The sequence below is a fragment of the Pseudorca crassidens genome, chromosome 7 (assembly GCF_039906515.1).
Source record: "Pseudorca crassidens isolate mPseCra1 chromosome 7, mPseCra1.hap1, whole genome shotgun sequence".
NCBI lineage: Eukaryota > Metazoa > Chordata > Mammalia > Artiodactyla > Delphinidae > Pseudorca > Pseudorca crassidens.
Genome location: NC_090302.1, coordinates 99,861,905 through 100,143,454, shown reverse-complemented (window position 1 = coordinate 100,143,454; position 281,550 = coordinate 99,861,905). Strand labels below are relative to the sequence as shown.

At 49.1% G+C, this 281,550-nt stretch overlaps 11 protein-coding genes, 3 long non-coding RNA genes and 1 pseudogene across 28 annotated transcripts in view; 8 read left to right on the top strand and 7 right to left on the bottom strand.

The window, feature by feature from the left end:
• Window positions 1-6,399, top strand: part of LGI3 (leucine rich repeat LGI family member 3) — an 8,970-nt gene extending 2,571 nt beyond the window's left edge. Inside the window, exons 4-8 of one of the 2 annotated variants that reach the window (XM_067745091.1) lie at window positions 228-299; window positions 400-471; window positions 1,127-1,296; window positions 1,450-1,614; window positions 3,688-6,399. In XM_067745091.1, the coding sequence (XP_067601192.1) occupies window positions 228-299; window positions 400-471; window positions 1,127-1,296; window positions 1,450-1,614; window positions 3,688-4,505 (1,297 nt within the window). In that variant the 3' untranslated portion in view covers window positions 4,506-6,399. The remainder of the gene's footprint in view (window positions 1-227; window positions 300-399; window positions 472-1,126; window positions 1,297-1,449; window positions 1,615-3,687) is intronic. The other variant, XM_067745092.1, reaches the window with a different exon arrangement.
• A 3,370-nt stretch (window positions 6,400-9,769) lies between these two features.
• On the top strand, window positions 9,770-13,568 carry REEP4 (receptor accessory protein 4). The gene is made up of 8 exons (XM_067745088.1): window positions 9,770-10,301; window positions 11,112-11,184; window positions 11,578-11,654; window positions 11,746-11,866; window positions 12,282-12,395; window positions 12,811-12,946; window positions 13,112-13,266; window positions 13,360-13,568. Exons 1-8 carry the CDS (start codon window positions 10,270-10,272, stop codon window positions 13,423-13,425), a joined length of 774 nt encoding a protein of 257 aa, XP_067601189.1. The 5' UTR covers window positions 9,770-10,269; the 3' UTR covers window positions 13,426-13,568.
• Window positions 13,569-15,647: 2,079 nt separating this feature from the next.
• Window positions 15,648-20,806, bottom strand: LOC137228114 (uncharacterized). The gene is made up of 3 exons (XR_010945152.1): window positions 19,287-20,806; window positions 18,805-18,944; window positions 15,648-15,907 (listed from the first exon to the last, which is right to left on the bottom strand). It is a non-coding gene; the product is annotated as an uncharacterized lncRNA (long non-coding RNA).
• Window positions 20,807-21,120: 314 nt separating this feature from the next.
• HRURF (HR upstream open reading frame) lies at window positions 21,121-21,257 on the top strand. The gene has a single exon (XM_067745090.1). It carries the CDS (start codon window positions 21,142-21,144, stop codon window positions 21,244-21,246), a length of 105 nt encoding a protein of 34 aa, XP_067601191.1. The 5' UTR covers window positions 21,121-21,141; the 3' UTR covers window positions 21,247-21,257.
• A 1,436-nt stretch (window positions 21,258-22,693) lies between these two features.
• On the top strand, window positions 22,694-35,932 carry HR (HR lysine demethylase and nuclear receptor corepressor). 2 transcript variants are annotated; one of them, XM_067745086.1, is made up of 18 exons: window positions 22,694-23,353; window positions 24,092-24,875; window positions 26,095-26,245; window positions 26,324-26,511; window positions 27,920-28,084; window positions 28,949-29,038; window positions 29,217-29,332; window positions 30,178-30,259; window positions 30,653-30,816; window positions 30,933-31,151; window positions 31,350-31,515; window positions 31,716-31,785; window positions 31,961-32,091; window positions 32,213-32,332; window positions 32,431-32,546; window positions 34,385-34,549; window positions 34,961-35,089; window positions 35,227-35,932. In XM_067745086.1, exons 1-18 carry the CDS (start codon window positions 22,694-22,696, stop codon window positions 35,287-35,289), a joined length of 3,579 nt encoding a protein of 1,192 aa, XP_067601187.1. In that variant the 3' UTR covers window positions 35,290-35,932. The 2 variants fall into 2 exon arrangements, with proteins under 2 accessions (XP_067601187.1, XP_067601188.1); XM_067745087.1 differs by having other exon boundaries at window positions 22,742-23,353; window positions 27,917-28,084.
• A 5,448-nt stretch (window positions 35,933-41,380) lies between these two features.
• Window positions 41,381-44,157, top strand: NUDT18 (nudix hydrolase 18). The gene is made up of 3 exons (XM_067745085.1): window positions 41,381-41,674; window positions 42,607-42,820; window positions 43,070-44,157. Exons 1-3 carry the CDS (start codon window positions 41,513-41,515, stop codon window positions 43,663-43,665), a joined length of 972 nt encoding a protein of 323 aa, XP_067601186.1. The 5' UTR covers window positions 41,381-41,512; the 3' UTR covers window positions 43,666-44,157.
• Window positions 44,158-47,031: 2,874 nt separating this feature from the next.
• FHIP2B (FHF complex subunit HOOK interacting protein 2B) lies at window positions 47,032-60,150 on the bottom strand. 4 transcript variants are annotated; one of them, XM_067745081.1, is made up of 17 exons: window positions 60,018-60,150; window positions 55,445-55,523; window positions 53,109-53,281; window positions 52,343-52,447; window positions 51,935-52,057; window positions 51,490-51,717; window positions 51,187-51,383; window positions 50,765-50,873; window positions 50,457-50,533; window positions 49,907-50,129; window positions 49,166-49,311; window positions 48,948-49,076; window positions 48,691-48,781; window positions 48,345-48,488; window positions 47,865-48,005; window positions 47,552-47,652; window positions 47,032-47,422 (listed from the first exon to the last, which is right to left on the bottom strand). In XM_067745081.1, the coding sequence occupies exons 1-17, from the start codon at window positions 60,060-60,062 to the stop codon at window positions 47,179-47,181; spliced, it is 2,355 nt and encodes a 784-aa protein (XP_067601182.1). In that variant the 5' UTR covers window positions 60,063-60,150; the 3' UTR covers window positions 47,032-47,178. The 4 variants fall into 4 exon arrangements, with proteins under 4 accessions (XP_067601182.1, XP_067601183.1, XP_067601184.1 ...); XM_067745082.1 differs by having other exon boundaries at window positions 47,032-47,317; XM_067745083.1 differs by having other exon boundaries at window positions 47,032-47,317; window positions 49,907-50,096.
• Window positions 60,151-62,860: 2,710 nt separating this feature from the next.
• Window positions 62,861-86,818, bottom strand: DMTN (dematin actin binding protein). 7 transcript variants are annotated; one of them, XM_067745075.1, is made up of 16 exons: window positions 86,644-86,794; window positions 76,002-76,207; window positions 75,690-75,764; window positions 75,142-75,297; window positions 74,170-74,214; window positions 73,731-73,830; window positions 73,290-73,346; window positions 72,883-73,035; window positions 72,297-72,421; window positions 71,570-71,675; window positions 66,639-66,703; window positions 66,418-66,466; window positions 66,235-66,242; window positions 65,988-66,053; window positions 65,624-65,704; window positions 62,861-65,489 (listed from the first exon to the last, which is right to left on the bottom strand). In XM_067745075.1, the coding sequence occupies exons 2-16, from the start codon at window positions 76,017-76,019 to the stop codon at window positions 65,376-65,378; spliced, it is 1,218 nt and encodes a 405-aa protein (XP_067601176.1). In that variant the 5' UTR covers window positions 76,020-76,207; window positions 86,644-86,794; the 3' UTR covers window positions 62,861-65,375. The 7 variants fall into 7 exon arrangements, 1 of the variants encoding a protein (XP_067601176.1); XR_010945147.1 differs by lacking the exon at window positions 62,861-65,489 and having other exon boundaries at window positions 65,988-66,242; window positions 76,002-76,057; window positions 86,644-86,818; XR_010945146.1 differs by lacking the exons at window positions 62,861-65,489; window positions 86,644-86,794 and adding an exon at window positions 84,489-84,791 and having other exon boundaries at window positions 65,988-66,242; window positions 76,002-76,057.
• Window positions 86,819-93,649: 6,831 nt separating this feature from the next.
• Window positions 93,650-104,413, bottom strand: FGF17 (fibroblast growth factor 17). Of its 3 annotated transcripts, none has more exons than XM_067745078.1 (5): window positions 99,131-104,413; window positions 98,923-98,959; window positions 95,809-95,986; window positions 95,462-95,568; window positions 93,650-94,463 (listed from the first exon to the last, which is right to left on the bottom strand). In XM_067745078.1, the coding sequence occupies exons 1-5, from the start codon at window positions 99,163-99,165 to the stop codon at window positions 94,170-94,172; spliced, it is 651 nt and encodes a 216-aa protein (XP_067601179.1). In that variant the 5' UTR covers window positions 99,166-104,413; the 3' UTR covers window positions 93,650-94,169. The 3 variants fall into 3 exon arrangements, with proteins under 3 accessions (XP_067601179.1, XP_067601180.1, XP_067601178.1); XM_067745079.1 differs by having other exon boundaries at window positions 95,809-95,953; XM_067745077.1 differs by lacking the exons at window positions 98,923-98,959; window positions 99,131-104,413 and having other exon boundaries at window positions 95,809-97,388.
• Window positions 103,326-108,272, top strand: LOC137228107 (uncharacterized). The gene is made up of 4 exons (XR_010945151.1): window positions 103,326-103,502; window positions 107,163-107,251; window positions 107,681-107,807; window positions 108,016-108,272. It is a non-coding gene; the product is annotated as an uncharacterized lncRNA (long non-coding RNA).
• On the bottom strand, window positions 104,978-125,429 carry NPM2 (nucleophosmin/nucleoplasmin 2). Its single transcript, XM_067745076.1, is given in 6 exon segments — window positions 104,978-106,456; window positions 106,458-106,653; window positions 107,441-107,534; window positions 124,587-124,712; window positions 124,879-124,964; window positions 125,121-125,429. Coding segments are annotated over 6 exon segments (744 nt in total). The 5' UTR covers window positions 125,179-125,429; the 3' UTR covers window positions 104,978-106,272.
• Window positions 125,430-130,281: 4,852 nt separating this feature from the next.
• Window positions 130,282-134,288, top strand: LOC137228106 (uncharacterized). Its single transcript, XR_010945150.1, has 2 exons — window positions 130,282-130,502; window positions 131,032-134,288. It is a non-coding gene; the product is annotated as an uncharacterized lncRNA (long non-coding RNA).
• Window positions 133,909-220,027, bottom strand: XPO7 (exportin 7). 2 transcript variants are annotated; one of them, XM_067745072.1, is made up of 28 exons: window positions 219,906-220,027; window positions 171,320-171,466; window positions 168,950-169,043; window positions 168,245-168,411; window positions 167,147-167,239; window positions 164,726-164,830; window positions 162,942-163,107; window positions 161,006-161,079; window positions 159,107-159,226; window positions 157,250-157,396; window positions 156,310-156,482; window positions 154,547-154,740; window positions 153,986-154,091; window positions 151,529-151,664; window positions 150,939-151,012; window positions 149,698-149,778; window positions 148,710-148,773; window positions 148,189-148,297; window positions 147,107-147,213; window positions 144,740-144,828; window positions 143,894-144,001; window positions 141,618-141,700; window positions 141,230-141,444; window positions 140,860-140,998; window positions 138,856-139,016; window positions 137,426-137,524; window positions 136,760-136,887; window positions 133,909-135,518 (listed from the first exon to the last, which is right to left on the bottom strand). In XM_067745072.1, the coding sequence occupies exons 1-28, from the start codon at window positions 219,921-219,923 to the stop codon at window positions 135,425-135,427; spliced, it is 3,291 nt and encodes a 1,096-aa protein (XP_067601173.1). In that variant the 5' UTR covers window positions 219,924-220,027; the 3' UTR covers window positions 133,909-135,424. The 2 variants fall into 2 exon arrangements, with proteins under 2 accessions (XP_067601173.1, XP_067601174.1); XM_067745073.1 differs by having other exon boundaries at window positions 167,174-167,239.
• LOC137228105 (mitochondrial transcription rescue factor 1 pseudogene) lies at window positions 161,182-162,289 on the bottom strand (annotated as a pseudogene).
• Window positions 220,028-220,297: 270 nt separating the features above from the next.
• On the top strand, window positions 220,298-229,336 carry DOK2 (docking protein 2). Its single transcript, XM_067745071.1, has 5 exons — window positions 220,298-225,420; window positions 226,429-226,710; window positions 226,943-227,021; window positions 227,915-228,099; window positions 228,609-229,336. The coding sequence occupies exons 1-5, from the start codon at window positions 225,358-225,360 to the stop codon at window positions 229,236-229,238; spliced, it is 1,239 nt and encodes a 412-aa protein (XP_067601172.1). The 5' UTR covers window positions 220,298-225,357; the 3' UTR covers window positions 229,239-229,336.
• Window positions 229,337-281,550: the final 52,214 nt, after the last annotated feature.

Genomic DNA, 281,550 nt, shown 5'->3' with positions numbered 1-281,550 from the left:
CCTTGAATCCTCTGACTGCAGGACCCAAGCAGAAGGTCATTTCATCCATCCCTCTGCCTAAACCATCCCGCCCGGATGCCCTGTCACCACAGACTTAATGTCGCCAGATTCAGAATGGAAGCCTGTCTTAGGGTCATGGGCTGGAATCTAGGTGGGGCATGGGAAGTAGCTGGTCGAGGGTCCGGGATTCCCAACTGGTGGCTGAGACAAGTGCTCTTTTTCTCCAGCTTCATTGAGAACAATGACATCTGGGCACTTTCCAAGTTTACCTTCAGAGGACTCAAGTCTTTGACACACCTGTGAGTACATCACACTCGTACACCAGACCAAAGCCCCCTGTCTCCTGTGGCCTTTGGCTTCCGTCACGATCTTCAGATGACCCAGGGGTCTCTCTTGCAGCTCACTGGCCAACAATAACCTGCAGACGCTGCCTAGAGACATCTTTCGGCCCCTGGACATCCTGAGTGACTTGTAAGGCCCGAGTCCTACTTCTTTTGACAATGGCACAGAGGGACACGTCCCTGGAGGGAGGGGTGTGGGAGCCAGAATTGGGAAGATCATAAGGTCTTGACAGGCTGGGAGGGTTTGGGTTTGGGGTGGGGAGAAGGCTAGGTTGAGTTATATATAGATTGGCAGCCTTTCAAGTTGGGGTTCTTCAAGGCATCTGTGGGCCCTCTTAAAATGCACACGAGACGTTATGTATATATGTTTTTTAAAACATGTGCTTTTAAAAGCTATGTTTGATTTAAATCTATGTTAAAGTCTGATAGCATAGCCACAGTCATTGATCAGTATTTCTACAAGAACACAAAAGCCCTGGATTATGGAAGGTTTGGAGGAATTGGGATGCAACAGATAGTCGTGCAGGTCATACACTGCAAAAGGCACCTGGCCAAGGAGGCAAGTAGGGGATGAAACTCAGCCTGCACTCTGCTGGCCAAGCACGTGTCCACGGGGCTGCACCCACGCCAAGGGGAACATTTTCCTAACTGGCGCAAAGATGCCACATGAGCAACCAACAGCAGCCTTGACAATATCTACTTCTGAAAACCTAGATGGCCTGGGTGGGCAGAGCAGCTGGGAGCCTGTCCCTCTCTGAGGCCCCTCCATTACCCTCATGATCCAGGGACCTGCGGGGCAACTCGCTCAACTGTGACTGCAAGGTGAAGTGGCTGGTGGAGTGGCTGGCACACACCAACACCACGGTGGCGCCCATCTACTGCGCCAGCCCGCCCCGCTTCCAAGAGCACAAGGTGCAGGATCTGCCGCTGCGGGAATTCGACTGCATCACCACAGGTAGGAAGAAGCTGCCCCACCTCGGGCATCAGGCTGGGCCTCCCCAGGGAAGCTCCCAGCACCCTGCCTTGCCAGTCGAGTAACCCTCACCACCCAGAAAGCTCTTACCCTCCTCCCTAACCACCACACCCCCCGCCCGACCCATCCCTGCAGATTTCGTGCTGTACCAGACCCTGTCCTTCCCAGCGGTGTCGGCCGAGCCCTTCCTTTACTCCAGTGACCTCTATTTGGCTTTGGCCCAGCCAGGAGCCAGCGCTTGCACCATCCTCAAGTGGGACTATGTTGAAAGGCAGCTTCGAGACTATGATAGAATCCCAGGTATCTGCGCCTGGCCTGGTTGCGGTGGTCCTTATGGTGGGGTGGGCACCATTGTTCCTGTTCATTGAGTTCCTATAGGTAGAAGGATAGATGAAACATGGTCTCTGCACATAAGAACTTTCTAGTCTTTGGGGGGAGGCTGACACATACACACATAACATCCAGATAATACGTAGGTGTTAGGAGGAAGACATGACCATAATGCTCTGGGAGCACAAAGGAGAGGCCTACCCTGGGCAATCAAGGAAGGCTTCCTGGTGGAGTAGATGCCTAAGCTGAATCTTGAAGGATGAGGGAGAGGGAGGAGTGATGTCCAGGATCCTGGCTTAAGTAACTGGACGGTGCCAGAGAACTAAGGGAGATATAGGAGTGGCCAGTGAGCTCAGTTTGGAATCCGCTGAGTTTAAGCCGAGTCTAGAAGGCTGAGGGAGACTGAGCTAGGAGAAAAAATGTGGGAAGGGTGTTCTGGCAGAGAGAACAGCATGAGCAAAGTCAAGAGGGTGTGCAACAGCTTAGCATGCGAGAGCATGCACGTGTAAATAGTTAGCAGCTCACCGGATGACAGCATAATGTTCCAGGTGGAGAGTGGCATACAAGACCCGAGAGAGATGAGGACCAGGCCATTGACAGGTTCTGAGCAGAGTGTATGAATCAATCCAATCTGTATTTTGGAAAATTCCCTCTGTGAGCAGTGTGGAGAGTGCTAGGCACGAAGCAAGACAGGTGGGCACACCAGAAGGGGTTCAGCTGGAGCCTGGACTGGGACAGCAGCAGTGTGGATGGAGAGGTAGAATAAGGGGGGATTGAACTGACACAAAAGGAAACAGAAAGTTTAAATTGCCCTGTATCTATGAAAGAACTTGAAGTCGTTACATAAAAAACCCTTCTCCCAAAGAAGACTCCAGGGCCAGATGGTGAATTCCATCAAACATTTAAGGAAGAAATAATACCAATCTTACACAAACTGTATGAGAAAGCAGAAGGGAGGGTTGACAGGACTTAGGGACCGGTCAGCGGTGGGTGAGGGAGAGGGCGGCAGTGTTGGGGATGGCTCCCAGGATTCAGGATGGGGTGACTGGGTGGAGCCGCAAATTGAAATCAAGAACGCAGGTTTGGGGGTAGATATGGAGCTCAGTCTCGGCAATGCCAGAGTTCGAGAGGCTTGTGGGTGTGGGGGGAAGGAGGGTCTAAGCTGCTGCTCAGGAGCTGGGGGAGTCATCAGCATCTGGGTGCACAGACCAAGGCTGTGGAAAGGACTCAGGGCGGTGACTTCCAGAGCCTGAGGCTCAGCACAGGCTTCCCTTGGGAGACAGGTGGGGTCACGAGGAGGAGGAGGGTGGTGAAGCAGCGCTGGCAAGCAGGAGAGGAGAGGTGATGACTGGGGACACCGAGAGAGGCGAGAGTGTGTCCACACACGACTCCGGTGCCTGAGAAGGGGTCCGGGCAATCTGGTTGTGGTGCAGATGTTCTTGTACATAAAAGCCCTTTCACAGGTGGGAGCTCTTGGGGGATTGTGTTTTCATACACAAGGCTCCAAGGCTCTGTTTACCTAGGCTTTGTCACCAGCTGTGGCTGTGTTCAAACTCTTTCTCCTTCACCTGCCTCGACATTCGCCAGTGGGGTAGCTTTGGGCAAGTCACTAAGACTCCGAGCCTCAGTTACTTTCTGTGTGAAATTACAAAATAATAGGGTGTATTTCAGCGTGATTCATTGAGGCAATGTGGTCACACTTAGCGCAGTGACTGTACACAATAAAAGTTCAATAATGGACATGACGGTTATACAGTCGGTCGATATCTAGCGGCACCTACTTTGTGCTCAGTGTCAGCTTATAGTTGAACCTTGGGGTCAAGAGCAAAGGGAGGGTGATGCTGAGGTTGATTATTAGCTGTGAGACAATTAGAAAGCATCGAGCACCCAGTGGATATTCAGCAGGGAGAGAATACTGTAGCAAAGAGACTTAGTCTTCGCCCACTGTTGGAAGGGACCAACCCACTTTTCTGAGGGTGTGGCGTGGGGCAGGGGCTTGCGGGCCCCCTGACGCTGCCTGACTCGCTTCCCTCTATCCTGCAGCCCCCTCTGCAGTGCACTGCAAGCCGATGGTGGTGGACAGCCAGTTGTATGTGGTGGTGGCCCAGTTGTTTGGTGGCTCTTACATTTACCACTGGGACCCCAACACCACGCGCTTCACCAAGCTGCAGGACATCGACCCTCAGCGCGTGCGCAAGCCCAATGACCTCGAGGCCTTCCGCATCGATGGCGACTGGTACTTTGCCGTGGCTGACAGCTCCAAGGCGGGGGCCACCAGCCTCTACCGCTGGCACCAGAACGGTTTCTACTCCCAGCAGGCCCTGCATGCCTGGCACCGTGACACTGACCTGGAATTTGTAGACGGCGAGGGCAAGCCACGCCTGATCGTGTCCAGCAGCTCCCAGGCCCCCATCATCTATCAGTGGAGTCGCACCCAGAAGCAGTTTGTGGCCCAGGGCGAGGTGACCCAGGTGCCTGATGCCCAGGCTGTGAAACACTTCCGCGCAGGTCGCGACAGCTACCTGTGTCTCAGCCGCTACATCGGCGACTCCAAGATCCTGCGCTGGGAGGGCGCCCGCTTCTCCGAGGTGCAGGCGCTGCCCTCCAGGGGCTCGCTGGCCCTGCAGCCCTTCCTGGTGGGTGGCCGCCGCTACCTGGCCCTGGGCAGCGACTTCTCCTTCACACAGATCTACCAGTGGGATGAGGGGCGGCAGAAGTTTGTGCGGTTCCAGGAGCTGGCGGTGCAGGCCCCTCGGGCCTTCTGCTACGTGCCTGCTGGGGACGCCCAGCTGCTCCTGGCCCCCAGCTTCAAGGGACAGACACTTGTGTACCGACACGTGGTGGTGGATCTCAGTGCCTAGAGGGGGTCCGAGGCCTCTGGGTTCCTCGGAGCACTGGAGGCTGGGTGGAGCCTCCGGGGGAGCAGCGTGTTTGCCTGTGTGAAGACACATGTAGCCAACCTGCATACATGCCCTCACGTACACATCCCCCCGGCCAGCATGGACCGTACTGTGGACTCTAGCCCAGGGATGCCACTTAATTTTCACTGTAATCAGCATGAAGTCTTGTATACGCACCAGACCACCCAGCCCCTGGTGCCCTCCCGTATGTGGACGCCGGTTCACCCCACACCACCTCCCTTGCTCTGCTGCCTTCCACATGCTCTGGCCCAGGGAGGGGTCCTGGGAGGGCTGGAGGCTGAACCGCTCCCTCCTGTTCTTCAGCTTATCCTTCTGACCCTCTGGTCTTTCCTGTTGGTGCTCCAGGTGTCTGTTTACCTGCTTATGCTCTGCATTGCAGCCCATGGCCACATCCTTCATACTGCCGGGTGCACTCACCCACGCTCCCCGCCTTCTGCACGCACACGTGGACACGGACAGACTCCCTCAGTTACACGCACACACACCTGTCTACACTCCCATCTCCATGGGCACACATGCAGATTCAGCGCTGGGTCCCCTCCATGACCTTGCCTCTCTTCCTGAAGGGGCACAGAGTACCTGTCCTCCTCTGCTCACCCCTGGTGTGGCCAGCCTGCAGCGGAAAACAATTGGAATGGTGGTGCCAACCTCTGGACACCAGCTTGACCTCCTGGGGGCAAAGCCCCTCTGCCCGAAGCAATAACAACCGCTCCAGCAGACCCTGCCTTCTTCCCAGCGCTGTCTCAGTGCTCACTGGAGTTTCCTTCTCTGACCCTGAATCCAGCTCACTGGTGAACAGGAGACCACCCAGATGAAAGCCTTTCTGCTTTTCTTTCCTGTAGCCGCCCCAGCCCCAGACCACACCGATGGGTTCAGCCCCACCATTGGGATATGGACCCTGCGCTGTGTTAGCTCCTTTGGGTGTGTCCAAGGGCTGGCCAAGCCGGGGTCGCTGCAAGCACTTGAGGCATCTGGGCAGGTGCCAGGAGTGGAGCTGGGCTGAAGAGCATCCTGGGGGCCCTGGTGCCCCTCCAAACCACAGAGGCACGCCCCAGGAGCACTGCCTTTCAGTGCAAGCTGACTGCCGCAGCGGGGAGGGAGGGAGGGTCCTGTGGGAGCGGCACCTGGCAGCCAAGCTTCTGCTGCCCTCTGCTGTACGCTGGGAACAGAGGGCTCTGAGATGTTAGGCTGGTCGGGAAGGCACAGGGCAGGGAGTCTCTTCCGTGTGCCCAGACTGTGTGGGGACCTCCAGGTAGGAGGATGCCCAGGGGCACTTGGGGACAATGCTCTGATTCACTTGCTTCAAATAAAAAGTTTCCACCCCATTGATGGCTCTCAGGTATCCAATGGTGATGGTGAGCGGCACCTGTTTCCTTAAGAACAGAGCTGTGTTGTCTGTCCCTGCTGCTTGCAGGGGGCCAGTGTCAGTTTCAGACCCCCTTCCTCCCTGCTCCCCTCCCTCTGAGGAGTGAGTAGGCACCCCAAAGTCAGCCGGTGCTGGGGTCAGAAGTTCATGGTGATGACGCTCAGGTGCTGGGTGAGTGTGACTCGTCTCCGTCACCTGGGGCTGACTCACGGCCAAGTGTTCCTTCTTGGAGATCACAGTCTTGGGGCCCGCTGAGACTGGAGGCTGTCCCTCGGTCAGGTCAAATCCAACCAACAGGGCCAAGGACAAGCTCAGCAGTCCGTCTCCTCTCCACCCCCCTCTGCTGGACAAATATGTGTCATCGCTGCCACCCTCGGCCCTAGGTGTGAGATTTCCAGGAAGTGGACTGATTTCTCCAAGCTGAGCTTCTCCTTCTGTAAAGTAAATAATAAAACCTACTTTGTCCGATCCTGATTCTGCCACTTACTAGCTTGGAGGTCTCAACCATATTCCTTCGCCTATTTGTATCTCAGTTTCCTCATCTGGAAAATGTGGATAATCGTGCTACCTATGTGAGAGGGTTAAAATGAGATTTGAATGCATTAGATTTATAATGTGTTAATATATGTAAGGCTTAGAATCATGTGTCTGGCACAGAACTAAGATTTTTTTTTTTTTTTGATCGTAGGACTCTAGGAGATACCCAGGTGGCTCAGAGAAGGCTGCTTTGTGGGCGAGGAGAAGGTTGATCTTTGGGGAGACCTTCTGTCTGTGGATTAGGGTTCCTGACCTATCTTCAGTCTCAGAGCCCCTGTACCCTACATCTTACCTTTAGCCTCAGATGCCCACGCCTCACAATAGGGAATCTCATAGGTGATGTGTTTGGGTTTCCACCTCCTAAAACCACAGTCACGTGCTCTTGACTTAGCAGGTATCTCTTGGGACCCCCCCAGCCACACTGTCCTGGGAATGCCTTCCTGCTTTCTCAAATGGGGAATGGGCCCTCACGCTGTGCCAGGGAGAGGTTGCCAGGGAAAGAGGGTTGAGTCTCCCAGACATGTTGGCACTCTGTTGCCCGGTAGAAAGATAAACATCACTGTGATTGTCACTTTCCCCAGGGCACCCGCCAGGGTTGGGAGACACTTCTCCCCCTGAATGCCCAGCTTTCTGCACGTGGGGAATGGAGCCCACCGTATGCCTGCCTGGTCACCTGCCAGAGGTGGGTCATCATATGTCCAGAGAGCTGCTTAGCAACTCAGTGTAACCGGGTGACTGTGTCAACAGCTCAGGACCAATGGGCGTGACAGGCAGAGTCCACTCACTGCCAAAGCCCAGGAGGGTGACCCCCTCAGCTGTCAGCCTCACGCCCCTCCGTGCTCTCAGTAGCAGACCTCTCACATCTTGTCCCTTAGATTTTTCCAAGCACAGTCATCAGGACCAAGAGTCTCCATGTGAGAGACATTCCCGGCTGGGTTGGCTTAGGGTGGGCACAGGGGAGCTCCTCTCCAGCGAATGGGGGTAAAGTGAGGCCTGTGATGCTGAGGTCAGGTGACTCTGGAAGGCAGCGAAGGTGGGGGAGGGGAGGCAGTTCTGCAGCAGGTACCAAGGGCCCGAGGCTCACATGCACACAGTCAGCCCAGGTACCCTAACTTCTGGAGGAATGGATGTCCATTCCCTTTTCTGTACCCCCTGCTCCTCCTGAGCTGTCCAGAGGGTCAGTCATATCCTTTTGCTCCAAGGAGACAAGGATACTTTTCACCTTCATTACAATGTCTGTGTCCAGAGATGGATGGTGACCGCGACCTTCCTGAGGGGATCCTAGCCCTGGGTGGTTCTTGTTCCTCCAAACTAGGGTGGGAGCGAGGGCCAATGTGAGGAGGTGATTAGGCGGGGGGAGGGAGGCATCAGGGCCTTGGGGGAGTTTCTCCTGTGGGCCAGGTTCACTGCAAGCTCTCCCACTCAGCAACACCAATAAAACTGATGATGATAATTATGACTATATAATCACTGAGTGTTTATTTATTCCCAAGAAGCCTCCTTTCCCTCCATCATTAGCTATTCCATCCTTTTGATAGATGGTGAGTGTTAACTGTAGCGCTAATAAAAAGTAATAACTGCACAAGTTTTCCACCCCCACGCTCTGGGCAGCTCTGCTGTCACCCTCACCTCAGCCCTACGAGGCAGAAGGGAAGCTGTGCGGGGTGCGGGGGGGATGATGCGCTCCCCATTTTCAGAGGGAGGAATGAGGCACCTAGCAGAAGAGGTACAAAGAATGCAGCCCCACGTGGAAAGTTGTAGAAGCAGCAACGTTTGCCTTCTCTTTTTTTTTTTTAATTACTTTTTATTGGAGTATAGCTGATTTACAATATTGTAAGCCTTTTCTTTTGAGCCTCTCACCTTCTTCCAGATACACACCTTCCTCCTAGAGGAGCTTTTCCATTCCCTGTCCCCTCCCAGGGCTGCCCTCAGAAGACTGATTAATCTAAGCATTTTTTTTTTTTTTTGGTGGTACACGGGCCTCTCACTGTTGTGGCCTCTCCCGCTGCGGAGCGTAGGCTCAGCGGCCATGGCTCACGGGCCCAGCCGCTCCGCGGCATGTGGGATCCTCCCGGACCGGGGCACGAACCCGCGTCCCCTGCACCGGCAGGCGGACTCTCAACCACTGAGCCACCAGGGAAGCCCTCTAAGCACTTATTTATCGTTCGCCATCAGGTGCCGTTGGGCAAGTTACTTTCCACCATTGAGCCTATTTCCTAAATGGTAAAAAAAAAAAAAAAAAAAAAGGATCTTTGTAAAGATCAAGTCTCTGCGCTCAAAAATGCACTACAAAATGGCAGTCGTTGATACTGTTAAGGTCTCAGGGATATCTGTGTTCTTGACTCTCGGAAATCGGTGGGATTTCAAACTTTTGGGGAAGAAGACATGGGGGGCTGGGGACTCCACCCAGAATCTTTCAAATCAGCCTGCCCAAGGATGTGGGCTCTGGAAAGGTATCCCAGAGAGAAGTCAACTCCTGAAGCCCACTCTTCAGCAGGGTGAGCGGGATGGGGGTGATGAGTCCCTCAGGTTCTCTCTCCTCCACGTCCTCCCCACTTTCCCTCTAGGTCACCTCAGCATCTGCGAGGCGCTTGAGGCGCTTACTGATCTCCCGACCTAGTGCTATAAGACCCGGATTTGCTGGTGCCCAGCCAAACCTTCTAGTTCTCACCTGAGCCTCTAACGGGGGACGTCGACCCATCTCATGCCCATTCCCATTTCACAGAAGGAGAAAACGAGGCAAAAGAGGGGAGCTAGTGAAGATCCGCGAAAACTCTGGACTCCAGATTTCCTTCATTTCTTTATTCCTCCGTCGCATTTTTTTTTAATTATTTATTTAATTAATTTATTTTTGGCTGCATTGGGTCTTCATTGCTGCGCGCGGGCTTTCTCCAGTTGTGGAGAGCGGCGGCTACTCCTCGTTGCGGTGCGCGGGTTTCTCATTGAGGTGGCTTCTCTTGTTACGGAGCACGGGCTCTAGGCACGCGGGCTTTAGTAGTTGTGGCTCGCGGGCCCTAGAGCGCAGGAGTTGTGGCGTACGGGCTTACTTGCTCCGCGGCATGTGGGATCTTCGCGGACCAGGGCTTGAACCCGTGTTCCCTGCACTGGCAGGCGGATTCTTAACCACTACCCCACTAGGGAAGTCCGCACCTTTTTGTTTCCGCTTCCTACCCCCAAATCTTTCCCATTCGGAGGGCTACTCAACCTACGGTCCCCATCCACCAGTCGGAGGCGCATCGCCACTTTAAGGGGCAGGCCTCTCACCTCCCTGACCTCGCCCCGCCCCCTCCGCGGCCGCACTGCGCCTGCGCCACGCGCCGGAGACCTGGGGTTGGGCAGGGCCCAGTTCCGTGCAACTTTCAAGTGAGTTGCAAACTCCGCCCCGAGGACGGTGCAGGTGTCCTGGCGCACTGGGGCCGTGGGTACCCGCAGGAACGCAGGCTGCGACCAGCCACCTCTGGCTCGGGACCCACAGCGCCCCCGGCAAGGGCCGAACGCCTGGTTCTCCGGGGCAGGAAGTGCGGATCGGAGCGTAACTGCCCGAGCGGCGGGGCGGAAGAGCGTGCCGGCCGGTACCGGCTCCCAACTCAGTTCCTGCCTGCCCCGGCCCGCTGGTGTCCCCATTCTTCAGGCTTCCAGCACTGAGGAGTCAGTGGGCGGTGGGCTCCGCCTCCACCAAGGGGCAGCCCGAGCGCCCCTGTAGTTTCCACACCTCCACTGTTGATCCCATCCCAGCGCAGGCGTGAGCGTCCCTCTGGGCGTCTTCCTGGAGGGATCTCCCTTCGCTCCCGAGACTGCAGGATGGTGTCCTGGATGATCTGTCGCCTGGTGGTGTGAGTATGGCCGCTCAAATACCCTCTCTATCCCTCGATGTCAGCCCGCCCCTGGGGTGGAAGCTGGGAATGTCTGGTGGAAAAGGGGGCTTTTCTGAGCTATGTCACACCTTTCCCCTCCCTCCAACATTCACCGCAAGGTTTAAGGGACCTGCGGGCCTGCACAAGGCATTGGGCACCGTGTGCTTGTCCCCTCGCACTCAAGCCTACTTGGCTGATGGCGACCCCCTGCAGTCACACACCTACTGCAGGCAGGTGAGTGGGACGGAGGACCACAGGCCGGCCAGCCACCCCTTGGCAAACACAGGATGTGGCACGTTGTGGGCAGAGAATCCAGGTGCCGGCTTCCCAGCTGAGCAGTCAGTCACGTGACTCACCACCCTGGCCCCAGCTTCCCCACTCCGTCCTACTCCTTACCTGGCTGGAATATCCTTGCCTGCAACCTGGCAGTGCCAGGTCTGGTGGCCCTGGGCCTGATTGCACGTCCAGGGGAGGGAACAGCCTGGTGCTCTCATGGCTCAGAAGCCTGCCTCCCACTCACCTTGTGGAGTGGCTGTCTGTGCTCTCGCGGCATCATGCACCCATGGGCCACTCGTGCAGGCCTGGGCAGGCTTGGGATGTTTGTAAACAGCAGGGTGGGGAGGCGGCCTCCAGGGCACTGACTCAGGTGCAGGTCGTGCAAGCCAAGCGGGAAGAACAGGGCAGGCACTGCCACCTGGAACGTGGGGTGCGGGGGAGGCCGCCACCTGGCAGGGGCGTGGGGAGTGGCGCCCCTCACACTCTCCCTCTGCTTTGGGGGCTGCTCTTCAGGCTGGTGTTTGGGATGCTGTACCCAACTTATGCTTCCTACAAGGCTGTGAAGACCAAGAACATTCGTGAATATGTGAGTGCGGGGGTGGGCAGGAGGGCTCAGCTCAGGTGGGGGGACCACAGCCTTGGGGGTGTGGTAGGATTTGGCGAGGTGGGCGAGTCTGAGCTGGCCTCCCTTTCCTCCAGGGGTACAATCTGGTGGCGTACCCTGGAGCAGAGTGGGTGTGGATGGAGGACGGGCTCTTGGGATTCTTTGCAGGATCTTGTGGGTGCAGCCTGTTGGGGTGGGTACAGGAATGAGTGGCGGCTTCTCAGAGGCAACTTTCTAAGGCCAGCCAGGTGCCAGGGGAATGCAGTGGGACGGGCTTTCTGGAATCTCGGGGCTGGGTCAGCCCGGGACAGGGGATTTGGCACTGCAGGCGCAGCTGCTGGCCTCTGACCTCTCTGCCCGCCCCTCCCGGTCCAGGTCCGGTGGATGATGTACTGGATCGTCTTTGCACTCTTCATGGCAGTGGAGACCTTCACAGACGTCTTTATTTCCTGGTATGGGCACTGGGGTTCTGTGGGCTGCGGGGAGGGGGTGGTCCTCCCTGGCCTGGCTCCCTGGCGGACCTTACCCGCTCTGCTCTGACAGGTTCCCTTTCTACTACGAGATCAAGATGGCCTTTGTGCTGTGGCTGCTTTCGCCCTATACCAAGGGGGCCAGCCTGCTTTACCGCAAGTTCGTCCACCCATCCTTGTCTCGCCATGAGAAGGTACCGCGGCGGGAGGCAGGGCGGGCAGTGTAGGAGTGGGTGTGAGGCGAAGAGCCCTGGACTTGCAGCTCGAGACACTGGGGACACCTAGGCTCTAATCCCAGTCCTACTGCTGTTTAGCCATGGGGCCTTGACAGAGCCTAGCCTTCCTCCTCTTCTGGGAAAATCAAATGGGGACACATGTGAATGACCTTTAGGGGGTGTGAAACACCGGCTGGAAGTTGGTTTGGGCATGGTGGGGGGAGGCTGGAGCACGGCCGATCATTGAGGTGTAGGATCCGGTGAGTGGATGGGGAGCCCTGTGCTCTGTGGGTGGGGTGGGCTGGGAGGCGTGGCTCCCAGTGATTTCTCTGGGCCACAGAGGAGTGACTAGGGCTGTGCGCCTGAGCTTCCCCCCCCCACACCGTGTCCGCAGGAGATCGACACCTACATCGTGCAGGCCAAGGAGCGCAGCTACGAGACGGTGCTCAGCTTTGGGAAGCGGGGCCTCAACATTGCCGCCTCGGCTGCTGTGCAGGCAGCCACCAAGGTGCCCTGGGCCCCAGCCCTCCCCCCCTCCCCACCCCCACCCCCAGGGCCTTTTGAGCGAGTCCAGCTGTCTGTCAGGGAGCCGAGAGATCGCAGCTGTCCAGGCCGGGGGAACAGGGGCGAGAGGTGGCAGGTGGGGCGTTGGCAGGAGCACAGAGCTGGAAGTTCAGACTTCCCTGGCTGACACTGACCGTGAGCGGCTGCTCTTGGGCCCTAGGCCCTACCTTCTTGCTGGCGCCACAGAGGCACAGGGCTAGGAGGTTGCCGTGTTTTTTTCGGTTCTGAGGCCTGTGCCCCAGGAATTGCTTGCAGGTCAGCCTTGATTTTCCTGGGCAGCTCCCCTGGTTGAGGCCCCTTCTTGCCAGGAGCCCTGCCCCCCTCCGTCAGGCGGTGCAGCTGATCCCACTCTCTTGCAGAGTCAGGGCGCACTGGCCGGAAGGCTGCGGAGCTTCTCCATGCAGGACCTGCGCACCATCTCCGATGCCCCCGCCCCCACCTACCAGGATCCCCTCTACCTGGAGGACCAGGTACCCCACCGCAGGCCACCCATCGGTGAGTGGACAGAGGAAGCCAGAGCTGTCCCGAGAGGGATGGCTTCCTCCAGGCCAGCTGTGGCTCCCCCCAGGGCCAGAGGAAAGCCTGGCTCAGCTGGCCCCAGGCCTTCAGACTGTGTCCGTGCCCAGCTTTGCCTCCCGGCCTCCCTCTCCTCCACAACAGGGTACCGGTCAGGGGGCCTGCAGGACAGTGACACCGAGGATGAGTGTTGGTCAGACACAGAAGTGGTCCCCCAGCCATCAGCGCGGCCCCGAGAGAAGCCTCTGGGCCGTACCCAGAGTCTGCGTGTGGTCAAGAGGAAGCCGCCGGTGCGGGAGGTCGGTGGTGAGGAAGGCACAAGGGGAGCGAGCTGCCCTGGTGGCCGCCTCAGCCCGGATCTCTCACGGGGTGCCTGCTCTCTCTCCCCACAGGGCACCACGCGCTCCCTGAAGGTTCGGACGAGGAAAAAGACCACGCCTTCAGACATGGACAGCTAGGGCCTACGGAGCCTGGCCCGGTCTTACCTCGTGCCCTGCAGGGCATTGGGACTGTTTGGAGGGGACCTCTGGCTGCACATCTGGCCTGCCTGCACCAGCTGCCCGGGTGCTGCCCTCCTGACTCTTGCTGTCGGTTACAGGCCATGTGTGGGGCTGCACCCACGATGCACCAAAGCAGGCCGGGCTCAGGGTTTTATTTATTGTCTTCCTCGCCGCTCTGCCTTCCCAGGTGTGGAACCAGAGCCCTCCCCAGCCCCCTGGAAAACGAAACCCAAAGCCCACCCAGCTGTGTTCGTTCCTTCCTGTCCTTCCGAGTACTTCACAGCCTTCTCCAAGGCCAAGTGTGTGTCCTGGTTGTTTGGTTTGTGTTGGTGAATGAGGCCAGGTTTGCGGAAGTTTTGATAAATAAATGCGTCAAAGTGCCCTGTCTCTTCTGGTTTGTAGCCCCGGTCCTCACAGCACGTGTTATTAAACAGCCTGCCCCAGGGCAGTCTGGGCCTGGTGCTAAAAGGCCAGACAGACTGCCAGAGGGGCCCAGTGTTCCGGGGCAGGTAGCCATCGACAGATTGTTGCGATGCGGCAAGTACTATTATGGGAAGCTCTTGGGGACCTCTGAGAACACGGATGGGAGAGTGGCGGGGAGGGGGGCGCGGGGGGGGCAGTCCAGAGTCTAAGAATGCAATCCGGAGGGGATGGGATCAGGCCTTGACGGGAAGTAGAAACCAGTGGGAGCGAAGGTGTGGAGGGACCTCAGGCAGCACGATAATCTCATGGGGATTAGCTAAAGCTGTGCGGAAGATGAGGGCTGGGGAGGCTGATTTCCTCCAAGGGCCTGCCAGGCCTCTAGGCAGCTCCCGGTGCATCGAGTTCGTAAACACTTAGGTTGACGGGAGCTTTGCACCTCTGCGGAGTGGCCGTGAGAGGGCAGCAGCTGCCAGGGTCTGGGCTGCCCCCAGCTTCCAGGTCAAGGAGGGCGGGGCTTGGAGGCTGGCCTGTCAGCTACCTGGCTGGAGGGATGATGCAGGACTCTGGCCCGGCCTCCAAAGGCCCTCCCTGCTGCTCGTGGTCATTGGTCATCAGCCAGTCCCATCCACGAATCTCCTCTGTTCTGAGACCCAGGCTGTTTGCTGGCTCCACTCCATCCCCTACTCTAATCCCTGGGGCAGCCAGTGCCCAGCCCTGCCCTCTCCTGCCCCTGGATGCTGGTCTTACTGTACTGTCCCCGGGCTGCTCCCCTCTCCCACCCACATGCCTCCTCTTCTTTCCCGCTTTCGATTAAGTCAAGAGATGGGTGAGAGTGTCGGGTAGGAAGAGGGGAAATGGGGTGGTCACCCGGAGTGACCTGAGGAGTGTGGATTAACTCTGGGTATGGGGATTATCCGAGTTTATTTGGGAGAAGTACTTAATCTGCTGGGTGGCTTAGCTCCTCACGGATTGGTGTTCAATGACTTCCTATCTTGGTGTTCCCTTGCATCATGGGGTTGATTTATCTCTTCATTTATTCATTCAAAAATCTTTATTGAGCATCTCCCAGGTACCAGGCATGTTTCAAGAAACTGGGGATGCAAAGTCAAGTGAGAGCTAGCACCTAGAATGTGGCTGCCCCAGCAGGGGCTACTCTGAGCCCCCGACATATATTAATTTAATACTCACAACAATCTCATGAGGTACATACTATGATTATAATCTCCATTTCACAAATGGGAAAACAGGCACCGAGAGGGCAAGTAATTTGCCCGAGGTCACACAGCTAGTAAGTGGCAGAGTTGGGCTTGGAAACCAGGCAGTCTGGCTCCAGAGTCAGTGTACTTAACCACTGTGCAGAACTAGAGTAAATGAGAAAGTTTCTTGCCTGGGAGGCAAGGAGAAGGAAACTAGCAGTTATCCAACATTGATTCTGGGGACTTCCCTGGTGGCGCAGTGGTTAAGAATCCGCCTGCCAATGTAGGGGACACAGGTTCGCGCCCTGGTCCAGCAAGATCCCACATGCTGTGGAGCAACTAAGCCTATGCGCCACAGCTACTGAACCTGCGCTCTAGAGCCCGTGAGCCACAACTACTGAGCCCATGTGCCACAACTACTGAAGCCCGTGCACCTAGAGACCGTGCTCTGCAACAAGAGAAGCCACTGCAATGAGAAGCTTGCACACCGCAGTGAAGAGTAACCCCTGCTCGTCTCAACTAGAGAAAGCCCGTGTGCAGCAACAAAGACCCAACGCAGGCAAAAATAAATAAATTTATAAAGAAACATTGATTGTTTGTCTGACCTCGTGTTGGGCATTTTAAATAGATGATTTCCTTAAATCCTCCTGTCAAGCCTGTCAGGTCGGGGTTATAGCCATTTTACAGATGGAAGAACTGAGACTTGGAGAGGTGAAGCAACTTGTCCATGATTGTGCTGTCTGTGGGTCAGGGCCCCATCTCCTGATGCAAGTCTGTCCAGAAGTCGCCTTGGTGGGGGTGGAATGGCAGAATCCACACCCCTGAACCGAGAGAGAAAAACAGAGGAGTGTGTGATAAATGGACAAAATGAGATAAAAACTGAAAGCGGGGAGCAGCTGAGGGAGGCCTGAAGGTGCCGGTTGGTGAGGGAGTTTTCCTGGGAGCTGGGCTTCACCAGCCCTCATTCCTTGGATGGGGCCTTACAGTGACAGGCAGGGTCACTTGGGCCCCGGGGCTGAATCAGAGATGGTCCCTGATGGCTGTCTTAGCCCCAGCCTCCTGGCTAGCCTGGCTGCCCCGCTGCTCCTATTTCTATCTGCAGAACGCGCAGAACGCATCACTTTCATTCCAACATTGGCCTCCAGGCCTTTGCTGCACTGTGTGCATCCCCTGTGCTCCCAAGAGTCTTCCATCCAGGCCGACGCGGCCTTCCTTCATGATCTGCTTTCTCCAAGAATCCTCCCCTGACTCCAACCCCTCCTGAGGATCCTGAGGCTCCTGACCTCTGGCCCACTCACCCTGTCCTGGGGGCACGATGCCGTGGGCTGTGCTCATGTGCCCATCGCCCCCTCCGCTCCCTGACCAACCAGACTCCCCTAGGCCCCAATTGCTACTTGCTCCCCACCTCATCAGTCTGGACTCTCTCATGTCTCCATGCTCTTCTCCTGTCCCTGCAACACTCTGTCCTATTCCTATTTGCCCTCTGAACCCCACTCAGACATCACCTCCTCCAGGAAGCCCTCTGTAACCTTCCCTTTGCCCTTGGGGTTGATTGCTCACCTAGACCACGCTGTCTCTGTGCTTGCATGGACTTCTATTTTTGCCTTGAGCACATCGTATTTCCCTCCCCACTACATTGTGACTTCATAATGAATAGATTTGTGTCTTACTTTTGTATCCTGGCCTGGAGCAAATGGTGGTTTAGACCAAGTGAAATATTGTAGTACGTGGTGAAGTACTCATTCCCTCATTTCTGAGCTAAGCATCACCCCCTCTGTGATGCTCCCCTGATTTTTCCAGGCTGGGACTGGAAACGTTGTTAACGTTTGTTAATATGCCCGACTCCAATCATTACCTGCAGTGCCCAGCACAGGGCCTAACACCTAAGGTGCTTCAGGGAATGTTTGCTGGTAAAAGAACATGGACCAAGTGAGCAGAAGCTCCTCGAGGCCGGGGATGACTTTGTACATTCATCTTTGTACCCTGCATCTCCTTGGTGGCCATCACAGAGCCTTGAATATGCCCAGGTCTCTATAACACGTTTGGCGAATGTCTGCTGCAGTTGTTTGGATTCCAAGACATCCTGGGGCCAGAAGGGAAGGGGCAAGGAGAATTCCAAGTTCTGGACAAGCACATGTGATCCCGAGACTGGGGCATTGGGTGTGGGCTGGGCTTCCCTCAGAGCCTGCCCTGTCCCTCTGAGAATCACTGACACATCTGCCCAGCACCATTTCCCTCTGCATGGGGTTACTGGCCCAGCCCATGCCCTCTCTGGCCTGGCTCCTAGGGGAAGGTTAGGTCTTCCTCTGGCCTACCCACGGCCCCCCACCTTCTATTACTCACCAGTGTGCCCACTGTCTTCCCAGGCAGAATCACGCCAGGCACTGGTAGGGAGATGAAGAGCCTAGGCTAGTCCCCTTGGAAGCACGCACCTTTGCTTGGCCCAGGTACCAGCCCTGCCTGATTTGCGCTCGCTCTGTCCTCCCCATCCATCTTGCCTGCTTCTGAGGGATGCCCCCATTGCCTCCGAGTTCCCAGGAGCAGGTGGCCCCTCATTCCCAGCCCTCCCTTCTCCCTCCTCCCCACAGCCCAGCTGTCCCTTGGACCTTTCTGGTGGCTCCTCTCTTTCCCTACCTCTTCGGCCCCTCCCGGTCCCGGTCCCCCTTCCCTACTCTGGCCTCCAGGTGCACTAGCCCCACTGCTGCATTTTTCGCTGCCGCTCTGGGCGGCAGCGGCGTGGTTAGCCTCTTGTTTCAACACAGCCCTGGCCCAGGCTGAGTTGGGATGTCGTGACTGGCACTGCCCCACCCTTTACGGGGTTGAGGAGGTGAGCACTCCGGCTCTCGCCCCCTTGTCCCCCGCCCAGCATCAGGGACTGGGATGCCCTATAGCTGGGTAGGCGTAGAAGCCCCGGCAGGAGGATGAGGCCCGCTGCTTAGGAATTCCCGGGGGCCAGAGCTGGGTTACTAGGCAGAAGGTCCTGAGCCCGGGGTGGAATGAGGTAGCTTTCTCTACCAGGGTGGCTGGATTGCAGGGGAGGGAAGGTTGGGTGAAAGGAGAAGGGGCATTGGTGAGGTGCAGACTGAGAAGAGGAACTAGGTCAGAGATGTGGGTGGGTGGGTGAGAGGGGAGGGGGCATCTGCCACGGAGCTTCCTCCTGGCTCCAGAAGCATCTCCACACTTCCCTGCCTCTGCCCCTCTCCCCAGGTCCTGGGAGAATTCTCCCCGGTATTCCCCCTCCCCCATGCCCCCGCCCCAGGCGTTGCCACAAGGGTGGGGGTGGGGGTGGGTTGGGGGGAGGCCAGCCTCAGCTGTCTGAAGGATGGAGGGGCTGGGGAAGTAGGGCTAGGTGCCCAGACGGCCGCGTGTGTGGGAGGGGATGTCCTCAGATGCCCTCCACCCGGCAGTCCCCGCTCTGACGTGTGGGTGCCCCCCCTCTCCCTGCCCGGATTAGTGGCAGCTTGGCCTGACTCTCCGGGGCTCCTTTCCCCGCCCCCGCCTGCTGCCCTCCCCTGGGCAGGGGGCTGCTCCGCCCGAAGGGCACTTGTGCTTGCCCAGGTAAGGGGCTCTGGGGACAGCGTGAGGGCAGCTGGCTCAGGAGTGCTGCTGCGCGTGTCAGCGGGAACGTGTGTATCAGTGTGTGTGTGTCAGTGCTCTTGAGGGGTCGTTGCGGGGCCGGAGCGGACCCACGCGAGTCTGGGGGTGCTGGTCAGCTCGCCTGTGTCCACGGATCCGGCACCGTGTCCACACGTTGCGTGGCTTTCCTTCTGTTTGTGTCTCTGTGTGGCTCCTCAGATCTGCTCTGTCCTCAGGCACAGAACAGCCGGCTCCAAGGGCTCCGTGGGCCTGTGGCATGGGCTGTAGAGCAGGATGGGGAGCTGGGCGATGGTGGAAAGGGGTTCCTTCCCCCGCCACCCCAATCCCCCCCACGACCCCCTGGGCATTTTAGGAGCCTGTCCTGAGAATCCTGGTCTAGTCCAGAGACAGTGATCTCAACTAGAAAGACTTGGCAAAGGGGGTGGGGGGAGGTGTCTGTCCCACTCCCCTGGGGCTGTCCCCATCCCCTCGGGGCCTGGACAGCCCTGGCTCCCACCCTGCCCTGCCCAGCCTCTTCTAGGCCTCAAGCCGCAGGAATCTCCCCCTGGAATCTCCCACAAGTTTTGGCTGCCAGAGGACACAGATGGGGGACTACAGGCACACCCCAGCCCTCCATCCACATCCTGGAGCCAGCCTGGGAGCGGAAGGCTGGGGCTTGGGGCTTGGGGCCTGCAGTCTGGGTTAGACCCTCCAGGATCACTTCCCCTGGCACACTCAGGTCCAGGTCACCCCTCAGGGGAGCTGGAGGAGGAAGGGAGTGTTAATAACTCAGTCATGTAAACAACCCCTACCAGCCTGCCCTGTCACAGAACCGGCCTCTGGGGGAAGGTGAAGGGGCCAGGAGAATCTGTGCCAACATGACCTAAGTCTTGCCTGGTGCCGACCCCTTCAGGCCTCCTCTCCTCAGCACCCCTCCTCTTCTCCTCAACCGGTGAAAGGATCCCGGCCGCCCCTCCAGTCCCTGGAAGGGCGCCACCCTCATGGCTTCCTGCTCCAGGGATGGTGGTGTGACCTGGGACAAGGCTAGAGGCGTCCAAAACCTCATCCCTTCGATGGAATGGGGGTGGGTGGGTGGTGCTCTCTGTCCCGGGCTGGGTGAAGGCAGGCCAAGGATGGCTTCCACAGGGAGGCAGGGGAGTCACGGGGTGGGACGTGGGTGCCTGAGGGGAAGGGAAGCGCCCGTTGGGCGTGTGGGTTTCTGTGTGTGTCTGAATCTGTCTGTGTGTGTTTGAATCTGTCTGTGTCTGTGCTCTGGAACCACCCTCGCAGAAGGGCCAGGATGATTCCTCGGGTGGAGGGTGCCCTGCTTTCCCATTTCCTCTCCTCCTCTCTGCTCCCTCCCAGGAGCCACTCCCATGGGCTCCTCTCCAGGGCGGGCCTGGAAACACTAGGAGCACGGGATGGCGCAGACCCCCAGGACACGGGGCTGGAGCAGGTGGTGGAGCGCATCTGGTCCCACTTCCTCTCTGGACGATTGGTGAAACTGGGGCCCTTAGACCAGGAACAGACTAGAGCCTAGACCCTTCTAGGACACTGTGCCCTGGGAGGGGGCTTGCGTCTGGAACGGTGAAGAGCAGCTTGGCCAGATGAGGAACCGGGCAGGGCAGACCTGGGCCAGCGTGTGTGCCCGCGTGCCAGAGCTGGAGAGGATCAAGAGCCAGTGGTCCAGAAAGCACGGGGTGGCTGGCGTGGGTCACAGCGCCCATCATTGACCCGTGAGAACTCGACTGCCCCTGCCAGCTCTGGCACTGACCCCTCCCAGCAGCCCTGCCCTGGCACCCCTGGGGGCACCCCGCCCCATCGTGGCCTGGTCCGGCCCCTCCCGCCCTTTGCTCCAGTTCCCGGGCTTGGCACCTATAGTGGGGGTGCTGCCCGCCTGCCAGGCTCCGGGGCCGGGCCCACGGGAGGGTGGGGCGGCTGGGAAGCTGGCACGCTGCCCCGGGGGAGCCTCTCTCGGCAGGCGCCCGGGTGCCGCGGGGGGGAGGGGGGAACAAAGGGCTCATTCTCCCCGTGCGCAGCCGGTGGCATCGCCGGGGCGTTGGCGGAAGCCCCCGGGGCCCGGGAGGGGGCAGGCCCAGGCGGGGCCGCCGAATCTCGGGCTACTGTTTCCCCGCAGGGTGCTGGAGGAGGAAACCGGCGGAGCAGCTTCCCCACTCTCAGTTGCGCGTCTGGCGATGGCGATCAGAGGTGCTGCTGCGCTCTCCGCTGGGCACTCCCTCCATTAGCCGCGCCGCGCCTTGCTGCGCCGTAGCTGGTGCCTCTCTCCCGGGTCACGGGATCGGCCTCCCTTCCAGGCACGACCCCCTCCCCCGGCCCCTCGGCCTTTCCCCCCACTCCGCCATCTCCGACCCGGGGCGCGCGTTCCCCCCGGCCCGGCTCCCTCTCTCCCTCCGGGGGCACCCGCTCCCTAGCCCCGGCCCGGCCCTCCCCGCAGCGCAGCACGGAGTCTCGGCGTCCCATGGCGCAACCCACGGCCTCGGCCCAGAAGCTGGTGCGGCCGATCCGCGCCGTGTGCCGCATCCTGCAGATCCCGGAGCCCGACCCCTCCAACCTGCGGCCCTAGAGCGCCCCCGCCGCCCCGGGGAAAAGAGAGAGCCAGCGCGCTGAGCAGAGAGCGGGAGAACGAACGAGTTCTCGCCCGCCGGCCGGGAGGCCCCGGAACCAGCCCATGGGGAGAGGGCACCCGGCGTCGGCCACAAAGACCGCCGCCGCCCGCGCCGCGCCCGGCGCGTGAAGCCCAGGTAAGGGCCGAGAGGGGCGCCGGGCGCTCGCCTTCTGGGGACGCCCATAGCAGGGCATTTCTGAGCCGAGCCCGCGCCGCACGCAGGGAATGAGCTCCCCTTGCTCCTCTGGGCTTGGCCACACCTCTGAAAGTTAGGATGCCCGACGGGGCTGGATCGCGTCGGAGCGGTGGCCCCAGAAAACCCGAGCGCCCTGTGTCACGGGTCCCTGGGCTCCCTCCCCTCCTTCCTGGAGCTTCCCCCAGTGGGCAGACGTGGCCGTGCTGGGAGAGCGCCGGGGCTCTGGTGCCACCTGTCACCCTGCTCCTTTGCACGCACGTTCAATTTTCCCTCCTTTGCCTCTCTCTGGGCCCCAGCCCGCTTTCCCCGCCTCCTTCCCTCCCCTCGGCCAGGCTGCATTTACCAGCGTCCACCGGCCGCCCTAGCACTGTCGGCTGGACTGGGGCATCTTGACCCATCCCGGCTGAGGCCTAGATCTAACTCCCCTCCCCTGTGCCGGCTCACTCCTTCCCTTGGGGGCAGTGGTGGAGATCCCAGCCCCCAGCAGTTGTCCTGGGCTCTGCCTCAGAAGCCAAGAAACTGTACAGCACCTGGAAGAGGCAGACTCGGGGCTGCCCAGGTGTAGGGAGAGATTCCAGCCAGCCGCCCTGCTCTCCCCCGTGACTCCAGCCTACCCTGTCTGCACTTCCCACCCAAAAAAGCCTAGGTGGGGCTGAGGGCTGGGGGTGGGGAAGCAGCACCCCCAGAACCACAGACTGCAGCGCAGGGAAGAGGCTTCTGAGACTGCCCATTTCCCAACCCTATTTTACACAAGGGCACCAGAGGAGTGACGTGACTTGCCCAAGGTCACACAGCAGGTGACTGGATCAGGGCCAGGATCCAAGCTTCTTGTCTCCCAGTGTAGTGCCTTCCACGGAGCTCTTCTTTTGGGTTCTTGCCCTCTGTCCTTCCGCATGGCTCATGACCAGTTCCAGGCTCGACGAGGCCAGGACATGCCATCCTAGAATCAGCAGTCTCTGCTGAGGGGCTCTGGCCCAGGTGGGCTGTCAAGTTCCAGGCATTCAGGGGAAGGGATGACCTCCCACACTGGAACATCCCACTCAGGCGGGTCGTTCGAGTCTCCTGTAGCAGGCAACGTGGAGCCCAGCTGTAGGTTGGCACTTGTCTTACTGGTTTGGGGTGCCTTGGTGCTGCCAGGGCGGTGCCCACTCTGTACCAGGCGGTAGGGTGCTTGAGGCATGTGTCTAAGCAGCTCACGCCTCGGTGGTTATGCTCCAGGGACTCCCTCTGGGAGAGCCCCATGAGGGCAGGAGAGTGATGGAGAGTACGCCCAGCTTCCTGAAGGACAGCCCAGCCTGGGAGAAGACAGCCCCTGAGAATGGCATCGTGGGACCAGAGCCGGATACCCCACCGCAAGATGGCCTGAGCCCTGCAGCACTGTGCCTGGGAGAGCCTGCTCCCTTCTGGAGGGGTGTCCTGAGCACCCCAGACTCCTGGCTCCCCCCTGGCTTCCCCCAGATCCCCAAGGACACGCTCCCATTGGTGGAGGGCAAAGGTTCCCGGAACGGGGAGAGGAAGGCTAGCTGGTCGGGCAGCAAGGGGGCGCTGCGCTGGAAGGAGGCTATGCTTACCCATCCGCTGGCGTTCCGTGGGTCAGCGTGCCCGCCTTGCTACGGCCCACTGATTCCTGAGCATAACGGTGGCCCTCCCAAGAGTGACCCTGTGGCCTTCCGACCCTTTTACTGCCCCTTTCTTCTGGAGACCAAGATCCTTGAGCAAGCTCCCTTCTGGGTGCCCAGCTGCCTGCCACCCTACCTAGTGTCCAGCCTGCCCGCAGAGCGTCCATGTGACTGGCCCCTGACCCCGCACCCCTGGGGGTGCTCCGGAGTCCAGCCCAAAGTGCCCTCTGCCTTCGGATTAGGCAGCAAGGTGAGTGTTGGAGCAGAGAGGGTACCTGGGGGCCATGCAGCAGGGCTCAGTGGCCCCTGAGCAACCCTGCCGGGGCCAAACCACTCTGCCCTTCCATTCGGATGAAAAGATAAGGTGGTACCCAGGCAGAGGAGGAGCCTGTCAGCTCAGACATAGTCAACCCCAAGCAATTCCTCTTCTGAGCAAACCCATTTCATTAGGCCTCACCTGCCTTTGGGCCATTTCAGGAATTGACTCATGCATTGTCCACCCAGAACAAGGCCCTGGGAACTGGGGCCTCAGAATGTGTGGTCTTGTCCTGGGGGGAGGGGCAGACAAGGCCCTGTATCTGGGAGTGGGACGGGCAGGTGGCCCCATGGCCCGTACCTCTGGTACCTCACCCACAAGGGACCCCCAGGGTCACCTCAGGGATGAGATGTAAAATATTTTAAATCCAGTGTGGTACAGGGCATCACACAATCTGAATAGATCCTGGAGGACCTCTGACTGTGCCAGGCGTTAAGCCTTTAGTTGCTGGGTTATGGGGAGGCCTGAGAAATCCTGGGGAAGGATCTGGGGTAGCCAGGGCTGCAGCGGAGGCAGTTAGGGGACCAGTGCCTATTAACCAGTATGTTCTTCAGTATTTTCACAACCCTTAAAGCCACACAGGCTCACACCTGCTGGTTGTCAGTTCTGCCCATCCTTTTAAGCACTGGGAAGCAAAGTCAGCACGAGCTTAATCCCTTCTCCTCTCTTTAGGGTTTTTACCGCAAGGATCCCAGCATTCTCAGGCTGGCCAAGGAGCCATTGGCAACTGTGGAACCCGGGTTGTTGGGCTCAGCGCCTGGGGGGCATCTCCAGAGAACTGGGGAGGTGGAACGCCCTTCACTCCACCAGAGAGATGGAGAGACAGGAGTCGGCAGGCATCAGGATCTTTGCCCCCGTGTCCTGGGGCATCCAGACACTGTTCCCCCGACCCCGTGGCCCACTTGTTCCCCAGGCCTGGTTCATGGCAATGTCTGGGCTGTACCGGGAGGCGGGAGCTTTGGGTACCAGCTGGGGCCGTCGGCCACATCAAGGTGCCCCTCTCCTGGGCCTCCTACCACGCAGGTGGACCGTTGCTCACTTCACCCACCAGCTAGAGATGGAGGTGTTGGCCCTTGTGGGAAGTACCAGGAGGACCTGGAGGGGGGCACCAGTGGGCCGAGTGAGTCCAGCGAGGAAGTAAACAAGGCCCCTGGTCCCAGGGCCTGCCCGCCCAGCCATCACACCAAGCTGAAGAAGACGTGGCTCACACGACACTCTGAGCAGTTTGGGTGCCCAGACAGCTGCTCTGGGGAGGAGGAAAGCCCAGCGGCCCAGCTGCGCGCCCTCAAGAGGGCGAGCAGCCCCGAGGTCCAGGGAGCAGTGGGCAGCCCAGCTGCTAAGCGCCCGTCCGGCCCCTTCCCGGGCAGTGCGGGGCAGGGGGCCAGAGGTTGGCAGGAGCTGCTGGACTCATCATTTGGGAACAAGGCAGAGGCAGAACAGCGTGATGACCACAGAGGTAAGGGCACAGGGGAGGGCCTGCAGGGGGCCCTACTTGGGAGGGTGCAGCCGGGACTGGGGCTTTGCAGGGAGGCGGGATGAAGTCTTTTATGAGTGGATCACACCCTGCTGTCCAGCTGCCCACCTGGACGGGATAGCTCTCTGGGAGTCCTTAGCATGTACAGGCCAGACCCGTCCGGCATGTGGCTTCTATTTTCGTGTGCCTACTCCCGAGCCATGGCGTTCTGGTGACAGTATAATGACAGGACTCAGAGTGTGGACTCCGGAGTCAGAACCCCTGGCTCCTGACTTTGCTGATTGGTGCTGTGTGACCTTGGGCTGGTTACTTCCCCTCTCTGGGCATCAGTTTCTCCATCTATAAAATGGGGATGAAGACAGCACCTACCCCGTAGACAGTGCTGCAAAGATTAACCAATATCATTCACGTAAACGGCACTTAGCAAGCACTCAATGAACAGTCACTTTTGTGATTACTTGTGCCATGAATCCCCCATTGGGGGGATTACATCTCCTGAAGGACCCCTTGTCCTGCCTGAGGAACGAACAACTACTCTCTGGGCCAGCTGGATCATGGAAACTCAGTTTGGACTCTGCCGGTGTTAGGACTTGGGCGCATCTTGGACCCCTCTGTCAAGCTCTGCCCTTCACGGAGGGTTCTGGCGCTGCTTGGTCCCAGCCTCGGTTCTTCGGGGTCACCTCGGTTTCTTGGCCTCCCAGACCGCTGGGCCTGGATCAGGACTCTTTCGCTGGTCTTGCACCCCTGTACCTGGCATGGGTCTGTCTGTGCTCTTCCAGGCCTCTGCCTGGGCTGGGAAGCTGTAGGCCCCTCTGACTTCTTGGGTTACTGCACCTGTGGCCTGTGTTGAAACTCTCCGGCCTTCTCACCTTCCATCGCCCTCCGTCCACGTCGGGATTGTCTCTTCACACTGTCGCACAGCCAACGGTATCACGGAGGCTGAGGCGGAGCTAACCCAAGTCTACACCGACTGGATCCTGCGCCGCAGCTGCCCCAAACTCGGCCCATGAGGCCATGTTAGGGCTCAGCCTTTTTGAAGTTTCCGGCTGCCTGGTTCTCTCGTTCCGAATCAGGCCTCGTAGGCCCGGGCCTAGGGGCAGCGCTGGCTCTGTGTGGGGACAGGCTGGGTGCTAAGGCAGGGCCTGGGGTTCACAGAAACCCAGGAAGCCCAGCCTCCTGACCAGCAACATTGTCCCCTCAGGACCCCGAGACATCAGGGCCAGCCTCCAGGACCCGGGGCTGCAGGAGACACCTTGCGCGGCTCCCCCGGCAGGCATGACTCAGTGCCAAAGCTGTGCCCAGGCAGCTGGTGAGGCGGGAGGGCTGGCCTGCCACTCCCAGCCAGTGCCCAGGTGAGCCTGTTGCCCCTGGCTGCCCCCAGCATCCTCCCAGTGGGGCTCCCCGCTCACCTTCCTCTGCCCTACCTCCAGATTGCCTCTGGGAGGGGAGCAGCGGCAGGAGGAAGACTCGGCAGCCAGCTCCGAGGGAGGAGGGTCTGGCCCGGAGGAGGCCGGGCTCAGCATGGGCCTCGCCAAGCACCTGCTAAGTGCTCTGGGAGACCGACTGTGCCGCGTGCTGCGGAGGGAGCGGGAGGTCTTGGCCTGGGCCCAGCGGGAAGGTGAGCAGGCCCCACCAGGCATTCAGGACCCCGGGACGGCCGGGTCCTGTGGTCAGTGCTTTCACAAGGAGCATGGGACCTCCCTCCCCCAGCACTGTATACCAACCAGCTGGCAGCGCTGGAGAGCACCTGCCCCACTGCGCCCTTATTCCCAGCTCAGGCTCTGAGTCAACTTGTATTCCAGTTTCTGGCCTGGACGGGGGATGTTGGGAAGGTGTAAAACCTGGTCTGGCCCAACCCTCTAAGAGCTTTGGGCTTGCTGGGGAAATGAGACTGAATGCCAAGTGTCTGCAAGAGCACCGGGAGGGAGGCGGGGGGCGGGCGGAGCTCCCTGCAGCTCTGCAAGGGAAGGAAGGCTTCTGGGATGGCAGGCGGTCGGTCCCTGGGAAGCTGGTAGGACTGGGGCCGAGGTTAGAGATGGGAGGAGCTCGAGGCAATCAGCTGATCCCTCTGGCTCCAGGCTGTCCCTCCTGCATCCCTTCCACGGGGAACGACAAGACCCTCCTGCCGTCTTGTCACTCCCTGGATGGAACCCCCTGGTGGCTCCCTCTTGTCCCAGAAAGTCCAGCCCCTCCCCCTTTCACAGCCAGCCCCTGTCCACCCTGCCACTCCCTCCGCCCCGATTCTGGCATCATGGTCTGCCGGCCCTCTAGGCTCACCTGAGCTTGTCTGCCCGCTCCGGCCTCGGCACCCTTTGCTCCCTCTGTCTGGAACGCGCTTCCCTTCCATTCCCACCTGGTGAATGAAAAGTCACTCATCACTCAGGGCCGTCTGTGCAGCTGTCCCCACCCTCCTCCTTCCATCCCACTCCTACCCTAGCACCCACCCCATGATGCCACGAGCATTACCATGTTTATGGGCCCATCTCCCCCCTTGTGACGTGAGTGCTGGGAGTGCAAGTGCCAGGTCCCGCCCAGCACCCAGCCCTGGATGGGACGAGTGTGTGTTGAGGAGTATATGAACGTGTGCACACTGGCAACCTCCCACTTACCAGCAAGGGCTTGGTCTGAAACTCTGGGTGAGGGAAGGAGCAGCCCCCCAAGGTTTCCTCTTCTGAGCTACAGAGGAATCCGCTGAGGAAACACCACTGTGTTGTGGGCTGGGGGGAGGAAGGACTGTTTGGGGAGTCCTGTGGCTCAGGGAGCCCTGGGGCGGGCGCCAGGGGGGTGCAGCCTGCACTGGCCTGGGAGGGTTGGCTGCAGACGGACGGTGCAGCGAGTAGGTTCTTTACAGGGGCTGTCGGGCACTCAAGGGTGCCTGTAAGGGAGCCTGTCTCCCTTCTGGGGCAGCCCCTCAGTGGAAACTGTTCCTGTGTGTCCATCCCTTCCTGGAGGCCTCCCACATGAGGTCCTCAAAGGGGCTACTGACTTGAGGCCCCTCTGACCCTGTTCTCTCCTGTGGTCAGCAGGCCAGGGGCCAGCCGGGACAGAGGACAACCCAGGCATTCCACGTTGCTGTAGCCGCTGCCACCATGGACTCTTCAACACCCACTGGCGATGCCCCTGCTGCAGCCACCGGCTGTGTGTGGCCTGTGGTCGCATGGCGGGCGCTTGGAGGACCAGGGAGAAAGAAGGTGGGAAAGGAGCTGGGGGCTTCGGAAGGGTTGCTCTAGAGTTCATGGCCAGGGACTTCCGTGGCAGTCCAGTGGTTAAGACTGCACTTCCACTGCAGGGGCCACGGGTTTGATACCTGGTTGGGGAACTAAGATCCCGCACGTGGCATGGCAAAAAAAAAAAAAAAATAGTTCATGGTCATTTCTTGGTTGTGGCTCCCTGAGAAAGTCTCCCTCCGTGGCCTCGGCTACCACTGCTCAATGCCCGTTAGAGCAGACCGTTTCCTCTCCCCAGATCAGAGGGCCATGCCCATATCCTTAGAAGAAGCCGAGTGCCTACTCTCTATCTCCCACCTTGTTCAGCTTGCACCTTTTTAAACCTCACAACACTGTGAAGTAGGTATTACTGCCTCCATTTTCCAGATGAGAAAAACTCAGAGAAGTTAAGTGACTTGTGCAAGGTCACACAGCTCGTAAGTGCTGGGCCCAGGATTTAAAGGCAGGTCTTCTGATTCCAAGTCCTGCTCTCTTCAAGGTTCTCAGCTTTCTCTCCCTTGGCTCAATTCCGCCACCTCAACACTTGAAATTTCCCAGTGTTCCAATAGACATGGCCAAAAAGAGCGCCAGGGTCAGAAACCTTTCGGAATACCATATTCTACATGATTGTCTTGCATCTTGCAACGCACTCAGCATATTAACGGCTCTGCGTTCTGCAAGCAAAGGATCCTATGTCACTAGGGAACTCAGGTTTCCCAGAAAGCCCATGTTTTGTAGATTCTCAAGGTCCCCGATTTTGATATCATGCCCTTGCTCTTCTTCCCTGACCTTAACCTGGGTTTATCTTGATTTCCTGACCTGCAGCTTCTCCTTTCCTACCCCCAACAGGCTCTCAGGAACAGTCCATGGAGAAGTGTACCCAGGAGGCTGGGCACAGTGCCTGTTCCCTGATGCTCACCCAGTTTGTCTCCAGCCAGGGTGAGCCCTCTTGGAGGGGTGGGGCGTACAGAGGGCAGGTCCTGGGGGAGACCAGCTTCCTGTTTGGATGTCTCTCAGCCCGATCCCATGCTCTCCTGGTTGATGAGGCCGAGCAGCATAGAAGTGGCCCCCTGTCTGCAGTCACTGGCAAATTCCATCTCCCCTCTCCCCCTCACAGCTATGGCGGAATTGAGCACTGCAATGCACCAGGTCTGGGTCAAGTTTGACATCCGGGGGCACTGCCCCTGCCAAGCTGATGCCCGGATGTGGACCCCTGGGGATGGGGGCCAGCAGGTAAGAAGCAGGGCACGGGACAGGGCACTGGCTGGTGCGCCCCAGGGTTAGGCGGTGTGTCTGCAAATTCCTAACTTTGGCAGGGTTTGGTCCTTCTCTTTCGAGGGGAATGAAGAGGTACATGGAAGCTGGGTGAAATCAGGCTTCTTCTCTTCTTCCCCTGGGGATGAGGATCCATGAGAGCTCTAGCCTCCGCCCCACCTCCCCCCACCCCGCCCAGCAGCAGTCCGCACTCTCTGTCTGCCTGGAGGTCCCACCCTCTCTGTGCTCGTTCCAGCATCTTGCTAGAGCTGCTGGAGTCCCGTCTTTCCACTCCCCAGGCGCAGGCTCCTACAGGTGGAGTGTCGGCCCACCTTCTCAGCATTCCCCACACCTGACACGGAGCAGGTGCTCAGTGTGCGTTTCACAGAGTTTTTATGAAGTTCATGTTTTTATTATAAAAGTCATTTATTCAAGAGAGGGTTTATCAAATGCCTTTTGTGTGCCAGGCACCGTACACATTCCCACTGTGGAAAATTTGGAAAATACAGACAAGGATAAGGAAGAAAACAGCAGTGGCTTACAATACCACCGTTACCATTTTGACAATTTCTTTCCAGTCATTCGCCTGTATATTTATTCCAGCCTCTTTTGAGTATACTTTAGATCGTGCTGTATGCATAAGTCCACGGGCAACTTTTTTCCACCTAACGTTGTATCGTATGACATTTCACTCCTTGTAAACACGACTTTAGGACTTAACGTTGAGTCTACTGTTAATACCTGTGGGTTGAATTGGACTGAGATGCATTTGCCATTTTTAAATCTCTGGTTGGATGGGGGTGGGTGGCGGCTGGGTTTAACAGAAGGAGCCGACGGAGGAAACTCCCCCAACTCCACAACCTTCCTGCAACAGGGATACCAACAGGACCAAGGACATTAAAGAGGGTGAGCAGCCCCCTGCGCCTGGCTCAGACTGTGCGGGGGAGGCTGAGCCAGGCTGGAATCCCCAGGAGAGATTGGAATGGCTTTAGCCATCCCCCCAGCCCTCCCGTCACCATCTCTCTTCTCAAGTCATTCCAAAGAAAATAAATCTAAATAAAATCTAGGACAAGCCTCCTAACCCGTCTCCAGCCAGACCCCGGTTCTGAGCCCCTCCTTGGAGAGGTCCTAGACACGCTGGCAGGAAGGCTGGTGGGAGGCAAGTGCATCCAGACCAGAGTTGAGATGGGCAGTGCCAGTGAGGACAGAGCAGACTCCACCGGGAGAGGAGGGAAGAGCACATGGGCAATGGAGCCTCGAGAGAAAGGTGAAGACCCTCACCGCTCTCCTTCCTCACAGAGACCCCAGACTCCAGAGAGACCCCGGCAGAGGACCGTGCTGGCCAAGGGCCCCTGCCTTGTCCCTCTCTCTGTGAACTACTGGCCTCCACTGCTGTCAAACTCTGCTTGGGGCACGAACGGATACACATGGCCTTCGCTCCTGTCACTCCGGCCCTGCCCAGCGTGAGCGAGGGCCCGAAGGGAGGGCTGGGGGCCTGGGGCCAAAACTGGGCTGGCCTTCCCTGCAGGGTCAGGCAGGTCCTGAGCACGCCTGCCTCTCCGCCCCTCCCTCCCCGCAGGACGACCGCATCACCAACATCCTGGACAGCATCATCGCGCAGGTAGTGGAACGGAAGATTCAGGAGAGAGCCCTGGGGCCGGGGCTGCGGGCCGGGCCGGGCCTGCCCCTCTCACCGGTGCGGTCCCGGCTGCCTCCCCCCGGGGCTTTGCTGTGGCTGCAGGAGCCCAGGCCTCCGCGAGGCTTCCACCTCTTCCAGGAGCACTGGAGGCAGGGCCAGGTGAGTTTCCCAGCTCTCACAGCCTCACCTACCCTCAGGGCCTTGATCCCAAGGCCCAGGCAGACCTGGTCCGTCACTCGGAGGGAAAAACAGGGCCTGTCCCCACGCCGTTCTGGTGCCCCTACAACATGCCCCGGCCTGGCCATGTTGGGTACCCCATCCATTCTGCCCGTGTCCCCCTTTCTTTCCCCACTACAGCCCGTGTTGGTGTCAGGGATTCAGGGGACATTGCAAGGCCACCTGTGGGGGACAGAAGCCCTAGGGGCGCTTGGAGGCCAGGTGCAGGAACTGACCCCGCTCCGACCTCCCCAGCCCGCAAGCCTGGGCAGCACAACGTTCTGGGAGGGATTCTCCCGGCCTGAGAGTGAGTATCCCTGATGTGGGGTGGAGGAGCTGGGAGCCCCTATGATGCTGGGGGGGGCATCAAAGTCCCAGAGTGACCCTGGGGGCAGCTGGAAGTAGAGCTCAGAGCAGAAACTGGACTCTGTTGCTGCCACGGGAGGAGGGCCTCTGGGCCAAGGAGGTTCCTCCCTGGGCCAATGGCCTTTCTGTCTCTTCCCCTAGTTCGCCCAAAGTCAGATGAGGGCTCGGTCTTCCTGCTGCACAGAGCTCTGGGGGACGAGGACACCAGCAGGTGTGTGGTACCATAGGGCTGGCTGGCCGGGCCTCCCTGCCTCTCCTCCTTGGCCCTGTGATGCTCAGTGCCCTGTGCTTGCCTTGGGAAGTTACTCTAGCTTTGGGGGCTTCGAGGGGGTCTCCGGTGCCTGGATTGAGCCTGCTGGGCATGACACCACCCCCCATACACACAGGGTGGAGAGCCTGGCTGCCAGCCTGCCACTCCCAGAGTACTGTGCGCGCCATGGGAAACTCAACCTGGCCTCCTACCTCCCTTGGGGCTCTGTCCTGCGACCACTGGAGCCCCAGCTGTGGGCGGCCTATGGTGAGTGTCCACTCCATTCCTGCCCAGTCCCTACCCACTTCCTGTCATCTCCGAGAACACGTGCGTCAGTGCCGAGGTTCTGGGGCCCATTCCCAAGTGTCTTTTGTCTACCTCCATACAGGTGTGAGCCCACAGTGTGGGCACCTGGGGACCAAGAATCTCTGTGTGGAGGTGACCGACCTGGTCAGTGTCCTGGTGCGTGCTGAAGCCCCACTGCCTGCCTGGCACCGGACACAGAAAGGTGCGTCCTTGGCCAGAAGCAAGGGTCGGCGCAGGCTGCAGATGCGGGGTGCTGTCTCTGCTGGCCCTGGGCCCTCCTGAGCTGTCTTCCTCCCCCAGATTTCCTCTCAGCCCTGGACGGGGAGGGGCTCTGGTCTCCGGGCAGCCAGGTCAGCACCGTGTGGCACGTGTTCCGGGCACAGGACACCCAGCGCATCCGCCGCTTCCTCCAGATGGTGAGGAGGGAGCCGGGAGCTCTCCCCTTCCCCTTCCAGCCCCAGAAGCTCTCCCTCTGTGTGTGTGCCCCGTGTGCTCGCTCCCTTGCCTCAGGTGAGCTGGACTCCACTGGTGCAGAGAAGGCGGACTAGGCCCTCCTAAGAGGTGTGCGGTGGGGCACACAGAAAGTGGGGGACCTAGTGATGAAATGAAGCAAGAGATGCCACAGGCTGGGCACTGTGCTCAGGGCCTTGGGTACATTATCTCTGTTAATTGTCACAACCACCCCGTGTGGTAGGTACTGCTGCTTTCCCATTTTGCAGGTGAGAACACTGAGGCTGAGTGGTAAAGCTGGGACCCAAGCTTGTGGCTGTTCCCAGCCCGGGTCGCTACACTGTGCTCCCCCTGGGGGCAGGCAGCCTCCTCGCTGCAGGCTCTAGGTGGGGCTGGCCGAAGGGCAACAGGAAGCTCACCTGAGAATCCGTCCCACTGCTCCCCTCTCGGAAATCTGCACCTTATGAGGAGGTGCCCTTTGAGGTGCTAGCAAGGAAGGGCTAAGGGGGGGCAGTGTGGTAGGTGGAGAGAGACATGGGGCCAGGAGAGGGGGCAGGGCAGGAGAAGAGGAGGGGGTGAGCAGGAGGTGGGCAAGGCCCCGTGGTTCCAAAGTCCAGCTGAGCCCTGACTGTCCTGGGGAAAGGACGCCCACCAAGTGTCACCCCTGCTCAGGCACATGTACACACACGGACGTGCAGGTGTCAACATGGCTGTCCACTGCCACCCTCCTGCCCACAGGAGATGCACACACACGGATGGACTCACACAGGTGCTGGAACACGCAGAGGGGAGCAGACAGCAGCACGCCTTCATACATAGATGGCCTTGTCTGAGCTGGGTGTGGCTGGCTGTGGGCAGTCCCGCATAGCCAAGCCCGGTAATTCACCGGGAAGGTCTGAGGGGCATGTTCTCACTGGGTGGCCTGGGAAACACTGCTCTAGTTCCAGGCTGGACTTCCTTGGCACCTGCCTGGGGTTACCCTAGGGTCCAGCCTGACTCACCAGCCTCCCCTCTTCCCATGGCCTGGTCTTGGAGGCCTGAGCCCTAAGCCCAGGAGTAATGGCTGAAGTTCTAGCTGAAGGGCTGGATGGAGCTGATGGGCAGCTGAAGCACGATGCTGGGTTCACCTCTGCAGGTGTTCCTTGGGCCCTGGCCTCCACGAGGTCCCATCTACCCAAGGAGCTCCCCATTCTGGGGCGCTGTACCTGCTTCAGAGGCCTCAGCCTGGACAGGCAAGCCGGTCGGTCCATCCACTGGGGAGTCAGAACTTCCGTGGATCTGGGATCACAGAAGAATCTGACGAACGCTTTGGATTGTCTCCCGAGGGACATACAGCTACCTGCTCACCCACAGTTTAGCACACAGTTCAGGATCTTCACAGGACGCCACAATTAAGAGCTCCTGGTGTAGACAGTTTCTGAGTTGAGGTTATGCAGGACGTCTTCCTGGGTTGTGGAGAAAGGGGTACCTTTGAAGGAGGGAGCAGAGGGCCCAGGGCCAGGGCCACAGAGGCTACTCAAGGCATCTAGCCCTGGGAAAAGACGGGATTTAGACCCCCAGCCTCAGAGCCCTTAATCCTTTCCTCTCAGCTCCTTCCAGCCAAATCTCTATTCTGCCAACCTGAGTGACCCCAGCCCTTCACCATCCTGCTCCTTTCTCTCCCACCCCTACGTCCTCCCCCTGCCCTTCAAGACTTGACCCCTGCAGCTCTTTCCTGTGCCTCTGGCCTTTGGGCAGCCCATGCCCCATCTTCCTGCAGCCCCGCCCTAGCCTCCCGCCTTGCTCATTCCTCCTTTTCTTTGAGGTGTGCCCGGCCGGGGCTGGAAACTTGGAGCCTGGCACCCCGGGCAGCTGCTACCTGGACGCAGGGCTGCGGCGGCGCCTGCGGGAGGAGTGGGGTGTGAGCTGCTGGACTCTGCTGCAGGCCCCCGGAGAGGCCGTGCTGGTGCCCGCGGGGGCTCCCCACCAGGTGCTTCCCCGGCGCGTGCAGGCGGGGGCCCTGCGGAGAGCTCAGAATATCGGAAGCATTCCCCAGCGTGTTCTCAGTCCCTCTGAGAACACCCTCGTCCGTCTCAGTTCCCCTCTGGAGCTAGGCAGAGCAGGAAGTCACGCCTCCGCTGCAGGGAAGAGAAGCCTAGTGGTCTTGAAGTCAGCAAGCCAACTGGGCTTTGGGTGCGCACTCTGCTTGTGCCGTCTCTGGCATCCCCTTGGCCTGGTTTGGGCCACGCCCTTTGGGGGTGGCTAGTGCTGCATCCAGGGCCTCTGCTCTCTGAGAGCTGGGTGGGGGTCATTTGGGGAAGCAGACTTCAGGAACAAGTGGGGCAGGGTGCGTCATCCTGGGTCCCCACTGACCCTCCTGCCCGCCCCCTCCCTGGCACAGGTGCAGGGGCTGGTCAGCACAGTGAGTGTCACGCAGCACTTCCTGTCCCCCGAGACCTCTGCCCTCTCTGCTCAGCTCTGCCACCAGGGGCCCAGCCTGCCCCCTGACTGCCGCCTGCTTTATGCCCAGGTGAGTGTGACACTGGCCGGGAGCCTGAGTGTGCTGCCCAATTCCCCCCACAGCACAGCTGCGCCCAGGGAGGGTGTTCTCGGCAGGGAGAGCCCGGGGCATGACTGTAAACTCCTTGTCGTCTCCTTTTCTCCTAGATGGACTGGGCTGTGTTCCAAGCAGTGAAGTTGGCTGTGGGAACATTGCAAGAGGCTAAATAGGGGGATCCCAGGTGTCTGGGGTTAGGGGTTGGGAGCAGGCAGACCAGTGCTTAGCCCAGGCCCAGCTTCAGCAGAGAACGGGGACTTCCGCTCAATCCTGCAAGCAGCACTCTGGACACAAGCAGGGCACCCCGTTCCCTGCGCCTGCCCTGGGCCCTAAGGCCGACAAGCACAGTGCCACTGAAGCTCGCACCTGCCCTTTGCAGGCTGGCGCTTGCTCCGGCCCCAGCTCCTCTCCATGGTACCAGACTCACACTGGGGGTGACCGTCTCCCTCCAACCCCTGCCCGCCAACCCAGGAGACAAAGAGCCCTTCCTTGGGGTCCTCGGAAATCATTCTGGCTTAAGCAACACCTGCTGCTGCTGCTGCTTCATCTCCTGCTGTCTCACCTGTGCCCGAGCTCTGCTTATACCCCCCCACATCCTCCTGGGCTCCCGGGCGGCCCTTTGCACTGCAGGCGTGCTGGACAAGGGCCACCGACATCCTGCCCTCTTGCCAGAGAGCTGTGAAGTGTGGGGAGGGGGCAGTATCAGGCCACTACCCAGGCTTGGCTGGAGGGGTTGATATGGGCAAAGCCCCATCCCTGCACCCTCCTCTCGCCTCCTTCCTTCTTGATTTCCATTAAAGGCTGTTGTTTTGTGAATGCTGCCGTGTGGTTGGCCCTGCTCCTGCAGGCCACATGGACTGGGGAGGGAGGGGACACATGGAAATGGAGCAGGGTGGGAGGGGGCTGAGGCTGTGGTGACGGGGACCTCAAACACCCCTGCCTGTTCTTAGGGTGGGGGGCAGGGTCCCTCCCTCCCGCAGAGAAGCAGGTGGAGCCTTCCAAGGGGGCTGCCCTTGAGGGTACTCCTGACAGCGACAGCGGGCAAGGCAGAGGTCTGGGCCACAGCAGCAAGGCCATCTCCCTGTGTGGCACCAGAGATTCTGGAACCCTCGCTCTCCCCACGAACTCCAGGCTACCCCATCTCTCCTGTCTGACCTGACCTGGAGCTCCGGGAGTCTGGCCGGGTAGAGCCCCTGCCCAGCCTTCTGCCCTCGGTGCCCATGGCCAGCCCCATGCCCGCTGGCCGGTCACCTGAGACAGCTGACAGCCCCCCCCCCCCCCCGCCCGGGACCCTCTAGTGTGACTCCACCCACTCCCCTGCCCTTGTACATCTCACCACAACATCCTCCAAGTCGTGTTACAGTCGTTCCTGCAGTGGTTCAGGGAATGTTTTTTTATGAAATAAATTTTTTATTATAAATTTAATATACTTTCAGAACATTTAGAAAATAAGAAAAACAAACCTGTAGACCCACCTCCACTCACCTCCAATCCAACCACTATTAGTCTTCTGGTGTATTTCCTTTATTTAGTCTTTTCTCCAGGGATCTGTTTTACACATGGATGAATTGGGGTGCTTTGTACTGGGTTTCCTGTTTTTTTTTTTTAATTTATTTATTATTTATTTATTTTTGGCTGCGTTGGGTCTTGGTTTCTGCGCGTGGGCATTCTCTAGTTGCGGTGAGCGGGGGCTCCTCTTCGTTGCGGTGCGCAGGCTTCTCATCGCGGTGGCTTCTCTTGTTGCGGAACACGGGCGCTAGAGCACAGGCTCAGTAGTCGTGGAGCACGGGCTTAGTTGCTCCGCGGCATGGGGGATCTTCCCGGAACAGGGCTCGAACCCATGTCTCCTGCACCGGCAGGCGGACTCTCAACCACTGCGCCACCAGGGAAGCCATGCTGGGTTTCCTTCTGTAAAAATGTATTGTGATCGGGCTTCCCTGGTGGCGCAGTGGTTGGGAGTCCACCTGCCGGTGCAGGAGACACGGGTTCGTGCCTCGGTCCGGGAGAATCCCACATGCCGCAGAGCGGCTGGGCCCGATGAGCTATGGCCGCTGAGCCTGCGCGTCCGGAGCCTGTGCTCCGCAACGGGAGAGGCCGCAACAGTGAGAGGCCCGTGTACCGCAAAAAAAAAATGTAATCATTTCCCGGGTTGCTATGTAACCTTTACTTTAAATGGCTGCGTATATTCCCTTAAGTGGCTAGGCAGTGATTTCCATAAACATCTCTCATTTTTAAAAAAGTTAGGTTTCTTCATTGTTTACAAAGCTAGGTTATTTTCATTTTTTCCACGGGATAGGAAAAAAGGCAAAAAGAAAAAATTAAGGAACTACTGCACTTTATGTGCCAGGGATCTCACTGAATCCCTTATCACAACTTTGGGGTCGATATTACTTATTTCCATTTTACAGAAGAGGAAACAGGCAGGCCGGGGTTAAGTGTGTCACCCAAGGTCACACAGCAATTTTAGTGGCAGAACTGGGACTTGAACCAAGTTTCCTGACTTAAGCCGCCTCATTTACATTACAGTCTTCGTGGTTAATGGATTTTGCAGATGGGCTTGCTGTCCCCTCTGTCCTCCTCCTTCCGGTACATGCACTTCAGAGCTGATCACGTTCCAAGTGGCACGGAGTGACCCATCCTTACCTACACTTCACCTTGTATAGCCGTGTCCTGATGTCACCCCAGAACCCCAAACACGGTGTCCTTCCTGTGGGAAGATGGCGATGGCCCCGGGAAAGGCCCTGTCTCCCGTCCAGGCCTCTTTGAGGCCTCCCCTTTCATGGCAGGTCACAGCACCCTTGAGGGCATATTGGGTCTGGCTCCTAGCGAGCAGCAGGTGGACCAAATGTTTCAGAACTCGACCTGGGAATAAAACCGGTCCAGGTAGGGACTGACCCTGAGACAGCTTGGGGCACTTGGTGGCCCTCTTCCTCAAGGAGGTTCAGCAGGCCACCCCTCAGTCCAGCCCTGCACTTTGGGCCTCTGCCTCCCTGTATCCCACTGTCCACCTGCTCCAGCCCTTCTCACTGGCCCGGCTATCACAGAGGCACCTCAGAGCTGGAAGTGACCTCAGAGTGTGTATATCCAATGCTGCCTTTTTTTTTCTTATCAAGTACTTTTTTTTTTTTTTTTCGGTACGCGGGCCTCTCACTGCTGTGGCCTCTCCCGTTGCGGAGCACAGGCTCCGGACGCGCAGGCTCAGCGGCCATGGCTCATGGGCCCAGCCGCTCCGCGGCATGTGGGATCTTCCCGGACCGGGGCACGAACCTGTGTCCCCTGCATCGGCAGGAGGACTCTTAACCACTGCGTCACCAGGGAAGCCCTTAAGTACATTTTTTAGACTTTTTTTTTTTGGCCATGCCATGCGGCTTGCAGGATCTTAGCTCCCTGACCAGGGACTGAATCCGGGACCTAGGCAGTGAGAGCACCTAGTCTTAATCACTGGATCGCTAGGGAAGTCCTATTTTTTTTTTTTTAGACTTTTAATTTTGAAATGATTTGAGGTTTCCAGTTGAGTCACAAAGATACTACAGAGAGTTCCCAGTTCCCCTTCATCCGTAACATCTTATAGAACTGTGGCACAATGATTGAAACGTAAGAAATTGATATGAACACTACCATTAGCTAAACCACAGATTTTATTGGGATTTCACCAGTTGTCTGTTTTAGGAGCCACCCAACCACCTTACAGATGGCCTAGAGGGTAGATGTGGCTCCCGCGAGGTCACCCAGCAAGCTAGTGGCGGGGCACAGGCTGAAGCCAGACCTCCTCCTCCCCGTACTCTGGGCTACTGTCCTCCTCACCCTTCCTGCTTTGTCCAGGGCCAGGGCTGCTGCTCCCTAAATGACTTTAGCCTCACAGACACCCTTGCCCCACCCTGCCTGCCCGGCCTGTTTCCGAGGTTGCCTATGCTGCCTTCCTGTTCGCATGCACGTGTGTCCACAGGCCCCAAAATGGCTGGCTCAGGCCCGGCTCCTGTGGGTGCTGGGAGCACTGCACCGCGGGGCCAACCAGTTCAGCCACTTCCGTCCACTGTGCTGCTCAGCCACCCACACCCGCAAGTGCTCTGCCCTCTGTGGGAATGGAGGATGCAGAGCAAACCTGATGGAGACCTACCTTTGTTTCACGTTCTGGAAGTTTCTATCTCAGCCCCCCTCCCTCCCTTGGCTTTTCCAGTTCTGTCTTGGGGTTCCTCCTGACTCAGTCTGGTGTGTGCTCTGTCTCCCAACACCTTGAGAAAGTCTACTTTCTGTTGTCCCTCTCAGAATCTGCCAAGGCCTGGGTACACCCCCTCAAGGGCCTTCTGCCCGTGGGGCCCTTCACAGTTTACAATTGGTTTTCAAGTTTCTCATGTGCTCTTCATCACAGGGGTGACTAGGTCCACTTAACAGGAGAGGAGCGCTTTTCCCGGTGATAATGGGGGGAGTGGAGACACGGTCTGCTGCAGCCTTTGTTCTTCCGGTCAGTTAGGACATCTGGTATTTATCTTAGGCTGCCTCTGAGACTCTCCGAGCCCTGCCCAGACATGACCTCACTCTCTCTCAAATCATCCCTGGGAGGCAGAAAGGAGTCTGGGACTAACACTGTCCCCACTTCACAGATGGGAAAATCAAGGTCTAAACACACACACGCACACGCACGCACGCACGCATGTATGTGAGGCAAATACATCGACAAGTTGCTGTGCAGTCCTGGGGGCCTGACTTCAGCCCTGTGAGTTCAGTTGTTTGGGACGTGACAGGTCTTGGATAGGGGTAGGGGCAGCAGCGTTCACCAAGTGCCTCAAAAGATTGCGGGTCCCCTGGGGATGCTCCACAGCCTAATCCAGCACCCTGCCTCCAGGGACCTTGCAGTAAGTTCAGTATGTGAGAAGGGCCTAAGGGGGCTGATCTGGTGTGGCTGGAATTCCCGAGAGTAAGGTCTAGTTCACCGTGGCCCTGTAGGCACATTTCATGAAAATGAGCCTTTGTGTGGTAGCAACAAGTGCTGCGGCCAGGAGGGCCCAGCCTGGAGGGTTGGTGGGCTGCCTGGTGGTGGTGACCCTCGCCAGACAGCCCCCAGAGCTCCTCTCATGATGTCTCACCTTCCCGACAGCCCTGGGAAGGAAGAGCTGTTAGGAGCATACAGCATGAGCAAACAGGCCCACAACTTATTCAGGGTACAGAGCCAGCCAGGGAGCAGTGGCTGGGCATCCAGCTCCAAGTCCAGCGCTTTGTCTGCTCCACCAAGCTACTGTTCCCCCAAAAGGGACATGCCCAAAGCCAGCAGGAGGGAAAGGGGAGCCCTCACTGGGGCTGAAGAGCTCAGACTTGGCTGATTTCAGCTTCATTCCAGCTGGCCCTGCCTTCCTGTCCTGAGAGGAGGTTAAAGGAAGCTCTGAGGAGGAAAGATCAGGCTGCAGGGGAAGCAGGAGCTCCCCAAATCAACCCACACACCATCTCTCAATATTTCAGGGCTCCGTTAACTGCGGGGGCGGGGGGCGGGGGACAACAAAGAGCAGGACCCGGCCCCTGCAGGGGAGAGGGCCCTGACCCTGCGAGGGAAATGCGGCAGGCAGGGCGCCGGGAGAATACTGAGGGCTGGGCAGGCTGATCTCTGCCCCAAATCCCGCCTTCCATCGCCAGGCACACCTTGAGCATCCCAGCTCTGCTCCCTCACTCCTCTGAGCGCCTGTAGCATCTCATGCCCAAACCAATCTTTTAGTCCTTGGCTTATTAATCAGTTGACTTTCCATTATATGTCTATGTCCACGTCTCCAACTAGATCAATATCTCCTCCAAGGCAGGAGCTCGTGTCCTCCCTGCCACGTGACAGTCAAGTCCATTTTTAGTGAAGAAAGGTTATCTGGGAAGTGTCATTTCGGGCAAGGCCATGGTTTGTTTACGACAAAAGCTGGACAGTGGGTCCAAGCCTCGGGCCCGGGGACGTCCTCGGGCTTGTAACGTCACCGTCGCTGGCCGCTGCGGCGCTCCGCAGCCTGCGGGCAGGATGACATCATCGTCGGAACCGGTGCAGACAAGTGCGCGCGGGAGGAATTAGCTTGGCTGGCGGCTGGCTGCGCCGGGAAAGAGAGAGGAGAAACCGATAGAGAGGCAGAAGCGGGGCGGGGTCCGCACTGCCAGGGCGCGGTGCCCAGCCCCCTTACGGACTGTCCCCGCCCCTTTACGGACTGGCCCCGCCCCACCGTGACAGATGCGAGCCAGCCAATCCGGGCCGGTCGCGGTGACGCGCAGCCTATCAGCGGCCAGGGCTCTCCGGGCGCTTCCGCTTTGCGAGCGCGTCTGGCCCGAGTTCGCAGGGGGAGGGTGTGAGGGCGACGCGTTCCACGGTCACCCAAGTTCATCCCACCCGGCTTGGCCGGTCTGCGGGGGGCCCGCCTTCTCCCTGGGGACCCGATGGCCTCGGAAGACCTGGCAGGGACACTGGCGGCCGTTCTGGGGGGCCGGGGGCTGCGCGTGCAGAACTATGACTCGGGGCCGGCCGGGGAGACGCCGGCGCAGGTGCGGCTGCGGAAGAACGTCTGCTACGTGGTGCTGGCCGTGTTCCTCAACGAGCAGGTGAGCGTCCGCCCGTCAGGCCCACCGACCAGGCCTCCCGGGCTCGCAGGCAACCCCGGTGGGGACAGAGGACATACCGGCAACAGCCACCGCTTCCTGGTGTGTGGCTCTTCCCAGTTTTGCAAAGCACTCTCACAGTTACATCTGAGCCTTGTGCAGCCCAACCGTGCCATTGTCCCGATGTACAAAGAAAGAAACTAAGGCCCAGGAGCCTGCCTGTCCCATCCCTCTAGGCCTCAGTTCCTTGAGGCTATCTTACGCCTCTTCCTTTCCCCAGAATCTAGCACAGTGCCCGCCGCGGAGTGGGCTCTCTTAAAGACCTGTCCAGTGCTTCAGAGACCTCCCCTGGGTCCCATGGGCAGTAACTGCACAACCTGCGCTTACACTCAGGCCTTCTGACCCCCTGTGTGATGCTCTTTTTGGTGCTGATCCCTGTACAAGTTGCTGTGACAACAGTTAGAAGGGGCCGGAGTCATAGGTAGGAGTTGTACGGGGTGAGGGTTTGGGGTGTGTCTCAAAGTCTAGACTCCAGTGTGAGGACTGGCCACAAGCAGTTTATAAAGCACAAGGGGAGGTGAGAGATATGCAGTGACTTATGCAGACATGAATCAGTGCAGGACACATGGCAGCCCTCGCTGGGAGGCCTAATGTCCAGCCCCTGAAGCAGCTCCCAGGAATCTTAGCCCCTTTCTGAAACGGAAACTTGAGTGCAAGGAAGGATGAATTGCAGAGGCAGCTGCAGTCCCCAGACACACAAGGGCCAGTCGTCTGGAGAGCGCAACAATTTCAGGGTGTCCCCCAGAATGTGGGTATTGAGCAGCTATAGCTGAGATTTGTTATGGACCCAGGGCAAGCAAAGGCTGCTGGCTGTGCTGCTCCCCAGGAGCTCCCATCCCGGCTGTGGTGGGTGAGGATCCTTCCTCTCCCCTCAGGATGAGGTGCTACTGATCCAGGAGGCCAAGAAGGAGTGCCGTGGGTCGTGGTACCTTCCCGCGGGGAGGATGGAGCCCAGGGAGACCATTGTGGAGGCGCTGCAACGGGAGGTGAAGGAGGAGGCCGGGCTGCAGTGTGAGCCTTTGACGTTGCTATCTGTGGAGGAGCGGGGCCCCTCCTGGATCCGCTTTGTGTTTCTCGCTCGCCCCACAGGTATGGCCCAGTGGATGGCAGTGTGGGCAGAGGGCAGTTGACACCGTTTCCCCAGCTTGTCCTCAGGTGAGATGAGCCCCTGTTCTGGCTGGTACAAACCTGGCATCTCCAGTTTCCAGCCTGAGGACTTGACTCAGGGCCTCCCCTGGGTCAGGCCTAGATCCCTGGGTGGCCCTTTACTCTGCCAGGCCCAGCACTTCCCTCAACATAATACCTTTCCCCCTACCCTGTCACCTACATCACCCCCAGGTGGAATTCTCAAGACTCCCAAGGAGGCAGATGCGGAGTCCCTGCAGGCTGGCTGGTACCCACGAACCTCGCTGCCCACCCCGCTGCGAGCCCACGACATTCTGCATCTGATAGAGCTAGCCGCCCAGTATCGCCAGCGAGCCGGGCACCCTCTCCTTCTGCCCCAAGAGCTTCCCTGCAGTCTGGTCTGCCAGCGGCTCGTAGCCACCTTTACCAGTGTCCAGACAGTGTGGGTGTTGGTGGGCACAGTGGGGATGCCTCACTTGCCCATCACCGCCTGTGGCTTTGCTCCCATAGAGCAGAGGGGTGGCATCAAGATGGCCGTCCTGCGTCTGCTACAGGAGTGTCTGACCCTGCACCACTTGGCAGTGGAGACCAAGGGGTTGCTTGGACTGCAGCACCTGGGCAAAGACCAAGCCGATGGCATCTGCCTGAACGTGCTGGTGACGGTGGCTTTTCGGAATCCAGGTATCCAAAATGAGCCCCCGAAGGTTCGGGGCGAGAACTTCTTTTGGTGGAAGGTGGTGGAGGAAGACCTACAAAGCCAGCTCTTACAGAGGCTTCAGGAATCATCTGTTGTCCCAATCAACCGATAGGAGGCTGCCGTCAGTGGGCCAGGAGCTGGGTTCCCATGGGCGGTAATTGCGCAACCTGCGCTTACACTCAGGCCGTCTGACCCCCTGTGTGATGGCGTCTGTGCTTCAGAGGAGGCTTTGCCTCTGAGAGGCACAGGGGGTTGGTAGAGATCTTGTTGCATGGGGAGCAGGGCAGTTCTGGTTCCCAGGGGGACTTCCATCTCTTGTTGCCATGGAGCAGGTCCCTGCACTGCATCGGAAGGGACAGTGCCTTCAACCAAGCAAGGAGTCCAGAGCTCAAGGACCCAGTTGCCCTGAGGGCACAATGAGGGCACGACTCCCTAAGGGGATGTGAGGACTTTCTGGACCTGAGGTGGCACCTCCTCATCGTTTTCCGTGCCCGCCTCAGTAAGGGCCTCATCCAGATTCTCAGGCACTTAGAACGTGGAAGGGGTGCTGGGGGAGGTCATTGCAAGGGAGTGGGTCCCTGGCTGAGTAAATAAGTGTTGTTTACTTTGCCTTCCCGCCTAAATGTCTCTGTGGGTTGGAAGTGAGCAGGAAAGGGGGGCTGCCATCAAGAGAAGCGCCTTCCCTCATCCCGCTGATACCACCCAGGCCTTCCCAGACAGCAGGCGACACTGCAGGTGAGTGGCTGGCAGGCTTCCTTCGTCCACCACAGCCTGTCTTGGGCCCGCTGGGGCTCCTTCATGTGCCTGCCAGGTGGGCTGTGACTACATCCCCTCCAAGGTTTGAGCAGTGAGAAGGCCAGGAGAAGCTTCAGGTGGGCGAGGAGCGGTGAGAGCTGCCCCTGCCTCTCTCCCCCAGTCTTTCTGCCTGAGCTTCTCCGACAGATCCCTCCCGACCTCGCTCTGCCCCCCAGGCTCCTGCCTCTGCCTTGGTACGACTCCAGCCCAAAGCCAGACCAAAACCCTCTCTTCATTTCCCCTCAGCTCAGCTGAATCATGGTAGAAATTCTTTAAGGGAAAACCAAAGGAAATGAGGAAAATATTTCACGCTACTTACTGCTATACACTCACCACTAACATACAGGTTTTGTTCTGAGCAGGGAAATACTTGACTGGGTTTCCCTTCTGAAGTAACTCCACTCTGACACCGAAGGACCAGGATAACCTCAAAGCCCCCCTTCCCTGCCTCTCTGTGCTGCCATCTTGTTTTTCTGGCCTCTGGGGCTGTGGTAGGAATACTCTTGTTCCCTCTACAGACAGATGTTTTCCAAATGAGGGAGACAAACCCTTTCATTCTGGTTTCCCTTCTCTCAGCGTCTGAGAGACCCACCGGTCCACATCCACATTGAAAGACAGTGATCTTCCATTATTTAGCCTATAGTAGTTTTCAACCCTGGGTGCCCATTAGAATCACCGGGAGAGCTTTAAAAACAACTGTGGGCCCACCCTCAGAGACATGATTAACTGGTGGAGGGCGGGATTGGAGCACTGGTATTTTTAAAGGCAACCCACAGGGGGATGCTTTTAAAAAGCAACGAGGCGAAAGCCACGGATCAGGCCTCACTCTGCATCTTCATCTTCCCTGCCTTGGAGTACTCTTGGGGACCCCCCCCTCAGAGGGTCGCCACACGCATACACTTAGGGACAAGATTTTTTAAAGTATCAGGCCCACTGTTCACCACTAAAGCAGTCATACCGCTCACAACATAAACACTAAAAAGGAGACTTGCATACAGATGCCTCAGGTGGCCCATTCCCTCGTGGCGTCTCCAGGGCTGCCGGCTCTCAGCTGTAGGCAAGCCGCGCAAAAATACTTGGCCGAGAGGCTGGCTCCTCGTAGGTGCCGGGGAACATCAGATCAGCACTGCCAGAGCCTGTCTCTGTTTACCACTCCCCCCTCCGGCCCCCACCACACACACACTGCCCCCGTACACCCCTGTGCTGGAAAAGGAATTTAATTCGCCTTCCTTGGGAAGATGGGCCTGAATCAGCAGTGGAGCCCTGGACAGAAGGACACAAAGGGTGCAGAAGAACAGGGCAGCTGCGTCCACACAACCACACCATTTATTGCCGTGCTGTCTAGCAGGGGACACGGTGCGAATGCCCGAGTGCATTGGGGAGCGGACTGTCTGACTCCCAGACGCTCAAACGTTTTCTGAATCGAGGAGTCCAGACCCAATTCGCCCGCTGAGCTCTGCTCCCCTGTCCCACACCAACGCCCACGTGTGCACACACGCGTGCAGGCACGTGCACAGTGTCCTCCGGGGCAGCAGTTAAATCTTCCTCAGCTTGGAGGGATGCAGGAGAGGTAGAGGTCATTGAGTTTCCTCCTCTTTCACGTCACCTCTTGGCAACCTGTGGACGGATTCTCGAAGCAGCATGGGCAGAAAAATGAAGCGAGTGGGGCTCTGGCCTGCTCCTCCTTGCCCAGGAGTGAAGCCAGCAACTGCGTGTGCTGTGAGGTAATGCCTGGCGCCGCCTGGGTGCTCCTGCAGGTTGAGACATACTCGGGCTGGGCGGGGTGGCGGCCCCCGCCGTGGAGGTCATGCAGGGAGAACCACACCATGACCGGCTGGCTGCCTGTGCCCCAGCCCCACTCCCCGGCCAGGCCTTGGGGTGGGGCCCACGGGCCGGTGGGCATCTTGGCCTCACCCGGACCCAGAGCTTCCAGCACCGCTGGGACTGAATTCCAGGGAGAACCCTGGCAGGATGCTAAGGGCAAGGCCTGGCCTCCCCCGGTCTCTGAGCCCCTCTGCCCAGGTGTCGTGGACCTGCCGAGACAAGTTCAGAAGGCGCCAGAGAGAAACCAGCTGGAGCTGGAGCCTGGCATCCAGCCCCCCGGGCTCCCCAGGCCCCCTCCCACCCTGGCTGCAGCTGCATCAAGCTTCTCATAAGCGGCTGCCCCCAGCTGGGTGCGGAGCATGCTTTGGGCATTTGCCATGAGGCTGTTGGCAATCGTGCAACAGTCTCCAGGAGGGCTGAGGGGGAAGAGGGGCTTCCCCTGCTGTCCACGGCCGCTCCCCCAGGGGTTAAGCCAAGAAGGCAGGAGAGAAAACGTCAAGTCTCGGCAGCATCTACGGTACTTGGTGTGGCGGAGATAGGGTCGTGCCCGCATCTCTCTGGCCTGTGGTCCTGACCAGCCTCAGAGCTATCAGCTCACTCCCCCTCGTGCCCCTGGAATGAGTCTCAGGTCTTGGCCTTCGCCACAGATGGCCCACAGAGACAAGTGACAGGCACAGGACACATGAAGCTCTGGGTCTGGGGGCTCACCTGGCCGTCACCCAGCTCCCCAGAGAAGGCCCCGAGGACACCATGCTGCCCAGAAAGCCACCTCTTTTGCTACTTGGCTTCTGATACCTCGGAGACCCACTCCTTGAAACCCAGTCTGGTGGAGCCAACAGGCCAAGGTCGTCTTGAGTTAACCCGAGAGTGGAAGCCCAGACCTCCACCCAGGCGGAGGTCCCCGGGATGTGAAGGAGACGGAGCCAAGCCCCCACCCCGGGAGGACAGTGGTGGCGGCAGTGCCAGGCGGGAGGCAGCTCTTGGGCAGAGGTGTCGTGTTCCTGGTTCAGACGTGCCCTTCCGGGGGTTCAGAGAGGCGCAGGTGAGGACCATGTGGGGGGAACTTGACGAAAGCGATGGCAGCCAGCTCTTTGCAGAATTCCTCAAGGACTACCACGCCCTGGAGGAGGGTCTGGTGGTCCAGCCTGAAGGAGACAGCATGGCGGGGGTCACGGCTGGGAGGTGTGGGGCGCGTGCCAGCGTGGTATCCCAGTGTCTGTGAGGGATCACCCGGCGGCAGCCACCTCTGTCTGTGAGGAACCACAGGCCTCAGCAACGGGCCCTCCTCTGTCCCCGGCCTGGCGCCTCCCCCACCCGGAAGCCCTAGATTTCCCACCCCAGGGCTCTTCCTTGGGCACCCGCTTCCCTCTCTTACTTACTGCTCCCCGGGGACCTGGCCCATCAGCTGCCTGCGCACCAGAAGCAGTTTGCCTGGGAACTGGGGCACCCTCTGAATTCTCTGCATCAAGTCCCCGATCACCTAGAGTGGGAACAAGAGGGGACTGAGGAGGAGACCAGCGACACTGCCGCAGGGTCCCTTGCTCTGTCGCACCATGGGAGGGGGGTGGTACCAGTGCTTTCCCCTGGAGCTGGCAAGGGTGCCCACTCCTGCAGCCCCCAGCACCCCTGTCCTGTCCCCCTCCCTTCCTGTCCTCAGCATTGGCATGCTCCCTCTGGCCTGGGCATCCTTACCCTGACGAGCACAGAGAACAGGCTCCGGCAGCCAGGGGCCAGGTTGATGTAGGGATCCAGGAGGTACTCGTGGATAAGGGGGTGGGGGAAGAGAGCGAGCCGGGACAAGACTGAGGTCACTTGCAGGTTCAGGCTGTACGGCTGTGGAGAGCACGGTGGACAAGCAAGGGTTGGCACAGGCAGTGAGCACTTCTGCGCCCCCCACCCACCAGCAAGGCGCCTGGCCAGTGTGAACGCGCGCGGGGGCTGGAGATGCATGTGATGTGTGTGTCATGGGTTCCCTGGGGCTGAGGACCAGGGCACGTCAGGGCATGTGGAGCAGAGGCGAGACGGGGCTTCCCGCCTGGGGAAAGGTGGGGCTTGAGGGGGGTCGTGGAACCAGAGCAGAGAAGATGACTGGACCCCCACGGCTGGGCCCTGCTCTCCTGAAGGACTCCAGAGGCCCTCGCCCTGTGGCAGGGGCCCAGCCCTGTCGGGCACCTGTTCTAGAATCCGGGATATGCGGTCGAACAGCATTCGGAGGAAGTGACCCTCAAAGAAAGGCCGTTCGGGCTCATGGGGGTCCAGGGGTGGGAGAGCTGGTGGCCAGCCCCAGGGCGCCACTCGGGAGCTGCACTCCTGGAACTGAAACAGGAGGGGAGAGTTAAAAGAGTGGACCCAGCGGCCAGGCGGCACCAGCAGACAGAGGGAGCCACGCAGGCAGGTGGGGCTCGGGCACTTGGCCAGAGCTGGGAGCATCTCGGGCGGGAGATCGCAGAGGCAGAGCGTATTAACCCCACGCTCTGAGCGGTGAGAACTGGGCGCTGGCAGAGGCCTTGACACTCACCAGTCCGTAAGCATCGTGGACGTACGTGTCATATCCGGTCTCCTCCAGGAAAGCCGAGGTCTTGGCTTCCTCAGGAACGAGGCAGAGGAAACTAAGAGACAGGACCCTAGGTGTGGAGGTGTCCCCGCCTGGGCCGCCCTGCTCTCCCCACTCCACCTCCAGCCCCGAGGGAACACTCTCCTGGCTGCACCCCAGCAGGGCTGTGGCCAAAGACGGAACAAAACTCAGGTGGCTCAGACTTCCTGACCTGCTCCTACCTGTTGACAATCTCAGTCACTGCTGTTTTGCCATCGGGGTTGGTGACAGGGGCAGGGGGAGGCTTCATGGAGGATTGAAAGCCAGAGTCAAGGAAGCCATCCGTGAAGTAGGGGTCTTCCTCCAGATCTCTGTGCCAGGGCAGACAAGCGAGGCACCAGTGAACGCAGGAACTGGTGTGGGGTGCTGAGGCCTCCCCAAGGCACTGGGTTTCACTTACAGGGTGTCTTCGTAGCTCTCGGGCTCGGGCGAGCCCCGGGCCACGTAAGGGCGGCCCTCGAGGTAGCACAGGATCAGGCTGTGGATGATCTGCTCGTGGGGCTTCTGGAGCAGCTCCTCGAACAGCCGCAGCGTGGCGATGCTGATCTGGGACAAGAAGCGGTCAGCAGGACACCCCTTCCCCACCCCGGCCTCTAGGGGTGCCTGGGAAGTGCTCACCCAGGTAAGAGGAGTGCCCCTAGGAGGGGGTCACCTCCTCCAGCCGGGGGCTAAGGTGGCAGGTTTTAAGGGGAGCAGATGGGTGTTGGCCCAGGAACCAGACGTCTGGCTGGTCCCTGTCCCATTACTAATTTGAGGTGTGGTATCAGGCAAGCCCACTGGCTCCCCGGAGCCTTAGTTTCCACGTCTAACAAATGGCCCGGAGCTGTCAGCCTCAAACAAGCCAAATGAATATAAAAGCATTTTGTAAGAGAAAAAGTGGCATCACAAGTATGTGATCACAGAAAATTAACTGCGTGACAAAAGCAGTTTGGCTACCAATCACTGGGTCACTGCCTTTTTCTGCCTTTTTTTGGCTGGGGGCGGGGGCGGGGGCGGGGGTGGGGAGTTGGATTTCAATGGCCTCAAAGGTAGAACCACCTGGAAAGCTAATGCAAACGGGAAGAAGCTTCAGGAAGTCCCTTGGGCAGGGGTTGGGGGCCAGGGAGCGGTTAGAGAGGAGGGCCCGCCTGGCCCGCCTCACCTCATCAGAGAGGTGGTCGCAGTGCCTGACGAGGTGGCCGCCCAGGGTGTGAGGGCTGTCCTCGGGGGCTGCAGGCTGCTGGTCCGTGCCCAGGAGGAAGGCCACGGCCTCCCGCAGCAGCGCAGGGGAGCGGAGCTGGCGCAGCATGGCGGTGAGCAGGGCGGTGGAGGTCAGGATGCTCTGTTCAGACCTACAGGCAGGGTGCGCTGAGCCAGGCGGGGCCCTTGAGACCAGAGTAGGGGCAGGGAGGGAAGGGGTGTAGGGGGCAGCGCACTTTCCTGGTTCCCTTGCATTTTTGGCTGGTATTTCTCTGCTCACACCCCACCCCCTCCTGAGGTCCTAGAGTCCAAGGGTGGGAGGCCTTTGTTAGCCCACGTAGCTCTGAGCCACGAGTGTGTCAGGGGAACAGGCAAACATCAACTGACGGAGCCCACAGACTCCCATGACTCTGGACAAGGAGGTCCCTGGTCTCAGGCGCAGGAAGGGGCTTGGTGGGGTGGGTGGTTCGCCCAGACTATGGCTACGCCCAAGGGAACTGCACAGAACTTACACATGCAGGAGCTGGGGCTGCAGAATCTCCACAAATAACTTCTCAGCCACAGACTTTGCCAAGGCCTCCGACACCACCTGGGCGCCAAAGGACACTCTCAAACACACTTTACCTCCGATCGGCAATTTTCCACTGAGAAACAGCTGTGTCCTTGCACAGAGCCTGACAACAGGTAGAGGGTCTCTGCTGACCCCGGGCCCCACCCAGCTCCCAAGAGACCCCCTGGGGCCTTGAGGTAGAGACACAAACAGAGCACCATGAAGCGGGGGACACCCAAGGAGAGCCCTGCCATCGCCCACCCCGCTCACCGTGTGGGCTTCTGTGATGAGGTGGTCGCAGTAATCAAACCAGCCCAAAAAGGCAGCCAAGGTCTCCTTGCCGGGGAAGGAAGCCTCATCAGACGGGGCACTGGGTAACCTGAGGGAGAGCGAGGGAGGTTTGTGAGGCCTGCTTCAGCTATGTCCAGGAAGCTGGGCCCTTTTGCCCTCTGCCCTAGAACCTCTGTTGCGGGGGGTCAGTTCTACTGGGGGCTCTGAGGGCAGAAGCCAAAGTGATGCTTTCCTGGAAGGCGAGAAGGCCCTTGGGCATGGGTTGTGACCTCAGGAAGACGGTGGCCAGCAGGGGTCCCCATGCCCCCTGGAAAACAAGAAGAGCCGCTACCCGGGAACATGACGGGCAGGGCTTCTAGCCACTGAAGATGCAGCCCAGCCTTCCCTGGCCGAGCGCCTACCTCCAGCTGATGCCCTCTGAAGTGGCAATGTCTGCGGGGTCCAGGAAGCTGGGCAGGGACTGGTACAGCTGGCAGAGGTGCTCGACGATGGCAGGGCAACAAGGGCTGCTCTGCACCAGGTAGGTGGCAGCTGCCTGGGAAGCCACGCTTACCAGGAGCAGCAAGTTCTCCTGGGCCTTCAGGGCCACCCGACCTCTCTAGGGGATAAGGGTACGACTTCAGTGACGTGCGGCGGATCCCCCAAGTGCCCTCCCAGCAACTCGCCCTCCCCATCCCCGCTCCCTGCGTCTCGGCAGCCGGCACCTTGCTCTTGCACAAGCCAATCAGCGAGGTGATGAGGGTGCTCTCCCCAGGGCCTCCATCTGGCTCCTCGGTCTCAGCAGGCAGCTGGGTGCTCAAGGCCTGGGCCCCCCGGGCACCCCTGTCAGGAGCTTTGCTGTGGGGCTGCTCCTCGTTCTTGACGCCGGCTGCCTCTCTCGGCAGGGCGGTGGCTTCTCTGGATGCCTCCTTCCTACCGACGGTCTTTCTACCCTGCAAGAGAGGCTGCGTGAGGCCAGGCTGTGGTGCAGACCACGCCCCATGATGGCCCCTTGGGAATACGGGGTGGGCGGCTTCAGCGTGGAGCTGGAGGGGAAGCTGCCTGAGTGCCTCCCCGGTTCCTGCTCCATCCTCCTGCTTCTTCAGAAGGGCCACGGGGGATTGCCCTGGGGTCTGGGCCCTCCCGCTCCTGTTCCCCAGAGGCGCTCACTTCTAGAATATAGGTGAGCAGGGCTGGATCCTGCTGGATCTTGGAGCAGAGGACAGTGGTGAACTGCACCTCCTCCTTTTCTGTGAGGGATCCAGGAACTGTCCCACCAAGTCGGAGAAGTTTCTGGAAGCGGAGCAGGACAGAGACAGAGGGGAATGGGGTGGCAGGGAAGAGAAGGAAGAATGGGGCGGCAGAAAAAAAAAACCCGTGCACGACTGTGGGTTCAGACTCAAACCTGCGGCACGGGTCCTGATGGAGAAGCTGGATTTGGGGTCTTTCTTAGAGTCTCAGAGGGTGTTTTTGTCGAGAAGGGTCCGGTGCTTTGGGACTGGCCTAGGAGCACCCCCTAGCTTTTCTTGAAAGCATAGGCCTCACCCCCACACGCCCCTTAGCTTCTGGGCCCCTCACCTGCACAGGCCTGTGGACGCTGAGGTAATGCAGGAGGGGGTGCTGCACCTGGGCCAGAACCTTGCTGAAGAACTGGAGCACCTGCTGCCGCATGCCATGCGGGTACTGCGGGTCGGGGGAGAGTGCCTGTCAGTCAGGCGGCGAGGCCACGCCCCCGCCCAGACCGCTCCTCCCCTCACTGCGCGGAGGGGCCTTCTCCGCCAGCCTCCCTCCCTCACGCTTGGAAACTGGCCTCCTCTACGCTGCCAAGCCCGCTTCCTGCTTTTTTCCTTTTTGGCCGCACATGCGGGATCTTAGTTGCGACCACGGATCCAACCGTGCCCCCTGCATCAGGAGCACGTAGTCTTAACCACTGGACCGCCAGGGAAGTCCCGCCCCCTTCCTGCTTTATTTTCGTCCATAACCTTGTCCTTACTGAACATACTATACGTGGGCTCCTTTGATTATTCTGCCTCTCCCCACTAGAGTTTTCGCCTGTTTCAATCACTGCCGGGTCCCCAGTGCCCAGGACACAGACTGGCACACGGCTGGTCCTCAGTGCATCTTTGATGAACGAACGCGGACTGAACGAAAGGAAACATGTCCTTAACCCCGACGACAGTGAGAACACGCCACCAAAGCAAATAAGCAAGGGCCCGAAGCCTCGGGGTGTTCTGAGACAGCCTCAGTGCCCCGCCCCCAGTGTGAGCACCGGGAGGAGCACAGGTAGACCTGCCGGACACCGGCTCAGGTGGAAAGCTCCAGAGGCACCCGGGGTCCTGCCCACCTCGGCCTTGCCCAGCGTGCACAGGGTCTCCAGGATCTTGTGCTGCAGTAGGTACTCCAGACACGGCCCCGCCTCACCGGCCGCCGCCTGCTGCTTCTCCTCGTACACCAAGATGTCCAGCATCTGCTTCAGCCGCCAGGGAATATCTGTTTTCTTGGCCGGGGTGTTTTCATCTAATCAAGATTCAGCAAACAAGGTGAATGGGGTGAAGAGAGGCACTCTGGCTGGATGGGGTCAAGCCCACAGGGCCTAGGGGGTGGAGGGAGGTGGAGGCCAACTTGGAGCAGGCCAGAGACCAGAGAAAAGGGAAGTTTACAGTTGATGCCTCTCTAGTTAAAAAGACAAAAGACCTCCTAGATGAAGCCCGGGATACAGCCCTCTGACGGAGCATGTGTGCAGGCCCCAGCACTTTATGAGAGCAAAGCAGCAGCATTTTTTCTCTGAACCCTGGGGCCTACAGAAGCACACCTGCTAGGGCTTCAGGCCTGCTCTGGGCCTGAGTGGAAAGCTGTGGGCTCAGGGGTCTCTGTTATACTATTTAGAAGCCAGCTTCGATCAGCTTCCAAACAGATAACCTCCTGGGGCCTGTTTATGTCTCTTTTATACTCAAGGAAGGCAATACTCTATTTTTTTTTATAAAGCAAAAAAAAAAAAAAAAAAAAAATCCATGCATGACCATGGGTTCAGACTCAAACTCACTGCACAGTGCCCAGGTCCTAATGGAGAAGCTGATTAGTGGGGTTTTCTTAGTCAGTCTCAGAGGGTAGAGTACTTTTATAAAGAAAGTTTTGGTACTTTGGGACTGGCCTTGGAGCACCCCCTAGCTTTTCTTGAAAGCATTGGCTTTTAAGCAGGGCAGCTCACCTCGCCCGCCCCTGCATCTCCGGTCCAGGGACCAGTCTGGAAATTAACGGATTGGGCCCAGGTGAAGCCCCAGGTGGACCCAAGGCAGTTCTAGATCTTTTCCTAATCTCTGGTAGCTTGGGGCTCCCTGTCAAGAGATCTTCAGTCTAAAAGCTGCAAACTTCCAGATGTAAAATAAGTCCTGGGGATGGAATGTACAGTATGGTGACTACAGTTAATAATACTTTACTGTATGTTTAAAAGTTGCTAACAGAGAAGATCTTAAAAGTTCTCATCATAAGAAAAAAAAATGTAGCTATGTGTGGTGACAGATGTTAACTAGACATTGTGGGGATCATTTCTCCATATCTCCATGTACTGAATCAGTATATTCAATTGATTACAGCAATTATATTGGCTTGGCCAAAAAGTTCGTTCGGGTTTTCCGTCAGATGCTACAAAAACCCAAACGAACTTTTTGGCCAACCTAATGTGTCCATTATATCTCAGCTTAAAAAAACAAAAGGGATCTTCAGTCTAAAGCAATCGTTCTTAACTGGGGGTGATCCTGCCCCTGCTCACCGGGATATCTGGCAATGTTTGGAGAGCTATTTATGGTTATCACAATGGGGAAGGAAGGGGTGCTACTGGCAGTTAGTGGGTAGAGGTCAGAGTTGCTGCTAAACATACACTGTACCCCCCCCAAGCCCCCTACAACAAAGAATGATCCAGTCCAGGTGTCACCAGTGCCAAGACTGAGGAACCTGGTCTAACAGAACGCTCAGAGGGTCCCTCAGAGTGTCCAAAGGCCACTTTTAATTTCTTGGGTTGGCTCAGGCTGGAAAAAAAACCTTTAGGAAAGGTGCAGGCTGGAATCAAACCCCAGTCTGAACTCCAGGCGGTGGAAGGCTAGGGATGCAGGAAAGGTTACCTGGCAACCAGTGCATCTCCACCAATCCCAGCATACTGACTACAAAGCAGCCAATGAGACGCTGCCCCCTCGGTGAGTGATCCTGATGGGCCCAGATGACCCAAGGCTTTGGTTTTTTAGAGTGTCGGCTTGGGGAGAAGGACCAGGTGTGCTACATGCCTTGCCAGGTCTCTACAAGAGAAATGCCCTGTAAGTTGGCTCACGGAAAAGAGGAATTTATTCCATTTCTTTTCTTTAATCAGTAAGCCCTAGGCACAGGGCCCAGGCACTTGGAGACTGAAGGCCTGGACATTCTGCCCAACTGGAAGCTGGGGGCAAGTGGGATTCAACCTCTGGGCTGCAGAGTCAGGCCAGTGAGACCTCAGCCTCCCTGTCCCCACTCCTACCTCCCACAGGTCCCCTCCCAGAAGGTCAGGGTGGGGCAGCCCCCACTCTGAACTCGTGAGCAGCGGATGTCACCTTCCTCAGGACACCTGCATCTCTGAGCTGCAGGGTGACTCCACCCACACCTTCCTCCCTGCTCCCTCCAGGGATCCCTGCACGGAAGGAGACCAAGCCCCACCTGTGCTTTCAATGTAGTAGTTCGTGATGCCCTTCCAGTGTTCCACGAAGGCCTCCAGCAGGTCAATGCCGGGCTCCCGCTGTGGAGAGAGCAGACACAACCTAAGTGGTCGCCGCACTCATCAGAAAGGACATTCCAGGGCTTCCTTGGTGGTGCAGTGGTTGAGAGTCCGCCTGCCGATGCAGGGGACACGGGTTCGTGCCCCGGTCCGGGAAGATCCCACATGCCGCGGAGTTGCTGGGCCCGTGAGCCATGGCCGCTGAGCCTGCGCGTCCAGAGCCTGTGCTCCGCAACGGGAGAGGCCACAACAGTGAGAGGCCCGCGTACCGCAAAAAAAAAAAAAAAAAAAAAAGGAAGGACATTCCACCATCTGCTAAGTGTCGGACGTGTGCTAGGCCCTGGAGGAGGCACCGTGATCGTGGGTTCTCAAATTGAACAGTTAAGCATTTTCTCCAGGACATTTGCACATTGTCTCCGTATCTGCCAACCATCTCCTGGTTCCTTTCCTCACACCCCCTCTCCCTTCTGGAAATGCTGTGACATGAGCACATGTCATGATTCTATATCCCCTGTCCCAGAGCAGCTAAGACTGATGGTAGGGGAAACAGACACAGAAACAGATCATTTCTATATATCGTGGTTATGCTACAACAGAGGTACATAGAGGGAAACAGGAGAGCACCACCAAAACAAAATCAAAATGATACAGATGGAAAATGTGGCAAAGACAAAGCTTTCAGGTCCCTCTTGGTCTGAGAGTCTGAAAATCCGGGTTGAAGGCCACGACAGCTCAGTTCAGCCAGATGGATAACGTTAGCGGAATATTAAGGAAGTACCTTACTTATAATGTGCTGCATCTTTTGTCCACGGCTACAGGCCGTGCACCCCTAGCTCCTCTCCGCTCTGCTCCTGTCCACATCTCCTCTGACTCCTTCGATCGCCCCAGGGGGAATTCTGATCTGCTGTGAGCACCCCCCGAACCTCCCCGCTTTCCCAAAGTGCTCTCTCCATTTCCATGCCCCAGCTGGAACTAACCTTGAACTGGTAACAACCAGTTCCCCTGAAAACTTCTCCAAAAAAGCACATTTCTTCTCTTTTCTTGCAGGGTAAATTTTCGCTGGAGAAAAACGCATAGTCCCTACCTATATCCCTACCTCTTAGTCTTTGCTCCGGCCACTCCTCTGTCCAGGAGGCCCCGTATTCCCCTATACCTGTCTAGGTCCTAGCAGTCCCCAGTGAGGTCCAGCTCAGGGGCACCACCTCCACAAAGCCATCTCTGCAGTCCCCAGATGCACCTCTAAATTCACGCTTTACTGCACCACAGGACGGGGTGTCTCCTCCTTCCATAACTCACTCGGTAGGTATCTGTTGAGTGCCTACCACGTACAAGACACCACGCCTGATGTTACAAGCCATACAAGGCTGTCTAAGAGCCAGTCCTCCAGAAACATGCCGTGGAGGAGAAGAGAATATAAAACACACTGAATAACTCAACTACTGAAGTAGTGTGAGAACACAGGAGAGGTGGAGAATGACCTTCGGGCGAAGAGGGGTCACTTCCAACAAGTGGAACAAAGAGGCTTTACTGAGGTCGTGCGGGAACTAAAACCTGAAGAGCTGGGTCTGATTTCAACAATTAGAGAAACAGGAGAGACATTTCCTGCAGAAGGAACTTTGCAAAGCATGTCGGGGCCAAGGATGGATTGATGAGTGTGTGGGGCCTTGAATTTCTTGGCCAAACCAAGAAGTCTGATTTTATTTTTAATTTTTTAAATTTTTTATTGTTTTGCAGGCCGCCGGGTGCAGGTCAGTGACATCGGAACTGTGTGAGGAAGAGTCATCTTGCGGGTGTGTAGGAGACAGACGCAGGATGAATGCTTAGCAGACCATTATGACAAGAGGAGGAAGCAATCACACTGAATCAGAGGCCTTGAAGTATTCCCCCGGCCTTGGCGGCCCAGGCAGTCTTGTCTTCTCTCAAAGTTCGCTGTGGGGACCACGACTCTTACAGGAGTGGCACCTCGCACAGTCGTTCCAAACACACCATCCATATGGAGTGACAGCATCTTATCACATTCTACGTGATGCTATTATTGTTGAGTGAGCAGTCATCTCTCCGGGAGACTGTGAGCTCCCTGGGGGCCAGGGTTCTGTTTCTGCCTGCCCCTAAAGGGCTCTGCACAGAGTGATTACTCATTGATATTTACTAAATATCTCAGCAAACTCCTTCAGCCCCTTCCATAGTTCCTTGTCTCTGGGAAAGCCCTCTGACCACGCTACAGTCATCGCATAAGCCTGTGATGGGGTCTCATCTAGCCTTAAAATTCATTTATAGTCTCCTAAAGCCTTAAGCTGGACTTAACTCGAAAAACAACAATCCAGGGGCTTCCCTGGTGGCACAGTGGTTAAGAATCCACCTGCCAATGCAGGGGACACAGGTAAGAGCCCTGGCCCAGGAAGATCCCACATGCTGCGGAGCAACTAAGCCCGTGTGCCACAACTACTGAGCCTGTGCTCTAGAGCCTGTGAGCCACAACTACTGAAACCCGTGTGCCACAACTACTGAAGCCCACGCGCCTAGAGCTGGTCCTCCGCAACAAGAGAAGCCACCACAATGAGAAGCATGTGCACCACCAATGAAGAGTAGCCCCCGCTCGCCACAACTAGAGAAAAACCGCACGCAACAACAAAGACCCAACGCAGCCAAAAATAAATTTAAAAAAAAATCCAGCAAGAAAAGGAGAAACAGGAGAACAAAGATTAGCCAAAACAGACCGTTAGAGCTAAGAAAGCAGGGGGGTAATCTTTACCTGAATCTGTTATTAGCTACTGTAACTCCAGCCCAAGGAAACTGCACCAAATGATGAATTTTTAAAGATAATATTATATTTACAAATAACACTAAAGATTGCTATTCTATTTTGTCAGAAGAGGGCAGGAAGGAGCACTCTTCCTCCTTAACTAGGAGTCAAGCAACTTGCTGGGGGTTTTAACCCGGTGACCCAGCCCTGGGAAGACCTATGCTCAAGCTTCGGGGTGGGAGGGAGAGGGGTCCCCATCTCTCCTGATGGTCGCACGGGGCCAGCCAAATTTCCAGGGCGTCATCTGTATGTTGTATACTGAGGGACCTAAGATCACCTGCCTAAAAATATCCCCCTTGACCAGCAATACTCCTGCAGCCACTGACACTGAAATTTCCACATAGGAAGCATTAGAAATTCACTTCTCAGGGCTAGGGTCCTGTCTATTCAGTCCACCCACCTTGTGTACGGAGCTTTTCCAGAGAGGTATGAAGGAGTGTCAGATTACTTTCTAAAATGACAGTTATTTTGATTGGGGATGGGGAGGAAGGGAGGAGAGATCATTTTGGAACCCCCTCCTGAGGCGGGATGGCCGGAGGCTCCTGAACACCGGCTAGGGCAGGGCTGGGGCGGGTGGGAGAGGAGGAAGAGCTGAAGCTTTTCACTTTCTTCACAAGTCTGCTTAAGGCTGAGACTGCTCTCACTCATTAACAAGCTCTGATTTGGTGTGCGTGTTGGGGAGGAAGGGGATGCAACCCAAGGGTGTTTCTCCTGAGAATATGTGATACACTCAACTGATCAATTAGGGGGAGGGTTTATACTGTGAGACAAAAGAACTGTTAACTTTACAGGCAGAATCTTGGCAGGGTTGCTTTAACTGGAGGGCATCCCGCCTACCCTATCTAAACGGCACTTTTATCTCGCTCAATGAAGAGAACAGCCGCCGTGGGCGCCTCTCACCAGCCTTCAACCCCAACAGAAAATGGCAGAAACACACACTCCTCGTCCCCGCTGGCCGCCCCAGGCCGCACCGCAGCTGGCCTCTCCTGACTCAAGGTCAGTGGGGCTCGGGCTGGCCTGGTGTTGAGACAGTATTCTGGAAACCGCGCTTGTACCCTGCAGACGGCTGTTTCCTGGGCCAGGCGACCCCCTTCCCGCCCCCCCCCCCGCCCCCCGACTGTATCTGTACCCTTCCTGGGGACTTGGCCAGTCCGGAGCCTGCACTTCCCAAGTCCAAGGTGAGAGGGCAGAGTGCGCCTGAGTGTGGTCTTGGAAGCGGCCGAGGGCTCGGAACCAGGGTAAGGGGCAGCTATTTTTTAAGGCCGGGTGACCAGGGAGGGAGGAGCGTGGGGGAGGAGGAAGGCACCCAAGCTGGGGGAGGGACCTTGGGGGGAATTTTGGGAAGAAACTATTGGGTGACTAGGGATCACTCGGCACAGAGGAGTTTGGGAATTGGAAGAGACTCGGGGAGCAGGAGAAATAAACAGGAAGCAATCCGGGGAGAAGGGTTAGGGGCCGGAGCGACCTGGAGAGGAGCTGGGAACACGCGCGATTCGGAAAGAAGCCACTGGAAGCGGGGAGCGCTCCGCGGGAGGGGCGCGCCGGGGGAGTGAGGAGGCCCGGGAAGGGGCACCACGGCGCGGGTGGGGGGGGGTCCCTTCCTGGAGGCGGCCCGCGCCCTCCGCCCGCCCGCGGGCCGGCCGGCTCCTCCCCCGGCCCCGCGCCCGCCCTTCCGGCGCAGGCCCCACGCGCCCCGGCGTCCCCGGCCTCACCGCCCCCATGGCCTCCTGCAGCAGCGCCCCGAGCCGGCTCAGCATGACGGCGGCCCGGCTCCCGGTTCCCGGGCGGTGGTGGTGGCGGTGGCGGTGGCGGTGGCGGTGGCGGTGGCGGCGGCGGCGGCGGCGGCGGCGGAGGCGGCGGAGCTCCCGGGCGCAGGCGGCGACCCGGAGGCGCGGCGAGGGAGGCGGGGCCCCGGCCGCCCCGCCCCACCGCCCCCGCCCGGCCTAGCTTGGGGTAGGAGAAGAGGCCGGCAGCCGACGTGGCCGGGCCGGGCAGCAAGGAAGGGTGCCGGGGTCGGGGGCGCCGGCAGCCGGGGCAGCGGAGGGGCAGGGTCAAGTCCGCCGGGGCCTCTTGGTGAACCAGGAGGCAGCGAGCGAACTACCCTTAGAGAAGGGCGAGTGGAACCAGACAGGTTTTTCCCATGAGGGATGAGAAGGTTTGTGGGTTCTGGAAGTCTCTAGACTTTCCTCGTGGGACCCCATAATGCCTTAGCCTCCCATCATGTGACGTCGAGGATCAGCAGAAATACATTTTGAACAGCTGACTGCCATGTGCTCAGGAAGAATTTCTTTCCATTCCTGGGGGAATGGGGGCGTGGAGCGGGGAGATGGGGAATGGGCTTTGTACCGGCAGAGCTGGCTGCTAGAAAGCCCCCTCCCTAAGGTCCCAGCTTTTGACATTCCGGGAAACCCTGCTCTGGTTGAGAGTTCTGCCTGTGTAATTCTTGGCCATAAGTTTCCCAGTGTGTCCCCCCCCCAGCAAACACACACACACACACACACACACACACACAGGAGACACACCTGTTTCTTTCCTTGATACGTCTAGAAGGGCAAAACGGGGTCAGCGTGACTTCTTTCCCCCACCCCTGTCCAGCACAGTAGCCACTGGCCACTCGTGGCTATGGAGCTGAAACGGGCTAGTCCTAATTAACATGTGCTGAAGACATGTCAGACAAAGGAAAGAATGTAAAATAGTCACTAATGATGTTTTATGTTGATTACAAGTTGAAATGTAATCTATTAGATAAATCGAGTTAACCAAATATATTATAAAAATTATTTCACCGGTTGCTTGTTAATTTAAGTGGATACAGTGCTGGTCCAGAGGTCCTGCAGAGGAAGTCACACTGGCCTCGTTTTGCCCTTCTAGATGCACCAAGGAGAGAAACAGAAGGTGGGTCTCCGGTGTCGGGGACACACTGGGAAAGTTACACCCAAGAGTTAAACAGGCAGAACCCTCAGCCAGAGCAGGGTTCCCCGGAATGTCAAAAGCTGGGACCTTAGGGAGGGGGCTTTCTAGCAGCCAGCTCTGCCAGTTCAAAGCCCATTCCCCATCTCCCTGCTCCCATCTCCCACCTCTACCCCCCAGGAATGGAAAGAGATTCTTCCTGAGGATAGGGCTGACATCTGTTCAAAATGTGTTCCTGCTGACCCCTGACACCATCTGATGAGAGGGTGAGGCACCAGGGGTCCCACGAGGGAAGGTGGGTAGCCCCTGTCACAGATCTGAGGACCTGGAGCTGTGGGGTACTAGGGTTTCACTGCACTGGCTCTGCCTTTGGGGCCCCTTTCACCAGTGGGACTAAGGCCCAGGAGGCAACGCCTGCCCAGAGTTGGCCATGTGCTGTGGAGTGGAGCCTGCAGTCCAGACCTAGTCACGGGGAGGCCAGGGTTCGGCTGAGCTAGTATTTGGATCTCAGTTCACTGGCAGCTGCTTAGGGAAAATAGATGTTTCAAACAGCTCGTCTACAATTGGTCCCGGGTGAGGAGCCTACGGGAAATGAGAGGAGGCTTTTAGGCCAAAAAGTATAAGAACAAAGGGAAGAAACAAGCCTATTCTGTGTATCAAGAAGCAATCTAGGGGACTTCCCTTGCGGTCCAGTGGTTCGATCCCTGGTCGGGGAACTAAGATCCCGCATGCTGCATGGCGTGGCCAGAAAAATTTTTTTAATTTAAAAAAAAGCAATCTGAAGTCAGTCCAACACTGTTCTTCTCTGGGTCTTCTTCCTCATAGGTAAAGGAAGCAGGCTGGATGGATTAAATCTACTTGTTTTCCTTCAAGATATTTCAAGGAACTGTAGAATATAGGGGAAGTGTATAAGAAATTTATAACCTTTTATTTGGTTTAACTTTTAAAATTTTATTTCAAAAGCTCTAATAAAAGTCAGTGGACATACTTGTATATATGATAGAGCCCACCGATGTATTTAAATTCTGCTGCCAGGTTAGCTCATTGGGAAGAAGATGTTTGAATAAACCCTTCCCTCCTGTCAGCGTAAATGAAGGTAGAAGGCTGTTGCAGAATAAACAGTTTGAAAGAGCAAGGCACTAAGCCCAGATTCAAAGAGATGGGGCTTAGCTGCTGCCGCTCAACAACGTGAGGAATGTGACCGTTCACATTTGCATGCATTTTTAAACCACCGCAACTTTGTAACTACTTATCTGTGTGAATCAGAATTCTCTCCTACTGTGCAACCAAATACAAGAATAAATTAGATCCTGTGCTTGGTGAAAGGGCGGCTGTCATATACAATGCTTGACTTAAAGTTGTTATATCCATCAAATAGCTTCCTTGTTCTCATTGATTGATTTCGTTAATAATTAACATTTCAACTTACAGGGAATTCCCCGGCGGTCCAGTGGTTAGGAATCCGTGGCCTCCACTGCAAGGGCCACAGGTTCTATCCCTGGTCAGGGAACTAAGATCCCGCATGCCGCGTGGCGTGGCCAAAAAAAAATAAATAAATCAATTTATAAATGTATTCTAATTGCTAATAGTAAGATCTAATTTTTAAAAAGATTTGACTACTAAAAAGGTTTGGAAACCAATGGACTAAATAATCACCAAGGTTTTATTTTAGGACAGACCTCCACTTTGAGCCGCTCTAAATTCTCAGGAACTTCAGATCCTTTAGGACTTCGAGTCCAGTCTGCTCGCACCACAAACATTTCCCAGTGCACTGTGATCAAACACTCCTCACACCCCTTGGTGCTCAAGAGCTTGGGAGCTCCGTGGACAGGGGGGTGCTGGCCTCGTCACCCGTTTCCCTCATGCCGGAACGGGATAAGCCTTCCAAACTTTTGCTGAACACCTAATCCTGGGTACGTGTGTGTGGGTACCATTCCTCTTTTTGCTGCCCCTGGAGAGGCAATGGTGTCTATACTGGGAATGACCCAGGTTAGCAGTGAAGAAACTGGGATGTGTGTTTCCAGTCTGCAATCATTAGTTGCTTGTAGCTTCAGGCTTGTGAAATGTCTCTCTTCCACGGTGTTCTCATTCTCGAGAAGGATGACCTGTGCCGTTGACCTCGCAAGTTTGTTAAGACGATCAATGTTGTGCATGTAGCAGAACTCCTACAGCTTAATCATTCACACTTGAGCAGTTCTTATCCACTTTGCTTTTGTTTCAGCCAAAGGGGCTAGAAACTCCTCCACGGGCAGGAGAGTTGATTCAGGTGCCAGGTCCAGTCTTGGGTTCACACGCAGGGCCCCCTCCAACTCACCGGGTCCTCTGGACTGCGTACCTCTTCAGGTGCCCAAACCCAGGTTCTGTTCCCCGCAGGTGAGCCGGCCCCATCCCCGCCGGCCCTCACACCCAAAGTCCTTCTGATCTTCCAGTCCCGTCTTCACCCCCTCCACCCACTGCAGCAGGCCCGTTCCATGTCTACTGCCCCTGGGCGGTCCTGCCAAGTCATCCAGGACCAAGCTACTCCTGCTCCCTTGGCCTCCACTTGACCCTTGCTCCTGCTGGATTTCCCCCATCATTTCTCCACCCCTTAGTTTTCCCCACCTGACCCTCGACAATCAGCTCACTGCCCACTCCTACACAGTTGACCTTTACTGGGTGTTTGGCCTCCCCACTGAACTGTGAGTATCATAGACCTGGAGGGGTACAACCATGTCAGCTGCTGATGAGCCTGACCGCCAAGGGGGTGCATTTAGGGGCCCAGTGAAGGGCAGAGCCTTTTCTCCCAGCTGGCTCTATATTCATGCTCCAGAGTGTGAGTTTCTGTCCCCTCATCCATGTCACCATTGCACAGCCCCTGAAGGAGAGGAGGCAGACAGGACCTGCTAGACTGCCCCCGGCTTTTCTGGCCCAGGGATGGGGGAGGGTAGGATGTGTGCCATCGCTCTCTCTCCTCCAGCTCCGTGTACCCCGCCATTTGAACCCCCGCTCCGTGGCTTTTCTCAGCCTGGCATCACCTGTCCCTCTCAGATCTGGCGGCTCATAAAGAACAAATAGATTTGGGGCCCCGATGCAACCTTTTAATTCCAAGCAGAGTCCCCCTCCCCCAGCATCATCATACACACAGGGCTGAAAGGGATGTCGGGGTCTGGGCAGGAACAAAACCCAGACCCCGGCAAAAATATATATATATAATTATATACACGTGTATTTGGAGAGAAGAAAAGCTGGGAGCGTGATTAAGGTAGGGCAGAGAGTTAGGTGAGGAAAGCAGCTGGGGGGTGCCCCAATAAATTACATTCTTTAGAGAGCATGGTGGGGGATGCAGGGGTGTGGGTGGGAACTGGTAGCCAGGACTCTCAGCCTGGCTCCGCATCCCGTCCAGGGGAGCCCAAAGGCCTGGGCTCTGCCCGGGCCCTGGATGCTAGAAGGTAGCATTCTAGCCGACTCAGCCTGAAGGCTGATGTTGGGCTGGGGGTCTGTATAGGCGACATCTCCACTCTAAGCCGAGGCTTCTAGGGAAGCCTCAGGGCTGGAGCAAGAGGCTTTGAAGCTTGGGGGTCACAAGGAGAGGACAGGGTGAGCTAGAGGGCTGGGTGGCCTCCCTGCTGGAGGCTGAGAGGCGGGAGGCCCAGGTGCAGGGGAACCCGGCCCAGGTGAGCTGCGGAGGAGTGCTTGGGTGCACAGGGTCCTGGGCGCTCTCTGCCTGCGTGGCTGCTTCCCACCCTCACGTGCCTCCTACCAGGCCCGAGGGTTCTTCCCACCCATTGGTCGGGACAGCAGACAGGCCTGACCACTAAGTGTCATGTTCGTGTCTCATCACTCTCTTCTGGGGACCTTCACATGGGGGTGGGGGCAGGGAGACGGTGCAGACACTACCTCTGCGTGTGCTGGAGTGCACGCTGGGTTTGCCCTGTGCAGCGAGGACCAGGGATGAGAGAAGGGGCCCCCACCCCTAGCTCATCATGGGGAAGGAGGTCCACGTCCCCAAGCCCCAGCACTGCAGAGGCCTTGCTCTCCCTCGACCTCGGCAACGGAGCCAACCCCACCTCTGCCCCACCACCCTGCTCCCCCCAGAGATGATGCTTTGGGGTCTAGCGACCCCAGCTCCAGAGCCCTGAAGCGGCAAGGGTGAGGGTCAGTCACAGAGCAGGTGGGGGCCATCAGAAGAGAGAGGCCTTTTTCTTGAGTTCGTTTCGCTTCCACAGAGCCAGCTTGCCAAACTCTTCGGGAGACATAGAAAAGACCCTTGAGAAGTCCTCTGCTGACAGGTGCCTCTGCAGGGGGACACACAGCGGCAGTGTAGGGACAGGAGGCACAGGGTGGGGCTGGGCCACCTTCCCCCACACCGGGCAGGGGACGCTGCCCCGTCAGTAGCCCCTCACCCACCCAGCACATTCTCCCTGCGTACCTCAAGCCTCATCCTATCCACACCTGGAGGCAACTTGGTTCGCCCCCTGTTGGTCACCACCAGCATTTCGTAAGGATAGATCTGGCGGGGAGGGGAGGCGGGCAGTAAGTATCAGGCTCTTCCAGGTCCCTGTCAGCGTAACCCCCTCCATTCCCCAGGCCCCCTTATCAGCCTGCAGGGGCCATGGGGGCTCATGCCATCTTGCCATCCAACTCCCCCAACTTCCGTGCTGCCCCTCCCATCATCAGCCAGGAGGACCCCTCAGTGCATTCACTTCCCTGGCTTCTCCCCAAGCTGGCCAGCCCCCGATAGAGACGGTTCTGTCCCCTGCCCACCATCCCCTGCCTCTGCCCCTGCCCCTCACCTTCTGCTCCAGCACACAGGGAAGGGAGATCCCCCGGTCCATCCTCCCCCTCTGGCCCTCTCCGTTCTGGGGAGACCAAAGCCGCAGTGAGCCAGAGTGGGGCAGGGAGGCCTCCCCAGCCTTACCCTAGGCTTCTTATGTCCTCACCAGGTGACTCCGTAGCCCCGCACCCCTCCCCCAACGCTGACAGTCCCCCGTCTGTCCGTGGCTTCCGCGCTCCACGTGTCTCCCTCCAGAAGGCACTCACCTGCAGGCCTGTGGGAGAGAAGAGCCATTGTTCAGAGGCAGCTCTGAGGTCAGCAGGCTTCCAAACCTGCCAGCTCAGCCTCCCCGACCTCCAGCCACAGAGCCCTGCCCACATCGCAGACACGGGCTGCCCCAGGGGCCTCTTGAGCCCCTTTCCCAGCATCAGGTCGGCCCTGCCTCTCACCTGGGCTTTCGGTCTCACTCCCGGATGGGCTGAAGTCTGTGGACTGAAGCTGGAAAGGACACAAAGGAATCAGAGGAAGCTGGAGCGTTCCACATCGTCTCCCTTCACTGTAAAGGTCTGGCCGCCCCCCCCGCCCCGGGTGCCCACGTAGCTCAGTCCCTCACGGGCCCCACACGCACACTCTTCCCACGAGGCCTGTGACCTCCGTCCTGGGACCTTACCCGGCTCAGGGTGGTCCTGCCGTAGGCGGGGAGGGAAGAAGACTTCGATGTTCCCACGTGCAAGGCTGCAAGAGAGTAGGAGGCCCTGTCTCAGACCCTTTGGCCTGACAGTCATTCCAGAGGGTCATTCCCTGGCCCTCCCTGCCAGGAGCAGGGCAGTGGAGGGGGGACTTGGGGGAAGCCGGTGGGCCTCTGTTGGCTTCCAGCTCCTGCCCGTAACCTTCAGCAGGTGACATTGTGCTGGCAGCTCTGAACTATCCCTAATGCCTCCCCTCTCTCTAACAGACGTGCACAAAATAGACATTTGGGCCAAATGTCCGAGTGTTCAAATTGATAGTCAGCCAGTGATGGTCAGATGAGGAGGCTTACCATCATGAAATGAACCTCTGGAATATGAAAAGAAATCTAAAATTTAGTCAAAACAATCGAATTATTACAATTTTATGTTGAGCAATGTTGGTAATCAAATTTCAAATGCTCGATGTTATAAAACAGAAGCTGCAGTTTCCCCAGCACCTTCAGCTGCTAGATGGTACTGCAGTCGCTGGACTTGACATTCGCATGACCGGATGTCACTTTCAACTCGACGTCCAATAATATCACTAAGCTTTCAAGCACTGCAGATTATAATTCAAGAAAATTGGTTTTCGGTAACAGGTTTTCCTAGAAGGATTCTTAGTTTGCACTAATCTCAAAATTCCTTCATCTCCAATGACTAGAAATTGCTAGCATGGCATAGCAATTGTTCTGACCAGCATTTTTGTGTGTGAAGGTTTAGCCTGGACAGACTCCAAAGTATAAGGAAGAATTGTTTGCTTCAAACGTTTTAATAAAATATGTTATTTGGAAGTTTGGTGAGAACAAAATGTGTTTTGGGGACCCTCGTGGGTTTTTTTCCCTTAATGCTTCTTATTTTTGTGTAGAGAATTGTCTACTTTCACGGCCCTCATTGTTGAAGCGCTTCTCTTTTGTGATAAGTACACACTTCTCCCTCAACTGACTGATAAGATTGTTTTTTTGAAAAATTTTTGGCCATGCTGCATGGCATCCCCAACCAGGAATTGAACCCGTGCCCCCTGCATTGGAAGCACGGAGTCTTAACTACTGGACCGCGAGGGAAGTCCCTGAAGTGTATAAGATTTTCACTCTAATGACTTCTAGACTGCTTATTTACGTTTGAAAGTGACTGTTAATTTCAGTGTTACCCTTAAGTCAGAATGACACGCCTGTCCGTAATTCTGAAATTGTTCAGGTTGATCAGCTATGAGAGTAACCTACGCAATCATATGACCGTTGATCCCATACGAGTTCAAGGATGCCAACAGTGACACTGAGGCAGACATTTCGCTACTCAACTTTGCAAGGCCAAATGCACATTAAAGAGCTAATTTTGCCTAACTAGCAAATCCTGGTGGAGCATGAAGACTGAATCCAACCTTCGGGGCATCTCTCTCTCTCTGCCTCCTTCTCCGGGCCTTAACTGTTTATTCCACATTCTCTAAAAAGACCTATTAGAAGCTCTTCCCACCCACAATGAAATATCATCCTGGTGAAATATCATTTCGATGACCCTATGGATGTCCCAGCCATATATGAGCCTTAACGGTTCCTTGAGTCCCCCAGGCCAGTGGCTTTCACCTCCACTCTACAGCATGCAACCCCTTCCGGTGGCCAGCCCCTGGATCTTGTCGTCCACAACCGCTTCGCTTTGACACTGAAGCCTGGGTATCACACTTTACGGGCACAGCGCCCTTTTTTTTTTTTTTACGGTAAGCGGGCCTCTCACTGTTGTGGCCTTTCCCGTTGCGGAGCACAGGCTCCGGACGCGCAGGCTCAGCGGCCGTGGCTCACGGGCCCAGCCGCTCCGCGGCATGTGGGATCTTCCCGGACCGGGGCACGAACCCGCGTCCCCTGCATCGGCAGGCGGACTCTCAACCACTGCGCCACCAGGGAAGCCAACACAGCGCCCTTTTTTGTTCGCAGCTTTCCCTCAGCCACATTCCTGGCACATCTGCCGGTCAATATCATGGGGAACCTCCAGTGTCTTGATCCCCCACTTCCCCCTGACCTTTGACCCATAGGTGGGTACATAACCACTTTCACCCACACTCAGCAGCACCCAGACTCTAACCCTGCATCAGCCCAGGGCTCCCCTTTTGCCCGCAGGCTATGGAGATGAAGCCCACAACGTGTACCTTAGCATCACTAGAGCCCCTACAGCCTCTCATCAGTTCCCTTTCCCAGCAGAAGCTGTTCCGAACCTTCACCGTTCTCACCAAGCCTCACCCTCCGTGTGCTCAGCAGACGACGTCAACTTCTCTCTCTTTTTTTTTTTGGCCTAGCCACGCAGCATGCAGGATCTTAGTTCTCCCCGACCGGGGATCGAACCCGTGCCCTCTGCATTGGAAGCGCAGAGTCTTAACTACTGGACCGTCAGGGAAGCCCCTAAAGTGTATAAGATGTTCACTCCTAATGATTTCTAGATTGCCTTTTTATGTTTGAAAGTGACTGTTAATTTCAATGTTACCCTTACGTCTGAATGACACGCCTGTCCGAACTTCTGAAATTGTTCTGGTTGGAGCTTGGATTCTTAACCACTGGGCCACCAGGGAAGTCCCGAACCTCAACTTCTGATGTGGCCTGCTCCCAAAGCCAAGTCCCCGACCCTTTCAAGGCCAGCCTCCCGCATCCTGAGGCTGGGTCTCCCTTCTGACCTCCTCCCAGCCAACCTTCCAAGGGGACTGTAGTGTGAGTGCTCTCCAAGGAACAGCCCTCGGCACCCTGCCCTTCCCTCCCCTTTTTCTACACAATCGGATTTTTTCTCATGGTCCCACTACCACATATAAGCTGAAGATTCTGCTTGAACCCTGACTTGCGCCTCAAGCTTGCAACTCAGTCAAACTCAGCTCCCACCTACATGCACTTAAAACCCAACACATCCCAAAACAGTTTCTTCATCTTTCCCCCGAAACCTGCCTCTTTCATGATCTCAGCCCCAGGTCTGTCATCACCCAGCACCCAAGACAAAAACCCCAACTCGTCTCTCCTTCACCACCCATATTCAATCAGCCACTAAGTCCAGTTGATTCCATCTCCTCTACAGATCTTCCTCGACCTACGATGACGTCACGCCCCGATAAACCCATCGTTAAGTCAAAAATGCATTTAGGGCTTCCCTGGTGGCGCAGTGGCTGAGAGTCCGCCTGCCAATGCAGGGGACACGGGTTCGTGCCCCGATCCGGGAAGATCCCACATGCCGCGGAGCGGCTGAGCCCGTGAGCCATGGCCGCTGAGCCTGCGTGTCCGGAGGCTGTGCTCCGCGATGGGAGAGGCCACAACAGTGAGAGGCCCGCGTACCGCAAAAAAAAAAAAAAAAAAAAATGCATTTAATACACCAAACCTACTGAACGTCAGAGCTCAGCCCAGCCTACCTTAAACGTGCTCGGGACACTTCCATGAGCCTACAGCTGGGCAAAGCCTATTTTACAATGAAGTGTTGAACCTCTCATGTAATTTACTGCATACTGTACTGAAAGTGGATAACAGAATGGTGGTCTGGGTACAGCATGGTTGTAAGTGTATGGGCTGTTTCCCGTCGTGATGATGTGGCTGGCGGGGAGCTGAGGCTCGCTGCCGCTGCCCAGCATCTCAGGAGAGCATCGTGGCACTTCCCTGGCTGTCCCGTGGTTAAGACTCTGCGGTTTCACTGCAGGGGACGCGTGTTCAATCCCTGGTCAGGGAACTAAGATCCTGCATGCCGCACGGTGCGGCCAAAAAAAAAAGAAGAAAAAAAGAAAAAAAAAAGCCAAGAGAGCATCATACCGCACATCACTAGCCTGGGAAAAGGTCAAAATTCAAAACTGGACATACAGTTTCTACTGAATGCTTATTGCTTTCGCACCATCGTAAAGATGAAAAATTGTAATTCCGGGGCAATTTCTATACAGACTGTGCCTGTATAGTTCTCAAACCCATTCTGTCTTCTCTGGACCTATGTATATTTTTAGCCCTTACCCAGATGATTGGAAAGTGTGGTAGACTGCCTCTGAAGATGGCCCGCAACATTACCTCCCAGCCTGTGTGCCCTTGGGTGGTTCCTCTCAGCAGCAAGCAGAATCTCTTTCCTCTCCCTTGTGTCTGGGCGGCCTGGGAGCTGCTCTGACTGTCAGAAGGCAGTAGAAGGATGCCCTGTGGCTTCCGAGGCCAGGCTCTTAAGAGGACTTGTAGCTTCCAGTTTGGGCTTCTCAGATCTGCCCCCCTCCTCTCCAGCCATCATGCTCGAAGGAAGCCCAGGTTAGCCTCAGTGATGTGCAGCATGGCACCAAAGCCCCAGCCACCGCAGAGCACGCTCTGTGCGCTGTAATTCCAGGCTCCTGGAGGTCCTCTCTGCTGGCTGGATGTTTGCTGCTCCTGGCCTTTGCTCCCACACTGTCCCTGGGGTCTGTGCTGCCCTTCTCCCCCACTCACTTTGTCTTGTCCTTCAAGACTCCAACTCTGGAACCCAGGCCCTACCAGCGTCCTCTCAAAGCACTTGAAGTGTACCTCTCACCTGCTATGCTGCACTGACACCCCAGTTTTCACGTCACTTTCCCCGTGACCAGAAGCTACCGGAAGGCAGCACTATAGTGTTTTACTCTTTATATCCTCAGGGCCAAGAACATGGTAGACACCCAATAAATGTTTGTCGAATTAAACAAAGTGTGCTAATTCTGCTTTAGCTGATGCCATCCTTTGTCATCTCATCTTGTTCCATGACTGGTACTCTTGCCCTAAGGAGAGCGCCAGAGCCTTGAGCCAGCAACCGAAACTTCTATGTCTCTTATACCCACAGTAGCACAGCGCTGGGCGTGTGACAGACAGACTCAGCAGACTACTTGATTCTGGCCTCAGGGTCTGGCCAGCTGATTCTGAGCCCCCTTGGTGACACTCACAGGTATGGAAGGGTGTCCGGTCAGGCAGAGAGCGGGTTTTCCGTCGGATAGGCAGTGACTTTTCCATCTCTTCCTTCAAGATCATCTTTCCCAAGTTAGAAGTAACCTGGCAAGGAGAAAGGAAGATGGATCCAAGGCGTCGATACCTGTTTCTCATCCCCAAAAGGTTCAGAGTTGGGTCCATCCCAGGCAGAAGTGGGGACAGAGTTCCTGAGGGGCTGTGTGGTGCCTGGAGCCCATGGAGCCTGTCCCGGTCAGAAGCTCGGCCACATTGGGTCTGGCCACCCTCGAGAGCAAGGAGTCAGAGCCGCTCAGTGTAACTCTGCCCCAGGGGCTTCTGCAAACCAGGTCACAAGGCCCAGAGCACAGGCCCATGCCACCATCAGTGGCCTTTCCGTGACTCTCTACACCCTCTCTCCTCCCCTGGAGGCCAGCAGCCTACTCTCTCCTTTCTCCTCGTCCCATGAACTACTCCGCCTGCTGAAGCTTGGCCCTGGCGGGACCACCCTTTTCTGTGCTTTTGGCCCTAACAGTAAGCGGTGTCCCCCTAAAGCAACATGCAATCCTAGTGTCCCTTCAAAAGCGGCAGCCTGACATCCCGGCAAAGAAAGGGAATTCCTCACATGTTCTCACCAGGACGCTCTTCAGACATGTACCCATTTAGATCAGAATGGAACTTCTGTCCCCAGGGCGGCCCAGGGATGCGGGTGGGGCAGCGAGATGCTACCTTACTGAGTTCCTCTCTCTGACGCTCCCTGAGAGCCTTCATCTCCTCCCCGGAGTCATCGTCGTCGTCCTCCTCCTCCTCCTCTGCCCCCCTCCTCGACGCCTTCCGCTTCCTCCACTCTGTCTCTGGGAAATACGGACCAAAGCGGGCACATCAGTCAATCAACCGCGCGCTCAACGAGCATCTGTCAGGGGTTGCTTTGTGCATGTCCCGGAGCTGCGACCTTGAAGGGAACACCGCAAATCATTATTATAAAATAAAAGCAACGTTTTCTAGTCTTGCGGTGAAGCTGGGTGGGCAACACACGCCCACACGACTGAAAGCGATTGGGGGCCAAGACCTCATCTCATTCCTCTTTCTCTTTCCAGAGCTCCCATCACAGAGCCTGGGACACAGTAGAAATTCGACAAATGTCTGTTGAGCGGCCAAAGAAATGAACGGAAAGCGGTTAAATGACTAACAAGCAGGGCCGCTTACGCCAAGAGCGATGGGGTTGCAGGGGACGGGGGAAGCAGGAGCCTGGAGGGTTCATGCAGGTCGGGGGGTGGGGGGTTCCTGGGGCTTCGGCAGGGCCTCTCTCGCCTACCCACAACGGCCAGCGACGGGGGGCATGGCCAGTAGTCTGTTTCGATCTTGGCTGGCTGGTTGGGGTCGGGAGGCTGCGCTGCAGGGAACTTGGACGACTCGATGATGAGGTCTTCAATGAGGTGCTTGCTCTGAGGGCTGCCTCCTGTGGACTCTGCGGGGGGAGGTCAAGGTCAGCCCGGGCACACCCTTCCCCCCGGAGGCCACCTCCCACCTTAGCCCCCCACTCCCTCCTCTCTCCCTCTTCACACCTGTGAGCTCCTGGGTGTAAAAGCAATGCACAAGGAAGAGCACAGGGCAGTGTACATGCTGTTATGAACATCTGTTTTCCCATCACCCCCCCACCCTCAGGACAGCCTCCCGGCACGTGGCGAAAAGGGGGCTCTGGTCGGTCAGGGGAACCCTCACCTCTCTGCTTGTAGATGGGTGGCTTCTTGTAGATGTTGTAATCTGGGCGGGTGGTCTCTGTGGAGAGGGAGCAAGAATGGATGAGAAGGAGGCTATGAGGATGGCGGGGAGGCTGGGTCAGAGGAGGGAATGGAGACATGGATTGGGAGAAGGCAGGAAACTCAGGGGCTCCTGCCAAGAGTCAAGACAGAACCAGAGATCCTGAAATTACCCCTCAGGGGTTGGGATTTTTGCACTTCTCTGTTTGGGTGGGAGGGAGGATGCAGCAGGGCCCACCACCTCTGGGAGCTCTGCCTGGGGTCCGGCATCTGGGGGTCTGGCCAGTTCTGTGGTGTGCATGTATTCCAGAGAGTGGGGGACTAAGAGTAAAGGGCTTGGGTTCCTGAAGGAAGAAAAGAGGACCTAGGGCAAGGATGCCGCCATGCTGACACCAAAACCTACCAGGATGGTGGAAATGGGGCAGGCTGGTCCGGGGCGTGCCAGTGGTTCTTGGGGCTGAAGCCTGAGAGAGGGTTCCAGGGGACCGGCTCTCCGCCCACACCTGCAGAGCAGAAGTACGGTTCACTGCAGCTCCCAGGTCCCCCACCCCGCCCCCTCCACCATCTCCATCCTCCCACCCTAGCACACACGCCCCCAACCCCAGGGCAGAGGAAGGCTATCCAAGGACTCGACCTGCTGATGCTGCCTGACCCAGGAGAAAGGATTAAAAGAGATCCTGGGTCAGACGTAGATGGACCCAGAGCTGGCCAGTGACAGGACAAGGTCCACTGATTCCATCACCCCCTAGGCTCTGCCAAGCCCAGTCTGGACGTGTGTGGGGAAGGGGGTTGAGCCCGGTCAGAGCAGGGCTGGGCAAGTGTCAGGTGCGGGGCAGACTCACCTCTGGGGATGGTGGGGGGGATGTGGATTTGGGTGACAGCGAGCGCTGTGAATGGAGAGGAGGCTGGTCAGAGCCACAAGGGTGGGATTAAACCCTTGTCCCTAGGACCCCAGGTGGGTCACTTCACCCCCCCACACACTCAACTCTGCAATTGCCCAGCCAATTTCTGGGCCACCTCTTCTCTCTTCGTCCTTGCCAGCTCCCAGGGCTGGCCCTCCGTCCTCTCTCTCCCTAGACAGGGTCCTACGTCTTTCCCTAGGACCCACGAAGAAGCAGAAGAAGTCGAGGATCTTGGAGCAGTGTGCATGTGCTCTGAGGGCCAGCTGGAGGGGCTCTGGCTCTGACCTCAGAGCCAATGAGCAACAGGGGGAAGGGACAAGACCCACAGCATCCAGGATGGAGTCCGGGCCCCTTGTCAATCATTTAAGTCTCCCCACAGCCTGGCCCCGTCTCTCTGCTCAGCCATGACACTGCCCCTTTCTCCAACACAGTGTACAAAGTACCTGTCCTCCGGTATCTCATGCATTTGACTCCCTGGTGAGGTGGACGGGTAAAAGTCTCACCTCTATTTTATAGGAAGGGAAACTGAGACCACACCGTCACACAGGTCACACTCAGCTAGGACTTCCGGCCTCCGAGCTCAGTGTTCCTGAGCGCTTTCCACAAATTTGCTCACTTTCTGCCCAGTCCCACCCCATTCCTACATGACCCCGCTCTGTGCTGCTACCATTCAAACATGGCCTCCCCTGCTCTCCACCTGGAGCTAGCCTCCAGCCGCCAGCCCATCTCTGCCTGCTCTGCACAAATACCCAGGTCACCAACTGACTGGTGATTCCTGTGCACAGGTCCCCTTCTTGTTTTGAAGTCTGGCCTCCAGGAAAGAAAGCATGAGAGGGATTCTGCCTCCCACCCAGTGTGGCTGGGTGAGCCCTTCCCCCAAGTCCTGTCCAAGAGGAACCTCCCACCCTTTACCTCCCGGCTTCTGGGCAGCTCCACGTGTTCCAGCAGAGAATAGGTAAAGTGGGGCTCGTAGATCATGAGGTCAGGCCTCTCGATGTCCAGGATGGCCTTGTCCTTGGGGATGGCAGCCAAGTCCTTGTAGCCCATCACTTGATTGTCCATCTTGGCCTGAAGGGAAATGGTACACATGGAACAGAGGTGTCAAAAGCCTCCCTTAGAATACTGGCCCTACAAGCCAGACCTGCAATTTATTAGGAAGAAGATGGGCGGCCGTTTTAGATGTCAGCTCCTGTAAGTTAATATTTCTATTATTGTCATTTAAAAGGTTTAGAGTGTCACCTTAAAACAATGATAGTCCTTCACCTAGCCCTTTGGGTACAACGAGACAGTACCAGACCAGCAGGAGGGGGTGTGCAGAACCTTCTCTGGGTCTGGGGTTCTCTCTGCCTGCCAGCCCTGGCAGGACCATCATCATTTGAGTGAAGCTGCCCGGCGGCCGGCGTGCGCCCCACCCCTCCCTCCTCCCAGCCTGAGGGTGCTGGTGGCCAAGAGGTACTCACCACGATGCTGGAGGGAGAGCCCGGAACGCTGGAGCCTCGGGAGGAGCTGACGCTCCCAGGGGAGGTAAGTGGTTGCTGGGGAGAGCGAGAAGGCGGGCGGGTGGGAATGTGTGTGGGTGCCAGGGCCGGGCCGGAGGGAGGGGGCTGGGGCAGGGGAGGGCTTCTCTAGGCCTCTGGGGCCCCGGGGTGCGGCGCCGCGGGCAACCACCAGGTGGCATCCTCGACTCCCGACCTGACCCTCCGCGGGGAGCCTGGCCCCCACCGCGTGCCCCCGGCACCCCACTGCCCCGGCGTGGGTGTAGCCCCGCGCACCTTCTGCAGCCGTTCCATGCAGCAGGGAGCTGGCCGGCCGGATCACTCGCAGAGCCCTGTGCGCGAGGGGAGACGACAGGGCGTCAGGCTCTATCCGGCTCCTGGGCGCTGCGCGCTCGGGGCCGCGAGAGCAGAAAGGGTGCTCCCCCGGGCTGTGGCGTCCTCATCCCTCGGTGACTCTCCAGGCTGCTGGCCGAGTGCAGGGCCTGGAAGGGGAGGGAGAACGTGCCAGCCGGGGCTGTCAAGCCCCGCGATCTCAGAGGGCGGGGACGAGGGCAGCCCCCTCTGGCCCTGCGTGTCTCCCGGGAGCGGGGCTCCGGCTTTCCGTTCGCTCAGCCTCGGGGACCGGAGATCGCATGTGGCCCGCGGCGAGACGGGAAGGTGGACGGGCTGCACTAGTTTTTGAGCCATTGTTCTCTGGCTGGAAAGGAAATGACGGCAGGGCTCAGCCGTTCCCGGGGCAGCCTACACATCCCTGCTTCCTCACACCTGCCCTGCCGGGGCTGCGGGTCAATTTCAGGCCCAGGTTCTCACTCGCCTCGGCCTCTGCCGTGGCCTTTCCCTGGCGCTGTGTTGGTGCCCTTGACCTCCTTCCCCTCAGTCTATGTCCACGGTGCCACACTTCTCTCATAGCCCAGAAAGGTTGAACACAGAGGGACTTAGTAACACTATGAGACGTTAATAGGGGGAGGGGAGGACAGAGCGAAGGCGTTTTGGTGGGAAGCGCTCAGGTCATTGGCTGGGGGCTGCCGCTCTCCCAGTGGAGAAGGGAGGGGGCGGCTGGAGGGAGCCACACCCCCATGTGCCTGTCCCTGTACAGCAGGCAATCCCACTTGCAGGCATCTGGTAAAACACCTTGGGGGCCAAGGCCACGTCCCAGCTCCCCACCATCTCGGAGTCCTCGAGCTGAGGCTGCCCTCTGAAGTGCTACTTTGCTGCAAGTCAGGGCCCCCCAGTTCAGCAGGAAGGCCTCCAGGCTGGCACTGCCCTCTCTTGGTTCCTAAGAAGTTGAGTCCTGTCTGCAGCAGTAGAGTAGGAGTTCCCTGGGGCCACAGCCCAGGTCTCCTTCCTCAGTAACTCCCTTAGCAACCCTCCCATCCTCCCCACACACCCCTGGACCAGACACATAATAACCATTCAGTGGGACTTCCCTGGTGGCGCAGTGGTTAAGAATCCATCTGCCAATGCAGGGGACACGGGTTTGAGCCCTGGTCCGGGAAGATCCCACGTGCCGCAGAGCAGCTAAGCCCGTGTGCCCCAACTACTGTAGCCTGCGCACCTAGAGCCCGTGCTCCACAAGAAGAGAAGCCACAGCAATGAGAAGCCCACGCACCGCAACAAAGAGTAGCCCCCGCTCGCCACAACTAAAAAAAGCCCATGTGCAGCCGTGAAGACCTAACGCAGCCAAAAATAAATAAATAAAATAAATAAATTTATATAAATAAATAAAAATAACCATTCAATGAACGCCTGGCTGAGTTTCTGACGTGATGGTGGCAGTGGAACTGTCTTCCAACTGCTGGCAGTAAGCCGTAGAGTGAAGAGAGCTGATGACTACAGAACGTACAGGAAAGAGGCAGCAATAATGTAGTGGTTAAGAGCATGGACTCTGGACGGGAATGCCTGGGGAGAGGAGACTCTGCTACTCAGAAGCTGTGTGACCCTGGGCAAGTTACCCTCTTTGTGCCTCACGTTCTCATCCATAAAATGGAGGGTGGTAATAGTATCTGTGTCATAGGGTTGCTCTGACTATTAGGTAGGTTACAACATGTGAAGTGTTTAAAACATAGATTTTATGTAGAGCGTTTATTATTTCTATCTCCCTGAGGACTGATAACCTTAGATGGCTTTCTGTAGCCACTCTGCCACAGAAGGTCATGAAAGACTTGAGGTCATTGGTGCTTCCAATTTTATCACCTGTTACTTTGTATCAGGCCGCTTTTCTGCTGTGTCTCCACCACCTACTTGCTGCACCAGCAGCCCTTATTCCCACTTCCCTGCTTTTGCGCACGCTCTTGCACTATTCTCATCTCCCAGATGCCACCCATCCTTTAAGGGCCATGCTAAACCCTCCTCCTCTTGGAGGCCTCCCCTATTATTCTAGTCCGCATTGACAAACTCTTCTCTGAATTCCAGTGGGACTTAAAAAGAGAAGCATATAACTTAGTCCTTGATTATGTTGCCTGACATGTTTTCTCGCTAACTAGAATGACTGCTAATTTCTACCACAATAATAATAGCTATCATGTTTTGAACGCTCATGCTGGGTACTTTGATAAGCACTTTATAAGGATTATTTTGTTTCATCCCCACAACAATCCTATAAGGTAGACCTATTTTACAGATGAGGAAAACCGAGGCTCGGAGAGGTTAAAAACTTGTCCAGAGTCGTGGAGGTGACAGTGACTATGTCTTCAGCATTGGCATGCTTCGTAGTGCCTCCGTAGTACTGTGTCAGGTTCACTGTGGGGATAGACTAGCATTTGCCACAGTTCTCAAGTCTTTTTGGAATTCTAGAGCCAAGGCTTCTCCAAGACAAGACTCTGGCCATCAGAGTCACACTGGTGACTAGGTGCCCATGGAAGGGCTCCATCCCAGAGCTTCATCCTTCTCTTGCTTTCTTAACACTCACTTTGTAACGCTTTTAACTAGATGTGTGAGGACTGGAATAAACTCTAGTACATACTCAAAGAGCTGTTAGCTCCCTCTCACTCCTATTTCGTCTTTACTTTGTTAACAGACATTGTCAAACTAGCTATACACTGGCTTAGCCAAGAGGCAAACACTCATTCATCCACCCATATACATCCACCCGCCCACCCAGTCACGTATTGTTTTATCCATTCATTCACTACTTTCTGAGCACCTGTTCTGCAATGACCACAGAGCGTTGTGGTGTTGTGGAGAACAGAAAGATGAGTCGAAGGAGCTAAGCCGCCCCTCCAGAAATGAGGCCATATGTATAGATAACGCCCATGCAAAGCAGAAAATTATGTGTGCCTGATAAGATAGTATAAAGGGCTGTGAGAGGTCACAGGAGAGAGGAATCACTCCTGCTGGGTGTCAAGAGGGGAAAATAAAAAGGTTTTCTTAGAGGAGGAAGTGTTTAAGGCAGGCCTTGAAAGATGCCCGGTGTGAGATCATGCAAAAACTAAAAGATGGATCCTTGAAAGAGACAGCAGCATGAGGGAAACTGGAGACACGGCGAAGCACTGGGTCTGTCTGGAGACAGCAAATACGGCTGAACCGTGGAGCTCATGAGGTTGAGACTGATTTGGGGCAGGAGGTTGGGGGCCAGATTTGTAGATGCCTTGAACTTAGACTAGGGGATTCCGAATGTATTCTGTGGGCAACTAGCGCTATGGAATGCTTAGAAACATTTAAAACAAAGAAGTGATGGATCCAAGCAGTGCTTTGGGAAAATGAATCAGGCTGCAGGCTGGCAGATGGAATAGACAGGAAGAGGCGGTCCACAGAGAGACCAGCCAGGAAGTTACGGCAGTAGTTCAGGCAGGGGATTGTGAGGCTCTAGACTTGGGCCTGGAGCCCAAGATGGAAAGGGCCAAGTGGGAGGAATCCTAGAGGCAGAATGTGCAAAACAGAACTTGATCTGGAGACAGCGCCCCCGCCCCCACCCCTCACCGCTGGGGAGGAACAGGTAGCAATGACAGGAGAAGGGGAAGCAATGAGTTCACTTCTTGCCAGTTGAGGCTGAGGTGGGGGCAGTACCTGGCAACAGAAATTTGGGAGCCATTTGAGCTAGAGGTGGTAGTCTGCCCCATGAGGTTGCCGAGGGAGAAAGAAGGTCAAAACCCAGCATCCTGGGAAACGCTAGGGGACTCGAAGAAAAAGGGAGCTGGAGATGGCATGAAAGGGAGGGGGAAGACTAGATGGCCAGGTCCCTGAGGGGCTGGGAGTGTATCTAGTGATTCTTTGTATTTTTAGTAAAGGACCTACTACACAGTAAGTGTGCCAAAAACATTGAGAGAGAGTTGTGGGGAGGGATGGGGGGTTGAGAAAGAATGTCATGAAGCCAGGAGTCCATCGCCCAGAGAAGGCAAGACATGCAGAAAGGAGTGACAGCTCGCCACTTTGGATGTCAAGGCCTGGTGGCTTCTGAGAGCATCTGCAGAGGAATAGTGAGGCCTCCTTGATAGGGATGGGGGTGGGGAGAGGTGGCCAGGGTGTACAGGCGGGGGGAGGGGCACTTCCAAGAAGTGTGACAGAAGGGCAGGAGGGGGTTAGGAGAGTTACTTTGCAGGAGGTGCGCTTGGCTGAAGGTTTTTTAGGAAAAGGGAGACCTGAACACGTTTGTAGGCAGTGGAGAGTGAAGAGTAGAAAAGAAATTGTGGCTGCAGGAGAGGGGGGGCACTTGAGGCAGGAAGGTCCCAGCAGGGGAAGGGGAGAGGGATTGGGTCCAGGCCCAAGTGAAGGACTACCTTTGGAAAGAAAGCCTGAGCTTCCCTGAAAGGAGAGGAAAGGGAAAGTTGGGTAACTGCAATCTAGGGGCCTTTGGAGCAGGCCGATTGGGAGGTTTCTATTTTCCCAGGAAAAGTGAGAGATAAGGTCATATACAGACCCTACAGGTGGGTTAGGCAGAGACTGAAGAGAGTAGAAAGGACTGGAACAGTCGGGGGAGGGGCGGTGGTGCGGGGGGGGGGGGGAATGTGGCACGGGGGAGGGGTGGAGAATGGAGAGCTTCTACGTGTCCTGGAGCCTCAGGCTGAACCTGGAGGTGGTCCAGGCACCCTGCCCTCGAACACCAGTTGCGGGTGGGTACAGAGTGGGGTAATGACTGCCTCTCAGAGTGGTCACTGCCCAGGGAGGGAGAGGAGGGGTCCAAGATGAGCCAGGTCACAGGTTACAAGGTCTTGCACTGAGACCCCCACTCGCCTGTGCACGACCACTGTCCCACAGACACAGCCACTCGGAAAGACGATTCAGAATAATGATGTCCCTGCTCTGTCCCCTGCCCCTTCTTCTCCACAGCTGTCCACAGCCCCGTGCCCATCCCCTAGGCTGGGTCTCCTCGCCTTCTGCCCTGAGCCACATTCCATCAGGAACCTGCACACCAGCGCCTGGTGTGTTAGAAAGCACGCTGCGGAAATTGTTAATGTCTTACCCTTCCAGGGACATGGCATTTTAATTTGGGGCTAACCTTGATGAGTGAAGGTCTTACTCGTTAAATATTAAGCCATCAGGGAAAATGTTTTGGGGTGGAGTAGGAGTGTGGGGTGGGGGAGAGGGAGAGAGGGAGGGGAGGGGGAAAGGGGGGAGGGGAAAGAAAGGGAGAGACTGTTCTTGCCTTCTCCCAAATCACATCACGCCCCGCATAAGCTTCCTCCACCCACTCGTAGCCCCGCCCCCAAAGCCAGTTTCCTCGCGCGTCCGCACCCGTGCACACCCCACGTTTCTGCATGTGCGCTCCCAGGCCCGGGCCGCCTCCCGTGGACAGACCGAGAGGGCAGACTGCAGCAGGAAGGGAGGGCGCAAAGGGAGGAAAGGGAAAGAGCTGCGGAGGAAGGCCAGCCCAGGTGGCGGAAGGGCCATCTCAGCTGCCCCGGCGGCGCCCAGTTCTTCCATCTCGGACCCACCCTACCCCAGCTGTGCAGCCGCGCCTTATCTGAGCCCCCAGCCGGGCCCCACCTCACACCGCCCGCCCCGTCTCCATGGCAACTGGAGCCGCTCGGCCCTGATGATAAGGCCCGCCCACCCATTCCCACGGGCGCCCGCTACAGGTAGGGGCTGAGCCGGCCTTGGCTCCCTCAACTTGTGGAAATGAAGGCTCAACCGGCAGAACCGCAGCCTGGTATCCTCTAGTCCAGCTTCCCGCCCTGTTCTAAACCAACCATCACTTGCTCTGGGCCAGGGACTTTCACCCATCCTCTCTAGCTTCACCAAAGCTCATGTCTCCCAATTAGGAGATGAAAATGTGGTTGAGAGATTGACCTGCCTCCCCCCATGCCCCCCACGCCTCGGCCCATTGAAGCCAACCTGGAATTCCTACCCAGGTCTGTCTCAGGTCAAAGCCAATGAATGCTCTTTTCAGTGGGTCCCCAAGGATCTCACTTTAATCTGAACTTGGGGTTTGGGGTCCCGTGCGCTAACCTTATACCGTGGAGCCACCAGAATCCTGCTTCGTTGGACTGGCCTGTGGACAAGAGCAGAGACGCTGGGGGCCACGGGCTCTGTGCCCTGGGGCAGGGACAAGCCGGGCTGGAGGCCGGCCTTGCAGATAGTAAACGAGTTGCGAAATGGCTGAGCTGGCCCAGTGGGCTGGGGGTCAGGTGGGCAAGCATTCCGCCGCTCTCCTTTTTCACCAGTTTCATTCAGAGTGTGCCTGCCTGCCTTGTGCCTCCGGGCCCCATCTCGCTATTTCTGCTTTCCATTCCCTTTTTCTTTCCTTTCTTCATCTTTCTTCCCTCAGCTCTGCTTCCCTTTCACCCTCTCTCCCTCCCAGCCCCACCCCCGCAGTTACTGTGGCAACAACTCAATGCCAGAAATAAAGGCAGGATCCAGCTAGGTCACCAGTTCCCAAAACAGCATACCAGGGTGGAGAGGGGAAAGGTGGGTGGGAGCAGACCAGCCCAACAGGGGAGACCCCCCGGCATGCCCTGAGGGTGGGGTCTGTGTCTGTGTGTGCGTGGGGAGGGGGCACCCACAATCGCCCCCAAAATCGCCCTGCTCCGGCTGGTGGCTCATCAGAACATCTCTTAACCTCTGCCAAGCCTGCGCCTGCGCCTTTTCTAAGACTGATGAAGCTCCCACGCCCCTCCTCTCATTTTATCCTTCTCCCGCACCCCCATTTTTAAGCCCTGCTCTATCTGCTAGGACTAGAGTTGGGGTTCCTCTAATGCTAACCCTGAACAGCACCCTCTCGCACTCTGGGGAAGCATCAGGCAGGGGCAGGTGGGCCCAGAATCAGGGTCCCAGCCCGGGAACCCACCTGCTCAAGGCCCTGCTCCCCGTTTGATTCTGATGACAGCAGGAGTGGGCCCGGGCGCCTCCTTCCTTCTTTCCTCCTCCCCCCGACAAATATGCATCTCGTCACACAGTTTCTCTTAGCACTCTCGCTTGGGTTTCTGTATCCTCTCTCTACACACCCCTGAAGAAGGCCCTCTTTCTGTGTCCCCCCTCCCAGCCCCTTAGGTTTGCTTGGTCCTCAGCTTGTTCCTGCTCTGGTCTCTATTTATAGCTGGTCCTGTTGGTGGGTTGTGGTGTCACTTGTACCAGTTGATTGATAGGGCTGGGGGAGATGCAAGGGAGACTGCCTCCCAAATTCAGCTTTCTGAATCCTGGGGGCGTCCCTCTTCTGGTCGTTACACACACGTATGAGCTCTGAATGAGGAATTCCTCGGACCCGCACCCCCAGGTGGACAGGCTGGCCCCGGCGTTGGACATGTGGCCACAGCGAGGCCAGCAGCGCGGAGGCCAGCCTCCCCCGTGGGCACGGGCACCTCACCCACGCAGGCAGCCCCCGCCGAAACACGGTTGCAGAACGCACGGCCCCGCTCTCCCAGTGAGGCACCCCCCACGCTGACACGCGGTGCCTGTGACACCCACTCACGCCACCCACCGATCCTCCCCTTGGCTCCGGTTCTCCACGCTCACAGCCACCCACCCCACGTGCTGACACCCCGTCCCTGGCACGGAGCGCCCACTTACCCATCCCGTGGGCGCTCTCTGGGCCCCACCCCCTCCCAAAGCAAGACTGCCTGCCTTCTCCTACACCCGTGCCTCTCGCAACTCGGCAACCCAGCGCCCTGGGAAAGAACCACCGGGTGCGCCTGCCCGGGAAAGGGCGCCTGGCCTGCCAGGCCAAGGGAGGGGCAGAGCTAGCAAGGGGGCGCCTCGATCCTTGGAGGCCTGCGTGTCTGCTCGGCCCTCAGCCCCTGCAAGCACTTCAACAGCCGGCACCAGGAGAGCATCGTGGTCAGGCCTGTGGCCATGCCCTGCCACCCAGCCTCATTCTGCATTTGGTCCTCACCCCAGCCTGGCCGGCTAAGGGCTAGCAGGAGGCTCCTCAGCCCCTCCCCGCAAGGAGCCGTCCTCACACCAATGGCATTCAGGCCTCTGAGTGAACTGCTCCCCCCACAACAGGAGCATCTGTGGCACGGTGGCGGGAGACGGCAACGCCCCCTTCCCTTCCACCACTCAGCAAAGACGGCCCAGCTCTTAGCCTACTCGAGGCACAGCCTCCACCCCGCAAGCACTTGGACTTCCGACCAGCACAGCTGGGGGAAGGGGTCCCCGGGTGGCAGCATGTGACACCCCAGCCCCTCTTCCCCGAATCGGAAGGAGGTTGGGTCACATCAAACCCAGTTAGTCCCAGGGTCCGGCCCATTCTCCCACTGAACAAGGGGCCATAGCTGACACCCCCACCCCCACCCCGGGATCCCTGCCACCACCCAGAGCCTCACTTCTAGGAAGCTGTTGTGGCCAAAGTGCCCACAGAGGGGAAGACAGGTGGGAGACCCTGCCACCTACCTCTTCCCGGACAGGGTGGCCCAGATGCTCTGAGGCCCCGGGGTGGGGGCGGGGACAGGCGCAGATCCCGGGGCTGCGGCTTTTCCTGAAAGCCCAGGTAACAGGCGGCTCTTCCAGGAGCCCGGCGTGCTTTCCCAGAGCACAAATAACAAGAAAAAAAGCTGGCTTGCGGTGGGTGAGTGGGTGGGCAGCCGGCGAAGGAGGGGACTTACCCTTCTAGGCCCCCACCCCCTCGCCGCCACCCTGCTTCTCCGCCAGCCTGGCGCGCAATCCCCGGGCCGGGTGTGTGCGCCGGTGGGCAGGCCGGGCGGGGCGGGCGGGCAGCCAGGTGGGCGGGCCGCTGGCTCCCACCCACCCCTGCACCCTCCCCACCTCCAGCTGATAGCGTGTGGCCACTGGCCTGCGGGTGTGTGTTTGTGTGTCTGCTCTTCCACCTCGCTTGCTGCAGCTCAATCCGTTTCAAACAAGAGGACCATTAACTGGGCATCATGACGAAGCAGAATCGGAAGCAGACTCTTGGCCAGCCTCTGGCCTTTTTCCCTTTCCCACACCCACCCCCAGCCCTGCAACACACGCTCACACACACAGCCCCTCCAGCCTCCTCAACAGCCAGAGTTTGAGTCAGGGGGAAGGGGCTCTACTGATAACAGAGGGGTGACAACACCCGCTTTCCCCAAGCACCTCTATCTCCCACTCATCACCTACCAGCACCACAGAGGCCGCTGGGGTCCCTGCCTCCCTGGGGTGCAAAAGCGCATAGATGGTGAGGGGCAGGGGTGTGGGCTAGATGCCAGAATTGGTTACCCAAGGATTAACCCTCTCCTGGGGAGCATAGAATGGGAAGATTCGAGAAACCAGGTGCTCAGCACAAGAGACCGGGTTGGCCCTTGGGTAACTCAAATCCCCCGGGGACAGAGCACAGTGGTGGTGAGTGGGAAGGACCCCCATCTCTCTCCAAGGCGGGGTCTTCAAGAGAAGTTCTCACCAGGTGATGTCCAGGTCCCAGCACTGAACTACAGGAATGTCTCTGGGAAAACCTCCATGACTCCAGGCCCCTGTCATTGGCCTTTTCGTTCCCTCTGGGCTTAGAGCAGAGCCTGGTTCATTTGTGACCTCCGGGAGCAGGGGAGGGAGCCCGGCCAGCTGACCCTGGCCCCAGCACGGCCTCCTCTCCACCTCTGTGCAGACTTGCCTACCTAGGCAGCCCTTACTGTTGCCCTGGTTACCGCTGCCCACAGCTGGTCAGCTGATGGTATCAGCTGTCGTTGGGGAAATCTAGAATCTGGGGAGGGGGCTCTGGGGTGTCTGAATGGAAAAACCACAGCGGGGAGGGTCTTGAGAGGACAGGTGAGGGTGTGCCCTGGGACCTCTTTCTCAAAGAGACGAGGACGGGTAGGGCCAGGAAGGGGGGGATGTGTCTGGGTTAGTGGGAGACAGAGAAGAATGAATCCTGAAGGATGGGCTCCAGAAAGAAAGGAGAAATGAAAAAGGCAGGTAGCCGAGTGGCTGAGGAAGGGTGGAAAGAATCTGGGCTCAGCTGCTGCATGTACGGCAGAGGCGGGAGAGGGGCCCGTGGAAAGGTACTAGAAAGCCTGGGAGTGGGAGAGAAACACAGGCTCCATCGACCCATGAAAAAAAGGCCAGGAGATGATGCAGGAGGAGGTGCACTTTTGATGTGGCAGGAGCGGGCCACAGCCTTAGCAGAGGGGAACCAGGCCTTTCTGGACAACCAGCCCGGCCTCTCAGCTTTCTGCCCCTTCAACCCCACCCTTATTGCCCTGTCCCCACCCTAGTGCTGCACAGCCTCCCTCCCCCTCTCCAGGAGACCAAGTGCCAGGTAGCCCTTTAGGATTCCTGATTTTTTCCCCACTATCTTGGTTCCTTCCCTGTTTTCATGCGCCACCCACCCCCCAAGACCCCATTCCAGGATATTTGCCTTCCGGTGCAAGGGTCCCCAGAGGCAGGGCTGGAATGAGCGGTTGCCAGGAAGGACAGCTGTGGACAGGGGCCTGGAATGAGGTGGCTCAGGAGGAATGGGTGGGAGTCGCTGGGCTGGGAGGAGGGGGGCATTCCTCAGGGAAATGAGCACTCTGGATAGAGTGGGGAAGCCTAGGGGAGAGGGCAGGGGGAGGGGAAGGGAGGGGGTCTGCGGTACCTTCAAGGGCCTGGGGCGTGGGGCTCGGCAGCTTCCTCGGTGACATACACCTCCATCCCTCAGCGCATCTCCTCTCCGCCTCCCGTTGCCAAGACAACCTGCCGGCTCAGCCGAGGAGGCAGCAGCGGCAGGGAGGGGGGAGGAGGCGGCTGTAGCTCTTCTTCAGCAATGGAGGGAGGGGGCCTCGGTGCCGGGGTGGGGGTGGGGGAGCTTCAGGAACCGGGGCTCCCACTGAGCCCCCCCAACCCTCCCGTTCCTTCTCCTTCCGTAACGCTCTGGGATTGGCTCCTGGGGCGGCCTAAGGAGAACCTTAATTCAGGGCCAGGTAGCAGGCCGGTCTTGGGAGGCACTGGGCCACGTCCCCCATTCCAGAAAGCTCAGCGTGGAGCTGGGAAGAGCGATAGGAACAAGGGAGGGACGGCTTATGTTGAAGGGTCGAAGGGTGGTTTCTGGCAGGAAGGAGAGGTCCCGGGTGTGGCTAGGGCGGGCTTGTGGGCCATGGGCTGAGAAGGTCAGAGCCTGGGACAGCACTCTTCCAGTCCCGCAAGGCCCATTCCCACTGCCCCTCTCTCCATAGGCATGTCCCTCCAGGGGCGGGAGAGCACCTTGGGCGGAATAGTCCCCCTCAAGCCAGCCCTGGAGCCAAGGCGACTGCAGAGTTAGGGCTCCCTCTGTCGACCTGAGGCTTGGTAGCTGTCAAGGTCATTCCTTGCTGAGGGATCCTGATGTGTGGGGGGGTGGGGGTGAGGGAGGGTGTTGGGAGGGACGTGGGAGGGCACAGCCAGGCCAGAAGACCCTTCCCTCGCCTGCCAGGCTCTGCCTCCCCCTCATCTTTGGCCTCGCCCTATGAGGAGACTTACTCTGCCTCTAGCCCCCTCCTCCTGGGAAGACCCCAGACTCCTCAAGGCCAGCTGAACGGTCGGTCTTCCCCCACTGCTTGCCTGCCACCCCAATAGGCTGGGAGGACAGGGGAGGCACAGGCTTCCCCCCAGAAGCAGGCAACACTGAATACCAGGTGCCTGTGAGCCCAGGCCCCGGGGTGGGCTTCCTGGGCACGGCTTGGCCGCACCCAACCCAGCAGGCTGCTAACAGCACAAGCTACCTTTAGGCTCAGGAGCGCCTTCAGGCTTGAGGATGGGCACGTGCGTCCACAGCAGGGGGCTGGGGCTCCTGCCCCTCTCAGGCGGGTGGTCCCAGGCCCAGGATACCTAGTTCTTGGCTCTTTTCCCCAGCAAGGTCACCGCTGCCAGATGTCCTGACCAGACGCTGGCCCTGCCGCCTGTCCCCTCCCCAGGGGCTGTGCGTAGATTTCTCTGTCCTCTCTCCGTCTCACTCCATTGCCCCTGCCCCGCCCCCTGCACCGACCTGCCCGGGGAGGTCTAAACATTAACTCCTGGAGAGGCTGACTGGGCACCTGTGCACCTAAGAAGGGACAGTGACAGAGAACTGGGCCAGCAGAACAAAAGAAAGGACGAGGGCCTCCAAGTGACCCTTTCCCATCAGTCTGGAGGACACGTCCCCCACCTCCGATCACTGGACTGTCTGACTCCTGGACCCCAGAGCCTCAACCCCAGCAGCTGCACCAGACCAGCCTCTCCCCTGAACCCCAACCCCACAATCGCGTCTGGTCACTCCCCTTCTTGAAGGCCCTCACTGTCTCCTCCTGTCACAGCAGACACCCAGCTCTCCATAACGTGGCCCAATCCTTTCCTGCCACTTCTGGCTGCAAACTTTCAGTGCTAGCCAAGCCGATCGACTGCTCGCCCTCCCACTCCCACAACTGACCTCACATTTTCCTGCCTTGAAGCCCTTCTTCTCATGCTGTTTTCACTCTCAATATTGCCCCCTGGTGGGTCTTCTTTGCTGACGGAAATCCTGCTCCTATCTTCAAGGTCAAGCAAACCCCAGCCCTTCCCAGTGCCCCTGCCCCACGTACATCCCAGAACCCACCGTGCCTGGCTGAGGAGTGGAGAACATCCCACTCGAGGTGTTAAAAGACGGGTGAGAGGGCTTCCCTGGTGGCGCAGTGGTTAAGAATCCGCCTGCCAATGTAGGGGACATGGATTCGAGCCCTGGTCCAGGAAGATCCCACGTGCTGCGGAGCAATTAAGCCCGTGCACCATGACTGCTGAGCCTGCGCTCTAGAGCCTGCGTGCCACAACTACTGAGCCCGCGTGCCGCAACGACTGAAGCCCGAGGGTTTAGAGGACATGCTCCGCAACAAGAGAAGCCACCGCAATGAGAAGCCTGCGTGCGCACCGTAACGAAGAGTAGCCCCTGCTCTCCGCAACTAGAGAAAGCCCGCACGCAGCAACGAAGACCCAATGCAGCCAAAAAAAACCAAAACAAAACAGAGACAGGCGAGAATCTGGACTGTGATCTTGGATGAGTTAACATCTCTCCATCTGAGCCTGCCCACACACAACACGGGAATAATCTCACCCCGCAAAATGAGGGGCTCCATGTGAGCACACCTTGCACACTGCCTGGCACATCTCTGGAGCTCAGTACACAGCAGTGTCCTTATTTTCTCCCCTTTCACTCTTTGGGGATGTACCAAATGCTGCTTTGCTATCTTAGGGGTAAGAGACAGATTTCCAAAAGTCCTCAAAAGAACTGCCTTTTTATGGGTTGGTCCCCCCCAATTAAATTTCAAGTGTCTTGAGAGCTTGACAGGGGATGACACACTATCTTGTCCATCTTTTTTTATTAACTGAAGGGCTAGCACATCGTCATACATTGTAGGGAATACACAAATATTTGGATTAACTGCTTAGGACCCCTCCTGCCCAAGTCCTCCTAAGCATGGAGCTTGGAGGCAGGATTCTGGCTTCTCATCCTACCTTTACCTTCAGGGACCACAGGGTGCTGGGCCAATGGCCAACGACTTCTTTCTGGGTCTTCAGTTGGGTTATTTCCTCAAGAAATACTTATTCTGTGTAACGTACTGTGCTGGGTACTATGGGGGGTGCAAAGACTGACTAGTTCTACATCTGAGGCCTTTGCTGTCCAGCGGAACCATGACACGAGCATAGATAAGTACAGTTCTGGACGAGCTGTGATATGTGTCTTAAGGCCAGGGCAAGTCAATGGCCGGAGGGGCTGGGGGCAGCAGAGACGGCCACTGCCCCTGGGAGAGTGAGGGGCGTCTGTAGAGCCGAGGACATGGCTGTGGTCTGGACATGCCAGCATTCTGGAGAAGGGCATGCAAAGCAGTGGGAAACTCATGAGCAAAGATGGGCCCTACTAGAGAATGGACTTGAGGATATGGGGAGGGGGAAGGGTAAGCTGGGACAAAGCGAGAGAGAGGCATGGACATATATACACTACCAAACGTAAGGTAGATAGCTAGTGGGAAGCAGCCGCATAGCACAGGGAGATCAGCTCGGTGCTTTGTGACCACCTGGAGGGGTGGGATAGGGAGGGTGGGAGGGAGGGAGGGAGGGAGACGCAAGAGGGAAGACATATGGGAACATATGTATATGTATAACTGATTCACTTTGTTATAAAGCAGAAACTAACACACCATTGTAAAGCAATTATACTCCAATAAAGATGTAAAAAAAAAAAAAAAAAGATGGACCCAGCAGGAATTCCCTGGTGGTCCAGTGGTTAGGACTCCAAGCTTCCACTGCAGGGGGCAGGGGTTTGATCCCTGGTTGGGGAACTAAGATCCTACAAGCTGCGTGGTGTGACCAGAAAAAAAAAAAAAAAAAAAGATGGGCCCAGAGTGTCTTTTGGACTGCAAGCGTTGCAGTTTTTTTTTTCTTTCTTTCTTTTTTTTGCAGTATGCGGCCTCTCGCTGTTGTGGCCTCTCCCGTTGCGGAGCACAGGCTCTGGACGCACAGGCCCAGCGGCCATGGCTCACAGGCTCAGGCATGTGGGATCCTCCTGGACCGGGGCACAAACCCGTGTCCCCTGCACCGGACCCCTGCATCGGCAGGCGGACTCCCAACCACTGCGCCACCAGGGAAGCCCCAATGGTTGCAGTTTTGCCAGCGTTCTTGAGGGGAGCTGGAGGCACAGGGCTGGCGGGGGGCCTTGGCAGGACTGGGCAGGGGTTTGAAAGCCATGCTGAGTCTGTTAGTGATGATGTGACTCGGGCAGAGCTGTGGTAAGGTAAGGTGAGCTGAACAAACTACGTGATGTGCTGAGGGTGTGTGTGTGTGTGTGTGTGTGTGTGTGTGTGTGTGTGTGTGTGTGTGTGTGTGTGTGTGTGTGTGTGTGTGTGTGTGTGTCAGGAGGGAGAAAGACCGCTGAGAGAGCTACCGCATTCATTGAGACAGATCCCCGTGAGGTCCGGCCATGGTGCAGGGTTCCAGAGTTTGGAGGAAAGGGGGTGACAGCTGACATGCTGGTTTGCTCAGGGAGAGGAGAGAGTGACAGATCTCGGGGCATGTTTCTGTGAAGAGGGGCGAGGAAAGAGAAGAGTCCGCGAGCCAGAGAGAAGGAAGAAAGGACCGCCTAGGACAGGTGAGGGAGGAAAGAGCTTCAAGGACAGGTGGTCCTCGTAGCTGTCCAGGGCTGTGAGGCTGAGGCTGGGTGACTGGGAAGTCACAGCCAGCGGAGTCTGAGGGACAGGGTTGACTAGAGAGACGTGGCGAGGGCTAAAATGTGAATGGATTCCCGCCCCCTGCCACCGCCCCGACTTCCTGCTTCGGCTCCCCTCCGCCTCATCTGGCCGTTTGGAGGACAGGACAGAGAAGCCAGGATCTATACGTAGGCTATTCTTAGCCAGAGTTCTTGGTAATCCTAAACAGGCATAGCATTTGAGGCACGCTGCTGCTGCCGCCGCCGCCGCCCTCCCCCTGTCACACCCTCCCTGAAACGGATGTGTTCAACTCACCCTGTCTTCCTGCCCTGTGTCCATCCCTACCCGCCCACCTCCTTGGAGCTTTAGGGCGCCCAGAAGCAACCAGGGTTGCTGTAGCCATCAGAGGTCCACGGGAAGCCTCCTTCCTGCCACACACACAGATACTTTAAATCCCGTCCCCCCATCCCATTATTAGAGACCCATTCCTTTGCCTTCTTCCTTTTAGCATCTTCGAAATCACCACCAGGTAGGAGAGAACGAGCTGAAGAGACTTCCCCAGAGCATGAAGAGGCACCCTGGCTATGGAGCCTGGAAGCACCAACAGCTGGGGGACCCAAGGCCACAAGCGGGCGTCAGAGCTGCCGGGCTCCGGCTGGGGTTGGGGCAAGGGCCCCGTCTGAGATGGCACAGGCCGCCAGAGCGGCCTTCCTCTCTCACCCTTCCCCGTCCTCTGTCCCTCCCTGCCAGGTCTCACCTCAGAAAGCAAGAAAGGAAACAGTGAGGGCTTTCTGGAGCCGTCCCCCAGAGGCCTGTCTGTGCTGGGGAGGTCAAAGAGAGGGAGGGAGGGGCCGGAGAAAGGCAGAGAAGAAAGGGGAGGCGAGACAAAGGGCCCCATCCACCTTTGAAGCTGTCTCTAACCCGAGCCGGTGGGGAGGGGGTGGGCCTGAGCTTTAAAGAATGTCTCAAATTCCTGCGGAAATCAGAGGGCTTGTAAGAGCTCCCCCTCCCTGGCACACCTCCTTCCCAGCCCCCCAAGTCCAGTCCTCCACACCTGGGGGCCCCGACCCTTTGTCCTCAGGTAATTGCTGGGCGTTGCCCCTGCGTGGAAAATCCCATTGAACTCGCCAGTTATCAGCTGTGGCTGCAGACCACCCTCCCTACACTCTCCCCACCTCCCCCGAAAACGACCCCCAACACGTTTCCCGCAGTCTTCAGCAGGATTAAGGCTCTTTGTGACTGGGGGGGAGAGGAAAAAGCAACCTGGTGAAAAGTGATTACGACAAGCCGGAGGGAGAATGGCCTGGGGCCTGGGGACCTCCCTCTTGGCTGCCGCTGTCTAAATTGCCTCGAGTTGGGGGTGTCAGCCTTGGCTCCGGTCCTCACCCAGGGAGAGGTGAGTGACCCCCCCGCGCCCCCCAACTTGGACTACGCGCCACTCGCCTCCCCCTTTGACTAAACCAGCCCCCCCCCCCACAGCTTCCCATTCTTTCTTCATTTTTAGGCCACTGTTGGGAGAAATGGGAAGAGATGTCGTTCATCCTCCTTCTCTCTCCAAAATCCCCCTCCCCAACATTTTCTCAGAAAGAGGGAGGGGAAACTGAGGCTGGGGGTCCGTCCGCAGAAGAGCGGGCTCAGTGAGGTGTTCCCCGTGAAGAGCAGAGGAGGGGCGCTGCTAGGAAGGGCCTCCCCAATGGACAAAATTAAAAACCGTGGCAAAGGAGGAAAGAGGCGGGTTTTATGGCCTCTTAGTTCCACTCCCCGAATGCACACCTGGAGCCGTCCGGAAAGCCCCCCAGAGGAGCTCTGGGCGGGGAGGGGGAGGGGGAGGGAAGAGGATTGCCCCTCCCCCCCGCCCGCGCCCACACCCCGGGCCGCCGCCTCTAATCGCCTTGTCCCCCCAGGTGTGGCCCCCGCCCCGCCCCCCCGCGGGGACCTGGGCGCACTGTACGCGGTCTCGCCGTCCCTCCGCTTCCGCCCGTCCGCGCCTCCTCCCCCACCCGACCTCCTCACCGGAAAAAAGTAATCTGGCTCCCGGCGAGGAGGCTGCAGCGCCCGCGGCTGCCCGGCCAGCGGCCCCGGCCCCGGCCCCGGCCCCGGAGGCTCGGACCGGCCCCAGGATTGGGGTTTCTGCGCCCCAGCAGGTAGCACGGGACGCGCGGTGCCAGCCAGGAAACCTGAGCCCGCGGAGGAGGGGCGCGCCCCGGGCCGCCAGCCTCCCGCGGGGCGGAGGTGCGGGCCTGCCGGGCCATCCCTTGCCGCTGCTCCTGCCCCCTTGTCCCCTGCCCCTGCGGGTACGTGCGGGGCCCGGCCTGGCCTCCACCTGCCGCGCCACCCCCGGGCCTGCGCGCCGGCCTCCTCTTCTCTCGGAGGAGCAAGTTTGTCCCCAGTTCAGCTTTGCAGTTGTTTCCCCCACCCCCCCACCCCGCTTCAGATAACCCGTTTGCAGGAAAATGGTTTTATTCCGGGGCTGGGAGTTGGGGGAGAGGGTGCAGGCCTGGGTAGTGGAATGTGAAGAATGGCCAGCCCTCTTTTTTTTTTTCTCCCTCTTTTTTTTCCTGAAACCAAAACAAAAGTCCTTTCCTACAGTCTGGCCAGGAGGAATTTGGAGGCTGGGGGGCAGACTGAGGGAGACAGGGGCAGCAGAGTTCGAGGAGAGCCGCCTCCAGACCGTGTCTGCAGAGCCTTGAATCCGCTGACTTTGCCCACTTGGTTCAGGGGAGCCTGACCTCGGGTTATTCTACCTTCCCCTTCTGGGGGGCCTGCCCCGCGCCCAGGGGGCCACGCCAGGGTGGGGCCCTGAGGAGCCAGCCCTGGTTAGTGGCAGTCCTCCGCCTTTCCGGTGGGGGGTCTCTGATGCTCGGTGGTCCTCAGCATCCTCCTTGGGGGCTCTGGCTCCCCTGCCTCCACCCCAGCCCTGTCTTTGGATTAGGAAGGGAAGGGGATGGGAAGGCCCATGAGTGAGGGGCGGCTGCCCCCCCGGGGGTGTCCCTGACTATGTCAGGGGCTGTGGCCTCCGAGTGCGCTTGGTCCGGCGGGTGGGGGCTGAGCCCACAAACTCGAACTGCTTCTGCCTCTCGGCATGGTTGGGGAAGGGCAGCTGGCCCTGGTAGAGGCGCTTGATGAAGTGAGCCTCTCGCTGGTTCTGGCGGCTGCGGGAGGCCTGGCGGGGCCGGCCCTGCCGCGTGAAGGCCATGAACCAGCCCTCGTGCCGTGCATTCTGGAAGGCTGTGTAGTTGTTCTCCAGCACGATCTCTGTGAACACGCAGTCTTTGCTCTTCCCGCTGGGCTGCAGGGGAAGGAAGGGGAGTTTGTCCGCCTACCCTGGCTGGCTAGTCTGCCTTATGGACCTATGTTGTAGGACCGAGGAGGGAGCGACAGGGGCTGTGAGCCCAAGAATTCCTGCCCGGTGAGACGGGCACCCTTGTTGGAGAGGCAAAGGAGGGGTCAAGGAACAAGCTTTGTTGGAGTCAGATCTGGACTTAAATACAGCCTTGTCATTTGGAGGTTGTACACATTGAGCAAGGTATTTAGCCAGGCTGAGCCTCCGTTTACCCAGCTGTTTCATAAAGATCAAGGTAACTGTGCAGTTCAGTGCATACCCAGTGGGCACTCGTATATAGGAGAACGTTCCTTGGTCTGCGTGAAGGGTGTTGCTGGGTGGAGGAGAGGGACGCGACAGTCTGATGGAAAGAAGGGGAAAACGTCTGTAGAACACCAACTGTGTAAAGAGCCAGGCAGCCGCCCATCTGGCTCTATAGATAATCTTGACACCGTGCCCATTTTACAGATGAGAAGCCTGAGACTTGACAAAAATAAGCCAATATTTGAAAACAGCCAGAATCAGAAGCCAGGATTGGCTGATGCCAAAGGAAGTGGAATTCTCCCTGCACAGCAACTCTGGACCCACCACTGTGGAGTGTAACTAGTGGTTACGCTAGTAGGCAGTTAGCACGAATCTTGTTACTTGGAGCCCAGGACCCCACTGACCTGAGGGGGCGTGGCTTCTGGCCTCTCAACCCTGATCAGCTCTTAGCCCTCGACACAGAGGCTGTGACATGATGTAGGTGCTAAAATTCTTCCTCATCATTGCTGGGAAAGTGCCTCACACCTCAGAGCCAAGGATTCTTATGGGTCAGCCAGTGTCCTCAGAGGGCTTCTAGACCCACAGGGACCGGAGAGACCAGAGAGAGGCCGAGGGGTGGGGTGAGAGCAGGAGAAGTCAGAGCCCTGGGTGGGGCCCTGCATGCCGCATTCGTTCATGACGCCCTGCCCTCCGGGCCTCACCTTCCCGATGAGCTTGCCCTTCTTGTTCATACAGATGTATTTCTCGCTCTCAGCTCCCTTGATGCGCACGCGGCTTCCGAAGGTGTCTGTCTCCACTATGAGCTTGGCTGGGGGGGTGGGGGGTGGGGGAGAAAGACCTCTGTCCCTCGGGGCTGCTGGCCCAGGGGTGTGCAGGGAACCCCTCCCTACCAGCCTGCCCTCTGAATTTGGGTGGGGGGCCCTCGGGGCCTCTCCTAGAGGCTTCTCCCTGCTCTCCCCCTGCAGCCTCCACCCTGACCCGTCTGGGGATGGACCAGGCAAGGCTGGGGTAGGGGCGTGGGTGGCCTCCGGGGAGGGCTGGGCCTCACCAAACTTGTTGCCATCCTCAGCGGTGGCGGAGATGCGACGCCCAGTGACCTGCACGTGCTTGCCGCTGGTCCGGCTGTAGAGCTGGTACTCGCGGATCTGCCGCCGGCTCAGCTGGTCGGTCATGGCACCCTGGTCCCTCACGTACTGGTTAAAATTAGGAGACGGGTGATTCTCCCCCTTTGCGGTTACCAAGGGAAAAATAGTGTCAATTTGCTTTGGGTGACACCACCGCAGGTCCATCCAGGGGAGGGGTGCGGAGGCGAGTGTGGTGGGGCAGGTCATTTGCTCTGAGAAGTTGAGGTGCAGGGGGCATCTGGCCATGACCTTCCCAGGCCAGTGTGTGAGCCAGTCATTGTGACTTGGCTCTTCGTCTGCCCTGGAGCACAGGACTGGTAGCTGCCCAGCTCTGGGGACACTTGGTGATACAGCTCAGGCCTGGAATCACGACTCTGGGAGCTGGAAGGAACATTCAAGCTGCTGGTATCTAATCCCCATGGTCTAGGGAGGAAGTGCACAGGGCCGCACAGCTGATTAGTGACAGACGCCTGTCCTGCCTCTAGGACGGAAGCTTGTCTCCTCTCCAAAACTCCAGGGGCTTGGCGCTTTTAGCCAGGGTGACCAGATGTCTCCCCAGTCCTCCGCACTGGCCTCAAAGGAGCCCACGCCCAGCACATGCACACACACGTGTGTGCACACTCACGCACACACATACGTGCACACACAGCAGCTGGTCTGTTAGAGTCACTGGAGACCTTTTTGGGAGCTCTCAGACCCTTCTCTGTAGGCTCCTGCAGGGCCCCTGGAGGCATTTCTTTATAGCACTAACGAAGGACTCCTGAGCTCACGCCCATCTCCCCTGCTGCTCCCCCTGGGTGCTCAGGGCCCTCAGAGAAGCCAGTGCCCCTTCCAGCGTTCCTCCCCTCTAGCTGAGGGCGGTGGAGGCGGTGGTGAGAGGTGCCCTCAGTGGTGGCCCAGTGGCTGCCCTGTGAGGCCACCTGCGTGTGCCACAGTGTAACAGAGGCTCGTGGCTAGCCGGGGTGATGCTACCGCCCGCTGCTTCCAGGGGAGTGGAGAGGGGACGTTTCCACCCGCACACGACACAAAGCCAGGACGAGTACCTCCTCCGGGCCTGGTGTCTCCTTACCCATCTGCAGTGCTGAGTAGGAGAGAAACAGACCACTTCCTGCCCTCTCTCTCCAGCAAGGTGCAAACCGGGATGACGTTTCCCAGCCGCTGGTGACAGCCTCAGCTCTAGCACTAAAAAGTTTCTCCACCTGGATCCTGCTGGCCTGTGCTGGGACAGCCTTTCCCTGCCCCAGATCCCTAAGTCCGCCGCTATCCCAGGCCCAATCGCAACCATCCCGACAGAGCTAGACCCAGACCAGCATCTGTGAGGGGCCTCTCTCTCCTGGAGGGAGGGGTGGGAAGTATCATCTTTGAGGAGCGGGGAGGTGAGGGAGCAGCTCCAGGCTGTCATTCAGCGGAACCTGCTCAGGGTTAACCCTTCCCGGGTGTCACTGCCCAGGTCCGACCCTGGCTCATCCACAGCCTGGATTCCCAGCCTATGAGGGCAGGGTCTGCCCACCCCACATCCCGCCCTGGGAAAACCTGAGGCCAGCATTTTGGGTGGGGGACCTGCCTCCCTGCCAGGGGGTGGGGTCCGGCCTGTCCCCAGCCCCCCCGAGCCTCCTGGCCCAGGTTCAGGCCCTCCGCCCCTCTTGGCGGGCAGCCTCCTTCTGGCCGTCTGTTCCAGGTCGGGAGCAGAGAGGGCCCCCCCGAAGCCCCCTCCTCTACTCGTCCCCCTTCAAGCCCTGCACAAAAGCAGTCCCACGCCCCCCCCAGCCCACAGCCCACAAGTCGCTCTCCCCGCGGGACCTTGCTTGTCCCTTTCATGTTCCCGCTGCAGGGGGACCTCCCCTTCCACTGCTGCAGACAGCTGCTTGTCAGACGGCCCCTCAAGCATGGCTGCGGTCCGGCCTGCTGGCCCCCCCTCCGAGGGGGGGCGAGGGGGCACTTCAAGGGGGAAAGGACAGCTTTGCCACCTTCCCCGGGTCCTGAATGGGGCCTCAGCCAGGCCATAAACGCCGGCCCGCCGCACCATTGTGCTAATTCCCCCTCCAGAACAGGTTGGGCCCACCCCCAGACCCCTCCCGGCCAGGCTGGGGGCTTTCTTCTTGCTCTCCCTGGATGTGTGAAGCAAAAGGCCTGGAACGGGGGCTAGAGCAAAAGGGGGAAGGAAAGGGGGGGTTGTCTCTCCCTCTCTCCCTCCCACCCCCCCACTGCTTCAAAGGCAGCCCCTTTCCCTCTCCCAGAGAAAAGGCATTTACCTTCAAAAAAAGTCCCCACTGGATATGAAGAGAAGCGGGCCTCTGGCCTGGGAAAGCCAAGGGATCTCTCCCCAGAGCGGTTCTGGACCAGTGCATTTTAATAGCTGCACTTTTATGGAGGATCACAAAAAGGGACCGAGCCTCACATAGGGGGCTGAGGCTGGGGCGGGGGGGCGGGCGCTGACTTGGGGTGGGGGGTGTGGAGAAGCAAACCCTGAATCTCATCCCATACAAACCTCTTCGGGCTTGACCTCATTGCCCTGTAGGTAAGGAGTCGCCCACCCTGGCTGGGCATTCTGACTGCCCACGCGATCACCCAGGACCGCGACCCACAGGACCTCCGTGTTGGTGGGAGCGGGGTGGTGAGTGGAACAGACAGGCGGTTTTGCGTGGAAACCTGTCCTTTCAGGTACTCGCAAGTGCAAGCCTCACCTGAGCCATCACCTCCGCCCTCTTCTGACCACTCCCGGGCTCCATCCCTCAGGCTTGGCTGCCCCACGCGCTTAGCCTTGGGGGGAACACAGTGTGGAGGGATGGAGGGAGCAGAAGAGACCCCAGGGCAACACGGGAGGGGTGTCAGAAGGAGGGCTGAAATCAAAACTTCCATCAATCCCCCAATCTGCTGTGGCCCCTTCTCCTACCCCATCCCACCGCCCCCCCAAACCTCAGAGTCTTCTGGACTCAGGGTGAGGCCAGGATCTGCCTCTGTCCACGGAAAGGAGACTGACCACCCCCATCGGTAGTGTGGGAGAAACGGGGAAAAGCTAGTGGGGGGCGCCCGCCTACCTGAGTTTGACAGCAGAGAATCAGCAGCTGCAGGCACCTGTGTGGGAGACGAGGTGGGCCTGGGTGTGGGTGCCAGCAGCCAGCCCCGGGGCGCAACAGGCACCCACCCCTGCCCCACGCGGTCCGTGTGCGAGTCCCAGGAAGACTGGGTCTGCCCCCGAGGCTGGAAATGGCAACAAGACGGCAGTCCGAGAGGTAGCGCACTTACAGCGTGAGGTTGGGCAGCAGGCGGGCGGCTCCCATCGCCGGAGAGATTTCTTGGGGCCGTTGCCCTCCTGCCCCCAGAGTCAGGAGCAGATGTGGGCAGTCCCTGGGGGCAGAGTCCCAGAGAAGCCAAGGTCTCTCCAAGCCACAGGTTTTCAGTGGGGAGAGGAGAGAGACGGGAGGAGGAGGAGAGAGGAGAGAAGGGAGGAGGGCGAGGGGGGAGGAGGGCGTAATTGGGAGACTGAGGTGTGAGGAGTCCACCTTCCTGGCCAGTGAGACTGCAAAGCAGCTGCTGGCGGGGGTCGGTGGAGGGTGCTGTCAGCCTCTCTCTGGGATACCCCAGCGCAGAGGATGGAGCTGCTGGAGGCTTCTAGACCCAGAGGCTGGCTCCTGCGTTCTTACTGACCCTCACGGACCCGACGGCAGGGCCCCTCCTCCCCTCTCAGGGCAAGCTTCCCCTGCCCCACCTCCCCTAGGGTGAGCTGCAGGTATCATTCCAGGCCTGGGGTCGCTGGGTCTGGGTCTGGGGGTGGAAATTACCAGCAGCAGCCTTAAAAGGAGGAGCCTCCCTCCAGGGGGCAGGAGGTGGGCTTGGCTAGGAGCGTAGCTTCCACTGCCTCTGTCATCCCTTACTCCCCCTGTCTGCTGTCTGGCCACCGGGAAGGAGGGGTTAAGGCTGTCCCGACGGGCATCACACAGTGGGCGCCACAGCTTGGGGACCAGGGGTAGGGAGGCAGGTGCAGGTGGGGCCTTAGAAGGACCCCATGGTGAGGAGAGCGGGTGCACTGGTACCAGCCGCTTTCCTCCGGGCCTTGGCCGCTTCCTCTGAGAGATGGGCACAGTAGTGCCTCGGGATGTTGGAGGACCCAGTGAGATGGCCGCACTGAGGCAGAAGTCAAAGGTATATGTTCTGGGCCTCACTTGTTATCCTCCCACGACAGCAGCCATCCCTAGAACCTCTGGGAGCTGGGAGGAACCCAGGGCCTCCTCCCTGCAGCCCCTCAGCAGCGGTCTGGGATGAAGTGCCCAGCGCCCTCTTCTTTTTCTAACCTCCGGTCCCACGCTGCTCTGTACCACACCAGGTATCACCCCATTCTGCAGAGGAGGAAACTGAGGCACACGGTAGGTCGTTTGCTCAGGATCACCCAGCTAGTGAATGGCGTAGCCAGGTTTCCAAAGTCCATGCTCTTTCTCTCCCACACAGATTCCTTCTACTGTGCCCACGCCTGCCGGGGCCAGCATAGCGCCCACCCATGATGTCCCAATATTCCTGGTCCTGGAAGCTGATGACCAGGAACTCTACGCGGTTCCTTCCCCGCAGAAGGTGGCGGATGGTGACTGTGGAAGGGGGCTAGTGCTTGGGGGGGAATCTCTGAGGGAAGCTTACACCTCAGCTCTGGGCTCCCTGGAGGTCTCAGTGCCTCCAGGATGGGAAGAGAAGGGGAAATGCTGGCTGTGGATTTATTTACCTAAAGAGATGAGTGGGAGGGCGAAACTCTCACCTCCAGGCCTCCTTCTCACCTTCCTGAGCTAGATCAATCCACAAAGTTGTCTGCCACCCCTCCCCACCCACCGACAAGCAGGGACACCTCCAGCCCACCCGGTCAAGCTCCACACTTGGCTCCCAGCTCCGCCCCAGGTGCCCCGCTGGGGGCTCAAGGGTGAGCTGAGCCCGAGCTGGCCTGGGGAATGCAGTGTTGGCTCCGGCCCTGACCTTTGTAACTAGGGGTGTCCCGGGTTGGAATCAGTTGGAAAGAATGTCAAAACTGGAAGGGAGGGCTTCCCAGGTGGTGCAGTGGTTGAGAGTCCGCCTGCCGATTCAGGGGACACGGGTTCGTGCCCCGGTCCGGGAGGATCCCACATGCCGCGGAGCGGCTGGGCCCGTGAGCCATGGCCGCTGAGCCTGCACGTCCAGAGCCTGTGCTCCGCAACGGGAGAGGCCACAACAGTGAGAGGCCCGCGTACCGCAAAAAAAAAACTGGAAGGGAATCTTAGAGAGTCTTCATCTGGTCCAGACTCCTCATTCACCAATGAGGTCCAGAGAGGGTCTCACAGCTAGTTAGCAGCATAGTTGGAACAAGGTAGCAATCATTTCCATTTTCCACATTCGCCCCACCATTTGGGGCCCCATTTAAACTCTCCCTCTTCCATGGAAACATCTGGAATCTACCTCTCCACTGTGATCGGTGCTGGTTCTGTCTCTATTCTCTGGGAAGACCTTGTCCTCATGCCCACATGCTCACGTGCTCACCAGCTCCTAGCTCCCTGGTAGGATATTAAAAGCTATCTCCTCCGGACCTCAATCCCCAGGAGTCACAGGTAAGAGCAGAGAGGCATGGAGGAGACAGCTCAGGCTTGGGGTTCAGGGGTGGAGGGGTCAGCTGGGAGACGGAAGGCAGTGAGGAGAGGCAGGTGTGGGGAGTTCCATCTGGGCCCAAGGTCTCTGAGCCCGAGAACCTGGTTCCTATCAGTGGGGGAAGGGCCTGCTGTCACTGGCCAGCCCCCAGCCCAGCCGGGGTCTCCATGGTAACAGATGCCCACAGTCAAGCTTGGCCTTGGGGCTCAGACAGGGGGCTGGTGCCAGGGGGCTCTGGGGCACAGCTGGGTAGCCCATTCTGCACCTGCAGTCCTGGCTTTCTGGCTCCGTTTGCCCCTTTACCCCCATGGGAAGGCCGGCGGTGGGCCCCAAGTGGGGAGTGTTCCAGTCCCAGACTCTGAATTTTATCCCCATTCCCTGACCCCGGCCCTTACAGGCTATGTGACCTGTGGCAAGTCCCTTCACCTCTCTGGTCTCAGCTTCCTAATTTATAAAAAGGAAATGGCCACTGCTGATGCTGCCAAAACTGCTATCTTGTCAGCTGAGAGGAAGGACACTTCCTGAAAAGTGTCAAGTGCCGCCAGAACGAGGGAGAGGGGCAGAGACCCTCTTACGTGGTCCAGCCTCAGTTTGCCTAAATTTTGACTTTCTCCCCTCACCAGAGGGACCTGGGAGCGGGGGAGGGGGGCGGCGGGGGGAGAAGGGTAGGGTTCATTACCATTTATGGGGGGTGGCAGGAGGTGATAAGGGGAGTGAGGAGTAGTCAAGGCCGTGGTGGTTAATCCCATCCCACAGTGCCAAGTTCAACACCTCCCCTGACAAAGGGGGCGTCTCACGCCTGCTCCTAGCAGCCCAGCTTGTGCAGACCCAGAGTCCACCTGCATGCCGGCCACTTGTCACCACCTGCTTTGACCCCAGCCCACCCTTTTCCTGTTGACAAACAGAAGGGCTAGGGCTGGGGAAGGGTGAAGGGCAAAGAGCACTGTAGCAATGCGGGCAGACCACCCCCCCATCTTTGCTATCTGATTCCCACCGCCTGCCGGCACGTGGAAATCAAATTGTCAGACGTCTAGCTGTTAAGTGCCCTTCTGTGCAGTCCTGCTGCGGAGCCAGAGAACAGGGGCGCTTGCCTGGGGCTGGCGGAGCGAAGTACCTGCGACAACACAGGCTTTGCAATAACTTGGCTCCGGAGCTGCCCCTCCTGGGCTCCAGTTATACCATGGACTCAATTCTAACTCCCACTCTCAGTTTGAGGCTTCCTGGCACCCTCAAACTTCCACGTCCCCCTCTCACCCACAGAGTGGTTAAAAACGGCCCTAGTGCCAGACTACCTGGGTGTGAATCCTGGCTGTGTGACCTCGGGGGGCAAGTTGTTTAACCTCTCTGTGCCTCACTTTCCACATCTGAGAAATGGGGCTAATAACACCCACCTCTAGGCATGGCTGTGAGGATTAAAGGTGTGAATCCATGGAAGGCACTTAGAGCAGCACCCAGCTCACAGCGTTATCACTGCAATCACGTCAGCCTTCTTTCTGTCCAAACCACTCTGCTTGTTCTGCCTCAGGCCCTTTGCACCCTCTGTTCCTGCTCCTAGGAATGTCCTTCTGCCAGCTCTACATGTAGCCACCACTCCCTTTTTGTCAATCGTCTCCTCTGAAGGACCTTCTCAGATCCAACTAAACTACTTCCTGGGACTTCCCTGGTGGTCCAGTGGTTAGGACTCCGCACTTCCACTGCTGGGGGTGTGGGTTTGATCCCTGATTGGGGAACTAAGATCCCACAAGCCATGCGTCATGGCCAAATCCCCCACCCCCCCAAAAAAAACCCCACCAGCACTTCCCCACCCTGGAAATTAGCCTGTTTTATGTCCTCCAAAGCGCTGGACAGTAACTGAAATTATGTTGTTGGCTCCTGTGTTTCCACTAGACTGTAGGCAACTTGAAGGGAGGACTTTGTCTTGCCCACCCTGTATCGCGGTGGCATGAAGCCATGGTCAGTGCCAGCTGCCTACCTGGAACCAGACCTGAACTGATGTCCCTTGTCGCTCTGGGGGACTGAGGTCAGTAGCATGTTCTCCTTTGTTAGAGGGTGGGACAAAGCCCACATCTGCCGTGTGGGGTGTAGAAAGCGGAAGCAAGAATGCCAGCCCTGCCTTCCTCTATCTCTTCTGGCATCAAGAGAAGCTGAATGGGGAGACTCAAGCCTGCCGGCTGCCCTTCCCATGCAGGTGTTCAGAGACCTCCAACTTTCTGGGACCCATACCTGGGGGTCCTGGGGAGAGAGGGCAGGGCCAGTTCTCCACTGGCCCACTTCAGGCCTGGCCAATGGGGGTGCTGGTTAGGGGCAGGGAGAAGCCCAGCAGAGGCCCTGCAAGTAGACCCCGAGGGGGGCGGCCACCTGCACGTCACCGTGGGTGAACCCGGCTTCAAAGTGGCTCTGCAGGCTGGGAGGGGGCAGAAGGTCAGAGCCACGCGATGGGTCATTCACCCCCCTTCCAATCCTCTGTTGGTCTCACCCCAACAATTTACTGAACCCCGTTCCTGTGGCTCCGACTGCTGCCCTTGGGGAATGCTAGCCCAGGAGCTGTTCACCTGCCCACCTCCTGAAGAGATACTTTATAGCTTCCAGGAAGCCTGCCTGTCTCCCCACTTGGGAGGTTTCCTTGAAGGTGCTGGCCTCTGGGCTCCTGCCTGACACAGATCACACCAGTGACGTCTCTGTGAGCAGCTCACGTAACAGGACGCAAGCCTGGGAGAGCAGAGCTAGGCCCGGCCCTTGAGATGCAGACCCTCAGGCTGGTCCCTTCCTGGTAGGGGCGGCGGGCAGCTGTCACCCTTCAGTTCTGTATCTGGAGAGCCAGGCCCTGTCAGAAGGGAGTGTGGACGCAGGAAGACCCACCCCAGCTCTAGCTCCCTCCCTCAGGCCTGAGGGCTGAAGGTCGAAGCTGGGAAAGGGGCTGAGACACTTGGTCCTTCCCCCAAAGCTGGGGATGGGGTAGTGGTGCCGGGCGTGGGGGGGGGCGCGGTGGGGGCGGTGGGGGGAGAGGGAGATAAAGAGCAGAACACAGCTGGCTGGCTGGCAGGCAGGCAGGCAGGCCAGGGTGTGCTGGCACACGGCTGCCCTCTGCCGGGCTCACGGGCTCACTGCAGCCGGCAAGGACAGCTCCCGGGGAAGGGAGAGACAGCTGCAACAAGGTCCTAGCAAAGCAAACTTTATTGTGGGTCTGAGAGGTCGGGGCTCTTCCCTCCAGGGCCTGCTGCAACCGAGAGTTGGGGTGAGGAGCTCTTGTGTCGCCCCCAACACGTCCATCACATTCAGACTCAGCATGGTGGTCTCACGGGCCCTCCCTCGGTCACTGTGGCCAGGCCACTCCTGGCTCCTCATTTCTTAAATCCTGGCTTTTTAGGTCTGGTTGTGGTTTTGGCCTGTGGGAGAAGGCGTTGCTCCAGTGTTCCACCCTCTCCCCATCCTGGCACCTTCCCAGAGAACATCCCTCCTCCCCCAGGAGGACCAGCCCCTTCTTATCAGCACTCACCTTTCCCACAGGGCTCCTGTCTTTAGGATGGTATCTGGAACGGGGTGGGGTTGGGCAAGGAGTGGGGATGTAGGAAAGAGAGAGCTCAGTCTGATGCCAGTAGCCCCGGGCCCTCCTACTAGTGCCCAGGCTGCAGAGCTGGGCCCTGGGCACTTCCAGGAAGCAGGGGGCTGTGACCTGCAGAGGTTTGCCTCTCCACCTGTCACCTGCCAGGGACCACTCTGACTCTCTTTTATTTTTAAAATTGTTAAATTTTTAAATTAAAATTATTTATTTATTTATTGGCCCACCACGCGGCATGCAGGATCTTAGTTCGCCGACCAGGGATAGAACATGTGGCCCCTGCAGCGGAAGCCCAGAGTCTTAACCACTGGACCGCCAGGGAAGTCCCTGACTCTCTCTTTTTAAACAAGATGTTTTTTCTTCTTAAGCTTCTATCTGCTTTCCTTTATTTGTGTATAAGACACAAATGTTTCTTATCATAAAAGTAACGTTAACCACATTGCGCAAAATATAGCAAATAGAGAATAAATTGCCTATACTTTTCTTTACCTCCTACTAATATTAACATTTTGTTTCCTTTCAGAACTTTTTTGTTTGTGAAATAAAATGAAAATAATTTGGGACTTCCCTGGTGGTCCAGTGGTTAAGAATCCACCTTCCAATGCAGGGGACGTGATTCCTGGTCGGAGAACTAAGATCCCACATGCCGTGGGCTAATTAAGCCCGTGCGCGGCAACTACTGAGCACACGGGCCACACCTAGAGAGCCTGCGCACCTCAACGAAGATCCCAACCAAGATCCCGCGTGCCGCAACTAAGACCCAATGCAGCCAAAAATTAAATAACTAAATATTAAAATGAAAATAATTTAATATCCTGCTCTTTGAATTCTAGAAACACTTTCCAGTTTGCTATATTCTTCATGGGCATTATATCACATGCCATTGAGAAGACGTGACATAGTTTAAGCAACTGGTGTATTGATGGACATTTACAATGTTTCCATTTTATACTATTATTTGAATAATGCAGTGATATAAGTTTCTTAGTGCATATATTTCCCTCATATCTTGGATGGGATAGTTTGGAAGGAACTGCCATAAGTGGGAAGAAGTCAGAAGATAAGAACTGTTAAATGCTTTTCAGAAAGACTGTGCCAACCGACAGTGGCAGCACACCTGTGCACCTGTGTCTCCGTGTACCACACACCTGCACACACATGTGCATCATCCTCTTTCAAGCACGATGTACCTCAACTAAAAGATTTTGGCTCATTTAATAGATGGAAAGAGTTACCTCACTGCCACCTCCTCTTTTTCCACCTTTTTTTTCTGGAAACCAAACACAAGCATTATTGGGAGTTCTGGCAAGGCCCAGGGGCAGAGCAGACTCCCGCCGGGCACCTGGCAGGTGTTGCCCCGGGCCTCAGCGCACTCAACTGGGGAGACCTGGTCCAGGTTTCTGAGGAGCCTTTGCAGGGGGGGGGTGTCCCTCCCTCACCTTGGCAATGCTTGTGTGCTCCTGGGGCGCCAGCCTCTTGACTTGTTTGACAGGGGTCTCCTTCTCCAGGGACACATCTGTGTCTTCGTCGTCATCATCTTCTTCCTCTTCCTCCTCTTCTTCCTCCTCCTCTTCTTCCTCCTCCTCCCCCTCCTCTTCCTCCCAGGATTGGTCTGAAGTGTCAGCGATGGTGTGGGAGGAAGGCAGGGCCTCTGAGCCCGAGGGTCTCTGCCAGGCTCCCCTTCCCAGATCTACCTGCCCAAAGTGTGGCTGGCGGGGTGGGGAGGGCAGTGAGGGCTGAGGCCACGGCAGGAGGGCAGGGGAAGTGGTAAGCTGCGGCTCTGGCCGGGCCGGAGGGGGAGGCACACTGGGAAGGAGAGTGTGAGGGGAAGGAGGGAGAGGGTGGGGACACAGCAGCGGAGGAACTCAGGCCTCATCCTGAGGCAGGTGGAACCCGCCCGGGGTTTGGAGCAGGAGAGAACCCTGAAGGAAGAGGCACCACTGGACAGAGAAGAAGGCAGTTAAAGGTCTGTCAAAAGAGTCAAAAGCACAGCGAATTGCCAGGGTCCATGTTACTGCTACAGCGATGTACTTCATAGCAGGTAATGTTTTGAGTGTGCTCTGGTACCAGGCGTTATGTTAAGTGCTTTTTCTGAATATGCCGTTTATTCCTCACAACTAGGAGGAATACACTTGAAGATGGAACCAAGTATAACCCCACCCCCGTGTTATGGCTGGAGGGCTGCAGCCCACAGAGGACGTGGCGGAGAGGTAAAGGAGAACTGGGGCTAGGAGGCGTGCCCATGGCCTCCTGGTCCAGGCTGCTGGTGATTCTGTTGCCTTTGGGGATCTTCTCCAATAATTCAAGAATCCCTCAAGTGTTTGAGTACCTATTATGTCCTTGGCCCTGTGCTGAGCACTGTACCGGCAGACCTTTCTTGGGTCCAAGCTTGGACTTACCATAACATTCCTGGCCACAGAGGAACACGGGTCCAGAGCCAGCCCGGAGCTGGAACGTGACAGGAGGAGAAAGCTCCAATCCCGCCAGGACAACCTGCAGGGGTAGGGGGTAGAGGGTAGGGGCAGGAGTAGAGAGGACAGGCCACTCGGGCCTGGTACCTGTCTGGGGGTGGGGGATGGGGGCTGGCCTCAGGCAGAAATGCTCAGTTTATTCCCTCCCCTCAACCACACATGCTTCAGGGCTTCCCTGGACCTCTCTGCACTCTCAGCCCCCTGGACCTTCCTGCTGAGGTGGACTCTGTTGGAGAAGAACATGGATCTGATAATCTCATTCCTGCCAAGATCACAGACGGTCTTCCAAGCTGAGGTGCAGCCGTTAAATAGTCTGATAGCTATGGACTGAACTGTGTCCCCTCAAATTCTTACATTGAAGCCCCTAACCTCCAATGTGCTGGTATCTGGGGATGGAGCCTTTGGGACCGTAACTAGGGTTAGTTGAGGTCATGAGGGTGGGGACCTTGTGATGGGATTAGTGCCCTTAGAAGACGAGACCAGACAGTTTGCTTTCTCTCTAGGCCATGTGAGGACACAAAAAGAAGGTAGCCATCTGCAAGCCAGGAAGAGGGCCCTTACCAAAACCCGACCGTGCTGGCACCCTGATCTCAGACTTCTAGCCTCCAGAACTGTGAGGAAGAAATGTCTGTTGTTTAAACCACTCACTCCATGGTATTTTGTTATGTCAGCCCAAGCTGACTAAGGCATTGATCAAATGAGAAAAGCAGATGCAAAGTTGTATTACAGTCTTCCTATCATCTTATAAGTAATGTGTGAATATTCATAGGAAAAAAGGTTAGAAATATATTACAGTGCTAACCGTAATTTTCAGTGGACAGTACCACATTTATTTTCTTTACACTTTTCCAAACTTTGCAAATTTTCTAGAGTAACAATGATGATACTTAAACTTCTTGAGTTCTTACCATGTGCCAGGCCCCATGCCACACATTTTACCTGCTTTATCTCATTTAAATCTTCACAAGAAGCCCACAAAGGAGGTGTTGTTATTTTACAGAGGGGGAAACTGAGGCTTAGAGAGATTAACTTAGAGTTTCTGGTTCAGAGAGGAAGCAGATAAGTGAAAACTGATCACAAACACCTAGAAATGCTGGATAAAATGTGATTCAATGTTTTTACTGCTTGGTTGAATGGTAAGACAGAAAGAAGTGTCCCTGTGCATCAGAAAGAAGAGCAGCCTGTGCAGAGGCTGATGCCACAGCTGAAGGGAGGATGTCCTTGAAAACAGCAAGGACTTTGGGTTGTGACACTCATGTGGACAGGAGACAAACCCTTGGGGAGGGGACCTTCAAAGGGCTACATCTCAGTAAAAAGCCCCATGGTGAGGGTTGAGGAGAAGGGACTGAAGGACCCTAAGCCATCTAACTAGAAAGGACCCACCATCAAAGGAGGGAAACAAGAACCTGGGGGTGGGATAACAGAGTCTCCTGTGAGAAGCTAACAGCTGTGGTTGTACCTCTCACTTAGAGCAAATCTGAATTTACTCGGTGGGCACTGCCAAGCCAAGAGATCTGTATAAAATCCCAGGCTTGCGATCTTCCTGTGGCAAACGGCAGATGCAAACACAAAACCAGTCTCTAGGGACACTCTGAATTCTTTTCACACAGAATTCTTTCACAAAACAGAACCAAACCAAACTGGAAGAGGTTTGAAACAACCCTGCTAGAGTCTGGCAGCAGAACAAAACAACATGTACAACCAGGAACCTGAGATAAGAGAATAACAACCTAAACCACATGAAATGTTTGATGAAGATCAAATAAATATAAGAGTAGGAATCAAAATAATAAGAACAAGATATTACAAAAAAGAAAAAGAGGGCTTCCCTGGTGGCGCAGTGGTTGAGAGTCCGCCTGCCGATGCAGGGGACACGGATTCGTGCCCCGGTCCAGGAAGATCCCACATGCCGCGGAGCGGCTGGGCCCGTGAGCCATGGCCGCTGAGCCTGCGCATCCGGAGCCTGTGCTCCGCAGCGGGAGAGGCCACAACAGTGAGAGGCCCGCGTACCGCAAAAAAAATAAATAAATAAAATAAAAATAAAAAGAACCAAAAGCAGCTTCTAGACATCAAAAACATTAGCATTGAAGTAAAGTGAACAAATGGTTAAAAAGCAGAGTGAAGCAGCTGAAGGAAGAATCAGTAAATTGGAGAAGTTCTGGGAAGAAATTACCCAGTATGAAGCACAGAGAGAAATGAACAAAATATGAGAGAGAAGCTGGACGTGGAGGACAGGTGAGAAGGTCCAACATGCATCCAATCAGAGGTAGGGACTGGAGAGAATGGAGTCAGTGTTCCAAGTGATAACGACGAAGAGTTCTCCAGAAATGATCCAAGACAGATCCTCATATGCAGGAAACCTCATCCCTGAAAAGATAAATAAAAATAAATCCACACCTGAACATACTATGGTGAAATGACAGATGAGAACAAAGAGATGAGCTTAAAATCAACCAAAGAGGCCAGATTTCCAAAAAAGGAACAATAACCAGGCAGACTGAGGATTTCAACAGCAACATCAGGAATCAGAAAGAGGTCAGGAATCAGACCTCTTACCTAGAAGTATATACGCAGCCAAACTATCATGAAGGAATGAGGATAAAAGAAAGGTATTTCTGAGCAAAGCCCAAGTAAGTTTACTACTCCCAGGTCTACAAAAGGATGTTCAAAAAGATGGCAATTAAATTGAGAAGTAGGTGCAAGAAGCAGTGATGAGAAAAAAATTGGTATAAATAAATAAAAATACATACATACATACATACACACACACACACACATACATACCTAAGGAAACATTGCCGTAAAATAAAACAACACTAGTCATGACTAGTGTTGAGCTGGTTTAAAACACGTTGGAGCTAAAATGCTACATGATGACAATATGTATTTTAAAATGAAAGTAATTAGAATCCCCTGGTTTGGGAGGAAGAAAACATTAATTTTCGACTTTGATCATGCATGACTGTTAAAAAATTAAGGAGAACAAATGAAGATTAGAATGAGATTCTATAGCTTCTAAACCAGTAGAAAAGGGGAAAAGAAACTTTAATCAATCTAATAAAAGACAGGAAAACTAGAAAAAAGAAACAAATTTAAAAGGCAAGGAAAATAGAAGCACAAACTACATGTTACAAGTAAATCCAAGTATATTAGCAAGTCACAATCAATATAAACGGACTATACTGGCTGGATAGATTAAAACAAGGTCTAGCTACATACTGCTTATAAGAAACCTTATAAGGACGGAGAAATGCTGGAGTAAAGAGATGGAAATATACATACCAGGTACAGCAGAGGCTTCCAGTTGCTTATCCAATAGCCATTCTTTCCTTCCATAATAACAGCACCCTGATATTACTGAAATACTATACCCAGCCAAAAACTGCATTCTTCAGTTTCCTTTGCAGTTGTGACTATGTTACTAATTTCTGGATCAATGAGCTATAAGCAGAATTTGGAAGGTGGTACTTGTGGGAAGACTCCTTAAAAGGTGGACAGAGAACTGAGAGAAGTCCCTGTGGTCTTCCCTTGCTGCTTCTTTCCTATTACATTAATTGTAGAAGTGAGGGCTGGAGCTGCAGCAGCCTTCCTAGACTGTAAGGTGATTTTGAGGATGGTAGGTCTGCACTAAAGACAGGAGAAAGATACGAGGAGACTTGGTCTTTGGTGACCATGGAGTCATCTCATCAGCTCTGGACTGCCCATCTCTGGACTTCTATGCAATACAGAAATAAATCTTAAGCCCCTATAGTTGGGTCTCTGTTACGGCAGCCACACATGACTAAAATGAAAATGAAGCTAGTTGTACTTTCTGGTGAGTGATGTTGATAATGGGGGAGGCTATGTATGTGTAGGGGTAGGTGGTATATAGGAAATCTCTGTAACTTCCTCTCGATTTTATTGTAAACCTAAAACTGCTCTTAAAAAATAAAGTCCCTAAAAAATGAAGCTAGTAGTGTTTGTTACGATTAGGTTTGGTAATAAGTGACAGAAAACTCCATAACAGTGGCTTACACAGGCTTACACTCACTTCTTTGTCTCATAAACTAAGTCCATACATAAGCTATGAGTACACCACTCCTCAATCACCAGGGATCCAGCCTCTTTGTACCGTGTTGCTCTACCATTCTCAATACACGGCTCCCACCTCGCCCAGGATGGCTGCTCTTGTTCTAGTCATCACATCTACACTCCAGGAAGGGACAAAAAAGTGGTCACATGATCTCTCTTTAAGGACATTTTTCAGATGTTGTAGATCCCACTTCTGCTTACATCGCATTGGCCAGAACGTCATGGTTATGCCAAACTTAGAGGGAACATAGTTTTTATTCTCAGTAGCCTTGTGACCAGCTAAAAGTCATGAATCCATTACTAAAGAATAAAGGAATAATGGAGATTGAGGGACATCTGGGAAACAAATTAATATCAGACGATATAAGCTTTAATTCAATAAGTATTTTAGGGATAAAGAAGGTCACCACATAATGAAAAAATTTAGACAAGGAAGATATTTACAATTATACAAGGAAAGTAAAAATTCTACAAGAAAGCTAAACCTGTAAATTATATGCATCAACAACACGGTCTGAACATACATAAACTATAGCCACAGTAATCAAGACAGTGTGATATCAGAGGGATAGACACATAGATTGACTGAAGACCTAGAAATACACACACACAAATACCTGCAACTGATTTTTGACAAAGGTGCAAACTCAATTAAATGGAGGAAGCTTTTTCAACAAATGGAGCTGGAGCAACTGGACGTCCATAGGCAAAGAAATGAACCTTCACCTAAACCTCATAGCTTATACAACAGTGAACTCAAAATGGATCATGGACTTAAGTGTAAAACATAAAACTCTATGACTTTTGGACAAAAAACATAGAAAACCTTCATGATCTCAGACTAGGCAATGTGTTCTTAGACTTAACATCAAAAGTCATAAAAGGAAGAATACAATAGACCTCATCAAAATTAAAAACGTTTGTTCCATAAAAGCTCATGTGAAGAGGATGAAAAGACAAGTTATAAACTGGGGAGAAAATATTTGCAAGCCATATATTTGACAAAGGACTAGTGTCTAGAATATATAAAAAATTAACAAAATTCAACAGTAACAAAACAATTAGAAAATGAGCAAAAGACATGGACACCTAACTGAACATACATATGGCAAAAACCGCATGAAAAGATGTTCAACATCATTAGCCATCAGGAAAATGCAAACTAAAAGCACAATGAGACATCACTACACATACATTAGAAAGGCTAAAATAAAAGAGATAGTGACAACATGAAATGTCGATGAGGATGCAAAGAAACTTGATCACTTATGCATTGCTGATAGAAATGCAAAATGGTACAGCCACTTTAGAAAACAGTCTGGCAGTTTAAGAAACTAAATGTGTAACCACCCTCATATGGCCCAGCAATTGCACTCCTGGACATTTAACCCAGGAGAAATGAAAACTTAGCTTACGCAAAAACCTATACACAAATGTTCATATCAGCTTTATTTGTAAGAGCCCCAGATGGGAATCAGACCAGTTTTTCCACAGATGAATTGTTGAACTGTGGTACAACTATACCACGGAATACCAGTCAGCAGTAAAATGAACGGATCTCCAGGGAATTATGCTGAGAAAAAAAAGCCAGTTCCCCCAAAGTTACATATGTCTGATTCTATTTCAATGACCAAATTTTAGAAATGGAGGACAGATTGGTGGTTGCCAGGGGTTAGGGGGAGGTGAGGGAGCAGGAGGGAGGTGAGTGTGGTTATAAAAGGGCAACATGAGGGATGCCTGGGGTGTTGGAACTGTTCAGTGTCTTGGCTGTGGTGGTGGATATAGGAACTTAGGTGATAAAATTGTATAAATAGATCCCTGCATTGTATCAATGTCAATATCCTGGTTTTGATATTATATTACAGTTTTGCAAAATGTTACCATTGGAGAAAACTGGGCAAAACATACAGGGATCTCTCAGTATTATTTCTTACAGCTGCATGTGAATCTACAATTATCTAAAACGATTTTCAATTAAAAAAATAAACATATATAAAGTAAACAAAATTATAAGAAGAACCCGAAGATCCACAATCATAACAGGAAATTTTAACACATTTCTTTTGCTAATTGATACATCAGGAGACAAAATATATATAGGTTTGAACACAATTAATACACCTGATTTAATGGACACACATAGAATCCTATAATACTACCACGTAGTAAGCCACAAATTGAGTCTCAACAAATAACCAAAGAATTGATGTGGTCTATACACACACACACACACACACACACACACACACACACACACACACACACACACCCCATATTTTCTGATGCAATTACACTAAGAAAAAGGGTGATGACTCAACCCACCCATACCTTTGGGAATTAAAAAATTTGAAGTAAATATTCATCAAATAAGAAATCATAATGGAAATTAGAAAATATTTAAAGTAAGATAAAGTGAAAATACCACAAATCACAAATTAAGGGATGCAGTTAAAAACATCTTCAGAGGGAAATGTGTACTATTCAAAATAAATAAATAGAACTTACTTGGAAAAAATAAGCTAGAACATGAATGGGCTAAATATCTAACTAAGGAAGTAAGAAAAAGGAACAAAGAAAGCAGATAACCAGAGAAATTAATAAAATAAAAAATAAGGAAACAATAGAAAACATCAACAAAATCAAAAGCTTTTTCTTTGAAAAAAAAGAAAAAGACTAATATCCAGTGATTGAAATGAAGGGAAAAAAGGAAAGATGATAAACACTACTGGGAATTTTAAAAAGAGGAATATAATAACAGATATAGTCATGATGAAAAATATTATTAGCAAATAGCGTGAACAATATCTAGAAAAATATAAGTAATCATAATTGACTCAGGAGATGTTTGGTTCAGGCCAAGTAAGTAACAGGGACTGAATTTACTCTCCAGCTTGACACAACTAAAAAACTATAATACAGGCATACCTCAAAGATATTGCAGGCTTAGCTCCAGACTACTGCAATAAAGCGATTATCACAATAAAGTGAGTCACATGAAATTTCTGGTTTCCTAGTGCATATAATTACACTATACTGTATTCTATTAAGTGTACAACAGCATTATGTCTAAAAAATGTACGTGCCTTAATTTAAAAATACTTTATTGCTAAAAATGCTATTCATCATCTGACAGTGCAGGGCTGCTACAAACCTTCATTTGTAAAAAACAAAAACAAATGAACAAAAAAACAAAACTCCCGCAATATCTGTGAAGTACCATAAAACCAGGTATGCCTGCGTAGGAAACAACAGCTCTCAAGACACTGGATACAAGTCAAGGAAGAACAGTGATCTCTGAGAGATGGGACAGAGATGAGATGAGCCTTATGGTTGCCCAAGCTTACTTCCTGGACAGTGCAGGGAGGGGGAACCCAGACAAAACGTAGTGGTCTCTCTGAGTTTAGGAAATAGAACTGGAACCCAGAGAAGCCAAGGCACCTAGAGTTCATAAGAGAGGAAAAAGCTGCAAAGACAGCACTCCAGAGATCTGTAGAAGGCCCCCTTGAGTATGCAGTTAAGTAGTAATCGGAACATCCATGCAAGGAAACTACCTGAGGCTGGAGAAAGAATCATCATAAAGGTGTCTGGAGCTCACAGAGTGGAAAATCTCATAATTTATGGGGCATCTACTGGAGTACTAAGAAGGGTCTTGCTACAGTAGTGGGGCAAAATTAGACTAAATTCAGCTTAAATCCCTAACAAAGCTTAAAAGCAAGACACAAAAGGATCAAATGGTATTTAAGTAACTTCACTGCATTCCAGAACAAAATTCAAGAATACTTATAAAACTGTAAAAATATCCAGCATCCAAATAGTAAAATTCATGTCTAGCATCCAATCAAAAATTACCAGACAGGACTTCCCTGGTGGCACAGTGGTTAAGAATCTGCATGCCAATGCAGGGGACGTGGGCTTGATCCCTGGTCTGGGAAGATCCCACAAGCCATGGAGCAACTAAGCCCGTGTGCCACAACTACTGAGCCTGCACTCTAGAGCCCACAACTACTGAGCCTGTGTGCCACAACTACTGAAGCCTGTGCGCCTAGAGCCCATGTTCCACAACAAGAGAAGCCACCGCAATGAGGAGCCCGCTCACCGCAACGAAGAGTAGCCCCTGCTTGCCGCAACTAGAGAAAGCCTGCACACAGCAATGAAGACCCAACGCAGCCAAAAATAAATAAGTAAATAAGTTTATTAAAAAATAATTACCAGACATACAAAGAACAAGAAAGCTACAACTCATAATGAAGAGGGGAAAAATTCAATAAAAACTGAAACAGAAATGACATAAATGAGAATTAGTAGAAAAGAACATTAAAACTATAGTCCATATGTTCATGAAAGATCGAAAATGAGACATGGAAGACTTGAAATTTGTAGAGGTGAAAACGACAATATCTAAGATGAAGACATACTGATGAGATTAACAGCAAATTAGATACTGCAGAAGAAAAGAATAATGAAACTGAGTAAATAAAGTCTATCCAAAATGAATACACAGAGGAAAAATACTTTAACAAAACGAAAAGAGCATAATGAACTGTGGGACAACTTTAAGGAGCCAAGTATACATGTAATTGGATTCCTCAATGGAGATGAGAGAGAAGGGGGAACAGAAAAAAATGATTGAAGGAATAATGGCCAAAAATTTCCAAATTTGACAAAAATGGTAAATCCACAGATCTAAGAAGTGCAGTGAACCCCAGTACATTTTATAATCAAATTGCTCAAAACTAGTTACAAGGAGAAAATCTTAAGAGCAGCCAGAGGAAAAAAGACATCACATACAGGGGAATGAAGACAAGGATGTGAGAAGATTTCTCCAAATAATGCAAGCTAGAAGACAATGGAGAAATTTTTTTCAGTGTTGGAAGGAAAAAAAGTCAATCTAGAGTTCTTTACCCAGTGAAAATACCTTTCAAAACTGAAATGAAATAAGGACTTTCCAGGCATACAAAAGCTTAAAGAATTCATCATAAGCAGATCTGCATTACAAAAAATGTTTAAATCCTTCACACAGAAGGAATATGACACCAAATGGAAATTGAATCTACACAAAGGAGTGAAAAGTACCAGAAATGGTAAATATAAAAATGGTTTATTCTAAGTTCTAATCTCTTTAAAATATAGACCGCTTAAAGAAAAAAATAACAACAATGTAGAGTAGGATTTATAGCATATGTAGAAACAAAAGTTATTACAACAATAGCACAAAGGATGGGAAGTGGTAAATGAAGTGTGCTGTAGTTAAGATTCTTATATTGTACATGAAATGGTATAATATTATTTCACTATAGACTGTTGTAAGTTAAAAATGCATACTGTAAACTCTAGAGCAATGATTAAGAAAAAAACCAAAGAGATGAGGTACACCTAAGAAGCCAATATTGAGGATGAAAATGTAACCAAAAAAACCGCTTAGTTAATCCAAAAAGCCAGAAAAGAGGAAGAAAGGAGCACAGATGGGACAAATGGGAAAACTAATAGCAAGATGATAGATTTAAACTCAACCTTGTTGATAATTTGGTTAAATATTAACTGTCTAAGTGCTCTAATTAAAAGGCAGAGATAGCAAGTGGATAAAAAAGTAAAACTCAATTAGGTGTTATCTAAAAGAAACCCAATTTATACATAAAGATACAGAGGTTAAAGTAAAATAACAAAATAAAAGAATAGGAAAAATATACAACACAAACACTAATCAAAAGAGAACTAGATTGGGGCTTCCCTGGTGGCGCAGTAGTTGAGAATCCACCTGCCAATGAAGGGGACACGGGTTCGATTCCTGGTCCGGGAAGATCCCACATGCCACGGAGCAACTAAGCCCGTGCACCACAACTACTGAAGCCCGTGTGCCTAGAGCCTGTGCTCCACAACGAGAGAAGCCACTGTAATGAGAAGCCTGTGCACTGCAATGAAGAGTAGCCCCCGCTTGCTGCAACTAGAGAAAGCCTGAGCGCAGCACCGAAGACCCAACAGAGCCAAAAATAAATTAATAAAATAAACAAATTAAAAAAAAAAGAGAGTTAGATTGACTATATTAGTCAGACCAAGTAGACTTCAGAATATTTATCAGGGATAAAGAGGAGCATTTCATAATGATAAAGGGATCAATTAACCTAAAGGATATAACAATCCTAGAAATGCAGGATTTATTAGGATGCACCTAATAAAAGAGTTTTAAAATACATGGGGCAAAAACTGATAATTAAAAAGAGAAAGAGACAAAGACATAATTATTGTTGGGGTCTTCAGCGTTCCTCTTTCAGTAACTAATAGATCAAGTGGACAGAAAATGAGTCAGGATATGGAAGACTCGAACAAAACCATCAACCAACTTGATACAATTGACATTTATAGAGCAATACACCCAACCATGGGAGAACACACATTCTTCAAGTGTGAATGAAAGAGTCACCAAGATAGAACATATTATGGGCCATAAAGCAAGTCACAACACTGTTTAGACTGAAATCATATAAAGCATATTTTCAGACCATAATGAAATTAAAATAGAAATCAATTAAAGAAAGAATTAGAAAATCTCTATTTGGAAATTAAAAAGCAAACATACTTCTAAGTACCGCAGGGACTGAAGAATAAAACCAGAAAATAATTTGAACTGAATGAAAATGAATATAGTACTTATCAAAATTTGTGGGACGAAGCTAGAAAGATGCCTAGAAGGAAATCATAGCATGAAATGCTTATATCTGAAAAAGGTCTAAAAAAATCAATAATATAAGATTATGCCTTAAGAAACTAGAAAAAGATCAGACTGAAACCAAAATAAACAGAAGAGAGGAATAAAGAACAGCTCAATTAAATACAAAAGTGGAAAAACAATAGAGAAAGACTGATGAAACCAAAACTTGGTTCCTGAGAAAGACTGATAGAACCGTTAAACCTCTAGCCAGACTGGACCTGATAAAAAGGAGAGAAGACACAAATTACCAACATCAGGAACAAAAGAGCAAACTTTAATACAGATAATACAGAAAAGGATTAGGGAATAATATGAACAACTTTATGCCAGAAAAGTTGACAATTTAGATGAAACAGAAAAATTCCTTAAAAAACACAAACATAAAGCTCTCTAAACAAAGTAAACCAAATAGTCTTATATCCATTAAATAAATTTAACTTGTAGTTAACCAGATTGCTTCACAGGTGAATTCTACCAAAACATTTAAGAAAAAGAAAAAACAAAACAAATTTACATGAATTCTTCCAGAAAATAGAAGAGAACATCTTCCTTTTCATTTTATGAGGCCCAGAATTACCTTATGCTAAAATCAGACAAAAACATGACAAGAAAACCATAGACCAATGTTGCTTATAACATAGACAAAAATATCCTTAATAAAATAGTAGCAAATGGAATCCAGCAATATATAAAAAGGTAATACATTATGATTGAACGGGGCTTATACCAAGAATGCACAGTGGGTTTAAAATTTGAAAAAATCAATGAATGTAATTTGCCACATAACAAAATAAAGGAGAAAAAAATCACCTCACTACATGCAGAAAAAGAATTCTTTGACAAAATTCAACACCCACTCATGATAAAATATCTCAGCAAACTAGGAATAGAAGGGAACATCCTCAAACTTAATATAGGACATCTACCAAAATCCTTCGTCTGTCTTAATGGTAAAAGACTAAATACTTTCCCTCCGGTAAAAGGCAAGGATAGTCCTGCTCTTACAACTTTTACTCAACATTGTACTTGATGTCCTAATCAGTGAAGTAAGACAACAAAAAGAAACGCAAGGCATACAGATAGAAAGTTAAGATGTTAAACTGACTTTATTCACAGATGACATGAATAAATACATAGCAAATTCTGTGGAATCAATGGAAAGCTGCTAGGACTAATATGCAAATTTAGCAAGGTTAGATAATACAAAAACCAATTATATAACTATATACTAGTACTGAATAATGATAAAATAAAAATTTTAAATAGCATTTCTGTACCTTATCCCATATAAAAAAATTAACTGAAAATGGCCCATAGACTTATATATAAGAACTAAAACTTTAAAACTCGTAGGAGAAAACACAGGAGTAAATCTTCATGACCTTGTGTTAGGCAGTTGTTTCTAAGATTCAACACCAGAAGCAGAAGCAACAAAAGAAAACACATATGAACTGGACTATATGAAAACAAAAAACTTTGTGCTGCAAATGATATCATCAAGAAAGTAAAAAGACAACCCAGGGAAAGGGGGGTAACTATTTGCAAATAAGCTGATAAGAGGCTTGTATGTAAAATAAAGAACTCGGGTTTCCCTGGTGGTGCAGTGGTTGAGAGTCCGCCTGCCGATGCAGGGGACACGGGTTCGTGCCCCGGTCCGGGAAGATCCCACATGCCGCGGAGCGGCTGGGCCCGTGAGCCATGGCCGCTGAGCCTGCGCGTCCGGAGCCTGTGCTCCACAACGGGAGGGACCACAGCAGTGAGAAGCCCGTGTACCGAAAAAAAAAAAAAAAAAAAAAAAAAAAAAAAAAAAAAAAGAACGCATACAAGTCAATAGTAAAAAGACAAATATTAAAATACATTAAACTCAAACACAGTTTTACAAAATTAATAAAGATTTGAACAGAAAATTCTCCAGGAATTCCCTGGCAGTCCCGTGGTTAGAACTCCATGCTTTCATTGCCAAGGGTGCGGGTTCAATCCCTGGTCAGAGAACTAAGATCCCACAAGCCACACTGCCAAAAAAGAAAAAACAAAAAGAAAGAAAGAAAATTCTCCAAAAAAGATATACAAGTAGCCAATAAGCACATAAAGAGATGCTCAACATCATTAGTCATTAGAGAAACGCAAATCAAAACCACAGTGAGCTACCACTTCATACCCACTAAGATGACTAATCAAAACCAAAGACAAAAACAAGTGTTGGTGAGGATGTGGAGAGATTGGAATACCCGAACATTGCTGGTGAGATTGTAAAATGGTGTGACCACTTTGGAAAACAATATGGCAGTTCCTCAAAATGTTATATATATGAAGCTACCATATGACCCAGCAATTGCACCTCCAGGTATATGCTCAAGAGAAATAAAAACTTATGTTCAGGACTTCCCTGGTGGCACAGTGGTTAAGAATCCGCCTGCCAATGCAGGGGACATGGGTTCAAGCCCTGGTCTGGGAAGATTCCCCATGCTGTGGAGCGACTAAGCCCATGAGCCACAGCTACTGAGCCTGCGTTCTAGAGCCCGTGAGCCACAACTACTGAAGCCCACATGCCTAGAGCCCATGCTCCACAACAAGAGAAGCCACTGCAATGAGAAGCCCGCGCACCGCAACGAAGAGTAGCCCCCGCTTGCCGCAACTAGAGAAAGTCTGCATGCAGCAACGAAGACCCAACACAGCCAGAAATAAATAAATAAATAAAATGTTAAAAAAAAACGTATGTTCATACAAAAATTTGTACATTAATGTTAATAACAGCATTCCTAATAGCCAAGTGGTAGAAACAACCCAAATGTCCACCAAGTGAACAGATAAACAAAATGTTGTATATCAATACAATGGAATATTATTTGGCAATAAAAAGGAGTCAAGTACTGATACATGCAACAACATGGATAAACCTTAAAAACATTATACTAAGTGAAAGAAAGCGGTCACAAAAGACCATACAGTTTATGATTCCATTTATATGATTTGCCAGAATAGGCAAACCTATAGACATAAAGTAAATTAGTGGTTGCCTAAGGCTGGGGGTAAGTGAATGTGGGAAATGGGAAGTGACCACTGGTAGGTATGGAGTTCCTTTTTGGGTTGATGAAAGTGTTCTAAACCTAGATTGTGATTGTTGCACAACTCTGAATTTACTAAAAATCACTGAATTATATACTCTAATGAGTGAAGCTTATGGTATGTGAATTTTCTTCCAATAAATATGCTAATCTCATTTTTAATAGCACCCCAAATCATGAAATATGTGGGGGTAAACTTTACAAAGTACGTAGGGGACCAGGACCCTGAAAATTACAAAACATTCCTGGGAAAATCTAAAGATGTAAACAAATGGAGAAATACATCATGTTCAATTATCGATGACTCAAAATTGTCAAGATGGCAATTCCCCCCAAAGTAATCTATAGATTCAATTCAATCTCAATCAAAATCCCATCAGACTTATTTTTAAAGAAAGCTGATTCTGAAACTTATACGGAAATGCTAAGGACCTAGACTTGTCAACCCAGTTTTGGAAAAGAATAACAAAATTGGAGGACTCACACGATCTAATTTTAAGACTTACTATAAAAGCACAATAATCAAATTAGTTTGGTATGGAATGAGGGTAAACATAAATCAATGAAACAGAATAGTGTATAGACATATATGCATACACATCTGGTCAACCAATTTTTGGCAAATGCCAAGGTAACTGTGTCAGTGAAAGAGCAGTCTTTTCAATACTGGAGCATTAGATATCAATTTGGAAAAAATGTCCTTCTATCCTCACTTCATACCATACAAGAAACTTATCTTGAAACGGATCATAGACTTAAATATAAGAGCTAAAACAATAGCATTTCTAGAAGAAAACATAAAAGGAAACCTTTGTGACCTTAGTTTAAGCAATGATTTCTTTGGACACCAAAAGGATGAACCATAAGAGAAAAAAATGTTAAGTTGAACTTTATCAAAATTAAAAACTTGTGCTCTTCAAAAAACATTATTACAAAAATGAAAAGGCAAGCCACACATTAGGAGAAAATATTTGTAATAAAGGACTTATATCCAAAATATATTAAAAAAAACTGCTACAAGTCAATAAGAATAACTCAATTATTTAAAAATGGGCAAAACATCTAAACAGGTATTTTGCAGAAGAAGATACACAAAAGACCAAAACCCAAATAAGAAGACGGTTAATACCACCAACCCTCAAGGAAAAATAAAAACCACAATGAGGTGCCACTGTATATGTACTAGATTGGCTAAAATTAAGAAGACTGACAATGCCAAGTGTTGGTGAGGATGTGGACCAACTGGAATTCTCGTAGACTGCTGGTAGAAATGCAGAATGGTACAGCAATTTGGAAAATAGTTTAGCAGTTTTGTATAAAGTTTAACATATGCTTCCTATGTGATCCAGCAATATCACTCCTAGGTATTTACCTAAGAGAAATGAAAACACGTCTATACAAATACACTCAAACATTCCTAGCAGCTTGATTGACAATAGTCCAAAAACCGGAAACTACCCCAAATGTCCATATGTCCATTAACAGGTGAACGAACAAATTTTATATAAATTGTAGAGTGGCATATTACTCAGATATAAAAAAGGAGCATATTACTGTTTTATCAACAACGGGGATAAATCTCAAAAGCATTGTGCTAAGTGAAAAAAGCCAGCACAAGAGACTACATATTGTATGGTTCCATTTAAATGAAATTATAGAAAAGGCAAAACTATAGTGACAGAAAGTAGATCAATGGTTGCCAGAGGCAGTGGTAGGTGGAAGGAACAGACTGCATGAGGCGTGAGGAACTGGGGGCAGGGCGGTGGAAATTCTCTACCTTGATGTTGGTGGCTATTGCACAATTTGTCAAATGCATCGAGCTGCACACTTAACACTAGTGAATCTTACTGTATATAAATTATATCTCAATACAGCTAATAAAAGAACTGACTCAAAGAAATAGAAACATCTGAGAACAAGAAACCATACAAGAAACATCAGGAACAAAAGAGCAAACTTTAATACAGATAATACAGAAAAGGATTAGGGAATAATATGAACAACTTTATGCCAGAAAAGTTGACAATTTAGATGAAACAGAAAAATTCCTTAAAAAACACAAACATAAAGCTCTCTAAACAAAGTAAACCAAATAGTCTTATATCCATTAAATAAATTTAACTTGTAGTTAACCAGATTGCTTCACAGGTGAATTCTACCAAAACATTTAAGAAAAAGAAAAAACAAAACAAATTTACATGAATTCTTCCAGAAAATAGAAGAGAACATCTTCCTTTTCATTTTATGAGGCCCAGAATTACCTTATGCTAAAATCAGACAAAAACATGACAAGAAAACCATAGACCAATGTTGCTTATAACATAGACAAAAATATCCTTAATAAAATAGTCAGAGCCCTAGTCAGGGAAGATCCCACATGCCGCAGAGCAACTAAGCCCGTGTGCTGCAACTACTGAACCTGCGCTCTAGAGCCCGCGAGCCACAACTACTGAGCCTGCGTGCCACAACTACTGAAGCCCGTGTGCCTAGAGGACATGCTTCGCAGCAAGAGAAGCCACTGCAATGAGAAGCCCTTGCACTGCAATGAAGAGTAGCCCCCGCTCGCCGCAACTAGAGAGAGCCTGCAAGCAGCAACGAAGACCCAACGCAGCCAAAAATAAATAAATCAGGAATGAAACGAGGACATCTACCATTATCATTTTATCCAATATTATACTGGAGGTCCTAGCCAGTGTACCTGGATTTAAAAGAAACAACAACAACAACAACAAAAAACAACACAAAGACTGCCATTACTCACAAAGAAGATCTGCATAGAAAACTCAAAATAAGTTATTAGAGTGAGACTTTCTGGATACACAATCTGGATACACAGGCAGTATGTAAATCGTCAACACTGGTCTCCAACAGTAAACAGTTGAAAAATGTGATTTGGAGAGAGGTTATTTAACTTGCCCAAAGTCACACGGCTGGTAAAGAGCCGACTAGGAGGGAGTTCCCTGGCGGTCCAGTGGTTAGGACTCAGCCGGCCACCCCGCCCCCGGCCCACCAAAAAAAAAAAAAAAAAATTGTGGACTAGGATGGAAACAGGGCTCCCTGCCTCCTGGGTCCAAGCTTTTAGTCCTGGGCTATATGCCTCTCTAGCACTGGTTGTACTTGTACAGGAGCCTGTACCCCACCTTTGGGTCCGTTCCCACGCAGCGGGTGAGGCCTGAGCAGGGCCTCCTAGGCCTGGAGCCAGGGTGTCCTAGGCCCGCAGGGAAAGGCTCACCATGGGGAGGACGGAGGCCCGAAGAGAGGCCAGGGTGATGGGCTTCCTCCTTCTGTCGTCCTGGCTTGCTGGGGGCAGGATCTCCACGAGGTTCATCTCCTCTTTGGCTTTCTCCCCCAGGCAAATCTGAGAGGGGTGGAAAACGAGCATGGCTCCTCTTCACCCAGAGGGCGGAGGAGGCAAACCCTGTTCCAGCTGCGGGCACGGGACAATCCCACCTGCTCCTCTGTGGCTGTCCAAGTCCCTCCCTGCTCCGTCCTTCCGCCCCTCCTTGGGGCTGGGGGGTACCCACCGTACTAAGCAGCAGCATACAGTTCTGCTTCCCCACCTTCTGGGGTCTGAAGGTCCAAGTCGGCTTCTCCTGGCTCAGCTCACAGCCTGCGAAGGGAGACGGAGGGCGGAAGGCGTGGCGTGGGGCGGGCAGGCTCCAGGGAGGCGCGCCTCTCTGCCTCCAGCCCTAGGCGCACCCCCTGCCCCCGGTGACGTACCCCCAGCCCCCCAGGTGCTCCGAGAACAGCCTGGAGCCTCACTCACCCCAGAGCAAGGCCAGTGTCGCCTTTTCGGAGGTGCTGCTAGTACGGCTGCGATTCATGATGCGGGGCGGGGGCCGAGCAGCTGCGAGGAAGGGCGCGTTACAACCCCCGGCCGACAAGGCAGCCCACACCCGAGCTGGGGACACCCCGGCGGAGCGCTCCGCCAAAGGACGGTGCTTAGATCGCCCAGAGCGGGAGAGGTGAGCGAGGCGCCCGGCTGCCCCGCCGGCCCTCCCAGCACCCCAGGGGTGCAGCGCCGGTCAGCCGCGGGCAAGGCGGCTCGGTGCCCGGTCTCATGTCCACTCGGCCCCGGGCCCCGGCCCTCTCGCAACCCCTCCTCCACCTCACCGTCGCTACTCCGCGTGCAAGGCTCACGCCATAGGCTCCTCCTCGGATCGCTTCCCTCTTGGGCTCCCTCCCTCCGGCCTCATCCTGGCCTCACCTGAGGGCCGGCCGCCCACAGCGGGCGGTTATGAAGCCTGGGAAGGGGCAACGGGAGATGTCTCATCAGCCCCATTCCGTTCTTCCACTCTTTCCTCCTCTTCGCTCCTCAGAAGCACCTGGAGAGCTCGTTAAAACACAAAGCGCTAGGCCTCACCCACCTCCATCGTTTCCCACGGGGAGGTCTGGGTGTGACCCAGAGAATTAGCATTTCTAACAGGTGCCAGGTGAGGCGGACGCCGGTGGGCCAGGACCGCACCGTGAGAACCACGGTCCTGACCAATAGGGACTGACTGAGGTCTGCTGCCGGAGCCCGCCCAGCGCCCAGCGTGGAGATGCTTTGCTACCAGGTAGGAAGCGCAGCCTTGTCGGCCCTTCGTGCTCATCGTCTTTCTTCGTGTCCTTTCCTTACCCTCTAAGTGTGGGCCTCTTGCCAGGCCCAGAGGGCCTGACCCTCAGGGCTGTGGTCCTCGGAGAGGAAGAGCCCTGTTTCCAGAAGGATGACTTCTCCCAAGGCTAGGAAGGGGTGGAATACACCACGGGGCACTGCGAGTGACCTTACAAGGGCGTCATTTCACAAACAGCAGTTCACACAGCACAGTGATGCCCTTAAATGTTTGTTTGGGTGGGGGGTAGTGAAGAGGAGGAAGCTTTTCAGCTGACCACCGCCCTCAAGTAACACCTCTGTTTGGGAGACAGAAATAACCAGGAATCTCTCTCATTGCATTCATATCCATCATTCGCATCCTGGAAACTTCTCACCTGCATATAAAGTTCACTGATTTTCAACCAAGGTGTCAAGGGAAAGGATAGTCTTTTCCAAAAATGGTGCTGGAGGAACTGGATTTATCTTTCTGCAACCCTGATTGGAGCTTCTGCTGTGCAAGAATCAGTTTTTTTTTTCTTTTTAAAATACCAGCTTTATTGAGCAATAATTCATATATAAAAATGTACCAGTTTAAAGTGTATAATTTGAATTTTGACAGATGTATACACCATGTGGCCATCACCACAGCCAAGTCACAATTTCTGTTACGCCCCCAAATTTTCTCGTTTCCCTTTGCAGTGCATATCCTCCCCTTACTGTCTACTTGGCATCAGACACTTACCTGTTTTCTGACACTGTAGATTAGTAGACTGTCCTAGAAGTTCATATAAGTAGAATCATACAGGGTCTTTTGGTCTGCCCTCTTTCGCTGGGCAGAATGTTTGAGATTCATTTATCCATAGTTGTGGTATCAGTAGTTTGTTTCTGTGTATCGTTGAGTAGTGCTCCACACTTGTATATCCAGATACCTGCTAGTCAATTTTTTTTTTTTTTTTTTGGTACGCGGGCCTCTCACTGTTGTGGCCTCTCCCATTGCGGAGCGCAGGCTCCGGACGTGCAGGCTCAGCGGCCATGGCTCACGGGCCCAGCAGCTCCGCGGCATGTGGGATCCTCCCAGACCGGGGCACGAACCCGTGTCCCCTGCAATGGCAAGCGGACTCTCAACGACTGCGCCACCAGGGAAGCCCTGCTAGTCAGTTTTATGTGTCAGCTTGGCTAGGCTATTGCACCCAGTTATTCAATCACACTGAGGGTGTGGCTGACACCTTCTACTTGGCAGTTGCTACTGAAGGTATTTTGTGGATGCGATTAACATCTACAATCAGTTGCCTTTATGGAAAGATTACCTTCAGTACCATGGGTGGGTCTGATCCAATCAGTTGAAAGGCCTTAAGAGCAGAACTGAAGTTTCCCTGAAGATGTTTTGCGTGTGGTCTGCAGCTTCAGCTCCTGCCAGAGAGCTTCCAGCCTGCTCTTCCTGACAACCTGTCCTACCGATCTCAGACTTGCCTAGCCACCTCTTATGATTGCATTAGCCAATTCCTTGTGCTACATCCCTGACTGATAACACCTGTTGATGGATATTTTGGGTAGTTTCCAGTTGTGGACTATTATGAATAAAAATGCTATGAACATTTGAGAGCAAGTCTTTGCATGGATATATGTTTTAGTTTTTCTAGGATAAATACCTAGGAGTGGAATTGCTGGATCATTTGGTGTGCATTAAACTTTATGTGAAACTGTAAAACTATTTAAAAAAATCCTGTACCAGTTTGCATTACTACCAGAAATGTATGAAAATTCCAGTTGCTTTACATCTTTGTCAGCACTTGGCATTGTCAGTCTTCTTAATTTTAGCCATTCTAGTGGATGTATATATAGTGACATGTGGTTTTTATTTATCTTTTTTTGATGACAAATGATGTTGAGTATTTTTTCAAATGTTTATTGGTCATTTGTGTATCTTCTTTTGCAAAAATACCTGTTCAAATATTTTGTTCATTTTAAAATTGAGTTATTCTTATTGAATTGTGGTTCTTTATATATATTTGGATGCCTGTTCTGTGTCAAGTATACGTATTCCAAAGATTTTTCACCCCCATCTATGGCTTGTCTTTTCATTTAAAAAAATGGTATCATTTGGAGAGCAGAAATTTAAAAATTTGATGAAGTCAAATATTTCTTTCTTTTATGCCTTATGCTTTTGGTATTTTAAGAAATCTTTGCTTAACCCATTAAAAATTTTCCTGTTTCCTTCTAGAAGCCTTGTAGTTTGAGCTTTCACTTTTAAAACTGTGATCCATTTGAAGTTAATTTTTGTGCATAGTGTTTGGTAAGGGTCAAGGTTCCTTTTTTTCCTCCTAAGTGGTTATCTAATTCCTCTAGCACCATTTTTGGAAAAGACTCTTTCTCTATTGAACTACCTTGGCATTTTTGTCAAAAATCAATTAACCATATATGTTGGTCTATTTCTGGATTTTATTGTTACATTGGTCTGTCTACCCTAGTGCTGATACCACACTGTCTTGACTACTGTAGCATTATAGTAAATCTTGAAATCAGGTAGTTGAGTCCTTCAACTCTGTTCTTCTATTTCAAAACTGTTTTGGCTCTTCCAGAGTCTTTGCATTTTCTTATAAATTTTAGAATCAGCTTGCCAGTTTCTAAAAAAAAAAAAAAAAAAAAGCCTTCTGGGATTTTATTGGGATCCTGTTGCATGCATAGTTCAATTTTGGGAGAATTGTCATCCCGATTTTGAGACATCCAATGCATGAACACGTTGTAATTGCTTCATTTATTTAGATCTTTAATTTTCTCAGCGATGTTTTACAGATTTTAGTGTTCAGATCCAGCACACCTCTTATTAAATTTATTCCTATGTATTTCATGTTTTCAGATGCTATACCAAATAGTATATACTTCAAAATTTCATGTCCTAATAATTTGTTTTTAGTATATAGAAATACAGTTGGCTTTCATATACTGACCTTGTATTCTGATTTTGCTAAATTCATTTATTAGTTCCAGTAGCTTTTTTGTACCCCAAATCACAACATCTGTCAATAAAGACAGTTTTACTTCTTCCTTTTTGATCTGTGTGTCTTTTATTTGTATATTTATTGATTTTTGTGCCTATTTGCTCTAGTTAGGACCTCAGGTACAATGTTGAATAGAAGTGGTAACAGTGGGCATCCTTTCCTTGTTTTCCATCTTAGGGGAAACATTCAGTCTTTCGCCTTTAAGTATGTTGTTGGTGGTAGGTTTTTCATGGATGTCTTCTTAAGAATGTTTCTTTCTAATCCTAGTTTGCTGAGAATTTTTTTTTATTATGAATGAGTATTGAATTTTGCCATATGCTTTTTATCTATCGAGAGGACCAACTTTTTTGCCTTTGTTTATATGAATTAGTTACTGATTTTTTGAATGTTTTAAACCAACCTGGCATTTCTAGGACCAATCCCACTTGGTCACGATGTATTATGCTTTTTTATATATTCCTGGATTTGATTTGTTTATATTTTGTTAAGTATTTTTGCATTCATGTTCATGAGGATATCAGCCTGAAGTTTTCTTTTTTCTTCTATAATGTCTTTGGTTTTGGTATGAGGGAGTGCTTGTTTCATAAAATGATTGGGAGTGTTCCCTCTTCTATTTTCTGATTTTTTGTTGAATTCCAGGTGCTCTGCTTGCAAAAGCAGAAGCATACTACAATTGAATCATACTACAATCCACTTTCCTGTACTCTCCCAAAGTCCTGTTGATTCCACCCCTTGACCCCAGTATTTCCCAGCTCTCTCTCTACAGCCCTCGTCTTGGTTCAAATCTTTATTACTCACTAGTTGGTGAGTTACAGATTGGTCACTAGGCTGCTTTCAAACTTAATGGCTTTTAGGATCAAATCCCAACCTCTTGTGCCCCAGCCTTCATCCAGACACGTAGAGGACTGCACTCTCCCTCCAGTCATACTGTTTTTGCAGCTCCTAAAAAGGTACAAGATGTTTCATGCCTCAGGGTTTTTGCGCTGCTTGAGTGTTCTTCCCTGTCTTCTTCCGATTAGCTCGTTCCTGCGTTAACGCTCCTCTTGGTGGCTCCTCAGTTATCCCAGAGCAAACAGAGCGCGCAATGATCAACCTTTTCAGCTTGTTTGCCCACTCCACTGAGTTCTTCCCATCCAGGGATCAAGTCCTTGAACAGTGCCTCTGTGACTATCACCGTGGATACCCCCACCGGGCACACGGCCCAACTCTGGCCTTGCCCAAGAAGAACGCCCCGGCAACCAAAGAGGACACCAGCCTTAAGGAGTCATGACTGCGCCTGCGCACAGCGGCGGAAGTGGGGTGAGCGTCGACGCGGAGAGGACGCGCCTGGGGAGAGTGCGCAGGCGCGGCGGGGACGGAAGGAACGCCCCGAAACGCCTCCGGGGCGCGGAGGCTTGTTCGGAAGTTGTGCCGGGTTGGGGGTGAGTTCTTTCTCTTTCCTTCGCAGCGCGTGCGGCTGGTGTCAGAGGCTTCTGCTCTTTTCCGTTTGGTAGAGGCCTGTGGTAACGATGTGAATTTAACCCGCTCAACGCAGGCAGCCCAGGGCTCGCTCTGCAGGGGCTTCACCCAAATGAAGGTGCGGTTACTCTCCAACTCCCACTTCCCATCTTCTGCAGACTTTCCCACGCCCCAGATACACATCCTTTCACTCATTATGATCTTTTCCGTGTGGCCCCGGCTCCTGAGGAGCACGTTTTGGTTGCTGGGACGAGGAGGGAGTGGGGTTAGCAATAACTCAGATAAACCCGTGAGACTTAGGGACAGTAGGGGGAGACTTCACAGAGGAAGTGGGACTCTACTTTGGGTTTGTAAAGGTGAGCAAAGGGCAAGAAAGTTTAGACCGAGAGGAGAGGGCCCTGCAGACGGGGTTAAAGGCACGAGGTAGGATGTGGAGGAAGATATGGCAGCGGCCGCGGCCTAGTTGGGTGGAAGCGTTCTCCTGCACCCAGCTCCTCGGCTGGTAGTTTATGACTTGTTTGCTTTGTGACATGTCCCAGACCGCAAGGTGTTAAAGGGTCGGGAACTGGTTTCCTGGTAAATAGAAATGATAATGGCCTGTTACATACTTAAACTGAAAAGTGATTTCATTGCCACTAATTTTCCAGGTGAACTAATTCAGCCTTGGGGAGGCCTTACTCTCACTGCAGTGTCATCAGTCTTTAAGAGCTGAGGAGGTACGGTGTGGGTTCTGGCTTCGAAGGTACTGCTCTTACCTTTGCCCACCCTTTCACTACTATCAGACGCGGGAAGAGTGGCCCCTCCGAGCTTTACATAAGGCCAAATCCATTGTCCAGTTAAATCAGTTTTTATCCTGGGTTTGGTTGTCCTCCAGACCTTGAATCCAGATATGCATGGACTTGATTAATTCGTTATCCAGTAGGGGTTAGGAGATTCCCCACTTGTCACTCTTCATTCTTTTGTAACCCAGTAATGGGATGGTTTGGGCCATACAGGTGATGCTGTTATGCTTAACATTTATTATGAGTTGTCTGTCTTCATGATTGTCAAGCAGAATTTAAAGTATAACTGTGTACGGTGCTTGTATAAGTATTGTTCACTACACTGTTTTGGAATCAGTTTGTACTGTTGGGGATCTTACACACAAGAGTGGCAATGAATTTGCCTTTTGCAAATGATGTTCTTTGCTTTTCTGTTTAGTTTCCTTTTCTGTTGCTGACCCTCAAAAAGATATTTGGCTTATAGTGGATGCAGATGAATGAACAGACGGCAGCAGTCAGGCAGTCCTGAGAACCACAAGGGTTTTCTGAGGAAGGAGGCATAATATTGCAAGCTTGATTTCATCCTCCATTCTGATCATTTGATGTCCCACTGTCTGGCAGCTGATTTGTTTAGTGACCCATTGACCTGAAATACACAAAAGTGGCTGACCAGTGAATTCCAGGGTATCTAAGAAACCCAAAGTAGATGTGATGGACCCAGGAGACATGCTACGGAGGCAAGAATCCTCTTAGACGTTATTTACCACCTAATCGGTTGTTGTATTAATTATGGCTGGTGAGTACATTTTTATCCTTTCAAGTTTACTTTAAAAATATTTAAAGAACTAGGACTTTAAAATAGTTACAGTCATTTACATTTTCCCAGGCCCTGTTAATCAGTTACGGCTTTTGCAGTTTCCCTGTAATTATCTTTGCTTTCCTTTTCTGCTTTGGCACTTGGGTAGCTGCACATGGCAACTTAACGTTTGTAGATCTAGCTGAAAATCTTGGGTGGCGGGAGGGTTGGCTGGTGGTAGATAGGATATAGAGAGGTGTTTGGGCTCTCTGGAGTTAATTCATCTTACCCCATGACCATGGATATTTTGAAAAGTGGTCTGTTTTTCAACTTGGTTGAAACTTCATAAGGTATTAGAATATTTTTCCACTTGGGGGGAAGAAAACAAGTTCTGAAGAATAAGTTTGTGTTTGCAGAATACAAAACTATTATTTCTTAGTAGGTTGTCATTTGTCATTAGAAAAATGATACTTGGCTGAAAGTCCTTGCTTCTTAAAATCTAAAAACCTAAAATTTCATCCTTCATCCTTTGTCTGATTTATACTTTCGTGGGAATAAATAACCCTATTCGTTGGCAGAGCCAGCAAACCAATATATACATACATACATAACACAGTTTAATAATCCTCAGTCAAGACTTTAGGTGTTTTGTCAGTGTACAGTTTGTGTCAGGAAACACTGTCAAAAGACACTTGACTTGATGCCCAGGATAGCCTAGACGGTAATAAACTCATGCTTCAACTGAATAAGACCTCCACAAGATGTCTTGAGGAAACCAAGGTTTAAAGATAACTGGCCTGCACATTTACTAGGTTGAGTCACGTGAAATTGCTGATAACTGATCAGAAAGAAAGGCTGTTTTCTGGGTCACCCTCTTATAACTGTCAATTAAGAAAGGAGCAGCTTCACTGTTTAAAAAGTTTGATGTGGTTGGGGAAGATTTTCCCCATGGCAGTTAGTCATGACTGGACTGTGCTTAGGGCTGCACTGAGGAGACACCAGCTCTGGTGAGTTTCTTCTGAAATTGTTTTTGTGGAAGGAAAGGGAGGGGTATGGGGTTTTGCTGGTCAATCAGCAGCTCAGGATAGTTGGGGGAGACGGTTTCTTCTTCAAGTACCTGTGAGAAAGTTATTTTTTTGTCTTATTTACTGCAGAATTAGAATTCCAGGTCACTGGAACATGTGACTGGTGTGTTCTACATATTAATGCAGCCTGACCATTTTCTATTCGGTTTAGAGACAGACTTGGCTAAGATGAATCAATTCTATTTGCCTTCCAGCTATTAGAATACATTTTTTTTGGGGGGGGGCCTGTGAAATAACTTTGGGCCAGAGACCGAAACAGCAGACAAAGGTAGCAGTATGTCTAGTGGACAAGAGTGGCTCTCTAGAGTCTGTGATTTTTGAATACAACTCTGCATTAAGGTACAGGTAGGTATCGCAGAACCTTAATACTTTTCAATGTTCCTGGCAACTAAATTCTTTAACACCTAGGCACTACATAGCATGGGGGATGAGGAACAGTCCCTGTTCCTGGTAGTGTTCTTCATTTGACAGTTCTGGCTCATGAGGTCTGCCAAGTATTTTGGGGGATAAGACTTATCCTTGAACTTGTCGGGGTCTAATGAGTGAAACCCAGCCCACGTTAAGGAGCATATGTCAGAACATTAACTAAACTGGGATTTCTGCAATTATTCTTTCTTGGTTACCACCTGGAAGCTCGTAAGTGGCTTCACTTTTATAACTGTGGACCCAGCACATTTTTTTATATACAGATATATATCAACTAAATGAATCCTATTTTTAAATGACATTGAGTCAGACTTAGTCCAATGAGAAGCTAATTTCACAAGGTTGAGGGATGCCTGTCACCCACTGGCTTTTAGGAATGCATGTTCCAAACATCTTCATGAGTTCAGAGTGAGACATGTCCCTGCAGACACACTAGACTTGATTGCTGAAACCAGGTCAGTAGAAACCATTGAAGTTTATTGGCGGTCACAATGCTTACACTGTATGCAGCAAACACCCTTACAAGTCTATCCGCAACCTGATCACGCAAGAAAGGATTCACCACACAGTCGCCAGAGGAGAAGGAAAAAAAAATTAACAGGCTTGTTTCTGGGGGTAGAGGAGAGAAATAAAAAAAAAACCTAATTGATGAGTGTCCCATGGGCAAGAGCTGAACTAGAGATGCGTACAACTAGCAGCAACAATTGTGGAAAAAGTACAAGGCAAATAGCTTTCTCCATTAATTTTCCTCCGTAGGTTAATTTTTTTTAATATTCAAAACATTTATTATGGTTTTCATTTTATAAAAATGTATATTTTTAAAGGGGTGGGAGAATGTTAAATACTTCATGCTAGGTAGACCTTGTTATTAAGAACCCCTCCGCTGTAGTAACTTCCCCCAGTTCATACATTCACGAGTGCAGGGTACATATATAAATATCCACACGCACACATCCACACACACTGCCTCGAGGGCTGGGGAAGACTAAACGTTATTGGCCACACACGACTGGGCCTCTGGTGGACTCATCCAGATTGCTCAACAGGAGAGCAACTGGCTTAATTCCTTCTCTCTGGTCTCCACTTGTACAGAGACCGAGAACCCTAAATCATAGAGTTACATCTGGCTTTTAAAAGCAAGAGGCATATGTCTGAGGATGGGGATAAGCAAAGTGGGAAAGAGGATGAAGCTAAGAACACCAAACACTTTTAGCTGGAGTTGTCTGTCACCGCAAGAGGCCAAGGGACCTAGGGCAGCATCTAGGTTGAAGGGGGAGGGATGGTGCTCCGCATGGCTTAGAGTTCCTAATAACAAGGGTGATACAGTAACAGGAAGTGATAATTTGGGGGGCAAGGAAAGGGTAATAAGAAAAAATATACATTTGGAATTTTTACTTTTTTTTTCTTTTTTTTCTTTTTGCCTCTCTACACTGTGTCACTAAATATATCTCTGCACGTTCACACATCCTCGTCCAGTAAAGCTTCAGGCCACCAGAATACACATTTTTTCCTCACTCGCATACATAACCCCTCACATCAGCATTGGTGCACTAGACTCTGTAAAAATTTTTCAGTCACACTTTGTTTTTAAACTTGAGTCAATATAAACCTTGTTCAAAATGTTATGAAAAAATGTACATGTTTATACAAGGCAGGTTGTGACAGGACACTGGGGTTCTTTCCCCGTGGGCGGCCCCAGGAGGAGGGGGCTGGAGTCTCACACATTTGTGTCTCTATCTCCTCCCACCACCCTTCCCACCCAATCCCCCAGGAACCAGCAGCGCCCTGCCCCCCCTAGTGAGTGCACTCACACCCCTATTCCCTGGGGAAGAAGCTAGTTGACCTTTGCCATTTTCCCCACACCCCTGGAGGAGGGGGCCGGGATCAGCCAGGCCCTCTCCACTGTAATTGTTCGCCCCTCTGGGCCAGACCAAAGGGACGCTGCTCTGTACAGGTAGAGTCCAAGGAGGTGTCAGCTCATCATATCATTGCTATTCACGCCGTAAGTGGAATTCTTCATCGAGTCGTTGACTTCTCGACGGAATGCTGACAGATTCTGGGTGAACCTACAGAGAGGATGCATGGAGGTTGGGGGAGCAGGGTGGAAGGGAAAGATCTTTGCCTAAAATGTTTCTAGCAGACAAGTGGCTACTGAGAGGCAGAACGTATGAATCGGTTGTTTCTAAGGTCAGTTAATCTCAGTCTTAAGACTTTAAGGGAAAGTTTGGGCTAGTTTTGCTCCCCTTTCTACCTGACAACTTCACGGCAGGCCTCGAGATCTGGTCAAATCTGGGGCTCTGAGGATCACCTTGGGTTCATGGCAGCACAAAAGGAATCTCACTGACAGAGACGGGAAGTAACCCTCATGAAGTGAGAGCTGGGAGAGGATGAAGCTGTCTCATTTCTTAATGCCAAGAGACCTGTGCTGTCCAGTATGGCAGCCATTAGCCACACGTGGCTGTAGACCACCTGAACTGTGCTCAGGGCAACTGAGGAACTGAATCCAATTAAAAGAAATTTAAAATTCAGTTCCCCAATCGCACCTTAATTAAAATGCCATATTTTAAATTAATTAAAATTAAAGAAAATTTAAAAATCAGTTTAGAAAAACCTGACGTTCAGTTCAGTTATTGGACAACTTCTAAGAATGTCTGGAACAACTTGAGTATGGGAATCTAATTGCAACTGTAAGTTTTATGAAATCTAAATACAAATCAAGTATTTCCGATGAAAATGTAGCATATGGGGCTTCCCTGGTGGTGCAGTGGTTGAGAGTCCGCCTGCCGATGGAAGGGACGCGGGTTCGTGCCCCGGTCCGGGAAGATCCCACATGCCGCGGAGCGGCTAGGCCCATGAGCCATGGCCGCTGAGCCTGCGCGTCCAGAGCCTGTGCTCCGCAATGGGAGAGGCCACAACAGTGAGAGGCCCGCGTACCGCAAAAAAAAAAAAAAAAAAGGTAGCATATGAATTGAGATGCCCTGTTAAGTGTAAAATACACAGGATCTTGAAGACTTAGTACAACAAAAAGAATCTTAAAATTCTCAATTTAAAAATATTGATTACACATGGACACATTATTTTGGATACATGGGTTAAATAAAATATATTAAAATGAATGTTGTCTGTTTCTTTTTACCCTTTTTAGTTGTGGCAACTAGAAAATTTAAAATTACTTTGTGGCTTGCTTTTCTATTGGGCAGCACTGCTTTAGACGGCCTCTAAAAGACTTTTAAGGAGTCTCCCTCATTTCAATGATTTGAAAAGTAACACTTGCCTAGGGTTTCTTGCCAGAGCCTTCTACACTCACCTGTCTCTGTTTTTCGTTAGAAGATTTCGCTCAATGCCTTCCATCAGGTTTTCGAAACACAGATGCATAGCCTGCTGCTTCTCTGGTGGCTGGCTGTTCACGATACTGTTCCTTAGGTCAGAAAAATACTGTAGGGCAAAGTGGGGGGGGGGCAGTAAGGAGAGAAGATGGGGAAAGGCTGACTAGCCCTCCATCATCTGCAGAGTGGAAGGAGTGTTCTCCTCCAAGAAATGGAATATCTATTAAAATTGGATACTTGGTTTTTCTTAAAGTTCAAGCAAGCACCTGTAGGATAATATATCTTTATCTTACTTAAAAATCTAGAATTTTAAATTTGTAAATGCTGTGAGGGTCATCTGATCCAGATTCTTCTTTTATAGGAACCTCTAGACTTATTTATGTCTGTTTATGGCAGAGCTGGAACTAGAACTTAGGCCTTAGGTGCTCTGATCTCTAGGTATCTTCTCTCCTGGTCACACTTCCTCATCCTTTCCCTTTTGTCTGAACTGCCACAGGTGCTGACTTCTAACCGTTAAGTGATTATATGCCTTTCAGAGCATGAATAGGACATGCTCAGAGAATGGGCCACTTTCCCTCTTTCACCACCGTAGGGTGTTGCTGTAAGTGTTTCTCAGTGCCCTGGACACCAGGGAGCTGTTCTCTTACCTTTTCATTAAGTAGTATCAAGCCGAGTAGGGGTCGGGACATAGACCACTGGTTCCTACAGTCTTCGAAGATGATGATGTTCAGCACCGTTGACAGCATCTGGAAATGGAGAATCTGAGGCAGTGACCTAGTGTGTGGCTACTCAAGATAGAATTACAGATTCCAAACAGAGGTGTTTATTAGGTTGAAGGTCTTTTCTATCTAGAGTAAACCAGACGAATATTTCATGAAGCTTCATTTAAATCTTCTATTACAAGGTAAGTTTTGTTTCTAAGATATATCCTTTCTTGTTCTTTAAATTGGTTTGAAAATTCAATTAAAAATGGGCCTTTCCAGTTAACCTAGAGTTTTGTGGGTAATGGGATGGGTCAAGTAAATGATTATAATAGGCAAAATCACCTTGCACTATAGCTCCCAGGATCTTTTCTCAGAAGAGAGAGCTTTATAACATTTTGGGGATGTTCACTACTCCTTTAGAGAACAACGTAGACAAAGATGAGATTGGTTAAAATATTGGCTAAAAGTCTACTTCTGTTGATTCTTTTTCCTTATGTATTTTTATCTGGTATATTCCTGCAAATCTTATTTTTGAAAAGATGTTGCATACAAATAAAATTATGGTAAGCATATGGTTTGATCTCCACATGGTCAGTTATCTCTTTTTGTCCTGCACTTTTTTTTTTTGCAGTACGCGGGCCTCTCACTGTTGTGGCCTCTCCCGTTGCGGAGCACAGGCTCCGGACGCGCAGGCTCAGCGGCCATGGCTCACGGGCCCAGCCGCTCTGCGGCATGTGGGATCTTCCCGGACCGGGGCACGAACCCGTGTCCCCTGCATCAGCAGGCGGACTCTCAAACACTGCGCCACCAGGGAAGCCCCTCTTTTTTTTTTTTTTTAAATTGAAAGCAAAGGTGGTACAATCTATTTTTGGCTGCGCCATGAGGACTGCGGGGATCTTAGTTCCCCAACCAGGGAACGAGCCCACACCCTTGGCAGTTAAAGCTTGGACTCCTAACCACTGGACCGCCAGGAAATTCCCTGTCCTGCACTCTTGTTTCTGTTTTGCAAGTGGCAGTACAAGTTTTACAGCTGGATACTGCTAACTCATGCTCCATTTACAGCAATGGATGAGCAAAGTCACTGTCACGGAAGGAGGATAGTGCTCATGGGACAGGCCCAAGGCATGGGGGTTATTGTGACACTCGGAGAACAATTCAGAATTTGATTTTTTCAGATTTTCTATATCCATATCCAGTGATTACTCAGGTAACTGAAAATCCACTGCAATTTTAAGGTGTAAAATTCACCTTGGCAGCATTAACCAGGTGAGATGTTAGTCAGACTCTTCATCTTGCCTGGCCTCTCCTCTCTCACAGAGAGCTTCTCCCACCGTGGGACACCCACACTGCCTCCTAGCCCTCATACTCCTTACCTGCTGGATCATCTCTGGATGCTGCTGCATGATATGCAGAAAGCGGTCACTCTCCTGGTTCAGGGGCGTTGTCCTCTTCTTGGTGCTACGTGAAAGCTGCTTGAAGAGGTATGTCACAATGTGGTCCAGGCAGGAGCAGCAGCCTGTGCATACCATGGTGTCTGGAAGAAAGGGGGGAGGGGTGGAATAGAGCAGGGATACTAAGCTGGTCATGGTGACTCGGGTGAACATAAGTTGCCCTTAGCTGAGATCCCACAGAGGTCCCCAGTCAGACTGGGAACTGTGGTCAGTGCAGCCAAGACCACGGCTTGGGATGCTGCCTGTTAACCTCTCACCCTCATCATACAGCAAGGTCCAATTCTAAGTTTGAAAATGAGCCTGTCATAATAGAGAACAGTATAAACAATATTGAAATTATTGACTCAATATGATGTGGATTTATGTCTTATGCTTCATAAAAAATATCAAATAGCTTACAATATAGCAAGTATTTTTATTGTGCCAAACATTGTGCCAAGGACTTTACAGGTTATCATCTCTATTTCATCCTCTTGAGAACTCCAGGAGGTAGGTGTTCCATTTTACCAATGAGTAAACTGAAGTTTGGAGAGGTTATGTGACTTGCCTCCAGGTCACACTGCTAGTCACTGGAAGAACTGTGATTAGAATCCAAGTCTGAAGTGTGAGCCTATATTCTGAGTTACCTGGGTGACTGTCACTAAACTAATACAGCCTATCAACACCTACAGTTCGTTAGAGTGGGGCGCTGTAATATTTGTTTATCTATAGCATCTCCGGGGGAGTGTGTGGTGGGAAGCTGCAGACTTGTCTATTCATTTTATTAAGGGGACACTGCAGCACAGCCTGCAGACAGAGCTGACTAGGTGAGGCACAGGCCACAGGCCTAAAAGAGTAAAGCATGCTGCTTCCGTTCATGCAGAGGTCCCCCTATTTTCAAGAAGCTAAAAAACAGCCTTCCAAAACAGGGTCTGATACCCCGGCTGGACTGTTCTAGATACGGCTACGCCCCCTGCTGGAGGTAAGTGCGTATCAAAGAAGTGGCCCAGAGCAGAGGTGTGGCTAACTCACCACAGCAGACAATCCAAAGTCATTCTCTGTGCATTGGCAATATTTTGTGATTATTTTGCAGTTGACTTAATCTTCCTATTTATGTTTTGCTCAGCCTAAGATAAAAATGTACTGTATTCTCTGAACACATACACACTGACTAAGACTGCTGGAATGCAGCGTGGTAACAAAATGGTTGACAAGAACCAGGTAGAACAGGATGAAAAAACTTATGGAGCTAGCTGTGTAAAACCTTCCACTGCCCTAAGGATAGAACCCAAACATACTGATATGGCTGAAGGGCAGCCTTTGTGATCTCCAGATTTGCCCCTGCTTCTCTCTCTCCCTCCGGCTTCACTTCATTCCCCCTCTTCTCTTCTGCACGAGTGTGCCAGCCATCTGGATTTCCTGGGGTTTTTTTTGCCAACAGGTGCTAGTACTTGCGGTTCCTGCTGCTAGGAAGCTTCTTCCTCCACTAATCTGATAAGGCCGGTTCACCTGTTAGGTTTATGCTTTGATGCCAACTCTTTCAGCCAGCCTTGCAGGACCCTACCTCCTCAAAGCCAGGAGTTTAGGTATTCTTCCCGAGCCCTCCCACAGCACTCCGTACTTACCCTACTGCTGTGTGTACACAGGTAAGGGTGGTAAACAGGCAGTTGTCTGTTTACATGTCTATTTCATCTACCAGATAAAAAACTCCTAAAGGACAGGACTGATTACTGTACCCTTAGTGCCAAGCACAGTGCCTGGTCCACAGGAGGGCATCACTAAGTATTTGCTGCCTGAGAACGTACCCATGAATTATACACTCTGTTGTTAGGATGCGCTCCCCAAAGCAGTAATCCTTTTGGATGCTGGGGCAAGACTCTCCTTCTGTTTAGCTAAGTGGTAAAAACCAACCAACCAGCTCACCCGCCCGCCCACCCAGGTGCTTACCAAGTGCAGTAAGTCCTTCAGAAATGGAAGAGAGAATATACATGATGACATGAGGTTCCAGGCTTGCAATAAAGTTCATGTGGTCCTGGGTCAGGACTTCCAGTAGTGAATAGTAAGACTGGCTGAGCTTGGGGTAATCCTGTGGGAGAAGGAGGACGAAAATCGGCTTAGCTGCTGTGTACCTCAGCATGTGTGGAGCAAGATCTTCAATAAAATAGCTTAGCTCCCTTCAGACGGGAAGACAGAAGACCTAGGTGGAGCCAGCTTCTAGTTCTTCAGAGAAACATTCAATCATGGTCTCAGCAGAAAAAAAAAAAAAAGACTGACATGACGTAGGGCTCGGATCCTGTCAACGACGCTTAGGGCTTACCAGGAGGTCGCTGTGGGGAATAGAGAGAAGCAGCTTGATGAAGGTCTGTAGAGCATTGTCCAGGGCATCATCCCCATAGAGACGGAAGACTCCAAAATTGACGTAACTCCCACTGAGAGCAGCCTTCAGCATGGAGAAGCAGATGGAGATGCCCTTGAGCTTCAGTGCATAGACCTGATCCTTCGGGACCTCTCCTAGTGTCAGGATGCGATTGCCTGAGTAGACAAGATATATATTTACTCAATCACGTGGTAACTGACAGTTCACATACTGCCTCAATCCTCTTGGCACCAGCTGGCGCTGTGACACGAGCGTATGAGACCCACACTGCAGAGGGGTGACTGAGCTGGAACTCACTTCCAGGGTTCTGCTCCTCTTAAGCACTTACCATACATTGTTATCATCTTGCTGGTTTCTCTGAAGAGTAAGATGCCATTGGGGGAAGAGACATCAAACTGGAGTCGCTGGGATCTGAGCAGAGAACACAGAGGAGACAAAGTCAGAGGTATGTTGCTGGAAGACTAGGCTACTTCAGGCTCTCCCCTGAGTACGTTAGGTGATACTTTTTGCACGGAGACATGCAGATTACTTATCCTAATGTGAAATAACCAAGTTAACCCAAGATAACCAGTGATGTAGCTTGTATCTTGAAGACCAACATACTAGATTCAAGTTCTGCTGCTCAAGCTGAAAACGTTTAAAAGAAACAAAGAAAATGAGGCAGTAGATAAAATTATTCTCTTAAAATTCTCAAGTTGCTCAAAGTTTAGCTTTTATCATAGTCACTTCTTGGTCGTACTAACTCACAGCCCTTCAGACTTTAATCTACATTCACCTTTACAGCTTCAGTAGCAACTGAAGGAGGGGTACGAGCATCGTGTCCACTTTAGAAGAGGAAAAGCTGTAAAGGAACTGAGAATGTTACAAGGGGAGTGAGGTCAGGAGGGCAGACGATGTCAACAACCTGAGTTTCGGGTTCCTGACTGTGCCCTAGACCAGAGCTCCTCCTCCTTGGTTTGTTCTCCTGCTTAATGAGCGTCACGGACCTCATGGCTGCTAAGGTCTCAAACCCAGAAGTCCTCTTGATTCTTTCTTCCTCCCCTCCCTACACAGAATCCATCAAGATCCAGCTCTACAATATGCCCTGAACCCACCCGTCTCCCGTGTGGTCCTTCTGCTTCCACTCCTGCCCCTGTAGTCTCATTCTCCACATGTAGCCAGAATGAGACCTTTAAATAATGTCAATGATACCATTTTAATTCCTGCTTAATATACTCCAGTAGCTTCCCGTGTAATGAGAGTACACGCCATCCTTCACTACTGCTGTACTAAGTCACCACACGATCTGTCTGACTCGTCGCCTACCTTGACCTCCCCTCCTTTACCAGGCTCCAGCCAGTGGCATTCTGCTGTCTCAAGTCCCAGCAAGTTGATCCCATCTTGGGACCTCTGCAGTTGTTTTCTGTTTAGAATGCTTTTCCCCCTTATCCTTGCAGGGATACCAGAATCTTTCTGCTCATTCATATTACCTTCTCTGAGAGGCCTTCTCTCCTTCCAATTCCCCTCTGTTTTATTACCTTATTTAACTTTTCATAGCATGTACCACTGTCTGAAATTATCTTCCACACTTTGTTTTTACTGTCGTCCCCCCAGAATGCAACATCTAAGTGGGCAGAGGTTTTGTCTGGCACAATCGAGATGAAAGTGCCTAAGTGGCAAAGAGTAGATGTTCTTAAATGTCTATTGTATAAATGAACAAGTCTTAACTATAAGCCTCATGGGAGGCTATAGCTTCTATGAATATTACCCACTTCTTCACTAAGACAGTTTTAAAAATTATTAATTCTCAGGGTGCCTTAAGAGGCAGATACAGACCTGAAATCCTAGTGAAGTCAAGGTGCTAGAGTTTTCTTTCCTTTCCATCCCTAAGTTGCTGGGCAAATCTAGAATGTGGTATTTTGGAAATCTTTCTCACTTTTAAGATAAATCTTTACCAATCCAGCTGTAATCTGCCTAACAAATCCCTTTCTGCAGAAAGAGTGTTGAGTGTTCTAACATGTCTGCATCCCTCTCAATAGTCTCTATGAAATGTGAACTATAGAATGTGATGGACGTGGCACCATCGCTAAATGTTAACTTTTATACATGTGGGCAGGGAAATCAGAATTTTGGTTGCCAAATTCACTTCTCTTAAGAGTGGCTATCTTGAGACTTTTTTTTTTTTTTTTTTTGCGGTACGCGGGCCTCTCACTGTTGCGGCCTCTCCCGTTGCGGAGCACAGGCTCCGGACGCGCAGGCTCAGCGGCCATGGCTCACGGGCCCAGCCGCTCTGCGGCATGTGGGATCTTCCCGGACCAGGGCATGAACCCGTGTCCCCTGCATCAGCAGGCAGACTCTCAACCACTGCGCCACCAGGGAGGCCCCTTGAGACTCTTTTTAAAGTGACTTATTTCCTGCATGCAGCTATGGCATTGTGTGGTTGGGGACACCCTTCTTTCAAACAAATAAAAACATACACTATAATCTTTTAGAGGTTTTCAAATTTTGACAGCAGTGAATCTTAATATCTTCCACAATCTGCTGAAAACACTAGATAAAGCAAATTATCTTAGGGATCGCTCAGATAAAAGGGCAGCTGTACCCTTTGAAAATCTCCCTGCTTACCTATTATGAACCAATTCAGCCATTAGCTTGAGCACAGGTGTGGTACAGGCTGGATCATGGTACCATAGCTCAATTGCCCGCTGGAGAATTGGCATGTAGGATGGGTAGCTGTAAATGAAAAGCTAAGGAAGAATTCTGAATCCAGAAAGGTACAGAACTTACAATAATTTCTCAGCACTGGTCAAGCACAGTCTACCAAATTGTAGTTCTCTAATTTCCCGTCTCTTCCTTGCTAATCTTAAGAGTCTTTCTAACCAGAAGGTGCTAAAGCGATGTGTGTCCTTTAACTTGTAATAGGCATCTAATGACACGTTGTAATTTACATAATGCCTTTCTTCTGAGGAGCACAATGTATTTCATATTGTTCTGTCCTCTTACCACTTCTGTAATGTGACAGGGAAGCAGCTAGTTCCTTTACCTAACTATCCGAGAGACAGAGGCACTTAGATTTGAAGTGATTTGTTCAAGGTTATGAAGTTAGTAAGGTCAGACTTTCTAATTCCTAGTACAGCCGTCTTTTTTTAGTAGACTGTAATGTCTCTCTTTTCTAAGTGTAGCAAAATTCCCATGCAACAATTCCACAGGCATGTGTATAACTGGGACCCAAAAGAGAAACTGAGAAGCCACCTCACTCATTTCCCAATCTCAGTGACCAAAGCAGGCGGCATCATATTATTGGACCACTGTGGAATGACAGCTTACAAGACATATGGCAGGCCTTCTGGGTAACTCTTCACCTTCTTTTGCCTCACAACTCCTTCCCCCCACCTTCCCTGATGACTTCATCACCCATTCACACTCCAGTCAAGGCTTGCTGTGGTACGCTCCTAGTTTGAGTTAGGATACATCCATTCAAACAGCATCATGAAGCTGGTCTTGGCATTGAAGGCGAAAGCTATCCCTCTCAGGTCTCTTACTAGGCCAACTAGAGTTCGCTGTAGTAGAAGGCAAAAATATGTTAAGATACAAGAAAAACCAAACCTGTAACCACCTGATGGGGATTTCACATATCCGTAATCAAATTCTTCCTCCCATCATTCAACAAATACTCCTTCCCAAATATTCTCAATCGATCTCTTCCATACTAGAATGGAATCTCTTCACTTGGAAAATTGATTTTGGAAGCTTTTTATTCCAAGAGAAAGGGATGGTTCCTGGCCCATCATGGCAAAAATAGAGGCTGATAAAATTTTAAGACATTAATGTGACAAATCATATGTAAAAAGTAGAAAAGCAAAAAAGCTTATTCAAGAAGAATAAGGGGAAAAAAAGGCAAAAAAGTACATACAAGAAGAGGGAGAAGAGGCATATTCCTAAAGGTCTGGTCCACATCTAATTACAAAGGTGCCAGTGCCACAGGAATGCAAATGTAGACTCCGCCAGAAGCAAGACAAGAGTCTACAGGTATCTGCCCTTTGGTTGGGGTGTCTGGAAATTAGACTGATGTGCCGGATCTTGGACCTATAGAAGTACTAATACTATACTTTTACAGAAAAAGAGTGAGACCCAATGAGGTCAAATAATTTGCCCATAGTTGTGCTGGCAGGTGGCAAGAGGGCCAGGATTAGGACTTACAACACCAAGACTCCAAATCCAGTGCTCTCTTTCTCAGTAGAACTTTTACTAGTGGGCTCTGAACAGCAATAAAAGCCCTTTCAAAAGCTAACAGTCGTCAGTAGGCACAGTTGGGTATCCTGACTCATTTATCAAAAATGTCTGCACTTCTGCTAACAGTCTGCTTTAAGCAAACAGTTCTATTCCTGAACAGATACCATAAGCTCAATTTTAAGTCTAAGACATGGGCAATCTAAAAGACTTGTTATATGAGGCACGACAGAGATATGGTGATGGTTGTAGTTCATGGCCAAGGTGGTTCTTTCATTAATTTTACTTGTTTTTTGATGGGGGAAAGGGCTGATATTCACTGATATCCCTCATTTATCCTTGACAGTGGTTGATACTCTATCCTGTTATTGATCTGTTCCACATTAACCTTAGCTTTGAATGGTACCCATCTCAGACCCCAGAACGCTGAAGTAAAGAGAAGCGAGTTGGGCAAATGGTGTTGCTCTCTGACTTCCCTGCTAATCTGGAGAGAGAAAACTAAGAGGCTTTCTAAAGATGAAAAAGGAGAATTTTAGAATGTCAGGTAAAGTCTGGCATTTTGGGGGGCAATACCCCTGAGCTATTTGGTGGGTCTAAAATTCAGTATCAGTGTCATTATGAACACTGCAAAAAAGTCCTACAAATATTAATAGTCTAGTGTTTTCTGGTTTTGGTACAGAGATCTATAGGTAAAGAGAGCAGGTGTGCATGAAGTAAAAAGATGAGGAAAGCAAAAAACCAAGAAATGACCATTCTGACAGCCAGAAATCAATAACTAAAGGTAACTTTAAAATTCCATTTGTATGGAAATTCACAAACCCTTCTAAATGACTCGTGGGTCAAAGAAGAAATCTTAATGGAAATTAGAAAATACAGAGAACTGAATGCTAATGGAAAATGTTACCTACCAAAACTTGTGGATTCTGGAGACCTGTTCCACAACAATATGAATATACTTAATGCTACTAAACCATTCACTTAAAAATGGCTAAGACAGTAAGTTTTATGCCAATTAAAAAAACCAAAACCAAAAAGTACTTGTGGAATAATATACCTAGAGGGATATTTATAGTTTTAAATGATTACATTAGGAAAGAAGGGCTGAAAAGTTAAGAAGTTACAACCACAGAATAACACCAAGGAAAAAGTATGAAGATAAAGAGTAGAAATGAATGAAATACAAAACACAGATAAAATGGAGCTAAAACAAAGCAAAAAGTAACAAATCTCTGGCAAGACGTCTAGAAAAAAGAGAGAAAGCACTAATAAGCAGTATTGAAAATGAAAAGGGGGCATAACTAAATATACAACAGAGATTAAAAAGGCAATGAGAAAACATATAAAATAACTTGATGCTAATACATTTAAAAACTTAGATAAAAAATCCTAAGGGCTGTTTTAAGAACACACTTTAACATAAAAATAGAGTTTATAAACTTACACTGGTTCTTCTATTTCAAAATCCTTGGAGTCCAAGAGATTGAGTAAAAAGCTAAATTAGTGGAAAATTTATGGATAAGCACTATTTTCTGCAGTGCTACCCAATCAAGTCTCTCTCAGGGACTGCCCTCAACCAGAAGCTGATCAATCAGTGGGTGAAGGACTCACCTTTGCCTCTTGCTCGTTGAAACTATTAGTACTAAACATCTGGGCCACAGCCTCAAACGCTGCTGTGAGCGGCAGCATGAACTGCTCATACTGATCTTCATCCTCTCCTGCAAGGAAAACAAGCCGGGGTGTGACCCCAACAGAAAAAAATGCAAGGCTGTGTATGCATGGAAAATAAGATGGTATGACAGATGAGCAGACCCAAGGATAATTCAGAGGGGGTCCCTTGATAATCCCAATAGGTACTAGTAGCAATTTCAGAATAAAATGTATGTATAGAAATAATTTTTAAACTAGAAAAATCGTCACGGCAGAAATCATCTAGTCCGGGGATGCCCCAATTTTTTCAATACTGAGATTCAATATCGGAGATTCTGATGTGTACAACGTACTATGTTGCTTATGTTTCCTTAATTGAGAACTATAGTCAGTTGAGAAAGGACTGAGGCTGGGGTATGAGAACTAGATGAGACTTGAACTTCATTCAGGCGCTTGTGGAGAGGCCCTTCTTTTTATACCTTTCTTTTTGTTTTTTTAAGTAATCTTTCGTAAATATAGAAGGTTTTATAATGTAATTTTAGTAGGATTAAATTTAAATAGCTAAAAAATTATGATACTATTAAGCTTCAGTTTATAAGTTGAGCCCAAACTGCTAATATCACAACCAGAGCCAGAAAGGTGCTTAAGCTCTCCTGGTTCACATGTGCCAGTGAAGTGGGTACTGAGGAGTGCTGGCCGGCTCAGGTGGGTTGCACCTCAGTGTGGGAGGAGAGGATTATCTGGCTAACAAGATGCATTTAGGAATTCTCAATTCCCTTATTTTATAGATGAGAATTATGAATAGAATTTTAGAACCACTGCACATCAAATGAAAACTTCAGACTCATACTGTTTTCCTCTTCCAGTTACAGGGACCATGATAGCATGATCTGTTCTTGGTGAAATCAGACTGTCATTTCAGCTAGTTTTGTTACTGTTGAAACAACAAAAAAGACCTCCCCCACATCTAGTTTTCTAGCCTCAAGTGAAAATTTAGAACCATGCCAGATTACTTCATGAGCCTCTAGGACTTATTGCAGTACCTAAATCCACCATGAGGAGACGCCCAAGTGCTGTGTAGAAGGTAGTTCGACACCGCATGTCTGTCAGGTTGGACTGATTGTTAATACCCAAAAATGAAAAGTGCTCGCTCTATTGAAAAAAAGAAAACAAGTTAAAAAGATAAAAACATGGGTCAGAGGTAGAATGCAAGCCAGTAATTTCAGAATTACTGAGCCCTTTCAAGCTAATGGCTCTATTATCATTCCTTAAGGGTGTAAGGGGTATTAAAATTTTTAAAAAAAAACTATTGTTATTGTTACCTACAACTAACTTATCTCCATATGAGTAACAGTCGGTGACTTCACCATAACTCAGGTTATCTGGATCCCAAACAGCAGCTCTCACGACAGTAAGTGTAACCTGGCAGTGTGACAGGAGTCAGGACACAGCCTTTGGCGGCAGCAGCGCCGAGGAGCTCAACTTAAACATCTCCCTTGTTTGCTGAGAGAGTGTGTGTGTGTGGCTGGAGAGCAGAACCAGGACGAGGGGCTCAACCACTCACCGTGTGATTGTTCAGCATGAACTGTACCGCACTCAGCTTCACCAGTTTCCTTACACTACTGTATGTAAAGACAAAGGAAGAGGGTCAAGGAAAGTGTGATGCAAACTAAGAATCTTTAATGCAGGATGCGCACTTTCTAGGTTAGAGTACTATGAATTCCATACCCAGCTATCTTATTTTTCTTAACCATTTGAGTATGGCACTGCCAAATGGGAAAAACAGGTGTTCTCTTTTAAGCAGAATTTAACTGATTAGTGAGAGAATACCCATACCAAAGTCCTATCTGTAAGAAAAGAGATAAAACTCAGCAGTTTCCCCCAAGAATCATGATATCCTAGAGTAGCTTTTCTCAATGGGGCTTCTAAGAGAGAATTAAGCCCTAAAGCCCACGTCAGGCATCCACTGTGTGGTGAATTAACCTCTCTCCTATGCATTTAGAATGAGACTAGCTATGTACGATCTTTGGGAGAACTGAGAAAAAAGTCACTCAGATCATTTTTATAGGGTTTACTTCTCTTGCAGACCCCTGGTTGTGAAAGGCTGTCTTAGAGCAATTCAACCTTTACAGCAGACTGAGTCCAAGTCAAGAGGAAGTGTAGTGGCTACTTTTATTGCAAAGTTTGTAATCAGGCAGCTTCTACCTATAAGCTGATAGAAAAATTCAGATGGACTTTGCTGCCACCTATGCTAAAACCTTGTTTACAAAGAGTGTGTACCTATCAGACAGACCTGTTGGGTATTTCTGGATCTTAGAGATAGACAGGAATTAATCTGTGGTAGACTATTAGCTTGTCGGTTGGCTCATTTTTTAGGGTCTGGAATTATTCCTGGATTCTGTTTGGGTATTGTCTTTGGTTCCTATGAGAATGGAAGATACTTAAGTACACATACAGCTAAATTAAAAGAGAAATGGAGGAGGCCATGATCTCTAAGACTGTGGCACTCCACAGTTCCTGTTTCGCCCAGAAGCCAGCTTAGAAAAGGATATCCAATGGAGAGGTCATTGAGAAGCTGTAGTGTCTTGGAGGTGATTGGTTCACAACGGCCCCAGTACTTCAGGTTGGTGATGCTGGAGGACAAAAAGAAAAAAAAAGCAGGAGACACTTTTGATGTGCCTGGTATCTTTGAGAGTTGGGAGAAGAAGAAAATCATCCATCAAGAGTCACCACACATCTGCATCACCACTTCACAGACATCACAACCACAAAAAATGGGTATAAAATCTCCGTACTTACATTTGGTTGACTAGAAAAATTATCCTTCAGATAATCTTCACTACTTGGTTCCAAAGCTACACTGGCCCATACCCAGGCCCTTGGAATTCTGGGGCACTCCAGGGCTGATTTCTGCAGCAAGGGTAAGAGATTTCTGCGGCAGTGATAACATGCAGACGTATGCAATTCTGCACCTGCACCATCCACTGTCAGCTGCAGAATTCTAGTAGCCCTTGCTTCTGGGTTCTTGGCTGGCAGAGTCCTTTAGACCCCCTTTGCTTTTTTCATCTTAAATGATTAACCAGCTCATGGATACGAGTGTTTAGGATTGGGATGGTTGGAAGGAGGCAAAACGTCACATTGCACAAGCCCTGGGTAATATATTTATTTGGCTCCTAATGTGTGCTTTGATAAATTGAGCTCCTAAAAAGGGGGAAATGTAAACAAAGGGGCATAACTTAAAAAACAAACAAACAAACAAAAAATAAAAAAGGGCCAATCAGGAGCTCCAACTTTGATGACAATCCAAACAATAGCACTAGATTTTGGAGATTCAAGACTCTCGAAGGGTGTTATGCTTCTTGAGAGGAGTAAGCCTTGTTTTAGAGTGGGGCTCTGCTCCTGGGGGCACACCTAGTGGAAATCAGTGCCAGAAAGTGAAAGCCCACTCTGGGCATCCTGGCAGCAGGGTGATCTGGTGAGGAGCTGAGCACCAATCGCTGGGGAGGAAGGTCTGTTTTGCTAATGCCATGGCAGGGCTTCACCCGTGATTCCAGAGGCTGTAGATGAGATTCTGTGTGAACAAAATGAAATCCTTGCCTGTACAAGCCTGGAATGCTCTGGGGCCGGGCCATATCTCTAAGCACAGCTTGTCACACACTCAAATGCACAATTTTCTGACGCAAACGATCAATGCCGGAATACCAAGGCACTGGCAGCACAATGCCAAGATCACATTTTACAGTTGCAACAGGATTGCAAGGGACTCTTGCTGATGGCAAGCCAAAACACTTACATTTTTCCTATGAAGACGCTTAGGACCATGGTCTCATCATTCAAGCCCAGAACTTCTGAGAGTCGGCGGTACAGCTGGTGGTGTGTTTAGGGAAGAGAAAGTAACCAGAAAATATGGATTAGAAAAATCGTATCCCAGTATTGTTTTGTCCTCATTCAGGAGCCTAAGATATAAGAAGAAAATGGACAACAATGCTGGGGAAGTCTTTACTGAAGGAATGAGCTAGTTTCTAAGTATTACTAAATACTGGATAGATGCTGAGTTATCTTCAACCCTGAAATTACAAAAAGACTGTCAAAACCTTTTGTTGTTCTGAACATCAACTCATGTACAGAGACTGAGAATTGCCAATTTGGGGGAGACCAACAGATGTTTTGACTGGTCATTTATTAAGCACATGAAGTACTAGAAAAATGGACCCAATTTTTTGATGAGTCTCCCCAAATTCTACAAGCCGAGAGGAGCTATTTGGTTTATCCTGATACATGAAATCTGGAGATTGTATCTAAACTGCTCTCTGTCATTTCTCTTAATCAGAAATGCCACAACCAGAAGTGAGAACTAAATGGAGCCAACTGAGAGTCTGTTACCTTAGAGGATTTCTGCACCTGGTCCCCAATGTAGATCTTACGAAACTGTTCAAAAAAGCTCAGCATGGCCAATTCTAGTTTCTCGTTACCCGCCTGAGCCAAGCGAGAGTCTGTTAGGTTCATCAGCTGGAGCACCCTAGAGGTGGAAGAGCAATGATTCTCTCAACAGCAGGATATCCTGGTCACTGCAGAAAACCAACCTCCCCTGAAGTAGGCACACGTCCCCTCTCCTCACCCATCCTATTGGAAAGGCATTCTCTGCAAGCTCTAAGCTCCACTGAGGGAACAAAATTCTCCATTTCTGACCTACAGGAACCTCAGCCGAGGAGTATGAAGGACCGGTTACATGTTTAAAACTTCCAGTCGCCCGAGACTGTAGATGGAGGCAGAACTCATAATTGCTTAAAAATAGTGGAAAAAACACTAGTACCAGGGTTATGGTCATCCTTGAAACTTCTGTGAGACCCTGGGTAAAGCAATTTATTTTCTGAGCCCCACTTCCTCATTTATAAAATGAGGTCAATTGGACTAAATACCAGTGGCTCGCAATCTTTTTTCTCATGGAGCCATAAAAGGAAAGGAGACACATGAAGGACGATGTTCACAGGCAGGTGACACTTCCAGGGGCCAAGAGCAGATATGCTACCTGTGACTTCATCCCTCTTCCCTGCACCCATCCCCTCAAAAGAAAGCATACTGGAATGCTGGGATGAATAAGAATGATGCGATTACAAGTGAGTCACTTGGCATTTTGATAGTGAAAATAGGTAACAAACTATTTGTGACATCATGAGTGAATTGGACTCATTCATCGTGTTGGAACACTCAAGTTGAGAACCAGTATATGAGACACTGTCTAAACTCAATCTATATTATGACACACAGTATCACAGCAGGCTACAGAATCAGAAAGGTATTGGATTTCATCTTTATTAAATCTTTGATCAACTCTTCAAAAAATGCCAGTGTGATATGCCGTGGAGACTTTAGTCAGGATTAAGGCACCTAAGGGCAGATAGGCATCTGACAGATAAAGTGGGGGTGGAAAGAGACCAATGGGGATTTTCAGAATAAGAATAAAAATTATGGATTGAAATGTCTGGGGACCAATAAATTCTAAGGCATCATGTTAAAATGTGTTTATCTCTAAGGAGAGCATCTGAAAGTTTAGAACCCTTCAGGGTAGCAGTTCTCTGCAAGGTAACAAAACCACTTTCATAAAAATACTAAAACATTATTTGCCCTTTCACTCGCATTCTCACATGAGGGCTGCAGTGAGGTTTTCCAGAGGCTGTAAGACTTGTGATATCACAACAGACTGAATGCAGAAGCAGAAAGGAGAATCCAGCTGACTTCTACTATGCCAGACATTAAAACAAAGCCAGTTTTCTCATTCACTTCTTCTGAAAAAATAGTTATTAAAAACAACATTATGGGGCTTCCCTGGTGGCATAGTGGTTGAGAGTCTGCCTGCCGATGCAGGGGACGTGGGTTCGTGCCCCGGTCCAGGAAGATCCCACATGCCGTGGAGCGGCTGGGCCCGTGAGCCATGGCCGCTGAGCCTGCGCGTCCAGAGCCTGTGCTCCGCAACGGGAAAGGCCACAACAGTGAGAGGCCCGCGTAACACACACACAAAAAACAAACAACAACAACAAAAAATAAAACAACAACGAAAAAACATATGTTGACATGAAATGGGCTTATTGTTATTTTTAAACAAATTCATAAATATTTTAAAAACTTCTCAGTTTTACTTTCTAATACAATAAGTATCGATAGATATAGCTTACATAAACAGAAGCTCTTTGAGGGCCTCCATACTTTTTAAGAAGGTAAAGAGTCCTGAAGAAAAGGTTTGAGAACCTCTGCAGGCTATTAAAAAGTCCTGCCTTTTTATTTCTATGTTAAGTAAAGTTTCAGAAATCACTAAATGCTCATTTACAGGTTTTTAGTAAGATTAGAATCACAGACACGAAGTAACTTGAGATCCTGTATGAGGGAAAGTGTATGGTCAAGAGATTTGAAAGGCTGTAGAAATTCTGTAATTCCATTTTTGGGGATAGTTGAAGACCCACAGCTTCCTATTAGACTTACTCTGGTAAGGCAAAAGCAGTCCACATTTCATTAACTCTGAGGTGCTGCACTTAAACAGAACTAAAAGCTACTCTCCACTCTGTATCCAGTATGCTTAATTCTATATCCATCATTTCCTTTGCTGAATTACTGCAGATGGTTTTTTAGTAAGGACTGCAGGCATGGTTGTTGCTGTACTTAATAAAAGGTTTGAATTTGAACTTGTAACAGTTCTTCATGGTCAATCAGCTTAGATTATATTTATATTCTATAAATGGGGAGAAATGCACTAACAGAAGCATGTCAAGTTCCCTGGTCTCACGACCCAAAAGGGGGTGGGAGGGTCATAGCAGTGAAATAGGAAGCCTCCATGGGAGCACTTACCGACAGACAAGCTCACCGTCCATAGCATCTTGCTCATCAGTGCTGGCAAAAGAGACCCGGCCACCAATCACTGCACCAATGATATAAACCAGCCACGTCAGCCTTCCTGCAACAGGAAGAAGACCCATTAGTGTCACCACCAGTGATCATTTCATGAAGAAATTCCACACTGTGAGGTTCATTTCTTACTATGAGCTTCCTTAATCTCAAGAAACTGAAAAAGTCATAAAGTTTAACTTTTCTTCCAGAGAATAGCTACTCCTCTGCTCCGGTAAGGGTGATGCCAAGGGCGAAATTCATTAGATGACCAAGGCTCCCCTATCAGACAGGGTCGTTATTTTTACAGTGCAGTACTTTCTTAAAGTTAAACATACCCGCTGCAGGTATGATTTCAGGTGCTCCTCCCTAGTTCCCTGTGGCATTTATTATCAAATATTCTTTTGTGTGTATGGAGCTAACTGATGATGGAAGAATTCTGGGGGGAAGGGTGAAAGAGAGGTAGCAACGAGCGAAAGCGTGCTGACAGCACCTTCTGCCAGGCCCAGTCCACTGTCCACTCACCCTCCTGCACTGCTATGTCCATGGGGCTGGCGCTGGCACTCTGGAGCAGCTCCTGATAGGACTGGGCAGACTGGTCAAACAACTGCACGAGGAGTGCACACGTCTTCTCATATTCACAGCGCCCGATTGTAGACAGCTGGTCCAACTGCTGCTGGACCAGACCTGTATCCTCCAGGGGATCTTCCAGTCCATCTCTACTCCCAAGGGAAGAAGGAAGGCGCTCTCTTAAAATATGCCTACTGATTTCTCTGTCGCAGCAGTTCTCCTTCTCCATTTGTCCACCCCGTACCGTTGTAGAGGCCCAGATCCCAACCCCACTTTTTACCAAGGAAGGAAGGTGTCTCAACCTAGCATCAGTCTCCTGTAGGTATGCTCTGCCCATTGGTGTCCAGTCTTCCAATTCCCAGTTGCTTAACATTTGTCTGCCATGATCCTCTCAGTCCTATGCTTCTCACCCCTAAAAGCTCTTGGTTCTCAGCCTCTTGTTTGTTCCTGACTAAGTAAACTTTGTGACTACAAGTAACCTGTCCCTTGTGTGAGGCCATTGTGACCACATGTGTTTTGGAATTCAGAAATCTTCAGATTTTAGGGAGGCACTATGATGCTTCTACCATGTAATACGAACCCTCCCTGGGCTGTGGCATGTCAAATACAATATTCCTGTAGCAAAATGTATAAATATTATGAATAGTCAAACGAAGTAGAATTAAAAAAAAATGACTATAGGGCTTCCCTGGTGGTGCAGTGGTTGAGAGTCCGCCTGCCGATGCAGGGGACGCGGGTTCGTGCCCCGGTCCGGGAAGATCCCACATGCCGCGGAGCGGCTGGGCCCGTGAGCCATGGCCGCTGAGCCTGCGCATCCGGAGCCTGTGCTCCGCAACGGGAGAGGCCACAACAGTGAGAGGCCCACGTACCGCAAAAAAAAAAAAAAAAAGTATTTGATTCTGAGCAAATTAAGAATCTGAGTTAAAAAAACCCCAAAACACCCCAAACCTTCAGAGTCCAAGTAAATTCCCCTGAGAAATAGCCAATGAAAAAAGTATACAAGATAAGTCCCTACACAAAGAATAGCCTCATTCTTTTTTTTTTTTTGGCCACGCCATGCAGCAGGTGGGATCTCAGTTCCCTGACCAGGGATCGAACCCATGCCCCCCGCAGGAAGCTCAGAGTCTTAAACCATTCCCCGCCAGGGAAGTCCCTAGAATAACTCCATTTTACATAGGTCATTTCTAAAGGGTCTGACATTTCTTTACTATAGACTTCTGGTCCAGTTAGTAGTCAAGGAAGACAGAAACCATGTGTCAGTATAATGCAGTCAGTGATCGGCTGCCTGGAATTCTTACATCTTCTAGTAAGCTCTGCATTGTGTAGCTTATTTATCTACTCATTTCTTTAGAAGTTCACATTAAGCACCTATATTTTACACATCATAATTGTTGTCATCTATAGCTTATAAATGCTTCTCTCATGTTTAAAGGAAATCACTGGCAAGGACAAACATTATACTGATATATTTTGTATTCAAAGATACTGCTATGGTTGGTGAAGTAGGGACATGAATAGGATATTAAAGAGAAAAACTCTTCTTTTGGACTTTATGCTCTCCTCAGCTATTGTGCTAACGTGAAAAAAATGCCCATTATGGTGTTAGCTCCGATATGACTCATATCAAGTACGCTTTTGCCAACTGGGTGTCTGATCTCTGGCAAGTCGGATGCCAGGATACCTGTGGGGAAAGAGGGAGGCTGGCCCAGTTTCCTTACCTCAGTATGATGTGCACAGATTCCAAACGGGATGTGATGTAGGCTTTGGTGACCTCAGGAGTGTAAGTCTCCAGCATGTGGGGCTCTGTGGCTTTCACATATGGCACGGAGGCTGCCAGCCGCTGCCACAGGCTCAGGAGATAGTGCACGCTATTTGGGGCAAACTCCCAATGCTAAGGAAAACCAAGAGAATAGGAGGCATAGTTCTCATTTTTGTACATGATACATTAGTCCCATGCCATCTGACACAAAGGATAAAGAGTTTTCTTAAAAAAAAAAAAAAAAAAAGAGAGCGAGAGAATGAGGATAAACTTTGATGGGCTTTGTTCTGTGCATGGCAACTAGTCTAATGTGTTTAGTGGTATTTCAGAGATTAAACATCCAATGACAAGAGCTGTTTTGAGCTGGCTGAGTAACTGGCTCTCAAACATCAGTAGCACGAGCATCTCGTGGAGAGCTTGTTAGCAACAGAGACGCCAAGGCTCCACCCTGGACCTAGTGAGCCAGAAATTATGGGGGCAGGACCCAAGCACCTGCATTTCTCATCAAGCTCCCCAGATGATTTTGATGCAAGCCATCGCCTGTGAGAACCACTGCCTACACATGACTAAGAAAGAGAGGGCGCTGAGTCTCTCTTCACTCTTCTGCCCAGCTCCCTGTTCCAATCTTGCCTTTTTTGGGGGACTACAAGGGAATTCTCCCAGTCTTGAATCTAAATATTACTCTTGCAGTTCCCTTATGCTCCTCTAACCACACTCCTTGAACTTCTGTAATGTGAATGAGTAGGCTGCAATAGTAAGCACTCTGTGCAGGGTTGCCCTATACTTACATTCACTTCTGCCAAGGGAAAAAAAAATTCTTACAAGGTTAAATAAAACCAGTGAGTAAGAGAAGAGGTTCCAATGTTTAGGAAGAAAAGGACAAGCAATTAAAGACAAACCTGTAGGCTGGTCACTGTGAAGTTAGCTATCAATCGGATGACCTCAGGGTAGTTTTCCACCTTTACTAGTTCTCCCAGTTGATAGTTACTCTTCAATCGGGCCAGTAGTCTGCAAAACTCATGGTAATTGTTTGGGTCTGATAAACTCTGGTGACAGCACAGGGAGGAAAATAAAATGTAAAATGTGGTTCATTATACTTCTTCCCGAATGACATCTGGGATGGCATGAGGACAGGGGGGAATCTGCTGCAGGTCATCATTCAGAATGACACATTTGTATAATGTTTAAAAGCATTTTTTTAAAAAGTCACTTTTAAAAGGGATTATTACATCTATTATCTCATCTGTCCATAATAATCATCCTGTGAGATGGGGTTATTAGCCTCAATTGGAAAAGTCTGAAACAGAAGCCCAGGAGGACAACACTACTTGCCCAGGGCTGTAAAGTTGATTAATGGCAGAAAACGGGCACGATCTAAGATGTGACTGGTCTGTTTGCTTCCCACCAATCAAATGAAAAGTAATGAGATTTTTATTTTCACATCTGTCAAATCTGTCATTAAGCACAACTAAACTACAGTAGCAAAGTTACACAAATATTTCATATATTATATCATCTTTGCTACAATAAACATACTCCTATATTAGTGTGTTTATGTATTTTATTATATACTTATATCAAACACTTTTCATCTGTTTGCATACTACACCAGCATACTTGTTTCCTTACATATGTCCTCCTCTATTAGAGAAGGAGGGCAGGTTTTGTTTTGCTGCCACTGAGTCCCTGGCACATGGTAGGCGGCTCCATACAATTTGTTGATAGAATAAATGAATTTTTAAAAAGAGGGAGAGAACAGAGTATATTTAAAAGTGAACTGTTTTTATGATATTTTCTAGTGTGAAGAAGAAATACTTAAAAAAAGGAGGTGTTAGCTGAGTCTCTGGGACTGAAAAAGACAAAAAGGGCAACTGAGTTATGGAATAAATATTTGAACGAGAAATAACTCCCCTCCCACCTAAATGTAGCCCTATATACTTAGGTAAATAATGTACATTCAAAAAAATGGAAATGAAAACAAAAAACAAATTTTAGATTCTTAGTTTCTTTGGGAAAAATGACTAGCTCTGTCCTTGTTTTCCTTCAAAGTGATCCCTTCCCTAAAATAATGCCATTTGCAGCAACATGGGTGGACCTAGAGATTGTCATACTGAGTGAAGTAAGTCAGACAAGGAAAGACAAATATCGTATGATACCGCTTACATGTGGAATCTAAAAAAAAGGGTACAAATGAACTTACTTACAAAACAGAAGTAAAGTCACGGATGTAGAAAACAAACTTATGGTTACCAGGGGATAAGAGGGGGAGGGATAAATTGGGAGACTGGGATTGATATATACACACTACTATATATAAAATAGGTAATAAGAACTTGCTGTATAGCACAGGGAACTCTACTCAATACCTTGTAATGGACTATGTGGGAAAAGAATCTAAAAAAAAAGTGGATATATGTATATGTATAACTGATTCACTCTGCTGTACACCTGAAACACAACATTGTAAATCAACTATACTCCAATAAAAATGAACAACAACAACAACCAAAGGGGATCCCTTCCCACAATTCCTACATTCCTGAAGCTAGAGGATACAAGCTCCTCTTCTGGGTATTATTTAAATCTACAAAGATTAAGATTCACTTAAATCTTCTGAAGATTTAAACAGACTGAACTGTTTTCTATGATTTCTGCTAAGTGTGACCTCTAGATTGATTTTTCTTTGGAGCCGTAACAGATACTAATCATACACACATACACACACACAAATAAAAATACATTCTCAAAAATCTTACCTGTGGGTTTTCCAGTATTCGTTTAACACCATCAACAAGGTGAGAGAGAAACTTGGCCCTCTCTGCATTGTTAAACAGGGATCTTCTAACTGAGGCAATCTGTACTAAGCAGGATAATACCTAAAGCAGGGCACAACCCAAACACAAATGATCAAAAAGATTGTATAGCTATTTTCATTACCCTTTCCCCTGCTGTAAATATTCTTCTTTACATATGGCACTAACGCTGTTCTTTCAACCCCTGCTACCATTATAATGATATAAAAAAACGATCAAGGGGGATGTAGCTTAGGATATCTGAAACAGCTTTATTAAAAGAAAAATAAAAAGAGCATCAGATCCAGGTTGATTGTAACAACTAGTTAAATCCATAGTTTGGAAATTCATCTACGTTTTATTCTTTGACCACCCTGATGGCTTCTTTGATTTGTGTTTAAGATATATATTTAAAGCTTGAAAATACCAAGCAATTCATAGTTTAAATAATGCTTTAGATTTAGTTTTTTTTTGTTTTATTAAGGCCTTTTGGCTAATCAGCCTTTGCTCTGTAGTGCTATAATGAAATAACCAAGTCAATCTGTGCCCTAAAGAAAACAGATTTTATAATGAAAACATTTTCCCCTTTCCCCACTGTGCTAGATATTTATATTCTGTTTGCCCCTCCAGATCTATTTTCTGCCCTTCTCCTCCCTGCTCCGCTCCCTGGGAGGCTGACCTCTGTTGACTAACAACAGCCAAGTTCCCTTGCCTTCTTGCTTCTCATTGGCTTCAACCACTGGAAAGTACCAGCAGGAGATCAAGGGCAGGAAGAAAGAGGAGCCCCCTCCCCATCCCCAGCTGGGCCATGGTTGGCAGAGTTTCTCTACCTCTGGTGAACAGCCCTCCCCTAAGTCCCAGCTTCAGCTCTCTCCAGGGTTTCTTTCCCTTGCCCCTTGAGGCTCCCCACTATTGCTAGCCCCAGGGGGTGTACATCACCACCCCTTGTTGGATTCCCTTAATTTTGCCCACCCCTTTACAAACAGTCCTTTCATTAATTACCCTTCTTAAGTGTTACCTTTTCCTGAAGTAAACTTAACGATACAAAAAACATGAACTCATGTTTCTGCTAAAGTGAAGGTCCACATTAATTTGGAAAAGTACTACTACCAGGAAAGTAGTCTACTGCAGAAAAACTATGCAAAACACCCATTTACTTTACTGTATTTTCTCTGCATGTTTTGTACAATGGTATTTTATACCAACAATCTGAAATATCAGACCAACGCCTTTTAGGACCTGAATGAATTCTGAGATTTGAGGAGGTTAATTATTGCTTTAAAGGAGAAATGCAGCATTCCCAAGAGGTTTCAAATGTTACTCAGGATAAGTATGCAAATATGCCTTCCCAATACAGCTTCCATTTAGCATTTATGTAACATATGCTTGAGGGATTTTCAGAAATTTTCTTAAGTCTTGACAATCTTCAAATAGACAATATAAGGTGAATTCCCCACATTCTAGCCTGTGTCAATTTGAGGTATAGTATAAAGTCAGATACAAAGGGAGACCGAAAGAGCTTGACATCTGCAGCAATCTGTCATTAATGACAGGAACAATTATTTTTGGCCGCACTGTGCGGCTTGTGGGATCTTAGTTCCCCAACCAGGGACTGAACCTGGGTCCCTGCAGTGAAAGCGTGAATTCCTAACCACTGGACCGCCAAGGAATTCCCAGGAACAATTTAGAAGGAATTAAGACTTTACTGTGAGAACCTTTAGGTGACAAGCTTTATCTCAAAAGCCTAGATAACTAACCCTAGTATTTCTATGCTTTACTTTTATGATTTTGTACAACAAAATGAACATAAGGCTCATTCACCATTGCTACGTTCTAGAAATAGAAATTGTGGTCCTGACTCACCAGAGGTGAAAACGAAGGAGGGATGGAATGATACAGGTCAAAAAACAGTTGCAGAGTTGAAGAATCTAAGAACGCTGAAAGACAAAAGAGCACTTTGCTGAGTATGTCTGCACAATGCCGCTGGCACACTCTGGTGCTATACAGTCATCGGGGAGCATATCTTCCTGCTTGCTTGCTTTTTTTTTTTTTGGTAGGAGAACCTTATTTTAATAAAAACGTCCTCTTTTTAACCTGGCCCCTTCCCCCACCACTAGAAAGCAGCTTTATCGCTAAAAAGCAATCCATTTATTTGAGCGTACTTTTTTTAGGCAATTTTAACTTTTGCCACCGCCGTAACACCACTCTGTATTTCTCACTGCTGGTCTTCAAACACTTTTTCCAGGAGAATCCTCGTCACTGTCTCTGTTTCTGCTTCTCTATCCTCTCCAATTAGAAGATCCAATGTATCTCCCACTTTCACCGTTCTGCTTTTCTTCCATAATTTTTCCCCGTTCAGCCTGAGTTCACCTTTGTAGAATGCATCTTCCACTTTGTTTCTCCCGATATCCAGGCCCGTCTTCAGGGTAACATCATATCGGAAAGACTGCACTACTTTGCCCAGGTCCCTATGCTCTCTGACCGCACTGGGGTCGTCCTCTGGCTCCTCTTCCGGCTCACTCATCTCATGATGCTCACTGTCTTCATCAGAGTCCCCTTCATCTTCCACTTTTTGCAGAGTCTTTTTAGTGGATTTTTTAGAGCTTACATTACTTTTGAGTCTTATGGAAAAATGGGAAAATATATTCTTGAGATATTAAAAGCCCTGAGAGTCTCAGTGAGAAAATGTTATGCAAAAGTGTTTTATAATTTGAAGCATTTAACTTGGTACTAGACAAATATAAGTATCGATTCCAGGAAGCACAGTGTTTATGTGAAGGTGTCCCTCGTAGCGCTCTGCAGAGCCCAATCCAGGCATCTGGCTTTCTTAAAACGCTGCTGGGCAATCTGACGCTAGTCATAGCCATGGCTCATACGACCTTCCCGGGTCCTCAAGGTCAAGGGAAACTGGACACCAGCGTCCTCGAGCTCGCGGTCTGCGCCTGCAGCCAACAGGAACGGCCGGGTCCAGGGGAAGACGGCCTCGGCCCGCCGGGTTCGCAAGGCCCCTAAGAGCCCCCAGATCCACGGGGCGTCCCGAGCTGGCCCGGCTGGGGCAGGACGCCAGAGACTCACGCGGAGACCTGGCAGGAGCGCGGGCGGGGGACTGGAGCTCGCCTTGCCCGTATTTCCCATGTGCTTGCTGTGAAGAAACAGAAGCGGGAGCGGACAGGGGGCACCGCACACCGGGCAGCGGCGCAGTTACCTGTACGTCAGCGCCTCTCCCCCCTCCCCGCCCCCCCCACCCCATGGCTTCGCCGAGCGCAGGACTCCACACATCTTCCTGCTTTCTTATCTTACAGAATGTTTATTTCATTTGAAAGTGATAAGCTAATAGGGGCTTTTTGTTTTCTGTTCTTTTTTTTTTTTTAAGCACTTGTTTTAGCTCCTCTAAGAAATGGATTCATTCTTCTGATTCTCAAACAACTTAAGACAATCAGAACTCTGTTCATAGCAAGAATTTTTATCCTTAGGAATACAATACCAAGCATAAGCACAAGTTCTTTTATTTGATTTTGTTTTTAAAGTTAGAAATTCCCTCAAATGAGTAAGATATCAGAAGTCTCTAGGTGATCAACACAAGGTCAAACTCACATCCGCCAGGAACCCAGTAATTAAAGAGTTCTCCCCGGCTGGAGGATCCTCCAACAGCCTCTCTCTGACTTTAAAAAGACCCATACTGACATCCTAAGTTTTCTCTAAGAGCAAGCAGGGGATTTGCCAGGGGTTCCTGAGACCACCCTGCAGACTCCAGGTAGAGTGGAGAGGCCACCTGTTTCAGAGGGCGCGACTGTATTACCTGATCGCCAGCTGGTGGGAATCTGTACCGTGCACAGGTCATCTGAGGACTCATCAGTAGAAGTGCCAATGAAATCAAAGTTTAGGCAGTTATGAGTGAGTTTGAGCAGTTGCATCAGCAAGCCATGCTGACTTTCATCATTCAAGTTCAGATTCTTTCCAGAAGCCTGTAAAAATGACCACATAATGAGCCCCAAACAATCACTCCTCTCTTCCAAGCTTGCTACCAGACTTACTTACGAGGAGGCTGCTAAGCCAGAAAAGGAGGGCGGTATTCCAACACAGTCAAGTGACGTTTCTCTCCCCAAAGATGCTGCACTTCCATCACCTTCAAAGTCCTTCCATCACTATGAAACTCCTAGCTCCTTATTTACTATGAAAACATATTTACTATAAAAACATGAAGCTGGTATTTAAAGAAATTCCCCCTTTGACACTTACTCTTTATATGCTGTAGGCATCGTGGCCACAGTGAATTCTGAAGCAATATGGGATGTTTGGTTACTTTATTTGAATTTTAGATCCTTATTATTTCTAGACAGGGCTGGGACTAAACTCTGGAGGGAGTTCTAGTAAATTTTACACCCTGCCCCATCTTCCTTCCTCTTTTTAACATTACCATAGCCAGCATCAACAAAAATCTTTCAAACCACAATCAAAACAAAATCACCACTGAATTTTATTTATTCATCAGCAGTGTACCGGCCTATAGCTCAATAGTGGTCCAGAGCTACGGTGTCTATGAGATTCAAATTTCTACCAGCTGTGACCTCAGTGGCTGGCTGGCTCATTGTTTTTGACAGAATCAGTATTAGAGGAGGTTTCAAGGCTCAGTTTTCTCAAAAGCTTTTTCCCTCTAGAAACAGCTTTTGCGAGGCAGCTTGTGAGCTACAACAGCTTTTGCGAGGCAGCTTGCCCAAACTGAGAATTTTTTGGGAATTCTGAAGTAAAACTAGGTAACTGAAGGAAAAGATGGACATCATTAACTGGGACAAAAGAAAAATCCAAACCTGCTTCTAATACTACAATTGAGACACACTGGAAAATGAGAACAAGAACAAGAAAACAAACAAACAAAAAACCCCCAAACGAACACGAAGCCAGAGGCTAATTCCATTTGGCTTTCTAGAGCGACAAAGCATCCAAACATGGTTATACATGTGTAGAACTCACAAGTTAACATTTCTTCCTCAGTTCAAGTCTATCAATAAATGAAATACCAACTTGCTATTTTAAAACTGGTAATTTCCTTCTGTGATACTGTCTACCCCTTCAGGTTATGAAGTCTAAGTGGATGTTAAAAGTTCAAAATCTACTTTTCCTTACAGATGTTGCTTATTTGCTGCCTGTAACTCAGCAGGGGACAGGGGAGCCAGCTTGTTTTAGTATGCTAACAATGTAGTCTGAGACTGCTTTCAAAGCACTGAGAATCCAAACACCATAAAGTGAAGATGCTTTTACTCCACATAGGAAGGTCTTATGTGGATATAAAAAAAGCAAACAAGAAAAACCTCAAACTTTGTGGTAAACTAGTTCCTTTAAAATAGGAGCATGGGATAAGTGTTCACATACTGCTCTTTACCTAGGGGAATAGATGTGAAATAGGGAAATCACAATTCTTTCTTTCAGTTTGGTAAGTTTCTTCAACAGCTCGGACATATGTATTACGTGAGACATGACGATGATTAAAGAGATGCATAAACTCTCATGGGGTCATAACAAGTCCCCACTTATTCTCATCCTTTCAAAAGGATCTGTGAATCAGGTCCCAGCATACAATCTCACCTGTTTTAGCAGATTGCAGGAAAGAGTGAAGATATCAAATAACGATGAATCTCGGAAAGAAGAGGCTATTTTTCTGTGCTTGGTTAAAGGATGGGTGGTGTCTGCCTGTGCAGAAAAACAAACCAACGCAAGTTTTAGAATTAGTTGCAAAGAAAAAAATTTTCATGTAGACTTCAAGTAAACTAGAAGGATTTTCAATAAGACCAACATAAATGACAAAATATATTTTAAACATTTAAGTTACTGTTAGACCATATTTAGTGAGAGAATGCAGATGACAGTAAGCTGCTAATAACAGCTAGCCAGGATATCATGTCTCTACCGCATACAGAGGGAAGACAGAAGGAGAGGTGAGTATCTCCACTGCAAAATTTTAATTTCCTCTGCACTCAGGGAGGTAAAATTTAACAAACTGTTGGAAGACATTGCTGATAATTTCTATCATGTTGTATTGTGGCTTAGTCTCAAAACCAGACAGTAGCAAGGCTTGGGTTTTGGTAAACAATCCAGTCAGGGCTGAAGTTACTACAAAATTTCTAAAACAGTCATTGACTAACAGCCATGAACTTAAGATAGACGATAGCCTGTAATACTCTCTTCCTTCTCTAACCTATTTCAACATGTAGTCTATACCACAGAAGTGAGTACTTAAGTGGTTGTATTCGTCTTTCATTCACTCCTCTGTTCTTGTCTCTTCGTCATATTTTAAAGGTTTTTGTGGTCAAGGATTAAGTCTTTTACTTCTTTAGTATGCCCTCTATTTCTGACACACAGTAGGTACTCAATGAGTGCAATAAAGGAATTTCAAGGTTGCCTAGAGTAATTTCAGTCCAACCATTTACTGTAAGCTTAAATCTCTTCTATATACTGTTCAGTTCAACCAGGAGGGAGCTCATTTCGCTTCTGGCACATTAAAGAAAAAATGCAGCAAGATTTCTGATAGACAACCAAGTTATGGAATGCCCCCTTAATTTTATTTCTAAGTTCAAATAGGAATGGTAACAGAAATATGCTTTCTGATTTAAATGACAACCAAAAAAAAAAAAAAAGCCAACAGAAAACTAAGTTACATAGAGGTTCAAAGTGTTCCAATTTTAGCTTCAGTGTCACTGTGTTATCATAAATGTCTTGGATAAAAAGGTGATGCTAGATTATATGCCAGATGCTATATATAATCTGTTATACTGATCATAATACAGAGAATAATTACATCTTAAATATGTCACACACATTTCTATTATTTTCTTAAAAAAGACAAAATTTCGAAGATTTTAAAAATACCAACACTGATGGATTTTCTGGAACCAAGCTTCAAAGGGGAGAGCATTAACCCCACCACCTCTGTACTTAGTTAACGCATGCTCTCTTACTACAGGGGTAATAGTGGGTAAATAATACGTTAGTTGCTAAGAGCACAGGCTCTGCAATAAGCCTATATGGGTTTGAATTCATATACTGTTGCCAGGTAACTGTGACACTGTAGGCAAATTATTCAACCTTTATGAGCCTCAGTTTCCTTATCTAGGAAATGGGATAACCAGAGTCCCTATCTCACAGGACTATTGTGAGAATAAAATTAATATAAGTAAAGTGCTTACAACAGTGCCTGTCACATAGAAATCACTCAAAAGTGTGAGCTATTATTTCGATAATTACCAACCGCAATGGGGATTGCATGTGACAGAGAACACAATATGGACTCCAGATTTTAACAGACTATAAGCTAGTGCATTTAAAATAGTACCAACTCACAGTTAAAATTTCTCAGGGTTAACAGAAATGTCTGCATAAATATGAGCAGTAGCAACAATGATGCCAATGTAATTAATAGCTGACAACTGAAGGGTGAGATGTTACAATTAATATTAATTCTGGCCTGTTCAATAATTATAACATTTTAGCTGGATACAGAAGTAAATGACTAAAAATAAGAGCCAGAGCAAAAGAAAGCCACTGGTGTTTCCTCTGTAGTTATCTGTGATGTCAATGACGATTTAAAAAAATTACCTGGTATTTAGCAGAACGTTTCGTGCATTCTGAAAAGATTATCAGCAAAATCTTTAATAATAGCACATGAGAACTGATTTTTGAATCTTTACAAACACATTAATTTATACAGCAGAAGGGGCACACCAATGATGCTGGTTTCCTAAGTTCTGACTTAGGACCATTGCTCTCATCTCTAACAATGAACATTAATACCACTGAGGAAAGCTGAGATGAGAGGAAAAAATATTCTGGAGACAGAAGGGGATCTGGATATTAAGAGTGAGGTAGACTGCACTTACAGAGGGAAACCCAATGGAACTATTTTGTTTCAAAAGGGCATTAATCACTTACCGCAAAAGCACACAACTGCCAAAAAAGATCATCCCACACACAGCAGAAAACACCAATACTGAGAAAAAATATGGCACTTACTTCAATGAGGAAGGCTGTAGCACTTACTTGATTAATTTCATTGGTTAGCTGAGATAAAATTGTGACACCAATGATGCAGTATTCAACACTATCCTGGTAAAAAAAAAAAAAGGCAGAAAGAGTTGGCCTGTGCAGCTTGATTTCAGCATTTGGAATGCAGTCATACTTTTGAAATAACAGAGTCCCGTGCTGCTATTAAAACTGCCTAGACAATGTAGCAAGAAACTGTAGTTTAAAACTGCTGCTTTGCAGGGCATGAAGTCTAACCTGCCATAAAAGAAGACTGCTAAATCTGACTTCATCAAAATTGAAACCCTATGTATTTAAAAAATACCCTTAAGTATCATACCATACATATCACAGAAAGAGAAACCAGCAAATCACATTTAAGATAAATGATGCACGTGTAAGATAATTCACAAAGAGACTGTACACAAAAAAGGACAAAGAACCCAATAAAAAAATACGTAAGATATAAACAGGAAGTTCACAGAAAAACAAAAATAAGTAGTAAATCAGCACATGAAAATTTGTTCTGTCTCATTTGTAACTCAAATGCTGAGCTACCGATTCTTTCTGCCTACCAAACTGGAAAAATAAAAAAGCTGAGGTCACAGGGTGGAGGTACAGGGAAATAGGCATTCTTTTAATTGTGCAGGGAACAACTTTTTTTTGAGGGTAATTTGGAAATATCCTTGCAAACCCAAAATACACACATCCCTCTGATTGAATAATTCAAAGGCTGGGAATTCACACTATAAACACACTTAACTCAAAGTATAAAAAGATATATATATACACACACACGCACACTAGGATATTCACTGAAGTATTTATTTAAGTCAAGATATAGATACTAACTAAATGCCCACTTATAAGAGTTAAATGAATTATGGTATTTTAAACTGGAATGGTATGTAAGCATTAGAAAGAATGAAGCAGGTTTTGTACTGACATCTAAACATGTAAAGCCGAGACACATGAAGAGTTAAAAAGACACAGAAGAATATATACCAAGTAATTCCACTTACAGATCAATATATAAGTAAGCATATATTGCTTCACCCATTTTTATTCCATGAAATACATAAATCATACCTGTAAAAACCTTGTGACATCTGTGATTGCATTTCTGAAGACATAGTCATCCTTCTGACAGTCAAACCAGCCCAGTTTTGTGATTCTGGCATATAACTGAATAAGTGCTTGTGTCACGAAAGTAGCCAACTTTGGCCGAGTGGCAAGGTAGTTGAGCACATAGTTCCCTATAAAACAAAAGTAATCTACGTCGTAGAAGGCTCTGCCAGGGAAGGGTGTACATCTTTAAATGTCTAAGAAGTGGTAAATTTAAACTACTTACCCTAAACTTCCCTAATTATTCACACTACTGAGAAATGGGACTTGGAATTTAAGATTCATAGGCTTTCCAACTCAGAATATACAACGTGTCACAATGAAGAATCTGAGGTAAGGCAGCCTTGAATCTATCCCTCGATGGTTAAATAGCATGGTCTGCACAGAATTCAAAATCCCTAACAATGTTTTTCTTAGTTATTAGCGACAGTAAAGACTGAATGAAAGAAACCTTCTGAAAACTGAAAGGATAATGCAGGCTTTATCTAGAAGCAATTATATTGGGTCCTCTTCACTTTTAAGCCCAAATTCTGGAAAGAAACTGGATTCTAGATATTCTGTATGCTTAGCAATTTCAGAACATTATCAGACAAGCAACATAAATGTAACTATTACCAGAACATCACTAAACTAATTTCTTTAAGAGAAAAAAGACAACTCTCTACTTACGAATATCTATTCGTTGTTCCAATGGTAGAGGGTTATTTGTGCGCGATACAAGCTTTGTAAGGCATGTAGCTGCCAGTAACTGGGAGTAAGATGACTGTGAAAAGAGGGGGGAAAGGACTTAGAATTCAATTTTATTGAGTTAGTCAGTCATAAAGTTTTTAACTTGGAGATCTGTTCTCGAATTCAAGAAGATTAATCGGTTTTGCTATACTTAATCCTCAGGATTTTAAAGGGTCACATACTAAGGAAAAATGAGCCCCACAAAGCATATGTGCTCATAAGCTGATTTCAGTCATGAACAAAGGGCAGGATAAAGTGAATGGCTGATCAAACTGAATCTAATACAGGTATCTGTATCACTTTGAGGGGGCAGAAGTTAGACGGGCTCTTTTCAGAAAAGAAGCTAAATCTCTCCTTTCATTTAAATCAAGCAATCTTCTCCCTCCAACAGCCTTGTTATAATGATGTTTCAAAAAGTTCCACCTCATAATATTCCTATAGTATGGCATTAGAAAGAGGGGGGAAAAAAAAAAGAAGACAAGAAGAAGTAGTTTTAGAAGGAACCACCACATTATGCTGGGTAGTTAATCCCCCAATTCTATCTTCCCATCAACACAACTACCAATCAGCTACAGCTTTGGGGAATGTATATGCTGGTTTTAGTAGTAAATTCATAACAATTATTTATGAGAAAGAAAAATTATGCCCTAAGCAATGGAATAGCATTATCATTCTCAAGTGTGGATTTTAATGAATTTTAACCTTACGGAGAATCAGAGTATTCTATCTGATCATAATGTATAAGGAGGAGCCGTGTGCAAATTCAGATTCCCCCATGTGGCTATATTATATAATGTCACATAACAGGGGCAGACTCAGAATCATCAAAATAATTTAATCAAGGGTCAAACATAGTTTCCCATAAAACTATAAGTCCTTAAGACAGTAGGCTATCCATATGCATTACATCATCGCATCAGTTATAAAAATAACTTAAGTTTATGGAAAAAATCTATAAAAGTGACTTTGACATGTGATTTTTATTCAACACCCTTGAACATGGTTTAAACTGACTAAAGCAGGTGTGTCAAATCACTAATAATGCAAGACAGGCTACTATAACTATAGAACATAGTGTATATCTATACACTATATAACATGTAAATGGTTTCTGCATATAATTCCAATAAATCTGCTAAGTCACTAAGAAGTCAACAGAGATTAAAAAGGAAGAACCCACTATAATTAAGTGTTTTTAGTATTGCACCAACCCTGTTTTATTCCAGCCTGTTGACTGACAACATGAGGAACTGGAGTTAACAGTGTCACAAATGACACTGTGGGGCTCCAGTGGGAGTCAAATGAGAGCTAGCTGTGCATCTCCCACAGTACAAATCTAAGTGGATCAATCCTAGAACCAAGGGACTGAAAGGAAATACAAAAAAATCTGAAAATAGAACAGAGCCCTACACAATCTCTGACCATGACTGTTAATCTTGTAAACTTGGGAAAAGAGTTAGCTCCCTCAGCTACTAAAGGATATTATTTAGCCAACTATAATTTGTTCAGTTTACTGAATAAATTCTGTAACACTACTAACCAAATTCAAAAATGAAGTCATCTAGACTTCTATACTCTCAACAAATGAACTGCTTTCCTCCTTTTCACACTTCCTTCTAGTCTACTCTGCTGGCTCCTGGTCTAGCTGGGATTCTAACTCTCTTGATGCCCTTTCGTGATACCCTGGTTGGATGCTTACCCTTCCGAAGACCTCCATCTTGCCAAAAATATTAACTTAATCAAATCATGTCTCATTAAGAGCATTATTGATCATTGCATGCCATTTTTAAGCTGGAAGAGGTTCTAATTCCGTTTTAAAAACTGTAACTTCCTGTAATTTTCATTGTCGAGGTAATTTCTTCCCCTACACTTCTAAGACAAGAAGCAGCTGTGGTACAGGGGAGGAAAAACAGAGAAGACTAGGGATCTTACAAGGTGACATGAACTTTGTGGATAAGAAATGTCAATTATATACAGCCCTGTCTTCTTTGTAAAGGACACGAAGTGGTACTTAAGTGTAAAAAACAGAAAAGGAGTCCCAGAAATTTGATTCAAGACGAAAAATTACAGGACAAAAATATATGCTCAATGACATTTTTTTTTTTTCCTCAATGAGATTTTCCCTGATGAGTCTGTAAGGCCTTTTTTGCCAACCTGGCAGGTGTGGTGCGTTTTAAAAGTGAAATTAAGAAGGCAGAGGTAGTTAGAAAAATCGAGGAACAGAAGTTATCCCAATCCACCCCTAAACTCAGAACCAGAATATATTTTCCTGAACCTGTTACCCTTTAGGATTTTTCAAATCTTACGTACACTTCCTCTTTCGAGGAGTAGCTGGCACTTGCTCAGGCAATCAGGGCTGTTGGTGAATTCAACCAAGGCTTTCTCTGCCTGGAGTCGAGTGGTTGTATCTGTTGTTTCATACAGCTGTTTGCACAGATTCTCTAGTTGGGCCAGGCTCTGGAAAAGATCAGTCAAAAAAGAGATCAGTCAAAAAAGAAATCAGTCGAGCCTACTATAGATACAAGGTACTGTGCTCGAAATTACTGGATAAATAATAATCAATGAAGAGAGACTTGCTTCTCAACATGGAGGAGAATCTGGGTGACCTTTAATAATAACCATTTATAGCCTTCTTTATTTGATGCTTTAGAAGACAAAATGATAGAATGCCTAAAATATCTAGATACTTTTTCAGTCATTCCCTTAAAGATCAATCACAAATGACATATGTTTTTCCTTGCAAATACCTATCCTAAGCTTTTCCAAAAGGTTTTCAAATAAAAATTCAGAATTTACTTGCTCCGCCATCAATTTCAAGATTATGAATACTAGAGTCATCACTGTACAATTAAGCACATAAACACACAATGTAAGCATCACACAGATCTTTACATACTTTGCCTAGTAGTCATCAGTTTACAATTATGTGTCTGCACAAAGATGGCCAACCTCTATGCGAAAGCTTCCGAATGCAAGTACGTACCTTCCTCCCCGGATCCCTCATGTCTAAAGTTCAGCGGACTCTCTTCTGTTGCACTTTAAACTCTTGCTTTGGATCCAAATTTAAAACGCAGGGTCAAAATAAATTCAACCCTAGCATGTGCTCAGAGATAAGACATGGGAAACGCCCTCAAACAAACCCTTCTTTCCAAATCTTGAACCAGTTCCAGGGAGGCAGGAAGGAGATGGGTACGTGCTTTGGTCAAAACCCCAAAGGGATGCAAATCCACTTCCACTTAATGTGTTCAAAAGCAAAGAGGAAAGGAATGTGTAAGGGTTCAAGTAACTGTCACCTTTCACTGACTGGAGAGAAGGGCAAACATCTGCTAGTTTTCAAAGGACCAGTTTGGACGTTACGAAGAAATTCTGAGCGTATTTTCTACAGTAGCGAGCAAGATCTGGTTTAAATAGTTTGATGGATCCTACTATTAGAAAAGACAATTCTGACAAGAACAACAACAACAAAATAATAACTAGACGAACCAACCTGTGTAAATAGCCTAAAATACATTACACAGTCTGCCCAAGGCTTTTCATTATCACTTTATTTCATTATGCTGTGACTTTATAAATCACAGCTTTTCTACTAAGCAGTAAAGCCCTTAGGGCAGGATACCTATTTTATTCAATCTGATTAATAAATTTCAAACATTAACCTAAAGAAAACAAGAAAGACAAATACTGACCCACGAAGATCACCAGTCTCACTTCAGGGAGTCCTCTAAAACCCAACCACCTGCACTCCAAAACAAGATAAACAAACCACCCTTCAAAACATCTTGGGACTCTGATTAGGCTCCTGTTTAATCTGTTCCTCTCTGACTTCCAGAGGTGCCCCTTAATACCCTCCTCAATTCAAAAGCACAGAGAAAACTGTACTTGCAAAGCCAGATCTCAAGTAATGAAAGTTCTATAAGCAATAGCTGATTTTTTAATATAGTATATAAATACAAGGGATAGATAATAAGGCTAATTAACTACATTTATTCCATAAAACACATGTGAAAGTCAGTGTTAGGCCTGCCAGTACTGGCCAAACATCCAATGAATCAGTTTAATTATAAATCCCCACATTCCTAAGCAAGGGATTAAATCTCTTTCACAACGTTTTTGTTTCAACCCAGCAGGCTGGTTCCCCCCTCCCCGCCCCCATGAAATGACTAACTTAAAAGGGGACAAATTATTTTCAAAATACGTAACACAGAAGACATCAATAGAAAGATACCCTAACTGAAACTGAAAGATAGTTATACAATCTGGTATTAGGTGTCAGGGAGCAGCAGCAGCCTCCTAACCTCCACAGCTACCACGCACTACGAGCTTCCCAATATCCTCAACAGACACTCCCTAAAGAGTCCGGCTGCTTAAGGTATAGACTCTCCTTGAAGTCTGATCAATCAGTTCTGGTAGCTCCCCCAGTGCAACTCTTGTTTTCATTTACTACAACAAAGTTGTTCACAAGACGATGGCTAAGCATCTGTCACCGGTAGTTCCTTACTGCTAAAAAACTACATGCAGGTTATGGTGGGCTTTTTGGTTGTTGCTTTGTTTTGATTTGCTTTAATTTAGCAGACAAAAACATACTGCAGGGTAAGTCTGTTAATGAGTTCTCAGCTTAGGAAACAAGACCGTTTAAAAAACAAAAGAGTAATTTGACCATTTACACAAACAGTTTGAAGAACCGAAGCTCTAGTTCTTTGTTTCCAGAAGAACAAATGGGAAACAATCTTGTTTTCCCAAACAATTAGTGAAAACATCTAAAAACCAAGTCATTTTATTTGGGTTGCCAGTACTACGCATTGGAGGAGAGGGGAATGAGACGTTTACATTTCTGTTCTCTTGGATCCTAATGTTTCGAAAGCAAATCTAATAGATTACTTTGAATCACCTTTTTTGGGGACCCAGAATAAAACAATTTATCCTACAATGTTTGATTAGCCATTGAAACTAGTTATTTCACATTTAGCAGCCAACACACCACCGTGTTTCCCCTTTGACGCAGTCCCTTCTTCCATTCAACCAGTTCTTAATAAGGACATCTATTACATGATGCCGGTTCAGTCACAGAAGAGCCTCCAGAGAAGAATGTCTATTTTCTATTCCTAAGGCTGCCAAATTGATAATCCACAGAGAAACGTCCATCTGGTCCCACTGGAACATAAAAGCATGTCTGGGTGAAATACTCAACAAAACTGGAAAGTGATCTTCAACTAGCAAAGCACTGCTTTAGCACAAGAAACTCAAGACAGTCAAACCTCCAAACCTAAACCACCTGGATTTCATCAACAGTAGTTACCATGAAGGTATTAAATGAATATATCTTCCTTAATATTTAGCAACAACGTTATTTTATACAGTTTTTTAAGCCTGGATAGAGAAAATGCAGCTCAATTATTCTCATTTCAATATAAGGTGCAACCAGTTGAGACTATGGACCTCAGAATTTAATGATTTATCCGGAGAGTTGCCTGTACGTTACAGGAAAATGAAGACTTTGTTTCTGCATTAGATGTTATACTACACCAGAAAGCAGAATACCTTGGAATTTATTTTAATTTGTCACATATTGCTTTAAAAAGCCCGACAGTATACACTTTTAGCCTCACTGCTTGGAAAAAAAAAAATCCACTTGGAGATTTCCAATCAGACACCAGGATACTCGCTTTTAGGAAGGATTTGATGACATTCCCAATAATGCTGAGTAGTGAACTAGAAAACAAGCATAACCCTTGGATGACTAGGTTCTCCACAAAGTACATCCTTGATCTGACAGCCACCCAAACCACCTGAAATGATCAGAAGCACCACCCTATTACAAAGTGAAAAGTACAGGTTCAATCCAGAGAAGTTCTCACGAAGAATATGTAGTCAGAATTATCAATTTGGTAGCTGAATTTTCATGATTAGGATGCCTGAAATATAAAAAGAATTGCTGAAAAATCAAGCCACTTCCAACCTGTTCATAAACTCTATTAATTTAGATCTTCCTTAGTTGGAATTTTTCTGTGTATTCGGAAAAAAACTGTGTTGGGTAAATTAAAAGATGCATACTGAACCTGCCAGAAAATGAATGATTTAAGAGGTGTATAAGGCTAATAAAATTGATATACTAATTAAATTTTATTTTTTATCTATTCAATAAAGCGTTCCTATTGCCAATAATGAATATCCAATTATCATAGATAATGTTTTTCAAAACTCCTAAAAATCCAGTAACAACAACTATTGTTAGGTTAAAAAAGCAAGTGGCAGGTGTAGTGGTTAAGCATCCGCCTGTCAATGCAGGGGACGCGGGTTCGAGCCCTGGGCCCAGAAGATCCCACATGCCGCAGAGCAACAAAGCCCATGCGCCACAACTACCGAGCCTGCGCTCGAGAGCCCGCGAGCCACAACTATTGAGCCCACGTGCCACAGCTCCTGAAGCCTGCACGCCTAGAACCCATGCTCCGCAACAAGAGAAGCCACAGCGATGAGAAGCCCGCGCACCACAATGAAGAGTAGCCCCCGCTCGCCGCAACTAGAGAAAGCCAGCGTGCAGCAACGAAGACCCAACACAGCCAAAAATAAATTAAAAAAAAATTTATATGTATAAAAAAGCAAGTAGCAGAGAAAGACAAATATCATATGATATCGCTTATATGTGGAATCTAAAAAAATGGTACAAATGAACTTATTTACAAAACAGAAATACAGTCACAAATGTAAAAAACAAACTTATGGTTACCAGGGGGGAAAGCAGAGGGGATAAAAGTGAGTGATTGGGATCGACATATACACACTATTATATATAAAATAGATAACTAATAAGGACCTACAGTATAGCACAGGGAACTCTACTCAGTACTCTGTAATGACCGATATGGGAAAATAATCTAAAAGAGAGTGGATATATGTATATGTATAACTGATTCACTTTGCTGTATAGCAGAAACTAACACAACAGTGTAAATCAACTATACTCTAATTAAAAAAAAAGCAAGTGGGAAAACAGTATGTAGAGTATATTATTTGTGATATATGTTAGCAAATTCATAAAGGAAAATCTGGATGAAAACACAGCAACAATTATCTCTGGGAACTGAGGTTATGGGAGACTTTTAATTTCTGTCATGTATTTCCATAACTTTAAAAATTTTGACCACAACCAGATATTACTTGTAAGCAGAAAAAAACCCCAACAATTATACAGATAAATATTTTTTAAAAGGAAAAATTTAAGCTACCTTCTTTTTCTAAATTAACTACTCTAATTAGTAATATTACCAGCTGATTGTTTCCAATCAGAATTCATAAAACAAATCCATGAAACCAAAAAGGCAATATATTCTAATGGCTGAAGTTTTAAAAAGTTATGTCTGTGTTTATTACTACTTTTATTTTGTTCTTTCTTACTAATAATAAATGCTGATAGTTTAAATGGCCTGAAAAGAACATTCCACGCAAGGTTTCTTCTTGTTTATAAAGTTACCTAAAAGGCAATCTTGTGGGCCAAAGCCATTTTAGTTTTATACATATATCAGCAGATCTCTAAGATGTTAACAACTGCAGTGGAGTCAATGCGGGGGGGGGGGGGAATATTCTCATTTTTTGAATGAGAATATTTATATAGGCAGACTATTTATTTTTAAAAAGTTAAAAAAAAAGTTTACAAAGCCAGTGCAGAAGACCTGAATCTGTACTTTACGAGAAAATATCCAAAGGGCCAATAAGTGAAAGGTGCTCAACTCGATAATCATCAGGAAATGTAAATCCAAACCACAAGGAGATATCCACTAGAATGACTCAAATGAAAAGGCCAACATCAAGCACTGGTTAGGATGCTGGAACTGTCACACAGTGCCAGTGGAGTCGGAATTGGTTCAAACACGTTGGAAAACTGGCAGGATCTATTAAAGCTAAACATATAAATATCCTATGACCCAGCTATTCCACTCCTATGTATATACCCAACAGAGATACATGCTAAAAACACTTGTATAGGAATGTTCATGGCAGCACTAAATGTAATAGTTCCCAAATGTGAAAGCCAAATGTCCATCAATAGTAATATGGATAAATGTGTCATTCCTTAATTTGGGCGCTGATTACAGAGGCACGTCCATTTTGAGAAAATTCATTGAGTTGTACATTTGTAATTTGGGTATTTTTCTATAAGTATGTTATACTTCAATGCGTTTTTAAGAAAGATGGAAGAATAACACAGTTCTCCCCAAATTCTTCAGGTATTTACTCTCATCTATTTCTTTCTGATACTTATGGAAAAGAAGTGCATCAGTAACTGACAATTGCACATTAGGTTTAGAATGCTTTAGTTTTACACCAATTCCTGCTTTTAAAACTGTAACTCCCATTATTTGCTCAGGAAATAAATAAGGTAAGATTTTTGGATGCACGTGGGGACGTTCTATTTCTGAGGGTACTAAGAGGGTGAGTGAAGCTTTTGGGCTGCAGATGCTATGTAATGTCTACTGTCGTAAATCTAGATAAAATACGTATTTCAGTAGGTGATAACGCAGTGCCAGAGCCTTGCGTGCATTAGATAAGGACAGCAAGTCTGCTAACATATGAGACTGCAAAATTCTACACTTAACTTCAAAATATGTATCAATCCTAACTTGTAATAAACACATATGATGTTTGCACTGTGGGTAACACATAGCCAGAACACATGTAAAAAACTTATTTCATGAGGTAAACAGCCAGACTAACTGTGCCTGGCTTATTGACTTATAAATTTAACTCAAGAGTTTCCATTTAACATGTCACTAGAACCCAGTTTTGGTTCCTTCTCATAGTCACTAATGGTGCAGAGAAATGAAAGCTGCAGTATGAGCTGAATCCTCTAAAGTACAGGTTTCAAACTGGTAGCCTCCAACTGGCCCACAGACATTTTTGTTTTTCGTCTTACAGTGTCATTTTAAAGTCTGACATAGTTGCCAATATTTCATAGTGATATCTGGTTTTCTAGCTTTCCATGAAAAATTAGAAGATCTGATTACACTGGACCTGCATTTTCAACTGTCACTAATCAAATGACGGTAAGAGCACAGTGCTTCCCAGGGGACAGGCTCTCTCTAGTTGACTCAGTTCCTAAGCGTCTGGCCCCTGTAGACAGCGGAGTTTTCTCCACCTGCTGTAATGCAATTTTGTCTCATATCAGTGGTTCACTCCCGGATGTCAAACTTAAAAAGTAGTGAGCATATCATATTACAATAGATTTTGACTTAACTTTGGGTACTAACTCTTTGTCAAACTTGGTTAAAACAATCTTTTGAGTACACGGGGCTACATAAAGCTTAGGCAGAGAAAAGAATTAGATTGAGAGTTAAGCAATGTGGATACTGGTCTTAGTAACTAACGGTGTGACTTTGGGCAAGTTTATTTCCTGAAGCTTCAGTTTTCTCATGGGTAAAGTAAATGGATTTTATTATGTTATTGAACAAAGATACTCCCGGTTCTAAATTCTATACTTTTTTTTTTTTTTTGCGGTACGTGGGCCTCTCACTGTTGTGGCCTCTCCCGTTGCGGAGCACAGGCTCTGGACGCACAGACTCAGCGGCCATGACTCACGGGCCCAGCCGCTCCGCGGCATGTGGGATCTTCCCAGACCGGGGCACGAACCCGTGTCCCCTGCATTGGCAGGCAGACTCTCAATCACTGCGCCACCAGGGAAGCCTCTAAATTCTATACTTTTTAATTATACAAGTAAATCAGATTTAAAAGTAAGCAAATACTAAAATTAAAAAGATCATGAAAACAATCAGGCAAATATTTTTAAAAGAGAGAATTCAACAAAAAATAAACCAGGTGAACACTCCCACACATCCCGTGACCTAGCAGCAGGAACAAGGATCCTTTTGGAGTGGAGGTTCAGTACAATCTGAGTTAAGACCTCAGATGTCAGGCAAATCCCCACTCCCCTCAAATCTTTCAAACTAGTTTTCATTTCTTTTAAGTAGAAATAATATCTATTTCACAAATCAATGTAAAAGTCAATGAGGTAAGTTACGTAAACTTGATTACTGCGTTTATATGGCATACACTGGTTACTAACAACTGGAGAACAGCAGCTTTTTAAGCACGTGCATAAATGCATATAAAATCTGCAGTTTCTTCTAGAGGGGTTATAAATGCCTTTCCCTGCAGGGCTAGGGGACAGGATATACGATTGACCCTTATTGTTTATGGGTCCCCATTTGCAAATTTACCTCCTGCTGAAATTTATTTGTAATCCCCAAATCAAAACTCTCAGCAATTGTGCACATTTGTAGACACGCACAGAAGGGTGAAAATTTTGAGTGGCCAGACACACATGTTCCCAGCTGAGGTGGAACAAGGCAATGCTTTGTGTTCTTGCTTCAGCTCTCATACCGTAAACAATGAGAGTATAAGTGTCCTTTCTGTAGTTTACTTAATGACACTTTTTTTGCGGTTTTGTGCTTTTTGTTGCCGATTTTGCCATTTAAAATGGCCCCAGGAACAGTGCTGCAGTGCTGTCTAGTGCCGCTAAGCTCAAGAAGGCTGTGTGAAAAAACGTGTTAGATAAGCTTCATTCAGGTGTGTTAAAAAGGTGTCTGTAAATAGAAATACAAATAAAACAAGGTTATAGGTTGTCTGATGAAAATGTGACCAGAGGTTGGCAGGAACTTAACCCTATATATCCTATAGGAGAAAGGGTTCAGTATTTGCTAATTCAGTGTTCTCAGCGACTTTATAGAACAAACTACCATAAATAATGAGGATCAGTTGTATTTCCACACATTTCCAGTACTGGGTGATATTCAGTACATATTTCCCCATAGAAACAGAACTATATTACCATTGTTGTAGGCATCTGTTCAAAGAGAGGTATTTATTAACTTACGTAACTACGTAACCCTCAAACTCTTGCAGATGACTCAAATGTTTGTTTAAATGGCCATTTATACTATTTAGGTACTGTGATTTTAGTAAATGAGCACTAACGCACACACTGCATGGAAAGGACAAGAGCATGCCTCAGTGTTTGGCACACAGTAGAAGTTTCATAAAAATGTCTTGCATAAACTCTTAAAAATCTTCTAAAGGGGTCTGGATTAAAATGGCAGACAACATATCTAATCTTGTTCCTTTCCCAAACCCAACTAAAACAACACTAAACGGATTAAAAAAAAATCATAATCCCACAAGGATTATGACAGGAGACAGGACAACAGCTGCAAAATTTTGGAATATAGAAAAATCAGCAGTAACTGACTTAACCAACTCAAGAAAGCCGAATATCTTGCCAGTGGTGAAAAAAACCTGAAAGCCAATCTGATTTACACTCCATGCTCAGATGTTAAGGTGAAGCGGCGTGGCCAAAGCAAGGAAGAACAGGGTAAAAGTATTTTTGAGAAGTTAAGATTCCCAGATACCTTCCCTTACTCGATGCCTCTGAATGACTGCCCCTCTTCCTCTGGACTGGGGGACACCAAGCCAGTCAAAAGCACCTTTGAGGACATGGGCACCAGACAGTTTACAGGTCGATTAGCAGCTACATACACATCAAATGCTGCTGAGCCTTCCCTTACTGGGCTCCTTCCACCCAGAAATGCCTGTGTCCAAATTGTACTCCCTCGGCAGGAGTTTGGAAAATCTTCCCCGAGAATCTCATTAGTCACAAAGGAAATACCTAAAGATACACGGATATGGGGTTACCCAACAAATGACACAACTGGATTACCCGACTGTGATGCCTCAAGCAGACAAACCTCACCTCCACATTTAGAGCTTCCAGTCAGCTTTGTAGTCTATCAATCTTGATTATGAGGGAATAATCAAGGATTACCAGAAATCTGATGAAAGCCTTTAACAGGGAAGATAGTGTTAAAAAACAGAACAGGCCTAAAATGGAATTGTTTATGGTTGGTCAAAAAAAGAGACTAAATTATAGTTTCGGCTCTCCCAGAAATGGAATCTTAAACCAGTCAATCAGGAATTGCCTGATTAGCACTAGTTAGGTAACCTGCCTGATAGACCCCTGCGATCCCCTAAAGGAAAGCAACTCTGCAATAACTAACCTGCTGTTTTGCTTAGTGTGACTCCCTTGTTCCCACTCCTTTCCCACCTGAAGTCTTTTATTTTGTACAGCTCCTCGGACCTTTCTATATGCTAGATTGGATGCTGCCTGACTGGAATCGATTTTTGCTCAAATAAGCTCTTAAAATTTTTAACATGCCTCAGTTTCTCTTTTAACAATAGCAATCAAAACAAACACATAAAAAGCAACCTGGAACAAACAGAAACCATGCAGGGAGAAGGGAACTTGAAAAAAGATACAGGGAGTAAAAAAGACAAAAATATTATTAAGCTCACCCAACAGACAAAACATACTGCAACTGTTGAATAAGAACAGGGTGCTCTAAAAAAGAAACATTCAAGGAACATAAAAAAGAGATCTTAGAAATTAATAATATAATAACAGAGACAAAATATTCCATCAGAGGGTTGGAAAATAAAAGTTAAAGTCTCTCAGAAAATAGAGCAAAAGAACTGAGATGGAAAATAAGACAGCAAAGATTAAAATCAGAGGCCAGGATCCGGAGGTCCAACATCCAATTAACCGGAGTTCCAGAGAGAGAACAGAGAATAGAGAAGGAGAGGAAAATATCAACAAAATAATTCAAGGAAACTTCCTAGAGCTGAAGAACATCAGTTGCCACAAGGAAAGGGTCTACCAAAGCCCAGCATAATAAATGAAAATCAAGCCATACCCAAGGCACATTGCTGTGAAATCTGAGAAACCTGAGGACAAAAAGAAGATTCTATAAGCTGCCCAGGCGGGTGGGGAGATGGGTGATGGGAACCAAAACCAAAAGCAAAACCCAAGCCAGGTAAACACATAAATGATCATGAATCAGATGGCTCTGGGCATCACAAAAGCAACACTCAGCAGCAAGCCAACAGAACAATGTCTGCAAGATTCTGAAGGGAAATGATCAACACAGAATGTTTACCTAGTTAAACAAGTAATCAAGTGGGAGGGCAGAACAAAGCTATTTCAGGCACGTAAGGCCACAAGAATTTATCACCCGTGCTTCTATTAAAGAATGTGCATCACACCAAAATAAGAGTAATACCATAAAAAGGTATAAGCATGGAGTGCAGCAAATGGGAACTCCAACACCGGAAAGTGATATCGAAGGAATTCTGGGAGGATGGTGAAGGGAGAGACTAGGATGACAACTGAGCTACCCATGGAGAGCAACGAGGCCTTAATCAAGCAAAGTGGCTCAAGGGACAAGTCATGCTGAGGAAGTCATCACCAAGATCCCTGCTGCCATTGAGGACAGAATTCTCATGTTAAGACGATTTCACCTAAATCCATGTTGAAGTTTAGCTCACAGAAAAGCCCTTAACTGACAAAGTAAGCATTCTCCATTAAACTTCGGAAAGTTTTTTTTATAGAGCTATGAAATCATTTTAAACTAACATTCCAAGGACAAAGGCAGTTGTGCAACATAAAAGATAGCTTTGAAATGAATACTGCACAGTATGGTTACTTACAGCATTTAAAAGCTGTAATAGACTTCAGGCATAAAAATTCTGCATCCTATGATTTATAAATGGAGTTCCAGTAAGAAAAAAAAAAGAACATACTTGGTTTTTGCCACCTTCACTTCCTTTATAAAAAAGGTTGTTTGTCTCTCAAATGCCTTTTATGGAACTTGATTTTGCCATGCTGACAGTATTAAAAGACCAAAACAATGTACTTTGCTATGGAAATGGCTGAGTAAGAGAGTAGATTATGAAGGCCAAGTAGATCACCTCAGAAAAGGAAGCCAACACCCAGCCATGTGGGAACCCAAATTTGCAGTTTGAAACAATCATACTTGTAAATAAGCTTTTCTGCTACATTATCATTTCCCTAAAACCTCAGTTTTAAAAGCAGGTCTATGCAGGGAGAAAAATCCTGTAATAGTTCAATACTCTTGTTAAGAGTGTTAAATCACATCTCTAACAATTTAAATTGGAATGACACTATCGACTGATAATATATTTTTCCTTACAAATTTAATAATTTTTTTTTTCTTTACCACATAGCAAGTATGGTCAAACAAGTGACTTCTAAAGGTCAGAAAGTGATGGCTTATTGGTTAAGTATTAAAGGGACCAAAATGGGAGAGTTGTATAGTCTTTCACTTCATTTACTCCTGGTTTCCAAGAGCTATTTGTCTTTGAGTTCTTTACCATTTAAGCTACACTGTAGAGGGCTACTGTTGGGTCAGTGTGTATTTATTATTTCAATTTTATGTTCTAAAATATCAATACAGTACAAGATCCAAACTTTAGAGTACTGGGGATATTTTATGCAGAATCATATTAAAATATTAGAAGTGCCAGTAAATACATATAATAGAGCAAAGAAAGTGATCAGGCCAACAATCATCAATTATCTGATGCCCCCAATCATCAAGCTTCATGACTATGTTTTCTAAATAAACTAAATAAAAAGAATAAATAAAAAGAATTTCACGTTCAAGCACTATACTTGTTTTATTAATAGCACAGCCAAATAAATGCAACTGGCTGGGAGAGTATTCAAACAACTTCAGGAATCTTAGGGTTTCTCCCATTCTTTTTTTTTTTTTTTTAATTTATTTATTTCTGGCTGCGTTGGGTCTTTGTTGCTGTGCATGGGCTTTCTCTAGTTGTGGTGAGCGGGGGCTACTTTTCATTGTGGTGCGTGGGCTTCTCATTGTGGTGGCTTCTCTTGTTGCAGAGCACAGGCTCTAAGGCGTGAGGATTTCAGTAGCTGCAGCACGTGGGCTCAGTAGTTGTGGCTCACAGGCTCTAGAGCACAGGCTCAGTAGCTGTGGTACACGGGCTTAGCTGCTCCGCGGCATGTGGGATCTTCCTGGACCAGGGCTCGAACCTGTGTCCCCTGCATTGGCAGGCGGATTCTCAACCACTGCACCACCAGGGAAGGCCCTCCCCTCTTCTTTTAATGTTACTAGTTCTTTTGGTTTCCATGGCTGATAGGAATTGCAGTTACAAACTGAATCTAATTTGCTTAAGAGAATGAAAAGACCAGCCAAACTGGTAGACAATCTTTGCAAAACATATATCTGAGAAAAGACTGGTATCCAAAATATACAAAGAACTCTTAAAACTCTATAGTAACAACCCAATTAAAAATCTGGCAAAGGATCTAAACAGACACCTCACCAAAGTAGATGGCAAATAAGCATATGAAAAGATGCTTAACATTGTACATTATCAGGGAAATGCAAGTTAAAACAACAGTGAGGGCTTCCCTGGTGGCGCAGTGGTTGAGAGTCCGCCTGCCAAAGCAGGGGACACAGGTTCGTGCCCCGGTCCGGGAAGATCCCACATGCCGCGGAGCGGCTAGGCCTGTGAGCCATGGCCGCTGAGCCTGCGCGTCCTGAGCCTGTGCTCCGCAACGGGAGAGGCCACAACAGTGAGAGGCCCGAGTACCGCATAAAAAAACAACAGAACAAACACACAAACAAAGAAACAAAAAACACAACAGTGAGGTACTACAACACACCTAAGAGAATGGCTAAGAAACAAAACACTGAAAACACCAATTACTGGCAAGGATGTGGAGCAACAGGAACTCTCAACTCATTGCTGATGGGAACGCAAAATGGTACAGCCACTTGGGAGGACAGTTTGGCAGTTTCTTACAAAACTAAACATACTCTTACCATAGCATCCAGCAACTGAGCAGCTCGGTATTTACCCAAATGAGTTGAAAACTTACATCTACAGACAAAACCCTGCCCATGAGTGTTCACAGCAAGTTTATTCAGAACTGCCAACACCTGGAAGCAACCAAGATGTCCTTCAACAGGTGCATTGAAAAATAAATTGTGGTACATCCAGAAAATGGGATATTAACCATTGCTAAAAAGAAATGAGCTATCAAGCTGCAAAAAGACATGGAGGAACCTTAAATGCATTATTACTAAGCCACTCTGAAAAGGCTACATACTGTATGATTCCAACTATGCAAATTTCTGGAAAAGGCAAAACTACAGAAACAGCAAAAAGCACAGTGGTTACCAAGAGTTTGAAGGGGAAGAAGGGATGAAGAGCCCAGAGGATGTTTAGGGTAGTGAAACTACTCTGTATGATAGTTTAATGATGAATACATGCCCTTACACATCTGTCAAAACCCACAGAACATACAACACAGAGTTACTTCAGTTAGTATGATAATAATGTACCAGTATTGGCGCATCAATTGTAACACAGCACAGTAATGCAAGATGTTAGTAACAGAGGAAACTGTCTTGAGGATAAGGAGGTATATGGGAACTCTGCACTTTCCACTCAATTTTTCTGTAAACTTAAAACTGCTCTAAAAAGTAAAGTATAGGGCTTCCCTGGTGGCGCAGTGGTTGGGAGTCCACCTGCCGATGCGGGGGACACGGGTTCGTGCCCCGGTCCGGGAAGGTCCCACGTGCCGCGGAGCGGCTGGGCCCGTGAGCCATGGCCGCTGAGCCTGCGCGTCCGGAGCCTGTGCTCCGCAACGGGAGAGGCCACAAGAGTGAGAGGCCCGCGTACCGGGAAAAAAAAAAAAAAGTAAAGTATATTACAAAATACAGTCTATTAAAAACAAATCTAATTTGTCAATTTATAAAAATTCCTACTATTCTTCCCCAAATTTTATCTTAATATTGTCTAGTTTACTAACCAATGTTCTATAATAAAACATTCCATTTCATATCCTAGCTTTCACCCTGCTGGTCCACTTGACAGGGCAATAGAACGGTTAAAATTCTCTAGTTTAAAACATAGGCATTATAACACTATCATTCAGAGATGATGTAACTGACAGTGGTTCTCTGAAGATATAAATTAGAATCCATACTGTATCTATCTGGTATAAAATATTCTTCTGCTAGAGGATGTATACAGGAAAAATCTTCAAAAGTTAGATTTATAAGGTCATTTCAAAGTAATGCTCATGTTTAAATAACTTGCTGTTACTCTTCTAAATCATCCCCCACCACTCAAAAATATGTCTAAATGGGAAAGGTCAGCAAAATGTAACTTGGTTTGCCTTATGAGCCTTCTATTTTATATAGTATCTCTGGTGTTCTGCCCTCCTTCAAAAACAGGAATACAATTCTGGTGCACGTTGACAATCGAAAATATCTTCTCTGTAAGTTTCTTCAGCTTAATCATGCGTTTGTCTTCATTTTTTAAAAAAAGCACCCCACCACCTGAAGAACAGAGTTTACAGTAAATTTTAGCAGATTTGTTGCCACATATGCAACTAACAAAACGTGCTACAACAGCGAAAAACTAGTGTGTGCAACATACCAATAAAGCTATTTTTGAACAGCCCTAATGTCTTCATTCACAAACCTGTAGGAAATGACTACAGGTATTTTACCATCTCTCACATCCTCAGTTAAATTCTTAGAAAAGAAAGAGGCCAAATGCACTTGATATTCTAGAAGAGAAGAGACATCTGCTGAACAGGTCGCTAATACCAAGGAGGAACTTTCTAACAATGTAGGGATGGTACTGGATGATCTTTATTTAAATTTGTTGAGACTGGGTTAGGTTATTGATAATCACTCCTATCTTGAACTATTATGTCTCCATCATCCCAGTAGGGATTGTCACTGTTTAAACAGCACAGGATCTTCTCTTTCACAGTCAACATAACCACAGGACTCATATTTAACTGTACTCATAATGAATATATGACCTTACTGTAAGTTCTAGTACCACAAATACCGTACTCCTTAAAAGTAATTTTCCGAAAATACTGGGCTGACAACATGAGGCTCTGAAAAAACATTAGCAGTAGCTGAAGACCCTCAATAACAAAACAGCTGATAACACACCTATATGGTTACAGGCTTCTCCAAGTGTGACCAGGTACTGACAAGCTGCATCAATGTTTTAACTAAATAGGCAGAATGGCAGACAATGAAAAGAAAGGATGGTTTTAACCGGTGGTGTGCATGTGTGTGTGTAATAGTATATAAAGATATGAATAATTGGTTTTTTTAAGATTTATTTTTTTATTGAAGTAACACTGAGTTATAACATTATGTAAGTTTCATGTATACATTATATTTCTACTTCTGTATACCCTACAGCGTGCTCACCACAAATTTAGTTTCCACCCATCACCATACAGTTGATTCCCTTTACTCATTTTGCCCTCCTCACCCTGACCTCCTTTCTGGTAACCTCTACTCTGTTCACTGTATCTACATTTAGTTGGTGGTTTTATGTGCAGCTCTGCTTTAGATTATTTATGTGACACTGAAAGTTCCCTAACTCTTGAAGGTCTCTATTCCATCATATAGGAAACAGGGGCATTCATTTTACAACATATATCTGAGCACCATTCTAAATGTTTGAAACGTATCAGTGAAAAAACAAAGACACTTGCCCTCTCGGAGCTGACATTACAGTGAGGGAAGACAAATCATAATAAACAGAATGAATGAATTATAAGGTATGTTAGAAGGTGGTAAATACTACGGGAAAAAAACAGAACAAGGTGACGAATAAGAGAGTATATATGGGGATGGGGGCAGGATGCAGCATGCAACAGGGTAGTTAAGGTAGGTCTCACAGAGAGGTGAAAAAATGAAATAACACATTTAGAAAGGGAGGGAGTTGACCAAAGAGGTAAGCACATCTACTTATGATTCTTAACAAGGATTCGCTATGAATAAGACGATATACATTAAGTCCTCAAAGGGAAAGACTATCATTTTTCTGGGTACCGGTTATGTGTTAATCCCTGTGCTATACACTAATACGTGTCTCATTTTCTATAAAAATTTAAGGCAGAATATTAAAATCCCATTGGAAGTTATTCTCATTTTTAAAAAAGTAAAAGGTAAATGTAAATTTTATGAGTTAAAGAAAGACTACTGAAAAAGAAATAGGAATAAATGTGTATATACTATATGTAATACATTTAATTCATCCTTCTAATGCTGTTTTTTGAAATTAACAATGGTATATTGCAAGATACTTCAAACTGAATTCACCCAAAGAAAGTCCATGCAACATTTGCAAACTGATCAAGATAACATGAAATAAACTGACAATCCAGCAGCTGAAATGAAAACAATAGAAATAATCCCAGAAAGAGACATGGTGTACCTCAGCATAACCTCACTAACAAATTTGACTTATTTGATGGGGAGAACAATTTACTCTTCTCTTTAGGAGAACAAAAATCAGCTCATATAATTTAGGAACATGATATATTCCTTCGATGAATGGTACTAATGATAATTAAATCTTCGGACAAGTGTTTCTTTGAAAATGTCCTTAAAAGCCTGTGAAACAAATAAGATTAAACAAACTACTTATAAGGAAATGAAATAATTTCAGATCCATTCAGCCCACTGGATTCTGAAATATTTCAGGGTAGGGTTGTGAACTAAGTCGAAAACAAACCTACCTACCTAAAATGTTTGCTTTTTTTTTTTTTTTTTTTTTGTGGTACGCGGGCCTCTCTGTTGTGGCCTCTTCCGTTGCGGAGCACAGGCTCCGGACGCACAGGCTCAGCGGCCAGGGCTCACAGGCCTAGCCGCTCTGCAGCATGTGGGATCTTCCCGGACCGGGGCACGAACCCGTGTCCCCTGCATTGGCAGGCGGACTCCCAACCACTGCGCCACCAGGGAAGCCCTCTTTTTTTTTTTTTTAAATTAATTTATTATTTTTAGTTATTTATTTTTGGCTGCGTTGGGTCTTCGTTGCTGAACGCAGGCTTTCTCTAATTGCGGTGCATGGGCTTCTCATCGCGGTGGCTTCTCCTGTTGTGGAGCACGGGCTCTAGGGTGTGCTGGCTTCAGTAGTTGTGGCTCACAGGCTCCAGAGAGCAGACTCAGTAGTTGTGGCACACGGGCTTAGTTGCTCCGTGGCAGGTGGGATCTTCCGGGACCAGGGCTTGAACCTGTGTTCCCTGCATTGGCAGGTGGGTTCTTAACCACTGTGCCACCAGGGAAGCCCTCATTGTAGTTTTGATTTGCGTTTCTCTAATGATTAGTGATGTTGAGCATCCTTTCATTTGTTTGTTGGCAATCTGTACATCTTCTTTGGAGAAATGTCTATTTAGGTCTTCTGACCATTTTTGGATTGGTTTTTTTTGATATTGAGCTGCTTGTAAATTTTGGACATTAATTCTTTGTCAGTTGCTTCATTTGCAAATATTTTTTCCCATTCTGAGGGTTGTCTTTTCATCTTGTTTATGGTTTCCTTTGCTGTGCAAAAGCTTGTAAGTTTCATTAGGTCCCATTTATTTTTGTTTTTATTTCCATTTCTCTAGGAGGTGGGTCAAAAAGGATCTTGCTGTGATTTATGTCATAGAGTGTTTTGTTTTCCTCTAAGAGTTTTATAGTGTCTGGCCTTACATTTAGGTCTTTAATCCATTTTGAATTTATTTTTGTGTATGGTGTTAGGTGTCCTGCTTCTAAGTAAGGGTTAGACTTCACTTTTAGATCAATATATTGGGGTGATCCATATTACAAAGTTGGTAAACTATCTGACTTCAAATGCACCTATCTACTTTCCATTACCGCTCAATGCAAACCTTCTGGTCTCTGGCTTTCAGATCCATCACTCACTCTTCTTCTGTGCTAATAGCATCTGCTTACTATTGATACTTTAGTTTTTTGTTTCTTGTTCATTTCTGTAGATGTCCCATGTGTGCTTGATAAGAACGTGCTGTCCATCAGATCCACCCCGTAATTTGTGTTAAAATCTTTTGTAGCTTTATTCTTTCTGGCTCCTTGTCCAATCAATGACTGAGTGATTTTTAACTAGTGGATTTGTGGTTTTGCCCTATACTTTTATCAGGTTTTACTTTATATATTCTGAAGCCATTTCATGAGGTGCATACAAGTTTAGGAGCTGGGTCTGTTGCTATTTAGTGACTATTTTGATCTCTAAAGTTTTTGCCCGTTATGTGTATAAATCTTGCCTCCCACTTTGTAGATTGTATTGTTACTCTTAATGATGTCTTTTGATGAAGAGCAGTTCTTAATTCTAATACAGTACAATTTATCATTATTTTCCTTTATGATTAGTGTTTTGCTTGTCCTTTTTTTTTTTTTGCGGTACGTGGGCATCTCACTGTTGCGGCCTCTCCCGTTGCAGAGCACAGGCTCCGGACGCGCAGGCTCAGCGGCCACGGCTCACGGGCCTAGCCGCTCCGTGGCATGTGGGATCTTCCCAGACTGGGGCACGAACTCGTGTCCCCTGCATCGGCAGGCGGACTCTCAACCACTGTGCCACCAGGGAAGCCCTATGTTATCTTTTAAATGTTGGTTTCTTTTACTTTTTAAATTTTAAAACCCAAGCATCATTTACTTATTTATTTATGGCTGCATTGGGTCTTCGTTGCTGCATATGGGCTTTCTCTAGTTGTGGTGAGCAGGGCTACTCTTCGTTGCGGTGCGCGGGCTTCTCATTGTGGTGGCTCCTCTTGCTGTGAAGCGTGGGCTCTAAGCACACGGGCTTCAGTAGTTGTGGCACGCGGGCTCAGTAGCTGTGGCTTGCGGGCTCAGTAGCCGTGGCTTGCGGGCTCTAGAGCGCACGCTCAGTAGTTGTGGCGCACGGGCTTAGTTGCTCCGTGGCATGTGGCATCTTCCCGGACCAGGGCTCCAACCCGTGTCCCCTGCCTTGGCAGGTGGATTCTTAACCCCTGTGCTACCAGGGAAGTCCTGGTTTCTTTTACTTTTAACTTTAGATCTAAAGGCCAATTGGAAGTGACTATCTTGCATGGTTGGTTTGTTATGTTGGGGGTGGTGGTGGTCAAGCTTTATTTCTCTATGTTATTACTATGGACTCTTCCTTTGTGCTGTGTTTGTCCTCTTTTTCTCTTTGTTTTTCTTTCCTTGATCTTTTTTGGATTAAAAATTTTTTTTTGGTTTGCTAATTCTTGAATTCCGCCCCCCACCCCCACCCCAATACTAGTAACCTCACATTCTTAATAAAGCCCAAAGTTAGCAGTATTTTATCCCCCATCCTGAAGAAAACAATGCCCTTAGAACATAAACTATGATCAGTTCTCTCCTGTGTTAGTCTGTTATTGTCCATTACTTTGGTTTCATATTTTTATTTTTTTCTTATTTTTTAATTCTATTGGAGTATAGCTGATTTACTGGTTGTGTATTTTTAGCCCTAAAAATTAGACACTACTGTCATTTCATATAATGTTTGTTTAGATTTACTTATGTTTGCCAACTTCTTGGCTGTGCTTTACTTCTCACTACCCTTATTCTAGGGTATTTTCCTTCTTTAAGTGTATGCTTCTTAAAAGTTCCTTAAGTAAAAATTTGCTGATGGTAAACTCAACTTTTATCTAAAAACGACTAAGAATGTCTTCATTCTTGAAAAATTATTTTGTTGTGTACACAATTCTAAGCTGATATTGATTTCTCTCTGTACTATGTTTTGGCTTCTAGATTGCTGTTGAGATGTCTCTATCAGCATGATTTTTCTTTGTAGGTGATGTTTTCTTTCTGAGAATTTGTAGCTTTACTATATGTGTAGGTGTGATTTTAAAAAATGTTATCTTGTTTTATATGCAAAGCAACTTTAACTTGTTTCAGAAAATTCTCAGCCAACATTCTTCAAATATTTGGCTTTCCTTCATTCTTTCTAGGTATGTTAAATATTCTATCCTCCATGTCTCTTGACCCTTCATATTTCACACTTTTCCTGTCCTTGTTTCCCTGTGCTGTATTCTGAACAACATCTTTAGATCTTCCAGTTCTTTAACACTCCTCCTCATTGTCTAACATGCTAACCTATTCACTGGGTTTAAAAATTTCAACGATTATATTTTCAACTTATATTCTACTTGACTTTTTTTCAAATGTGCCTCATCATTTTTGATGGCCACGTTTTGTTCTTTAAAAAAATTCATTATTTTGTTAAGCATTTCATAGATAGTTTAATTTTTTATTCTGCATTTGATGATCTTCCAATATCTGAAGTATCTGGTATGTATGTGTGAGGGGGGATGATAGGGGATGTAATATCTAAATCTGCTCTTACAGTTTCTGCTCAACCTCACTTATGGGGGCTTTTCCCATGTGGGGGGATAATATAAATTCACAATTGGCTGACATAAAGCTGTGGAAATCCTGAATACCTACGTTTTCCTGTTTCTGCTAGTGGCAAGGGAGTGGTAACAACTCCGATTGCTTTCTAGGGTCCTGGATTAATGTGGAAGTTTCAGCTTTAGATTCCTTACTTTGCAGTGGGCACAAGTGTTTAGTTTTGGGATTTGACCCTAGAGCCACTTCTGCTTCACTGCTGACTCCCCACACTCCAGTTAGAATGGGTGCATTTAAATTAATCGATAGGGGTCGAGGACCTGGAGATTTCCCTTATTTCTTGCAAGCTTGTCAATGCTTATTCAAATTCAACAGGATCCACTTATGCAACTCTATCTTTCTACTTATGTTTTTTTTTTGGCATGCGGGATCTTAGTTCCCTGACAAGGGATGGAACCCGTGCCCCCTGCAGTGGAAGCTTGGGGTCTTAACCACTGGACCACCAGGGAAGTCCCTTCCTACTCATTTTTGCTCCCAAGGAATTTTTTTTGGGCTAAGGTCAACCACGTATTTGAAAGGAATTACTTTAATACTTTACTAAGCATTTCTAGGTGTTATACAGAAGAATTTTCAAGTAATGTACTCTGCCACATTGCTAGAAACTTCAGGAGTTCTCTTTTCTTCAAACATGTGTTTAAACTATATCTCTCCCATTTTATACCTATGTAGCTTTTCTTTACCTACATGTAGGATCATGCATTGATCTATATAAACTTATCTTGTCACGCTTGGAGAATTCTTCTCTATTGAGATCTTTTGAGCTCCTGTTATCACACAGTTTACCCGTTCACTCTGTATATAAGCAGCCCATTAAACTTTTATTACAGCAGCTATTTGTTTATATGATCGTTTCTTTTATTATCCGTTGAGATTAAAGGATAGGATATATGTTTGTTATTTTTGAGTTCTGAGAGCATGTTGGAATATAACTCACAGGCGATATTCAATAAATGCATACTGAATGGATGTCCTTATCTAAGTTGCTAATAAAAGTACTGAACAGGATAAGCCCATGGTCAGAGCCCTGAGCCATAACAGAGACCCTGTTCCTAGCTGTCAATGACTCATTGCTTAGCATGCTTGTGTATGGCCATTCAACTAGTTATTCAGTGATTCAACAAATATTTGAGACTGTATTAAATTTTACATTTCAGCCAATTACCTAATGTCTATGAGGATATCCTGATTTCATCCAGTGCTTTGCTGAAATCCAGATATATTCTGTCTATAGCATTTCCCTTTTCTACTAGCCTTACTGACTCATCTTAATTCCTTCATGAAGGCATTCTAAACATTCAGATCATACTGATTTCTTTAGTACAACTCTGAACTCAGCAACACACATTTTTACACTTCAACTATATGCTGCCTATTTATTAACTGTTTAATGAGTTTATAACTTATCTTCCCACGATATTTAACAGTATTGTTCATATAGCAAATTGTCAATAAAGAATTGCTTTTTATAGCAGGATGCCTTTTAAATGTGTGATATTTGGGGAGAAAAGGAGAACTCATCTCTAGTCCCACCCTCACTGGAGGAAAAACTGTAGGAAAGAAATAGGATTTTGTATTTAGTTACCCTCAAGGGAAGTAAATAAAGAATGCTGTATATGTTTAATAAAATTACTCACCCTTTGATACTAAAATCTGCTTTTATATCCTTAAAATCTTATTTCTTCAAACAGCAGAGCAACAAACACTTGTGAAAGAAATGTATTCAGTTACAGCAACCCAAAGAATGAGGGCCTATACATTTTACAGATGATGTGAAATAGAATATTTTGAAACATACTGTCAACCACTGTAGCATATTAACACTCCAGTCCTAAATATTTTATCCAATTGATGATGCCCAAAAAGGAACTTCCATAAATTATCAAGTACTTAATTACTGACAAGCCTAGGAAAGCCACATTGTGTGCCAATTCTTGAAAACACAAGAAGTTAAATTTTCATATCTTTCTCAAAAAATGACAAAGACGAGTGCTGAGTATTACAGCCAGTGAGAATCCACAAAGTTTTCCAGTTCAGTGTTTCTCACACTATGATTCATGGACCTCTGGGGGTTACTGAGACTCTCTCAGGAGGTCTATAAGATCCAAGCTATCTTCATAATAATACTAGGACATTATTTACCTTTTTCACTGTATTGACATTTGCACAAATGGTGCACAAAGGCAATGGTGGATAAAATTGCTGGTAACTTAGTACAAACCAAGGCAGTGGCATCAGAGTGTACTAGTAGTCATTGTATTCATATTCTTCACTGCCACACACTTATTGGAGGAAAAAAAAAAAAGACAGTTTCACTTAAGAACATCCTTGATGGAGGGAACAGAAAAATTATTATTTTTATGAAATCTCAACCTTGAGGGCACTTTAAAAAATATTCTATGTGATGAATGGGAAGTATGCATAAAACATTTCTCCTGCATACCAATGGGTTTTCACATAACAGAGCAAGGAAAGTTCAGACCCGGTTTCAGATTCCATACTGCAACTAATCTCCATGAAACTACTACTTGTCAAAGAAGTATCCAAGAAGAATATCCATAATTATCTGAAAAGGTTATTAAAATATTCCTCCCTTTTCCAACTACTTACCTGTGTGAGGCTGGATTTTTTTTAAATACATTTCAACCAAAACAATGTATGGTAACAGACTGAATGCAGAAGTAAATATGAGAATCTGGGTGTACTCTATTAAGCAAGGCATTAAAGAGATTTAGAAATAAATACAGAACAATGCTACTTTACTAAATTTTTGTGTTTTGGGACTTTTTTTCATAAAAATGTTTATAACTCATACAACTCAATAGCAACAAACCAAACAATCCGTTTTAAAAATGGGTAGAGGACCTGAATAGACATTTTCCCAAAGAAGACATACAGATGGCCAACAGACACGTGAAAAGATGCTCAACATCACTAATCATCAGGGAAATGCAAATCAAAACCACAATGAGATATCACCTCACACCTGTTAGAATGGCTATTATCTAAATAAATAAATAACACATAAATAAATAAATAGCAAGTGAGGTTGTGGAGAGGATGAGGAGAAAGGGGAACCCTTCTTCACTGTTGATAAGAATGTAAGTTGGTACGAACACTATGGAAAACAGTGTGGAGGCTCCTTAAAAAATTAAAAATAAAACTACCATATGATCCAGCAATTCCACTTCTGGATATTTAGCCGAAGAAAACAAAAACACTAAATTGAAAAAATATATGCACCCTCATGTTCTCTGCAGCATTATTTACAAAATATGATACACACACACACAGAGGAATACTACTCAGCTATAAAAAAGAATGAAATCTTGCCATTTGTGACAACATGGATGGACACTGAGGGCATTATGCTGGGTGAAATAAGCCAGATAGAGAAAGACAAATACCGTATCATCTCACTTATATGTGGAATCTAAAACAAAGAAAGAAAGAAACAAAAAAAATGCCAAGCTCACAGATACAGAGGTCATACTGGTGGCTGCCAGAGGCTGGGGGTGGGTGAAATGGGTAAAGGGAGTCAAAAGGCACAAACTTCCAGTTTGTACATGGTGACAGATGTTAACTAGACTTATTGTGGTGATCATTTCACAATATATAAATATATCATTATGTTGTACACTTAAAACCATATATAATGTATGTCAATTATACTTTAATAAAAAATTTAAAATGTTTACAAGTTATGATTATTGTATTAAATGAATTAAATACACACTCTAAAAATTTTGCTTTAATTTCTAATCTGATAAATATAAACCACATAGATGAAAGCTCTTTGTAGTCCTCAATAATCTTAGTGTAAAGTGGTCCTGAGACCAAAATATCTGACAACTGCTCCTGCAGTTGACAGAAAGCATCATTTTGGGAAGCCCTGTTCCACTTTCATGCAGGACTTACAAACTACCTCGTTTATCTTACTTACCAAGAAATACTTAGGACTACTATTTGCTACTTGTACATCTTCTCCAACATTGCGATGATGACCTAATAAACTATTCTAAGGTGAACATCGGTCACGTCCAGAAATAGAACTTTGCCAACCACCCCAGAAGCCCCATCCCAATCACACCTTCCCTCTCCTGCCGTTCTGTACCATTATCCTGCTTTTACATTAATCACTCCCTTGCCATTTTCCGTTTTTTGTTAATTCCCTAGACACTACAGTTTAGTTCTCCCCATTAAAAAAAAAAATTGGTGTCTTCTAGGTCTCTTTCAATCCACAGGGTTCCCCAGCTTCCCTTTCATTTACATATAATGTGTCTACTGAAGAACCCAGCTGCTCTATAGAACAGGAATCTATAGAGTTCCCCAGGTTTGGGTTTTGCCAATTGCATATTCTTGGTGCAGTTCAGCATGTTCCTTGGTATTTCCGAAAAACTGACAGATGGATCCAGAGACTGGATTAGACTCAGGCTCTGTCCCCCTTTGGCAAGACAGGAGGCACATAACGCCTAATTATCTCTCTTTTGTGATGTTAGGAGCCACTGATAATTACTGCCACTGTCAGTGGGGATTATAAAATGGTGATACTTTAATTCTACAATTTCTTTTTCACTTATTAGTTGGAATACATTTATAAAGCGATTCTACCCCTCATCTACTATTTGGTTATCTACTGGCTCCGTTCACTTAGAAAAGGCAGGGGTAATACTTGATTCTTTTCCTTTACCAGTTTTCAAGATAATGAATTGGTTTCCTATCACCCTCTGAAGGTGACCAATTATTTTTATTATTACTTTTAAAATACGATTAAGAATTAATGGACTTAAACATATTTGATTAACTTCTCTGCCAAATTTTCAAACAGCACATTCTGGCCACCAAGGGCTAGATTTAACTACAGATTTAGCTGTGTAAAGATCAGCTTAACATCTGAAAAGGTCTACCTCCATTAGCAAAGACATTTTAGTTATGGAAGAGGCTGGTAACTAATTACTTCTCAAATATATGACAAAATTCAGGGTACATCTAAAAATATGATTTTCTTAACACAAATGCTAAGATAAGTTCAGACAAAATATAAAAGATTAGGAAATGTCTGCTAATTATATTTTTAAAAATCCTTCAGTGACTTCTTGGTTTTCAGAATAAAGTTAAATCTCATTAACTTAGTTCATAAGGCATGTCATGATTTGGTCTCTTTAGCCTCATATTTTGCTACTCTGTCACACTTAATCTTTTTGCGTAGTATAAGTTTAAAAAAAAGTTGTCTGTTTTGGTGATGCTGTTTTCCTGATACAATGTTGAAAAATTATTCACAAATAACTAAAGATATGGGTAGTATAAACTGAATCTAATCTTTTTGGGTAGTATAAATTAAAAAAAAAAGTTGTCTGTTTTGGTGATGCTGTTTTCCTAATACAATGTTGAAAAATTATTCATAAATATCTAAAGACAGTTCATATTACAGTCATTTATTTTTTTATTTTTATTTTTTTGCGGTACGCGGGCCTCTCACTGTTGTGGCCTCTCCCGTTGAGGAGCACAGGCTCCAGATGCGCAGGCTCAACGGCCATGGCTCACGGGCCCAGCCGCTCCGCGGCATGTGGGATCTTCCCAGACCGGGGCACGAACTCGTGTCCCCTGCATCGGCAGGCGGACTCTCAACCACTGCGCCACCAGGGAAGCCCCTACAATTATTTTATAAGAATCTGACCCAACTTTTGCATAAAAAATACGGCTCAATTGTTGGAAGTAATTTCTCTAAAGCAAATTTTAAAATCTGAAAATAAGTTACTGCTTGAAAATCATGTGCACATTCTACAGGAAAATCTATATCTAGTTAACAAAGAATATATACGGAACAAAATAATAACCAAAAGGGCAAAAAATGAAATTTCATTTTATCATCAATTTGAAGTTTCCAAAAGGGAGAAAATATTTTTCATGTTTCCAGTGAGCAAAATTATGTAAATAAAAAGTTTGTTTTCACCAAAATGAGACAGGAATAAGACTTTCCCAAAAATTATTTTCACACTGCAGGGCAATTATCTTAAAAAATTTCAAGTATAATAAGAGACTTAAAATGCCCATGCTCCTCATTCTCATTAAGTACACACAAGACCTCAGCGATTACATAAACCAGTGTTCTTCAATTTGGGATCCTCAGATATAGTCTCAGTTGTCCATAAGTGCTCTAGGAGAATTTTAGTGATGTACTTTCTCTTTTAAGATTGTTTTTAAAATAATATAAGCCCATTTTGGATCATCTGCCTAACCACCTTAATATCAAGTACTACCTCATGATTTTGGTGCTCATGTACTTGATTAAGGATATACTTGGGTCAAGCAGTTCTACTTGAATAATTGAGGGCTAATAAGAAAAGAGCAGAGGTAGGCTTAATATGTAAATGATGCATTCTACCAAGGGAAGGCCAAGTTACAGTATGAATGAATGTTTCCCCTGCAGAAAAATGGAGGGAGAACTGGGTCATCAAATGGCACACAATAGTACCGGCATGTTGAACTCAAAACAGAACTTAGAGAAACTTCTTAATGGGTACAGAGTTTCTTTTTGGGGTGATGAAAATGTTCCGGAATTAGATAGTGCTAATGGTTGAACAACACTGTGAATATACTGGAAGCCATTGAATTATATATTTTCAAAATGGTGGATTTTCTATTATGTGATTTTTACCTCAATAAAAAAGAATTTAGAGCACAGCAGTTGGCATTATAGACATCATCACCTAGCACTGTAAATGTATGTTGCCAATTTGAATGTAATTGGTCTTAAGGTTTGTTTTAAATTTGTAAAATCGTTTACAGTTGCCTAAGAGTGATAACTCTGTGAAATTTATGTCTAGTTTTATGTTTATTCCTATTTGTTACATTAAAACAGGTTAAAACAGATACATTAATTTATATACTAAATTAATACTGGGGATCTGTGAGACACAATTTGCCTTTGAAAAAATGGCTATATATTAAGAAAGTTTTAGAAAAACTGATATGTAAGACTCATAAACATTATCCATACCTTATTTCTCTGAAGCTTTAGTAATAAAACAGTTTAATAAAAATGGGAACTTAATACAAATTTTCTATCTTCTTTAGAAATTAATCCAAGACCTTTCAAGATTCTCATTTAAAGGGCTTCCCTGGTGGCGCAGTAGTTGAGAGTCTGCCTGCCGATGCAGGGGACACGGGTTCATGCCCCGGTCTGGGAAGATCCCACATGCCGCAGAGCAGCTAGGCCTGTGAGCCATGGCCGCTGAGCCTGCGCGTCCGGAGCCTGTGCTCCACAATGGGAGAGGCCACAACAGTGAGAGGCCCGCATACTGAAAAAAAAAAAAAGATTCTCATTTATCCATATATCATTTATACTTGCAAAAACTGAATACCAATTTGAACACAGTAGTTGTTCAACAAATACACACTGCTTTAAGAAAGAGGAACAAAGATACCAAGAGTCAGGCACTGAGAAACAGAAATGCAGGTTTCTGTGTTGGTCCAGGGTACTTCAGTTTCTGCTTGATCTGCTACAATTAAACAGAGTTACTAGTCAATAACCTCCAGTGATTTTAGTGAGTCTTTTAGTAATTAATCAACTCACAAAAGGAATACCTTCCCTGTTCTGACAACTGGTAGGCTGTTTCAGATAGGGACCCTGCCGTGAAAGGAACAGCGATGGGAATAGGAAGGAATCGGCTAAGAGCTACTTCTGAATGCTAAGGAATTAGACAAGCACAGCTTGAAAAGTATACTAAGCTCAGATCCTGAGGAGTCAGGCAGCAAAAGAGCAGATACAAGTCTTTCCTATTATACGAGTACTAAGATGTTGAATCTTGGTAGTAGAGAGATCAAAAGTAACTTCTGCCAACAGATCAAAGATGTTTTAAAAAGCAAATAGTTTAATGACAAGTGTATTTTGGAAGTACATTTAATAAGCCCAAATATGATTCATTCATTCAACCAAAAAGAATTTGTGTATTTATAATCTACCAATAATTATATATAGATGTCAATCTAAAATTTTCCTAGCCATATTGAAAATTCCAGAAAATATGTAAGTTTAAAATTTTTGGAGCCCTTATTGTGTAGGCATTTAAAAATACAGTCCAATTTTGAAATTCATAGATTTGGTTTTTTTTAAATAGGAAAATACACTTTTAATGCTATATTGATTCCAATTTTACATATTACAAAAACTAGATGAAAATACAACAAAATGTTAACAGTGTTTATATCTAGATTGTGGGACTATGGATGACCTAAAATTTTTCTTTTTTATATTCTTCTGGTTTTTCACATTACCGTGAAATTAGAAATTTTTATTTTTTTCTTAAAAAATTATTCATTTTTTTAATATGATTTTTAAAAACTGAAGTATAGTTGATTTACAATATTGTATTAGTTTCAGGTGTACAGCATAGTGATTCAGTATTTTTGCAGGTTACATTATATTACAGGTTATTACAAGATAATGGCTATAATTCCCTCTGCTATACAGTATACCCTTGTTGCTTATCTATTTTATTTTATTTATTAAAAAAATTTTTTTAAGCTTATCTATTTTATATACAGTAGTTTGTATTTGTTCATCCCATACCCCTAACTGTCCCTCCCCCTTCCCCTCTGGTAGCCACAAGTTTGTTTCCGTGAGTCTGTTTCTGTTTTGCATATACATTCATTTGTATTATATTTTAGATTCCACATATAAGTGATATCATATAGTATTTGTCTTTCTCTGTCTGACTTATTTCTCTAAGCACAATATTCTCTAGGTCCACCCATGTTGCTGCAAATGGCAGTATATCATTCTTTTTTATGACTGAAAACTCATAGATTTGATTAGTCAAAGCCTGTGTCTATCAAGAGTGACCCAAAGGTTGATGACAGAGTAAGTTTTCTATTTTGCTGAGGCTGGTATATAGTAGCAAGGCACTTACGTAGGTAGCAAGTAGCCTAGTTAACTGCTCAACACTGACCTCTTAACTCCCATTTCATCCTCAAAACCACCCTATATGAAGTAGATATTATTCCCCCTTTGCGAATGAAAAACAGAAAATTCTACCTACAGAGCAGTGAGTGTTTCACACTGGCTACTTAACAGAATTACACGGATAAAAGACACGAATAAAAGACATTCCAGTTTGTGAACTGCCAAGTTAAACAAAACAAAAAGAATTTTTTAACTGAAAAACTTGTAAGAGTACTTCAGTATGCAAATGTATACCATGAATTTCTAAGAGAGAAATATGTAAGCTTCGTAACTTCTAAGGCCACATAAACCTTTTGGATGTGTAGAACAGGTGACAGACCAACGAGCCATGAAATAACTTAAGACATGCTGCTACTGTGGTCTCACAAAATTTGACGATTCATGGAAGTTTGGGAATTAAGCTTTTGAGACTATCACAGAATATGTATGATTCAATCATTATAGTATTGTTGGTTTGGACAGGCATCATTCACAATCATTCTCTACAGAACCGAAATCTAGTGACCTGGATGCTATGAAGGATTGTAGATTCTGAGATTCAAACAGCCTCTGTGAAACAAAAGGGCAAAAATCAACTACTCTGTTGATTATATCTTCTGGGCTTAAAGGGAGTCATGGTGGAAGAAATAAGTACCAGTGATCCCTAAATGACTGCTAATCAGAATCACTTGGGGGGGCTATTAAAAAAATTAAACTGCCACAATCAAGATTTTGATTCAGCAGGTTGAAGTGGGGTCCCAGGTGATTCTAATAAAGGTAGTGTTAGAAAACAGAGGGAAGAGATTAGAGAGCTTGGCTTTCAAGAGGACAGAATAGAAGGGGAGATGCCTCCAGCTGCCACCTCAAGGAAATCAAGAAACATTAGGTCATGGACCATGACCATTAGAACTTGGTAACCTTTGGAGCTTTACTGTACAGTGTATATTGCAGGATTCTATGACTTGGAATAGTTCAGATTTGGGTTCCTACTCAGATTTGGGTTTCACCTAAGTGTGTGAAACTGGGCAAGTTATTTAACCTCTCTGCCTGCTTCCTCATCTATAAAATGAAAATAACAACATATACCTGATTGTGTTGTGAGGTTTAAGTCAGATAATATATAAAAGCACTTAGCAAAGTGCCTGATATATGATAAGAGCTCAATATATACTGTTATTATAGTTACTCTTGGTCAGTCTTCAAGTAGTGATTAGGAGTAAAACTGTTAGAAAAAAGGGCCCTATGACACTGTTTCAGGGGGATATAAGCCATAAAAATGTTTGGGAAAAGAAAACCCTAATGGACAGAAAAGATGGGGGCAACATGAAACATGAAAATGAAATAACAAAAATGAAAGCAGACTGAGTCCCCGGAGTTTGCAGAAACTGGAGAGAGAAAAATCCTGCCCATACATACTCTTCACAGGGACTGCAGGGGGCATGAGAGGGGCCCCGGATTTATTTAGAAGGAAGTCTCAATACCCCAGACAACACCTACATGTAAGAAAACTAAAGCCCCGACGATTAAAATTATTTGCCCAAGGTTATGCTGCCATTAAATAAATTAAAATTTAGGTGTTGCTTCAAATCCAATGCTCTTTCCACTAAACCATACTTCCTGAAAAAATAAATTCCTTTCAAATCCTAAAGAAGCAAAAGACCAAGCTATTTAGTAAAAACAAATATACATTCCAATAAATACATGAGTTTCTACTACCTGTATTTAGTAGAAAAGAGGGAGTTTTGGCAAGAGACCTAGACTTGGAGCGTAATACTAGAATTTTAATCCTGGCTCTCACTGATTTGGGCAAAAAGCTCAATTTCCAATTATTTTGCTTGCCCGGAGGAAGCTTGCACCTTGATATGGAAATCAAAAGAAATAGTGCATCTAAAAATACTTTGTAAATGAGGTTCATACTTCTGGTTCTGGCAATATGGTCAACTAGTTAGCTTCAAACCTTCCTGACACAAACATCTAGAGCTGCTATTTAAATAAGACAAAAATCATTTTAAATGCGTGGCTGTGGTAACTAAAGAGTAGGGGGAATCAATGAGGGCCAAAAACTAAGCGAGAACGAAAAACCAGAGAAGTAAGCATGAAAGATAACCTGTGACTGTCCTGGTGCAGATGGAGGGTGGGGTGTTGGTTTTCGGTCTTGGTAATCTAGGGGCTTACGTTTTGACATCTGTGCAAGGAAAAGAGATGCTCTGGGCCTGCATTGGGTCCAAGTTGGAAATGAGTCCCCAAGGATTCTTGATTCATACTAGTAAATAAAATATCTCAGAGAGAAGGTAGACTAAAAAAAAAATAAAAGATATAAAATATAAGTTTAAAATCTGCCCACTGTATAGGGACAATAAGGAAGCGTGTCTATCTTAATCTGGACTCCGGGTAAAAGGAAAAAAATCTCCTGAGAATCTGTAACCAAGGATTGGTGTCAAACTCTGGTTCAGGATATCGCAGGTAAGAAAGTAACATATAAATTGACCTTGGGCCAATGGTACTTCTTGACGGGTGGAGTTAAATATAAAACCTCTCCACTAGAGGGCACATCTGATCCAGGCCACACAAGATTTCCACAGACAACTCTCTATTCCAGTTTATCTCATAATCTAAGACTGAAAACATGAAGAGAGCAAGAATCAGCAGACCAACAGAAGAATTAAACCTGTAAGAAATTCACATAAGATAACATGACAGAGATGAGTACAGATGTTGAAATAATCAAAACCTTAAGAGAACAAGACACTTGGAAAAAAAGAAGAGGCAGATTTGAATAAATACGAAATGAAACTTTGGAAAATATAAGCCAATTAAATCAAAAAGTTCAGAAGATGAGTTAAACAGCTGAATAATCACAGCTGAAGAATGAGTTAGTGAACTAAAAGAGAAATCTGTGGAAATTATGCAGACTAGACAAAAAAAAAAGACATGAAATATGAGTGGTTAAGACATACAGGAGACAGAACAAGAAGATCCAACATATGTCTAAAAAGGTTTCCAGAAGGGAAGATAGAGAATGCAAAAGGCAATATTCAGAGAATTTTCCTGAACTGATGAAAACTAGAAATCCCCAATTTCAAGAAATATAACATGTATCAAACAGAATCAATAAATATCAACCCATCCCACTTTGCAGTAAAACAAAGAGGAGAAGATCTTAGATCTTAAATAGAGTGAGCACATAATTTATTTTCCAAACTGGGACACTTTTTTTTTCTGAGACAAATGTTAAACCAGATGGGATCCCAAGACAATAGGAGTAAAAAATTGGGACTGTTCCAGACTATATATCCCAGCCAAGACATACAGTAATTTTACTAAAGAAACGATAAGGAGACTGACAGAATACCTGACAACAAAAGATGGAAGACAATGGAATAATCTCTTCAATGGGTGAGAGAAAGTGACAGTATTGTATTTCTATACTTCTATTTCTAGCTACACTATTTTTCAAAAGTGAGTGAGCTAAAGAAAAACATTTTCAGACAAAAGCAGACTGAGTTTCTTATTCAAATTGCTGAAATAATTACTAAAAGATGCACATAGCAGAAAGAAGGAAATTCACTTAGAAAGACAGCACAGAAATTAAAAAAATAACAATTCTATGGACATTATGTGAATTAATTGGAAAACTTTGATAAAATGAAAAATTTTAGAAAATTACAACTTAACTGAAAAGATCTACTGCCCCACTGCAAAAAACATTTATGTAAATGCTACCAAACATTTAAGTACTAATACCAATCTTATTTAAATTGCTCTACAAAAGAAAGGGAGGGAGGAGGGAGGGATGAAAGAAAAATAGGAAAGCTCCTCACCTGAGTCTAAGGCTAGTATAATCTTGATACCAATACCAGATAATGGGAGAGCAAAGTATGACAAAAGAAAATTATAGGCCGATTTTCATTTATGAACAGTTACAAAAATCCTAAATAAAATATTAGCAACCCAAACTGAATATAATAAATTTGACCAGCTGATCCTAAAATTCATGTGGAAGAGAAAAAGGGCCAAGAATAATGGAGAATATTTTGAAGAAGATCAAGTCTGGGAGAACTTGCCTTACCAGAGACCCAAATTTATTATAAAGCTACATTGATTAAGAGTATGGTATAGGCAGAGGGACAGAGAAACAGATCAATGGAACAGACAGAACACCAAAAGAAAACTTGTATCACAGTCATGGTAATACAGATCATGGGAGAAAAGCTGAGTGGACTACACAATAAACAAGGTTGAGAAAAGCCACATGGGAAAAAGTGAAATTAGATCTCTACCCCATAATGAATTTCAATGGATAAAATGAAAAGTATAATAAAAATGTGAGTTTTTACTTTTTCATGTAAATAGCAATATATTCAGAATAGAATGATTTAATCAAAGGGCATTAAATATTCTTGAAGAAAACAGTTTGATTTTTGATGAATACCAGAATAAATGTTCCAGCTAGTTGGAACTAAGGTTACAAGGTTATATATGTATAACATAATAAGGTATACACACACACACACACACACACACACACGATATACCAAAACACAACTTTTAACGTATATACAACTATTATAGTTCTTAGAGATAACAAATTATCTTGGGGAAAAAGGTATTTTATTCAAAAGACAGTCCCCATTTACTAACACAAATATGCTTATTTTAGTCATATCATTTCTCATAACTCTAATAAATAGCCAAACTAAAAACACAGGAAGGAAAAAAAAATCACATAGATAATCACGATCTCCTTTGTGGTGTGCTTCCTTCTTGCCATTACAACTTCCACCCTGGCAACTAAAAATCAGAACTGGAACACTACACAAAGTTTCACTCCTTGCTCTTTTCATTTAATTTATAGAATGAGCATTCTAATAAATCATTTAAATCTCTGAAAATCTGATCTGAATACCTGAAAAGCAATCCATCATATGCTAGGGATTGCTAATCTCTGTAGCATCATCTTTCCTGGTTCACTAAACTGCAGCCAGGATGATCTCTTCCAGTTCTGTGAGAGGAGGTCTTCCAGACCTCAGGGCCTTTAAACATGCCATTTCTTTTTGTCTGGTACACTGTCCCCTTCCTTTCCTTAATATGCCCACCCAAAAATAAAAATAAGAAATCACTCTCAAAAGATTTCAATACAACCTTTTTCCTTCGTATCACTTATCACAAACTGTAAATATATATTTATTGGTACAATTTCTGAGTATCTATCTCTGAGCAAGTACCATGCCTATTTTCTTCACTGCTTTATCTCTAGTATTTAGTACACAGTGCCTGCCCCATAGAAATGAAATACACAATTAAAAAAAATTTTTCTTGTCTAAACCTATTCTTGTCTAATAAACCTTCTTTAAGCATGATGACTTGTAATTTTTCTTTAATTCTGCTAATTGTATAACAAAATTAAGATTTTAATGGTCGGGATAGTTAAAGTTCTTGCATTATCTCTAAAAAACAATAATATACAGCTAGCTATCCTCCAAAAAGAGGGCATATGAATTTTTAAAAATTTTATCATCACACTCTAAGATTCTTTTTAGCTTAAAAATTATGTGATTCTAATCCCATTTCATTAACCTGGTAACACTATTATTCTCATTACCATGGACATGTCATACAATTATAGCATTCATAAATGAAACATTAAATACTCAGTTGTAGCTAAACAAAAACAGTATACTTGGGCTTCCCTGGTGGCGCAGTGGTTGAGAGTCCGCCTGCCGATGCAGGGCACACGGGTTCGTGCCCCGGTCCGGGAAGATCCCACATGCCGCAGAGCGGCTGGGCCCGTGAGCCATGGCTGCTGGGCCTGCGCATCCGGAGCCTGTGCTCCGTAACAACGGGAGAGGCCACAACAGTGAGAGGCCCGCGTACTGCAAAAAAAACAACAACCCCCAAAACCAAAAAAACCAGTATACTTGGTGGAGACATGTTAACTGGCTTTAAAACGCTTTCTTAAATAAAATGTAATATTAAATAGGAAGCAAGCTACTATTGTACATCATTAAAATAGCTGTCTATTTAAACACAGGGGTCAGGGCAGTATTCCAATCTTAAACAAACCTGTACATGTGATTGGGGAACTCATGATTGATATAATCCTGAATCCTTGAATTACAGGAATTTTTCAAAACAGCACATCAACCATTAAACGACAGTAATGACGATAACATCATAAGGAGACATTTTAATAGTTTTCTAATACCTCAGAATGTCAGATACACCTATAATTGTAGCAGTAAAGTAGTACAGTATATCACATGCCAATTAATACTTTCTTGCCCTACAGAAAAGTGTCTTTGGTTCTCTAAGTCAATGGGTGTATCAAATACACAATATACAATGTGTATAAGCCGACTTTCCTTAAATTCTCCCATTTGTATGTTATTTCTTTATACTTGTGTATTACAGGTATCAAGAATGAACAGTCTGTTTGTATCAAGAATGAACAGCCTGTAATTTCTGAGCCACAGTGAGATTTAATATTCTGAGATATTAAGACAGCATCTCCTCTGGCCTATTGACTAGCAGTCTAACTATTGTTAAAAAATGTTTAAAAGCTTGCTAGTAAGAATGAAAGAAATGTAAGAAATAAAGGGATAAAGAGAAAAGAGAGTTTTTACTGGCCTAAATATTCAGAAGGAAGCTTCTCAACTCTCCTTATCTCTCTTCCCATGAGAAAACCCCAAACACCGTATGTACTCCTTTAGAAGACTCAACAAAAAAGTATAAGAAGCTCAAAACAGAATATTAAAGGAAGAAAGATAAAGGTAATCACAAATACTTAATCTTGGAACCCTGAACTCTGATTCAGAGAGGCAAGAATTTAGAGTTCCATATTTACCCTCTGATAAAAAAAGTAAAAAAGAGTTTTTGAGTAAATGTTTCCTAAGATGTTTTGGCATACACACCCCATACATGCCAGTTTTCTGATTTTCTGGAATTCTAAATAATTTTTCCCTTAACAGTTTTGTAAAGTATCTATTTGCCTTTAAGTTTACACTATTATATGATCTATGAAAAATGTTTTCCAATAACTCATCAAGTCACCAAATAAGGAAGATCAGGCAAGCTGTGAAATAGAAGATTTAGGAGAATCCTCTAATAGAAGAAATTACGAGTTTTTAAAAAAGAAGCCTTTTCTGAATACCCCTCAAACACTAGTTCCGATGGGAAATAAAGAAAAACTAATCTGGTTTTCCAAAAGATAAAAATGGGATGGGGAGACAAAACAGACCAAGGGCTATAGATTTACTTCAAGATCAAGCAGATTTAGTTTTAACTGCCTTAACAATAAAGAAACCTTTAAGACATATTGATGGCCAGAGTTGTCAACATTGTAAGGTTTACTCAAACTCCTTGGAATATGACCTCTTTTTCGCATTACATGCATGCCAATTTCACTGCTGATTGTCAAAAGCCTTTTACTCCTGCTGCTGGTAACATAATATGAGGCTGTTTCAGAAACCAAACTAGAATAAAACATCAGGGTTTCACTCAAGTTTTACAGTTGCTGTAAGACTTAATAAGAAATATGATAGGTGTATACTGTGAGCAGCTAACACTTTACATATTTACAATATCTAAAGGCTACTGAAATGGACTTTCACTATGAAAACATGAGTTCCAACCCAAGTGGACAACAAGTAAGTCAATGCCTACTGGACATCTCCACTCAAATGTTTACCAGCACCTCAAAATCTGTATATTCAAGACTGACCTTACTATCTTTTCAACATCCTGTTCATTCATTTGCTCTCAACTTTTCTGCCCAGAAATGTGGGAGCCTGCCTTCTCACTTTACACATTCAACTGTTAACCAAACCCCATAGTATAACCTCCTTAACATCAATCTCCTAATTCTCCATCCTTACAGCTAAATTATGTTAGTTCAAGTCCCAATTATTTCTTGCACAGACTACTGCTTCATCTCCTACTTTGTCTACATCCAATCAATCTTTTATACCATCACCCCAGTGATGTAATTATTCTGTCACTTCTACTTAAAAACCTTCAACTACACATCTACTGTACAAATTCCTTATTAAGATATAACAGGGTCTTCATGTTCTGCTCTCTTCTACCATTAGAGTCTCATTTCTTACCTTGCTCCACTTTATTCCCTATACAGCTGCAATATTTCATTGCTTTCACTTTCCTGGAATGTTCCATGAACATATATAGCTTTGCTTATGGTATTCTCTCTGCCTGGTATACGCTTACCAACTGGGAGAAAGAATACCATGTCTTTTTAGATCTGGCTTAGGCATTCACTACTTTAAGAAGCCTTTCCTGGGTCTCTAAAGGAGGACTAACATTTATGTCTCATTATGTTCTATGCATACATGTGTCACATCACCTATATCACGCCATAGTCCTTGTTGGTATACATTTCTAGTTATTCAGGTCCTTGAGCATTGATGCTGTACCTCACTCGTTACACATTTCCTTATATCTACATACAAGAACATCACTAGAATACCAACATGCTACTTTCTTACTGTTAGCTGGTGTATTTATTTTCTTACTTCAGCAAAACATTTCTAGGTTGTACCATATTGACATGACTGAACAGTCAACAAAAACTTATAAACACTTCTATTCATGTTAAGAACAAGATAATTCATCTACTATAATAATTACATCTTTTTTGCTAAAGAAGAGGGTGACTATATTTGATAATATATTTATTGACCCATCACTTCAGTATTCAGAATTGGTTATGCTTGCCTCCAAGAGTCGAACCACAAAAAACAGTTTTCACCGATGTGAAGGAAAGCCTTTAAATACAACCTTAAAATAGGCCATCTCAACCATTTTAATTTAGAATATTTCTGGGTTATTTTCAAAGCTAACGCTATAATTATGAGATACTTTAAGGTCAATAATATTTTAAAATTAGTTAGCTGAAGGGAACCAGAATTGCTACTATATCAAGACTTAGCACCTTGAATAAGTGATGTAATGGCTTAATACCTTCCTCAATATTCTCCCTCCATCTTATCTGTAAAATGGTTACAAATACACGGGGATTTTAGAAGGTTTGTTTTTGCAAAGTGCTTTGAGGGAGAATACATTTAGGGTACTTTTTAGAAGTCCCTAAAACACTACTTCCTATCAGTAGAATTCTGAATTTCTTTTATGATTTGACTGCTTCCTCTCACTCCCTTGGCTAAGAGAACAAACATATCATAGGTTCATAGCATAAACAGTAAGTAATCTTAAGTAAATTATTTAATATATCCATTTACATTCACATACCTGGGAGAATGAGGATTTAGCTTATTTTTACAGGCACACAGGAAAGCAATTCTATAACCTATGCTCCACCTCTGCGTCCAATCTCTGGTTTTGTGGCAAATTTTTATTATTCTAGAGTAGCACTGTCCAAAAGACATTTCCATGATAATGGAAAGATGTTATACCTGCATTGTGCAATATGGCAGTCACCATGTGACTACTGGGCACTTGAAATGTGAGTGAAGAACTTAATTTTTAATTTAAATTAAAATAGCAAAATGTGGCTACTGGTTACCATTTTGGACAGTGCAGTATAAATGCCACAGTCAACAAAATGGATGAAGTCTGATCTGGTTCCCGTCAAATTGGGCTTGGGTTAGAACCATACTGGGCTAGCCCTCTCCCCACTCAGAAGTCAGGCAATAGATTTGAGGGGACAACCCCCAGAGGTCTGCAAATTTTTTCTGTCGAAGGCCAGATAGTAAATATTTTAGGCTTTGTGGGCTAGTAGGCCAAACGGTCTCTGTTGCAACTATTCAACTCTGCCATTGTAACACAGAAGTAGCCATACACAATGAATGTGTAAAGGAGCTCGCATGGTTGTGTTCCATTACAACTATTATTTATGAATTAAAAAAATCAGAATTTCATGTAATTATCATGTGTTATGGAATATTATTCTCTTTTAGATTTTTTCAACCATTTAAAAATATAAAAACTGTTCTTAGTTTTTAGGCCATACAAAAACAGTTTGTAGGGCCAAACCACCAGCCTGGTTCGCGAACCTCTGAGATACAAGAAAGGTCAGTGAGCACAGGAAGAGACAGTCAACACTGTTAGTCATCAAGGAAATGCCAACTAAAACCACAGTAAGGTCTCCCACAAGAATGGCAATACCAAAGGCTGGTGAAGATATGGATTCCTTGTAACTATTCTACACTGCTGGTGAGAAAGTAAAACGGTACAATCACTTTGGAAAATTGACAGTTTCTTTAAAAAGTTAACCATACCATAGGACCCAGTCATCCTACTCCAAGTACTTAACTCAAGAGAAAAGAAAATGTGTGTCTACACAAAGACTTCCACATGAATACTCATAGTCCCTTTATTCACAGGGACTAAAAACTGAACACCAACCCCCCCCCCAGAGGTGAATGGATACATAAAGGGTGGTACTTCATACCATGGAATACTACTCAGCAATAAAAAGTAACCAACTACTAATACTATGCAACAACCTGAATGAATCTCCAAATCACTGCATTGAGCAAAACAAGTAAAAAACCAGAGTACATAGTAAGTACATTACATAAAATTCTAGGATATACAAACTAATTTACAATGACAAAAAGCAGATCAGGATTGTTGGGGGCTGAGGGTTCAGGGAGGGGTAGACTGCAGTTAGGAGGAAATGTTCTGTATTTTGATTGTGGTGAAACAGTCACAGGTATATATTTGTCAAATTGTACACTTTAAATGGATGCTGTTTACTGTACACATAAAGGTGATTTAAAGAAAGTCTTGATTCCACTGGCATCAGATTTACTCACAGCAATCTCTGTGAACTGATATATTCACTTTTGTAAGTGCTGTTTAAATTTGAGGAGATGGGTAAGGGAGGGATAGATAAGTTACTCTGAAGTCTCACACTATCACAGCGGATGGGATCTGCAGGGCACATTAATAGTAACCTATATCAAAGAGCTTTGAAGGGACAGGTTTTAGGAATTCTGTGAATTGAAATCTTTCCTGTTCACAACATTCTGATCTCCCTGTTTGGAACATGTATTTTAAATAAGACTAAAATGTAAGATTCCAAGAATTAGTAAATAATGCTTTATGTTAAAACAAGCTTTCATTTGTAACGCCTCTGAGATACTGTCCTTATTCAAAAACAACAACAACAAAACAAAACAACAACAACGAACCTGTTGCTCAGATTCAATTTGTTTAAAAACATTTGTTATATGCTTACGAAGGCCTGATGAAACTTGCTCAACTCTGGAATGACGTTATCAATTCAAAAATATTAAAAGGAAAGAAAACAAGGTCCCATTTTCTAGCAAGTTTTATTCATTCTTTTAAATTCTAGACTAGTTTTTGACAAGACCTTACAGCGACTTGTCAGATGGGTCAATGACAAGTTAATGATAAAAAAAAAATCACCCACTAACACAAAATAAATAATATTTTAAATAATTTATGGCTATACATTGGGCAAAACTGGGATGGAGTTTTATTTTTTTAACTGAGTACAGATATGTGAAATGCAAATATGGCTTCCCAGATTCTTTTCAGAGCAAACGGTGTTAGAGTCAACGGTTCCTAGAGTCAAATTAAATGTCATGCTTGACTTTAGACAATGTCCTTTTGGAAGAGAGAAATAAAATACCAAAATTCAGGAGTTAGTGGAGGTGACTCAGTTAAAAAAAAAAAAAGATTTGAAATGACTTGCCAAACTTAGGACACAAGCTTTCAAAACTCTGCAAACAATACTAAATACACTTGGAAAAAATCCTTTAAAAAACCCTGCTTTTCCCATTTCTGACCTTAAATACACCCCATTTAATCATAAACTTGACTGAAATTTTAGGGCATATGTCTAGCATAGCTCTCAATTCTTTCTGAGACTACACACTTCAAATACCATAATTTCTTATCATACAAAATAGAAACGAGATCAGCTTTTGTGACCAACACACATTCATACACTTAAAACTTCTAAAAGGCCATCAGAGCTGTAGGATCACAACTTCCTGATGTAGTACAAGGGATATTCTATTAATCTAATTGTTTTCCAAGGTATTTATAGGAAAGCATTTTGACTGCTTTTCACCTAACTAGTTTCTCTCTAAGAGAGGCTTAAACCCAGGGACTTTTTTTTTTTTTGTTTGTTTTTTTTTTTTTTTGTTTGTTTGTTTTTTTTGCGGTACGCGGGCCTCTCACTGTTGTGGCCTCTCCCGTTGTGGAGCACAGGCTCCGGATGCGCAGGCTCAGTGGCCATGGCTCACGGGCCCAGCCGCTCCACAGCATGTGGGATCTTCCCGGACAGGGGCACGAACCCATGTCCCCTGCATCGGCAGGCGGACTCTCAACCACTGCGCCACCAGGGAAGCCCCAAACCCAGGGACTTTTAAGTGAGAATCATTTTTCAGTCTACAAGCAACAACATCTGACTAATAATGTTAATTTCTTGGCCCACAAAAAATGTCCTTCACTACTTACTGTCCAACTAAGAGGGCTCTTTACTTATTATTTGGGGTATATCAGAGCTCAGTTTGTGAGATGTGCTACAGACTATTAGTACCCCCACCCCAAAAAAACACCACCTCTGAGAGTTAAGAAATTGGGAGGTGGGGTAGAGGAAGGCATATTTAAGATAGAAGAAATGGAAATAAATATTTTAGGAAATAAATTTTTTAGGAAGTAAATATTTTAAAAAATATTATAAAAAAATAAATATTTTAGGAAAATTTATGACAATGTACATATGAATTGAGAACATGTAGTTTACTTGGGAGAGAACGGTAAGGAATGACAACTGGAAATGCCAGCCACAATGCTGGAAGTATAAGAGACTTAAGAGATCACCTAATCCAGGTTCAAGGAGACTAAATGAATTGCCCAGTTAAATGGCATAATACAAATAAAGGGGCTTAGCATGGTGCTGGCACATAACAGATGTTCCATAAATGTTGCTGTCACCCTTTCATCTACCCCCAACCAAGGTCCCCCACCAGTAAGTTGTACAATAACCACCACCACAACTGTCACCTAAATCTTCCAACAGTTCTCTGGTCTTCTGGAGACACTAAGTCCTTTCATCAACCTATTTCAAGGAACATTCCATTACTATTATCTCTATGATACCTACCTTATAGACTGGCTGTGAGCATTAAATGAGATCATGTAAAATGGCAAGCAGCTAAAAGTCCAATAAATGCTAGCATGAAGTTTCCAATGCTGCCTTCTCTCAAACACATCTTTTCCATTTATGACGGTAGGAGCATGTGTGTATGTGTGTTTTCGTGTGCGTGCGCACAAACATGTATGAAGGAATGAAAAGCGAGGGATGCAAATATCAGCTATACTTAAGACCCAATTTTTGACAATTCCCCTCCTTTCCGCAAGATTTTGATATGACTCCTGGGTACCAATCTCATTCCATTGAGAATTCCCTGTCACAGTGAGTCACTATAAGTGTGGGGCGTGAACTCAGATGTACTGGACTGGAGGAAAAAGGTGATGGGAGCAAGAGTCCCTTCATTCAGAGACATGCTGACAAAAACCAATGTCTCACTGCAAATTCACAACTCAACCCAGGCTCGTTATCTCTCCAATTAACATGCAACGCCCCCGAAAATAGGGCATTACATCTTGTACTTTCTTGCATGTGTCTAAGAACAGGCCATCAGATGCTTAATAGTCATTAACTGTTTTTAATCATCCTCAAGAATTCCATATTTAAAAATTCAGCCTGCATGTAACTCTCCAGGAATACATAGTGAGACCGAGAACTAGCCTTTCACACAGGTCAAAAGAGAAAGACTTGTAAATCAGTTTCTCAATAAAATGTGGTAAGCATTTCATCTAAAAAGGAATGTATCTTTAAACTCGAGTTCTAAAGTTCATGAATGGCCTGAAACTGTAGGCAAATCTTTGTGTAGGTATACTTTCCCTCCTTAGAGAGCACACAGCTGCCATTACATTCTAAAAAAATAAAAAAACAAACCAACTCCCCCCACAGCTGAAGGACCACTGCTCTATACAGCTTCTCCCCTGGCTCTGAAGTTTAAGCTCTCATGGACAGGACTTCCTCAGCTGGACTCCTAAAAGCATACTTAAAAATTAAATGGCAGGATAGTACAATAGTTATCCTCAGGCAGAAGGATCTATGGGTAGTTGTTGAGCGGGGGGCACCAGAGGGACTTCTGAGGCATTGAAAATATTGTGGATTTCGGTGTTGGTTAGAAGAGTATTCATTTTGTTTTTTTTTTTTTGGCGGCACTGTGCGGTTTGTGGGATCTTAGTTCCCTGACCAGGGATCGAACCTGGTCCCTAGGCAGGAAAAGTGTGGAGTCTTAACCACTGGACCACCAGGAATTCCCAAGAGTGTTCACTTTGTGAAAATTCATCAAGCTGAACAGTTACGAGTTTTGCACCTGTCCGAAGGTATATTTCAATAAGAGGTTAAAAAAAAAAAACAGTAACAAAGATGGGTCACTTATACATAGCAGACATCATTACATAATGTAAAACAGAAGTTCTTAAAATTTATGTTCTAGGAAGGGTCCATGTGGTAAAGAGCTGAAACCCCCAGACAACAGCCAGTGAGGCGCTGTGGCCCCTAGCCCATCTGCCTGCAAGCAACTAACTGATGATGCCTGCCAGTGAGCATGTGGGTGAGCTTGGAAACAGGCTCTCCATCCTCAGTCAAGCCTTGAGAAGGACTGCAGGCCTGGCTCACTGCTTGAGGGCAAATCAAAGACCCTGAACTAGAACCATCTAGTTAAGCCACTCCCGGATTCCTGACTCAGAATACGTGTGAGATAATATATGTTTGGTGTTAAAAAAAAAAAAATGATGCAACATCTAAATACTATCTTCCTTAGTATACTAAAGTGAGCAAAGTGGCCTCAGTAGTTGTACCTACAGAGACATCAGCTTATCGGTTTAAACTGGCAACTTTCCCTTCTCGAAGGGCTGTGGTACAATATTGGTTTCAAAACCCAACTAAGAAAAAAGAAAATACAGCTGGTGGTTATGAATATCAATTTCTGGATCAAATGGAAGTTAATTTATCTGTAAGATACAGACCAGGGATCTTCTTAATGCTCCTTTCTCCTGGCTCCATCTAAATAGAGATTCCATTACAGTAATATATTTTGTTTTATTGCATAAGTGTTTGAATGATACTACATGCATATATACAACCCTTAATTTTTCTGAAGGTTTTTCTCACGAGAGGAAGTAAAACTAAATCAGAATTATCAAGTACATATAAATATGTTCTTTTAAAATACAGACATATTATTTATACAAATCCACAGAAGAGGTAGCTGGGGTGAGTGAGGGGACGTAGCTATTTCATATCATCCAACACAAACGTAGCATGCTTTGAAATCAATGTATTAAGTTCTTGTATCCATTTGCCTTCTGAAGCCTGCCCAACACAGCATTAGAATTTGACACTTCAGCAGTCTGGCTCCAGGATCTTTCTCAGCCTGGAATCCTTTGCAGTGCCCAGCACAGCAAAGGGCCTTGCACACATTAAACTTTATGGTATTAGCTTAACTGAAAGAAAGTTAGAAAAGTAACTGTTTTTTCTTTTTTTCCCATTAAAAATGTTCGAAAGTTGTACAGAATTCTCTTCTCAAAATGAACCACGGGTAGATCCTCTGATGTTTCCTTGCATAGTTTTAAAAGCTAAAAAGACAACTATCTTTTGCTCTAATCAGGCTAAACTTTTGCACTCTGTTAAATTTTAACCTGCCAGTTTAAATGATTCTTCTTGACTCTCTAGAGTTACACTGGTGGTCAATATTTAAACAAATATGACTATCTGAAAATCGTATTTTCTGTTACTACACAGTCATAATATAGAGCCCAGTAAATAATACTGTAAGACTGTGGGTAAGGCCCAGCATAACAACATAATAAATCCAATGAACTCCAGAGTTATCCTTCATTTAATATATTTACATATAATTATATGTTAAATATACTTAATATACAATTATTATATACGCTTTCCTTTTCCTCTCAAGAGCCTGAATACAGCTAGCACAATTAAAGCTAACATCTGATCCTTAATTTTTTCATTACCACTGTACACTAAGCCATCTTCATTTCCTTACAATAAGTAGTCAGCAAGTGGAAATACTGAATCCTCATTATCTAATCTAACTTTAGATATTAAAAAAAAAAGGAAGGAGGAGTGTTCATTTTATGAAGATAAACACAAATTAGTTTGATTTTTTTTTTTTTTTACAGTTAATCACTGCCTCTATGGTGGGTGTTAGAGTCATCTAAGACCAAGAATAAGAAACTCATCACAACAAGGAGATTCTTTCTTACAAGTCTCTCTTCTTAAGAGGCTTGACTATGACACCAACAGAGCTAAAAGACACAAATATTACAATTTTCCCATTACTACCATTTTGTGACTTCCATTAAACACTTATCAGAAGAGATGCTCAGGACTCCAGCCTGAGAATCATATGACACTTGCTTAGTGTCAATAGAAAAAAAACAAAACAAAAAAAACTGCTCACCCTGGTGGTTCAGACAAGCACTAGATACATAATAAGTCAACTATTTAGTATTACTATGAAACTTTCAAATAATCAGTCTTGGACCTTTGATAGGCTCCTTTTTAAACTTCATGTTCCAATAGTGTTTTCAGAAAAATATTCCCCCTCAATGCACTTCAGATTTGTCTTTAATCTTTTCATTTATTTACTCTTTCCACACAGGGGAGAATCTATCTTTTTCTTGGGAAGGTTTTCTGCTACAATAAGGTACCACGTTAAACTTTCCGAGTATCCAATACTAAAAGTAATCTAGTGGTCTAACAAAGAAAAGCAATATGCCCCATTCTATTTAAAGAGAAAAAGCTCTCGCAAACTTACCCTGTTGTTATAAAGACCGCTAATTTAGAGAGTAACATACTACAACTCTCCAAAGTCAAATAAAACAATGGACTGGCATAGTCCTCTTTGTTTTGAAAAATTAATAAATTCTTACTTTGGTAGATTTTTATTTGGGGATGGGTGGGGGAAAAAATCCCCTTACTAAAAATAAGGCAGACCCTCCTTTGAGACATAATTGCTATGAAAACTGCTTTGACCCATCTGGACTTTCCTCTAGTGAGGAATGACAACCTTTTTGTTCAAAAGGTAGGAGAGATCACATTAAGAGAAACTTCTTTGCAAGAGATAAAACAGATGTATATTCATAAAAGTACACGGACTTCCTCTGCCTTCCAAAGCATCATTCAGAAAGGCTATCTATTCAAACCATGTTCTGGAATGCTCACAGACACTACTTTTTTTCCCCCAATAGATAAGAGCACGGGACCCAAAGTCAAAAGCCTTTGATCCACTTTAGCCTTACCCTAAGCAAATCTCATATAAGTTCTGTGCTTTGGTTTGTTTCTTCAAAATGACAGAAGTAGTTCTTGCCTATCTACTCCTTTAGAATGGAAGAATTAAAAAAAAAACACATAAAAAATCCTTCACGCTTCTTAGAAATGGCTGCTATAAAACTCAAGGTGCTCACTATTATTATTACTATCACCTTGTACCAAGTTTTACTGCTACTTCTGAATTAGGCCACGATACTGGCTTTGAAACACAAATCCTGTGGTCTTCCATCTGTGATTACAATTTTTGATATAATTCTGTCCTGATAACTTGTACCTCACACTTCTAAGATTTACTCTACTGATCCCTGGCCTGAGAATTTATTTAGTCCCTTCTCTCCCAAAGAAATTGGTAGAAGTCACACTATCCACCTCCTTGTAGACATAATGTGAGGAATAAGATCATCCTCTTTACTCGAGGAATGATAACTATACAGTATGCAAAATAAGGCGACACTTGTTATCCTCTTTTCTACTTCCCACAATACAAAACCTCTGCTAGAAAATCCAAAGGTTTCTGACAACAGATTTGTAACAATAACTGTCATAAAAATATCAGATCTAAAGCACAGAGAGGAAAAACTTTATCGAGTTTGCAAGAAATAACCCTGAGTCCTACAGCTACTATTAGGTTCGGTATGGGTTGTCCCTTCCTAGGGCCTGTGCCGTGTCTTTGAAGAAAAGTGGCCTGAGCCCAAAGCACGCCTGGGGCAGCCCTGGAGCCCGATCAGGACCCTCCAGAGCAACGTCTGCACCCAACGTTGCATCTCTCGTTTCAGACACACCCCCTCCACCCCGTGTTTCAGAGGAGGTGTGGGCACTCAACTCCTTCACTGGGGATAGGGGCACCGGAGGGAGGGCGGGCCCAGGCCTGAGCACCCATTTTGGAGGACGGGGGAGCTCGGCCCTGCAGGCTGTGCGACCAGCAGTGGGGGAGTGTAGGACGCATCCGTGGGAGGGGGGAGGAGGCCGGAGGGGGGTCTCTTGTACTCGGGGGCGTGAGGAGGAAGGCGGCGGGAAAGACTCGGTAGAGCGAGGTTTGTCAGTGCGAGGTATTCTTTTTGTTATCTGTTTAGGGCTGGCGGGTGTGATGGGGAAGTTCCCCTCAGGACAGAGTCGGCAAGGGGTCTCCCTCCCCTCCCCGTCTTGGGGGGCACTGAGGACTTGCAAGAGGCCTCCCTCCAGTGGGAGGGCAGTCACTGATAAGCGATGTAGGCTGTGCCAGCTGGGGCGCCGATCCCTGAACCTCCAGCCCAGCGCGAGAGGCGTGGGACGGGGTGGGAGGGGATGGAGGAGGCCCCCGGCCCAGGAGGCGGGAAAGGCCCCAGAGCTCCGGGACGGGCGGCGGCTCCGGAGCCCCGAGTGGCGGCGGCGCGGGCCCGGTGAGCCCCAAGCCGGCCCGAGCCCCTTGGGCCGCGTGCGACCCCACTCCCCACTCTCCGCGGCCGCCCCCTCCCCCGCGGCTCCTCTCACCTGCACATGATCCGCCATTTTGCTCCATTCATGCTCCTCTCCGGCCCCCCTCCCCCCCAGCGCGCACCTCGGCCGGGCCGCCGCCGCCGCCGCCGTCGCCGCTGCGCCTGCGCGCTGGGGACTCGTCGCGCAGCGCTCGCGGCGTAGCACCGCCCGTCTGCGTAGGCCCGGGCGGCCGGGGCCGCGGTTGGAGAATGCGCAGCGCCGTTGGGACGGCGTAAAGGCGCGGCAACGTCAGCGGCCCGGAGACGCTGCGGGCGGGTGGAGGAAGGAGCGGACCGAGGGGCGCGAGGGGAGGGGGCCGGGGGAACAAAGCTTTGTTTACATGGATTTTAAAGGGGCCGTGCTCGCTCCGGCGGGCGGGCGAGAGCGGTAGCGGGAGTTGGCGCTGCCTTAGCTCATCGGCTTCGCGAGGGCTCCTCGAGGGGCCAGGACCTGTCCCCGCCCAGACCCCTGCACCTGGCGGATTCCTCTCTTCCCGAGTGTCCTCACGACGTGCCCCGGACGCTCCCTACCGCTCTGCGGCCGCGCCACTGCTGTAACACCACACCCCCAGGGGGGTCTTCCGGTGCGCCCACCGCCCAAAACCCCCGCTTGGGGCGCCGACATTATTCTTTACTTTACACTGCCGACGGTGGCCGAATTTGTTTGTGTCTTTCAGCTCCAGTGGACAGGAGCCACTGCTCTCTGATCCTGGGTTTTACCAGCAATCCAAATCTCCTTGTTTCCATTTCTATCCTTTTCTCCACGATGAACATTCATGGAAGTAGCCGCCAAAGAGTGGTGATGTTGGAAACGTGCAGAAGGCACGGTTCCGATCTTCCCCAATAGGTTGTTATCTTAACCAGCAGTCTAGGCTGCCTCCTGAGAGGGGTCAGAAGCTGGGGGAGGTGGTGGTGGGGAGTGATAAAGGAGTTTTAGGACCCCTGGCTCAGTCTGAGTGGGGAAGCCATCCCTCTGGGTCAGGTCAGATAAGGCTCTGCCTGCTGAGGCCAATTCCAGCCTTTCCCACTAGGAATGATCCGTGTCAGATAATGCCGGATCCCGTTTTCAATTGGATTCCACTCTGGCTTCCAATCATGGCCCCCAGATTAGATTTTAGCTGGATTCTGAGAGTATTGGTTGTCTGAAGTTTGTATTGACTAGGGGCCACCACGTGCGATGGAACTGATTATAGTAGTGAATGACACACACTTTCTGTTGTGGATCGAGAGGACTGGTACTTAGCATTCATTTCAAGCTTCGTCCTCCGAGTGTGTCTTCCTGATTTGCAGAGGTAGGACACCTAAAAACTACATTACCCAGACTTCCTTGCAGCTAGGGTTCTGTATGCAAGTTCGGCTCCGCCAATTAGATTCACTCAGAGAAGACTTTGGAGGCAGAGCGTTTGACTGTTGCTTTTGGCAGGTCTAGACTCTGAGATGTGGGATTTTTCTGTTTTTGTTTTTCAACAACGTTCCAATGTCCAATCCTTAGCTCCCTGAGGGTAGAGAGCAGGGGTGGTGGGTCAGGTGCTTCCTTGGTATCTTCTTGACGTGATGATTGCCGTGGCAGTCTTCGAATTCCCTACTTGCTTGATTGCGTAGAAATAGCAGCTCCCTGTGGGCCAGGCCCAAATCCACCCCCCACCAAAACCCTTCCCCACACCTGTTTCTCTCCCTCTATCTTCCCTTTCTCAGTAAATGATACCGTCATTCACCCAGTTGCTCAAACTAAAAACCCAGGAGTTGCCCTGATTACTTAGTGTTTCAACAGTCCCCCCATATCCATTGCAAATCCTGTTGAATCTATATCCGGTACATACCCAAATCTGGCCACTCTTCTTCATCACCACTGCTAGCACCCTGATCCAGGCCACCATCACATTTATCCTGGGCTCTGATAATACAGTCCTTTCTTTCCCTGCTTCCCTTCTTGCCCCATGATAATCCATTTTCCCTATAGCTGCAGAACATCCTTTTAAAATCATAAATCAGTTCACAGCCCTGCTTAAAAATCCTCAAGTGGCCTCCCATTACATTTAGAGTACATTCCAAATCTTTGCTATAGCCCAAGAGGCCATGTGATGGGACCCTCTCTCCGTGTCCCCTCTGGCTCACAATGCTCTGGTCATTCTGCCCTTCTTGCACTTCCTCACATCCAGCTGTACCTGCCTCTGGGCCTTTGCCCTTGAAGGAACTTCTGCCTGGAATGTTTTCCCCTCAGATCTTTAAGTGGCTGGTTCCCTCTTATCACTGATGTCTTAGTTCAGTTGTTATCTCCTCAGAGAAGCTTTTCTCACCGGCTCTATTGAAAGTTGTCCCCGACCCCTTCACTGTCATACTTACAGCATTGATCACTGTCTATACAAAACTATTTAGTTACATATTTATTCTTTTCATTGTCTGGGTCTTCAACTAGAAAAGAACCACGATGAAAACAGGGATTCTATATATGTCTTGTTTATGCTCTGTCTCTCCTACTTCTGCACAGAGTAGATGCTCAAAAAAACCACAAAAAACCAAAAAACCAAAAACTTTTGAGTTAATTAAATTCTTCCTATCTCAGTCTCATTCTAGGGTGTATTTGGGGTCTTATGAGAACATAAAGAGTTTGAAGTGTTATCACAATGTTAAGTAACATTATTATGTTAATAATGATATACGTAGTGGAGAAAAGGTGAGGACTGGGGATGAAACTCAAGAGACTGGTCCTTCCTCCCCACGGTCAGGAGCCACTGGGGTGGGAGGAGGCAGGGATGGAATCTTTCATGAACCCCGCTCACGTTTTTTCTGTGCTCAGTCCTCCATCCTTCTCAGGACCCCCCCAGCTCCTTGCCCATTCTATACCTTCTTTCCTGTTGTGTGTCCAGAGCTGCCCCTTGAGTAGCTGCACCTCCCCGTTCATCCTTGCGCGGGGGGGGGGTGTTGCCTAATCTCCAGACATGTCCAAGGAATCAGTCTCTTCTGCTCCTTCCTTTCTTGCCCCCAAAGACAAGCCCAGAAGCCCTTTTGTGTTAAAGATTTAGTTGCTAATCACTGGTGAGGATAGTAACAAAAAGTTGCCAAGTTCCTGCAGCTGTGATCTCTTGATCTGTATGGTTCCTAACTCCCGCTGAGAGAAACCTTTGTAAAGGAAAGCGTCCTGGTGGCGAATACTGAGGCACAAATGAGGTGCGTGTCCCTTTCTTTCCAATAAGAGCCATGAGGTGCCAAGGGGCACCCCACCCCCACCCAGACCTCAGTATAAACCACTGGGACCCTTTCCTCTTTGCTGCTTTCTCTCCTTATCATTGGTGCCTGGGTAACCTAAGGGCCTCTGGTTCTCTGCCCTTCTGCTGTGTCTTGGAGCTATCTCTTCTGGGTCCCTGCTCACAGGATTTGCCTGTGGCCAGACAGAAAGTTACTGGGGTTAGTACTTCCTCTGTGGGGTTCCCACAAGTCCTGCTAGGAAAAGTGGGTGTTGCTCTGAGTTCACTCCTGCTGCAGACAACAGCCACGGGAAGAGAAATTTTCTAGCTCCCACGGGCAAGGGATGGCATGCAGGGTGTCTGAAATTCCTGGGGCTCAGGCCTCCAGGTTTAAATAGTTTCCAAGTAATCTGGCAAGCTCGGGTGCCCCCCTGTGGCTCTGAGTGGAATGTGTCCAATCGACTTCGCGGGGAGGTGATCAGAGAACGTGGTGGGGGGAACATCCTCTGTTGTCTTGCTCCTCAAACTCAGGTCTGGTCCACCCACCAGCAGCATCAGCATCTCAGGTCTCACTCCACACCTACTGCATCAGAATCTGCACTCTTAACAAGATTTGCACATTGAAGTTTGAAAGGCACTGCTCTGGCAGCCCCCAGGATGGCCCTAAGAAAAAAAAAGAAAAGCTCTTCTTTTCTCACTCCATAAGGAGATGCTGAGTCCACCACACACCATGCAGCCCCCAGGTAATGTTGCCTCCCCTAAGGGACTAGAGAAATGGAATAGGCCACCCATTTCCATACTCCTAACCACTTCCCAAGGAGCTTTTCCTGCACCGACATCCTTGGTTCCCCCTTGGTCTGTGGATTCACCTGTTCAAATCCAGGCAGCTGGGCTGAGTGCCGTGAGCTTTACGTGACTCAGTCCTCTCCTCCCAGAACTCATAACATTTATCTTTTAGAGCTGTTTTGGTAAAGCACATGGCATGTACAGCAGAAGGTCTGAGCGGTGTACTGTTCTGCTCTCCTTCCTAAGGCAACCGAACCCCTGTGGTAGAGGAAATGGCTCAGTTACATAAGCACCCATTATGGGGTTGCCCCAAGAGTGCTGGTCTAGTTCTCTGGTTCCCCCAACATTTCTGCACCATGCCTCCTTCAGATTGCTTCTCTAAACCATCTGGATCTAAGTTAAATATTCTCTGGGGAGCTTAGATTTCCCCAAAGCAATGTATCTTCTTGCATGGAGTCTGGATCCCACTCAGGGGTCAGCAATAAAAAGACTGTTGAATTAAAGATCAGGTGCTCCGGTACTTCCTTCTCTGCTCCTGTGACCTCAGGAGGGTTGCAAACAGGTGTGTTCATACTTGCCCTTCCTTCTTTCAGGGTTAGATAGGGTGCCTGGAGACAGTGTGTGCCTGGAAACTTTGGTAACTGTGAAGCACTTTTGATCATTGTAAAGCTTTTTTTTAAAAAAATATAAGAATTGCTACTGTAACTTAAAAAGCTAACCTTCAGATGGAACTCCAGTGTCTTTATAAAGCTCTCAAAGGCTGGAAAGAAGGTGAACTCCGACAGTTGAGATGTGCTCAGGGAGCATAGCATGTTTCAGTGTGGGAATGTTCATGTTTCTAGAAGCTCAAGGAGGTGGTGTAAGTGTGTGTCATTGTGGGGGACAGGGAGTGCTCCCCACAGACTGAAACTGTTGCAGTGGAGTGTGTGAAAGTGGCGAGGCTCATGTGTCCAGTGTGTGTGAGTGTGGCTCAGCTCCTACTGAGTTGAGAGACCTGGGTTCTGGTTTGGTGGCCTTGAACCCATCCCTCAGACCTTCCTGAGCCTGTCTCCTCATTTTTAAATGACAGACTTGGGCTGATTGATTTCTAAGTTCTCTCCTAGCTCTGTCACGCTAATAAGCATCCAGCTTGAGCATGGGGGGCCTTTGGCTGCTGGTTTTACTGTCGAATTTCATTTCTGGGTCTCTGTACCTGAGTTGCTGCTCACCAAAGCGCTGGAGTTTGGCTTTTTGGAAATTCTCTCTTCCTCACTGAAAACGCAGGAGGCTTGAGCGTGAAACTCACTCATCAAAAAGAAAACACACACACACATACACACAGAGCAAGAAACCACAGGGCTTATCAGCCTGTCGTCATCGAGCAGACGAGAATAGTGCAGAACTCTAGGCAGAGAGGAAATGAACTTGAGAGAAGGGGGAACATAGAGCAGAGAGGAGAGAAAGAGGGCGGGAGTGGAAGCAGAGAGCTGAAGCTCAGGGGCCCAGGATGGTGGGAAGATGGAGGATGTGGCGGTGAAGCAGGGCTTCCTGTACCTTCAGCAGCAGCAGACTTTTGGGAAGGTAGGAAGAGCACGGCTGGGCTGGGGCTGAGCCGAGGGGCTGGGGGGCTGCTAGAGACTTCCCTGGGGAGGAGAAGAGGCCCCGGAATGTTCCCAAACCCTTATGGGATGGTGGAGACTGTGCCATCTACCACATTGGGCCCAGAGTACAAGCTTGGGAGGGCTCTTGCCTTAGCAGCTGTTGCCTCTGCGAGCTGGCTCCAAACTGTGCTCTTTGCTGACAGCCATTGCCCCGGGAGGAGGGGGAAAAAGAGGCTCTGACTCTGCTTTTCTTGCCTTTCTTGTTCTGTGGTGACGTCTTCTCACCGGGACACCCTGGGAGGGAATGGAAGGCACAGTGGAGGGGATACTTCAGGGTTGCCGTGGAGGTTCCTTCCTCCTCTCCTGCCCCAGTGGGGTACGTTTGGCTGCTACTGGACTTGAACTGGGGTCTCTGGGAGCCAGGGCCCCATTGTGCCCAAACTCCTTTTCCTTCTTTGGCCTCCTTGAATGAGGACGTCTTCCTTCCCTCAGCGGACACACCCCGGGGTTCCTCTCTCTGTCTCTTTCATGGCCTAACTTGTCAGAGGATGAGGCGGGAAGGTTCAGGAGGGTCAGCTGAGGTTCCAGGGGACAGGGCCTTCTATGGGGCCTCACAGAGAATGAGAAGCGTGCTCCCCAGTCTGGGCCCTTGGGCTGCCCTCCTCAGCCCTCTGGGCTCCGGGACTCGCAGGTTTTCTGCCTCTTGACTTGGATCCCCTGGGTTGGGCCTGCCCGGCCTCCCTGCAGTCGCCTCCATGGGGCTCACTCCTGTGCCTTTCTTGCCTTTGGCTTCCTCTCTGCTGTCATTGTAGGCCTCTTATTGGATTGCTTGGGGTGCATCTCCAATGCTTTCTAACTCCTAAGGCCTCTGTTAGGCTCTCTGCCTCCTTGGGTCTCCCCCGACCTTCACCTCTGTCTCCCCCGGGTCCTTCTCTCCCCGCTGGGCACCATCTCTCCATCTCCCCACCTGCTACGCATCTGGGGGCAGAAATGGCGCCGGTTCGGGGCGGCGCTGTACGGAGGGTCGGGCTGCGCCCTGGCCCGGCTGGAGCTCCAGGAGGGCCCGGAGAAGCCTCGCCGGGGAGAGGCCCCCCGGAAGATCATCCGCCTCAGTGACTGCCTGCGGGTGGCTGAGGCCGGAGGGGAGGTCAGCAGCCCCCGGGATACCAGCACCTTCTTCCTGGAGACTACGGAGCGCCTGTACGCGCTGGCGGCCCCCACTGCAGAGCGGGGTGACTGGATACAGGCCATCTGCCTCCTGGCCTTCCCCGTGAGTCACCCAGGGCTGTAGAAAGGGCACGGGGCACTGGATGCTTGCCATGGGCAGATGTCGTGAGAGCCAAGGTCAGGATGCTGGAGGTGGTTCCTTGGTGGGGGTGAGGGATCCCAGTTCAGAATAAAGACAGGGCAGTAGGCTGAGTGTGTTTTGAAAGAAAGCTTGCGGTGGCCAGTGGTGGGCTTGGGATTGGCGATGGTGGTGAGTCTTTGGCCTTCCCCGCCAGGGCCAGAGGAAGGAGCTGAAGGGGAAGGGCGGCCGGCCCCGCATGGAGGAGAATGAATTGTACAGCAGTGCGACCACAGGTGAGGGCCCTGCCTTTGCTCCCCGGGTGCTCTCTCCAGGGCGTGGTGGGGAGGAGGTGAGGGCTGGCCGGCTGCCGGCTCAGTCTTCCTGCCTTGTGGCTGCCCCCGGCCCCGGCCAGCCCCCTTATCAGTCTCTCCGAATCGCTGCTTCCGGCACAGCCCAAGGTCGTGGAGGCTGGCCTGCCTGAAATGTCAGCGCTGCACCCTTGGCCCACTCCCTCTTGTGCAGGCCCTGCTGGTGGGAAAGGGCCCGGCTGAGGGGTCCAGGTGAAGGTGGGGCTCTTGAACTCTCCCTTGTTGGCACCCGAGCGATTGTCTGTGAAAAGAATGGTTTTCTTTCTGTGGATTTGAGCTGTCCTGCGGCAAGGGAGCTTTTTGCTGACCAGGCAAGGCCCCTCCTGCTCTCTGTCTAGCCCTCGGGGTGGGCGCATGGGGAGAGCAGGTGGACGTGGGGGGGGACATCCAGGCTCCACCTCTCGGAGGGCACCTGATGGCATGGGCAGGGGCTGGGTAGGCTGAGAGCTGGGAGGGCAGGGTCAGCTGCATCTGCAGCTGCGACAGTCGGGACTGGGGAGGCAGCTGGCTTGGGGAGAGAGATGAGATGGAGATAAGGCTGTGGCTCTGGTGAGAGGGGCAGGAAGGATGTGGGTACGGGGTCGGGGTGCGTGTGGCTAGGGCATGATGCCTCCTGAGGGAGGGCTGGAGGTTCCTGGCATTTTAGGGAGTCTGACCTGGCGCAGGGCAGCTCAGCATTCAGGATGCAGGCTGCAGGGTCATGGGGCCGTGGGTAATACTTTTTCTGGAGACCCGGCATGCTATGTAAAGCAGGGCAGAGTCGAGACAGGTCGGCTGCTTCCCATGAACTGCCTCCTTGTCTACCCTCTTCTCCCCAGGGGCCCCCTGCAAGGAGTTTGCTGTGACTGTGAGACCCACAGAAGCCAGTGAGAGGTGCCGACTCTGGGGATCCTACACCCTCTGGGCCGGGGAGAGTGCCCTGGAGCTGTGGGGCGGCCCTCAGTTGGGCACCCAGCTGTATGAATGGCCCTACAGGTTCCTGCGGCGCTTTGGGCGGGACAAGGTGAGCGGGGGGGGGGGGGGGGGGGGGGGGGGCTGCCGCGGGCAGGTGAGAGGAAGGATGAGCGGTGAGAGAAAAGAGAGCGTCAGGGAGAGGGCGAAGGGGCCCTCAAAGGAAGAGAGAATGGAGGAGGAAGAAACGACGAGATAAAGGCTGGCAGAAGAGAAACAGCACAGCCCAGGGGCTGGAGGAGAGAACCACGGCAGGGAGAAATGGTGGTCGAGGTGGGGGAGAAGGAAAGGAGAGGAAGAGGTGGGGAGAGGTGGGAGGGTGGAGAGTGGCTGGCGTGGTGGAGGATGAACTCTACATCGAGCTTCATACTCGATGGATGGGAGGAAGAAGGAGAAAAGATGAGAGAGGGCTTCGCTTGTAAGCAAAAGCATGGCGGGAGGGAAGGGGAAGCAGCTTGGGGAGAGGCTGGGGGGACAGGCTTGTGGTTGGGAGCTGGGTCCGGGAGTGGCAAGCAGCCCCGCCCAGTGGCCTGCGAGTCATCGGCTTTCTTCTCCACCCAGGCAACCTTTTCCTTTGAGGCAGGCCGGCGCTGCCTCTCAGGGGAGGGCAACTTTGAGTTTGAAACCCGGCAAGGCAATGAGATCTTCCTGGCCTTGGAAGAGGCCATCGCTGCCCAGAAGAACGCCTCCCCTCCTGGGCCCCCGACCCAGCCAGTCCCCAACCCTGCGGCGCTGCCCCGGCCGGAGAGTCCCTACTCCCGACCCCACGACTCACTCCCACCACTATCGCCCACCACCGTCAGGGTTCCTGCCCCCCGGCTGCAGCGGGGCCCAGAGGGGGAGTACGCGGTGCCCTTCGATGCAGTGGTACAGAACCCGCGGAAGAGCTTGAGGGGCATCCTGGCCGTCCCTCCCCAGGCCCCGGCCGACCCTCTGTACGAGAGCATCGAGGAGCACCCGCCCTCCCGACACGACCACATATACGATGAGCCTGAGGGGGTGGCCGCCCTGTCCCTGTATGACAGCCCACAGGAGATCCGGGGTGAGGCCTGGAGGGGGCAAGCCGCAGCTGACAGGGACCCCAGCGGCCTCCAGCATGTCTACCCAGCGGGACAGGACTTTGCTGCCTCTGGCTGGCCACAGGGGACTGAGTATGACAATGTCATGGTACTTAAGAAAGGCCCAAAGTGATGGAGGGTGGAGGAGATGCGGACTCCGTCAGCTGCCAGGGCTGAAGTGGTCCTGTGCCTGCTGGGCCGGGCTTAGAGGCTGGTGAGAAGGCGGGGGGGGGGGGGGGGGGGGCGGGGGGGGCAGGCGGGCCTCCCTTCTAGCTTCTGCGGCGACTCCTCCTGGCCACCGCATCCCAGGAACCTCCCTCCGCTCCTTCCAGAACCCTAGTCTTGGCCGCCTTAGTCTGGCCTGAGGAGTTGTCCCTCCCAGGGCCAGCTGGGTGAGTCACCATCCCAAAGCAGGAAGAGTACCCTGAAGAGACCCACACTTCTCCTACCCCTTTTCCACTTCCTCTTCCCCCCGCCCCCCACCGGCCTAAATGGAACCTCCAGATTTAGGGCAGAGGACAAAAGGATGTCAGCAAGTGGCCCTGGCTCCTTGGCTCATGCAGGCCACCTGCCTGCTGGTGTCCCCTTCAGGGGACAGCCGTGGCTCCGGGCAGCCTGGAGGATGGCTGCAGCTTCCTGCAGGTTTTGGACTTCTCTGTGGCATAAACGTTTCTGAAATATTTCTGTGCGGCATGAGTGTATGAGGCGGGGATGGGACAGGCACAGCCCTGCTGGGGGTGAATGCTTCAACCAGCCACCACTGACACCTCCTCTCCCAGCAGCAAAGTCCTCTCTGGGCCTAAGCTCCATCCCAAGCGTCATCTACCCACAGAGGTAGAAGTCTGTGCGAGTCAGGGCGCCCCAGGAAAGATCTTCAAGCATCTCTAACCCTTTGCTGGGGTAGGGTCAACACCAGAAAAATAGCGGGGAAGCTGTGTGTGTGTGTGTGTGTGTGTGTGTGTGTGTGTGTGTGTGTGTGAGTAAACCTGGACTGGAAGATAGGCAAGAGTTGAGCCTCTTCAGCGTTAGAAATGGAACTACTCCCACTCAATCCCTTGCCTTCCTGAGACTTGCCCTCTTCGTCTGTAAACTGAGGGAGTTCCTCCATGTAGGCACTGAGAACCCTTCCTGCTCTGAACTTCCCCATTGGCCCTTGTATCCCATTTCCCCACAGGCAGGCTCTGTGCTGTCTCCTCTCATCAAAACCCGCTTCCATGGAAAGGGATGTCAGTATGTTTCTGCTACAGGCCAACTCAGCCAATATTATGGGGCACTGCGTGTAAGGCCTGCCCTGGCCTCACGATGCTTACAGTCTAGAGGAGGCTGAGATGAGGGCACACATGTCTATCACAAAAGGTGGACATAAGTGCCACAAGATGTGAATCAAGGCCTTGGGGATCAAGGGACATAGCTGTTTGTTGGGGGACCAAGAAAGTTTTCATATCGAAGGTGGCATTTAAGGTGGACCTTCAAGGGTGGGAAGCAATGTGAAAAGAGCATCCCAGGTAGAAGAACGTGAATGGAGGCATAGGGGGAGGTACGCATACACTCAGGAAAGAGTTCTACATTAAGAATGGAGGGGACATGGGACAATCTAGTTGGGAAGGCAGATCCTAACCGTGATGTGGAGGAATTTGTACCTAATTAAAGGGGAAGGAGGAATGACAAAGTCTTTTTTTTTTAACTTTTTTATTATGGAAAATTTGAAACATACACAAAAGCGGAAGGAGTAGTGTAATCAATGCCCATGAATCCATCAGTTAGCTTCAAGAATTATCAACACATGGCCAATCTTACTGACAAGGCTTTTGAGCAGGGCGTTGTGTAGAGCTGTGTGTTAGGTCAATAACCCCGACAACCCTTGGAAAATGGTCTGGGGGCAGAGTGAGCTTCATTGGGAGGGGAAATGCAGAAAGACTGGGGATTCAAATGCCATTGCAGAGATGGGGCCTGCAGATCTTAGATTCACATTGGATGTGGAACACAGAGAAATAGGGTTTCGGGAGAGATTCAGTTCTGGGGAAGAAGGTGAGCTTAGTTTCTGACTGAGGCTAAGATGACCTTACTCTATCCCGCTAGAGGAGTCTCCGCAGCAGCTGGAAAGGGGCTCTGGAGCCGGGGAGGGAAACAAGATAGAGACCTGTGGGCTTCCCAGCCTCCCACGTGGGGTGTGATCGAGTATTATGTCACACCATGCCTTTGCTCCTTATTAAAGGAATTTGAGGCAATGGGTGAGCAGGCTGGAGACAGAGGGAGAAGCCTTTCAGGAGCCCTGACTCTTGTCTGTGCCAAAGGACTATTCCGGTTGCCACCACCCCACCCAATCCCAGCTTCAGAATACACTGGAGGCAGGCAGGCCTAATGCCTCTAAGGGGTTCAGTAGTTCCCCTCTCCAGGTGGGAGTTGGGGAGCTCTTAGGCAGGGATGCTCCCTCATTTCCTTCAGAGCACTTGAGGCAGACATCCCAGCGCATCCCAGCAGGGGGCAGTGTTAGCCTGTGGAAAAGGCCACTGGGGGCTTAGCTGCTGCCAGGCGTGGGGGCTTGGTCCCGAAGGAGGGAACTTTAGGATTTACCGCCCAAAAGAATGCGGGATCATTGGAAGAATCTGCATTTCAGGGCTTGTCCCTTCAGAACCTCAGAATCCCGCTTGGAGGACTGTGGAGCCTGCCTCCGAGAGGTGTGGGACCCTCAGCTGAAAATTGCTCCTCTCCTGGCCTCTCTCCTCCCTGCTGGGATCCGAGGAATTCGGAGCTTTTGCTTCTGAAGCTAGATTTGCTCGAAAGGGAAAGTGGTAGATTGGGGCCCTGGGGAAAGGTGGGGAGGGCTGGTGGGGGCAGGGGAAGGGAGGGTTTGGGGAAGTGGGAGGGGCCATGAGAGTCCTGAGAATGCTGACCAAGCCCGCAGGGTCCCTCTCAGAAGATGTGACCGGGCGGGCGGGTCTTCCTGCAGAGAGCTGGGTCAGCCCATCCTCAATGGCACCGTCGCCTCGGACATGTGCATCATTCCTTAGTTCCCTCCCTGGGCCAGTCCCTCCCCCCACGTGCGTGGAGCCTGCGCGCCCAGTGGCTATACAGAAATGGATTCATGCAGGCGTGAGCCTCAGCCATGAATCTCCGCAAACAGAAACACAGAGATGAAGCCCTTCTTACAGTGTTTCTCTGGCAGCCTGCTGTCAAGGGGCAAATTCATACAGGAGAAAGCAGATTGGTCTCGAAGGGGAGGGGGCAATGTAAGACCAAGAGACAGCTCCACCAAGAAAGGGTCTCCTGGCTCCAGGTCTGCTACCTGACAGCTCTCGATACCACGAGATCCTCTGCCGTGACCAGGGCACTTAGGGACTGCTTTTATTTGCTAATTATTATGCAGAGGTGACATCAGGGCAGATAAGAATGGCATCATGACTGGTGCCCAGCACAGAGATGCGTACACAGATTGGTGTAACTGTGTGTTCACACACACAAGCATGCTATACCATTCTTCATGTTTCTTTTTTTCCCTCTCTGCCTCCCCTCGTATAACATTTTCTTTCTTCCAGAGCATAGCAGTGGTGTGGTGTGGGTGTGTGTATGTTCATGTGTGTGCATCTTGGCCCCTGGTCCATCCCATAAGCTTGCTCCCAGGCTGTGGTGGGGGCGGCCAGGGCCCCCTGGTGAATTCCCACCTTGGAGCTTCAGAATAAACCACGACCCAGGTTGTCTGGGCCTCTCTGCTCACTCAGACTCCTCCCTGATGGCTGCGCATAGGCTGTCGCTGCCACCACCTTTCGGCCGTGATGCTAACCAGCCCCCTGCCTCCCGCCTCGTGGGCGCTGATTCAATTAGCCAAGGTGCCCGCCTCCTGCCAGAGCCCTTTATAAAATCAGCAGGAGCAGCTGGAGATCTCAGGGAGGGTGCGGCTGGGAAGCGAGCAGGGAGGTCAGTGAGCTGGGAGGGGGAGGGGAAGGAATGAGGGGGTCTGGGAAGGGGTGTCTGATCTGATTAGGCATCAGGTTGGCTTCCCCCTGGCGGGCGGGGCTGTACATCACTGACCTGCTTCGCTCCTTAGCTCCCAGGCCCACCTGACACTGGCCAGCATGGAGCAGGGCCCGTCTATCTCCAGGCTCTGGCCAGGCCTGCCTCTTTCCTCCTTGCTCCCTCCCACCTCCAGAGCCCTCTTCTTTTTTTTCCCCTCCATCACAAGTATTTATTTTATTATTATTAATTTTTTAACATCTTTATTGGAGTATAATTGCTTTACAATGGTGTGTTAGTTTCTGCTTTATAACAAAATGAATCAGTTATACATATACATATGTTCCCATATCTCTTCCCTCTTGCGTCTCCCTCCCTCCCACCCTCCCTATCCCACCCCTCTAGGTGGTCACAAATCACCGAGCTGACCTCCCTGTGCCATGCGGCTGCTTCCCACTAGCTATCTATTTTACGTTTGGTAGTGTATATCTGTCCATGCCACTCTCTCACTTTGTCACAGCTTACCCTTCCCCCTCCCCATGTCCTCAAGTCCATGCTCTGGTAGGTCTGTGTCTTTATTCCCGTCTTACCCCTAGGTTCTTCATGACCTTTTTTTTTTTTTCTTAGATTCCATATATGTGTGTTAGCATATGGTATTTGTTTTTCTCTTTCTGACTTACTTCACTCTGTATGACAGACTCTAGGTCCATCCACCTCACTACAAATAACTCAATTTCGTTTCCTTTTATGACAGAGCCTTCTTCTTGACACCAGCTCCCGGATCCCTGGGCCAGAGGTGGCTGGTGGGTTCAGGAAGGGTCTGAGGGATTTGTTGGGGAGCTGGAGTCCCAGAGCTGGGTTAAGTAATTCTGGGACTTGCAGCCCAGGACCCTCTCAGGCTTGTCCTTTCAGGTGTCTGATCAGAAAGGGCTAGGCGGTGCCTGAGGTGTGCCTGAGGGGGCAACAGCATTTGGGTAATAATAGTGTTCTTGAATTTGTACAGCTTTCCCTTACTTATAAAGCGCTCCGGGGGCAGCTGAGTAGAGTTGGTTAGGTGCACACACACATTCAAATTCTGGCTCTGCTCCTTGCTAGCTGTGTGTCTTTGGGTATCTGCTCTGTGCCTCTGTTTCCACATCTGTAAAATGGAGATAATATGTTTCTCAGAGGCTTGCTGTGAAGACTGAGTGAATGAATGAATGCATAGCTCCTAGAACGGTGCCTGGACCACAGAGCTCCGTGTTACCCACGACTGCCCTTTACCTCCCAGGGGTTCCGCCAGGTGGGCAGGCAGAGATGTCTGTCTCATAAGCCAGGGGATGGAGGCCCAGAGAAGCAGAGTCCTTTCGCTTTGGGGTGAACTCAGGCTTTGTGGAAATGGGAGGACCTGGTTGGGATTCTGATAAGAAGGAAGAAAACCAGATGACCATTTGAGGAGAGGGGAAGGGAGCAACGTCAAAGACCTTTCAGCCCCCGACTGGGTGACTCCTGGCCGGCAGACTCTGTACACCTAGGCAGAGTGGGGCTAGCCTGCACTTTCCCAAGCCCAGAAATGGGAGAGCTTGGGAGGGAAGCTGCTTCCTAGACTAGAAGGCCTTTGGCCTGAGGAAAGGCCAGAGAGCAGAAGCCACAGGGGAGATTGCCTCCTTTCATCTGAGCTGCTGCATCCCCTCATGGTCTGGCAGCTGGCACGTCTGGGCGTGGGGGCAGGTTTCTGCCAGAAAGGAGCACCTGGGGGTCCAGTTGTCAAGGCCTGCCAACGGGTGCGATCACATACCCCCCGGGGGCTGCTGCCCTGCAGCAGCAGCTGGAGGCTGGGCAGGAAGGAGGTTTACCGTCTCTCCGCTAGACTGCGAATGTGCTAAGGGTGGGATTTGTTCTTAACCTAATTCATCCTTGTACCCCTAGCACTTAACGCACTGCTGGGCACAAGGTAGGCACGGATAGCTATTTCAGGATGGAAAGAATAAATGAAGCCCACTTTACTTGCGGTGGGGTGGACACAGGTGATTTGTGGAGCCCTGTGGGGATTCCACATCCAGAAACATTTCCCCCATCGGCTCCAGGAATCCCATCTTCAGCATTTTGGTCCAACCCCACCCTCCCCCCCACCCACCCAACCTCTCCCAGCAGCCCTCTTTTATTTGTTTATTTTTATGGAAATTTTATTTTTCATTTTTATTTTATTTTAAAATTTATTTATTTTGGCCACGCCATGTGGCTTGCAGGATCTCAGATCCCTGACCAGGGATTGAACCCGGCCACATGGCAGTGAAAGACCCAAAGCCCAGAATCCTAACCACTAGGCCACCAGGGAACTCCCCAGGTCTCTCTTTTTTTTTTTTGCGGAACGCGGGCCTCTCACTGTTGTGGCCTCTCCTGTTGCGGAGCACAGGCTCCGGACGCGCAGGCTTAGCGGCCATGGCCCACGGGCCCAGCCGCTCCGCGGCACGCGGGATCCTCCCGGACCGGGGCACGAACCCGTGTCCCCTGCATCGGCAGGTGGACTCCCAACCACCGTGCCACCAGGGAAGACCCCCCAGGTCTCTTTTAAAATGCAAATGTCCTGGGGCAGGGCATCCCCGGAACCACTAACAATCCTTGGGAGAGGGAGTGTGAAAGGAGCTGTCTTGGGACTGGAGGCAGGAGGTCCCTGTGGTGGCAGGAAGGAGGGCTGAAGGAGAGAGGCCCTGATCAGGTCTGGAGGCATGGTTGGTTGGTGCCGCGCCTCTGGTGAAGCCGGAAACCTGGCAGCCAGGCCTGTAGGTGCAGGAGGTGCAGGCAGGCCCTCGGCATGGGATGCACTTCTTGGCAGACCAAACTCTTAACAGAACCGTGAATTGGCAGGTTTCCCCCTGTTGATGCCCGCCTGTCTTCCTGTGCCCCTTTCCATGCCACATCACAGCCCTGCTCCTCCACAGCCGGGGCCCTGGGTGCCCTGGGGGCCGAGAAACCCCTCTACCCTAACACTTCAAGGAGCAGAATGTCTGAGCCAGAAAGAGGCCTTAGCAATCCTCTCGCCTGAGTCCTTATCTTCCACTTAAAGAAACTGAGGCCAAGTTGAGTTTTAAATCCCTCTCAGATGTATTTACATTTTATTAGAATTTGTTTACCGTTGTGCTTAATCCGCAGGAACAAACCGTTGATGTTGACACTGGCGACATCCACAGGGAGATCATTTGTAGCCTTTTAGGTAGATGGGAGAGGGACAAAGGGGAGGGGACTCTGGATTCCCCTACTTCACTATCTCTGAGCAAAGCTTTCTTCCCTTCTCCAAAGTCACCACTGGCAAGTCCCCAAGCAAATGCCCTGAGCCAGAGGCCCAGGTTAATTAAGGGTAGCTTAGACCAAGGCTGTTCATTTTCTGCTGGTTACCTCCCTGGTCCGTATGGGAAGGGATGCTATGTGGTCCTATTCCCTTTCTAGTTTCCTCCAGTAACTATACTCCACCCCTCCCCCACCCCCAACCCCCAACTCGCTCACCCACGTTATCCTTGACCCTGATCCTCAGGGGCAGCTTTCCTGCCCAGACAACTCCAAAGCAGGGTACAGCAGCCAGCTCCTGGCTCCCAGGCTCCTGTTTCCACCTATAGACAGGAAGCACTTGGTCCATGAGTATGAGGTGAGGGCAGGGGAGAGGCTGATGGAGAGAAGACGGAGGATGGAGAGGAAGATGGGTTGGGTGGGAAGGTGTGGATAAGAGAAGGAAAGGACTGAGATGGTGACTGGGTGGGGAAGCAGAGGTTCCAGTGGGATGGGAGGAGTCAGGATGGAGGAGTTATCTAGGGCAGCTTCCGGGAGAGCAACTGGGATAAGACCACCCTGCCTGCTCACAGAGGAAGGAGAAGTATCAAGAGGTTGCAGCTTTTGGGCTTCCCTGGTGGCACAGTTGTTAAGAATCTGCCTGCCAATGCAGGGGACACGGGTTCGAGCCCTGGTCCAGGGAGATCCCACATGCTGCAGAGCAACTAAGCCCGTGCACCACAACTACTGAGCCTGCGCTCTAGAGCCCGCAAGCCACAACTACTGAGCCCACGTGCCACAACTACTGAAGCCCGCACGCCTAGAGCCCGTGCTCTGCAACAAGAGAAGCCACCGCAATGAGAAGCCCGCACACCCAGCGAAGAGTAGCCCCCGTTCGACGCAACTAAAGAAATCCCGCGCGCAGCAACGAAGACCCAACGCAACCAAAATAAATAAATAAATAAAATAAATTTATAAAAAAAGAAGTTGCAGCTTTTGAAAGCAGAGTGGTTGGTGAAGCCAGGTTCCCGCGCTGCTGGGAGGCCTGAGAGGTTGGTTTGTCCAAAGCTGGGGTTACACCTGAGAACCAGTGAGAAAAGCCCTGGTTCTCTCCAGGACTGTTGGCTGAGAAGGAGTGGGAACCTGGCTGGCTCTGGACAGCAGGGAGGTGGTGCTGGGGCAGGGGTTGAGGGGGTCAGGGGAGCACGGCCAGGCAAGATGGGCTCAGCTGTTGAGTAGGGATGTACAGCACTCAGCAGGCTTTCATCGGCAAAGTCTGGAAGACTGGTGATGGGCCTGCGGGAAGTAAGAATGGGTGCTCACAGCCAGGCAGCCAGTGTCTGGGGCCCGCAGGGCCAGCGGACAGAACTGACCAGCCAAACCCAGCCTGAGCCTGAGGCAGAGACTGGGCCAACTTCCTGTGGGACATTCCAACCTTCAGGCTTTGTCACACCCTGAGAACCAACTTGAGCTCTCCTGGTTCTACCTTCTGGTTTGGCTGGCCCGGCACAGGATCCTTCCTCCCAGCGGACAAAACAGAACTGCCTCCTTTAAAAAAAGAAAAAAAAAAAAAGCCTTTTGATTTCTTTGGTGGTGAAGGCAGTGAGGCCACCAGTGGTGTCGAGGCCTCCGTGCTTGGGGAACCTTTGCTTGTTCTGCATCTCTGTGTCCTTAACCTCCATCTGTTCATGAGGAGGGATGCTAGACAGAGCACTGAGCTAGGAGCCCTAATCCCTGCTCTGCCATTAACTGGCTGTGGACTGTGGGATGCTGGGCAAGTCTCTTATCCTCTCTGGGCTTATTCTGCCATCTGCAAAATGACAGAGCTGGATAAGAAGAACTTCTTGACAGTTCTTCAAGAAGAACTGTCAAAGTTCCCCTTAGCTGTACAATCCTTTGTTTTGGGGAAATCGCCAGGACAGCAAGGAAGCAGAAATGACTTTCAAAAGAGGAAGTGTGGAAAATATGGTTTCAAAGTCTTAAGTTAAACATGTAGTGGGGCCCACTGCTGGAATTCAGAAATGTCTGGAGAATTGGTGGGGTGGGTCCCATCCTGTGAGGGACAGAGGAGCCTCCGGGAGAGGACTTACCCTATAGGAGGAGATGGCATTGCAGGAGCTCTGTGCCTGGTCGTGCAGGTTGAGCAATGAACACCTCTAGGGGGCACCATTCATAATGAGGGCTCATGTGAGCCTGACATGCTTGACCAAGGAATAAAGCACAAGTTGTCAGAGAGATGGGGTGCTTTGAGGAGTGTATAGTCTACAGGGACATCAGGTACAGTGGCACACGCTGTGCACTGCACAAGTGCAGGGGATACCATTCACACAGACCACAGTGGAGCCATGTCTGGGTATCTATTTCTAAGACTTGTCTCTCAGCATCCCTGCTTTCACTTAGAACACTGGCTGCACACTTGGGCATTCTTATAGTGGAGGTTGATACAGAGAAGGGAAAGGAAAGGGAGAGTTTCCTTCCTTTGCTACAGGTTGACAGACATTGCTAACAGATCCAAGGACTCAGTGCCTGAAGGGTTTTTTTTTTTTTTTGCCATTTACAACATCATGGGTGGCCCTGGAGGGTACTAGGCTTAGTGAAATAAGTTAGACAGAGAAAGACAAATACCGTATGTTATCACTTATATGTGCAGTATCAGTGACGGAAGACAGAGAGCCAGCACCTGGGGACAGCCATAGACAACACCCGGGAGGCACTTTTCATGGACTGGGGTCCTCTATGAGCAGATGCCTGCAAGGGGCTGTAAAATCCTGCTTCTCCTTCCTTGGAAGCTGGCCTCAGAGCTGTCCCTCAGTCCAGCCACCTCTTCTCCCTCCCATGGTCCCAAGCTGGGCTCACCCTTGTTCAGGTACCAGGAACACCCTTCTCCAGGTCCAAACCATCCCTGACCTGAGGCTCTTCCCTGCTCTGTGTAGCCGTCTTCCTTGCTTCTCTCAGCCACAGGCCTGGTACTCTTGATTCCCTTCACAAAGGGAATCATGAGAGGAAGACCGCAGCTTTTGTTTACAGAAGTCAGTCAGCCGTGGAGGCTGCTTTGTCACAGTAGGTCACATTGTGTCAAGCATGAGGGTGTGGGTGCGTCTGGGGGTGTGGTGATCACGGCCCCTCTCTTGGGCACATGGCTTCCTAGAATCCAGAGCATCCCATGTTCTCTGCTCCTCTCCAGGCGGTGGGTGTTTTTTATATTTTACAAATGAGAAAACTGAAGTTCAGACTTGAGACTTGATGACTTGCCCAAGGTCACCAGGCTCCTACGTGACCGTGTTGGGCTGAGCCAAGCCCTCTGTAGCCTGCTAGAGCGCCTGGCGTGGTGGGGTGGCCGTGCCTGGCAGCTGCCTGCCGATGTTATTCATTACAGTCCCTGCAGGAAAGTCCTCCGTGACTTGAAGATTTCCAAGAGGCAGTGTGGCAGAGTGGAAAGAGCACTAGGTCCTCGTTGGGCAAATCACTTCACTTCTCTGGGCCTCGGTTTTCTCATCTGTAAGATAGGGTTAGTAATACCCATTAACCTCATGGGGTTGTTGGGCAGCTTAAATAAGATCACAGGGGGCGAGTGGGAATTGTGTGCTTCTTTTCAATGGTGAGTCATGATCATCTTCCAGGGTCCCCTATGCAGACAAATGCCTAAATTCTTATCAGCACGTGTCTCAGGAGTCATCTGAGCTTCCAGGAGGCATCAGACTAAGAGCAGTGGGAAGAGGACACAAGGTGGCCCCGTGGAGGGGATGAGGGGTGGAGAACTCTCAGATCACCTGATCTCGGCTCCACAGTCTCTCTCTGAAGCTCACTGGAGGCAGCACAGATGGCCAGACCCAGTGTCCAGCTTCCAGGGCAGAGGGAGGCTTTGGTACCTGTGGGCAGCTGGCAGGGCACCTGAGGGTTGGGCCCAGCTCCTTTAAGAGGCTGCCCCTTCCTGCTGCCCCAGGCAGGTGGACAGATGATGGATGGCCTGAGGAGGAAGAGATTGGAGTTGCAAGAAGAACTGGGATAGAGAACTGAACTGTTGGCAAAATCTCCGGCAGATCAATGGAGACCATCTGGATAAAGGGGCTGCACTCAGGGCCCTGGTGGTGAGTGCCTAGGTTCCCAGGAACGTGTTATATGCTGCCCCATCTCCAGAGAAGAGGGTAGTTCTGGCTGGAGCCCCAGTGCCCTTCCCCACCCCCACGTCCCACCCCAGGACAGCCCAGAAGTCCTCCCTGCTGACCTCACCCCAGGCTAGGCTCTGTCTGTGTGGGGCTGTGGTCTCCACCTGAGCTAGCAGTTTAAGGTGCCCCAGATAACGTCATGAGGTGGGGTGGAGAGAATGCACTTCTATTGTTGCATCTGGATGTTGTCACATTCTAATGCCCCAGGCTTGTCATTGCTGGTGCCTGTGGGCACCCTTAGATCACTGCTGGCTTGGTCTTTGGGGTCTCATCCTGCCTCCAGAAGGTGGGGCTGTAGGAGGTTAGTCCATCAGTTACTCCTCCAGGAGGTCTGGACCTGGGATGGGCCCTCATACAGAGAGCCCCAGGAAAGGTGATCTGATTGGCTCAACCGGCTGGGGTTCCGGGATGGGAAAGCGCAGACTCCTGCTGCATGGGATCTTCCTACATGAAGGGAAAATCTGAAGAACTCCTTCAGGGGTCCTCCCGGGCTAGGCTCTGGGTTGGCTTCCCTAAAGCAGCCTTAGCCCTGGTCAGATCAGAGATGATGGGGGCCCTGGGGGCAGGTGACAGTGGCCTGGGGCATGGCATGTTCCTCTTCCTGGGGCCCAAACACGTGCTTTACACACATGAGGATTTCCTCAATTGACTCACTGACCCCTGCACTCTGCGGGGTCTCTGTTTCATCCATAATCACCTGGCCTTTGTTTCGGGGGCCGTGCCCACAGTGCCAGCCCGCCAGCTCTTCTGCGCACCTGAGGTTCCTGGCCTAGTAACACTTAGCTGAAATGCTAGGGGGCCTGGCCTGGTTTGGGACGGCTGCTCTAGACAGCCATGCTCCCCTGCATTCTAACTCCAGGCCCTGGCAGGCTGGGAAAAGCCAAAATAAAGCCTCAGTGGGAGACGGGGAGAGGTCAGGATGGCTGATACAGCTTCCTCAGGAATCAGAGGGAGCTGAAGTGGGCTTCAGAGGGGGCGTAACTGTGGGCTGTGTGCTTTGGGGGCCCGACTTTCCCCTATATGCTCATCTGCTTTGAGATACTCTGAGTGGGGCAGAAGGGGGTCCCCCAAATATCTCCCCCGTATAATTCACCCATCATGGCTTCATTGCATTTGCTCATGAAAGATTTTATCATTTCTAAAGGCCTCCTTTATAAAATGCAAAAACCTCTACAAAGTGGTCATGCATTAAGTTCATTATCAGAGAAACCTTCCATTATTATTCTAGCAGGAAATAGATGACAGCCAGAAATTTGGTCTGGATAGAGGTATCAGTGTGTGTGGTGAGTGTGTGTGTGTTTGGGTTGAGGGTGGGAGATGTATTTTTCCATTTGTCCAAATACGTATCAAGCACCTGTGAAGAGCCAGTGTTCTTGGTCCCGGGGATGCAGAGTGAAGGAGAGATGAATATATTTGCCCTCATGGAGTTTACATTCTTTGGGGGGAAGGGGGACAATAAACAAACCAAAGAAAATGAATACAATTTATGGGATGTCGGATGGCAGTCTGTGCTATGGGGAAGAATAAAGCAGGGGAGGGGGGAGGATTACTGCTGGAGGAGGTGCAAACCTCTTCGTAGGGGGCTTGGCTGTGAGGGAAGGACTAGCCTCTTGGCCTCTGCAGGTTCTGGGACTTAGAAGGAGGCTGTTGCTCTCAGGGGCCCGCAAATGCCCTGGGGCCTGCCCTCTGTGCTTGCCTGCTTCCTCCTCTGCCCAATGTCCCAAGAGCCACAGAGCTCTCAGGTCCCAGTGGAGGGGACCCTGGGAAGATAGCCCCCTGGCAGACCACCAGCTGGAAATGTTCCCTGAGCTGGCAGGAGGAGGGAGCCTGTGGAGCTGGCAAGCTCTGGACCAGCCAAGATTAGTGAGGAATATGGTGCTTGCTCACCCGGCATGGCTCATTACCCAGCCCTAATCTGAGCAATTTCTCTCTTTTTTCACACCAAGATTTGGAGGGAGCAGTGCAGCCGTGTGGAGTAGCAGGGGTCACTCTGCAATAGAAAGTCAAAGCTTGGGATGGTGTTGTGGGGGGAGGGGAGGGTGTTGTGTTGGGGAGGGGATGGTGTTGTGGGGGAGAGGGGAGGGTGTTGTGTGGGGGAGGGGAGGGTGTTGTGTGGGGAGAGGAGGGTGTTGTGTGGGGAGGGGAGGGTGTTGTGGAGGGGAGGGGAGGGTGTTATGTGGCGGGAGGGTGTTGTGGGGGGCAGGGGAGGGTGTGTCCCTTCCTGCCTCCCTCCCTCATTCCATCAGTCCCCCATAGGGTCTCCTTTGGCCAGGTATGGGGGAGAGAAGAAAATGACAAATTCCCACCTCAAGGAATTTCGTGGGGCAGGTGCTCAAGGCCAAGTGCTCAGGAGGTGAGGTGGGGGTTACAGACATAGCACTGGAGTTCAGGCACCCGACAGGGGGAAGGAGGCATCAGGGAAGGCTTCCCGGGGGAGGTGATGCAGCAGCAGCACCCTATACCGGGGAGGGGAAAAGGGCCCTCCGGGCCAAGAGACGGAGAGTTTGGTGACTAGATAGACGGCAACATGAGTGTGATTAGCGAAAGAAGTCCTGTCTCAGAACGGAAAGGACCCCCTCTCAAGAAGGGATCCTGAAGACGCCATCCTGGGCCTGGTGGGCGGGGCAGGGAGGAGGCCCAGAGCAGGCGTTCCTCTGACAGCTGTGTTCATCACGGTTAGACCCAGCAGGATCAAGGGACACTGGCTCTAGAGAAGGGGAGGAATGTCAGATATGTTCTAGAGGTCTCAAGGTCCCACAGCTACAGACGGGGAGGTTCCCCTCCCAGGATGCTCCTCCGGTGCACTTGCCCTGCAGCTGCAGTAAAAGCAACAGTAGCCATCACTGAAGGAGGATCGTGCCAGGAGGTGTTCTAAGGGCTTCCTGTGGATTAACTCATGCATCTGCAGAAAGCCCCTTGAGGTAGGGACCATGGTTATTGCAGACGAGGAACCTGGGGCTGAGTGGTTACTCAGAGTCACACAGCTAGCATGTGGGAGCAGGAATCTGACCCCCACGTCTGCCTCAGGGTCCACGCTCTTAGCCCTGGAGGTAACGTGGAGCGTGTGAACCAGCTGCCTGTCTGCGCATCGTGCAGGTACTGCGCATGCTCGCCTCAATCCCGGAACTCTCCACACTCCCGGCGAGTCTTCTCAACGCAACTCCCCAGTCTCCTCCTTGCCTGTGATTTTCTGCAGACCCTCCAGCAGAGGTCAGGTGGTAGAGACAACCGTCTCTGGGGACAGGAGGTGGGGATGCTGTCATTTGTAACATTTGCTGATTTCCGTGGTGTACATATTCCCACTCTGGCCGCTTTCAGCTATCACTCTGACATCAGTCGGCCTGCAAAACTCCCGAAAATCTCACCATCAGCTGTCAGTACGGGCCAAGTCCAGCGCTCCAGTGCAACACCACCTCCCCCGCCCTGCCCCCTTCGTTCCCGACACCTCTACTTAGACTAGGTTCACATAATCGGGTATGCTTTGAAAGTTCTCATCTTGGGAGGTTTGAAAACAGTTTTATTTCCTCCACTCAAAAACAAATAATAATAAAAGATTCATGGAGCGCTCCTCACTATAATTATTTCCTGTAAGAGACCTTGGTGATTTAGTTCAAATCTTGGTTTTAGAGATACGGAAAATCCGCCCAAGAGTGGAGGTTCTGGCCCAAAGGCACAGAGCTGGTAACTCACAACCACTGTGGGAAGCCAGGTCTCCTGTCCCCTGGCTCTTCCTTGTGACACATCTCAGCACTGTTCCAGTTTCAGGGGGGTGATGCAAGGCAGGTGAGAGAAAAATGCAGGATGGAGTTTGGCTTTGCCACACACCAGCCTGTGGCTTTGAGCCAGTATCTTAAATGCTTTGAGTCTGAGCTTTAATCATTTAAAAACTGTAGATCTTATTAATACTTGCCCTCTGTATCTCACAGGGGTGTTGCGAAGACCAAAGGATATAAATGGGTAGCAAAGTACATCTAAGGGAAGGAAATACAAATGGCTGTTAAACGTATACAGTGATGTTCGATCTCACTCAAAATAAGAGAAATGTAAATTAAAATTACACCGATAAATAATTTTTCCTATCAGACTGGCAAGGGTCCAGAAATTTGATAACACACTCTGAATGGTGAAGTTGTAAGGAAACAGGCACTGTCGTATTTCTCATGGGAAGGGAAGTGTGTGGAACCAGCACGGAGGTCAGTTTGGCAGGAGCTAGCAGCATTGTAAATACACATATTTTCTGAGCCAGCAATTCCATTTTGGGGAATTTATCCCACAACTACAGTTGTGTAAGTACAACAGGTCCACGCGTATGGCTATTTGTTGTAGTGTTGTTTGCGATGGGAAAAGATTTGAAACAACGTAAATGTCCATCGGGAGGAATCTCTCTGAGAGACTATGGTTCGCCCATGTGACGGAGTATTATGCAGCTGTGAAGAGGAAAGAGGAAAAAGCTTTGTATCGATGAATAAGACAAACTGTTAAGTGAAGAAAAGCAAGATGTAGAACAGTATGTACAGTATGTTACATTTTGTGTTTAAAAAAGGAGGAAATAGAAGTATTTGCTTGTGTCTACATAATGAAATTCTAGAAGAATCTCTGAGAGACTAAGAACAGTGGTCACCTGTGTGTGTGTGTGTTGGGGGTGAGTCTGGGTTCTGGAAGGGCAGGAGATGGGTAACGGAGAGTCTTCACTGTTTGCCTCTTAATATATATTTTTAATTTTTTGAACCATTTGAGTATGTTAACAACGCATACCTGCAAATTAAAGGTGGCTTTGTAAACTGTAAAGCACTGTGCACGTGCTAGCTACTTGGGCTATTACTAATATACAAATGACCTAAATTGCATGGCTAGGACTGGGGTCTGCAGGGGTGGCCAAAGGAGCATGGCTGGAGGTTCTGGAGAGGGCAGAGCAGCCGGAGTGGGGGGTCTTGAGAGAAAAGTGTTCCTCTGTGTTTTACTGGAAAGTGGTTGGTTGGTGTGACGTGGCGGGCTTGGGATTGGTGGTGAGGACTGCAGTTCCCGCCCAGATTGATCACATTGGCTGTAGTCAGTCACAGCCGAGCTATCTCGTGCGTGACGTGCAGCGTATTTGGGTGATGGTGCCAAGGCTCCACAGTCGTCTGAGGAGTGCCGGCTCCAAAGCTCTGGCTGAGAGAGGCGTGCTGGGCTGGAAAGCTCCTCTCTGTTGAGCTCTTACCATGTGCTGGACATGCGTGTGAGTGCACTACCTGTATTAACGATTAACTTTTTTTTTTTTTTTTTTGGCCGCGCCATGCGGCATGTGGGATCTTAGCTCCCCGACCAGGAATCGAACCCTCATCCCTTGGAAGGGTTGGAGTCATTTGTAACATTTGTAACATTTGTAACATTGTAACATTTGTAACATTTGCATTGGAAGCGCGGAGTCTTAACCGCTGGACCACCAGGGAAGTCCTGTGTTAGCCCTTTAAACCTTCTCCCCGGTCATCTCCCACCTCTTGAAGCAGAGGTGGGTACTGTGATGATCTCCATTTTACAGATGGTGAAACTGAGGCCCAGAAAAGTCAAGCACTGTATCCAGGGTGCAGCGGTGGTGGGGCTGGGCTGTGATTCCAGGGAGTCTGGCTGTTGGGCCGTCCTTCCGACTACTATGGGACACGACCTCTCGGGAGAAGGCCCTTGGCTTCCTTGTCTCCTTCCTAGTACCGCCCTCAGCCCTCTTTGTCCCTCCTCCCTCTGTCCTTGGACTAGGACACCATTGCTGGATCAGAAAGGTGCCCCCTGAGTTTTTGTTAGGTGGGGATAAGCATCACCAGCGGGAGGACTCCTTTGTTTCTACTGGATCTCATTTAGGGCCAGCACAGTGTGGGCACCATCCCGAGGCTGCTGTGTCCCATGTCATGCTGCTTCTGTCTCTCCTCTCAGAGGGGCAGTTGAGCACCCCTCCCCTTGTATCTCTGAGATCCCAGAAACAAATCCTAGCAGACAGAGGCCTCTTTGTCAATTAGAGTGAGCCAAGGGCCTTGCTATCTGTAGAGGGATCTGGGGGAGAGGCAGAGCTGCTGGGCAAAGTGAGACCATCATGTCTCCAATTAAAGTTGTGAGGATTCATCTTCTAAATCAGCCCCCCTCAGAAATTGACATTTATTAGGTTGTCAAAGCTGATTTTTCTCCTTGGCCCTTTCCTGCCCCCAACTGTGTGTGTGTGTGTGTGTGTGTTTGTACAAACATGCATATAAATAAATACCTATATTTTGCTTTTAAAAATTAAACATGCAGTATTCAGCCCTATTGGACATTTGGCTTTTTGACTCCTGATAGAGTGGAAGGCAGAGAGCCTGGGGGCAGGGGCATGCTTGGTGGGAGAGGAGGAGGGGTCTGAGATGATGGTAGGCACATCATCTGGGGGTTGGGGCCAGGCTCCTGTAGAGACAGAGGGTGCCTGCTGTGTGATTTTAGAAGTGCCCCATACCACCACCCTGAAAATCTCTCTCCTTCATGTGCCACTGAACCTGGAATTCCTCCAGTGGGGAATCATTCCTATGAATTTAAAGTGAGATAGGAGTCCCTAAGAGGGAAATGCATTAAATCACTAACATCCCAGAGGCATAGATTTCAGAGTCTGAAGATAGTTTTATCTTCTCTTGTAGAGAGGAAGCTGAAATCTGGGGAGACTGAGGGATTTGCCCAAAGGTCACTTATCACGTTAGTGGCAGCGATGTGACTGTCACCCACATCCTCTGACTCCAAGCTCAGTGGGCTGTAGTTTATCAGATCAGTCTTCTTTGGTGACAAGAGGGAGCCTGGCCATATGTAGGCCCTGGCCCCCGAATGGGGAAAGGCCAAGAAGGTGGGTGGGGATGGGGTGTGACGGAGAAAAGGTATAGAAAAGCAAGACCAATGTGACAACAGTTTCACTGTGTCCTATTTTTTCTAATCGTATGTGTTGTCATTTTCATTTTATCCATTTTGCATTTATGATTCATGACATCACAGGCAGCTCTATAGTGGCTATAGCTGGGCCTGGCTTTCCTTGAGACTGTCTTCACTTACCATCACTACCTTTGCTATTTCTGCCATAATTTTATTCCACTTTTATTAATATGACATAACTATTTTTCTTTAAAGGAACTCTTTTTAAACTTTATTTATTTAAAAAGGAAACTTTGTTTTTCTATTGTGCAATGAAAACCAGTTATCACTTGCCAGAGAATAGATGGTAATCATCAAAATAAATATAACGAGATCAAAACAAGGTTATTAAAATTTAGTTAGCTGCCTTTCCTGCCAGAAGCTCTTAGCCCAAGGACTGTTTTTCCTTTTGTAAAAAGGAAATTTAGCAAGTGTTGGAAAGACATTAAAAACCTGCTAGCCCCCAGATGAGACTGTCTCCTAGGTAATCAGGATCTGTGTTAGTTGCCTAGGGCTGCCACAAACTGGGTGGCTTAAAGTAACAGAAATTTGTCATCTTACAGTTCTGGAGACCAGAAGTCCAAAATGAAGATGTCGGCAGGGCCGTGCTGTCTCTGAAACTGTAGGGGAGAACCCTTCCTTGCTTCTTTTTTTTTTTTTTTTTTGCGGTACGCGGACCTCTCACTGTTGTGGCCTCTCCCGCTGCGGAGCACAGGCTCCGGACGCGCAGGCTCAGAGGCCATGGCTCACGGACCCAACTGCTCCGCGGCATGTGGGATCTTCCTGGACTGGGGCACGAACGCGTGTCCCCTGCATCGGCAGGCGGACTCTCAACCACTGTGCCACCAGGGAAGCCCCTTTCCTTGCTTCTTATATCTTCTGGCGGTTGGCTGGCAAACCCTGCCGTTCCTTGGTCTGTAGCTGCATCCCTCCAATCTCTGCCTCTGTTGCCACACGGTCTCCTCCCTGGGTCTCTGACCTCCCACGGCCATCATCTGATAAGGACAACAGTCATGTTGGATCGGGGTCCACCCTACTTCCGTATGACCTCATCTTAACTAACTACATCTGCCACAACCCCATTTCCAAATTAGGCCACATTCTGAGGTCCTGAGGGTTGGGACTTCAGCGTATCTTTTTCGGGAGGCGCAATTCTTCCCGTAACAGGGTCTTTGAAATAGAAGCGAAAAAGAACTTTTTCATCGTGTGGTCAATGCTATTGGATGCCCGTCCAAGGGTCAGCAGTGGGACTTGACCCACATGTGGAGAAATAGTACATTAAGGGGGGTGGGAAGGCTGTGAGGTGCCCCCTGCTTCTCCTTCTAGGCTAAGGAGCATGGGATCCCCTTAGCTCTCAAGAGAGCAGCAGGTGTTCTTGAGGCCTGAATGGGCCTTTGATAAGTCAGCTCTGGGGCCACTAGGTGCCCCAGGGTTGGGGTGGGTGTATTTACCAAGGACTCTCAGCCACCCCTTCCTCAGCCCCGTGGATCCAAGATCAGCATCATAGAAACCTCCCTGCAAGCAGCCAGCATTTACTGAGATCCCACTGAGTGCAAAGCCCTGCGGGGTTCCCGGATGTTGCCCTGGAGTGGCTGGTCTCGTGGGCCGGCCACAGGCAGCCCAAGGCAGAAAGACAGTGGAAAGGGCCAAGCGGGTGGGTGAGGTAGGTGGGGGTGGGAGGGGTAGATGCTGTGGCTTCTAGGATGGAGAGGCAGCTGCAGGCCCAGGGGGAGTTTTTCAGAGACATGGGCGGGAGATCTCTATTGGGTACCACCGTGAGCGTAAGTGGAGAAAGCCTCGAAGCTCTACCGAGTAGGGGATGGGGAGACAGACAGCCGCTCCAGCAGGTGGTGACAGTGCTAAGGAGAAAAAGCAGGCCAAGAGGACAGGGAAGAGGATTCCTGGCAGAGGGAGCAGCAGGCATAGAGGTTGGAGTGGAACGGCAGAGGCCAGTGGGGCTGGAGCAGCGCGGGTGGGAAGAAAGAGGCAGGAAAGGAAGGTAAGAGGCGCGGGGGGTGAGGGTGGGTGCCAGGTCTTGGGGCGGATGGGGGTCTGGTGATCCCATGTAGGTGAAGATGTTGTATTTTATCCTAAGTGTCCAGGCAGAATTTTGAGCAGAGAAATCAGTCATTGCACCTAATTTCAAACACATCACCTCACTGCTGTGCTGAGAATAGACTCTGAGAAACAAGAGGAGAAGCAGAGAGGAGCTCGAGCAGTAAGTAACCCAGACGAGGTGATGCTGGTTTCCACCAAGGTGATGGCAGGAAGGTGATGGTGAGCGGGGAGAAATGACCGTATTCTAGATAGTCTTTAAAAGCAGATCCAGTGAGATTTCCTGATTGGATGAGTGTTGAGAGACAGGTGTCAAGGTGGACTCCAAGGTGTCTGGCCTGAGCTGCTGGGAGCATGGAGTTGCTGTTTACTGAGATGGAGAAGGCTGCAGCACGTGTGGGTCTGGAAGGAAAATCAAGGGTTCCTAGTGAGGTGGCTTAAGGTGAAGATGGGACTTTCAAGTGAAGACGGCGGGTGGACAGGTGCAGATACGAGGCAGGAACTTAGGGGAGAGTCTGGGCTGGAGATGGAATTTTATGGGTTAGTTAGTAGAGTTTAGATGGTATTTTAAAGCCGTGAGACACAACGAGCTCGCTCTGAAGCGAGTGTTTGGAAAAATGATAAGAAGACGAAGGATTGATCTCTGGGGCGTTGCAATCAGTAAGGCTATGAGGACAGATCAGCAAAGACAGCAGAGATGGGCAGTCGGGGAGGTGAGAGAAGCACCAGGAGGGAGAGTGGTCGCCCTGGAAGCCATGGGAAGCCAGTGTTTTGAGGAGGAGGGGTGGCCATCAGTTCATGAAGTGTTGCTGATGGGTAGGTCACTGTCACAGGAGGGAAGGCGGAGAGAGGCAGGATGGCAGATCCCGTGGTGGGAGCCCCTGGAACTCTCTCCTGGTTGCTTCTCTTTCCTCAGTGAAATAAGAATCACGGCTGAGGGTGAGGTGTAGGGAGGAGGTGTTGGAAGTTTGAAGAGAGGAGAGAAAGTGGACTCAGGAAACGTAACAATTGCACCAAGGACCGCCTTGACTGGTGGCAACTCCAGAATTTCTATATTTGAAGGATGTAGGAGATGTAGAGCTAGTCAGAAGGGGAGCTTGACAGTGAACCTGCAAAACACCCACATAAGGCTGAGAAACTTCAGTCATCCAGGTCAAAGAGAAGGGGAGCTGAAGGGGGAGAAAAATAAGGCCAACACCTGAGAACCCCCAGGTAGGTCCTCCATAAGCAGGGGAAGGGGAGCGAGAGCCTTCTAGGCCAGCTGAACCTTACAGCTGAGATACAAGCCATCCCCTCTGTCACTAGCTGTGTGCAGCCACCAGAAATACAGCCAGTGGGGTGAGAAGGAAGAGGCAGGACTAGACAGGAGGGCACCAGGTGATGTGGTGGCCACGCCCCCTCATCTCTCAGGACAGGAAACTCCTGGGACCCCTTCTTCTTGCTCCCACCCTTCTCAAAGTGCCAGGTCAGACATTTAGGTAGGTTTCTCTAAGAGTATAACCTGCAACTCTATTTTTTAATTTTAATTTTATTCACACACACACACACACAAGTTCAAACATCAAAGTAGTCATCTTGGGCCCGTGAACTTCTTGCAAACATGTTGCCATGACACATCATATTCCTGGAACTCCTTTTTGGGAAATCCAACTTAGTATGTTACACACTGTTCTCTCTTCTCTGTGGGGGTCACTCTTTGCATTTCAAGGGTAGATTTGATTTCTGGAAACAGCCTAAAGTAATTTAGACCAAGTGTGATGACTAAAATTGGGGATTGGAGTTTTGCAGCCACTGATGAGGTTTGGTAACGGATAGAATAAAACTAGCTTTGTCTTGTTTAAAAAGGGACAATACTTCTCTTCCAGGATTTAATAAGGTATAGTGGTAAAGTGCCTGCTGTAGTTTTTGATCCGTAACAGGCGTTGCATAATTGGTAATTATTAATATTCCTAAAACAGAGATCCTGAAATGAATTGTTGAAATAAGCGATTCATCCCCAAGGTGATGGCTTTGAAGGGACAGACTTTATCTAGAATGATAAATTTTGCTAAGTCAGTTAAAAAAGCATAACTCTGTAATCTTATCTGTTAATTTCTTTATCAGCCTTGCAAGTCGGAGGATAGAGGGCTCCATGTCAGAGAAAAGAGCAGCTGGAGGAGATCATGGGGAGATGAATAATGCTAACCCCTTGGTCACCCCTTAGGACCACCCTTGTCTTTTGGTAGTTCCTGGTTAACCAGCACTAGACACAATGGGTCATCAGGTACTAAGGAGGTCAAGTGTGTTCTCCCCTCCCCCACTGGTGTCCTCAATGCTTCTCTGCTGGGTTGCTGGTGCCAGGGAGAAACTCTAGGATGAGGAATTCTTGTCTTTGGCTTAAACTTTCAATCCTTCAGTACAAGAGCAAATAATCAGGAATAAGATAGCATGGGAGTAACTTACACCTTTGTGTGGAGGAGGATACGAACTCCTTTCCTGAGACCAACTGTTGACAGTGGGAGAGGAGAGACAACAGAAGGACCACAGGTCTTTTTGCAGAAGGGGTGGGGAAGGAGGAGGCATCACCGAGCCAGACTTTCTCTGTGCTTCCCTCTCCAAGGGGCACGCAAGGAAGCCTCCCAGCCTGGAGCTGTGCATGGTGTAGGCTCCCAGTGCCACCTTGCTGCCACGGGGAGCAGCAGAAAGTCCTAGTCCTTGTCTGGACTCTGTCCTAGCCAGGCCAGCAACTGTGGCTCTGCTCTCTCTCTGGACTTCAGTTTCCCATGAAACAAAATGGTGACTTGGGACTGTATCAGTGTTTCCTGGCCTTTTTGTTGTTTTTTTGTTTTGTTTTTGGCCATGCCGTGTGGCTTGCAGGATCTTAGTTCCCTGACCAGGGACTGAACCCCGGCCACGGCAGTGAAAGCACCAAGTCCTAACCACTGGACCACCAGGGAATTCCCTCCTAGCCTTTTTGTTTTATAACCTCAATCTGCAGTAAAAAATACGTTTTACATTGAGACCCAGTATATGTATTCATATTGTGTGTGTATATGACGACGGAGATATATTTATCTATCATGTATTTATCTATCATCTCTCTCTGTCCGTCTGTCTCTATATATCTCCTATTCTGTTTCTCTGGAGAACCTTGACTAATATATATATATACACACATCACATATACATTTGTGTTTATCTATATGTGTGCACTTTTCTCCATCATCTATCTATGTATCTATTTACCTATCATCTATCTATCTAACTGGACAAAAATTATAAGACTTGCAGTTTGAAAAGCATGAGAGCAGGTGGTCGATCATGCTCTTCCCAGTTTTGCTACTCTAAGCTTATTTCTAAGCCAGCCATTGCTTGGTGGGTTGAATAGGCAGCAGAAGGTTACAGGGATTTGTCCGTGTAGAGCCGTTAGCACGGAGTCCATCTCATGGTAACCCCTGTGACTGTCAGTTGTTACTTTTGCTCTCATTACCTGCCTTGGCGTCAGCACCTTGAAGCCCACCTCACTTCTCTCCCTTTGGCTTTTCCTTATAGGTACTTCTCATTTCCTGTAATTTTTGATTTCCCTAAGCTTTATTAAGGTATAATTTACAAATAAAATTGTAATATATTTAAAGTGTACAATGCAATGATCTGATGTATGTATACATTGTGAAAGGATTCCCATAGTCAAGTTAATTAACACACATCATCTCACATAGTTACCTTTTTTTTTTTGGTTTGGTGAGAATGCTTAATATCTACTCTTTTAACAGATTTCAAGTACACAATGCAGTATTGTTAACTGTAGTCAACACGTGTACATTAGATGCTCAGAACTTATTCATCTTATTACTGAAAGCTTGTACCCTTTTACCAACCTTTGCCCATTTCCCGACTCCCCAGCCCCTGGCAACCACCATTCTACTCTGTTTCTATGAGTTCTGTCTTTTTTTTTTATTCCACATGTGAGTGATATCATACAGTATTTGTATTTCTCTGCTTAGTTCACTTAGCGTAATGCCTCCAGGTCCATCTGTATTGTTGCAAATGGCAGGATTACCTTATTTTTTAAGGCTGAGTAATATTCCATTGTATATATGTACTACATCTTTTTTTTTTAACATCTTTATTGGGGTATAATTGCTTTACAATGGTGTGTTAGTTTCTGCTTTATAACAAAGTGAATCAGTTATACATATACACATGTTCCCATATCTCTTCCCTCTTGCGTCTCCCTCCCTCCCACCCTCCCTATTCCACCCCTCTAGGTGGTCACAAAGCACAGAGCTGATCTCCCTGTGCCATGCGGCTGCTTCCCACTAGCTATCTATTTTACGCTTGGTATATATATACTACATCTTTATCCATTCATCTGTCAATGGAGACTTGGGTTGTATCTATATCTTGGCTATTGTAAATAATACTGCAGTGAACATGGGAATGCAGATCATTTCTTTAGTGCTTTTTTGCAGGAATTCTTTGATGTCTAAGCTTGAACCGTGTTCCTCCAGAGAGGGTCTGTGTGTTGGCTTTTTTCCAGCAAAACCATTTTAAAATAATTTTTTGTTGTGGTGCTTCACAGCTGGTACAAGTTTCACCCCAAATCCATGTCAGGGCCATTTTTGAATTAGGAGTTACCAGGGGAGACTCTACCCAGTGCAGAGACGGGCAGGTATCCCCACCATATCCAGGTGTGGGGTAGGTTTATTTAGGGTGTAGAGGTGTTCTGGCTTTGTGACAGGATCGCTCACCTACCTTCCACTCTTCTTGAGCCCATTTTGTCTCTTGAGCTACTCCCCTTCACGTTGATCCATTAAAACCCAAGCTCTAGGTCAACAGGGATCATCTGATCCCCCCTCACCACACCCTGGGCTTTCGTGGGCACTTACCTCTTGAGGTGGGGCTTTCCGATGATTTTTGACCTTTGGGAATTTTTCTTTTCCCCCAGCTCAGCTATGCATTGACAACATTATTTGATGTTTAGTGATCGTATTTTTGGTGTTCTTTGCTGGGAGAATTTCCTGGATATCTAGACTGTCGTGTATTACCTGAAATGAAAGGTCTTAATGGTACTTCTCAACAGAGAAATCTGACACCTCTCTTACAACACGGAAGGAAGGATGCAGATCTGGGGTTTGTGAAGCAGTACATCCACCAGATGGCTGGGGTATGCTGGGGCAGTGGAGTAAACTGGCAACTTGAAGGAGCACCTTGATTAAGAGCATAGCTTCTTGAATTCCTGGTTACTCATTAACTATGACAGTCAACTCGGACACGTATGCACTGGCTGACAGCTTAACCTCTGAGTTCTCATCTGTGTATTGGAGATAAGATTTGGTGCTACCCGATGTTTAGAAGATTAAGTGCTCTTGAGCATCTAGCATGGTGCCTGGCATGTACCAAGTATTCAATAAACATTGGCTGTGATCGTTTTTTATTTCTCTTCTTCTTTGGCTGCCTGGTGGCCATGGTATTTCCCATCATCTGAAAAGGCTCTCTTCTCTTCACTGGGAGCCTGGGGACCCGGGTCACTGTCTAGCTGTGGGAATTGGGGCGTGTCACTCCATTTTGCTGTTCTCTCACATGTAAACGTTTTTCTCATCTGTGAGATGAGGGGGTGGACTAAGTGATGTCTAAGGATCTTCTCACCCTCACAGTCTGTGATTCAAGTAAGAATGGTGTGAAAAGCAAAATGTACCCCTGAAAACACAGCATTTTTCCAGGCAGCCCTCAGTGTATTAACAGACTGTACTTCCCAGAGCTGATCTGTAAAAGTTGGCTCTTTGGAATTTGGCACTTTTTCCCCATAGGAGTAGTTTTTAAGTGGTGGTTAGCTTCCTGAGCTAGCTCATGAAACCCAGCTTAATCCACCATGAAGCAGAAACACTGCACATTTGCATTGGAAATGGTAGAAAAAAAATACTGCCACAATACTAGTAATTAAACAAAATGGAAAAACAATTCCATTGAATAAGAACTCTTTAATTTATCTAGAATCCTGGTGCTTGAGGGAAGCTGGTTAATTTAGAAGAGGAGGAGATCTATGGAAATGTATTGAGGAGAGTCTGCAAAGCTTCTTCTGGGCTCTCTCGAGGGATTGGGGCTGATGGTACCAGTTCTTTAAATGTCTGATTTCGGTGAAAAATTCAAGGATTTCTCCTGTACCACTTTGTCTTCTCCTTGAGATAGCATTGACCTAAGTCCTCTCATGTCTAACAGTTGTTGTAACCATTAGGCCTTGGCAGGTAGAGAGGGAGAGAAAAGAAAGGAAAACAGGGGACAAGAATTATCCTAACATCACAAGCTGCTGACCCTCTAGCATGTGCTATTGTGTCCGTGTCATGCTGTCCCATATAACAATTATTTTTCTGTTTTTTAAAATTCTATTTTTCCATCTTTACTGAGGTATAATTGACAAAGAAAAACTGTATACATTTAAGGTGTATGACGATGTTTTGATACAGTATACATTGTAAAATAATCACCACAATCAAGGTCATTAACATATTCGTCCCCTTGCATAGTTACCTCTTTTTGTGTGTGTGGTGAGAACATTTAAGATCTACCCTCTTAGCAAATTTCAGGTATACAGTACTGTAGCCATATAGCATTTTAAAGCTTAAAAGAATTACTTGCCAGGATATTAAAATGTCATTTAAAAATATCCAGATTTCTGGCAATGGGAAGCCCTAGCAACCTGGACTTGTGGCACTAAACTTCCACAGGGTGACCGTAGGCTGTTGCTTACCCACCAGGTCTTCTTCACTTAGTGAAGGTATTTTCTGGTTAGACCCTGTAGACATTTGAGTTTGAAAACCCTAAGTGATGTACTTTAATAAGAGGAAGAGGATTAAGGAGACTGTGTGTGTACTTGCATGGAAGAGATGATCTCAGATGGAGTCAACTGACAGAAGTAATAAAAGATAAAAAGAGAAAAGGAGGTGAGTCACGCATCATCAGGAAGAGTCAGACAGTTCCTCATGTGGCCACCAGGTGGCCTCGCAGCTGCAGCACTGCTTGGTGCTGTTTGAGGGGACTTCTGATTGGCTGGAAGAGGTAGTATGCAAATATCCAGGATACTTTGATATACATGAAGTTTCCAAGTTAACAATCAAGATTTCCATGCTTGGCTGGTTACTACTATTCTTTGAGCTAAATCCTGGGATCCCCAGTGAAAAGGGCGTGCCTAGATTTCTGATATAAGGGCAGTTTGGCTGTGGTACTGGTACTCACTAGGAGGACTTGGCTGACCTTGATAAATGGGTGGGGTCCACCTCCACCCTCATTGTTCCATGTGAGACTGTCCATAAGCTCTGTGCTGGTCACAGATGGGGGACTGCCTCCTCTTACCATGTCACAATTAGATGCTGCCTCTCCCTGTCCCTGTGTCACTTGGGAGTTTCTGAGTTGCTACTGCAGACCTCTGGGGCATCATGCTCAAGTTTTGGAGGGGACCAGTTCCACCTGGGGAGCTTTTTAACATGCTGGGTCCATCTCAGACATTGTGAAACAGACTCTTGGTGTGGGGCTTAGGAATCTGCCTTTAGAAAAAAGCAGCCACGGGGGTCTGTAGCCTGCACTTTGAGAAACATCACTCTGGCTGAAAGAGTTTTGGGTTATGGGTTCATGAAAGCCAGTAGCCCATGGTGTTCAGACCAGTTATAGCTTGGGCAAATCCCTTTCCTCAGTTTTCCTATCTGTGAAATGAGGGCTTTGGATGGGCTTGTCTCTAGGCTCCCTTCCAGCTGTGCAAGTTGGAATTTGATAGCTCCACCTCAGTTTGGCTGATTCCAGATGTGGATATTCATTTCTTCTCCTTTCAGACCCACTTCTCCAAAGGCTGTGTTACTTCCTGCTGCTCTTGGAGCATGTGTACCCCCAACCCCATCTACAGAACTGGGGAGGGGCTAAGGCGGAAGGCTCCTGAGTACCAGGGAAGAGTCTGCCCATTAGCCTTCCTGCATTCTGACAACCTTTCTCCTCCACGAGCATATGCTACAGACCTGCAGAAGGAAGCTGTATCCAAGATGCACAGCAACCAGGACCCTGCAGGGGCTGTTCCTGGGGTGAATGTGACATGGAACTCTTTCTGTGTTTCTATGTTCTGTGCCCCAGAGCTAACCTCTAGCTTATATATGGAGGTGTTATCAACTGACTGTCTCTCCCAAATTTATGTTGAAGCCCTAACCCTCAATATGACTATATATAGAGATAGGGCCTTTAAGGAGGTAATTAAAGTTAAATGAGGTCATAAGGGTGGGGCCCTGATCAATAGAACTGGTGTCCTTATAAGAAGAGGAAGAAAAATTAAAAAAAAAAAAAAAAAAAGAAGAGGAAGAGACACCAGACCTCTCTCTCTCTCTCCCTCTAGCTCTCTTTCTCTCTCTCTGTATGAGCACATAGGAAAGGCCAGGCCAGGACACAGTGAGGTGGCCGTCTGCAAGCCAGGAGGAAAGGCTTCAGCAGAAACCAACCCTGCTGACACCTTGACCTCAGACTTTTAGCCTCCAGAACTGTGAGAAAATGAGTGTCTGTTGCTTAAGCCCCCTATTGTATCTTGTTATACACGCATATCTTGTGTAATTGCACTTTTTACAGATATTGTGTTTTTGACAAATTGAAGGTTTGTGGCAACCCTGCATTGAGCAAGTCATTCTCCCCACAACATTTGCTCACTTTGTGTCTGTGTCACATCCTGGTAATTCTCAGACTATTTCAAACTTTTTCATTATTGTTATATTTATCATGGTGATCTGTAATCAGTGATCTTTTTTTTGTTTGTTTGTTTTTGTTTTTTGGCGGTACGCGGGCCTCTTACTGTAGTAGCCTCTCCTCTTGCGGAGCACAGGCTCCGGATGCGCAGGCTCAGTGGCCATGGCTCACGGGCCCAGCTGCTCCGCGGCCTGTGGGATCTTCCCGGACCGGGGCACGAACCTGTGTCCCCTGCATCGGCAGGCGGACTCTCAACCACTGCACCACCAGGGAAGCCCTGTAATCAGTGATCTTTGATGGTATTATTGTAATTGTTTTGGGGCATCAAAATCATACCAATATGACCGCAAACTTAATTGATTAATGTTGTGTGTGTTCTGGCTGCTCCACTGACTGGTCATTCCCCCATCTCTGTCCCTGTCCTTGGGCCTCCCTATTCCCTGAGACACACCAATATTGACATTAGGCCAGTTAATAACCCCACAGTGGCCTCTAAGTGTTCAAGTGAAGTGTCAATCGATGTGGCAAACTTCATTTTTGTCTCATTTCAAGAAATCGTCACGACCACCCCACCCTTCAGCAGCCACCACCCTGATCAGTCAGCAGCCTTCAACATGTAGGCAAGACCCTCCAGCAGCAAAAAGATGATGACTCCCTGAAGGCTCATGTGATGGTTAGCATTTTTTTTTTTTTCGGTACGCGGCCTCTCACTGTTGTGGCCTCTCCCGTTGCGGAGCACAGGCTCCGGACGCGCAGGCTCAGCGGCCATGGCTCATGGTCCCAGCCGCTCCACGGCATGTGGGATCTTCCCAGACCGGAGCACGAACCCGTGTCCCCTGCATCGGCAGGTGGACTCTCAACCACTGCGCCACCAGGGAAGCCCCGATGGTTAGCATTTTTTAGCAAGAAAATATTTTTAAAATTAAGATATGTACATTGTTGTTTTTAGATAAAATGCCATTGCACACTTGATAGACTACAATATAATGTTAACTTTTATATGCACTGGGCTTTTTAAGAAGCTCATGTGGCTCGATTTATTGCGATATTCACTTTATCGCCATGGTCTGAACCCGCAGTATCTCTGAGGTCTGCCTGTGGTAGCCTGAGCTGACTAAAGCATGAGGGAACATTCATTCATTCATTCATTTATCCACTCAAGCATGTAGCACATTCATGCATAATGGATTACTTATAAGGAAACTTCAAATTTGTTTGGGCTTCGAGTCATCACAACAAGGTCACTGTGGGTCAAGTTTTTCCCATCTTGGTCCAAACTTCCCCAGAAGCCTCACGTGCAGTCCAGCACTCCAGGGCCCAGGATGAAGTCCCTTCATCCCTGTTTTGGCCCTTTAACTGCTCTCCCCAAATTATCACTCTTTGGCATCAAAAGATAAAAGCCCAAGAGGGTTGTACACGAACGTGGAGCTCTATCCGTGTGTGGGTTTGTGTGTGGACACCAAGCATTTCTGTAAGTGTAAGTGGTCACACAGGGACCTACAAAATGAGGCTGTGGGTGTGCCCGTGTGTTCGATCACTGCATACCTTTGTTCACATAGAAAAGACCAGATTTGGAGTCTGAAACGCTGGGTCAAAACTAAGTTTTTGCTTCTCAGCTGTTATCTTAGGCAAGATGGCTTAATTGGTTTGGGCCTCCGTTTCTTCCCTTTAAAACAGGGAGAATGGGAATGTTTGTCAGAGGTGAGTTGTGAGGCCCACAGGGGAGTGAGTGTGGAAACCCTGGTAAGCTTACAGCTGCCCACAGAGGTGAGGACTCCAGAAGCTCGCCTCCCCTGAGGCTGTGTGGCCTGGTCCTACTCTCTGACTGTCCCCTCCCGTGGTCCCTTGACTCTCCTCTCCCCGAGAGGAGGCGTGACCACAGGCTGGGCATCCTCTGCCATGGCTGCTGGTTTGCTCCATTTTCTTCTCTTCCCCCATGTGCCTGGCCCTGGCCTATACTGGGTCCTCAATAATCATGTATGAATATGCATAAATGAATGAATGGCACGTTGTGAACAATACCAGTTACTGAATGGAACGAGGTGTCTTGTGGGGCCCATGGAAGCATCCTACCTAGGTCCTTGTCGGCTGGAGTGGATGGAGATGGGAAGATAAAGACAGAGACTTAGATGCCTCAAGTGACTGTCTGCTGAGGACGATGCTAATCTACCCCCAATGTTTGGGAAACAGAGAAAGGGAAGGAAACCTCCCCGAGGATGTATGCGAGCCGAGTGTTTCCTGAGTGTCCCCAGGACCAGTGGGGAGAAAAGCAGATGATTGGAGAACTGTCATCTCTCTGCTACGGGGTCCTTCATAGCTTCTATTTATTGAACAACTACTATGTGCCAGGCACCATGCTGGATGCTGGGGTTAAGGTCATGACCATTAATTATCTCCCAAGACACCATTATCTCATTTAATCTTGAGAACAGCTGTGTGAGGACCAGGTGAAATATTGCACAGGAAAAGAGTTTATAAACTGTAGAGTGCTATAAAATGTCAGGATTATTATGGGGATGCTTTGTTTTCCTCCCCCACCTCTGCAGCTTGCCCGGCAGCCTCCCTCTTGGTTACAGCATTGGTACCCACCTTGCCCGTCTCCTTCCCGGCTAACTGGGGAGGCTCTCCAGGGCTGATTTATGCAGACACTCACACGTTCTCCCACTGAACATTATTCTAATCAGACACCTCATTATTGGAAGCCTGCCTCCTCGGGCTGCCTGGACAGGGTTATTACAGGATATTATACAGACCATTTGCATGGCCACCTTCAGGTCATTTCCATCACTTTAAGCTACTTACAGGCCCATTTTCTTCCCCCTAATATTTGCCTAATTCGATTACTCTGTGGCCTCAGCTGGCTCAAAATGGAATCAGAAGTTACATGAGGGAGCAAAGTCAACTGGATCCTGACAATCCTGACACGCCCTCAGTACTTTGGGGCCTACCTGGTCCCAGGTGACTATTGTCACAACCAGGTTTCCAGATCCAAGGGGCCACTTAGGAGCCTGGTGGCGGGGGGCGGGGTGCTGGGGTGGGGAAAGGACGGCTTGTTGGATAGGCTAATCTTTTATAGTTCAGGATGATACAAAGGATACTGTTCCAGTCCCGGAGTTCATCTTCTTTAAATTCATTCAGGGCCTCCTGTACTTCATCATAGCTCTTAATACACTTTATTATAATTGATTGTGTAATATCTGTTTTCCTGCTAGAGATTTAGCTATGTTGGGACAAGGACTCTGCTTATCTACTTGATCTTTGTGTCCTCAGCATCTAGACCAGCACCCAGTGTATACTAATGGATCAGTAAATAGATACATTTGTTGATTGGCTGACTGAATGAATGGGTCCTTCATTGCCTTTCACCATCTCTGCTAGGAATGTGTGTGTCTGTGCCTGCCCAGCAATTAGTCTTGACTCGGGGTCAGAGCCCCTATTCCTGTTATATTGTGTGTGCTTCCCCTGGTGTCTGTTTCTGAAGGGCCCAGTCTGGGACTTCTGCTCACGTCCTGACACTGTGCTGGGTGAGAAATCTGGGGCACAAGACTCTAGAGCAGTGCTTCTCAGCTGGAGGCAAATATGCTTCCATGTGGCTTCCAGCAATGTCTGGACACGTTTTTGGTTGTCCTGACTGAGGGGACACCCCTGGTGTCCACTGGCAGCCCAGGGATGCTGCTAAACATCTTACAGTGCACAGGACAGCCTCCTCCTGCAAGGAATGATCCCACCCAAAATATCAATCATGTCAAGGTTGAGAAACCGCGTCCTAGAGTTAGCTCAACAATAGGAAGTTCAACAGTAGGAAGGACGTCGGGGTTCCCGGCAGTCCCGTGGACTCTTGTGGCATTTCAGGGGATCTTTATATGACGCCTCCTCTTCCCTGCCCAAGTTCTGAACCGTGAATCAGGCAGAAGGAGATCAAATACCTCTTTTATTACTGAAAACTGTTGGAGGACAGAGTTTTGCCTGGTAGAACAGAGTTTAGTCTGTTATCCGAGGGAGATAACATTCCTGAGTTGAATGTATTCATCTCCCTTGAAAACACCGGCCTCTGTATAGGACCTGGCATGGCAGGCAGAGGAAGAGGGCGTGCACTGCATTGAGCCATGGGTGCCCGTTCCCCCTTCCCACTCCAATAAACTGTTCTTTGCCTAAAATGGCAGCCGGAGCAGCCCAGACCCAGATAAGGTAGAAATGGAAACCCCACCGAAGATGAGGATTCACAGTCTCTCCTCCTGGGGTCTGACCCCCGGCATGGCCTGTGGTTATGCCATGAGGACTTTGGAGTCAGATGGACCTGGTCCCCAGTCTCCTTCCCCGAGGCTCATTGGCTGGTCACTGTTTGAGCTTTACTTTTCAAATCTACAAAATAAGGACGATCATAGATATTGTTCAGTTTTGTTGTAAAAACCAAAAGAATCATGATTGAAAAAGTGCTTAATATTAGTATGGGACAGGGCCAGGCTAAGCTCTGCAGTGACCACAAAGGCAGGCAGAGTGCAGGGAGGTGGGTGGCCAGCAGTGCAGCAAAATCACGCACAGAAATAACTGCAGCCCAGATGGAGGAAGCAGGGGAGGAGTCTGACTCCCAAAGGCTTTCAAGGGCAGAAAAGGCTCATGCACTCACCTGTTGGGGAGCAACATGGGGAGTGAGTGGCTTTGGATTTGGGCCCAGAAGAATGGCAGATATCTTCAAAGTTCATAACTTACTATTTTCAATTATTGCCCAAGCAGTTCGTGTTCATGTAGAAAATTGAGGGAACACGGATAAATCAAAACAAGTACAATCCCTTTATAATCCCATTGCCCAGAGATAATCATGGGTACCATTCCCCAGATTGGCTAAAAGTATGGTCACGTCAACCTTCTTCTTATAGTAGAAAACCCAGTATCTCCATCCTGGGCCTCCCCCTCCCCCTGTCCCTGGGATGTTTAATTCAGACTAAAGGGGTCAACCTGATCCGAAAGCCCAGTAGAGTAGCACAGGAAAGCCACCACACAGGCTGCGGAACGTCCCTTGCCTAGATTCTAGGATTGCTGCTTTTAGTTCACACACACACACATGCTTAGCTGTTGTATTAGTCTGCTAGGTTTGCCATAAATACCACAGACTGGGTAGCTTAGACAACAGAAATCTATTTTTCACAGTTCTGGAGGCTGAAAGTCCCAGATCCAGGTGCTGGCAAGGTTGGTTTCTCCCGAGGCCCCTGTCCTCGGCTTGTAGGTGGCTGCCTTCTTGCAGTGTCCTCACACGGCCTTTCCTCTGTCTGTGCACATACCTGGTGGCTCTTCCTCTTTGTGTAAGGACACCAGTCACATTGGATTAGGGCCTGACCCTTATATCCTCATTTAACCTTAAGTACCTCTTTAAAAGCCCTCTTTTCACAAAAGTCCCATTGGGGGGTTAGGGTTTCAACATATGTATTATGGGGGAAGACAATTCAGTCTATAGTAGCTGTTTCCCCCCAAACTCAACAATATGTCAGAGTAGTCATCCAAAGGTGTTATACCCCCGTCTCATGCTGTTTTGTAATTGATGGTTTGGCGGGTGAGCCAACCCCAGAGGCAGCTTCCTGCTGTGGGTTTGGGGTGGCAGATTCCTGTGGGTCCCAGGGACCTGCACTGGACTCACACAAGGACTTGGGAGGTGGCTGGACCTCTGATAGGGTAGCTTCTAGATTCCAGGAGACAGAGCTAAGCAATGTGATCTTGGGAACTCTTCCTACGTCTGGCATGAAGGGCATGGAGCTTGTGCCTTTGAAAGGACCATGGCAGCTGGGACAACGGACATCTCAGTGGTGCCCGTGACAGATTGAAGTTCAGTGCCTCTTCCCCCTCTTTTTTTTTTTTTTTGCGGTACACCGGCCTCTCACTGTTGTGGCCTCTCCCGTTGCGGAGCACAGGCTCCGGCCATGGCTCACGGGCCCAGCCGCTCCACGGCACGTGGGATCCTCCCAGACCGGGGCAAGAACCCATGTCCCCTGCATCGGCAGGCGGACTCTCAACCACTGCACCACCAGGGAAGCCCCTCCCAGGGCTTTAGTATGATCTTCAAGAGGTAGAAGGCCCTTGAAATCATGACTTAGATTGAATATTTTTGCCAGTCCTGGAGAGTGGGGGCTTGTTGCCAAGTTTAACTGGATTTAGACAAATGAGTAATGTAACATTTCTTACACCGGAATGTTGCAGAACAAGGTCATACCTGTTATGTTGGGCTGTATCAAACATTTTAATCTTTTGTCAATCTGGCGGATGAAAACTGTGTTCTTCTCTGCCACAACAAAGTGGAGAGGAAACGTGTCCAAGTAGATATTGGAAAGTGCTGAAGACCAACGGGGGAAAAGATCAACAAAGGCCAGCCCGAGACAGAGGAGGGAAAGGAGGGCTGGGGGAGCCACACGCCCAGCTGCCAGCTCTGTCCCTATCCACCAGAGGCTGGAGACTCGTCCTAACCCCATGCGTGACCCTGCCAGGCTTGTAGGGTTGGTGCTTGCCATGGAGAGGGCTTGGGGAGGCCCACCCAAGCTCATCCCAGCCTGTGACCTCTTCGTTTGTCGCCTTTGCTACCCAACCCTCATGCACCAACCCTCTTTTTTTAAATTTAAAAAAATTTTTGGGCGCATTGGGTCTTCGTTGCTGCACACAGGCTTTCTCTAGTTGCAGCGAGCGGGGGCTACTCTTCGTTGTGGTGTGCGGGCTTCTCTTGTTGTGGAGCACAGGCTCTAGGGTGCACAGGCTTCAGTAGTTGTGGCACGTGGGCTCAGTAGTTGTGGCTTATGGGCTCTAGAGCACAGGTTCAGTAGTTGCAGTGCACGGGCTTAGTTGCTCCACGGCATGTGGGATCTCCCCGGACCAGGGTTCAAACCCGTGTCCCCTGCATTGGCAGGCAGATTCTTAACCACTGTGCCACCAGGGAAGTCTTTGTTTCACATTAAAAAAAAAAATTACACATCTAATAGAAACCCCCTGAGTATCCCTCCCCAATCCCATTGTCTCACCTTCTTCCCCAGAGGTAACCCCTCTCCTGAATTTGGAGTTTATCACCCCCCCCTCATCATTTTAAACTTGTGCTACGTATGTATGTTTCCATATACATGTGTATATAGTAGACACACATAGAGTATATACACATGTACATATAAAGTTTTGCATATTTTAACGTGTATATAGACAGTTATACTATATAAATCTGCTAATTGTTTTTCTCTCCCTCAGCATTATTGAGGCTTATCCATGTGATTCTCATAACTCTGGTTCATTCGTTTTAACTGTTGTACAATATTCATTGTGTGACTATACCAAACTTATTTGTCCATTTGTCTGTTGATGGACGTTAGGTTTTTTCCATTTTTTTCATTGTTACTCTTGGGTACCTAAGTATTCATTTGTACAAGAAGACATGGGTCTCCTTATGCCATGGGTGAGAGAATCGTTCTAAGATGTGTACCAAGGAATTGAACTGCTGGGTTGTGGAGCACGTACATCTTCTACTTTACCAAATAGAGCTAAATTGTTTTTCTGAGTGATCTCCCATCAAACTGTATGACAGTACCTGTTAGTCCACAATCACTCGACATTGTCAGACTTAAAAAAAATTTTTTTTCATTTGGTGAATATAAAATAGCATTGGGACTTTCCTGGCGGTCCAGTGGTTAAGACTCCGTGCTGTCAAGGTGGGGGCATATGTTCAATCCCTGGTCGGGGAAGTAAGATTTCGCATGCTGCATGGCGCGGCCAAAAAAAAAAAAAAAAAAAAAGGAGCGTCTCCTTGTTGTTTTAGTTTATTTTTCAACAATTATTAGTGAGGTTAAACATCTTTCATGTTTATTAATACTTGGGTTTCTTCTGTGATTTGCTTTTCCATTTTCTTTTTTTTTTGCGGTACGCGGACCTCTCACTGTTGTGGCCTCTCCCGTTGCGGAGCAGAGGCTCCGGACGCGCGGGCTCAGCGGCCATGGCTCATGGGCCCAGCGGCCATGGCTCACGGGCCCAGCCGCTCCGCTGCATGTGGGATCTTCCCGGACCGGGGCACGAGCCCGTGTCCCCTGCGTCAGCAGGCGGACTCTCAACCACTGTGCCACCAGGGAAGCCCGCCTTTCCATTTTATTTGCCCATTTTCTCATTGGGTGTGTAGGGATTTCTTATATATTGTGACTACAAATTCATTCTCAGTGCACGCATGGCAGCCACCTACTCAGAGTCCACAGCTTATCTTTTCATTTGTTCATGGAGTCTCTTGTTCTGAACAGGTCTTTTTAGCTTTTCAATTTAAATCAACCCTTTCCTTTGCTGGGGGAAGTCAGGGGCTTCTAGGGGATGGTAATTCGAGAAAGAAGGAATCTGGGTTCTGTGGGGAGGGGAGGCTTCTGGTGGGAATGAGGCTGTGCATGGGTCTGTCCTGGAAAGGCTCCCTCGGGGTGGGATGGGAGCTGCATTATCTCAGCCCCTCTGTTAGAAGGTGTGTTAGGGCCTGTGGGTGTGGTCGGCCACTGTCCAAAAATCCTTTTGACTGGGGTGACAATACAATTTTTCATTTAACCTGGGAGACTTTTGAGAGTGTAAGGGAGCACCATTAATAATTATAGTGGGACAGTAGAAGTAAACTGGGACTGTCTCAGGCAAACTAGGACATAAGGTCACCCTGCCTCTGGAGTTTGCATTCGTAGTCCTTACATTCAGTCTGCCTCTGCTGGTTTCTGCCAGTCTCTGCCCACCTCTGTACTTGCCCTTTCCCCATTGCCCTGGAGGGCTTTGGGGTCGTTTTCCAGCCTCCTCAGAGCCTTAATATCACCTCTCTCCGCAGTCCATTGGAAAAGTCCTTTTAGAGAGACAGGTCCCTTTGCTATCCAGATCCCACTCTACTTAAGGGCCCCTGCTGGCCACCAAAGCTCGTAGTCAACTCTCCTCTGAGTTCCTATAGCACTTGCTCTGCATGGCTTGTTTGGATATTTAACTTGTAAATTTCTTGCTCATTCCCTTCCCCCATTAGCTTGCAAGGACCCTAGAAACAGGGACATGTATTACATTTCTCTGTCTCATTCTTCAAACCTGTCCCTGTACTAAATGTCCCCCACCCCTCAGTCTGTTCCACTGCTCAGGTTGGGGGAGGGGTCTTTCCTGCTTTAGGGGAGTAGGTTCTTTTTCATCATTTCTCTCTGAAGCACATCATCTTGACTGCACTCCTCACTGTGTCTCATCTACACCTCCATTGTGGTCGTCTCTCCCCTCTCTAGGGTGCTTTCAGGGGCAGTTTTTGGAACCTGGCATAGTAGACGGTTCAGCACATCAGCATGTGAAAGTGCATTTTCAGGCTGGAAGATAAGCACATAGTCATAAATGATGAACAGAGCCTCTAATTTCAGGGATGCATACGTTGTGGCATAATTAAGAGGGAAGCCTCATCCTTGGAAAAGATTTGCAAAAAGGGTTTATAATTGCAAGGACACAGAATTAGTTTTAAGGCTTCTTGACTTTTGTGATAATCTCTAGGGCTTCTTTATCAATTTGTGCCCAGATGATGTTACTCAAGTCAAAAGCAATTGGCTTATCTGTTCTTTCTGGCATCTCACGGCTGAGCACAGCCCAGGTGGGGTTAGGTAGGGCATACTGATCAGAGATGGTGGATTCTGTTTATTATAATATGCCCGTGTGGACTTAGAGGTCCATAATTGCTTGACATTCCTGGAAGTGTCCCCAGAATGGTAAGTCTAATACCACGGATGTCTTCTTAGTAGGAGTTAAATTGGTTTTGTGATGCTTTTCAAGGAAGGAAAACATCATAGAGATGGCGTTGCCTCCTGAAGGCTGGAGGCTATTGTTTAGTTTGGAGAACAAACACATCACGGATTGCACGGACGCTGCCTTTTGGTGGGAGAGGCAAGCGGCGGCTGGCTGCAGCCTCGGTGGGGTGGCAGCCTAAGAAGGTGGCAGTGAGGTTCGATGTCACATTTCTCTCCTTTTCCCTTAGGTTGCCTGATATGTGCAGAAGGTGTGGGATCTTATGAAAACCTCTTGTGAGTTTATCTTCTGTTGATTTCAAGATCGGGGCAATATCAGAATATGGTTCTCCACCCAGAGTTCTTGATGCTTGGGGAGTTCTAGAGGTAGGACACGTCTTACATTTTAAGGTGCTTAACTCCGAGTGTTTCTCAATGAGTGATGATGATCTGTGGGTCCCTGGCAGTATTTCAACGGATTCCCTGTCCATGGACTTGGATGAGGTTTGCGAGAGGGCGGAGCTGACTCACTGCTGGGCTGGTATGTGCATGTCCTACTGTGTCACACGCCTCAGTCACAGGACACTGCAGTCTCCACAGACTTATCAAACCATTAGAACCATTAGGCGTTAGCAGCGACAATAATACTCATTGAGTTCACAAAACGTTTCCAGATCACCTGATTTAATGATACCCCATGCTTTGTCTTTTCAAAGACACGTTAACATTCTGTATTCTAAAGATCTTTAATTATTGGTCCATCAGGCGGGGAGTGGGTGCTGGGGACATGGCAAAGAACAAATCGGCCACGGCCCCTGCTCTCATGGAGCTTACGGTTGAACGGTGGAGACAGTCAACAATAAAGCATGATGATGGCTGTGAGGAGGTGAGGAAAGAAAGCAATGGCTGCTTATTGCCAAGTAGCCTTGGCTCTGATTTTCCTCAAAAAGACCCACATCTCTGAGGCTATTTGGAGAAATCTGTTGGTACTGGCCTCTGGTTGGGCTGTTCTAATGCAAACCTAGACCTCCATTTCCTTTCCAAGAGACTTTGGCCCTGCCCCATGGCTTCTCCCAGAGCGGGTCACGCTGTAGGTCTCTGAGTTTGCTGCTGGTGGGCAACAGGAGCACTGGCCTGGCGGTCTGGATTGAACACTCTGGCCCTCAACGGCTGTGCCCAAGGGCGGTCGGGGAGCTGGGGAGGGCACACTTGCTGGTCGTTGCGGGGCCCTGAGTCCAGCTGATGGCTACCTGGGAGCCACACCACTGTTAAGCATGAGTGGACATATTGCATGGTGTTGTAAGGAAGGCTTTTATGGTGGAGGCCACTCCTGGAATGTCTGCAACATGGGGTTGTCAGAGAATAAAGCACATTTGTTGAGGACTTTTTGTGTGTTGGGCACTGTGCCAGAGCCTCATGTATGCCATTTCAGTTAATCCTAAAGTGCTTTGATGTCAGTACCTCCTGTTCTTTCCATTTTAGACAGGAGAACCTTGAAGCTCAGAGAGAATAAGTTACTTGCTGTCGGCAACACAGCCTGTACATGGCTGAGCTGGGACGGATCGCGGGCTCGGCACAGTCCAAAGCCCAGCTCTTTCTGCTCCCCCGTCCCCGTGTCATGCCGCATCCTGCAATCTTCCTGACCGGAGGCTTTCGTTGGACCCCATAAATGTCAAGCTTGATGACGTGACAATGGAGGACTTTACTGTGAATTCTGCACTCAAGGGGGATGGGCAGTTTATCAACGAGGAAATCCCCCAGACTGCAGCGTGGAGACGGATGTCACGGCTCCAAGGTGTAAGTACAGCTGCCCTCAGCCAGGCGCCTTTCCTTCCAACAGGATCTGACAGCTGAGTCACTGGCAACCAAGGGCTTTAGTGGCTCCTCCACTGTCAGAATGTGTGTCCTAGGTGAGTCCCTGGTGTCCTCAGGTGCCCATGAGCCCTGGCCTTCCTCTGAAACCTGCTGGGCATAACAGTCCAGCAGTCTGGCCACGGCAGTCTGCTCCTCAGTGGGAGGGAGCCCGTCTGAATCCCAGTCTCGTTGACCAGAGCAGTGTCTCTCTGACTAACTTCTGCCAACTCTTGTCTGCACCTCCAAGCACTGGCTAGGGTTCTGCTAAACCTAGATGGACCTCTGCAATCAGTGAGGACTCCTGCTAAGTGAGTGTATTCACTGGATTCATGGACATCAATAGTAGCTTGATGTCCAATTTGGACTCAAATTGGATTCTGTGATTTGGGCCCAGGACGGGGATGGGGCCCACTCTACCTCTAAGTTCCTTCCCTCAAATCCTAAATTGTCTTCCTACTCTTTCTGGCCCACGGATAAGATTCTAACACATCTTGCGTCTGAGCTGAGGCTCGTGGATTCTACAAGTTGATTCCATCACAAGGTCCAAACTTCTATGCAGTGAGTGATGGTACCCAGGTTGAGCATGGCTTTAATCAGGCCTTAAAAATTCATTATGTGTCTTGTGCTCAGCTAAGGTGGGGGTGGGGAGGTGACGGGAGAGAAAACCTGGGCCTTTCTCATGGTCAGGGGTACAGCCTCTATCTTTTCTGGACACTGTCTTCCCTAAACCTTTTAGGCGATGGTTCTTAACTGGGTGAGATTTTGCTTTCCGGGGAGATTTAGCAATGTCTGGAGATATTTTTGGTATCACAGCTAGAGACTTGCTATTGGCATCTGGTTGGTTGAGGCCAGGGTTGCTGCTCAACACCCTGCAATGCACAGGACGGCTCCCGCAATAAAGAATTATCTTACCTCAAGTGTACAAAATGTCGATGGTGCCAAGGTGGAGAAATGCTTCTTTTTTTTTTTTTTTTTTTTTTTTTTTTTGCGGTTCGCGGGCCTTTCACTGTTGTGGCCTCTCCCATTGCGGAGCACAGGCTCCGGACGCACAGGCTCAGCGGCCATGGCTCACGGGCCCAGCCGCTCCGTGGCATGTGGGATCTTCCCGGACCAGGGCACGAACCCGCGTCCCCTGCATTGGCAGGCGGACTCTCAACCACTGCGCCACCAGGGAAGCCCATAAATGCTTCTTAAAGTGATGGTGGAACAACTATACTTGAGGCCAGGGGCCAGCATGGATCCAAGTCGCTTGTGTGCAGAAGTGTCTCCTCTTGTTCAGGTGCATATCGAAGGAGTAATTTCAACAAGCTCAGACTCTTGCATCTTCCCGTACATAGAAAAGTGCTAAATTCATTAACTTGAGATGTCTAATTTTTCTTTAATTAACAGTAATCTTTTGATGTTCTGACTACCTGTTTTTTTTCAAAAACTCCTATACATCCTGGCTTCTCCCTTACCTCTTTGGAGCAGTCCCTCAGAGCTATCTGAGAGGCTGCCTCCCAGGCTTAAAGTCCTCAGCAAGTCCGCTGAATAAAACATAACTCTCAGCTTTTAGGTTGTGCCTTTTTTTTCAGTGGACAGGACCCAGGGTCCAAACCCATGACCAGGGCCCCTTCTCCCATTTCCTCCTCTCTGTCCTGCTCAGTGCTTTTTAGGCCCATTCTGTACCCTCCAGGTTTCTTTCCATGATAGGATTTGAGAGCCAGACAGAAAGGACCCTGCACTTAAGTCACTGAGAAAGACCTGTTGACCACTCTCCAGGAAAGGCCCTGTTCTTAGAACAGAAAGGCCCACCCTCTGCTCTTTGAACCGGAAGTGAAAATGTTTTCCATTGCTCCATGTGGTGCAGAGAAGAATTTCTTGCTAAAGAAGCAAAAACTAAAATCAAACCCAACTTGAGTTCTCACCCAGCAGCCTTAGGGTTCAGCGGGATTCTCTGTTCTGCATTAAAAGCAGGCTTCCCTGCTGTGCCTCAGAGACCATCAAGTTCAAAATCCTCATTCTGCGCATGGTGAAGCTAAGGCCCAGGGAGGGGAGTGTCTTGCCCAAGGCCACCCAGGTGACCGGTGCCAGAGCCCAGACCAGAAGCCAAGCTGCTTGGGGTTGACCCCACCCCAAATCACTGGGTACAGGAACTCAAGAGGTGAGAAATGTTAGGAATGAATTCCAGCACATCCCAGCACACTTACTGGCTTTCAGCAGTGGGGAGGACACTTACCTCCTGACCCCAGCTCCCTGGTTGATTCGATACCGACAGTGCCCATTTGCATGGCTTTCCCATCCAGGATCTCGTTTGATCCTTGTTTCCTCTGTGAGGGAGGCAAGGCTGGAATCACTGGTTCCCACTTTACAGAGAATAAACCAAGGTGCAGGTTAAGTGACTTGCCCAAGGTCACACGTCTATTGCAGAAAGGGAATCAGAACCCAGGTTTTTCTATTCAAAATTCCTGGAGACCCTGCCCTGCAGGTGTGTGGGCTGCCAGCTGCTTCTCCCTCCTCTTCTGCTCTGCTCCTCTCTGGGAATGCCAGGCAGATGCTGCCCTAGGCCCCTTCTCCTCCTTGTGCCTGACTTCTTCCCCTTCCATAACCATGAGCATGTTATTCCCTCCCGAAACTTCTTCCTGCTCCTTCTTCCTGGTCCTTTTATCTTTCAGGCCGCATACTTTTCTGCCTGATGCAGGCTTGGCCCCTAGATGGGGGCTGGGTTGTTTGCATATATGCATCTGTACCGTGGGGCTTGGACTGTAAGCAGATTCCTGGGGGTCAGTAGGGGAGGAGCTTTGGTATGGGGTTCTGGACGTCTTCTGAGTTTGGGCACTTGGTTACTTCTCTGGTGCCCACTCGGACACTCTCCATGGCTGGGTCTCAGTTTTCCCCTCTGCAGAATGAAGAGAGCTGCTCCTTGCACCCCTTCAGCTTGGGGATTAATTCTGCCAAAAAGGGGTTAAAAAATGTAACTGAGCTTAGTCCAGATAGAGGCCTGGTCTGCTCATTTGCATATAAACATCTCCTCAGCAACCCCCCCACCCCCGCGCTACCCGCCCCCCCTGGCAATTTGCATCTCATTATCCAGGTGCATCCTTGGTGATTCCCCCCTAGACTGGTCTTGTTGGGTTTAGTTCCATCTCCTCTTTGGCCCTAAGAGCCTTTCTCCTGCTCTCCTGGCTCCAGAGAGGCTCTTAGCCATGACCTGCCTCAGCAATCCTGGCTGCAGGCTGTTTCCCAGTCTCTCAACTTTCCCTCTGCAGAGCAGCCTCTGCCCAGGGCCCAGGGCCCAGCCAGGGAAACAGCGAGCCTGAACCGGGGCCCGTGTGGGTGTGTTTAGTGAGAGGGGGCTAGCAGGGCAGGAGGGGCTCCACCTGCACATGTGAACATAAAAGACCTAGGGTGTAGTTGTATGCACACACACAGACACATATACACACGCACTCATGCACGCACGCGCACGCACACACACACACGTTCACCTTGAGCCCTCTGCTCTGTTGCCGCCATGCCAGGTCATCTTTGTGCAACCTCTCTTTTGCTTGAAAACAGAGCTTGATACGTGTTTTATGTGAAGTCGCCCAGGTAAAATGTTAGGGGGAGGATGGTAGGAAGGCAGGGACAGGTTTTGTGTTTTATGGCCCAGCCCTGCTCCCCAGGGGCAGACTGGACCCTGGGATTCCCCAGCACAGCCCTGCCCTTCCTAGCACAGGAGTGTCCCCAGGGAAGCCAGTCCTGTAGCCTCTCCTTTGGTCCCACCCCTGAAAGCCTGGACAACTGTAGTAGGGGCTGCCACATCCAGAGACGAACAGAGGGCCCTGGGGAGAATGAGGAGAAGAGCCCTTGTGGAAGGTGGTCACGATCTGCCTGGAGCCACACAGTTGGGCCGGACTCCCTCTGCTCAATGATGTCCCCTGATTAGCTGAGTCAGAATGGGCTCTGCTACTGTGGAGACTGAGGAGAGGGAGTGAGGGGCAGCAGATGGGGAAGCAGGCCATGCATACTGGTCACTAAACAGCAGCGTGCACTGGGGCAACAGCACTGGGAGGTGTCAGGCAGTGACATCCAGTCCCATTTGTTCATCCGGTGACTGCTTACAGAGCACCTCCCGAGGGCAGGGCATCGCATTGTGTGGTTCCCTGGATACAGCAGTGAATCAGACAGATGCATGACCGCTGTAAGAAATGGGCAGCCTGGTGGCAACTCAGACAGGTAACCGTGGCAGAGTCAGATACATGCGAAGAAGGAGAAGTTCAGGGTCTGGGATGGTTAATTCTGTGTGTCAACCTGGCGAGGCCACGGTACCCAGATATTGGTCAAACATCACTCCAGTGTTCACTGTGAAGGTAGTTTTCAGAGGAGATTGGTATTTAAATCAGTGGGCTTTGAGTAAAGCAGATTACCCTGTGCAGTGTGGTGGGCCGCATCTAATCAGTTGAAGGCCTCATGAGAAAACAGATGGAGGTCCCCTGAGGAAGAGAGAATTCTGCCGGTAGATGGCCTTCAGATTCGAGTTGCAGCATCATCTCTTCCTTGGGTCTCCAAACTGGTGGCCTACCCTGCAGATTTTGGACTTGCCAGCCTCCACAACTGTATGAGCCAATTCCTCTGTTTCTCTGGAGAACTCTGACTAATATGGGGTCCTCTGGGAATGCCTAGGAAGGGATTGGGAGCACAGAAGGCTTCCTGGAGGAGGCAGGCCTGCAGCTCAGGAGGAGGAAGGAAGGGTGTTTGAGGTCATGCACCAGGAGGGCAGGAGTGGTGTGATTGGATTAATGGCAGCGGGTCAGGCTGGCCAAGTCTAGAGTGTGAGCAGTTGCAAACTAGCTCTGTGGCCTCAGGCAAGGCCTTTGACTTCTTTGAGCGTCAATGTCCTCCACTGTGAAATGGGAATGTAGTCCCAATGTATGATCAGGCCATCCAAGATGGCTGTTCTCTTGCTCTCTGTATGTCCCCTGCTCGACCAGAACCTGCCTCACCTACGCCCTACTCACCTGGCTGACTTTCCCTTTTAATCAGTAATCAGTAAATGTGTACCTGCCCCTGACCCCAGCTAGTGATTCTTCTAATCTTTAGATCAGAACTATCTCCACTATGATAGTTTATCAAAAGCATGGTGAGGGACATTCCCCTCTGCTGGTTTCCCTGGCAACCAATGAGCCAATTCCCCTATAACCAGTAATCTCCCTCTTCCCCTGCTGCCATGTCCTGCCCGCAGCCTGGGCCGTACGTGGTGGGGTATCGCTCCAGGAGCTTGCTCCAGACGTGTAAGCTCCCCCTTCCATTATACCATTGATGTCTTTGTGGCTGACTCCAGGCTCTTTCTTGGGCCTTGAGGCTGGGCAATTGCAGGGCTTGCAGGCCTGTGGGATGCAGCCCAACACCCAATAACCTCCTTCAAAGAGCTTCGGGGAGGATGCAGATAAGATGCTGGAGGTGAGCGGCACGGTAGGTGGTGAGAAGCTGAGGGATGGGCAGGGTCCTGCGGCCCCTTTGAGGCTCTGGTCGGGCAGTACGGTGGTGGCTGTATAGGCTGGGGGCCTGGTGGCGCTTCCTTTAGGCCTGGGACATGCAGGGCAGCAAGAGTGGTGCAAAGGGGTCCGCCTGGCTGAGGAGGCAAGAGAAGGAGCTTCTTCCCTGACTTGCTGCAGGGACCCTCCGGGCCTCTGTGTCCCCATCTGTCAAATGCGGATGGAAGTTGTCTTGAGAATCAAATGAGATAATGTGAAAATGAGTAACGTGACAGAAGGCAGCGTGCTCTTCCGGTCAGGGGAAGGGAGGAGTGGGGTGAGCGGCCTGGGCCAGGGCTGGGCGCGTCCCGTGTGACCCTACCTGGGGTCCCCTCAGCTGCCACCCCTGCAGATTTTGGCCCCGAGAGGGAGTGCCTCCTTGACTGTTGCTCCTATGGGCCTTACTCAGCTGCCCCTAGTCTGGGCCCTGGAGGTGAGAGCTGCCATGAATTTGTGCAGGTGGGGTAGGTACTCTGGGTGGCCCGGTTTTTCCAATGGCTTGGGTGGTGTTTTTGCAGGGGGCTCACTGCCCAAGGTGACCACGCAGCACTGGCTGGGGTGGCGAGCTCCTCTAATGCCCGGAGAGGAGGGCAGACGGGCAGCATCAGCGCCACTGGGGAACTTGCTAGAGATGCAAATTCTAGCCCCACCTCAGCCAGTGAATTTGATTTCAGTCTATCAAATTCAGCCCCACCCCAGACCCAGTGACTCAGAAACTGGGGATGGGGCTAGAGAGCTGCGCTTTAACAAGCCCTCCAGGAGATGCTGATGCCACCGCCGTGTGAGGGCCACTGCTCTGTGGGCCTTTGGCAGGGGTGGGAGGGGCCTTTGTCGATTGACTGAAACAATTCACCTGCACAGAAAACAACTCGCTCTTTCTTTTCTTACCCTTCTGCCCCATTTCCCCCTTCCTTCTTCATCTCTTCTTCCTCTTTTTTTTTTTTTTCCCAAAGATGTGAAATCAACCTCCACCACGGGAGGTCCCAAAGCTTCTCAGACTCCCTGGCTCACCTTGGAGAGTGGAAGCCTGTTCCTAACACCGCTTCTACCCTGAAAAGAGACCAAATGATTAACAAGTATCTGAAGAGAGATTCAAATACTATGAATCAGAGAAATGTAAATTTAAACAATCGAGGGGCGACCTTGAGCCCCAGAATGGCGCAGGTCAGAAAGCTGGATGAAGCATGGAGTTGGTGAGGATGTGTGAAGGCGGGGCCTCTCCTGAAACGCAGGTAGGAGTGTAGGGTGGTACCCTTCTTTGGGAAGGCAATCTGGCAATTTAGAGCTATTTATTTTCTGTAATTATTTGAATCGAACACACCTCATGTAGTGCTTACTGGGCTTAAGATACTATTCTAGGCAATTTACAAATTCTGACTCCATCATTACTAAGTTACTTAATTGACTATGCATATGCCTTATGATCCAAGGATCCTACTCCTAGGAATGGATTTTGGCAAAGATCTCCCACAATGGATAAAGGGACATAAAGGTACACACAGATATAGAGGGACAGGTATGCTGTTTGTGGCAGAGGGACGCTGGCGGGCCCCCTTGGTGTCCATCAGTGTGGGATGGACAAATGGACTGTGATGGGTATGTCCTACACAGTGTTGCAATCATCGAACCAGCCACCTACAGCAAGGATAGGTCTCAAAAAAGTGTTGACCGAAAAAAGTACAATGCAGACTAGAAATTCATAACACAACACCGTTTATGAAAATTCAAAACACATACTTATAGCAATGCTCCATAATTTACAGGGACATATGCACAGTTAAGGACATGCAGCAAACATATCGGAGCAGGTGCCCCTGTGGAGGAGACGGATTTGGAGTGGGGATGGGAATGAGGGGACAGGAAGGAAGACACGAGGGGACCTTGTTTTATCTGGACGCTGTCTTAATAACGTGCTAGGGGTGGACGAGTGTGATAAACCTGACTGTCTGCACCTGTGCCCTAAAACAAAAGAGAAAAATGAAGCTGCCTTTCCCCGTTGATGGCTTTAAGCTGAAGAAAAGCAGGTCCAAGGGCAGTGGGCTGAGCATTCAGAGCAGGGTGTGGAGTGTGGCCAGAATTTGACTCAAAACTAGTCACTCAAATCTCTGTAAAATGGGAATAATGGTAATAATAATAGCAGAAATAAAGTGGTTATGATACCGGTGTCACATGTTCTAAAGTGACTGACCCACAGCAGGCACCCAATAGCGGCCCCGTTTCCTGCTTTTCTCGTGAGCGGCACTCTTGGAGGTTGGAGATCAGAGGTCAGAGGTCACTCATGCCTTGAGAGTCCTTCAGAGCCGCACATGTGAGTGCAAGGATCTCAGGGCCAGGGCAGGCTGTGCAGGTGGAAACAGAAACACAGCTGTGTTTCTTCTGTACAAAAGGAGAGAGAATAGCATAACGAGCCCCCATGCCCCCGGGTTCAGCAGTTATCAACATGTGACCGGCCAGTCTGGGGGATTTTTGGCCAAAGGGACTGTAGTTAAGAAGAAGAATGATAATGCCTGATGTTTGTATAGAATATTGTTAAGTCCTGTACACAAATGTCTTTTGCATAAAGTATTTGGTTCAATTTTTACAACCACCCATGAAGTAGATATTGTTAGTCCCATTTTAGAGATGGAAAGACTGAGGCCTGGTGCAGTGAGGTCACTTGTCTGCCAGGGGCAAAGCCTGGCACTGACCCTGGGAGTTCTGGCTTCCAGTCCAGCCCTCTTACGCTGTGAGCAGCTGTTGGTAGTCCTATCTATACCACTCATTAAGGGGGTGGTCTTGGGCGAGACCCCCTCCCCTTCTAGGCCTTGCCGCCTCCAGCTGACCCTGAGAGGCCCTTCCTTGGCCTGGGGAATGTCTGCACATCCTCCCGGCCCCTCTTTGAGCTCCATGCTCTCACTCCCTGGTGTGTCCTACTTAACAGGAAGTGGAGCAGTTTAGGAACAACCCAGAAAGCAGAGCGACGCAGCCCATGTAGCCCGGCAGCCCCTGCTCCAGGGGCCCAGCGCTGGCTCTGGGCCACTGGTCGGAGAGAGGAGCCCCCGCGAGGTGGCAGTGGTGGGGGGTGGGCTGGGAGAGGCCCCCCTTGTTTCTACCTAGAGCTCATTTTGGCTTCTGGGGCCCAGAGACTGGAGACCTGGTGGCTTAGGAGATGCCGGGGAAGAAAACAGGGAGATTTCTGGAACTCCCTCAGGGGATACTCAGCTCCCAGCCAGCACTAGACCAGTTTCCAGAAACAGATTTCTTTTTTTAACGACTTTTTTCCCCCATGGTGACCCACTTTTGTGGCTGAAGGCCCAAAGGCACTCCGGCTACCTCTTTGAGTCATTTTTCTGAAGGACAGGCCCCCTGGCCAGTCCTCACTCCCTGTACGCTGGTTGGGAGGCAGGGACACCCAGCATCTTCCGAGGTGGGGAGGCCCCCAGGGACTTAGGGTTCCTGGAGCCTCCACTCCCTTCCTCAGTCTGGAGCCCTGGCTGAGTTCCTGAGACTCCACTGGGAACTTCTGCTTCTGAGTTCTCGGTCACTGGCAGGTGCCTTTGGGAGGTGACCACGGGCGGAAGAGGGCGCGACAGGCAAAGAAGTGATGGTTCCAGGCAGAGGTGCACGATCTAACGTGCACGATTCAACATCTACACATTGACCACTCCCTAAACACCCAGCCCTGGAGGATGCAGAGGGGCTCATGGAGCTGCAGGTGTAGCTGGGGGCTTTGGGGGCGGGGTGGGAGTTGGCGGCAACTCCCATAGCAGCAGATGTACAGAGTTACTGTTTCGTGACTGGAATGGACTGGAGAACACTGGACACTCAGGAAGAACAGGACCACGTTACTGCCCTCAGGGATTTACAACTTAGTTGTATACACACACACACACACACACACACACACACACACACACACACGTGCATATGCACACATAGACATGCCCACACTATTACACAGGTAAAGACACACACACAGGGAAGTCATGAAAGAAAGTTAAGCACTTGGGTTCCGCAGGTGTGACTGAGGATTTCTGAGAAATAATCAGTCCAGCTGGATCACACGAAGAAGGCTTTGCAGTGGGAGTAGCGTTTGCATTTTATTCTTTGTGCACGGGGATGTATAGGAACAGCATTCCAGGCAGGGGAACAGCATGAACAAAGGGGTGGAGACTCACATGAGCCTTGTTTGCTCAGAGGACCCCGAAGGAGACCTGTCTGCCTGGGATCGTAGTGTCTGATACAGTCTTCCCGAGGTGGCCACGAGTGCCCAGCCTCGGGAGGTAAAGGCAGGCAGAACTGGCTGTTTCCAGACCCAGGGAGCCTGGGAGACCCTGCGTTTCAAATGCTACTGCACTTTGGTTAGTCTGGGCGCCCGGGGGATGGTTCTGAATTATCTAGTCAAGCCCAGAGGTGGAAGCAGGTATGGGAGGGAGATTGGGTCACTGTGGAGGCCTTGGTGGGACAAGCAGGGCCCGTTTCCCAGAGCCAGTGACGGGACCTCACGTGTCCCTCGCATGCCCTACCCACATCTCTTCACTTTACAGCTTCGCCAACCTAATCCCAGCCCCTGGGGTTGTTTGTCCTGCTTCACGGGGTCTGGCAGCCCACCTAACCGGCTCAGACCTCCTTGCTTGCTCAGCTTGGGGGGTGGAGGGGGTTCCTTGGCCGTGGAGGGTCTGACACATGCCTGGCACCTTGGGGAGGGCCTGGGTCAGGGCACACGGCAAAGGCCAGGACGACAGGAGGTGAAGGAGGTGGGCGGGTTGCAGGAGTGATGAGGATTAGGCGGGCAGGCTCTCCTGTTCACGAGAGGGGCAGCCAGAGAGGACAGAGACAGCTGATCCTCATGGCATTTGGGGATATGGATGATGCAAATGAGGCCTCTAGTGACTATGAATATTCATTAGGAGTTCTCCCTTCTGAGCAGTGGGGATTCCTCCAGCCTGGCTGATGAACCTGGAGAGGCAAAGCGTGGGATGCGGTCCTTCTTCATCCTGGCTTTCCTCTCTCCCACCCTCCTCTTGCCCCCTCCTGACTTACAGGGTTGGGCAGAGGCAGAACCAGGGCAGCCAGGCCTGGGTTCTATGTTTGGTCCCCAGTTTGTGGGTTTCAGTCTGACCTGTCAGGCCTTGGATTCATCCCTTGTCCTTCCCCCATGACCAAGGCCACCTCTGGGGAAGAGCCTGGGGTAGGTGCAGGAGAGAATCACAGGGAGCTGGGTAGAATCCTAGGTACTGATGGGGAAATTGAGGCTAAGAATGTAAATGGCTTGCCCAAGTCGTATGGCAAGTCGGTGACAGAATCCGAGTTAAGCCCAGGTATTCTGACTCTTGACATCTTACCTCCCTGCTCACCCCTGAAGCCTGCTTAGTCCATTTGCTGAGCCCCCCACATAGAGCCAGTGTAATCCCTTCTTGGTATTCTCATGTATCTGGGAACCCCTGGTCACCTCTGCATCCTGGATGCCCTGCAACCCTTCTTGGCTAAAGTACTCACTCCACACTAGGCATAGGTGTCCTGGCTGGGTTGTTTATCTTTTCAGGGGGACACCTGTTTCCTGAACCTTAAGGTGGGACCTATGTCTTATACACCCAGCCAGAGGCTCGGGGGGACCTACTTTCTGAAGTCAAATGAAGGCACGAGGCCTGGTGACTACGACTGTCTTGTAGGGACCACCGGCAAGAATGTGTGAAATCCAGGTTGGGGCAGCTAGTAAAAAATGCATTTGCATCGACTGAATCACAGAATGAGATAGAAGAAAGGAATCACAGAGGTCATTTCTAGGCCAATGGATTTAAACTGCCTTTTTTTTTTTTTTTTACAACCACCAAACCTTTTATTCAAGTGAAATCTTAGCCGAAGCCTTGCAGATAAGAGAGATAAGAGCAGGGCTGTTCCGGTTCAGGATGAGATGCGGGGCCACAGTCCCCTTGCTAAGTCCTCCCCTTGTTTCCTCAGCAACAAACTCTGAGCTCACTCATTACACAGATAAAGAAACTGAGGCCCAGAGGGGGACAGGATTTGTTGGAAATCACACAGCTCGGGAGTGGCAGAAGCAGAGTTAGAAATCAGGTGCTCCTGGGGGGCTCTGCTCACCAGACCCTGAGCTTTTTTTTTTTTTTTTACGATACGCAGGCCTCTCACTGCTGTGGCCTTTCCCGTTGCGGAGCACAGGCTCCGGATGCGCAGGCTCAGTGGCCATGGCTCACGGGCCCAGCCGCTCCGCTGCATGTGGGATCTTCCCGGACTGGGGCACGAGCCCGTGTCCCCTGCATCGGCAGGCGGACTCTCAACCACTGCGCTACCAGGGAAGCCCCGACCCTGAGCTTTTGAAGTGCCCCACGGATCAGTTCTGGGTCAGCCAGGCAAGTGGATCTCCAGTCCCCTCCACCCGCCCC

Bases quoted from the DNA above. Each gene is read 5' to 3' on its own strand.
- DOK2 (XM_067745071.1), top strand. From the start codon at position 225,358: ATGGAGGATGTGGCGGTGAAGCAGGGCTTCCTGTACCTTCAGCAGCAG. The intron at 227,022-227,914 runs GTGAGGGCCCTG...TCTTCTCCCCAG, and splicing joins GTACAGCAGTGCGACCACAG to GGGCCCCCTGCAAGGAGTTT. The intron at 228,100-228,608 runs GTGAGCGGGGGG...TTCTCCACCCAG, and splicing joins GGCGCTTTGGGCGGGACAAG to GCAACCTTTTCCTTTGAGGC.
- HRURF (XM_067745090.1), top strand. From the start codon at position 21,142: ATGGCGCAACCCACGGCCTCGGCCCAGAAGCTGGTGCGGCCGATCCGC.
- DMTN (XM_067745075.1), bottom strand. The intron at 73,347-73,730 runs GTAGGTTTTGGT...CCCTCTCCACAG, and splicing joins GCCCCATTTCCACCATCCTG to AGACCACCCGCCCAGATTAC. The intron at 65,705-65,987 runs GTGAGGGGCAGG...CCTCCCCGCCAG, and splicing joins CCTGTGTGCTGGAGCAGAAG to ATCTATCCTTACGAAATGCT.
- FGF17 (XM_067745077.1), bottom strand. From the start codon at position 96,130: ATGGCCAGATGCCCCCTGCACCTCAACTTCTCAGAGCAAATGACCTGC. The intron at 95,569-95,808 runs GTGAGGCCCAGC...CCACCCCCCCAG, and splicing joins TGAGGATGGCAACAAGTTTG to CCAAGCTCATAGTGGAGACA. The intron at 94,464-95,461 runs GTGAGGCCCGGA...CTTCCCCTGCAG, and splicing joins AGGGCAAGCTCATCGGGAAG to CCCAGCGGGAAGAGCAAAGA.
- FHIP2B (XM_067745081.1), bottom strand. From the start codon at position 60,062: ATGCTGAGCCGGCTCGGGGCGCTGCTGCAGGAGGCCATGGGGGCG. The intron at 50,534-50,764 runs GTGAGCGGGGTG...TTTGGCGCCCAG, and splicing joins TCATCACAGAAGCCCACACG to GTGGTGTCGGAGGCCTTGGC. The intron at 48,782-48,947 runs GTAGGAGCAGGT...CCTGTCTCTTAG, and splicing joins GTGACTGAGATTGTCAACAG to TTTCCTCTGCCTCGTTCCTG.
- NUDT18 (XM_067745085.1), top strand. From the start codon at position 41,513: ATGGCCTCGGAAGACCTGGCAGGGACACTGGCGGCCGTTCTGGGGGGC. The intron at 41,675-42,606 runs GTGAGCGTCCGC...CTCTCCCCTCAG, and splicing joins CCGTGTTCCTCAACGAGCAG to GATGAGGTGCTACTGATCCA. The intron at 42,821-43,069 runs GTATGGCCCAGT...CATCACCCCCAG, and splicing joins GTTTCTCGCTCGCCCCACAG to GTGGAATTCTCAAGACTCCC.
- XPO7 (XM_067745072.1), bottom strand. The intron at 163,108-164,725 runs GTGAGATTGTAT...TCATTTTTACAG, and splicing joins CCTGCAATCTGCTAAAACAG to GCTTCTGGAAAGAATCTGAA. The intron at 151,013-151,528 runs GTAACAGACTCT...ACACACCACCAG, and splicing joins AGGTGCAGAAATCCTCTAAG to CTGTACCGCCGACTCTCAGA.
- HR (XM_067745086.1), top strand. From the start codon at position 22,694: ATGCTCCAGGGACTCCCTCTGGGAGAGCCCCATGAGGGCAGGAGAGTG. The intron at 31,786-31,960 runs GTGTGTGGTACC...CCATACACACAG, and splicing joins GGGGACGAGGACACCAGCAG to GGTGGAGAGCCTGGCTGCCA. The intron at 34,550-34,960 runs GTGCTTCCCCGG...TCCCTGGCACAG, and splicing joins CCGCGGGGGCTCCCCACCAG to GTGCAGGGGCTGGTCAGCAC.
- REEP4 (XM_067745088.1), top strand. From the start codon at position 10,270: ATGGTGTCCTGGATGATCTGTCGCCTGGTGGT. The intron at 10,302-11,111 runs GTGAGTATGGCC...GCTGCTCTTCAG, and splicing joins ATGATCTGTCGCCTGGTGGT to GCTGGTGTTTGGGATGCTGT. The intron at 12,947-13,111 runs GTGAGTGGACAG...CCTCCACAACAG, and splicing joins CCACCGCAGGCCACCCATCG to GGTACCGGTCAGGGGGCCTG.